Source organism: Sciurus vulgaris (genome assembly GCF_902686455.1).
Source record: "Sciurus vulgaris genome assembly, chromosome: 12".
NCBI classification, from domain to species: Eukaryota; Metazoa; Chordata; class Mammalia; order Rodentia; family Sciuridae; genus Sciurus; species Sciurus vulgaris.
Window position 1 is genome coordinate 60,453,990 of NC_136473.1, and position 248,177 is coordinate 60,702,166.

The 248,177-nt window shown below is 38.6% G+C and overlaps 3 protein-coding genes, 2 long non-coding RNA genes and 1 pseudogene across 10 annotated transcripts; 2 read left to right on the top strand and 4 right to left on the bottom strand.

The window, feature by feature from the left end:
* Nucleotides 1-14,543: 14,543 nt before the first annotated feature.
* On the bottom strand, nt 14,544-162,597 carry LOC306641571 (uncharacterized protein). The gene is made up of 2 exons (XM_079106728.1): nt 161,961-162,597; nt 14,544-16,572 (listed from the first exon to the last, which is right to left on the bottom strand). Exons 1-2 carry the CDS (start codon nt 162,356-162,358, stop codon nt 16,503-16,505), a joined length of 468 nt encoding a protein of 155 aa, XP_078962854.1. The 5' UTR covers nt 162,359-162,597; the 3' UTR covers nt 14,544-16,502.
* On the bottom strand, nt 24,603-150,580 carry LOC306641574. Of its 2 annotated transcripts, XR_013758197.1 has the most exons (4): nt 146,732-150,580; nt 146,549-146,698; nt 123,850-123,949; nt 24,603-27,820 (listed from the first exon to the last, which is right to left on the bottom strand). It is a non-coding gene; the product is annotated as an uncharacterized lncRNA (long non-coding RNA). The 2 variants fall into 2 exon arrangements; XR_013758198.1 differs by lacking the exons at nt 24,603-27,820; nt 123,850-123,949 and having other exon boundaries at nt 141,387-146,698.
* On the bottom strand, nt 115,381-116,398 carry LOC306642085 (tRNA (cytidine(32)/guanosine(34)-2'-O)-methyltransferase-like; annotated as a pseudogene). The gene has a single exon. The product of its transcript is annotated as a tRNA (cytidine(32)/guanosine(34)-2'-O)-methyltransferase-like (transcript).
* Nucleotides 132,446-159,129, top strand: LOC306641573. Its single transcript, XR_013758196.1, has 4 exons — nt 132,446-134,489; nt 141,404-146,524; nt 147,822-147,949; nt 152,699-159,129. It is a non-coding gene; the product is annotated as an uncharacterized lncRNA (long non-coding RNA).
* Nucleotides 162,558-207,934, top strand: WDR26 (WD repeat domain 26). 3 transcript variants are annotated; one of them, XM_079106684.1, is made up of 14 exons: nt 162,558-163,467; nt 165,369-165,468; nt 165,579-165,683; nt 171,435-171,571; nt 175,420-175,517; nt 176,786-176,942; nt 182,883-183,021; nt 188,674-188,814; nt 192,216-192,335; nt 195,165-195,310; nt 195,610-195,688; nt 195,953-196,082; nt 199,852-200,037; nt 203,428-206,328. In XM_079106684.1, exons 1-14 carry the CDS (start codon nt 163,043-163,045, stop codon nt 203,451-203,453), a joined length of 1,989 nt encoding a protein of 662 aa, XP_078962810.1. In that variant the 5' UTR covers nt 162,558-163,042; the 3' UTR covers nt 203,454-206,328. The 3 variants fall into 3 exon arrangements, with proteins under 3 accessions (XP_078962810.1, XP_078962811.1, XP_078962809.1); XM_079106685.1 differs by lacking the exon at nt 203,428-206,328 and adding an exon at nt 206,804-207,934 and having other exon boundaries at nt 162,894-163,467; nt 165,579-165,635; XM_079106683.1 differs by having other exon boundaries at nt 162,894-163,467; nt 165,579-165,635.
* Nucleotides 207,935-217,629: 9,695 nt separating this feature from the next.
* Nucleotides 217,630-232,772, bottom strand: CNIH4 (cornichon family member 4). 2 transcript variants are annotated; one of them, XM_079106723.1, is made up of 6 exons: nt 232,611-232,772; nt 227,007-227,075; nt 224,358-224,389; nt 222,758-222,870; nt 221,695-221,835; nt 217,630-217,824 (listed from the first exon to the last, which is right to left on the bottom strand). In XM_079106723.1, the coding sequence occupies exons 2-6, from the start codon at nt 227,026-227,028 to the stop codon at nt 217,797-217,799; spliced, it is 336 nt and encodes a 111-aa protein (XP_078962849.1). In that variant the 5' UTR covers nt 227,029-227,075; nt 232,611-232,772; the 3' UTR covers nt 217,630-217,796. The 2 variants fall into 2 exon arrangements, with proteins under 2 accessions (XP_078962849.1, XP_078962848.1); XM_079106722.1 differs by lacking the exon at nt 224,358-224,389.
* Between the last annotated feature and the right edge of the window lie 15,405 nt (nt 232,773-248,177).

A 248,177-nucleotide genomic window follows, 5' to 3' on the forward strand; every position in this document is an offset into this window, starting at 1 on the left:
ACCACTGGACCACATCCCCAGCCCTATTTTGTATTTTATTTAGAAACAGGGTCTCACTGAGTTGCTTAGTGCCTTGATTTTGCTGAGGCTGGCTTTGAACTTGGGATCCTCCTGCCTCAGCCTCCAGAGCTGCTGGGATTATAGGTGCCACCATGCTGGGCTATAATTCAAGTAATTTGAGCTGGTCTTTTGTTCTGATGGTTTTGTATGTCTATCACTTATTTTTTTTTTCCATTTCTTGTTTTGGGGATAGGGTCTTGTGATGTTGCCCAGGCTTGCCTTGAATTTGCAATCCTCCTGCCTGAGCCTCCCGAATAGCTGGATTACAGGCACATGCCTCTGCACCTAGCTTTCTTCCTTAGTTTTTATACATAGGTTAGTTTTTGTTTTCTGCTTTTTTTTAACCTATGTATAGTTAACACCTCAGTTTATTCAAAGTGAAGGCTGGGGCTGGGGTTGTGGCTCAGTGGCAGAGTGCTCACCTAGAATGTGTGAGGCATTGAGTTCAATCCTCAGCACCACATAAAAATAAATAAATAAAATAAAAATATTGTGTCCGTCTACAACTAAAAACAAAAAAAAATTTAAGAGTAAGGAAGAAATTTATAATTTAAAAAAAAGAAGGCCAATAAAGTGTTCCCATACAATGAAAAACTTAGTTCATCATGAAGTTTCTTTCAGTGTTATCCCATTTCTGTCTTTCCCTTATACTCCTGTCCCTGCCCTAACCCCAACCCCAAGTATCTCTGGGAAATGGTCAGTGCATGAAGAGGAATGGGTTTGAATTTTTGCGAAGCTTAGTTATGCCGACTGTGAGCTTCCTCCTGGCCCATCACTAACTCATTCTGCCCATAAGAATATCTAACCAGACATTTCCTTTAATACAGAATTTGAGTATCTCCTAAGCTGGACATTTTCTCCATAATTGAACTGGAGTTTTTCTGTGTCCATGGGGTATTGTCAATTCATCCCTTGCCTCCTAGCTAAATCTTACAGAATGCCAGAAAGCTTCCCCAGCTCTAGTTGAACTCCAGCTCGCTGAGTTCTCCACCCTGGCCATCCCCAGGACCCCCAACCCACGTTCAAACATCCCCTTGAATGCCAACCAGAAAATGACTCTGCCCAGGCTGAGCCATGTGCCCTAAGACTCTTTGTTTTCCTCTCGGGTGGGTTTGGATGTTTGGATTCCCAAGGATTGGGGTTTTTAAAAGTGACTTTATTTATAAAAATTTAAAAGACATAGAACACTCATCTATTATCTGATTCAACAGTGGTTAGCATTTTGCCATACATGCTTCCTGGTTGCCCTGAAATTGTATTTTACAGCTGGTTTGTTCAAACTAAGATCTAAAGATTTTTGCTCCTCACTCCTCATGCTCCTGGACACTTTAACCCTTTTCTTGTATGTAATTTATTCATCAATAACTATTTAAAAAGTTGTGTGCCTGCCATTGCCAGCTCCATGTGGAGCACAGTGACTTTATTCATTGGTAGCCAATGTCTGTTGCCCTCTGTGCCCTCATATGTGCAAGTTGGCTCTGGTTGGCTTCGGACAGTGTTTCCTTGTTTGATACACATTCACGTGTGAAGCTATGAATTGCAAATTTATGTGTGTTGTACAAATCGCCTCTTTATTTTCTTTAAAATAATTTAAATCTAACTTTGAGTCACATTCTGACTTGACTGGTAAGGAACTCAGTATCCACCTTCACAGGGGCTCCCCACAAGATTGCAAAGCTGCTGGGGGGCTTACAGAGCACCAATGCACAGGGCAGCTCCTGCCGTTGTTCATGGGTTCACACTGGATCCTGCTAAGACATCCTGCTAAATGGGTCCTTGGTCCTTTCACCTCTGGTCCTCACTCTAATAGCTGGAGAGCCTGGGAGTCCCAGTGCCTGGCTCCAGCCTCCTGCACATCCATACTTCTGAGGTCTTGCCTCTTCCACAAATTGCTGGCATTCAGTAATGTATGGGTCCCTTCTTCTCCAGGACCTCAACTTCGGCTTCTTTCTAGCCTGCAAGAAATTGCTTCCTGCTTCCCTCTGGCTGTTGGCAAAAGCATTCTCTCTTCTCTCCTATCCCTCCCCCTCAGGGACATCTCCCAGGATCTCTTCTAGAAGGTAAATCTTTCCCCAAACCAGAAAGAATCTTTGTCTTCAAAGATCTTTTACTTTTTACCTTTTATAATTTTCCAGCCAATATTCATTAGTATAACTGCAGTGGTTCTTATAATGTCAAAAGATTTCTGGGGCTGGGGTTGTGGCTCAGTGATAGAGCGCTTGCCTGGCATGTGTGAGGCACCTGGTTCGATTCTCAGCACTACATATAAATAAATAAATTAAATAAAGGTCCACCAACAACTAAAAATAAAAATTAAAAATAAAAGGAAACTGTTACTTTAAAAAAAAAGATTTCTGTTCTGATAGTAAAGAGTAGAATGGCTATAGCAGTAGGCAGTAAATTAAATCCTAAATTAAACTCATTCATTCGTGTTAATCATCATAGGATGCCACAAAGACCATTGATAAATGGACCTCCTGTATGTTTATTTATCACACGGCACTCCATACTGTGTGTATCACACTTTTGTCACTATACTGAATTCACATGATTGCCACTGATTCTACATAGTTGTTACTTTAGTTGTATTGTCTATACCTTGTAATTCTTATATAAATTTTAAATGTAGTGTTTCAATATTCACAAACTTAGAAAACTCATCAATAAAACATTAAAAACAAACTCAGAATAAAGAGACAACCAATAGTGGATACATTTATTAATATTCCATTAAATATCATACACCTCAAGTATTTGGGTCTGCAGAGATCAAGCAGTGATATTAATAATAAACTGCAGCATAGAGCATCTTCCAGTAACTGGAGCACCTTTCACACTACAAGAAATTTACAAAATAACACCATACTTTTCATTTCTTCAACACAAAATAATTTTACTATTGTAACAAAAACATGTCACCAGTGCTACTGATACAAATATTGGAGGCAAATGGTACTCAGAGTTCATCATTAAAAGACTTCACAGGAGATCAGAATATGTCACCCCAAAATGTGAAGAATTTTTGAGCTGAAGGCAATTAAGAGCCAGATATAGGAAAGCTCTGTTACGGTTTAGATATTAGGTGTCCCCCAAAATCTCATGTATGAGACAATGCAAGAATGCTCAGAAGTAATATGATTAGCTTATAAGGGCTATAATCTATTCAGTGGATTGACCCACTAGTGTGGATTAATTGGATGGCAACCATAGGCAGGTAGGGTGTGGCTGAAGCAGGTCACTGGGGGCATGCCTTTGGGGGTTATATTTTGTCCCTGGTGAGCACAGCTTCCTCTCTGCTTCCTGGATGTCATATCTTGGACTGCCTTCCTCTGCCATGCCCTTTGGCCATGAGGTTCTGCCTCCCCTCAGGTCCAGAGCAATGGAGTTAGCTGACCATGAACTGAACCTCTGAAACCATGAGCCAAAATAAACTTTTCCTCCTCTAAGATTCTTTGTCAGGTATTTTGGTCACAGTGATGCAAAGCTGATTAAAACAATCAGGACACAGATTTATAAAGACAAAAAGTATCCTATCTCCCCTTCCACAGGTGATGACTTTGGACCCTATAGGCTTATAGATGGTACCAGAGGTATCAACTTGAAAAAGCTTTATTAACCAGCCTTTATCTGCCATTATTTGCCATCCTCCAAGGTGCCACACCTAGAGACTCAAAGTACTTTTCCCTTTTTTACCATTTTCCTAAAAATTAACTGTTCTTTATGGAAGATTATAATATATATACATTTATAAATATATATGCTAAAATTCAAGGCCACCTACTTGAGAACTACTCATTGTCTGAGTGACTTTCATGTATATATGAAATACACAAGTTAACAAAATTATGTTTTCCTCTTGTAAATCTCTTTTATTATAGGGATCCCTCCAACTGAAAACTTGAGGTTTGAAGTAAAAAAATATTCTTCCCCTACAATTTACATATTCATCAGAATGGCAATCACATTCTGTCAAAGATCATGGCTCAATTTTTAAAATTATAATTATCCATCAAAAGATTGACAAAAGTAATCAAAAGACTTGTTTTATACAATAATGCATTAGAGAGAACAAAATCTAGATTTGTTTTTAACAAAACAATTAAAAATATCAAGAAAAAATCCTTACAAATGCTAAAACTATCCAGTGCTTAAATATAGTCAAGCATTTTCAAACATGAAATATTCAATAGCCATTAAAAATAATTGTGTCTATATGAGCATACACTGTGTTCCAAATTTATGATTCTACTTGTTGGAAAACATATTTTCTGGAATGAGAAAGCAACTTATTTGACAAGTTATAAATCAAGACAGTAAAATATTCATCTTTTATAAAACTGTTTCATATAAAGGCATTTTAATAATTTATTTTAAATGAGAAATTTAAGTTTTTTGAATATTGCGGTGTTAGAAGGAATAACATCTGAAATAATATACTAGACTTTATTGTGAATATTTGAGAAAAAAATAGCATCAGTGAGGAGTATTTTCATGGAAACCTTTGGTTCAGACTGTGCTAGTGTCTGTACACTAGAGAGAATGTCTGTCATTTCAGCCAAAATTCTGGAAACACTGAATATTTTTAATTTGTCACTAAGTTACTGTATTTAACTACCCCTAGATGATGTAATGAAGAATGTTAATCCAATAAGTCGCTTTGTTTTTTTCCTCTATAGGTTTTATATTTACTATTGTACTAGTTCTCGGGCTGCCATAACAAAATGTCATAAATGGGATGACTTAAGCAACAGAAATTTATCTTCTTATGGGTCTGGAGGCTTCAAGTCCAATATCAAGGAAATGGACAATTTTGCTTGTGATAAATTCCTTCCTTCTGGCACGTAGACAACTACCTTCCCCCTATCTTCATGTGACCTTCTTTGCACCTGTAGAGAGAAAAAGAGACCTCTGGTGTCTTTTCCTCTTCTTATATAGTCACAGTCCTATCAGACTGACTCCACCCTTAGGATCCCTCTAAACCTCTATTACATCATTTGCCCTTTCTCCAAATACAGTCACATTGGGGTTAGGTATCTAACATGTGGATGGGAGGGGCACACAATTCAGTCCACAAAAACTATCATAGGTGAAATAAACAGAATTAAATAGTATCTCAATCTAGGAATTGAAATTAAAAATTGGAAGAATATTTGAACACCAATGGACAACCCATAATGCTTTAATGCAAAGAGAATTTAAAATTTTTATATTCACTTTAACATAACTTATAAAATGGGAGTAAACATTTAGAAAATGAAAAAAGAATTTGGAGAATTAACCTTAATAAAGGTGAATCAACAAAAAAGAAAAATTAACCTTCATAAAGATTAATTAATATAAATTAATAAAGGTACCAGTCACCTTTTTGTCACTATAACATAATACCTGAGATAATCAGTTTATAAGGATGGAAGATCTATTTTGGCTCACAGTTTAGGCTTAGTTCCATGATCACTTGACCCTACTGCTTTGGGCCTGTAGCATCACAGCACATATGGTAGGAGCATGCCTAGGAGGCAATGGCAGTTAGAAAGCAAAGAGAGAGACAAGAAGGGACCAACATTCCAACATCCCCTTCCAGAATTCACAATCCCAATGGCTTACTTCCACTGGGCTCTACCTCCTAAAGGTTCCACCATCTCCCAGTGGCTGGTAACCAAGCCAGCCTTTTGACACATGGACTTTTATACATGGGAATTTGGGGGAAATTCAAGATCCAAATTATACAAGTGGTATCTAAACTATCTATGACTTTACAAGAAGTTTGTCTGTTGAACCAATAATTTAATTCAATAAAATGAATAAGTATATAAGTATAAATAAAAGGAAGTATAGAGGTAAAGTAATATAATCTACTTGAAACAAGACAAATTATAAATTCTAAGAAAGTTATTAGAATAGCTAATAAGTCATATAAATTATTCAATTATGATCAAATAAATGTATATAAATATATAATAAATATAATAATTTAAATGATAAATTATTAAATGGCCTAAAAATACATAAAAAGCATAATGTATTAATAAGTTGTTCCTATTTATTAAATGCTTCAGCTGTGACATAAGCTCTTTACAAATCTCCATGGATTTATTAAATATTATGTTCCAGTCCCCAACTGTCCCAGTCATACCTCCAAAGTGCCATACATGTGAAGCAGGCCACATTGGCCCTGCTGGTAGGGCAGAGGCAAGTGCTCAGCTGATCCCAGTTCAGAGCTCAGAATCACTACCAAATAAAGGATGGCTATTGTTTTAAGCAACCAAGCTTGGGGCCTGTTTGTTATGCAGCAATAGATAACTATAAGAGTTCTTTAATCACAAAGTGATTTTTTATTTGTTACCTGCTGTGTTGGCTTTTTGTCACTGTGACAAATACCTGTTAAAAACAACTTAAAGGAGGAAAGATTTATTTTGGCTCATGGTTTCAGAGGTTTCAGTCCATAGACAGCTGGCTCCATTGCTTAGGTGAGGCAGAACATTATGGCAGAAGGGCATGGCCAGGGAAAACTGATCACCTCATGGCTGCTGGGAAGTAGAAGAAGAGAGAGAGGAAGTGGACAAGGACAGGATATAGTCCCCAAGAGCAACCCCTCCACTAACGTACTACCTCCAACCATGCTCCACCTGCATAGTTTCCATCACCTCCCAGAAATCCATTCAGCTATTAATGGATTAATCCACTGATGAAGTCAGTACCTTCAGGATCCAATCACTTCCCAAAGACCCATCTCTGAACACTGCTGTTGTGGGGACAATGCCTTCTACACATGAACCTTTGGGCGACCCTTCATATTTAAACCGTAATACCTGTGTTGTCTTATAGTTTTATTTTCTATATATTTTGATGTTTTAACATCTTAAAACCTTTCTGGCTAGGGAGAGACTGCCCTTCCTGGCACTAGCCAATCTTAAAGATAGTAAAGGGTAGCCCACAGCACACCTTTGATATACAGACATCAGAGCACAGCCACCTCTTCTCTTTGGCCTGTAGACCCTTGAGGCAAATCCTACCTTCCAGTCATCACATAGCCAGGTACCAGGCAACTAGAGACCACCCTGTAGCCAAAGCCCACAGTTATTTTTTAAGTTAGCCAACTCTAAACTCTTCACATTGCCCTGCCTTGCCTTTCCCATGGGAGCCCCTATAAAGGCCCAGACTCCCCCTCTCTCCTGCCTCTTCTGCCTCCCAACCTACACTGGTACTTGCCCATGTGGCCCTGCACACTATGCCTCCTGTTCCTAGCACCTGTGAGTATAATAAACTTTGTTTTCCCAAGCCTCTGCTGTGTGGTTGCTCCTGACTATCACATTAAAAAACCACAACAGTTCCCACTGTGGACAGAACTCATGGCTTCTGGGAATGAGGCAGACTCTCTTTGGCTTGGGTAAGATGTGCCTCCAGATCCTGTACCTCCACTTGCTCACATCCCACACCTTCCTGAGCCTCTTCACATAGCAGGGGTACCAAGGCTCTGGAGACAAGGTCAGGAGGCTGTGTCCAGGACACCTGGGCAGGCCTGGACTTGAGGGGTCACTTGTCCTTGTGCTTCAAAGTGCTTATTTACCACCCTGCTTAGTTTTATTGTGCTAAACTATACAAAATAAATTCTACCATTACAACCATTTTAAGAGTTCCATTTGTAATTAGTAGTAAAGTGCTTGTCTAGCATGTGTGAGGCCCTGGGTTTGATCCACAGCATCACATAAAAATAAATAAGTAAAATAAAGGTATAAAGAAATATAATAAAATTATTAATTTTAAAAAAAAGGAGTTCCGTTTGGTGGCATCAAGTACTTTCACATAGTTGTGCCACCATCACCACCAACCATCTCCAGAACTCATCTGGTAAAGCTGAAACTGTACCAGTAAGAACTCCTTGCTGTAGTTTACATCTGGAGTGTCCTCCAAGGCCCATTTGTTAAAGACCTGGTCACTACTGGGAGTCTTGGGACATTTAGGAGTGGTGCCTACTAGGAAGAAGTTAGGTCACTGGGGGTGTGTCCTTGAAGGAGATACTAGGAACCTGGTCCCTTCTCTCTCTCTCTCTCTCTCTCTCTCTCTCTCTCTCTCTCTCTCTCTCTCTCTCTCTCTCTCTGCTCCCTGGCTGCCATGAAGGTGAACAGCTTTGCTCCCCAACACTCCACACCAGCTTGGTCACTGCAGACAGGACACTGCAAATGAAGAAGCCATGTTTTTGCCAAAGAGGTGATGGAATGAGGTGGGATGGAGAGCGCCTTTAACCTGATGATTTCAGAGCATCCTCACGTCCAGGGAGGTGGAGGAATGGGATGCAGCTTCGGGTTTGCTTTCCCCACTCTTCCATGTGTCATCTTCCCTACACACTGCCTTCCAGCGGAAATCAAGTGATGTTTCTATTACTAGCACCACTAAATAGGCACTGTAAACAGATCACAAACAACGAGTCTTTGTTACAAACACCCTATTTAGTTTGGGGCCCTGGATCCTCCCACACCTGGAGATGGATCATCTGTTTTAACAGTACTGCTTAAGAGGCAGCTGTCCTGTCAGGGGGAATTGGCTTAGAAATGGCACAGCTTGAGTGGGAGGGGCTTAATGGTGCATGCTGGAGATGTGGAAGCCCACATCCTCCCAACTTCACGTCTAACACTGACTTCAGTATGTCCTGAGAGTTCCTTCTCCTCTCACTGAATTATGTTCTTTGTCTCCCACTCCTCTGAGCTCTCCCAGAATCTCAGCTTTTAAAAGGTCTGAGACACTTAAATATTCTATTGTCTCCTTTCACGTAAAAGATGCCTGAAACTGTTGTAAAGATCACAGTGAGCACATATAGGCACACACAAACTCACACACGTACAAGGAATGAAAGAAGCTTTCACAGTGGGACAAAACAAGTCCTGGAAGTCTCATCTGAATGAGCACGGGATGTCACCATGACCCTAACAGCTAATGACAGTTTATATGCCTATGTGTTCCATGAAAGTAGTTTATAAATAGTAGCTATTAATAATCAATGTGAATTGCTTCCTGGGTGCCAGATCCTTTGCAAACCCTTGCTGTACACCATCTCCTTAATTCTCACATTCTACAATGTGGGTATTATCATTTCCATTTTACCAGTGAGGAAACTGAGACTCAGAGAAGGAGGTACTTGCCACAACAACATGCAGTAAAAACCAAGGTTGGCTGGGATTCATGATCATATCCATGTGTCTATAGCTGGAGGCGTCTCCTTATGAGTTGGAGGCCTAGGGATGCTGGCTTTCTGGAAAGTGATAGAAGGAACCTGGTAGCTTAAGCCTCTAAGAATAAAAATGGGCTTTTATAGTACAATTTCTAAGATCTATAAAACCAGAAATTCTCTAGTTGGGACCTCTGTGTCTTGGTGTGCAGCGCAGGAGTAGCAAAAGATAGCTGAGAGAATGACCCCAAGCACATGTCAGAGATATCTCAGGCTGCCCCTGCCATCACAGATCCACAGTGCTGAGTCTTAAGGGCAGGAAGACTTCAAGACGGAGTGCCTCCGGAGCCCACAGGAACTCAGGCCTGTACCACCTGGAGTGTCAGCAGCCTGCATTCTAGTGCAGCACCCTTCAGCCACCCCAGCCACTTTTCAAGCAAGGCCAGGTGCTACTCCAGTTAACACTGGAGGACACAAATCATAAACCTTAGAGTCATGCATGTGGCACTAGTTATGCAAGCACAGAATTTATGAGCTGTGGAGGAATGGTTACCTTCACTTAGTTTCCAAAAGATGTATTAGACAGTCTGAAGCTCAGGCAGAAACCTAAAGCAGGTGTGGAGCCAGGACAGAGAGTCCTCACAAGGGCAATGCCTAGTGGAGCCATGGGAATTGAGTCACCCCCAATGCCTAGAACTGCAGAGCTACCAGCCTGGGAGAGTTGCAAACGTGACACTCCAACGCTGCTGAGAGCTGAGTCCAGCAAAGCTATGGGAAATTATGCATCTGGAAGGCAGGACATGGAGTCAAAGAAGAATATTCTCAAGACTTGGACTTTAGAATTGATTATCCTATTGGGTTTTGAACTTGTGTGGAGCCTGTAACTCCTTTCTGCTTTCCTTTTATTCCCTTTAAGAATGAAAACGTCTATCTTATGCCTGTTCCACCACTGTATTTTGGAAGCAGATAACTTGTCTGGAAATTTGCCTCAGAAATAAAATTTAAAAATTTGCCTCAGAATGAACTGTACCTTAAGTTTCATTCACATGATGTTTCAATGATACTTTGAACTTTCCATTTAAGGGTTGATGCTGGAATGAATAAGACTTCCAGGAACCATTAGGGTGAAATTAATGTATTTTAAATGAGGGAAGAACAAGACCCAAGGGCAGAATGCTTTGATTTGAATGTGTCCCTCAAAAAAAGCATGTTGGAAACTTAATCTCTAATGCAAGAGTGATGATACAGCAAGAAGGACCTCCCCAGATGCTATAACAGGGACTCAGAGAAGCTTGTTTGCTAAAATCCTGACTCTACTTAGGCCTTCGAGCCCAGTGGGTAACTAAAAGCAGGATAAAGTTTGGCATTTCTTTTCATTTTGTATCTATCACCTTTATTATCTTAAACTCTATGATTTAATCAGCATGTTAACCCTTTAAGAAGTATTCATCTAAAAACTGGTGATACAAGGTTTATTAGACACAAATTTACCTAACTTGACTCATTCTCCTTCAAAACTAAGGCCAGATTTGCAGGGAAATTTGCAGCATCCTGTTTCAGTTGTCCTGCACATTCCAGGAACTGCCTTCCTGTTATGATTTAAATATTAGATGTCCCTCAGAAGCTCATCTGTGAGACAATGCAAGAACATTCAGAGGTGGAATGATTGGGTTAGGAGAGCCTTAACTTCATCAGTGTGTTAATCCCCTGATAGGTATTAACTGGATGGTAAGGCAGGCAGGATATGGCTGGAGGAGGTGGGTTACTGGAAGACATGCCTTTGGAGTATATATTTTGTCCTGGTGAGTGCAGCTTTCTCTGTTTCCTGGTGGTCATGTTCTGAGCTGCTTTCCTCTTCCACACCCTTCTGCCATGATGTTCTGCTTCATCCTGGTCCCAGAGCAATGAGTTGGCCATCTGTGGACTGAGACCTCTGAAATCATGAACACCAAAAGAAACTTTTCCTACTCTACATTGTTTTTGTCTTTTTGGTCACAGCAGCAAAAAAGCTGACTAAAACAAGGTCATACTGTACAATTTGAACTTTAATTATTTGTTTGTTTAGTCACAAACTTCAATTTGTAACCACTGTATGCCAAGTACCGCACTGACATTTAGAAGTAAGTATTCTGCGTAAGTGGTGATTCTCAAACCTCTAAGCAAAACAGTAAGGCCCCACTGGCAAACTACTTGGGAGGAACTAGAAAGAGCCCCCAATCCTCACCTCTACCCCCACCACTTCTAGCCCACTTCTCCCTTCTCAATCTCTTCTCCAGCTTGAGGTAAGTGACAGAGAGACTCAAAGAGCACTGAAAGGGCCAAGAGTCTTTTCCTTGGGACTAGGCAGCTGTTATGTGTGTGTGGAGGTTAGAAATCTTTTCACCTTGCCAAAACTTGACTGTGGGGCAGAAATACCACTTTAAGCCACAAAGCAGCCATCAGAAATAAAAGTGTTCAAATGTTGGCAAACGGTTTGTGCAAACAGCACCCCTGATCAAACCCCCCAGGAGTCACTTGGAAAGAGGCTGCAGCCTGCAGTTCACCCAAAACAAATCAGTTTTGCCTGTGCATAAAAAGGCATGTGACCTTCATTTAACCCCAGATATTCCATGTCACCTGAGGAGATGAAACCATTATCTGATTCAGAACATAGACTTATAATCAAAATGACAATGCCAATTTCTATAACATGCTATAACTTCGAAGTGCTTCCACATTCATGGGATCAGACATGGACAGAAAGTGAATTTGGAGATGTTGTGAATTTAATGATATTTTGTGGCAGGGCCTGAGCTTCTGCCCCTGAGAATTACTCAGCTGCATTAATATCCTGGCAGAGGTGAGGCAAAAGCATATCCAAACTTAGGAAATTGGCTGTTGTGTTTGGGGTTTTCTTAACAACCATAATTGTGCTCACTTGGCCACTTTCCTCCCCAGAGCTCAGGCTCTTTAATCACTTCTCACAAGGATCTGGGAAGTTGATAGATATTATGGTCCTCAGTAAAATGGCTCCAAAGAAGAAGAAATGGGTCAGAGATCAGTCAGTGGCTTGGCCCAAGGCTTAATGCTAAATCACTTTCGGAACAGGAAATCATCTTCAGAGAACAGGAATTTTGAGAGCCAGCCTCTACCCCAAAGGTAGGTTCCAAAGCCTGGCAGGTTGACCACCAAAAATCCAAAGTCTTTTTTTTAACTCCTAGAATCGGCACCATCAAGTCAGAGAGAAGAAATAAGTAAGTGTTGCCTAGTGCTTCCAGCAAATGAAAAAAGTACAAAAATCTAGCTAATTACTCAGGACATGTTGGCAGACACCTCTGCTTGTCAAATTCCTGGTTGTCTGAACAGTAATTTACATCTGAATTAATTTACACTGTGTGAGTTTTAAATACTTTTTTTTTTTTAAATAGCAGTAAAGATCCTAGCAGGAACTATGCTCTTTCTGAAAACTTCCTCTCCTTCACTCCTCATTTATTCACAGACATAGAAGACTCTGACGCAGGGCCATGACTCTTGTGTTTGGAAAGATTCTAACTGGGAATTCTCACCCAGAGTCATTTATGGCCATTACCTTACTCCAGGCTGCCTAACCCTAAGCCTGTTCCCCAGACCTCACATTCCTGCAGGGCATGTGTCTGAGGCAAAAGACCCTACGACAATCCAGACTCTATAAAACTTCAAAAAAATAACTTGAGGAAGAATAAAAGGAAATAGTATTTATACATTTTAAATTTTTCATTCATTCAACAAATATTCAATGACACTTTATCCTACCTGTCAGAATAGCCCCATTAGGTCTTAGGGACATAGATATCTAAAGATGTGTCCAAAAGTGCATGATGTCATCTCCACTCACAGGGAGCCAGCAGCAGCAGCAGTTCAGGGAAAGAAACATGAGGGGAAACATAACATAATATAGTAAATATTAAGGAGTGGGGTGGGATTGGAGTTGAATATATATATATATATATATATATACTACAATTTAAATAGGCAAAACTATAACTGTTTTCTATATCTTTTCTCATCTTGCACTCAATTCCAAGTGGTAACACACACACACACACACACACACACACACACACACACACACAGCACAAATCTTAAATTTTTCAGTAAAAGATAACTCAAGCTTTTCTAAATTAGAACCGTTTATTTTAGGTAAATAGTCACTCATTCTCCAGGTTCACATTTCTCATTAGGTCTGCTTCCTCTTCCCAAAGGAGCTCTGACCACACACCTGCTTCCTCCCCAGATGGTGCCTGGGTACAGGGGGACCTTCCTATCCTGATGGCATCAAGCATGAACTCTGTGCTCCACACACTGTCCCCTGGCCACAAGTGAGGTATTTCTGGTCTCATCTGGAGACTGATGTCCTGTCACTGGGTCTGCTGATGTGTGCCTGCTCCAACTTGGTGTCTGGAACACTGGTTTGGCCCCTAGGGTTGAAGCCCTGGATCCCTGGCCCTCCTTGGTATCCTCTCTTATCGGGGTCAGCTGCTCCTTCAGCATATCTGCATTCCCATTCAGGCCATATAAATTCCAATTCCTATTGGTAGCACAAGGACATGGACCACCAGAATCATGGCCCAGCATGGCCACCTGCTCCCACATTGCTTCCATTTTCTAGGTCTGCTGGACAAAGTACCACATACCAGCAGGCCTCAGATGACATTTATTCTCTCATAGTTTTGGAGACTAGAAGTCTTAAAATTTCCAGGGAGGCCCCTTCCTGGCCTCTTCCAATTTCTAGCAGCTCTGGTATTCCTCCACTCAGGGAAGCATCGATCCAATTCTGCCTCCATCTATGCATGGCCTTCTTTCCTGTGTCATTCTCTCCTCTTCCTATGGGGACACTAGTCATTGGATTTAAGGCCCACCCCCAAATACAGGATGATTTCATCTCAAGATCGTTAATAATTACGGTACCTATTTCTAAATAAGGTTACATTCTGAGGTTCCAGGTAAAAACAAATTTGGGGAAGGGGTCTGTTTAACCCACTGCACACACCATTGCTGTCACAACAGTCATACCAAATCTTCTCTAAGAGGCTCACAGACTCCAGGAGAAGCAGAGAACTTACCTAAACCCTCCAGAGACCCAGGCCATCTGGATGCTACTGGATCCTCGGCAGGGGTTCAGATTCCACCAGGAGAACCAGATCACACCCATGAAAAACTTCCCTATCTGCTCCATTTCTTCCCCAGAACTTGGGGAGGGTGGCTTTGCTTTTTCCTAAATCATGTCCTGAGTTCTCACTACACTCAGAATAAACATTCTATAATCTGCAAAGGCCCAGCTTGGCTCTTGTTATTTAAGAGTTGAGTCTCTTGATAACCCTTTTCTCTTTCAACAGTCTGCTTTCAAGACTAATGCCTGGTTATGGATTTTTAAATATTAATCTAATTTGAAGTTTAAAAGTAAACCATGATTCCTCTGTCCTAGGTCATCCCTACCATCCCTGGAGCCACTGATTCATGTTATTTGCCACTACAGGCCAACCAGGAACTTGGGACTTTCAAGAATGAAAGAACAGTGTTGTGGTTTAACATTACCAGTATACCGCTGGCACATCAGCTGTGAGTTCTACGGAAGCATGTATGTGGTCCCCAGAGGGGGCTGGGTCCTGTCTGGCACCATGCCTGGCATGGGGTAGATGTTCCTTATATACTGTGTTGAATGACTGGGGATATCTGGAAGGCTTCATGCTTGAGATCTTGAAAAATAAGTGTGTAGGATTTTGATCAAGCGAAGTAGCCAGGAAAGGCTATAAGAAAAAGGCAAAAGCTAATAAGAAAAGCACAAAAGAGATTGGTATCTCAGAACTTGTAAGTCCTGCATGACTGGGATAGTGGGAGATGACACTGGAAAGGTAAGCTGAGGCAATCACTGATGGGCTTGGGTGACATGCTGCAGAGGCGGGTTTTCAATAGGAAGTGGAGAGAGGTCATACAGGCCAGAAATAGAATGTGCTTTAAGAGTCATTCATATGAATTCACGTCTTATTAATCTCTAACACAGGGGAAACCAGCATGCCTGGAGGGGTTCTTTCCTGTCCTTTGGAGGCTGATGTCAGCAGATGGAGCTGTATCATTCCCATTCCTAAATATGCCCCTTTGGTCCTATCCTCCTGGACTTCAAGCTTGGCCAACCCACTGTGGCATTTCTGAGATTCCCATGTTTTTACTTATACTAAGCCTTGGGAAAATGCCACGCAGGCAACTAGGGCACAAACTAGGAATATTCCAAAGAAACAAACTATTTCAACAAACAAGAAATGCTTCATTTTTTTTTTCAAAATGGTTATAGCAAATCAAAATGCTGAATCATGGGGCCAAAAAAAATACACCAAATGACAAATACATTTGTTCATCAAATTCAAGTTTGCCATCCTGATAACTGCAAATGTGAATATTTTTGCCAGTCTTTGTTCCATGACAAAAAGAATCATCTTCCCAAAAAGGAAGGGTTTACATCAGCACTTTTTTCTCTGCCTTTTAATGAAACATTGTCTACTCCAGTAAAAAGGATTTGTGATGGAACCAGTTTTTCTTCCTAGTCCCCCAAAGACTTAAATCCACTTTTTCAAAATCAAGAAGTACCTTTCTATCTTAAACATTGTCAGGCATAATATTATCTCTGAGTCTCCCATTATTTACAGAGGTTCAAAGACGAATTAGACCTGCATTGTTTATGGGTACTATGTACCTCTATGCCATAAAAACTTGGGGATTTTTTTTCTAATGTCTTTGCTGTATATATGATAGCTTTCTTTCAAAGGGGAGAACTGAACAAAAATGAAACTGGAAAATTATAATGGAATAGCTTTTATGATATTACTAACTGATAATATCTGAAATAACAATATATGAAAATATCCTTTTTAAAAAATATCTACAGAGTTCTCAAAGAACTATGTAGTCAGTGGAATTATTTCCTGGAAAAGTGTTGTAAGTGAGGCTGATGCAATTGTGAGTAAGTTGAGGAATCCAGCAAGTATGGTCTGAAATCATGAGAAATTTCCAACAATGAATGGGACAGTTGATAACTGAAGCTCACCCACTGATTCTGGTATGCAATTCAGATTTTATCCCTCCTTCTCCCACAAATCAGTCAAAATGTTTCACTCTCTGGTTGACATTTCCACCCTTGAGCTGGGACTCATGCCATCCCCTCAACTCATATCCCCACAAAAGCACACATCCATCAATTGCTCCTAGCACACGCTCCCAATCTTTTGAGACTCACATCAAGTCCTGCCTCCAAAAAAGCCTTCTCTAGTCACTCTTGATTCATTGGTACACTGCCAATGATCTCTCCATACTCTGAGTTCTTACCGTACTTTGTGTCCCTGGGAAAAGTAAGGAAATAAAATGAAGGGCCAGTGGAGGGATCAAGAAACCCAGACTCAAGTGACCCAGAGCAATTTCTTTAAAGTGGAATGCTTTAAAAACACATGTGAGTTTTCAATTCTCCTTAATCTATTTATGGAAACCACCAATGGCCCAGGTACTCCAGCAATACATCAGCTAGAGTCACATGGCTAAGTAACACAGAGAGAACTCAATAAAGATACCTCAAATAACAACTAAAAATGAGTAAAGTCAAATTCTTCTCCCACTATTGTTAAGAAACATTTAGGTGTATAGGGCCTCTAACCCTCTAAGCTTGTAGATCTGGCCATCTCAATGAGATTCAGTCTCCTTAGAAGGCATTTGGAACACCTTTTGATTCCTGAACCTGTCATTTGGAGTCCCCTATCCTGACCTCAACAGATTTCTCAAAATTCTTCTTCCAAACACATATTCCCACTCTCCAAGAGGAATTCAAGTGAATAAAGTTTCTTCCATCTCATTATATACATCCATAAGAAGAAAATTCTGTGGTGATTCAAACAGGTGAGCTGTGTTCAAGATTCATCATTATTTTAGATTAAAAATTAGTTGGGCCAGGTGCCATGCTGCACGCCTGTAATTCCAGTGACTTAGGAAGCTAAGGCAGGAGGATCACAAGTTCAAGACCAGCCTCAGCAACTCAGTGAGACCCTGTCTCTAAATAAAATATAAAAAAGGGCTGGGAATGTGGCTTAGTGGTTAAGCACTCCTGGGTTCAATTCCCAGTATGCCCCACCACCAAAAAATAGGTTGCTACATCATGGAGGAATACATACATTTTCTGTTCTTTTCTACCTTTGCATAATCTACTTGTCTCAGACAAACCCTATGAAAGAAAAAGGCAGTCACATCTGTCTCTTACAATAATAAGAAAGTGTTTGCCTCTAAAACTTTGCTAACACATTAACACACTTTAAGGTCTGGCCACATATGGCTAGCAGTAAAAGGAAATAAATAAACCCAGGAACAGCTGAAGGAAGCATAAAGAGAAGAAAAAGGATGTCTCAAGCCCTCAGCATATCAAAGCCAAACAGCTGAATTGTGTGTTAACTTTGTGAATGAAAAAGCAAGGATTGTTGGAAGGAACACCACCTTTCCCAGGCCCAGAGTCCCTCTGCCCAATTTATTTCATCATTACCCATTCCTATACGGCACATGCCCACCTGTCTTCTATGTGGAAAATGTTGCGACCTCACAGGCTCAGTCTGATTTCAGAGGTGTGAAAAGGCATCCCCGACATGCACCTCTAGGGTGCCGAGTCCTCCTCATCCCACTGTAATGAGGGATTGTAATGTGTAAGATTGACACGAACAATCTGTCTCTCAAACTCTAAGCTTATTATGAGTGACTTAAATGTCACCCCTGAAGATCCTTAACAAAGCAGATGAGCTAAAAATGTCCTTAACAAATCATCTTCCTAGAAAAGAAAAATGATGCCTGTCACCTTTAAAAAGCCAACCAGTCAATAACAAATAATGGGCAAGAAAGAATAACAATTCTTTTTTTCCCACACGACACAAACTATATGAAGTGGCACAGTTTTCAAAAGAGGAATGCAATTTACTTTAGTACAGTTTACTTTTCGTAAAGGAAGTTCATAAGGAGGTAACCAAATGCATGGGGCTTTTCACATTAGGAGCAATCGGTAATTTGTTATGCATTATTTGCACCAGTTAAGATACACAGTTCATTAACTAGCATATAGTAGAGACCTGTGGAAGTGGGGCAGAAAAGTAAAGGGTCTTGAAAAGAAGGATGGAAGGGCACAGAGCTGCAGTAATGATTCCTGATCCTTTCCCTACAATGATGTCTTTTTTAATAAACTTTAGGGTTATGGTTAATGATGGCAGGTTAAAGACATCAGCCTCAGTTATCTTGGTGAACTCCACAAAAAGCATAAAGAGAACAAAGAGACTAGGACAAAGACAAAAGCAACCATGGTAACAGAAACTGGAAAGCAGGTGGATAAGCAGATGAACAATTGACTTTTAAACCCTAAGAGAGAAAAGTCCCAGGGCTGGAGGTGTGGCTCAGTGGTAGAGTGCTTGCCTAAAATGTATGAGGTCCTAGGTTCAATCCCCAGCTCTGAAGAGGAAAAGAAAGAAAAATCCCAAACCAGCTAGAGGTACCTTTGGGAGTGGGTGAATGTGGAGTGACATAAAGGCTGTTTAAGATGAAGTTAGCCTTTTATCTGACCAAAAGTAGGGATGGTGTATTGAATTTGTGATTTTGAGAACTTCCCTACCTCCTCTGCCACCCCTCCAGACATTTTCCCTCTAGACAGGACACTGGAGGCACCTTCCCTGTAGAATCTTGTCCCAATAAAAAAAAAAAAAATGACCTAAAGATACTTATGTCAAAAGAAATAGTCCAGCCGGACCACTCAGTGAAGCTCACATGTGACAGGCCTCACCCAGCAAGTACATAGTTTCCATTGACTTTGAGTCTATGTATATTTGTGACTTCCACTCACAAATATACACAAAGGGCCTAGGATGGGGTATTTGAGGAAGACTTCCAAGATGAAAGAGAAGACAAAACAAAACCTATGATCTTAGAAATTAAAATTTTGATGATAAAATTGAACTCCCAAGGGTAAGAAGTTAATGTTGAAGAAATCTCTCAGAAATAGAGCCAAAGACAAAAAGACAGAAAACTGGAGAAAGAAAAAAGATATGAAAACAAAAACAGGACCCTTCAGGAAGTCAAATATCCGAACAAAAGGATTTTCAATAAAATGTTGTTCTCCACTCACTATATGGAAAAGAAACCAACTTAGAACTCATTGAGATTGCAGAGGGTGGAAGACAAGAATTTCCAGATTGAAAGGGCCTCTGAGATCCCAGGACGACAGATGAAAAGAGGAATATGTACTGAGAAATTTTATACCACTGGGAATAAGAGGAAATTCTATAAGCTTTCAGAAAGAATGAAAAGAGAGGAACAGAGTTTCAACAAAAAGCATAAAGAATCAGAAAAATATTGGATTTCTCAATAGTAACAGTGGAAATGATGCAGGTAAAACATTTTACAATCCAAACTTTATACAGTCAAATTATGATTTAGTGTGTGGGTAGAATAAAGACATTTTTAGGACATGTAAGAACTCAAAACACTTCCCGTGCAAACCTTCTCAGGAAGATAAGATATTAGAGGATGTGCCCCATCAAAGGGAGAGAATCAACAAAGAAGAAGACACTGGATCCAGGAAATAGATAATCAAACCTAAAAGAGAGGCACAGAGAATTTCTGGGATCATAGTGAAGGAAGCCCTTAGGATGGTTGCTATAGTTTGGATATGGAATATTCCCCAAAGGTCCAAAGTTAAAGGTTTGGTCCCCGGGGAGGCACTATTGGGAGGTGGTGGAATTTTTAAGAACTGAAATCACAGAAGACACAGAGACAAACCCACATAAATATAGCTATCTGATATTACACAAAGGTCCCAAAAACATATGTTTGAAAAAAGACAGCATTTTTAACAAATGGTGCTGGGAAAACTGGAAATCCATATGTAGAAGAATGAAATTTAGCCCCTATCTTTCACCCTGTACAAAAGTCAACTCAAAGTGGATCAAAGACCTAGGAATTAGACTAGAAACCCTGAAACTGCTATAAGAAAATGTAGGCCCAACACTCCAATATGTCAGAAGAGGAACCAACTTCTTAACAAGACTCCTAAAGTGCAAGAAATAAAATTAAAAATCAATAAATGGATGGCATCAAATTAAAATGCTTCTGCACAACATAGGAAATAAGAGCATGAAGACAGAGCCAACAGAATAGAAGAAAATCTTTGCTACTTGCTCCTCACATAGGGCGTTAACATCCAGAATATACAAAGAACTCAAAAAACTTCACACTAAAAAAACAAATAACCCAATCAATAAGTGGGCAAAATAACTAAATAGACACTTCTCAAAAAAAGAAATATAAATGGTCAACAAACATATGAAAAGAATGTTCAACATCTCTAGCAATTAGGGGAATGCAAATTAAAACTACATCTCACTTGAGTAAGAATGGCAATTATCAAGAATATAAATGACAATAAATGTTGGTGAGGATGTGGGGAAAAGTACACTCACACACTGCCGGTGTGACTGCAAATTAGTGCAACCCCTCTGGAAGGTAGTATGGATTCCTCAAAAAACTAAGAATGGAGCCACCATATGACCCAACTATTCCATTCCTCAGTATATATTCAAAAGGTTTAAAATCAGCATACTATGGTGATGCAACCACATCGATGTTTATAGCAGCACAATTCACAATAGCTAAGCAATGGAACCAACCTAGGGGCCCTTCAACAGATGAGTAGATAAAGAAAATGTGGTATATATACATAATGGAGTATTAGCCATAAAGAAGAATGACTTTATGGCATTTGCTGGTAAATGGATGGAACAGGAGACTATCATGCCAAGTGAAATAAACCAGTCCCCAAAAGTCAAAGTTCAGATTTTTTTTTCTGATATTGGAAGCTAATCCAAAACGAGGGGGAAAAAAAAAAAAAAAAAAAAAAAAAAAAAAAAAAAAGAGAGAGAAAGTGAGAGGAAAAAGTGGGGAAGAGGGAATTTCATCAAAATAGAGGAAAGATCAGTAGAGTAGACAAAAGGATTAAGAATGAAGGAACAGGAAAAGGGAAGAACAGTAGAATGAATCTGACTGAACTTTCATATGTACATGCATGGGTGTGGCACAGTGGATCCCAAAATCAGGTGTATCCACAGGACACTATTAAAAATAAAAGTAAACTGTAAATGGATGAAGGGAGATTTGTGAAATGGAGGGAGGGGAGGGGGGTACTGAGTACTGAATTAGAGTGGGCTGGGTTCCATGCTTTTGTGATTATGTCAGAGTATATCCTGGTATTGTATCATAAAAGAAAAAAAAAAAAAAAAGAAGTGAGGTCTAGTGTGAGGTCTTCAGGTCACTGCAGGGGTCAGTGGGACCCTAGCCCCTTTCTCTCCCTCTCTTTTTCACATCCCAGTCATGGGGTGAGCAGTTCTGCTCCACCATGTACTCCCACCAGACCAGAGGCACAAAGGCAATGGGTCTACTTAGCCAAGGCTTGGAATCTCCAAACCTCTGAGTCAAATCAGTCTTTTTATAAGTTGATTGTATCCAGTATTGGTTACAATAATGGAAAGGTGACTAAACACAATGAATGGCATATAATCATCCCAGCATGAAGCAGGTCATAAGATGCTGGAATCATCAAGATAATAAAATTGATAGAAATACTCTAAGCATTTAGGTACTATGCAGATTTATACACTGGAAATAGATTGGGGGAATGAATTAAAAGTTAAAAAAAAATAAACAACCAAATAAAAAAGGTAAATATTAACTTCAGGAAAAAAAATCAAAAAGTTTTACAGGAAAGAAAAAATAATCATAGTATACTACATGGTTCAGTTGTGAATAGCATTGTTTAAGTCATAAGAATACAAAAAAAAACTGTATATTGATCTAATCAAGTATTAAGGGTAATATATAAAGAAAATTAAATTCCTCTCTTTCTTAGTGAAAAGTAAGCAGATTATTTCTAACACCAAAACATCAAGAAACATAAGCATGCTGTTTAGAGACATGGAGGCAACTAGCAAAGGATTATAAGTATTTACTTGTAAAGGGCAGGAAATGTGGAGAAGATGGGAGTGGAAGGAAGATTCCTATCAAGATTTTCATTCTTACTATTTGGCTCCTTAAACTATGTGCATGTTTAACTTTGTTTTTACAAAACTATTTTTAAGTAAAATATAATTATGAATACCTCCCTGTGTACTGACTGAGAATTTGATAAAAGCTTTTATCAATAATACATTTTAAAATACATTTGAACTCCATTAATAAGAGTGGAATGTACATACCCTGGAAAAACAGACACATCATGTAAGCACAAAACGTGTAATGGATTCATTCACAGATGTTGTTCAGTACATATTTAAATTTGCTCACCCTAGCTGGGTGCAGTGACGCACACTGTAATCCCAGCAGCTCAGGAGGCTGAGGCAGGAGGATGGAGAGTTCAAAGCCAGCCTCAGCAAAAGAGAGGTGCTAAGCAACTCAGTGAGACCCTGTCTCCAAATAAAATACAAAAAAAGGACTGGGTATGTGGCTCAGTGGTCAAGTGCCCCTGAGTTCAATCTCCAGTACTCCCCCCCCACCAAAATTTGCTTACCCCCCATGCTTTAGTATTTAAAATTTAGCCTCCCTAAACCTTAGTTTCCCATATTTGGTGTCAAGAGTAGACATGGTTGTTCATTTGCTCTTTGGGTTCCATAAGATCCATCTTTTTAATAAAGTCCCTTTTATATGTGCTGGACTGACTATGTGTCTAACATACCCTGCAGAAAACAGTGAAGGAAGGTACACTACACTGAAGTTGCACAGTTGCACAATCTGTAAATCACAGACAAGATCTGAAACTAGTCCAAAGGACATTCCATTTTGCTACAAACTTACAGATCCTCAGAATTTTGCCTCAGCAACTCTTTAAACTCTTTAAATAACTTATTAAAATAGCTCTGTCTTTAGGAATGCCTTGTCTCATCAACTATAAGTTACTATTACTTTGACAGTGAAGCTACTTAATAGATTTAAATTTGCAAAGCCAGTAGATGAAATGTTACTTTTTATCTAGTGACTAGAAGAAGCAGTTCCTTTGGTTATGGCCACAGAGTCCTATCAAGCTTGTTTTTCCCATCCATGAATACCCAGAGAGACTAGCACATGGTCTTAGTATACATGCTTTTCATGTATAATTCATAAACAAAAATACTATTAAAATATACCAAAATAAATGAAACAAACATATACTTCTCAAAATAAATACAAGAAGTCAATAATTATTTGAAAATTTTTTCATTGTATTTAGCAATTAGGAAATGCAAATTAAAACTACTGAGATTTCATCTCACACCAGTCAGAATGGCAGTCAACAAGAATAAAACACTAATAAATGATGGAGAGGACATGGGGGGAATGGATCACTTTTAGACTCTTGGTGGGGTTGTAAATTAGTACAACCACTATGGAAATATGTATTGAGATTCTTCAAAACACTAGGAATGGAACCATCATTTGACCTAGTTTTACCATTCCTCAGTATTTATCCCAAAGAATTGAAGTTATCATACCATAGCAATATATATTCATGTTTATAGGAGCCCAATTGAAATAGCCACATAATGGAATCAGTCTATCAATGGATGAATGGATTAATAAAATGTGATATATAGATAGATAGATAGATAGATAGATAGATACACACACACACACACACACACACAAAATGGAGTTTTAGTAAGCCAAAAAGAAGAATGAATTTATGTGATTTGCAGGAAAATGGATGGAACTTGAGAGCATTATTGTTATGGTTTAGATGTAAGATGACCCCAAAAGTTCATATGTGAGACAATTCAGGAACATTCCAAGGTGAAATAATTAGAAGAGTTGTAACCTAATCAGGTGTGTTAATCCATTTGATGGATTAATAATTTCAATGGATTAGTGGGTTGTAACTGTGAGCAGGTAGGGAAGTGGCTGGAAGAAGTGGCTCCTTGCACTCAAACTCTCTGTGCTTCCTGGTTGTCATGAACTGAGCACCTTCCTTCCGCCAGGCCCTTCCATCATGATATTCTGCCTCACCTCAGACCCAGAGCTATGGAGTTGTTCAATCACAGACCGAACCTCTGAAACTGTGAGGCAAGATAAACTTTTTCAAAGTTGTTCTGACTGTTAGGTCTTGTGGTCACAGGTACAAAAAGGTAGCACAATTATGTTAAGTGAAATAAGCCAAACTCAGAAAGTCAAGGGTCATATGTTTTCTCTCACATGTGGAAGCTAGAGAGAAAATGAAAAAGAAAGGGGTAAAGGATATCCCATGAAAATCAAAGGGAGACCAGTGGAGTAGAGGAAAGGGACCAGAGGGAGGGAGGCAGGGAGAGAAAGAGGAAATATTAAGGAATAATACTGCATGTATGAATATATGACAAATAATTCCACTATTATGAATAACTATGATGGGTCAATATGAAATAATAGAAAAATGAACATTGTTGAATGAATCAGAAGCACCAGCAAAAGCTATTATTGTATACATGTATATGTGCTTGCAGGGAGGAAAAAAGTTCCAACTATTCCTGACTTTCCACAATATGCTAGCAAAATAGCTTTCTTTAGTTTCTAGGGGTTTGTGTCTATAATATTTGCAACTTTCTAAACTCTTTGAATAAAGAAAAACAATGTGGAATAAAGTCCCTCCAAAACAAGTAACTTCTGCCTGTGAGTAGGAAGGAACACATATAAGAATGGTCATTTAAGTTCTATCTGTAATTGTTTTTAAAAATGGAAGCAAAAGAATGTCCATCCATATCAGAATGAATAAGTAAATACACTGCAGTATATTCACACAATGTAGTGCCATATGATAATGAAAATGATGCACAATAGGGTGGATGAATTTCAAGTTCAAATATATGAGTGAAAAATGCAAGAAATTTCACTCAAATATTTGAGTAAAAGTTGCAGAAAACTCACACAGTATGATTTCAATTGTATACAGTCCAAAGTCATGCAAAACTAAGCAATTTATTGTTTTTAGACTATAGAAAAGAGTGAAAAGGTACTTCAGAAAGGAATTGAAGAATAAATGCAAAATTTAGGAGAAGGGCTATATCTGAGAAGGGAAGGGAAAGGACTCCAGAAAGACACAAGGGACCCAAAGATGATGCTAAATGCAGGTGCTCCCTCCATCAGAATTCTTCACACATTACATATATTTTATGAATATTCTTTATGAATATCTAATCAAAACAATTAAATGAGACAATGCCTAAGTAAAACACTCAGCTTGGTGGCTGGCATATATTAGGTGCCTATTCTTCTCATTTTTGCTCCACTATAAATATTTTAAAACAAATTTAAACAAAAGTAAATAGTGGTTATCTTGCAACTCCAACAATAGCTGACAGGTTGAAGAATGCCACAGGATTGAATTCCAAGTCTGAAGTCAAGAACTTCCAAGGCCCCTCTGCTCCCTGTTCCCAAACTTACAACACCCCATCAAGGTCATTTATACCAATTCAGCTAACAATAGACATCTGGAGGTGTTTTGTTCTTTCCTCCACCTTGATTTCTACCTCTAGGTTCTCTTTTTGAATAGAAAATAATGCTTTGGTGAAAACCATGAGAGAAGCCAAAGTCCTGTCCTGGAAGAAATAAAAATTGAGGAACAATGGGGACCTGAAAAGTAGCATACTCAGTCCAATTTTGTCCTGCATCACTACAGAAAAGGAGTAAAGATAATGATTCGCTCAACTCCTGCTTTTGGAGTACAATGCAGTCCTAATATCATAAAGCCCTAAATTAGTTTTAAAACATGTTATGCAAGAGACCCCAAACCAAGGAGAGCTGCAGGCAATGTTGACATTTTAGTAATAGAGGCTCTGACATTGGTCTTTTCTCTACAGTTTTGCCTTTTCTCTCTCCATAACCACGAAGCATCTTGGAAAACAAACAGACAAACAAAATATACAGGTTTTATTATTTCATCCAAACACATTTCAAAGAAGTGGCATTAAGACAATTGAATTTTTAAGTTAATTAAAATAAGGGGAAGGAAAAAAAAAGAAAAAAACAAGAAAGCCAGGCAAAGACAGTTTTTGCTGGTGTTCATAAGTTAGTGACAAGGGAGAAAAGAAAAGGAAAATGAGCTCACCCAACCTTTTCGGTGTGGGGGAAGCCAAATGATAAGTAAGAGGGTCCACTCATTGCTCAATCATTAAGTGTCTACTGTGTGCCAGGCTCTGTGCTAGGAAAAATAAACATAGTCCCTGTCTTGTGAAGAATACTGCTTAGCAGGGAAAAGCAAGAAGCAAACTGGTGCTACCTGGTGTGAGGAGGAAGCAGGGGTTGCCATGGGAGCACACAACCCCAGGAGACATCTAGCCCCAAACTCTAAAGAGGGGTAAGAGTTAGCCTGATTCTGCCCGCTGAGAGACGGGTATATAGAGTAAGGGCAGAAAGCCCCAATCTAGAGAATGGCAGATTTGGAGGTTCATTTAACAGGAAGATAACTCAATCAGAAGATCTGGGACAAAGAATGTAAGAAGGGAGGTCGGTGCCAGGCTCATGTGCTCCATGATTTATGTCCCACAGAAAAAATCTGGAAAATGCACAGCCTTCTACCTTCAGAGACCAACTCAGGATTCATCCACCCCATCTGTATTTCCCATAGTGCTTTGCACTCTTGCATAAATCTCTCAGCTGCAGATATCACAAGGGATGGAAGGTCTGGTTACGACAGGACAGAGATTCAAGGTACACACACACAATAAAAACAGAAAACACAACATCAAGATTTTTGCAAGAAAAAAAATCTATCAGAGAGCGACATGCCCACACACTCACATCTACAAACTCCTACAAACTCCTCCATTACTTTAAGAGGGGATACAAGCATTGCAAAATCTATTTTGGGAAACAGTGACCCGCTTTATTGCCTGTTATTGAGAAAAGCTTTGATGAAGTGAGTCAGCTGGGCTTTTAGGTTTCCATATCTGCTCACACAGAGCATAAAGGTCGTTTGTAATATGAGACTGACTAGGACTAAGAGAGGTAGCCAATGTCTGCCCCCTACTTATTTAGCCCTGCAATATCCCACCTTCTGATGGCAGCTCTCTGGCCCTTCAAGCCAGAATCTGTCAGGAGCCAACTGAGCTATATCTGTCCAGGTACGTTATACATTTGTTTCAACCATAATTATTCCTTCTTGCAGACAGAACTAGTCTGCATTTTGCAAAGCAGGGCAATCCCACCCAGGCTCATGGACCAGGCGGCTGGCAGAGTGCAGTGAGGTAGTTCTACCATCTGGTAATTAGAAAAAAAACCCTGAGGCTCATACATACACCCCTCAGCTCTTAAGCTCCAGACCTCACCAAAGTAAACCAAGTAGTTACACCTCCATCTAATGCTGTTCAGCCCCTCTACTCACATGAATTCATTTTATGATTTCTCATCCTCTTCAAATTAGCCCTTGATATTCATTTTGGCCTGATCTCACCAGGATAAAAATGCTGGGTTGTCAGAGGGAGGGATTGAGAGTTGGAAGCAAAAAAAATCCATAGTGTGATTTGTCTTGAAGTTTCCACAAGCCCTGGTGTTGGCCTTAACTGCTTCTGTCCAGAGGCAGCAGTGCTAGAAATAATAATAGATTAATAATGATAATAATAATAATAATGTCATGGTTAAAGCTAAATCATTCTCTATTTTTGTCATCTTAAAAAAAAAAAGATATCGCTGCATTTTGGATCTTGAATGTGCCCCCAAAGACCCGTGTGTTAAAGACTTTGTCCCCATTTTGGTGCTATTTGAAGGTGAAGGAACCTGTAAGAAATGGGGTCTAATCTCACATCTATAAGAATGGCCATCATCTAGAATATAAACAATAATAAATGCTGGAGAGGACGTGGTGAAAAAGGAACACTTTTATATACTGTTGATGGGACTGTAAATTAATACAATCACTATGGAAATCTGTATGAAGGTTCCTCAAAAGACCAGCAATAGAACCACCACATGATCCAGCTATTCCATTCCTCAGTAATTATCCTAAAGAATTAAAATCATCATACTACAGCTATACATGTATACCCATGTTCACAGCAGCACAATTCACAATAACCAAACCATAGAATCAGTCTTACTGTCCATCAATGAATGAATGGATAAAGAAAATGTGATACACACACACACACACACACACACACACACACACACAATGGAGTTTTATTCAGCCATAAAAAATAATTTAGTCATTTGTGGGAAAATAGATGAAACTAGAGACCATTATGTTAAGTGAAATAAGCCAAAGTCAGAGGGTAAAGGGTCATATTTTTCTCTCATATGTGGAAGCTAGAAAAAAAAAAAAAGGAAAAGAAAGGTGGGAGGGATCTCATGAAAATAAAAGAGAGATCAGTAGAGCAGAAAAAAGGGACCAACAGGGAGAGGGGAGGGGAGGGAAAGGGGAAATACTGAGGAATGATACTGAGCAAATTATATTGCTATATTGTGTGCATGTACAAATAATGTAACCACAAATCCCACATTATGTACAACCAAAATGCACCAACAAAAAAAAGGCGGAGGTTAAAAAAAAAGTAGCAGGTCCTTAAGGGAAGTTTCAGGTCACTGGGGGCATGCCCTCAAGGGGGACTGTGGGACTCTGGTCTTTTCCTCTTCTTCTTTTGTATCCTAGTCATGAAATAAACAGCTTTAATCTACCTTGTATTCTCCAGCATGATGTGCTGCCTCACCACAGGCTGAAAAGCAAAGGGACCAACCAGCCATCAACTGAAACCGCCAAAACTGGGAACCAAAATAAACCTTTCTTCTGTATAAGTTGATTAATTCAGGTAATTGCTACAGTAATGGAAAGCTGAGTAATACAGATGTGTTCTAAACTGATAGTGATTGTTTCTCCTATCACTATGTGCCAATAATGCCTAGCACATAGCAGGCATTTTGGAAATGTTTACTGATGTTAGAGGATGAAAAACTGGCACAAGTGCCTGCTTGTTTAGAAAAGGAAGTTCCAAGAAATCAAAGACCTAGAGGCACAGGCCTGGACTATCCAGCATAGGGCACATTTCAATGTATAACTGCTCAAGGGAGCCCATTCTGCTAAATCAAATATAAGCGTGACTTGTATATGGGCCCTTTTAATGCAGGGTCATACCCCTCTCTTGAATCTCATCTGGTAATCCCCTGTTAGAAAAACATATTCACCCTGTAGATTTTGTTGAATATTTTGTCCTCTCTGTGGGAAGACATTTGGAGATGCCACTCAGCAACAGACACTTGAGGGACCAGATGGCTGGTAAAACAGAAGGCTATTCTCAACCCAGGGCCAAAAGGAAAGCTGGAAGGCAGAGCCCAAATTTAGTTTGAAACCTGGTGCCCAACAGTGTAAAATTAGAAACTCCTTTGAACCATCTGGATCTTTTAAATAAATACCTGTCTGTCTAATCCTAGAAATGGAAAGACCCTGACTTTTCCTCAGATACAACATCTGGCCCATCCTAGCAGCCATAGGAGAAGCTTAATACAGCTAGCTAATCAAAACTATGTTAATGGCTGTCATTCTAAGGATTCTAAAGTTCTTTGGAATCTTTCTGATTCTGACACTTCTTTCACTCTTTTCTTCCCTCCACCAAATTCCTTTTTCCTTACCCTGAATGAATCTTGAGTATACACATGCATACATGAACATGTTCACACACATGCATGCACACACACTGTACCCCTATCTAAAATTTTTCAGTGTATTACCATCCTTCCACCAACCCATCCATAATGTTCTTTCCTCCTCTATACCTCTCCACTTTCTATCATTTCTCCCTCCCCTTTTCTGACAGTGATATAATTTTCTGTGACCCCAAAAATATCAAAACTTCACTCTGCATGAAGTTACCACTTCTAAGTATTATGAAACACAGTGTCCCCAGCCAAATCAGTGTACATTTCAGACCTTCCTCACCCAAATCCCCTTTTCCAACAGGGCAAACATGGCCTTCAAATCTCTCCCACCACACACAGTTTACTATATGCTGACCCTACTTTGACCTTTTACCTTGACTGGAGATGACATAACCTAACCAACCTAACCAATTTCTTCAACCAAATCTTCATCTCTTGGAAAGAGAAGTAAAAAGAGAAGCTGGAGTGGGAGGGTTGGCAGTAAATACTCCAGGAAAGGACAAGCCAGTAAAACCTCCCTTAATTTGTCCCTTTGCTCCCCCATTCGAAAGGCCTACAAAAAAGTAATACACTCAGTAAACTGTTAAAGTTCAACACAAATGTAACCTAACATTGTTATTTTGCATAAAAAAACCTTAATATCATAGAACTAATGTCATCAAATGAGCTCCTCCTCTGTGATAAGTTGATTGTGTCCACTCTTGGAGTCATATTCTACTCCACACTCCCCTTGTCTTCCATGTTTCAGGTACAAGTTTCCACTCACTCTTCTTTCAGAAAGACCTTCAATCATTCTCTTTACCTATTCTCTTTTAGCCCAGCTTTCTGTCACTCTAACACTGAGGCATAACTTTTCTCTTATTCTAGGAACTGCCCCTATTCTATATCCGTGTGGATCCTCCAAGAAGCAGACACCAGAATGGGATTAGAAATACAAGATACTCCTTGGGACAGATTCCCAGGAAGAATGGAGAACAAGGGATGGAGGGAGAGAAGGAAAGAGGGAGGGGAGGAGAGAGAGAGAGAGAGAGAGAATATGAATGAATGAATGAATAGGCAAGGAGAGCCCTCATATTACACCTGAGTGACACTTGTGACAGAAAAAAAGATAGAAAGAGCCTCAGACCACACTGCAGTTCTAGTACAGTAGTGGACTGGTGGGCGGATCCAAGCCTAAGTTCCCCATTAGAGGAGCCCCACATCCAACAGAAATGGTGCTCTGTGTTCAGACAGGGACAGCCTGGGGCAAGCATGGCTTCAGCATAGAGTAATGGGGGAAAGACTGTTCTCAACAAAGGTACAGGGACAATAGATATATAAGCGGAAAAAAACTGCAACTGACTCCCTCCCACACCAGTCCTCCAAATAAGTTTCAGATAGGTTGGAAATCTAAATATGGAGACAAAAATTATAAAGCTTTTAGAAAATAATATAGGAGAATTCATGGCTGAGAAAGGAAATGTGAAAACCATAAAGTTAGGGGTAAGTTGGAATACATTAAAATGTAGAAGTTTCATTTATCAAAATTAAGAACTTCTGTTTTGATAAGCAGAAGAGAGTGAAAAGACAAACAAGAATGGGAGAATGCAGGGCTGAGGCAGAGCTCAGTGGCAGAGTGCTTGCCTTGCATGTGTGAGGCACTGGGTTTGAGCCTCAGCACCACATAAAAATAAATAAATAAAATAAAGGCATGCTGTCCGTCTACAACTTCAAAAAAATTATTTTAGAAAGAATGGGGAATGTAGTTTTAATACATGTAACTAAGAGAAGGCTCATAATGAACTTGTATAAATATTACTAAAAGGTAATTAAAAACAAAACAACAAGGGCTGGAGGTGTAGTTCAGCGGTAGAGCACTTACTTAGCATGCACCAGGCTCTGGGTTTGATCCAAGCACCACCAAAAGGAAGAAACAGGAAAAATAAAAAAAAATAAAAAAAAAAAAAAAACAGAGTACCCAGTATAACAAAAAGATATTTGGACAGGTTTTTCACAAAAGAAAATATCCAAAGGGCCAATAAACATGAATGGGTTTAATAAGTGTTGACTATCATCAATGGTGAAGGAGATACAAATTAAAGTCACAATTAAATATCACTATACTATCAACTGCATGGTTAAATTTTTTTAAAACTGTTAACAAAATTCTAGAGAGAATATGAAGCAGCAGAAGTTCATAAGAGTGACTGAAGAGAGTGCAAAATGGTTCAATCATTTTGGAAAACCGAATATCAACTATTAAGCTGTATTTTGCTTACCCTGTGACCCAGAAGTTCCAGTAGGTGTGGAAGTACCTAGAATTGATATTGCATAACATAAATGTGCCTATGAAAATACATGCACGTGAATTCTACACCAGCATGAGTCATCATTATTAGCATGAGGCAAGTATCCACCAAGCGTAAAATCGACAAATAATTGTGGTATGTTCATCCTGTGACATAACATAGTGATAATGAATGCACCAAAGGCACACCCAACAATATGGATCAATTTCACAAATTTCTGAGTGACGCATATTCTAAAATTATCCAGAGTTCAAAGACAAGGGAATAAAATGCATACTTAAGTGGTAAGACTATTGAAAAATGCAAGGACATGAAGACATAATAGCAATAAGAGTCACAGCAGTGGTTACCTTTAGGGGAAGAATAAGGGCACAACTGGGAAGGGGTGCCCAGGAGCTTCTGTGGGATACTGGTAAGAGTCTGGTTTTGACTTGAGTATCTGTTTTGTAATAATTTGAAAAAGTTAACTAATAGATTTTATGCACTTTTCTTAATTGTGTTATTTTTGCAACTGTTTTTAAAGAAGAGTTTCTTCAGAAAAGAGAGAGAGTCCTGCACAGTGTCATGCACCTGTAGTCCCAGCCTTTAGGACACTGAGGCAGGAGGGTCACTTGAGTTCAGAAGTTCTAGGACAACCTGAGAAACATAATGAGACATAATTCTTTTTTTTCCTCAAAAAAAATAAAAATTAAAAAGAATGGAAAGGGAAATGAGGAACAATATAGATAGACCCAGCTCCCACTCATAAGAACTTAAATATTCCAATACAGAATATGTGAAAACTGTAGCTAAATAGAGGGAATAAAAGATTAATCACAAATAAATTTATTAAGGTATTTTCACTTTTTTAACAAAAGAAGTAGGCAACAGAAGGTACTGTTAATAGAAACAGCCTTTGACGCAAAACTGTCTGCCTAGAACCCCATTTGAACAGAGAGTTGAGATGACTCTGCCTCACTCCTACCAGGTAAGGGCTTCCCCCTTCTCGCCTCTTCACCTGGTTTGCGGTTAGAATTGCAAAGAAAGACAACACCATGACTCATAATGGCAAAAGATGATTGATGGCTAATTTTACCAAGGTACTTTAGGTGCCACCTTGCAAAAGGTGCTTTCAGTACTCTGATAATTAATGGGTGTGCTGGCAGGCACTTTCTCATTCAAAGACATTTATTTCTTAATTAAAATGACATGCAAATGTTAACATTTATTAATTATCTTCCTAGTTCACAGCAATATAATTAACTGACTTCTAACAGCTGAAAATGATATTGCCATCTTTTACAAGTTGCAGCATTGGGTCTAAATGAAAACGTGAAGTTGGAAAAGTTGTTCTCATTTCACAGTCTCTCCCCACATCTCACCTCAGTGATTGCTTACAAAGTGGTTATAATAATTCTTCCCATCCCTGTACACATGCCCCTTTGCAATGTGACTTTGTTGCCATTCCCATCAAGAGAAGGGCATCTTTACCAGCCAGGGCCTTACTAAGGAGGAAGAGTAGTAGGAGCAGTTTGCTCCCATGGGGAGGAATATTTTATCACATGGCTTAGCATTTGCCAGCACCCAATGATAATAAAATATGAACAACTTTTAGTTAGTTTCATTATTGACTTTCAATTCTCTACAGAAAGAAATCTAGGAGCTGCACCCCTTCCACCTCATCTACCCCTCACTATGCTACTTCTTCTCTATTCCTTGATCTTAATGGGCCTGTGACTTGCTTTGACCACTAGAATGTGGCAAAAAATGACACTTAGGGACTTCCAAGCCTAGACCTCAAGAGATTTGCAGATCTTGCTCTATCTTTCTTGGAACTTGAGACCACCATGTTGAGAACCTCAGTCTGGCCTCCCTGGAGATTAGACATATCAAAGTGCATTCCTGGGTGGTTTTGATTTGCATTTCTCTAATTACTAGAGATGTTGAACACTTTTTCATATACTTGTTGATTGCCTGTATATCTTCTTCTGTGAAGTGCCTGCCCAGTTCCTTAGCCCATTTATTGATTGAGTTACTTGTAATTTTGGTGTAAAGTTTAAGTTCTTTATAAATTTTGGAGATTAGTGCTCTATCTGAAGTGCGTGTGGAAAAGATTTTCTCCCACTCTGTAGGCTCTCTTTTCACATTATTGATTGTTTCCTTTGCTGAGAAAAAGCTTTTTAGTTTGAATTCATCCCATTTATTGATTCTTGCTTTCATTTCTCACACCCTGGGAGTCTTGTTAAGGAAGTCTGGTCCTAAGCCAACATGATGAAAACTTGGGTCTACTTTTTCTTCTATTTGGTTCAGGGTCTCTGGTCTAATTCCTAGTCCTTGATCCATTTTGAGTTGAGTTTTGTGCAGGGTGAGAGATAGGGCTTTAATTTCATTTTACTGCATATGGATTTCCAGTTTTCCCAGCACCATTTGTTGAATAGTTCATCTTTTCTCCATTGTATGTTTTTGGCTCCTTTGTCTAGTATGAGGTAACTGTATGTGGGTTTGTCTCTTGTCTTCTATCCTGTACCATTGGTCTACCTGTCTATTTTTGTGCCAATACCATATTGTTTTTGTTTCTCTGGCTCTGTAGTATAGTTTAAGGTCTGGTATTGTGATACCTCCTCTATCACTCTTCCTGCTCAGGATTGTTTTGGCTATTCTGGGCCTCTTATTCTTCCAGATGAATTTCATGAATGCTTTCTTTATTTCTATCAGTAATGTCATTTGGGCTTTTAATTGGAATTGTGCTCTAATTAGAATGGCCATTATCAAGAATACAAGTAACAACAGGTGTTGGTATGCATGTGGGGGAAAAGGCACACTCATACATTTCTGGTGGAGTTACAAATTGGTGCAGCCACTCTGGAAAGCAGTATGGAGATTCCTCAGAAAACTTGGAATGGAACCCACCTTTTGACCCAGTTATCCCACTCCTCGGCCTATACCCAAAGGACTTAAAATCAGCATACTACAGTAACGCAGCCACATCAATGTTTATAGCAATTCAATTCACAATAGTTAGATTGTGGAACCAACTGAAATACCCTTCGATAGATGAATGGATAAAGAAACTGTGGTATATATACATAATGGGATATTATTCAGCCATAAAGAAGAATAAAATTATGGCATTTGCAGGTAAATGGATGGAGTTGGAGAATATCATGCTAAGTGAAATAAGCCAATCCCAAAAAACCAAAAGCAGAATGTTTTCTTTGATAAATGGATGATGATACATAACAGGGATGGGGGTGCAGGGGGTAAGAAGAATGGAGGAACTTTGGAATGTGTAGAGCAAAATGGGGGGTCAGGGTGGGGGAAGGAAAGACAGTGGAATGAGACAAACGTCATTACCTTATGTACCTGTATGATTACATGAAAGATGTGAATCTACATTGTGTACAATCATAGAATTGAAAAGTTGTATCCCATTGTATACAATGAATCAAAATGCAGTCTATAAAAATAAATAAAAATTTTAAAGTGCATTCTACTATCATATATAACTAAAACAAATTTAAAAATTTGTTTAAAAAGAGACAGAAAATATGGAGAAAGAGGTCCAGCTGATAGCCACTGCCCACTATCAGAACATGTAAATGGGGCCATTTTATATCACCAACCCCGTGCTGACTACTAGATGACTAAAGCCACATGAGCCACTCCAGGTGAGATCAGCAGAACTGTCAATCTGAACCCAGCCCAATGATTGTGGATCCACAAGTTTGCAAGCAGTTCAAATGGGTTGTTTGAAGTCACTACATTGGGTTCTCATCCTAGTTCTGCCTCTTAGCAATGAAACCATAAAGTTACTTGACTCTTCTACATCTTTTTCCTTATCTGTAAAATGGAGATAACAGTACCTTCTATAGATGACCATGGCAAGACAGAGGCACTAAGAAGGGAAAGGTACAAACACCAGGATGAGTTTGAACACACCCTGCTGGAGGAATCCCTGAGGCAGGGATTAAGAACTGGTTGATGACTCTTGGACCCCTTGATCCCACATCAAGGGAGTAAAGGGAAAGACAATTTTGTAAGGAAGTTTTCCTTGGGGAAAGAAAACTACTGTGCACCTCCTTCCAGGAGAGGAGGGTACTATCTCTTCACATATGTTTAGAGGCAGAGTCTTCACTGAGGTGTATTAATTCAGCTTGAACTCACTACAGACATCTTGAGTCATAACTGCCATGATCACTCCCGAGTATTCTGATCAGGTTTGCCTGCATAGTTTCCTAGCACACTCTAAAGAGACAAAACCACACTATAAAGTGACATATGGAGGTTTATAACTGGACCCTGAGCACCAGGATTGTGCTTAACACTTTTTGATATTAGGTTGAGATAAACCAGGTATATTCTGGCTTGGATAAAGTCACTTTTGTCCTGACTGCTTCATAAGCCCCCTTCTTTCTGACACAAATTATAGGAATTCATTTGGCTTTGCTGCTGCCCAGGCCCACAGTTCTGTCAGTAAGTTCCCAGTAAACTGCTCGCTGTGCAATCCTAGATCTGTCTACCTCCCTATTTGGTCTCACAGAAACTTGGGGTAAGTTCTCATACATTGGGACCAGGTTGTTCCAGAACACAAAACTACTAAAGGAGCCGGAGATGTTCTCCTTGTCCTTCCTGTACACCTTAGAACTGTACCTTAGAATGTAAAACAGTGGAATGAAGGGCTGTATCAAGGACATAATGTCTCTCCCCTCTGAAAGCAGCAGAAAGGATTCAAGTATCTATGAGAGGGACAGGGTCTACTGTTTTGGAGCCATTTTAACCTCTGTCCAGGAAGATCACCTGGAAGGTGAGGAGACCTGCCTGGTGAGCAGCTATGTGGAAGGTGCAGGAGCAGCTGGAGGTCTAGAGAGCAATTCCACATCCAGGAAGCTGGTGCCTAATGAGTCCAACAAAGGCATTTGCGAAGATTCACAAGAAACAAATCAGGTTTAAATAGGTACCAGTTCTAGAAAGCACAAAGCCAGCCTTTTCTGAATAGTACCTATGAACTAGGCACTATAATTATCATTCGACAAACTAGAAATGGACGCATGGAGAGTGATTTCCCCAAGGTCATACAGAAGTGCCAGAGCTGGGATGAGAACTTTAGGATGTCTGATTACAAAAGCAGAATCATAACCACTGTGCTACTCCAGATGACCTGGTAGAATGTGTGGCAAAGCAGACAGGCACCAGCACAAAGCCAAGAACAGAGCCAAGTGATACAAAGAGATAGAAAAACCAAGCCATAGGCATGGCAGACCCTCCATTATCCCAGGAACAAAACTGATGCCCCATGTAGGCAATGGACTGAAACAACCGAATGAGGGAGCACTTAGAGATAAAATCAATGTATCACATACCGTGTCAGCTACAATGTATGCTGATGCCTCCTTGTTGGCCAACCCCCAATAAAACATCATGGTATCCACTGGGTAAAGCAGTCTGGGACAGGAGGAGCCTTACAACCATCTGCCTATGGGGAAGTCAGTGTTCTGCCTACCTAGGGCAGCTGTAGGGAACATCAGCTATGGGATATGGCAGGAAGTCCTATAGTCACAGTACTAGGCCTATGAGTCATTCAAGGGGAAGGGGAAGGTTTGAGACTGAGAAAAAGGAAAGTATTGACTCAAAAATATGAAAAGAACAATGCAAATTCATTTTTAATAAATGTTTAATTGATTAATTAATCTACAAAAGTAACATGTCAACCTCGTTCGTTAAAATAATATTCATAAAAATTTCATTACATTTGAAAAAAATCTATTTGTTAGACATTTCTTTCTTCACATGAATTCCAGGTATGAATAAGAAATCAAAGGAAACTGTGAATTAAGTTATTCATAGCCAGATCACTTCAGGGGCTGTGTGTGTGTGTGTGTGTGTGTGTGTGTGTGTGTGTGTGTGTGTGTTTTGCTGGGGATGGAACCCAGGGCCTCACTCATGCTAGGCAAGTTCTCTACAAACTACATCCTCAGTCTGTCAAATTATTTTTAAAAAGTCTTCCAAAATATATACAGCAAAAAAGTTACATTGAATATAGTATTTTACCTTTTAAAATGATGCAGGGTGAGGGCCCCAAAACAAAAAATTCCTATGATCCTTTAATATCCTATTAACAGGTCAATATCATCCTGAACAAGCAAAGAAGGGCCATTAATACCATCAATGAATCCAAGTTCATCCCAGAAGGCATCAAATGTTATTGTTCTTCACTAAATCTTAATTGCATAGAGAGGCAACATTTTTGTGACTCTAAGCAGAAGATTTGGAATCACTGTCCCATTCCCCACTTAACTGTGTCCTGAGGCAAGAGGTTCAACCTTTCTATGCCTCATTTACTTCATCTGTAAAATAAGAAGACTAACAAAGCCCATGTACAATGGTTGGGAGAATTAAGTGAACTAATACAAGGAAAGCATTTATAACTCTGCATGCCTCATAGTGAGTACTGGAGAAATGGTAGTTGTTCACAGAAGCGTGAATCCACCAAGGGAACTCCAATCCGCAGCCTTACTTTTCAATCATTATTACATATTTCCAAGGTGAATATGTGCAAAGGCAGAGATGCTTTTTCAACCAGATCTGACCTGCTCAAGGTCAGGGCAAGTCTGTCAGACAAAGACCAGTGGCGTTCAAGGTCAGGGGCTAGAGAGTTGTTAATCAGAGAGCTAGAAATACAGGGCACAAGCATTACTTTGAGAACGGAATTCTTTATTTGTGTGGGTTCTAAAATAGCTTTCTAACACCCTCATGGTGGATTTATTGATGCCTATGGAGATAAAAGGAGAATTTTTACAGAGCTACATGTTTAATCCTCAACAACTGAGTAGCTGATCTGTAGCAAATGGATGCTTCCTACAGATGTGTGAAGTATTTTAATACAAATTCAGTGTTTTATAGACCCATAGAGGATCAAGATAACTCTTTATAAACATCCATTTGACTGGAGTAGATATGGAAAAAGAGAAAAGAAGGGACAGAGGGAGGGAAGGAAGGGACGGAGGGAGGGAGGGAGGGAGACAGGGAGGGAGGGAGGGAAGGAAGGAGGGAAGGAGGAAGGAGGGAAGGAAGGAAGGAGGGAGGGAAGGAAGGAAGGAAGGAAGGAAGGAAGGAAGGAAGGAAGGAAGGAAGGAAGGAAGGAAGGAAGGAAGGAAGGAAGGCTAGAACCAAAGAATTTGTAATATCAACTTACACCCCACCCTACTTTTGTACATGTTACATGTATAAATGCACAGAAGAAAAGACTGAAAGCGTGCACATTGATTTGCAGTTCTTCCCCGACAAGGATGCAGATTTTCCCCGAGGGCATTTTGACTGGAGAAAAATAGAAGGCAAAGGGTACTAGTGGCCAGAAGAGTTGCCCACGATCTAAAGGGAAAAAAAACTGGGTGAATCAGCTAGTTCCTCAAACTTCAAGTTAAACTCATAGTATGGCCACATCCCACTGAAGGTCTCCCAAACAGATTGGGCTGTGAGAGACAGCAGCAAGGAATTCTTGGCAGGGAAGAAAAAAACCAATCTGCATCTTACAAGCTAAGTAGCATCACCAGGCAAAGAAGTCAGGAGACAAGCCAACTGGCTGGAGTCCCACTCGGCCAGAAGGGCCAAATAGGCTCATGAGAATTCCCTTAAAGAGAGCACATTTCACATTTCTCTCCAACTGAGTATCTAAGATACTAAGATTATCATGGTAGTCTGTACTCAAGCTATACATGCCCTACACTCCAGATGTGTAATATTTGCAGGCAGGAGCAAGCCTCAGCATCCCTGTCATCCAGGATGAGGAGCAGGGTAGGAATGCACAGCAGGTGCACCTAATCCAGCCTGTAGTCAGGAGGTGTCAAGAAGTAACCACTCCTCAGCAGATCCTTTAAAGTTGGAGAGGGTTGAACAATGGAAAGGGCTGAGCTGATGTGGACGAGTTGGGATAAATGTCCATATACCCAAGAACCCCACTGCCAACAGTCTGGAGGCAAGACCTCACAGATGGCTGGTTAGACTCCACTCTTTTTGCCATCCATAACATTAGGCATTATCCCACTACTCTTTTTTTTCAATTTATCTTTATTGTAAACAAATGGGATACATGTTGTTTCTCTGTCTGTACATGGAATAAAGGCATACCATTTGTGTAATCATACATTTACATAGGGTAGTGTTGTTTGATTCATTCTGTTATTTTTCCCTCCCCACCACCCGCATCCCACTACTCTTTAACAGCAGAATTGTTTGAGTTTCATCAGCACACATGTAGGGCTGTGGGCAGAAAAAGATTAGTTCCTAATTAATCCCTGTTACTCTACCAGTGAACTATATCTGATACTTCAGGGTAGTGTTGTCAAGGAGGCTTCATTCAGCTTTGGAAATAACCAAGTAACAATGCTCAGATATGCTCTGAGCAGTCTGTCATACTTAATGCACTCATGAAACTCATAATTTGTATGCTGTGTTTATTGATATGTATTTTTCTTCTTTAATATCCCCCCTTCCTTCACACTTATTCCCCTGTGCTGTGGCTTCAATCCTTGTAATACCGAATGGATACAAATATATTTTCAAATCCCCAGCTTTTCCTATTGGTGCCTTATAGTTGTACACATTCTTAGTTTGTTGTTACATAATTGTACATACACACAGTATAACAATATAATTCGACCAATATCACTCCCCAGCACATCCCTCTCCCTTCCTACCTCCCACCCATTAGTCCCTTTCCTCTACTGATCTCCCTTTGATTTTTAGGAGATTCACCCCCACCTTTTTTTTTCCTTTTTCCTCTCTAGTCACCACATATGAGAGAAAACATACAACCCTGAACCTTCTGAATTTGATTTATTTTGCTTAACAAGATGGTCTCTAGTTTCATCCATTTTCTTGCAGATGTCATAATTTCATTTCTCTTTATGACTCAGTAAAACTCCATTGTGTATATGTACCATATTTTCTTTATTCATTCATCTATTGATGGATACCTAGGCTGATTCCATAATTTGGCTATTGTGAATTGTGCTGCTATAAACATGGGTATGCATCTATCACTTTAGTAAGATGACTTTAATTCTTCAGCATAAACACCAAGAAATGGCTGTGTCATAAGGTGTTCCCATGCCTGGTCTTTTGAGGCAACTCCAAAGTGATTTGGAACCTTCAAATTGATTTGGACCTCCAAACTTATAGTGGTTATAACTCATTTACAGTTCCATCAACAGTGTGAAATGTTCTTTTTTCTCCATATCTTCTCCAGCATTTACTATTAATTGTATTTTTGATGACTAACATTCTGACTGCTGTGAGATGAAATCTCAGTGTAGTTGTGATTGGCATTTCCCTAATTGCTAATGATGTTCAACATTTTTTCATGTATTTGTTGGCTATTTATAATTCTTCTTTTAAGATAGGTCTATTTAGTTCTTTGCCCATTTATTAATTGGGTAATTTTATTTTTGGTGTAAAACCTTTATGAACTCTTTATATATTCTAGATAATAATCCTTTGTCAGAAGAGTAGTTAACAAAGACTTTCTCCCATTCTGTGGATTATCTCTTTACATTTCTAATTGTTTCCTTTGCTGTGAAAAAAAATATTTAGTTTGATGCTGTCCCATTTATTAACTCTTGGCATTACTAAATCCCCCTCTTTCTTAGAACAAGCAGGACATGAGTTTAGGAACAGGGATTTTTTTTTTTTTTTTTTTTTTTTTGTATTGGGGATTGAATCCAGGGGCACTACTTTACCTCCAAGCTACATCTCAGTTCTTTCTATTTTTTTTTACTTTGAGACAGTGTCTTGCTAAGTTGTGAAACTGGTTCCTTCTTGGAATCCTCCTGCCTCAGTCTTCTGATTTGCTGGGATTATAGGTGGGCACTACCATGCCTGGCTAGAACCCAACTCTTTTTGGAGGAAGGAGGGGGTTAGTGGGGACTGAGCCCAGAGGTGCTTTACTATTGATCTATATCCCCAGTCCATTTTGAGACAAGTCTCACTAAGTTGCTGAGGGTCTCACTGGTCTTGAACTTGTGATCCTCCTGCCTCAGTCTCCCAAATCATTGAGATTACAGGCATGCACCACCATACTCAGCCAGACTAGAATTCAACTCTTGATGGATTAGATTTGATTTGACATGTATAAAAAATATCTTAGAGGCCAGGTGTGGTGCCACACACCTATAATCTCAACTACTCACCAGACTGAGACAGAAGGATTCCAAGTTCAAGTTCAGCCTGGGCAACTTAGCAAGACACTGTCTCTAAATAAAAAATAAAGGATGGAGATGTAGCAAAGTACCTGCCTAGCATGTATGAGACCCTGGATTCAATTCCCAGGACTAGAAAAAAACATCCTCAAGACAAAACATTTCTAGGACCAAGCAGTGTATAAACAAGCAAATTCTGGCTATAACTGTTACATTTCCAAACTGAAGGAAAAAAATGTAAGGACCCAGTTAATAACAATGAAACAAGCCCCTCCGGTGGGAAGCGCCTCTCTAGGCTAGCTTCTCGGGGCAGACCGCCCAGTGAGAGCCTTTCGACGCAGAGCCAGCCACAAGTCCCCAAACCAGCGGAGACCTCTGACCCGCAAGCAGCTTCTGGGACCAGGGCTGGGCAGCCAGAGACCTCTCCAGGCAGCCTTGCCCCCCTCCAGCTGCAGGCTTTTTCCATGGGGCAATCCAAGGTGGCGGACTAGAGGGTGAATGCATCTCCAGTCGCTCCAGAACCCAGGATTCAAAAAGGGGAGGCATTGAGAGACTCAGACTAAAATAGAACCACGGGGTGAGTCTCCCCCACCCAGTGAAGCTCAGCTGGACAGCAGGCCCGGATTCGAGCAGCTTATTAGAGTAGGACAGGGCAGATAGAGTCTCCCCCAGGCAGCTCTGAGCACTCTGGTGGTGGGCTCCTCCCACAGGGCCAGATTATCCAGCCTCGCGGAGCAGGCCCCCCAGTGAGAGACTTTCTGCACAAAAGCAGCGCTGCCAGCTCCGGCCCACCCCACTGCCAGCTCTGGCCCACCCGCAGGTTGCTTCAGAGACCAGCACAGGGCGCCAGGGACTTCCCCAAGCAGCCCAGCCCCCTCTGGCTGGAAGCACCACTCCAGGCTAGCTTCTCGGGGCAGACCACTGGGTGACAGCCTGTCCACACAGAGCCAGTTACAAGTCCCCAAGCCTCTGGGACCAGGGCTGGGCAGCAAGAGACCTCTCCAGGTCTCTCTCCCTGGAACCAGTAGCGGGCTAGGGGCAGCGTTCTTCAGAAGCACTACAATATCAAGTTAATCCGAGACTTCAGGCTACTGAAGGCTGGTAGGTGATACACTGGAAATCTACAGGGACACTATAACCCAATAGAGGAAATCTACAATATCACAGAGTCCCACTGACATGCGACCAATATGAGAAAACAAGGGAAGAAAATGTCCGAAACAAACCTAGATACTATATCAATAAAACCCAATGGCAGCACAGCAGAAGAAATGTCACAAAGGGAGTTCAGAATGTACATAATTAAAACAATCAGGGAAGCAAACGAGGAGATGAAAGAACAAATGCAGGCATTAAATGAACGCACCAATCAACAGTTAAAAGAGCAAATACGGGAAGCAAAAGAGCATTTCAATAAAGAGTTAGAGATATTGAAAAAAAAACAAACAGAAATCCTTGAAATGAAGGAAACAATAAACCAAGTTAAAAATTCCATAGAAAGCATAACCAATAGGATAGAACACCTGGAAGACAGAACCTCAGATATTGAAGACAAAATATTTAATCTTGAAAACAAGGTTGACCAAACAGAAAAGATGGTAAAAAATCATGAAAAGAATCTACAAGAATTATGGGATATCATGAAAAGGCCAAATTTAAGAATTATTGGGATTGAGGAAGGCTTAGAGAAACAAACCAAAGGAATGAACAATCTATTCAATGAAATAATATCAGAAAATTTCCCAAATCTGAAGAATGAAATGGAAATCCAAGTACAAGAGGCTTATAGGACTCCAAATATACAAAATTACAACAGACCTACACCAAGGCACATTATTATGAAAATACTTAACATACAAAACAAAGACAGAATTTTAAAGGCCACGAGAGAAAAGAATCAGATTACATTGAGGGGGAAACCAATAAGAATATCAGCAGAGACAACTGGGAGCATCGTAAAGGAGGCCGCTCGGCACAGCGCTGGGACTCGGAGCAACCTCTAGGGCTCCGGTGGCTGCCCAGGGGAAGAGTGGAGAGGAGAGCTGTGTGGACTCAGGACACCGGGGCCTGCCCTGAGGAGGAGGAGGAGGAGCGTGGCCACTTGGATTTGGAGTGACTGCACCAGAGCTACAGGCGGTTGCCAGAGGAGAAGCTGCACGGCGAGCTGTTTGGACTCAGAACGACGCTTCTGAACACCGGGGCCTGCCCTGAGGATGAGGAGGAGGAAGAGGAGCGCGGCCGCTTGGATTCGGGGTGACTACACCAGAGCTACAGGTGGTTGCCAGAGAAGGGGCTGCGTGGCGAGCTGTTTGGACTCAGACCACTTCTGAACCCCGGGGCATGCCCGGAGGAGTAGGAGGAAGAGGAGGAGGAGCGCGGCGGGTCGTTTGGACTCGCAGTGACTGCATTAGTGCTCCAGGCGGCTGCTCAGAGGAGAAGGCGAGTGGTGAGTTGTTTGGACTTAAAGTGACAGCTCCTGAACACAGGGAGGCTGCCTGGAGGAGAAGCGTGGTGGGACGCTTGGTCTTGAGTGCCGCACCAGAGCTCCGGGCGGTTGCCCAGAGACCCGTGCTGCGGGTCACGTGGACTCAGAGCCACTCAGAGCGACCGCTCCTGAACACTTGGGGGGTTATCTGGAGAAGGAGGAGGAACGGGGAGGGTCACTTGGACTCGGAGTGATTGATTGCCCAGGGCTACGGGTGGTTGGTGGAGGTGGAGGCACGCAGTGAGTTTCTTGGACTCCTAGTGACCGCACCGGAATACTGGGCGGCTGTCTGGAGGAAGAGGCGTGTGGCGGGTCTCTGGGAATCAGAGCGATTGTACAGGGCCCCAGGTGGCTGCTCAGAGGAGGGGCCGCATAGCCAGGCAATTAGGTGCAGAGCAGGGTCCCAGGATCTAGGAGGCTTCTGGGTGGAAGAGCCGCACAGAGACAGGCTTAGGGCGGAGTGAAGGTTCCAGGCCTGCGGGCAAATTCTCTGAGGAAGGGCAGCCTAAGGAGAGTCATCTGCAAAGGGTGAGGCTCCCAGGCCCAGGAGGTAGGGCCGGGCCCCTGGGAACTTTGCAGAGGAAGGCAGCCCAGCCCAGGCGGTAGCTGTAAATTGAGGGGAACCTCTAGGAGGGAACTGACCAGCGAGACCTCCCCACCGGGTGAGTCTTCCCTGCTGGGTGAGGTTTCCCCACAAGGACGGTAAAACCAGAGACTCAGGCCCAAACAGGCCTTGCCTCAGCCCACAGCCTAGGTCCCCTTTGGATGACCATTGGTCAACAAGTGGAGGCACCTCTGCCCACTAGCAGGGATTATACCCCACCTGAAGGCCACCACTCCTAGAGAGGGAGCTTCCTTGTGGAGCACCGCATTATCAACTTCCTCCAAGACTTCAGCCTACTGAAGGCTAAGGGGGGATATATATAGAAATCTTCAGGGACATTGTAAGTCAATAGAGGAAATCTGCAATATCTCAGCGGTCCTCTGATACCTGAACAATATGAGAAAACAAGGAAAGAAAATGCTGCAAACAAATCTAGATGTTACATCAATAAAACCCAGTGACAGCATGGTAGAAGAAATGACAGAAAAGGAGTTCAGAATGTACATAATTAAAGTGATCAGAGAAGCAAACGATGAGATGAAAGAGCAAATGCACGCACTGAATGATGAGATGAAAGAGCAAATGCAAGCATTGATTGATCGCACCAATCGACAGTTAAAAGAGCAAATACAGGAAGCAAAAGATCATTTCAATAAAGAGTTAGAGATATTGAAAAAAAATCAAACAGAAATCCTTGACATGAAGGAAGCAATAAACCAAATTAAGAACTCCATAGAAAGCATATCCAATAGGATAGAACACCTGGAAGACAGAACCTCAGACATTGAAGACAAAATATTTAACCTTGAAAACAAAGTTGAACAAACAGAGAAGATGGTAAGAAATCATGCACAGAATCTACAAGAACTATGGGATATCATGAAAAGGCCAAATTTAAGAATTATTGGGATTGAGGAAGGCCTAGAGAAACAAGCCAAAGGAATGAACAATTTATTCAATGAAATAATATCAGAAAATTTCCCAAATCTGAAGAATGAAATGGAAAATCAAGTTCAAGAGGCTTATAGGACTCCAAATACACAAAATTACAACAGACCCACACCAAGGCACATTATAATGAAAATACCGAACATACAAAATAAAGACAGAATTTTAAAGGCTGTGAGAGAAAAGAACCAAATTACATTCAGGGGGAAACCAATACGCATATCAGCAGATTTTTCAATCCAGACCCTAAAAGCTAGAAGGGCCTGGAACAACATTTTTCAAGCCCTGAAAGAAAATGGATGCCAACCAAGAATCTTATACCCAGCAAAACTTACCTTCAAATTTGACGATGAAATAAAATCCTTCCATGATAAACAAAAGCTAAAAGAATTTACAAAAAGAAAGCCAGCATTACAGAACATTCTCAGCAAAATATTCCATGAGGAAGAGATGAAAAACAAAGAAGCAAATCAGCAAAGGGAGGAATTATCCTAAAGGAATTGTCAAATAAAGGAGGAAACAAGTTGTGTCAAACAAATAAATAAATAAAATTGAAAAAATGAACCAAATGACCGGGAAACCAAATCATATCTCTATAATAACCCTGAATGTTAATGGCCTGAATTCATCAATCAAAAGACATAGACTGGCAGACTGGATTAAAAAGAAAGATCCAACAATATGTTGCCTGCAAGAGACTCACCTCATAGAAAAAGATACCCATAGACTAAAGGTGAAAGGATGGGGAAAAACACACCATGCACATGGACTCAGCAAAAAAGCTGGAGTATCCATTCTCATTTCAGATAATGTGGACTTCAAGCCAAAGTTAGTCAGAAGGGATAAAGAAGGTCATTTCATACTGCTTAAGGGAAGCATAAATCAGCAAGATATAACAATCATAAACATCTATGCCCCAAACAGTGGCTCATCCATGTATATCAAACAAATCCTTCTCAATTTCAGAAACCAAATAGACCATAACACAATAATACTAGGTGATTTTAACACGCCTCTCTCACCACTGGACAGATCTTCCAGACAAAAATTGAACAAAGAAACCATAGATCTCAATAACACAATCAATAATTTAGACTTAATGGACATTTATAGAATATACCATCCAACCAAGAGCGAATACACTTTCTTCTCAGCAGCACATGGATCCTTCTCTAAAACAGACCATATATTATGCCACAAAGCTAATGTTAGCAAATACAAGAAGATAGAGACACTAGCATGTATTCTATCAGATCATAATGGATTGAAGTTAGAAATAAATGAAAGAGTAAAACACAGAAACTATTCCAACATCTGGAGATTAAACAATATGCTATTATATGATGAATGGATAACAGAAGATATTAGGAAAGAAAATAAAAAATTCTTAGAGGTAAATGAGAACAAAGAAACATCATATCAAAATCTCTGGGACACTGTGAAAGCAGTACTTAGAGGGAAATTTATTTCATGGAGCGCATTTAATAAAAGAAGTAAAACTCAACAAATAAACGACCTAACACTACAGCTCAAAGCCCTAGAAAAAGAAGAACAGAACAGCACCAAAAGTAGTAGAAGACAGGAAATAGTTAAACTCAGAGCTGAAATCAAGAAATTGAAACAAAAGAAACAATACAAAAAATTGACTAAATAGTTGGTTCTTCGAAAAAATAAACAAAATTGATAAACCTTTAGCCACACTAACAAAGAGAAGACGAGAGAAAACCCAAATCACTAAAATTCGGAATGAACAAGGAAATATCACAACAGACAGGATTGAAATACAAAACATAATTAGAAGCTATTTTGAAAATCTATACTCCAACAAAATAGAAAATTTTGAAGGCATCAACAGGTTTCTAGAGACATATGAATTGCCTAAACTGAACGAGGAGGACATACACAATTTAAATAGACTAATTTCAAGTACTGAAATAGAAGAAGCCATCAAAAGCCTACCAACAAAGAAAAGTCCGGGACCACATGGGTTCTCAGCCGAGTTCTACAAAACCTTTAAAGAAGAGCTCATTCCAATACTTCTCAAAGTATTCCATAAAATAGAAGAGGAGGGAACCCTCCCAAACTCATTCTATGAAGCCAATATCACCCTGATACCTAAACCAGACAGAGACTCATCAAGGAAAGAAAATTTCAGACCAATATCCTTAATGAACAATGAATTTTGTTGAGAATGAAAAAATTCTCAACAAAATTTTAGCAAATCACATACAAAAACATATTAAAAAGATAGTGCACCATGATCAAGTTGGTTTCATCCCAGGGATGCAAGGTTGGTTCAACATCAGGAAATCAATAAACGTAATTCACATTAATAGACATAAAGTCAAGAATCACATGATTATTTCAATAGATGCAGAAAAAGCATTTGATAAAATACAGCACCCCTTCAAGCTCAAAACACTAGAAAAAATAGGGATAGTGGGAACATTCCTTAACATTGTAAAGGCCATTTATGCTAAGCCCATGGCTAATATCATTCTAAATGGTGAAAAACTGAAAGCATTCCCCCTAAAAACTGGAACAAGGCAGGGATGCCCTCTTTCACCACTTCCATTCAACATCATTCTTGAGACTCTGGCCAGAGCAATTAGACAAACCAAAGAAATTAAAGGGATACAAATTGGGAAAGAAGAACTCAAACTATCCCTGTTCGCTGATGACATGATTATATATTTAGAGGAACCTGGAAATTCCACCAGAAAACTCTTAGAACTCATAAGTGAATTCAGTAAATTAGCAGGTTACAAGATCAATGCCCATAAATCCAACGCATTTTTATACATAAGTGATGAATCTTCAGAAAGAGAAATTAGGAAAACTACCCCATTCACAATAGCCTCGAAAAAAATAAAATACTTGGGAATCAATCTCACAAAAGAGGTGAAAGACCTCTACAATGAGAACTATACAACACTAAAGAAAGAAATTAAAGAACACCTTAGAAGATGGAAAGATCTTCCATGTTCTTGGATAGGAAGAATTAATATTGTCAAAATGGCCATACTACCTAAAGTGCTATACAAATTCAATGCAATTCCAATTAAAATCCCAATGACGTACCTTACAGAAATAGAGCAAGCAATTATGAAATTCATCTGGAAGAATAAGAAACCCAGAATAGCTAAAGTAATCCTTAGCAGGAAGAGTGAAACAGGGGGTATTGCAATACCAGATCTTCAACTCTACTACAAAGCAATAGTAACAAAAACGGCATGGTATTGGTACCAAAATAGAAAGGTAGATCAATGGTACAGAATAGAGGACACGGACACAAACCCAAATAAATACAATTTTCTCATACTAGACAAAGGGGCCAAAAATATGCAATGGAGAAAAGATAGCCTCTTCAACAAATGGTGCTGGGAGAATTGGAAATCTATATGCAACAGAATGAAACTAAACCCATATCTCTCACCATGCACGAAACTAAATTCAAAATGGATTAAGGACCTCGGAATCAGACCAGAGACCCTGCAGATTATAGAAGAAAAAGTAGGTCCAAATCTTCACCTTGTTGGTCTAGGATCAGACTTCCTTAACAGGACTCGCATAGCACAAGAACTAAAGCAAGAATCAACCACTGGGATAGATTCAAACTAAAAAGCTTTCTCTCAGCAAAGGAAACTATCAGCAATGCGAAGAAAGAGCCTACAGAGTGGGAGAATATCTTTGCCAATCATACTTCAGATAGAGCACTAATCTCCAGAATCTATAAAGAACTCAAAAAACTCTACTCCAAGAATTCAAATAGTCCAGTCAACAAATGGGCTAAGGAAATGAATAGACACTTCCCAGAAGAAGATCTACAAGCAATCAACAAACATATGGAAAAATGTTCAACATCTCTAGTAATAAGAGAAATGCAAATCAAAACCACCCTAAGATTCCATCTCACCCCAATTAGAATGGCGATTATCAAGAATACGAGCAACAACAGGTGTTGGCGAGGATGTGGGGAGAAAGGTACACTCATACATTGCTGGATGGGGCTGCAAATTAGTGCAGCCACTCTGGAAAGCAGTGTGGAGATTCCTTAGAAAACTTGGAATGGACCCGCCATTTGACCCAGCTATCCCACTCCTTGGCCTATACCCAAAGGACTTAAAATCAGCATACTACAGAGACACAGCCACATCAATGTTCATAGCTGCTCAATTCACAATAGCCAGACTGTGGAACCAACCTAGATGCCCTTCAATTGATGAGTGGATAAAGAAACTGTGGTATATATATACAATGGAATATTACTCAGCCATAAAGAATGATAAAATTATGGCATTTGCAGGCAAATGGATGAAATTGGAGAATATCATGCTAAGTGAGATAAGCCAATCTCAAAAAGCCAAAGGACGAATGATATCGCTAATAAGTGGAGGATGACACATAATGGGGGGGAGGGAAGGGTTAGTGTTAGGGTTAGAGTTAGGGTTAGGGAGGGGGGCAAGTATGGAGGAAGGAAGTACTGTATAGAGGGTAAAGAGGGGTGGGAGGGGTGGGGGGAAGGGAAAAAATAACAGAATGAATCAAACAACATTACTCTATGTAAATTTATGATTACACAAATGGTATGCCTTTACGCCATGTACAAACAGAGAAACAACATGTATCCCATTTGTTTACAATAAAAAAAAAAAAGAATATCAGCAGATTTTTCAATCCAGACCCTAAAAGCTAGAAGGGCCTGGAACAACAATTTTCAAGCCCTGAAAGAAAATGGATGCCAACCAAGAATTTTATACTCAGCAAAACTTACTTTCAGATTTGATGATGAGATAAGATCCTTCCATGATAAACAAAAGCTAAAGGAATTTACAAAAAGAAAGCCAGCATTACAGAACATTCTCAGCAAAATATTCCATGAGGAAGAGATGAAAAACAACGATGTAAATGAGCAATGGGAGGAACTAGCCTAAAGGAATAGCAAAATAAAGGAGAAACCAAATCATGTCAAAAAACAAAAATGAGTCAAATGACTAGGAATACAAATCATATCACAATAATAACCGTGAAAGTTAATGGCCTGAACTCATCAATCAAAAGACATAGACTGGCAGATTGGATTAAAAAGAAAAATCCAACAATATGCTGCCTACAAGAGACTCATCTCATAGAGATACCCATAGACTAAAAGTGAAAGGATGGGAAAAAACATACCATGCACACGGACACAGCAAAAAAGCTGGAGTATCCATCCTCATTTCAGATAATGTGGACTTCAAGCCAAAACTAGTCAGAAGGGATAAAGAAGGACATTACATACTGCTTAAGGGAAGCATAAATCAGCAAGACATAACAATCATAAATATCTATGCCCCGAACATTGGCTCATCCATGTACATCAAACAAATCCTTCTCAATTCCAGAAATCAAATAGACCACAACACAATAATACTAGGTGATTTTAACACACCACTCTCACCGCTGGATAGATCGTCTAAACAAAAATTGAATAAAGAAACCATAGATCTCAATAACACAATCAACAATTTAGACTTAACCGACTTATATAGAATATACCATCCAACAAAGAATGAATACACTTTCTTCTCAGCAGCACATGGATCCTTCTCTAAAATAGACCATGTTTTATGCCACAAAGCTACTATTAGCAAATACAAGAAGATAGAGATACTACCTTGTACTCTATCAGATCATAATGGACTGAAATTAGAAACAAATGACAGAATAAAAAACAGAAACTTCTCCAATACTTGGAGATTAAATAATACACTATTATGCAATGAATGGATAACAGAAGACATCAGGAGGGAAATTAAAAAATTCTTAGAAGTAAGTGAGAACAAAGACACATCATAGCAAAATCTCTGGGACACTATGAAAGCAGTACTTAGAGGAAGATTTATTTCATGGGGTGCATTCAACAAAAGAAGTAGAAATCAACAAATAAATGACTTAACATTACAGTTCAAAGCCCTAGAAAAAGAAGAGCAGACCAACACCAAAAGTAGTAGAAGACAGGAAATAGTAAAATCAGAGCCAAAATCAACGAAATTGAAACAAAAGAAACAATCGGAAAAATTAACAAAATAAATAGTTGGTTCTTTGAAAAAATAAACATAATTGATAAACCCTTAGCCACACTAACAAAGAGAGGGAGAAAACTCAAATTACTAAAATTCGGAATGAACAAGGAAATATCACAACAGACATGAGTGAAATACAAAACATAATTAGAAGCTATTTTGAAAATCTATACTCCAACAAAACAGAAAACCTTGAAGACATCAACAAGTTTCTAGAGACATATGAATTACCTAAACTGAACGAGGAGGACATATACAACTTAAATAAATCAATTTCAAGCAATGAAATAGAAGAGGTCATCAAAAGCCTACCAACAAAGAAAAGTCCGGGACCAGATGGGTTCTCAGCCGAGTTCTACAAAACCTTTAAAGAAGAGCTCATTCCAATACTTCTCAAAGAATTCCATAAAATAGAAGAGGAGGGAACCCTCCCAAACTCATTCTATGAAGCCAATATCACCCTGATACCTAAACCAGACAGAGACACATCGAGGAAAGAAAATTTCAGACCAATATCCTTAATGAACATCGACACGAAAATTCTCAACAACATTTTAGCAAATCGCATACAAAAATATATTAAAAAGATAGTGCACCACGATCAAGTGGGTTTTATCCCAGGGATGCAAGGTTGGTTCAACATCCAGAAATCAATAAATGTCATTCACCATATCAACAGACTAAAAGTTAAGAATCACATGATTATTTCAATAGATGCAGAAAAAGCATTTGATAAAATACAGCATCCCTTCATGCTCAAAACACTAGAAAAAATTGGGGTAGTGGGATCATTCCTTAACATTGTGAAGGCATCTACACTAAGCCATGGCCAATATCATTCTAAATGGTGAAAAACTGAAAGCATTCCCCCTAAAAACTGGAACAAAGCAGGGATGCCCTCTTTCACCACTTCTATTCAACATTGTTCTTGAGACTCTGGCCAGAGCAATTAGACAAACCAAAGAAATTAAAGGGATACGAATTGGAAAAGAGGAACTCAAACTATCCCTGTTCGCTGATGACATGATTATATATTTAGAGGAACCTGGAAATTCCACCAGAAAACTTTTAGAACTCATAAGTGAATTCAGTAAAGCAGCAGGTTACAAGATCAATGCTCATAAATCCAATGCATTTTTATACATGTGATGAATCTTCAGAAAGAGAAGTTAGGAAAACTACCCCATTCACAATGGCATCAAAAAAAATAAAATACTTGGTAATCAGTCTCACAAAAGAGGTGAAAGACCTCTACAATGAGAACTACAGAACACTAAAGAAAGAAATTAAAGAAAACCTTAGAAGATGGAAAGATCTCCCATGTTCATGGATAGGAAGAATTAATATTGTCAAAATGGCCATACTACCAAAAGTGCTATACAGATTCAATGCAATTCCAAGTAAAATCCCAATGATGTACCTTACAATAATAGAGCAAGCAATTATGAAATTCATCTGGAAGAATACGAAACCCAGAATAGCTAAAACAATCCTCAGGAGAAAGAGCGAAGCAGGGGGTATCGCAATACCAGATCTTCAACTCTATTACAAAGCAATAGTAACAAAAACGGCACGGTATTGGTACCAAAATAGACAGGTAGATCAATGGTACAGAATAGAGGACACGGACACAAACCCAAATAAATACAATTTTCTCATACTAGACAAAGGGGCCAGAAATATGCAATGGAGAAAAGATAGCCTCTTCAACAAATGGTGCTGGCAAAACTGGAAAACCATATGCAACAGAATGAAATTAAACCCCTATCTCTCACCCTGCACAAAACTCAACTCAAAATGGATCAAGGACCTCGGAATCAGACCTACTCTGCAAATTTCCCTTTGGGAACACAATGCAAAAACTAGAGAATGTAAATATTTTTGTCTTGAAAAAAAGATAAAGTTTTCATAAATGTACAAAATTGCAAACAGATTGCTTATAAATCTCTTGTAAAGTCGGGCAGCATGTATCAACCCTGGAGAAACTGATCCACTCTGGGTGGGCTGAGTCTAGAAAGGAATATACAGCAATGAAATTTAACCAAAGAGGCAGAAGCACTCCACCTTCAATAATGGACTTTGCAATAAAAACAGTTCATAAATGCAAAGATGAAAAAGCCAAGGCATATTTTTTAAAAAGGTAGTAATAATCTAAATTCAGTTAAACATAGAAATACATCTTAATAATTAGTAACTTCAGCTATAAAACATGATGAAGTCATTACAAATCTTACTATTTTAAAATAATAATGATTTGATGAAAACATACTAAGACAGAATTTCTAGAGTGTGCCAAAAAACAGAAGACAAAAAGAGTAGGTTGCAGAAAAGCACAATTTTTCACATTTCCTAGGAAGAGTTAAGACATTTCATTTGTGAAGTTGATAGATTAGAAAATATAAATTTAAATGTATAATTTAAGATACATGTACATTGTTTCAAGTCAGGAGAGCCTGAGTATAGATTAGCTGAGCCCTCTGCTTATTTTGTTATCAGACTGAAATCAAGTTTGCAGGCTGTTGGCTGGGACCACTCTCAGCCCCTAAAGACTGTTGTTGGGTCCTTACCACACGGCCCCTCCATAGGTAGTATTCAACATGGTCATTTGCTTTTCTGAGGTCAGCAGGAGAATTCTCTCTCAATTTCTATCTCTGATCTTTAGACCATCTTTTGTTTGTTTTTTGTTTGTTTGTTTGTTTGTTTGTTTTGAGATGGGTCTCACTGTGTAGTCCAGGCTGGTCTCAAACTCCTGGGGCTCAAGCAATCCTCCTGCCTCAGCGTCCTGAGTAACTGGGATTACAGGTGCACACCACCACAGACCATCCTTTAAAGGGCTTGCCTGATTAGGTCAGGCCTATCCAAGATAATCTCCCTTTAGATTACTCAAGGCCAATTGATTAGTAGCTCAACCACAGAGTGAAATCCTATCATATTCACAAGTCTCACATACCCTCAAGGGGAGCAGATTATTATAAGGCTAGTAAACTCCAGAGGGCAGAACTCCTGGGGACTATCAGTGAATTCTCCCTACTAAAATAAATATAAAATGTTATATTCTTTATAAAATATCCTTATAACTATTGAAAGCAAAAATAACAGCAGTGTATTGTGTTCATAACTTATACACAAATAAAATGTATGACAACAAGATCAGCAAGGAATGGAAGAGAACAAGTAGTATACTGTTGAAAGTTTATACTAAGTGGTATATCATTTTAAAATAATATGTGACAAGTTAGAGTTGAATACTATAAATCCCAAAGCAAACACTAAAAATAAAAGAATGAAGAGATATAGCTAATAAGTCAACAAAGGAAACAGAACTGAATCTTTAAAATACTCAGTTGACCTAAAAGAAGGAAGAAAAAGAGGAAAAGCTAAGGAGCAGGGAATAGATGTGTCTTCCAATAGAAAACACTTAACAAGAGGGTAGATTTAAACCCAACTGTATGAATAGCCATATTAACTGCAATGGTTTCTAAAAGTAAACCTGAAAAGTGATGATAAATGGAGCCCTTCCTGCTTCAACCGATGGTTTCTAGGACCACATAGTCTACCAGTGGAGGGAGAGTGCTATATAATGCTTACTCATTTAGGGTGTATTTTATGAGAGAGCACCCCATCCTCACCCCTGGGCTAGGATACATTTATGGCCTGGCCTCATTTGCTTCTTAATCTTCAATTTTTAAAATAATTTATTTAATTTGATTCATTGTAAACAAATGGGGTAAAACTTATTTCTCTGGTTGTACATGAAGAAGAGGCATACCATTTGTGTAATCATACATGTACATAGGGTAATGATGTTTGTCTCAATCTGTTATTTTTCCTTTCCCCCACCTCTCCTACCCCTCTTTCCTCTATACAATCCATCCTTCCTCCTTTCTTGCCTCCCTCCCACCCCCCATTATGTATCATCATCCGATTATCAGAGAGATCATTCGGCCTTTGGTTTTTTGGGATTGGCTTATCTCATGTAGCATGATATTCTCCAACTTCATCCATTTGCCTGCAAATGCCATAATTTTATTCTTCTTTATGCTGAGTAATATTCCATTGTGTGTGTGTGTGTGTGTGTGTGTGTGTGTGTGTGTGTGTGTATATATATATCACAGCTTCTTTATCCATTCATCAACTGAAGGGCATCCAAATTGGTTCCATAATCTAGCTATTGTGAATTGAGCATCTATGAACATTGATGTGGCTGCATCACTGTAACATGCTAATTTTGTCCTTTGGGTATAGGTCAAGGAGTGGGATAACTTGGTCAAAAGGTGGTTCCATTCCAAGTTTTCTAAGGAATCTCCACACTGCTTTCCAGAGTGGCTGCACTAATTTGCAACCCCACCAGCAACATATGAGTGTACCTTTTTCCCCACATCCTCGCCAACACCTATTGTTGCTTGTATTCTTGATAATAGTCATTCTAATTGGGATGAGATGAAATCTTAGGGTAGTTTTGATTTGCATTTCTCTTATTACTAGAGATATTGAACATTTTTTCATATATCTGTTGATTGCTTATAGATCTTCTTCTGTGAAGTGTCTGCTTATTTTCTTAGCCCATTTGTGGATTGGGTTATTTGTATTCTTGGTGTAAAGTTTTTTGAGTTCTTTATAGAATCTGGAGTTAATCTTCAATTTTTATTTGCCCTGACAGTACTTTGGGTTCCTAAGAACCAAGTTTCTATACTGAACATTCTGTGAAAATGTCAAAATATTTCCTTTCTTCAAGAAACAGTTACCCAAGTACATGACAATAGGTTCCTTTGGGGAAGGCGTGGGAGCATTATTACAAACTATGCTTGCCATGATGTTGCAGGGTATTTCCATGGCAGAGACCATAGGGAGCTGGTCTCTCCTTCAATTGCTTTTAAGTCTGAAAACTTACTCAGGTCTGAAAATTGGGCAAAAGATTATGACTTTTTACAATGGGACAGCTGCCTTCAGCTTCCTCATCATTCATCCTTGATTTGTTTTGATTGTATACACTGAGCAATACCTTTGACAGCCAAGAGGTCCCTAGAGATACTATGTTCCTTTGATCATCTCCATAGCCACCTAAGGGCCAGGCGTTCAAGGCCCCCAAGCTGTCTCTCATTGCAATAGTAACTATGCTCCCCCTCATGTCTGACAAACAAGTGCCACCACCTGGCCTCTATTATTTTCAGATCCTGTCAGCTCCATTGCTGTAAGAGAACAAGGTTCTGTAACCACACCTAATATTAGCCCCAGTATACAGAGGAAAATCACCACAAGTCTCTCAGTGATTCTGGTGTTCCTCTTTTCAGCATGATCCTATTACTTTTGTAAACAGAGTGTACTCCAGACCTGCCCACCAGACATAGTCACTGAGCTTTCCAGTATTAGGCAATATTTTCACTCTAGCATTTCTACATCTCTGAGTCTTTTAATCCCTTCTTTCTCTGTCTGCCACAATATTTCTGACACTTCTACCTCACTTAAAATGAACCATTGTGGGGGCTGGGGAATAGCACAGTTGGTAGAGTGCTTTCTTTGCATGCACAAGGCCCTGAGTTCAATTCCTGGTACCACCAAAAAAAAAAAAAAAAAAAAAAAAAGAAAAAGAAAATGAGCCATTGCTTTTTCCAAGTTTCCAAGAACTGGCCTAGCAGCATATTAGAACCATTTCCCAGAATTTGCTAAATTTGGAAGTCCTATATTATGGGAGAGTAATCCATATTAATAAACTTCCATTGTCCAAATTCACATTCTCAGACACTAAGAACACTTCCCCATGTATACTCTCCCAGCTCTTGTCAATATATGCTATTGAGGTCTTATTGTTGTTCCTTTTCTCCCTTAGCAGACTCAATACTTCTCTAGCCAGGTTATATTATGGTTCAATCCTTTTATTGGTCTAGTGGAGCTGTCTTGTAGTAAGAGGAGATCTAACCTTTAACAGGGAAAAATGGGCCACTTCTACAGGTCAGCGGGTTCAGAAGGATCTAGAAATTTAAGATTTTATGTTCCCATCTGCAGATGTCCCCATTGAATGCCTTAAGATTCCTACTCAAGACCAGAACTTAGAAGAGCAAACTTGCCAAAATTGAGGATTCAACCTCCTCTGGGACACAGCTGCTCTTAAGAGTTATGTTCTGAGTCTGATCCTCAGATTTTTTTTTGCCATCTGGCGGCAGCTTTAGTTTTTAATTGGTAAGTAATCACCTCTAACCTTCATTGACTTCCCCCCTCTACAGATATCCAATTGTCTTCCTTTTTAAAAATTACTTCCGCTAAATTGGCATTATATCTACAATATAGATTTAGTGAATGGATGAATCATGAAATATTTGTCTGTTTGGATGCATGGATAGAGAGCCAGATGATGGGAGTTCTGCTGAACCCTACTAGGAAAGTCTCAGAAATAGCTGAACTAATTCTGAAAATCCATGACATGTACTATCCAAGGGTTTTCCTTTAATAAGAGCACTAGCAATCAATGCAGACAGAAAGAGCAATTCTTTCGAGCCTCTGAATTGTCAGTAATTAATAATAAATCAGTAAAATCGAAGTTGAACTGGGCAATCATTACCCAAACAGAATAGGACCATGAAAAACTAATACAAATTCTAATAAACTTCAGTCAGAATTAATATTTAGTCAGAGGAGCCAGTAGAGACCCTCCTGTTCATAGCTGAAGTCTCCCACTAGATTATAGGGATCTATTCACTCTAAGCACCACTTCTTTTAGTTTATGGCACAATTATCAGGTAAATTATCAGGTAAAGCCCAGCAAGAGAATTCTTTCTGTTAACATCAGAAACCTCGGCATTGTTTCCAGATAGTTTCAGGGTTACAGGGTCCTATTTTCCCCAGCTATTAATCAAATTGCCAGGGAAGTTGGAATATACATCTCCAGTTGTCAGGAAATCTTGCAACTCTGGGGATCAATATCCTTTTGTTCATTCAGAGTTCAGCATGGAGAGAATCTGGTAGGTCTGAATGCAGGTGGGCCCATTAGGTACTCACCCATCTTACCACTATCAATTACTACTTCAAAAATCCTAATTCAGTGTTTGTCTTATTTCTGGTTTATGGTTATCACAGGCTTTGTTACTAAAACATATGTGCTCCTTCCAGAGTCCTGCTGTATCCCACATCAAATTTGCCCCATCAAAATCTCTTCAGAAAAGGTGTTCCAAGAGGACCATGAGAGGACAATAGTTGTTACAGACTCAAATACCTTTATTTGTATTTGCTGACCTTAGGGTTTCATGGAAGCTGGAAGATATATTTTACCTCTCCAGAGGTTGGAAATCAGGTCAGGCAGACCCAGTCCTCCAAATCACATGGCTGGTCTTTCAGGATTCACATCTCGAATCATCTCATTAGCATGAGCTGTCTATAGGCCTACCAGGAGTCACCTCATTAGCATAAACTATCAGGACCCACCATGAACTTAGAAAGTTCCAAAATAAAGAACAGACAAGAGGGGTTTCAAGATGGCGGCCTAGAGGGTGGCTGCATTTCATCTTGCTCCAGGACTCAGGATTCAAAAGAGGAGATATTGAGACGCTTGGGACCAACTCAAAGCAGCCGGGTGACTCTCACCCCCTGGGGAGGCATCCCGGATGGGACGGGGGTCCCGGAACGCAGGAAACTTTGTGAAGTAGAACTGCCGGAGAGACGCCCCTCCCCCCGCTGGAGCAGTGAACTCGGAGAGCTGGGAGCGCCGAAAAGGAGGCCGCGCGGCACAGCGCTGGGACTCAGAGCAACCACTGGGGCTCCGGCGGCTGCCCAGGGGAGGAGTGGCGAGGAGAGCTGTGTGGACTCAGGACACCGGGGCCTGCCCTGAGGAGGAGGAGGAGGAGCGTGGCCACTTGGATTCGAAGTGACTGCGCCAGAGCTGCAGGCGGTTGCCAGAGGAGAGGCTGCGCGGCGAGCTGTTTGGACTCAGAACGACGCTTCTGAACCCCGGGGCCTGCCCTGAGGATGAGGAGGAGGAAGAGGAGCGTGGCCGCTTGGATTCGGGTGACTACACCAGAGCTACAGGCGGTTGCCAGAGAAGGGGCTGCGTGGCGAGCTGTTTGGACTCTGACGACTTCTGAACCCCGGGGCCTGCCCGGAGGAGTGGGAGGAGGAGGAGGAGGAGCGCGGCGGGTCCTTTGGACTCGCAGTGACTGCATTAGCGCTCCAGGCGGCTGCTCAGAGGAGAAGGCGAGTGGTGAGTTGTTTGGTCTTAAAGTGACAGCTCCTGAACACAGGGGGGCTGCCTGGAGGAGAAGCGTGGTGGGACGCTTGGTCTTGAGTGGCCGCACCAGAGCTCCGGGCGGTGCCCAGAGGACCCGTGCAGCGGGTCACGTGGATTCAGAGCCACTCAGAGGGACTGCTCCTGAACACCCGGGGGGTTATCTGGAGAAGGAGGAGGAACGGGGAGGGTCACTTGGACTCGGAGTGATTGATTGCCCAGGTGGTTGGTGGGAGGAGGAGGCACGAAGTGAGTTTCTTGGACTCCTAGTGACTGCACCGGAATACTGGGCGGCTGTCTGGAGGAAGAGGCCTGTGGCGGGTCTCTGGGACTCAGAGCAATTGTTCAGGGCCACAGGTGGCTGCTCAGAGGAGGGGCCACACAGCCAGGCGATTAGGTGCAGAGCAGGGTCCCAGGATCTAGGAGGCTTCTGGGTGGTAGAGCCGCACAGAGACAGGCTTAGGGCGGAGCGAAGGTTCCAGGCCTGTGGGCAAATTCTCTGAGGAGGGGCAGCCTAAGGAGATTCATCTGCAAAGGGTGAGGCTCCCAGGCCCAGGAGGTAGGGCCGGGCCCCTGGGAACTTTGCAGAGGAAGACAGCCCAGCCCAGGCGGTAGCTGTAAATTGAGGGGAACCTCTAGGAGGGAACTGACCAGCGAGACTTCCCCACCGGGTGAGTCTTCCCTGCTGGGTGAGGTTTCCCCACAAGGACGGTAAAACCAGAGACTCAGGCCCAAACAGGCCTTGCCTCAGCCCGCAGCCTAGGTCCCCTTTGGATGACCATTGGTCAACAAGTGGAGGCACCTCTGCCCACTAGCAGGGATTATACCCCACCTGAAGGCCACCACTCCTAGAGAGGCAGCTTCCTTGTGGAGCACCGCATTATCAACTTCCTCCATGACTTCAGCCTACTGAAGGCTAAGGGGGGATATATATAGAAATCTTCAGGGACATTGTAAGTCAATAGAGGAAATCTGCAATATCTCAGCGGTCCACTGATACCTGAACAATATGAGAAAACAAGGAAAGAAAATGCTGCAAACAAATCTAGATGTTACATCAATAAAACCCAATGACAGCATGGCAGAAGAAATGACAGAAAAGGAGTTCAGAATGTACATAATTAAAATGATCAGAGAAGCAAACGATGAGATGAAAGAGCAAATGCAAGCATTGAATGATTGCACCAATCGACAGTTAAAAGAGCAAATACAGGAAGCAAAAGATCATTTCAATAAAGAGTTAGAGATATTGAAAAAAAACCAAACAGAAATCCTTGACATGAAGGAAACAATAAACCAAATTAAGAACTCCATAGAAAGCATATCCAATAGGATAGAACACCTGGAAGACAGAACCTCAGACATTGAAGACAAAATATTTAACCTTGAAAACAAAGTTGAACAAACAGAGAAGATGGTAAGAAATCATGCACAGAATCTACTAGAACTATGGGATATCATGAAAAGGCCAAATTTAAGAATTATTGGGATTGAGGAAGGCCTAGAGAAACAAGCCAAAGGAATGAACAATTTATTCAATGAAATAATATCAGAAAATTTCCCAAATCTGAAGAATGAAATGGAAAATCAAGTTCAAGAGGCTTATAGGACTCCAAATACACAAAATTACAACAGACCCACACCAAGGCACATTATAATGAAAATACCGAACATACAAAATAAAGACAGAATTTTAAAGGCTGTGAGAGAAAAGAACCAAATTACATTCAGGGGGAAACCAATACGCATATCAGCAGATTTTTCAATCCAGACCCTAAAAGCTAGAAGGGCCTGGAACAACATTTTTCAAGCCCTGAAAGAAAATGGATGCCAACCAAGAATCTTATACCCAGCAAAACTTACCTTCAAATTTGACGATGAAATAAAATCCTTCCATGATAAACAAAAGCTAAAAGAATTTACAAAAAGAAAGCCAGCATTACAGAACATTCTCAACAAAATATTCCATGAGGAAGAGATGAAAAACAAAGAAGCAAATCAGCAAAGGGAGGAATTATCCTAAAGGAATTGTCAAATAAAGGAGGAAACAAGTTGTGTCAAACAAATAAATAAACAAAATTTTAAAAATGAATCAAATGACCAGGAAACCAAATCATTTCTCTATAATAACCCTGAATGTTAATGGCCTGAATTCATCAATCAAAAGACATAGACTGGCAGACTGGATTAAAAAGAAAGATCCAACAATATGTTGCCTGCAAGAGACTCACCTCATAGAAAAAGATACCCATAGACTAAAGGTGAAAGGATGGGGAAAAACATACCATGCACATGGACTCAGCAAAAAAGCTGGAGTATCCATCCTCATTTCCGATAATGTGGACTTCAAGCCAAAGTTCAGTCAGAAGGGATAAAGAAGGTCATTTCATACTGCTTAAGGGAAGCATAAATCAGCAAGATATAACAATCATAAACATCTATGCCCCAAACAGTGGCTCATCTATGTATGTCAAACAAATCCTTCTCAATTTCAGAAACCAAATAGACCACAACACAATAATACTAGGTGATTTTAACACGCCTCTCTCACCACTGGACAGATCTTCCAGACAAAAATTGAACAAAGAAACCATAGATCTCAATAACACAATCAATAATTTAGACGTAACAGACATTTATAGAATATACCATCCAACCAAGAGTGAATACACTTTCTTCTCAGCAGCACATGGATCCTTCTCTAAAATAGACCATATATTATGCCACAAAGCTAATGTTAGCAAATACAAGAAGATAGAGACACTAGCATGTATTCTATCAGATCATAATGGATTGAAGTTAGAAATAAATGAAAGAGTAAAACACAGAAACTATTCCAACATCTGGAGATTAAACAATATGCTATTATATGATGAATGGATAACAGAAGATATTAGGAAAGAAAATAAAAAATTCTTAGAGGTAAATGAGAACAAAGAAACATCATATCAAAATCTCTGGGACACTATGAAAGCAGTACTTAGAGGGAAATTTATTTCATGGAGCGCATTTAATAAAAGAAGTAAAACTCAACAAATAAACGACCTAACACTACAGCTCAAAGCCCTAGAAAAAGAAGAACAGAACAGCACCAAAAGTAGTAGAAGACAGGAAATAGTTAAACTCAGAGCTGAAATCAATGAAATTGAAACAAAAGAAACAATACAAAAAATTGACAAAATAAATAGTTGGTTCTTTGAAAAAATAAACAAAATTCATAAACCTTTAGCCACACTACAAAGAGAAGACGAGAGAAAACCCAAATCACTAAAATTCGGAATGAACAAGGAAATATCACAACAGACAGGATTGAAATACAAAACATAATTAGAAGTTATTTTGAAAATCTATACTCCAACAAAATAGAAAATTTCGAAGACATCAACAGGTTTCTAGAGACATATGAATTGCCTAAACTGAACGAGGAGGACATAAACAATTTAAATAGACCAATTTCAAGTACTGAAATAGAAGAAGTCATCAAAAGCCTACCAACAAAGAAAAGTCCGGGACCAGATGGGTTCTCAGCCGAGTTCTACAAAACCTTTAAAGAAGAGCTCATTCCAATACTTCTCAAAGTATTCCATAAAATAGAAGAGGAGGGAACCCTCCCAAACTCATTCTATGAAGCCAGTATCACACTGATACCTAAACCAGACAGAGACTTATCAAGGAAAGAAAATTTCAGACCAATATTCTTAATGAACATCGACGCAAAAATTCTCAACAAAATTTTAGCAAATCGCATACAAAAACATATTAAAAAGATAGTGCACCATGATCAAGTGGGTTTCATCCCAGGGATGCAAGGTTGGTTCAACATCAGGAAATCAATAAACGTAATTCACCATATTAATAGACTTAAAGTCAAGAATCACATGATTATTTCAATAGATGCAGAAAAAGCATTTGATAAAATACAGCACCCCTTCATGCTCAAAACACTAGAAAAAATAGGGATAGTGGGAACATTCCTTAATATTGTAAAGGCCATTTATGCTAAGCCCATGGCTAATATCATTCTAAATGGTGAAAAACTGAAAGCATTCCCCCTAAAAACTGGAACAAGGCACGGATGCCCTCTTTCACCACTTCTATTCAACATTGTTCTTGAGACTCTGGCCAGAGCAATTAGACAAACCAAAGAAATTAAAGGGATACGAATTGGAAAAGAAGAACTCAAACTATCCCTGTTCGCTGATGACATGATTATATATTTAGAGGAACCTGGAAATTCCACCAGAAAACTCTTAGAACTCATAAGTGATTTCAGTAAAGTAGCAGGTTACAAGATCAATGCCCATAAATCCAACGCATTTTTATACATAAGTGATGAATCTTCAGAAAGTGAAATTAGGAAAACTACCCCATTCACAATAGCCTCGAAAAAAATAAAATACTTGGGAATCAATCTCACAAAAGAGGTGAAAGACCTCTACAATGAGAACTATACAACACTAAAGAAAGAAATTAAAGAACACCTTAGAAGATGGAAAGATCTTCCATGTTCTTGGATAGGAAGAATTAATATTGTCAAAATGGCCATACTACCTAAAGTGCTATACAAATTCAATGCAATTCCAATTAAAATCCCAATGACGTACCTTACAGAAATAGAGCAGGCAATTATGAAATTCATCTGGAAGAATAAGAAACCCAGAATAGCTAAAGCAATCCTTAGCAGGAAGAGTGAAACAGGGGGTATTGCAATACCAGATCTTCAACTCTACTACAAAGCAATAGTAACAAAAACGGCATGGTATTGGTACCAAAATAGAAAGGTAGATCAATGGTACAGAATAGAGGACACGGACACAAACCCAAATAAATACAATTTTCTCATACTAGACAAAGGGGCCAAAAATATGCAATGGAGAAAAGATAGCCTCTTCAACAAATGGTGCTGGGAGAATTGGAAATCCATATGCAACAGAATGAAACTAAACCCATATCTCTCACCATGCACGAAACTAAACTCAAAATGGATTAAGGACCTCGGAATCAGACCAGAGACCCTGCAGATTATAGAAGAAAAAGTAGGTCCAAATCTTCATCTTGTTGGTCTAGGACCAGACTTCCTTAACAGGACTCCCATAGCACAAGAAATAAAAGCTAGAATCAACCACTGGGATAGATTCAAACTAAAAAGCTTTCTCTCAGCAAAGGAAACTATCAGCAATGCGAAGAAAGAGCCTACAGAGTGGGAGAATATCTTTGCCAATCATACTTCAGATAGAGCACTAATCTCCAGAATCTAAAAAGAACTCAAAAAACTCTACTCCAAGAATTCAAACAGTCCAGTCAACAAATGGGCTAAGGAAATGAATAGACACTTCACAGAAGAAGATCTACAAGCAATCAACAAACATATGGAAAAATGTTCAACATCTCTAGTAATAAGAGAAATGCAAATCAAAACCACCCTAAGGTTCCATCTCACCCCAATTAGAATGGCGATTATCAAGAATACGAGCAACAACAGGTGTTGGCGAGGATGTGGGGAGAAAGGTACACTCATACACTGCTGGTGGGGCTGCAAATTAGTGCAGCCGCTATGGAAAGCAGTGTGGAGATTCCTTAGAAAACTTGGAATGGAACCACCATTTGACCCAGCTATTCCACTCCTTGGCCTATACCCAAAGGACTTAAAATCTGCATACTACAGAAATACAGCCACATCAATGTTCATAGCTGCTCAATTCACAATAGCCAGACTGTGGAACCAACCTAGATGCCCTTCAATTGATGAGTGGATAAAGAAACTGTGGTATATATATACTATGGAATATTACTCAGCCATAAAGAATGATAAAATTATGACATTTGCAGGCAAATGGATGAAATTGGAGAATATCATGCTAAGTGAGATAAGCCAATCTCAAAAAGCCAAAGGACGAATGATATCGCTAATAAGTGGAGGTTGACACATAATGGGGGGGAGGGAAGGGTTAGAGTTAGGGTTAGGGAGGGGGGCAAGTATGGAGGAAGGAACTACTGTATAGAGGGTAAAGAGGGGTGGGAGGGGTGGGGGGAAGGGAAAAAAATAACAGAATGAATCAAACAACATTGCTCTATGTAAATTTATGATTACACAAATGGTATGCCTTTACGCCATGTACAAACAGAGAAACAACATGTATCCCATTTGTTTAAAAAAAAAAAAAAAAAAAGAAAAAAAAAAAAAACATATTAAAAAGATAGTGCACCATGATCAAGTGGGTTTCATCCCAGGGATGCAAGGTTGGTTCAACATCAGGAAATCAATAAACGTAATTCACCATATTAATAGACTTAAAGTCAAGAATCACATGATTATTTCAATAGATGCAGAGAAAGCATTTGATAAAATACAGCACCCCTTCATGCTCAAAACACTAGAAAAAATAGGGATAGTGGGAACATTCCTTAACATTGTAAAGGCCATTTATGCTAAGCCCATGGCTAATATCATTCTAAATGGTGAAAAACTGAAAGCATTCCCCCTAAAAACTGGAACAAGGCAGGGATGCCCTCTTTCACCACTTCTATTCAACATCATCCTTGAGACTCTGGCCAGAGCAATTAGACAAACCAAAGAAATTAAAGGGATACGAATTGGAAAAGAGGAACTCAAACTATCCCTGTTCGCTGATGACATGATTATATATTTAGAGGAACCTGGAAATTCCACCAGAAAACTCTTAGAACTCATAAGTGATTTCAGTAAAGTAGCAGGTTACAAGATCAATGCTCATAAATCCAACGCATTTTTATACATAAGTGATGAATCTTCAGAAAGAGAAATTAGGAAAACTACCCCATTCACAATAGCCTCGAAAAAAATAAAATACTTGGGAATCAATCTCACAAAAGAGGTGAAAGACCTCTACAATGAGAACTATACAACACTAAAGAAAGAAATTAAAGAACACCTTAGAAGATGGAAAGATCTTCCATGTTCTTGGATAGGAAGAATTAATATTGTCAAAATGGCCATACTACCTAAAGTGCTATACAAATTCAATGCAATTCCAATTAAAATCCCAATGACGTACCTTACAGAAATAGAGCAGGCAATTATGAAATTCATCTGGAAGAATAAGAGACCCAGAATAGCTAAAGCAATCCTTAGCAGGAAGAGTGAAACAGGGGGTATTGCAATACCAGATCTTCAACTCTTCTACAAAGCAATAGTAACAAAAACGGCATGGTATTGGTACCAAAATAGAAAGGTAGATCAATGGTACAGAATAGAGGACACGGACACAAACCCAAATAAATACAATTTTCTCATACTAGACAAAGGGGCCAAAAATATGTAATGGAGAAAAGATAACCTCTTCAACAAATGGTGCTGGGAGAATTGGAAATCCATATGCAACAGAATGAAACTAAACCCATATCTCTCACCATGCACGAAACTAAACTCAAAATGGATTAAGGACCTCAGAATCAGACCAGAGACCCTGCAGATTATAGAAGAAAAAGTAGGTCCAAATCTTCACCTTGTTGGTCTAGGACCAGACTTCCTTAACAGGACTCCCATAGCACAAGAAATAAAAGCTAGAATCAACCACTGGGATAGATTCAAACTAAAAAGCTTTCTCTCAGCAAAGGAAACTATCAGCAATGCGAAGAAAGAGCCTACAGAGTGGGAGAATATCTTTGCCAATCATACTTCAGATAGAGCACTAATCTCCAGAATCTATAAAGAACTCAAAAAACTCTACTCCAAGAATTCAAACAGTCCAGTCAACAAATGGGCTAAGGAAATGAATAGACACTTCACAGAAGAAGATCTACAAGCAATCAACAAACATATGGAAAAATGTTCAACATCTCTAGTAATAAGAGAAATGCAAATCAAAACCACCCTAAGATTCCATCTCACCCCAATTAGAATGGCGATTATCAAGAATACGAGCAACAACAGGTGTTGGCGAGGATGTGGGGAGAAAGGTACACTCATACACTGCTGGTGGGGCTGCAAATTAGTGCAGCCACTCTGGAAAGCAGTGTGGAGATTCCTTAGAAAACTTGGAATGGACCCTCCATTTGACCCAGCTATCCCACTCCTTGGCCTATACCCAAAGGACTTAAAATCTGCATACTGCAGAGATACAGCCACATCAATGTTCATAGCTGCTCAATTCACAATAGCCAGACTGTGGAACCAACCTAGATGCCCTTCAATTGATGAGTGGATAAAGAAACTGTGGTATATATATACAATGGAATATTACTCAGCCATAAAGAATGATAAAATTATGGCATTTGCAGGCAAATGGATGAAATTGGAGAATATCATGCTAAGTGAGATAAGCCAATCTCAAAAAGCCAAAGGACGAATGATATCGCTAATAAGTGTAGGATGACACATAATGGGGGGGGGACGGGTTAGTGTTAGGGTTAGAGTTAGGGTTAGGGAGGGGGGCAAGTATGGAGGAAGGAAGTACTGTATAGAGGGTAAAGAGGGGTGGGAGGGGTGGGGGGAAGGGAAAAAATAACAGAATGAATCAAACAACATTACTCTATGTAAATTTATGATTACACAAATGGTATGCCTTTACGCCATGTACAAACAGAGAAACAACATGTATCCCATTTGTTTACAATAAAAAAAATTAAAAAAAATAAAAAAAAAAGAACAGACAAATTCTTCATTACATGACAGCAGGAAAATATCACAATCTGAGTTAAATTTTAGAAAGATTACTGCAGCTGCTATATGGAAGGCTGGACTATTAAGAGGGAGGAAGGATGGAGCCCGAGATGACATTCTATCTAAACTGTTCCTAGGGAGACACTTTAGCTGTATTCTGGTTGCTCATTCTCCTTTGGTTCATTTCCCAAATCTAGTCCTCTAGCTTTCCCATCAATTCCTTGAGCTATGTAACATCCCTGTGATAAATATTTTCTGCTTAAATTACCTAGAATTGGTTTCTCTTATTTTCTACCAAGAACATTAACTTACCTACTTTCTCTTTCCCTTTCTACCATTCAACTTCCATGATTTCTTTCTACAAAATCGACTCACAGTTTCTGTTACATGTTCGAATTCCAGATGCACACTGGTTTTCTGTTTCATTTCCAAATTCCTAAGGAAGACAATTTGATCTTTCCATTGAGGGGTCCTATGCCTTCTCGTAGTCCATTCAAATGTGGCTAGGAAGACAGCATCATGTAGGAAACATGGTTGCTAGGGCCTCATGTGCCTGAAATTATTATATGTGGAAGAACACCCCAAACATTCTTTCCTCCAAATTTAGAATTCAGATAGCCAGGAAAGAAAAAGTATGATTTTCAAGGAAAAAAATATGAGCTAATGGTGCATGGAGCCTGGAATGGTTGTGGTACTTTCAAACAACGGAAAAAATCTGTCCAAATCAGAGCAGTGGCACCTAATAGGAAGTGAAGGCTATATGGCTTTAGCTGGGAAGAATGAGGATATTCTATGGTGGTCCTGAACACCTGGCAGAAAAGTTTCAACTTGTGAAGAAAATCAGAAACCACTGAACTTTGCTTGACTGGAGAAAGGTCTGATAAAGTATTCTCTAAACAGTGTGAGCAATTTTAAATGGAGTGGCTGCAGGTTTTATAGTGCATTGGATGAGATTGGTGATGAAGAGTGAGAGACAGATGCAAATTTTTTTTCTTTTTCAGATGCAAATTTTTTAAGGATAGAATACAGTATTTTACTCTGCATGGAAAATGGAAGAAAAATAAGTCATAATTACACTCACAAAACTCAAAAGTTGTTAATGACAGAATGTAGTGAGTCAGAAAGTTCCAGACACCCAATTGTGAGTCTTCTATAAAAAAGGATAGCCAATTGCATATTGTACTCTTTCTGTGCTTGTTCCTCTGATGGCCCTGCCCTTGCACTGGGGCAACAGCATGGCCTGTTGCTGCAGGGACCTCTCAAATCTAATAAAGAGCTCTTTCTACTTTAAAGGGTTCATGTTTTTTTTCTAAGTCAGTTCAGGTTAAACAATATGGGAAATCCATTTTCATATGCCATACATCCCCTTTAAGCTAACTTTTGCTCAATTATCTCAGGAAAATAATCTTCCTTTCTCTGTCCCTTTTCTTCCATTTATAAGCCAAAGAAAAATTACGCTAATCATGAATGATAAGTGTAAAACAGTGCCAGTAATATATCCATGAGAGAAATGAAGGCCATATATTTGAAAGTAAGATTTAATGTAGTTTTTAAAAAAAGGAACATCAAATTAGCAAGCCTTGGAAAGGGCCCAAATTTCCCTTAGAATCTCCACCACAGTACTCATGTATATTTTCATCTTTAATTTACTTTTCCACAGGCACCATTATTTGGTAAAAATGAAAACCTTTCTTAATAAATTTCAGAGATGGGAGATTAAATTACTTACATAAATGTTAATATTATGATGGAAATATTATTTTACTCTATTTTCTAGCAAATACACAATATGGCATCAATATAATGAGTTTAAATGGTTTTAGTGGGCTAGCCCCAGTACCTGGCTATCTTTGTAATTTTTTTTTTTTTTTTTTTTTTTTTTTTTTTTTTTTTTTGCGGTGCTGGAGACTTGAACCCAGGGCCTTGTGCTTGCAAGGCAAGCACTCTACCAACTGAGCTATATCCCTAACCCCTATAATGGTATTTTTATGAGAAAATGCCTATCTTCAAACAAACAGACTTTCAAGTTGATTTCTGGAAATCTAGTTTTTGAAAGTTGAGGACTGCTTAACTCAATAAAAAGATCCCAATGAGAAATGTGAATTATTTAATTATTTTAAGTATAGTAATGGAGAATTCCAACATGCAAGTTTAATGTATATGACTTCTTTTCTCACCATTTAATTGGTTTTTGGTAAATAGCCAGTTCTTTATTTGTGTTTCATAAGCTGTCATTATGAATCCTGATAGCTCACAGAGTGAAAAAAGATGAGCTGGAGGTATGGGTTTTGCTGCATGTTTTTTCTAAACATATTTATTAATGCTCTTAAATTATCCTCAAAGCTGGGAGTTTCTGTCCATTTAAAGCATCTTCTCACTTGGTTTAACACCACAATCTCACTTTTATTGTCCATAAAGCCAGATGCAGCTGCATTTATTTACATTTTTTAAATGAATGAAACTCTTAACTTGTTGACATATTGGAGAGTCTAAAAATGTCTCATTTAAACTCATCCTCACAACTACATCCGCATGGGTGGCAGTTGAATTAGCCCCACTTTGTAGCAGAGCTGATTTTCAAGAGAAATGTTTGAGTGAAAATGAAGGGTTTAGAAAGCCTTATTATCGGGTGACACAGAAAAAACTATTTTGGTTGCATTTCAAGTTTCCAACCGAAATTTCAAGTCAAGACCATGAGACAAAACCATGGGAGCAAGTGGAATGAGAGAGCAGCTGCATTTCCCTTCAGACTTCCCATAACTTCTTTCCCATAACTAGATTATCTTCTTTTGAACTTTTGGCTGTGATGAAGAAAGATCAAAAATTCAGAAGCTTTGATACCAGCTTCAAGGCTAGCCTTCCAATTACCCACATTGTAAAATGCAAATAGTCTCCACTTATTTGCTAACATTTATCAAGAACCTACTGTATGTAAAGCCTTGTGTGATGGAGGCTGCAGGAATACAGGAGGGAATAAAATTCAGTGGCTGCCCTCAAGGAGCTAATGCTTTGAAAGGAAGGCAAATAGCAATAATATAAAGCAGAATGAAAAGTTCTATAGTAGAGGAATGAGCAGAGCAAAGCATAAAGGGAAAAGTAGGGAATGGTTAATCCCAAGTGGCTCAGGAAAAGCTATGTGGATTTGAATGGAAATGAAAGAGAGTCCACAGATAGTATAAGTGAAAACATGGAAGTATAAATGGCATGTCAGGGAAGCCACGTAGTGCAGTGTGCCAAGTGTGGGCACAGAGACAGGCACGGTGCATGAGAAAGGCATTGGAGGGTCTCAAAGTTACCATCAGGGATTGAACCAGATGACTTGGGCAACAGGGGGCCATGGAAGGTTTTAAAAGGGTAAAAAACTACTTGACTTGAATCATATAGGAAGATAATTCCTGTACCAATAAAGGAAATATGGTAGAAATGTGACATCAACAAACTATTGAAATAATCCAGAAGAGACTTAATAAGTATTTGAATTATAGGAGAATCAAAGTATATCTCAGGAAGGAAGAGAGGGAAGAACTTAGGAGCTGATTATCTGGATGTCAAGAGATGCTGGAGTCTACAGAGAATGAAGAACTAACGATGGAAGATGGCTGAGGTTTCATGTGGCAACAAGGGTATGGATCTCGATAGCCATGGTTAAGTAAATATGGCAAGAAGAGCAGTGAGGGGAAGCGCAAGATGCTCAATTAATTAGATGTGGTAAGTTTTTGCTCTGGATAAGATGTGCCTATGAGATATCCAGCAGTCTGTGGTAGCCCCAAGAAATGTGGAAATATAGATGAGATCCCCTCAGAAAGACAACCTGAACAAGAAAAGATGGGAAAATAAAACTGAGGAAAGCAACATTTACATATGTAATGAAGTAGAAAAGGCATTATCCAAGAGGTAGTAAAGAACTAGATTTGTTCTTCCTGGGAGCTAAAGAAAGGAGAAGGGCAAGGGCCAGGATTTGAAAAGTTCCTTGAGATTGCTGCCTGGCATTCTATGGCCACACCAGTGTCTCTTTTGAGGAGTAGAATTCTGGCCCCTAGCTCTCCTCCATATAACTGCTCCTAGGAGACTTGGAAGTCAGTCGGTAATTAAGCAGAAAACTCACATGATCCAGAGATAACTATGGGACAGATTAGGCAAAGAACAAATTCAGAAGGTTGGCAAAGCTTAAGTTGTAAACTGATATGTCTGATTTCCATTCTGCCCTACTTTTTACCCCAGGTACTCGACCTTTAATTGAGAAAATAAAGTCTCTTTTATTTATTTTGGGTGATACTCACAATGAGCAGTCATACACAATCCAAGAGGTTAGTTAAAATTGTCTAGGCATCTCTGGGTGCCCCAAACTAGGTGACTGCTATTATTATTATTATGGCTATAGTAGTTGTGCACTGTATATGTATATAGTGCTTTAGATCTATAGGTCACCCCCCAAAAAATCCCCACTTTCTTCTGTTCTTCCTGTGTCCTGTTTCAAAATCAGACTGCATTGGCCTCTCTGTGGGAACCAGTCAGCAGAAGATTTTTTTCCAGGTTTGAACCCAGGCCAGCCTTTAAACATTACCAGGTACCAATAAAGGTGCTTTAAGTTCTTACCCAAAACACCATTGTGGCCCTGAGTTACAATTCCCAAAACCCTCGTAAAAGCTTTGTACCCCGACCCCTCACTCTGACACACCTAGATAGAACACCACTTTCTCTCACTGCGCACCCTAAGGACAAACTGCTATGGACTGGTTACCCTGGCATTTAGTGCTTCCTTCTTTGGAATCCCAATGGACCTCACCTCGGGCATTTGGAGGGCAACTCCAGGTGCAGAATCAGTAGGACTCAACAATATCTGAAGAGCACTTTCCCATGCTTTGGCTCATGTTCTCACCAGCATCCTGAGAAATCCCTTGCACTCAACTCCCTCCCTCAGGACTGAGTTCAGGTCTTTGACCCCGCTAATTGGAATCTACTCGCGTTTTTTCCTTTAAAACATGATTGTTTCTTTCTAACCCTATACCTGGCCAATATCTTACTCTAACAATACTTACTTCAAAGCTAACAAGACCACCATATGTGTCCCATTTTTGTTGTTTCTCCGCCCCATCACCCTTAAGCATTAAAAGAATCTGTTAGGACTTAGAATTCAGAGATAGCTATAATCCACAATAATTAAAAAAAAAAATGGGTTCTACCAAAATGCAAAGCAGCTTGGAAAGGGGAACTTTCTAGAGAATCAAATCAAAGCTGCTGACAACTGGTTTCTGCCCTATCTGGTACCATCAGTGCACATTCCCCATCCTTATCCCCTGCCTGGGGACCACATTCTTCTCCATCCTTCTTTGTACCCCAGTGAGATCGACCTTTGCAGACTACATCCTCAGCTTCCTTCACCCTCCAGCTTCTGGCTGGATGAGTTAACAGAAATCAGAGGGTGAAGGAAAAACAAGATCAGGTATTCAGTCCTGTGGTTCCCCCTATCTTGCTGCAGATGACCCTGGGCACTTGTCCCCACTTATGGCCAGAAATCTATTAATCAGCCAACCCATACAATCATAACTATAACTTTTCCAGTTCTGGGAACCGCTCCTCCCTGCCTCCTTCAGGCCTAGAGGTGGTTATGGCACCCATGTTATTAGCCCACTTGGTAGTAGCCACCCCTCAACATCCCACTTGGTTCCTTTACCCCTGTCTGCAATGATGTGGTGCCCCTTCAATTACTACATTTGAGAGTGGCCTGCCAGACTAGATCCCTTTATGGAACATGCAATGCCCAGAAGCTCCATATATCACACCCCATTATGCCATCAACAGCTATAAAAACAGCTTGGTAATATTCAGTTTGCTAAGTTAACTCATCACAGTGATATGAGAAAATGAAATTTTAAGACAAGTAAACTTTAATAAAAGGAACAATGTATTAGTTTCCCTAAGACTGTGGTAACAAAGTACCACATCTTAGGTAGCTTAAAAAAATAAAAATGTATTCTCTCACAGTTTTGGTGGCTAGAAGTCTGAAATCAAGTTGAGGGCAGGTCATGCTTCCTCTAAAATCCATAGGGGAGGATGCTTTCTTGCATTTTCCAACTTCTGGTGGATTGCAGGAATCCTGAGCACTCCTTGGCATGTGGCTGCACCACTCCAGTGTCACCTCTGCCATCACATGGTGTTCTCCTGTGTGTTCCCATCTTTACCTGGCATGCTTATCTCTGTGCCTGTGACCAAATTTCCCTCTTATAAGGACATCAGTCATATTGGGTTAACACCCACCCTAACTGATGTATCTTCAAAGACCTTATTTCCATATAAGGTCTTATTCTGAGGTCCTGGATGTTATGTGTACAATCTATCATTTTTGGAGGGGGGCACAATTTAGCCCATAACAGACAGGTTCAGAAGGTAGGAGGCTAGGTATCTATGTGTGCCTGGTCAATCTACAAGGCATGCTGTCTATAGTTGACTGGCATGCAAGGCACCAACACACATACCTACCACTGGGGGAGTGGCATGGGTACTTGAAGAAGAAACTGTCCTCTGCCAGGCATGGTGGTGCATGCCTGTAATCCCAGCAATTTAGGAGACTGAAGCAGGAGGATCACAAGTTCAAAGTCAGCTTCAGCAATGTAGCAAGACCCTAAGCAACTTAGCAAGACTCTGTCTCAAAATAAAAAAATAAATTAAAAGTGGAGAGCTGGGGATGTGGCCTAGTGGTGACAACCCCTGGGTTCAATTCCTAGTACCAAAAAAAAAAAAAAAAAAAAAAAAAAAAAAAAAAGGGAGAAGAAGGAGGAGGAGGAGGAGAAGAGGAGGAGGAGGAGGAGGAAGAAACTGGCCTCTAAGGCTGGATCATTGCAGACTTCAGAGCCAAAATACCAGTCACTCTAATGATGTAATGAAAAGGTAGGAAATAGAATAGGTCAAGCTTGTGAAAAACTTGAAGAAGCTCAGATAGAAGATGCTGTTCATGGTGACATGCAATCATGGAGGCTATATATAGGTTTTCTGTTATGGAAAATGATACCACATTCATGCTGCTCTTGCCATTGGCTTTTTCCAAGTATACTTTCCTAAGTCCATTACTGCTACTTCCAGAGACTTTAACACAAGAAAAATAATCTCTGTTCTGAGACCACAGACTTGCTGCTTGGGTGTATCAAGCTGGCAACTGGTATTTTTAACAGTCATCTTTTATAGAATCAAGGGACAAAAATCTGGAGACATCTATAGACAGATTGAAGATCTAAAATTTTTAAATCTCAAACTATATAACTCTCCACAGCCTCACCCTATGAAATCAACTCATCATTTCAATTAACAACGTTTAACACCCTGGGTAAAGCACTATCCAAACTTCTCCACCCAACATCTAAGAGCCTCACTGATCCCACTTAACCACGTACACATTTACAGCCAACCACATGTCATTTGCTTCATTTATTCATTCAACAAATTGTAATGAATTACATAACATTTGCCTAGTAAGTGTGACAGGTTGAACTGTGTCCCTCATAAAGATAAGTTGAAGTTTTAACCTTGGTACTTGTTAAACATGACTTTATTTGAAACAAGGAACTTGCAGACTTACATATGTAATCAAGTTAAGAGGATGTCCTATTGAATTAGTATGATCCCTAATCCAAAGAAGAGAAGAGACACAGAGACAAACAGACATGAGTCCACCATGTGATGACAAGCCAGAGACTAAAAGATGCACCAACAAGGTAAGGAAGGTCAAAAAAGGCTGGCAACATCAGAAGCTAAGAGGCAGTCATGGAACACATTCTCCCCTAGAGCCTTCAGAGGGAGCACAGCCCTGTTGACACCTATACATTTCACTTGCAGCCCCCAGAACTATGAAGAACGCCTTTCTGTTGCTTTAAGTCACCCAATTTGGGGTATTTGTTACAGCAGTCCTGGAAAACTAATACCCGGTAAACCCCCAAGTTTAGCCAGACTAGTGCCCCATTCTCTCATACTTCAATCTCTATCCCAACTCTGTGACATAGCCAGAGAATTCCTTTCTATTTGGAATGTGCTCCTTTCCCCTCCACTGCTGCAAATCAATAACATCTAGCCTTTTTTTACAACCTAACTCAAGTTTGTTCCTTCAAGCTCCCTAAATGATTCCAGCCCACATAAATGTCTCCTGAATCAACTAGTATAATATTTAATAGTAATATTTATTATGTATAAGATAAAATTTACTTCTCTATTACACCTTTGTTATATAGTACTCACCATCACTTACTGTCTACTAAATCTTCCTGAGCCTCAACTTCCTTCTGTGTGCAATGGGGATAAAACTCAATTCACAAAGAGATGATTGAATCAGATGGTATTAGGTTGAACCATAAAAACCTGTAAAACAGTCATCTAACAGATATAAAGTCTTTAACAGAGCATTTGGGATATAGTGAGTACAATTTTGGTGATGATGTTTTTCCTACTCTTTTTTATTATTGGTTCGAATGTTTTCGTTTAATCTTCCAAATTAGACCATTTGAAGGGTCTTGAAAGCAAAAATTCTATTATTTGCCATTGTTAATACATTAAGTAGACTCTATTCCACTTAATTTAGCAAGCCATAACTCAATAAATACTTACTGATAGACCTATTGGTTCAAGGCCAGATCTCAAGCTCAAGAATCCAACCACTTCTCCCCACCCCCACGGCCACCACCCAAGTATGAGGCAATAGTGCCTCTTACCTGGATGGTTACAGTCACCTCTGCTGGTGTCTTTGCTTCTACCTTGCCCTGATGGTCTAATCCCATGGCAGCAACAACAGTGGTCCTTTTTACTTGTCACATTCTGTCAACCTTCCTCTTAAAATCTTCTATTGGTCTAGCTAAGCTAGGGAACCAACCTAAGTGCCCTTTAACAGATGAATAGATAAAGAAAATGTGGTACATATGCACAATGGAATATTACTCAGCCATGGAGAAGAATGATATTATGACATTCACTAGTAAAACGGATGGAACTGGAGGCTATTGTGCTAAGTGAAATGTCAATCCCAAAAAAACAAGGTTCAAATGTTTTCTCTGATATGCAGTTGTTGACTCACAATAGGTGGGGAGGTAGGGAGGAAGGTAGAGTAGAGGGTCACCATATTGGACAGGAGGAGTAGGGGGAAGGGAGGGGAGATGGGAATGAGAAAGACAGTAGAATGAATCAGACATACCTTTCCTATGTTCATATATGCATACATGACCAGCGTAACTCCACATGATGTACAACCACAAACATGGAAAGTTATACTTCATGTATGCATGATATGTCAAAACAATTCTGTCATATATAACTAAAAAGAACAAATAAAAAATTAACAAAAAAATTCTTCTATTGGTCCCCATCTCAGAGTAAACTCCAAAGCCCACAGACTGACTGTGCTCAGACCTCCTATGATTGTCTGGACTCATCTGGCTCTGAGTGTGAGTCTCTGTGCAGTCCCTCATGCTTCCCAGAGCCTTGGTCCAGGCCACTCCTTCTGCAGCAGAGACTGCTCTTCCTCAGATTCATTCCCTCACCCTCTCAAAGGAATCTACCCTGACGGACCTATTTAAAATTGTAATCCACCCCCTAAGTTCCCAATCCCCTTACCCTCCTCTACAGTGTCACAACATAATTCATAAGTACATATTGTGAGAAGTCTATTCCTTATTGTCTGACACCAATCCCCCCAAAAAACATATCCTTACTAGAATTAGAAGGTAGATCCCACAGAGCAGAAATCTTGGCTTTTTTATTCTTCAGCCTGACACCTAGAATATAGTTTGGCACATCATACTCAATTAACATTAATAGAATGAATGAATGCCTTCCATGCCCTCTATACCTTTTCCCCAAAAAAACTTTATCCGCCCTCTTGGTTTCACTTATGCCAAATCGTCTCCCATCCGCCTGCGTATCCAGACTTTTTCCTGAGTTCGTGCTGCCCACCTAGTCATTTGGATGTCTCACAGCCACCTCAAACTCACAGGTCCAAAACCTACACACATATTCCCCACAGTGCCAGTTAAAATAATACTTGGAAAATTCAAATCTGATCATGTCACACAGCTGCTAAAACTTTTCAGTTGCTTTTCCTTACTCTTAGGATAAAGACTGAAATTCTTAAATTCCCTGCAAAACCTGGTCCAAACCCACCTTCACGGGCCTACACTCCTTCCCTTACTCATTCCACTGGCTTTCTCTCAATTCTTCAGAAGTACCACATTCCACATGACTTAAAACTTTGCTTATTAGCTAATTTCACTCTCAGATTTAACATTACTGTCTCCAGGAAACCTTTCCAGATCCCTCTAGGTTGGTTCTTCTTGTTTTAGACACCCATCATGTCTCAACATGCACATTGCACCCATACATAACACCAGTAGAGTGAATAGTGACTCACTGAATATGTCTTCCCCAGGGAGTTCTAGACTTCTTTAATGCAGTGTACCACTGGACCCCAGTGACTGGCTGCATACTCAGCATACAGTAGGTATTTAGTAACTAACTATTACATTAATGAAAAAACTGATGTGCATACAACTGAGATACACTATGCTCTCATTCTCCACTGTCCCAATCCTGAATCTTTCTCCTTGAGGTCTTCAAATCAACATGACAGGAAGAAGGAAATGGAAGATGCAGAGATACCCTAAGCTCTGAGTCACCGATTCTATGCCTAGAAATTTTGCCCTGTCCAGCTCACCAGGGGAGACTTTATTTCTTCCCAAGGAGTAAAGGAGTAGAACAATGGAATGATGGAAAGAATGCTGGGTTTGCAATAAGAAATGAAGGGTTAAAATTCTGCATCTTAATAACTATGTGGTTTGGAATGTGACTAACCTTCATTCTCCTCTCTATTAAGAATGGATAATGAAGCCAGGCAAGGTGATGCAAACCTGTAATCCCAGCAGCTTGGGAGGCTGAGACAGGAGGATCCCAAGTTCAAAGCCAGCCTCAGTAATTCAGTGAAGCTCTAAGCAACTTAGCAAGACCCTGTTTCAAAATAAAACATAAAGAGAGCTGGGGATGTGGCTCAGTGGTTAAGTGTTGCTGTATTCAATCCCCAGTACAAAAAAAAAAAAAAAAAAAAAAAGAATGGATAATAGTCCCTATGTCACAGGTTTTCTGTATTAAATGTATTTGAAAATGTTTCATAAGCTCTAAAGCCTGTAACACACAAACATTAGTTAATATTGATTGAAAAAGTAACATAATAACATGTAAACAGCAAATGATATTTGGGACTTATTTTATGGAACTTAATTTACTCAAAACACAATAAATAATATAACAATCACTCCAGAACAAAGGCACATAGAACCTTCACAAACAAAATATACTATCACATAATTATATAAACAAGGTCTTACAGCATATTCTCCAGCCCCCTCTGTCCTTCCCCCCAAAAACAACCTTACTCTAGACCACAGGCTCTGAAGAACTGCAGGTGATGCACCTGGGAGAAGCTTTACCCAAGTCCAGACTTAACAAATTGCAACCCTCTGCTGCCCCAGAAAAGAGACAGCTTGATGTGATGCCAGCACAAGACACACTGAGCAATGCCAAGCTGGCTCCCCCTACAGAGTTCAGGTCCACTTTTTCTGAAATAGTCTTGGTTTCCACATCTTTATCAGCATGAAGGATTATACCTCTAACCTTGCATTATGCCCATCACACCTGGAAGGCCATGAAGGTAGAGCCCATTGTCAGAAATATCACTTTAATTTCAGCAAGTTAGGCCTGTTCTGTAGAGTTCAAAGGAGCAGGCAAACCATTTCTTCCTCTTCCTGTTGGAGTCCCCTGTAAGTCCCCACTGGGCATTGGAAAATAACCTCCCCACTCTGTCTCATAGTGCCTCATGCCCCATAGTGCCTTCTGTCCCATCCTAGCAACTGTCCCTCAGTTATATGAGTTTCACCTTGGAGGAATGGTGTATGTTGGCTGAGGTTTCATATGAATCTGGATTTGTGACCCACCTCCAAGACAATCCTTTCTTCTTGTTGATATTTCTCACTTGGCTCATACTCTCATCTCACAGCAAAATCCCTTATAAAAGTAGAATAGTAAAATCACCTACCATTCTGCTGCTTATAACTGAATGTTTCTTTTGTGACACTTTCTTTTGCATCTATCCTTTCCTGCAAATGTACTGATAAATAAATACACTAGCAGGCTGCACAGATTGATATATGGAAGTGCAAACACTCACTTTCTCTGTGCCAATGGATGATTGGATCCCAGTATAACACAAAGTAAGAACAAACCAGAACAGTTGTTTTGAACTAAAACAAACTGGCAACCAAGATCCAAGAGGCCATCTGACCAATGAGAATCACCCTGCCTCTCCATTTCATGTGCAAGAAGAAAGAGCTGAGCAATGTCTCCAGCTTTCCCCAGAAATTTCCATCTCTTCTCCTTCCAAATGGCACACAGACCATGAATGAAGTGACATCAGCAGTTAACCCACTTTAGACACAAGGGCAAGGGCTCTTGGGAAGACAGCATAGGATGGAAAATTCTTCAAGTTTAATTCTTAATTCCACCATGAGCTTTGTGGATAACCATGAACAAGCTGGATAATCTAAAATATGGGATTTTTGTGACATACATACCCCACAGGCAACATTATCAAATACATTATTACTATTTATAGGTTTCAGATCATTATTTTTAACAACCATTTATCTTTATATTTTGATCATAAAATATTATCTCATAGAAAAAGCTATCATTAGGGCTGGGGCTGGGGCTCAGTGGTAGAGCACTTGCCTAGCATGTGGGAGGCACTGAGTTCGATCCCCAGCACCACATAAAAATAAATAAATGAAATAAAAGACCATCCACACTACAACTAAAAAATATTTAAAAAAAAAAAAGAAAAGCTATCATTATAGAAAAATTCAATTTACAAAAGAAAAAATCTAAGTCATCTATAACTTGACGGCCTAAAGGTAATTGGTATTAACACTGGGCATCTTCCATTTAGGCATGTGTGTATACAAGTATGCAGATACAGGTATATGTACACATTATTGTGGTTTTTAAATAAACTATCATATCCTGTTTTTATTGCCTAATACCATATCAAGGTCAATTTTATACAACTTTAAGTCTTTTTAGAAACACCTTGCATGAAATTCTACCTAACACTCCATCATAGGTTTTTAGTAAAACAGTGTTGTGGTATAAACACAAAAAGGAGTTACTGGTAACAAAATATTCCTCAGAGCCTGACATCACACATGTTGCAGCCCATTTTGGGATTTGCTGCCTTTGTGACAACCATGAGACAAAGTTCACAATTTTATTCAAGCCATTTCACTGGTGCCTTTGTGAAATGAAGAAAGTCTTCTATAGTAAGAAACAGTCCTTCCTCTTTTTTGAAATTAAAAAATTAGTGGCTCACAAGATTCTTTGAACAGATGGGTGATAAATAAAATGCGTTGTTTTTAATGTCAGTCAGACACGGGATTGACAGTAGGCTAGAGGCCCCTATCATGCCTCCCCTAGGCAGCACAAACCCCCAGTGAGAAGATCTGTGCAGAATTCATCTTCGTGTCCACGCAGGCACCCATCCCACATGCACTGTGCACACATACATAGTGAGCACCCAAGCTCATCGAGTCTTTTTAGCTCTGCTGCTGTAACAAGATACTTTGGACAGGTATACTTTATAAAGAACAGACATTTATTGTTCATAGTTTGGGAGGCTGGGGAACCCAAGATCAAGGCCCCAGTAGATGTGGTACCTGGTGAGGACACCCTGCTTCAAATATGACACCTTGCTGCTGCCTCCTACATGGTGGGAAGTGGGAAGTGTGCTTCTTCCAATCTCTTATGAGGCTCTAATCCCATTCATGAGGGCCTTTTCCCCAAATGGGCTTTTTATTTGTACAATTTCAATTATGTCACTGTGTGACATAATGCAACAATACCTCACACTGTTAAAAATTCACTCATTCCCTTTCCAATCATAGATAACCCAGAGTTATACCATGTTTTGGCATTCACACAAATTCTTCTCAGTGAGGCCTGGCTATAGCACTTCATAGCTACCCTACAGACTAAATGATGAACATAAATGCCCCCAACACACCCAATACAGAAGAGGAAAAACAGAATAATACAATTGACTTTCCCATCTGGAAATCAGAAGAGGAAATAGTCCTTCACATACATCAGGTTCTGTTGACAAGAACAGCAAGGATACACATTCTTAGTAGTAAAATGAGATCTGTGGCCAGCCTATCTGACAATCCTGTCTCTTCTCTTAGAGGATCCCCCTTGCCTGTTGTCCTCCATTTCCACAGCTGAGGTGAGACCCTGGGAAGGGTCATTTAGTGACCCACTTCCACGTGGAGCAGGTTTGGGGATCGGGTGGGGCTTGCCTTAGTGCTGAGCAGCCAGCCATAGGCCCTTGTTAGCCATGCTGTGATTTCTCTGGCAAAGCAACTTCCTGAAAGCTTAGTACTTAGTATTCTTTCAGTTGATTTGCATCTGGTCATTTCATGGGATATTAACCAAAGCAAAAGATACTGTCCTTCATCTAGACTCTGGCCAGGGAGTTCTGTTTCTTAGTAGCAGCCTCAGGGCTCTACCCTCATTCTCAGCTTAATGGCCTCCCCTTGAAGCTTTGCATCAGTGAAATTCAAAACTGTAGCCGGGAATGGGAAGGCTGGGCTCAGTCTGTTTCTTGCCCTGAAGCCCAGGGATAATTATTATTTTAATAAGTCATGAATTTGTACACATAGCCATCTCTCTTTCTCCAAAGTCTATGATTAAAAGACTTTTTAAGACTTCTATTGACATATAACACACAGAGAGAAGTGCAGAAATCATACATCACAGCCAAAGAAATTCTTACAAGTAAGCATATCTGTGTAAACATTGCCAAGATTGAAAAAGAGAACAACACCAGGACCTCAGAAGCCCCTCTGGGTCCCCTCCCAGTCACCACCTTCCTCCCAAGGGTCTCCATTCTTCAACTGACTTCTGATACTATGTATTAGTTTTGTCTGATATTGAAGCTTACATAAATGGAACCCTACAGTCCATATTCTTTTATGTCAAGGTTTTTTCACTCAAAATTACATCTGTGGGACTTTTTGTTTGTTTGTTTGTTGCATGTAGTGTTAGTTTATTCTATTTGTGATATATAATGTTCACTGCAAAACTATACCACGGTACATTTACCCATCCTGCTATTGATGGATATTTAGTTTTTCCAATTTGGAACTATCACAAACAACACGGCAAAGAATATTTTTTGGAAGTGTTTTTGGCACAAACATGCACACATGTATCTAAAAGCGGATCTGCTTGGTAATAGGGTATGCACACTTTAATCACTAATGTCACACTGTTTTCCAAAATGTTTGTACCTATTTATACTCCCACCAACAGAGTATGAGATTTCCAACAGTCCCACAGTTTAACATGGAATGGTCAGTCTTTTTTTTTTAATTCTTCTGGAAGAATGTGTAGTAGGATCTTCTTGTTTTCATTACATTTCCCTGATGACAAATGAAGTTGAACATTACTGGCTGAATATTCTCTTTTGTGAAATGCCATTGAGCTCTTCTGCCTACTTTCTTTCAGACTGTCTTTTTCTTATTATTTATAGGAGCTCCTTCTATAGACCATATACAAGCCCTTTGTCAGGCGCATGCACTGCAGAAACTTCTCTCACCTATGGTTTGTGTTTTCGTTCTGCAATGATACCTTTCAATGCCCACAAGGATGCTTGCCACCTTCCGTCCTAGAGGAATGGGAATCAGGCTCTGAATTCTCTTTGGCTTTAGTCTTCTGCTTTTGTTTCTAGCCTCCCTGTCTTTGCTGGAAAGCACACCATCATCTGACAAAGAAAGAACCTTTTCCAGCCATACAAGAAACAGCGTTATCTGGCTCTCAGCCACTGAAGACAGAAAGGACTTCTTTCATCAAAGACATATCTTTCTTCTTTTCCTACTTTCACATGGACTGACTTTGACAGAAGCTTGTCCCTTTCTCATAAAAACTCACTGAGAACTTCAAGAAGTAACCTACATGCTTTCACAGTCTGAAAAGTTGTACCAAGTACTTTAATGATCCAGTCTCAAATGGCACAAGCTCTGACTCCCCAGAGAAGATGAGCAACAATTTAACTAGTTGCTTTATTAGAGCATAACAAAGACTGCCAACTTCTCAGCTGGGGATTGAAAGATCCTTGCCTTCTACCCTACCTTGAATCAGCCAATTCTACATTTTAGGGTCTATTACTTATAACAACCTACTGCTAGGTAGTGATTCCTAGCAGGAATCTTTCACAATTCAAACTAGCTTATGTAAAAAAGAGGGGCTGAAGGTGAGGGACAGGGAAGCCAATTTATTAGGTCAGGTAACTGAATCATCCAGGTAGAAATCTGTTGCAGCTGCACATAGGGGCCCAAGTGATTTTATTTGGACCCAAGTGTCTCATTATCCCTCAGTTTTACTTTCCTCTGTTAACTTTGTTTGTTCATTCATGTGCTCCTTCATTTATTCATTCAGGTAACAAGCAGAAAGGCAAACTAGCCCCCAAGATTTCCAGGCTAGCATGTTATCTTCTTAGATACTCCAGGGTAGGGAGAACTTGACTTTTTCAACAGTTCAAACAGAAGTCCTGAAATTGAGCATCACTGGTCTGGTTCAGATCATGTGCCCACTTCAGAACAATGGAGATGGGAGTCCCCTCCACACACAAAGGAAAACCAGAGTGCACTTCCACAATGGAGGTTGGGCAGGTTAAAATGAAAGGTGTTCTCAACAGTCATTAACTAACTGAAAGTATCTTAAAAACTTGTGTCAAACATTATCACTTGCTTATCTTTTTCTCCTACCCCTTCTCCCTGGCTAATGCAATCTCAATTTTTTTTACTTGGCAATATGCCCAGTTTCAGGGCATGAATCATAACTAGTCTAAACCAATCATAATAAACACATGCTCCTTTTCCTGATTATTTAATAGGTGGATTCATAACAAGCTCTAGACAATTAGATGGAGGAAAAATCTGCTGGGAAGGTGACTTTCCTCCCAGAAAAGAAGAGTTTATGCTGTCCTGGCCATTTCCAAGCCCATCCCAAATTCCTGCCTATGGACATAGCTGTATGAAGATGAGATACTTGGAGGTGCTGCAGCCATCTTATGAACAGTGAGGGAGAAGAGCAAGAGAATGGTATTGATGCCAACTCAGAGTCTTGACAACATGGAACTACTGATCAGCTCTAGAACTACCATCTCCAGGCAGCTTGTTCAGAAAACAGTATTAGAAAGCCACTGGTGTTCAGATTTTCTGTTTCTGATAGGTGTGTACACCCTCTTTCATAACTATAAACAGCCATGAGCTTCTCTTCACAAAGTAGTGGCAGGTAAGGAAAAGTCAATTGCCCTTCATTGAGGTAAAACCACCTGAATTATTGCCATTCCAAAGGATACAAATACAAGACCAAATAAGGACACAAGTTTTGGATGTTCTTCCTGACCCAGACTTTCTGTTCTTCTCCCTTCACCTTCTATTAGGTTGAACTTTGTGAAATTAATGGCATTCAATACTTTCTGACCTATAGAAAAAGCCATTCTATATGGTTCAACCTGCTATAATCTTTTAACCAGTAGGGATGCTCTTTTATGTCCTTTTAGAAAGGTTAACAAGTATAAAAGCAGAGAAATTATTTCCGTCATTTCCAAGCCATGGTGAATCCTTGAGCAACACAGGAAAAACTAATAACAGTAAGTAGTACTAAAGATGTGGCAAAAGTGCAGCTGTTGTTGAGTCACCCTGGGAAGAAAGCTTCCTGGTCATTAACTCATGCATATCCTTGGTCTCTGGATTACTCCAGACTGGCATCATTCAATAGAATGTGGTACAATGATTTAAACACTCTATTTTGTTATGTCCAACTTGGTAGTCACTAGCCACATGTGGCTAGTAAGCACTTGAAATATGCCCAGGGTGACTGCAAAAATTAATTTTGAATGTATTTAATTTAAATTTCCCTAGTATGGTTACTGTCAATAGTACTAGTTAGGGTTCTTCCAAGAAACAAAAGCAATAGGAGATAAATAGATAAGATATAGGTATAGATAGATGGATAGATATAAAATAATGTCTTGCTCTATTTTCAGTCACTATGAAAGAATACCTGAGATGGGTAATTTATCATAAAAGAGCTGTATTTCTGGAGGCCCAAGAGTATGGCACTAACATCAGCTCAGATTTTAGTGATGGGCTCATGGCCAAAAGTGAAGAAGAGGTCCCACAGCAAAACAAGAAACAAGAAAAAAGCCAAGAGAGGTCTGAGATGGAACTAAGAGAAAATCATATTCATCTACCCATCTATTAATCTAATATACTGTCTTCTATGGACCAAGTGCTGTTGTATGCCCTGAAAATAAAGAAATGAGGAAAACAATGTCCTTGGGTACATACAGTTTACTTCTGAGTGGCTCATTCTAAGAAGGCTCTTTGAAAATAATTCCTGGAATGAGCCTGCAAACTCAAAGTGGATTCTTGAACAAAGAATCTTGGTAACTTTCTATTAAAAACTAGGTTCCTTTGGAAGAGAGCTTGGTATTTTAGGTACTGTGGCCTCTACTTGTATGCAGTCCTTTCAACACCAGAATCAATCCTGGGCTATCAGACTAGGTTTCTAATCTAGGGTTTCAAAGAGATCATGAGAGGATTGTGCTGCATGGACATGTGTAGATCAAAATGTACCATTATGGTACAACCTGCCTTGCAAATTGACCACAGTGACTTTTTGGTCAGTTTGTGTAGTTGTACTTATTCACCTGTTCATGAACATTTACGTAAGTGCCCAGAAACACACTAAGTGCAGTAGGTACAATGACTTTTAAATACATGTTACTCAACCTGGAAAAGCTTTTGAAGATGACAGAATAATTATATGTTACAATATAAGGGGATAAGTACTAGGAATAAGAAACACAAAGATTAGATATGTCTGGAAGCATAAAGAAAAGGCCCAGAGTCAAACCCTGAAAGGGGATCAGATCAAAGAAGCTTCTCAGGAGAAATCCAAAGAACTGAGTCTTACAGGGTGGTCTGAAAATGGTGTTCTCAATGCCCACCCCAAATCAGAATCCCTTGGGAATTGTTCAAAGCCTGAGTGCATTCCAGGTCAATTCCCTCTGAAGGTGAGGTCCAGGTGTAAATGGTTTCTAAAAGCTCCCCAGTGAGGCTGGGGTTGTAGCTCAGTAGTACGGCACTCACCTAGCACATGTGAGGCACTGGGTTCAATCTTCAGCACCACATAAAAATAAATAAATAAAATAAAGGAATTGTGTCCATCTACAACGAAAAAGTAAATAAATAAAAAACAAGCTCCCCAAGGGATTTCTAATGTGCCAGGGCTGAGATCCACTGCTCTTCCAGCTGCAGTGGTAAGCAAGGGGTGCTTCCCTGATGACAGACTTTTTCAGGTTAGCACAGCACCAACATAGAATTAAAGTGAATCAAAGAAACTAGTTTAGATTCATCACAATGATCCAGCACAGCAGAAGAAAGTAACTGCTTTACATTTCCAAATAGGCACTTCCACTAGTAAGACCAAAACAAAACAATGAAGCAGTGATTTATGTGGCTGGGAGTGGTGGAGATGTGGCAGAAATTAAATGGTTCCAGGAAAACCTGACCCCCTTTGTTTGGAGGAAATGTATTGCACTTCAAACTTAATTCTGATCTATGCCTTAAATCAGGATAGTACATAACCAGGAAAAGAAATAGATGCCCTGAATTATCCAAACAACACCCCAGAGAGGACTCCAGCCAAATGAGAACATTTTACTTGCCCACCCATTCTCTACTCCAGTGAAAGAAATTTCACTTAACTGCAACAAACATCTAGCATTTGAAAGAAAAAGGTGAGGAAGAAATGAAGACAGGAGGAATAAATATATGAAGAAGTCAAAAAAGAAAGAATTTGCATGTAACCCAGCATATTCATCTTTCTATTTTATATCATGCACCTTTACAAAAATAGAATTTGCCAGCCAGGATTAGCCCTGTGGATTAGGTTGTTTGAAATCACTGTTTCCACGGCGAGGGCCCATAGCTAATGTGCCAAAAGAAGAGTGAGACTGTTACATTGGAGTGAACTGTGCAGAGCTGTGGGAGGAAGAGGCAGCCCCTGCCCTGACCAGCCTCCACAGTCAGGAGCTCTCTTTCCCAGGCAGGTCGTTAGTTACCCATGCGGCCAGTCCCTATTAAGATGCTAACATTTTTCACCCTCATCTTCTTCCCATACTTGCCTCAAAATGAGTATGTACATGTATCATGAAGGATACTTGTCCTTGAGGTTCTTATTTAGTAACTTAGGGAGAATTCTTAGTTATTAAGCACCTGTTTTCCCATTTTAAATCCCTAAGCCAGGTCTCCTCAACTTTTGGTATTATAGGTCTTACCTTCCTGGAGTTTGTGGTTTAACTTCACAGGGTTTTTTTTTTTTACAAGGTAGGGACCAAGAGAGGCTGTTATGGTTTGGAGAGAAAGTGTGCCCCAAAGACTCATGAGTTGAAGGTTTGGTCCATAAGGCAGAAATCTTCAGGGGCAGGGCTTTTGGAAAGTGCCTGGATCATGAGGGTTCTGACCTTATCCATGGATTAATCCACTGATAGCTGAATGGACTACTGGGACGTGGTAGAAACTGTACACAGGTGCAGCATGGTTGAAGGAAATAGATCTGGGCACATGCCCTTGGGGATTATATCTGTTTGTGGTCCATTCTCATATCTGTATGTATGTATGTGTCTCTCTCTCTCTCTCTCTCTCTCTCTCTCTCTCTCTCTCTCTCTCTCTCTCTCTCTCTCTCTCTCCTAGCTGCCATGAGCTGAGCAGCTTTCCTCTGCCACATCCTTCCACCATGATGTTCTGCCTTACCTGATGCCCAATGCAATGGAGCCAGCTGACCATAGAGTGAAAATCTGAAAATGTGAGCCAAAATAAATCTTTCTTCCTCTAAGTAGTTTTTGCCAGGCATTTTGATCACAGAAATGGAAAGTTAAGTAACATCATTCCCCACCAGAGAATAAAGATGCCCCATCTATGACATAAATCCGAAAGCATACACCCTGAATAAAAACATCACCTTAATCTCTCCTAGCCCTTATTGTTGGCAATAAATATATCAGCAGTATTCTCCCCCCCTTAGAGTAACAAGTAGGGATTTAAATAATAATAATTAGTAGTAGCCACAAAAAAGTAAGAAATAATAGTGCAGTAATAGCAGTAGTTGTCATCACAATTAATAATAATAATAATAATTTTTGCTTTCCTCACACAAACCACAGTCAGCAAAGTAATCAATTTCAGCAAATGGGTACATCCTACAAGTTTTGAAGGGTTTCACTGAAGTGGGTATTGGGCAGTGAAATGCCATTTAATGGGTAAATCACAGGCATTACAGATACAAAGTCTCCTGGGCTCAGTCAGCATCTCCAAGTCTAGAGTCAGGCAAGCTATTACAATAATCATCATTTTAATAACTGCTATTTATTTAGCACTTACTATATGCCAAATACTGTGTCCTAAATGGGTTATAAACTTCATCTCATTTAATCTTTAAAACATCCCAAAGGAGTAGGTATTATTATTGCCTCCTTTTATAGACCATGAAACCAAGGCTGAGAGGATAAAGTAACCTGCCAAGCCCACACATATCATTATTGATGGCACTGATTCAACCCATAGCATCAAACCTGGATCACAAGAGATCCATTCTTAACCATTATTCCTGTATATCAAGGAAAAGAGGACTGAATTTGGAATCCACAGGCTGGTTTCTTCCAATTGTCTTGTCTTTGATGTGCACAGTTCTTTCATATCTCTAAACCTCAATTTCTTCATGGTAAATGAAGCTAGTCCTCCTGCCCCACCTCCATCACGAAGCTGTGATACTGACTGACTGAGTAAGACTGGGTCTAAAGGCAAGAACAACATCTATCTTGCATCGCCAGCATTTTGCATTCAATAAATGTTTATTGAAGCAATAATGCACCCAAAAGTGCTTAGAAAGCTGGAGAGCATCATAAAACACAAATGTATGAGATTCATAAATTGCTAGTCTGCAGCCACCTTTGGTGAGGGCAACCTCTGCTGTGCCGCCTCCCCAGGATAGCTGGTGAATTCATTTCTCAAGCACATAAACCTCAGGCCTCCACACACTGCACATGAACACCCCCTCAGTTACCAAGTCTCTAAACTACAGGAGGGAACCATAATCATGCTGACTAGCCCTTCCCAAAGGATGGTTCCAGTTCATCATCAAAGTTTATGATGAAAGGGTCTATCCTACATTCCTTATCCTCTCTCAACCCATTGTCCCTAAGGCCTGGCATACAGTCTTAACATATTTACTGGGTTGTCCTTAATGACATCCCAGTGGTTCTCCTCAGCAAAGATTTGGTCAAATTTTTTAAAAATGTGTGTGTGTGAATTTCTCCTCAGAGAAAAATGCTCTGAAAAGTAAGGCACCAAAAAACCAATCCACAGGGTAAATAAGCCCAAGTGGAACTGAGATGAGCCCTGTTCCAATCCACAGAAATGCCTTGGGTAAGTCTTTGAATTTAAGCATCCTAGTTTATAAGGCAGTTCTGCTAATAGGTTCCCAGCCCCACATTTCCACATACACCAGGGCTAATGTCCTGAGAATGTGGCCCCTCTCTGAGATCTACTCAGCTCCACCCCCAACTCTCCACAGCAACTCAAGTCTGTGGGATTTATGGGAGCGCCCCACTAACAACAACCTACACCCATCAGGGGAGTGAAGGAATCAAGGGGAAACAAGTGATTGAGACATACAAAAAATAAACATATCCCACAGGCAGAACAGTCCTGCCTGGCCATCACAATATGCAGGATGTCCCCATCTCCTGGATCCAGGTGAAACCCCCAACTACCCGCACTCTGACAATAGCTCTTCACTTCCTGTCACTGAAACAGAAGCAGGCCTGGGAGAGTGGGTGGAGCCATCTGGCTTTATACCTATGACTCCTAAAAAAAATCCAAGAGGGGGCCCAGGGAGGGCTCACCTCGCACTGCCTAGAGACAGATTGTCTGGAGGGGATGATGTAATGATGGCAGAGGGTTGGGAAATGTACTGCAAAGTTTGCAATCTGCCCAATCTGTTATGCGCTGTTCTGTCTATGGCAGGCACTGAATGGCTCATCAGCTCTTGCCAAGCAGACTCATATGGGGGCCAGGCTATCTGGAGATGCCTGTAGAGATAAGGAGAGCCAAGTCCCACTGTCTGGGACCTTCAGAGTGTCTGCACAGGCCCATCCCAAAAGGCAGAACACCCATGAAGCCCATGGATATAGCCAAATGGTAGGGCTTGTAGTTAAACATAAAGTTAGAAAGGTAAATTGAGGCTAGACCATGAAGGGCTTTATGAACCAAGTCAAAATACCTGAAGTATATTTCTGCATTTGTGATCTCCACATTTGTGGGTGGCAAAACATGAGCCAGAGGTATAAGAAGAAAATGTTAAAATTTCTGTGTATTTATATGCAATTAAATACATGTTAAATTAAACTTCTTTAATATTCACTGTAAACAATGACTTTCAGACCTTCATTTGGTCCATTCATCAGCAATCACAAGCTATCAAGGATCTTGAGGGATCTTGGGGGATGAGTGGATATTTCACAATGTGGAGGGACTGATAGTGCCAACTTGGTTTCTTGGTTCTTTTTCAGCACAGTGTGACCTATTATAGATGAACCTGATTAAGTGGAACTATTAGTTAGGTTAGTTGGTTTCTTTTTGAATTAGAGCTTTATAGTTACACACAGTCATTGGGTTCATCCAGACAAACTCTCCCTTTGCCTCCCATCCTCCCTCCCCTCCCCCATATTCTTTCCTCTACCCAACTTCCTTTTGCTCATCTACTTATTTATATTTTATTGGGTCTTTTTACTTATACATAAAGTGAAGTTCCCTGTGGTATATTTTTATATGCACATAACATGATTTTTTTAAAGAATTCATTCCACATTGCCTCCCCTTTCCCATCCCTCCACTCTACCTCTTGATCTCCTTCTTCTACATGACTGATCTACACTTTAGATCTAGTTTTCAAGTAAACTAATCATCCCAAAAATGGGTAAGAGGTTTAAATTTCTTTTCTAAAAAGAAAATGGATTGAAGTAATAATGTAAGACAAAATGAATAAGGGCAGCACTGACAAGACACATTGTCAGTCATATTATAGGAGAAAACAATAATAATGTAATCAGATCTCACAAGCCAGTCAAAAAGTTTTTAAATTCCCAAGAAGACTCTGAAATATAGCTTTGCATATAATGTTGGTAATGAAAAATCTAATCCTAACTGTAAACTATGCTTGAGATGTTAGCTAATGACAGTAATGAAACCATTGCAATTAACAAGACATTTTAAAATACTGTTTACATTATCTTTACCATGTCTTTTTTGAGTTAATATTGAGGCATATTTTATAATAAGCAAAATATGTGGGTACTATAATGGATGTATAAAATTTAAATAAATGAGTATACATCTGCTATGAGTGCATATTCAACACTTTTCACTACTAACAATGGGAAAATTGCATGGAAGCCACTGTTCTAAATAATGTCACTTAGAAATAGATTCAATCTCCACCCAGAACCTCCCATTCCTCCCAAGGACTTCTTAGCCTTTTGCCCTCAGCAACAGGCAAAAACAAAAACAAAAAAACAGAGTTTTTGTCACCACTGTGACTAAAAGATCTGACCAGAACAATTTTAAAGGAGGAAAAGTTTATTTAATGGCTCATGATTTCAGAAGTCTTAGTCCATAGAGGACTAGCTCCATTCCGTGAGGTTCAAAGTGAGGCTAACCATCATGGCTGGAGAGTGTGGCAGAGGGAAGTAGCTCACATCATGATCAGGAAGCAGAGAGAGAGTCCACTTTCCAGATACAAAATATATACCCCACAGTCACGCCCCCTATGAACCACTTCCTCCATCCACATCCCACCTGCCTCAAATTACCACTCAGTTAACACATCATTCTTTAACTCACTGGTTAGGTTAAGGTTATAACCCAACCATTTCCCCTCCAAACCTTCTTGCATTGTCTCATTGAGCTTTTGGGGGACTCCTCACATCCAAACCAAAACAGTTAGGGAAGCTGGCAAAGCCATATTGAGCAAAAAGAACAAAGCTGGAAGTACCATACTACCTGACTTCAAAACATACTACAAAGTTATAGTAAAAAAAATTGCATGGAACTGGCACTAAAAAAGATACAAAGGCCAATGGAACATGACAGAGAAGCCAAAAATAAGCCCACACACTTCAGCCAAATGACTTTCAACAAAGGTGCCAAGAACACACATTTTGGAAGGACACTCTTATATAAACAGAACTGGAAAAACCAGATATTCACATGTAGAAAGATGAGACCAGATCCCTAATGCTCACCATGTACAAAATCAACTTAAAATGGATTAAAAGACTTAAATGTAAAATCCCAAATCTAAAACTACTAGGAGAAAACATAGGAGAAATGCTCCATGATATCAGTCTGTGCAAGGGTTTTTTGGAGAAGAACATAGAAATATAGGCAACAAAAGCAAAAAGAGACAAATGGAGCCAGGAATCATAGAACACACCTGTAATCCCAGCAACTCAGGAGGCTGAGATAGAAGGATGGCAAGTTCAAGGCCAGCCTCAGCAATTAATTTAGTAAGATCCCAAGCAACTTGGCAAGACCCTGTCTCAAAATAAAAATTTTAAATGAGTGAATCTTGGTGACAAAGCACCCCTGAGTTCAATTCCCAGAATCCATCCCTTCCTCTCAAAAAAGAGAGAAACAGTATTAAATCAAACTAAAAAGCTTCTGCACAGCAGAGGAAATAATCAACAGAGTGAAGAGGCAATGTGCAGAATGAGAGAATATTTTCAAACTATGCATCCAATAAGGGATTAATGTCAGAACATATAAAGAATTGAAAATTTTCAACAATAAAACAAAAATTCAATTAAAAAGTGGGCAAATTATCTGAATAAACATTTCTCCAAAGAAAACATGCAAATTTCCAATAAATATATGAAAAAAATGTTCAACATCACTAATCACTAGGAAAATGCAAATCAAATCCACAATGCAGTATCATTTCACCCCAATTAGAATGGTTATAATAAAACTGACAATCTGGGCATGGTAGTGCACACCTATAATCTCAGCAACTTGGGAGGCTGAGGCAGGACTTAAGGAGACACTCAGCAATTTAGCAGGATCCTGTCTCAGAAGAAAAAGAAAAAGAACTGGGAGTAGTTCAGTGGTAAAGTAACCCTAGGTTCAATCCCCAGTACCTACACCACCCCCCGAAAAAAAAGACAAATGCTGGTGAGGATGTAGAGATAGAGGAACACTTACACACAGTTGGCAAGGACGTAAATTATTATAACCACTATGAAAAACAGTATGAAGATCCTCAAAAAACTGAAAATAGAACCACCATATAATACAGCAATCCCACTACCAGACATAACCAAAGGAAATGGAATCAGGGTATCAAGGAGATGCCTGCACTCCCATGTTTATATTGGGACTATTCACAATAGCCATGATATGGAATCAACTGAGGTGAATGAATAAAGAAAAGTGGTATATACACACCACAATGGAATACTGTTCAGTCAATAAAAGGGTGAAATTCTGTCATTTGTGGCAACATGAATGGACCTGGAAATATAATGTTAAGTAAACTAAGCCAGGCACAGAAAAATAAATACTGCATGATTTCACTTACATGTGGAATCTAAAAAAGCTGAGCTCATAGAAGTAGAGAGCAAAAGTGATTACCAGAGCCTGGGGAGGAGAAGGACAGGGACAGGATGGTGGGGAAAGGTTGGTTAATGGGTACAAAGTTTCAGCGACATAGGAGGAATACTTTCTGGTATTCTATTATACAGAACAATATTTATAAAAATTTTAAAAATTGTATTGTTTAATTCAAAATAGCCAGAAGAGCTGGGGAGATAGCTCAGTTGGTAGAGTGCTTGCCTTGCAAGCACAAGGCCCTAGGTTCGATCCCCAGCACCGCAAAAAAAAAAAAAAAAAAAAATCTCAAAATAGCCAGAAGAGAGGATTTTGAGTGTTATCAAAAAGAAATAAGTATTTGAGATGATGGGTAAAGTAAATATCCCGAGTTGATCAATGTGCAAGGTATAAATGTACTGACACATCACAATGCACCCCATAAAGATGCACAATTCTTACCTGTCCAAAAATATTACACAAATGGTGTGGCTCTACTTCATGTACTACCAGAGAAATGAAAAGTTGTACCCCATATGTGTATAATAAATCAAAAAATAATAAAATAAAAAAATAAAAATTACTGCAAACACTGAAAAAAAGAAGAGAGAGAGGAAGCCTGGGTATTGCCCACTTCACAACTTTGTCAAAGACTATACCAAAAGCCTACTGGTTTAACCAAACTGTTTATCCCAGCTCAGGTCATGTGTCAAAGAACAGCACACACCCTGTTAAATCTCAGTTCTGCAACTCACCAGACTTGGAAGATCTGAACTCACATCAATTACCTATCATGGGTCCCATACGTGCAAAATAAAGGAATGATAAGAAGTAGTACTTAGGGGAGGGGGATTTTGATTTTAATCTAATTCTTTATCTTAATATGTATTCAAAAGTACTAATTTTCCATTTTGGTAGTGGTCTTTTTAAAATCAATTTATATAAGTTTTACAAGAGTGGATGTTAAAAAACTAAGCAAATATAGTCTAGCTGGAAAGTAGATTTATATGTTAATGCCCAGGTCTGAAACTCCATGGTTATTGTTCAGTCATGTACAAATAAACTAAAATATTATAAAGTCTTTATAGCAAATAATGAGACTTGGACAAACATGTTTTAGTTCAGTTTCGTTTTGCCTATCTTGGTCTCTGGGCCCTGGCTGAAGATAAACAAATGCACAAAGATGAATAAAATAACTCTTTATGAAGGTTTCTGCTGCTATTGCAGGCAAGGGTTGGGGACACGAGTGTGTGTTTGCTGCTTTAGTAGAGAATGCTCTCTGTTGTATCACTGTGGGGATTTAAAAGGACTATAAAAAGAAAAGTCCAAATGCCAGAAAATAGAGGTGGTGAGCAGACTAAGAGCAGGAGCCTCAGGTCCAGTGGTTCCCCCAGGCTCCTTCTCCTGGCAGAACCATGCATATTTGGTGCCCCCTGCTGTCCCTTCCCTGCCAGAGACGGACAACCCAACCCTGGAGGTCCAGGAAAGGCCACTGCAAAATGAGTTTTATAACAATTGGATGAGAACCCAATCTTGCAAAAACATAACTATAACTGAGAACCCAATCTTGCAAAAACATAACTATAACATCAATAGCATATAACCCATGATTATTAGGAAAGCAAATCTGATGGAAAACATGGCAGAACCTGGAGGGGAAACTCAAACTCATTGGTACTCTCCTTGGCTAGAACACCCCCAGTGTTCTCTGGGTTCACTGGGAACAGAATTAGCTCTTGCACCAGCCCCATGTGCCTCCAAACTGTGGCTAGGAAGTAGAATTGGATCATTTTAAGCACTCCTTTAAAAGTAAGCAATAAACCACTACACAGAACTAGGAGGCACTGTGAATACCTCAAAGGGATACAGGCTAGGGGCAGGATCCCTGCTCTTCAGGACTTTACATATAGTAAAAAAGAGATAAAATATAAATAGTCAATCATATCCATTACCCTTATTGAGCCCAGCCACATTACTATTATCTCCAAGGTAATCAACAATGCTATCAGATAAAAGTTGCTACCTTACAGATGGTGAGACAGAGGTTCAAAAAGGCCAGAAGACACAGGCCAAAAGTGGGAGAGGTAGGTCTCCCAAACTGGACAGCTGACATTGAACTCAATGCTGTGTCCACTCACACCATTCCATGGCTTGTTTCTATTATACACAGCAGGGATGGGGGGCAGAGGTATGGCGGGGAGGAGCAGACACACGCATGGAGGCACACAACAGGACAGAGGACATATACCTATGACAGTTGTCACCTCAGTTGACAGAGGAGGGTAAATGGGTCTGGAGGTTGCAGAGTAGGATGGAATGAGGGATATACAAATATTTTATTTCTTTTCTTTTAAAAACAAACAAGGTTTAAAAGTCTACATAAAACTTACATTGTTGGTATGTTGTAAGATAAAAATATTTTAAGGCTTAGGGGTGTAGCTCAGTGGTAGAGTGCTTGCCTAGCATGTACAAGACCCTGGGTTTGATACAAGCAAACACACACACACACACACACACACACACACACACACACACACACTAATGCTAATAAAAACCATTATTTGTGGAAAATGCAATATTTGTTCATTTAAGTTGATGGGTACATGAATCTTCATCATTTTGTTCTCTGAATTAGCTCCATATTTTTAATTTTTTTCCTAAATCATATTTTAAAGAAGGAAAGAAAATGAAAAGAAATGAGTACCTTCCAAGGATCCAATTATAAAATCATGAAAAACAGTCTACCCATTTGGTGATTACATAGGAATCTGACTCCAAACCTGCAGGTTCAAGCCATCAGAATATGCAGTTATTTACACCAGGGTTTTTATCTGAGGACTTCTGAGCACTTCAGGAGCACAAATTAATTGAATCTCCTGTCCCCTCCAAAAATATGGAAGAGTATTTTATAGATTAAGTAAAGTCTGGGGAAAGTGAAATGTATTGTGACACATCACACAAGTTTTAGACTGAATTAGGACTCGAGATTTAGAAACCTGATGCATAACCTAACCACACTGTGACAGACTGTGACACATCTCTGATACCGAGGAAACCTCCACCATGCCCAATTCATGTGTGTTTGCCTATGCCCTGCAATGTTCCAGGATTTTAAGAAGCTACCCTTACAGAGAGGCCAGCCTCCCTTTCCTCACACTGAACTTCATCTGAAAATATCCTTCCATACATAAATAGACATATTTTTCAGGGACAACCCAAACCACATCCTCTGGCTTTTCATTATACATATTCAACCAGGCTTTTTAAAATGCTGGGTCTCAGGTACAGTGAAACAGCTCTCCTTTCCTTTTCTTTCTTTCCCTTCTCTCAGCAGACAAGGCCAGGAAGGAATAGGGCACCCTGTGAGTATGAGGCCTCCACTTCAGGGGAGGCCAAGTCCACACAGACAGAGACCACTTGCTCCAGAATCTTCTTTGGAGTGTCAATAAACTCTGGTTATGAGATCCTGGAACCCAGTTCCTCTTATAATTCTCTTACTTGCCCACCTGATCCCCATGGCATCAAAATCAGGACCAGCCACAACACTAACAGGTTTTGGTTCTTGGCATCTCTCACCTCAATTCTTAGTCTTTAAATTAGCTTCCAAGGCTCCCAACTATTAGTTGTCATTCTAAAACACAGATCTGACCACTGTGCCCCCACTGAAACCCTGTGCCTTGCCACATGAAATCTGAAATTATGAAAATGAAATCTGAGCTCCTTTGCTTGTAGCATAAAGCAACTTGGCTCCCAGGGACCCCTCCAGCCTCTCTTCCCTCTCTCGGCCTTAGTTCATTTTCTGCTACTAATAATACACTAACATAGACTTGGTAAATTATAAAGAAAAGAGGTTTATTTTGGCACATGGTTCTAGTCCAAAGTAGAAGAGCTGCATCTGATGGCTTGCTGGCAGAGTCCAAAGGCAGCACAGGGCATCACATATGAAGTCACAAGGAACACTCGAGAGACCTAACAAAACTGGTTTTTATGGTAGACTCACTCTGGAGATAACCCATCAACTCATCAGTCTGCATGAGCAGTTCAATCCATTCATGAGGGCAGAGCTTCTCTGAAAGGTCCTGCCTGGTCCCATCGCTTAATATCTCACAAGGGAAATTAAATTTCAACTTGAGTTTCACAGGGAACAAACCGTACTGAAACCATGGCATGAGGCCAGTTCCTAACAGGGCATCAGGAATCAGTCAAGAGAGGTGTCTAGAGCTCTATTGTCAGGTTTAAACGCGGTAGGATGAGACACATGGGCAAGTAGCAATGCCAAGAGAGTTCCAAACCACAAAGAACTCATGCAAGTGAAGCTAGAAAAGTGAGGCCTGAAGCCCAGAAGTCAGCCGCAGAGTGGCTTCCTCTATAGTTCCTGTGGCAGACAGGAGAGCATTCAGGAGTAGATGCTGCCTCCTTCTCAGGTCCCTTTCCCAGGTGGGGTGGCCAGAGCTTCCCTGGACCTGCCATTGGAAGACCCCAACACAACTCATGGAAGCTGAGGATGGAACCATGTCTCAGGACTGCTGTTAGGACCATTTCCACCCCAGCAGACTGGGCTGAGGCCCTGCCATGCCTCAAGCACTCTGAGACTTCCAGGGGAGGGCAGCACAAGAAGGGCCAGAGCTTGAGTACAAGTCTCAATGTGACAGACCTGGCACTGCACACTCACTAGCCTGCATCCATCTTGTGACAAGAGGATCTGAGGATTCATCCATGGATCTCCCCTGGGGAGGATCTCAATCAGACACGGGGTTATAGAAAGATCATGCTGGCAGCTGTTTGGGGTCAAGATACTTGGGAGAGAAAAACAAGCATCATAGGGGAAAATGGCAAGAGCTTGAACTCAGAGGAGGGAAGGTTGAGTGGTACAGGGGCAATGTTGTATGGAGTTGAGTGCTCCCCGATGAAGACTGACCATATGTGAAGTGGAGGGAAACGTGGAGCTGAAACAGACAGAAGACTGAGAGAAATACAGCCAATAAATAGCCATTGGGGCTCTCATTTACCATGAGATTTGCCCAGGAGTAGGCAGTATGAACTATTATTCCTCTTTGAGTATCTAACACATCTTGCCTCCAACTTTTGCTCAAATGACAAATTCCATTACTAAACTGTACATTACTATACAATAAAAATCTTATTAATCTTACAACCCTCAGGGTCTAACACTGTACCTCACATATAACAGGTGTTAAATTAATAAATAAGGTCTCATTGGCTAGAATACAGGAATAAAAATACATATATGATTATGACTAAACATATATGATTAGTGGGATAATTTAAACCATATTTTGGAGGATGCTGGATAAAGGATATATTTGATATTATAAGTAATGGGGAGTCACCAAAGTTTTATAAGAAGGAGAATAATCTGATCAGAGGTATGCTTAGGAAAACTTAACTGGCCAAGATTAAAGATGGAGTGGATTAAAGCAGAGAAGAACTGGAAACAAGATCAGCAGAAAACAACAGTAGTATTTTATCACAAGAATTCCTGAACAGAGCACAACTAATGGTGGATGGCCCCATTCTACAGTCTATAAGCTAAGTCTCTGACCATTAAGCTAAAAATACATCTCAGGAGTTCCAATCCAGACAGATACAAATACAACATAAAAATCCAGCTGTGCTAGTTCACATGTTTCTGTCTTTGCTGGAAAAGCCCACTCTCACAAATGCCAAGAGCATTTGCAGTCCTCCCAAGACAGAGCCTCTGCCATGTTGTGAATTTGAAGAGGCCCACATGTGGCTTTAATGACTATTGTCCAGAAAGAAACATATCTGGAGAACTGGAGAGAAAGGAAGGTTTGTGTTTGAGGGGGAAAAGAAAAGGGATATGTTTGTCTCAAACCATCTAGCTTCTATTATATAAATTTCTCCATGGCCAAACACATTTCAGGCCTCATAGGCAGGCATCAAATGTGTTTATGGACCATAAACAGCATTCCTGAGCAGAGACCCGTCTTCTTCACCTTCAGATCATCACAGTGCAAGACATAGAGTAATTGCCTCTAAATGTGAACATATGTATGACCAGTTTAATGGGAAGCACAACTCTTGAGATATAAGTAGAAACTGGCTTCTCACAATGTAAGCCTAGAGCATTTCCATGGGAATTCAACCACGGGAGAAGACACCAGGTTCCCCTTTGCGGATACCTTACTAACACAGCAGGGATAGGATAGTTTTGGGAATTTAGACCATATTATACTCAAAAATCTTCTGGTTAAACCATGGGCCCTAGTTGAAAACTCAGGCTACAGTATATTTCAGAAAGTTATATATGTATTTGACAAACACTTAAATAGAACTTATTATGGTCTAGGCATTATTTTAGTCACCTTACAAATATTAACTCATTTAATGTAATGCTCATAACAAACCCCAAAGATAGGTACTAATATCATCCTCAATCACAAAGGAGAAGATTGAAGCACAAAGAGGATACTTGATCTGCCCAGGATCCAATTGCTATTAAGTGACAGAGTCAAGATTCAAACCTGATCTGTCTGGCTCCAAATTCTGCATCTTATCAGCAACACCTGGTTTCATACATACCTGTTTTCTGGGTTCTACAATTCTCTATTTGATTTGTTCTGTCTGAAAGGATATATGCTTGATATATTTCTAAGAACTGGTACTTCCCTTGTTTTATGAGTAAAAGTATTTCTCATCTCCCTAGCTCAATGCTGGGCATAGTCTGACTGCTTATTTTCTACAAAATTTCAGTCTAGAAAAGGATCTAATGTAAAAACAACCAATCTCACTTCCCAAGTGTAGCTGCTAGACACAGGCTTCCTTGCTTCCCTTCTGACCTCAGTTCCCCTAAAAGGGCGAATTCAGGTTTAACTAAGGACGATGCACTCTCCGTTCTCATTTGTCCTCCCCTCTTGTAAATGCTCCACAAAGTAAATCATGGACTGCACCCTGGTCCACTGAACAGTGCAGTGGACAGCTGTCAGCAGGTCCTCTGTTACTGGGGCCAGGAAGAGGGTATTACAGAGCAGAGCCCTGGTGCCTGGCAGAGTAGAGGCCAGGCCTTATGGGGGAAGGAGGGAAGACAGTAGAGACGGAATGTGCTAGCTTCATCACTTTGCCTGAAGTCTTTTACATTCCACTGTTCTTGGACAAAGAGGAGTGACTGGTGTGCAAGTGAGCACATAGCGTGAGATGAGTGGGAATGTGGTCCCTGTCTAGTGACTCACACCAACAGCACTTCACAGATAATTTTTTGGCTTCTCTTAACATCAGCTGCCTTTATTACAAAGAAATTTCATTTCTAAGAAATTCATTAGTCCCAAAAGATTCATTCCCAAAAGATCATTATAGTTCAAATTTCTTTAAATAGAGAATCCTTAAAATAAGGAAACTGTCTGTGGACCTTGGGCTCAAATCTTTCCAACTGGGGGAAAGGGAAGGAGTGTACTTTCAAAGTGACAAATGAGATTAAGCCTTTAAACCAATCCTTTCAAGAGAAATAACCAAACTTTGAGTGCAATAGATCACAGGGATCAAAGTACTACTTTGAGTTAAAGCTTTGGCCTGTTCAAAGTACTTTGCAGCTACAATTTTTTTTTAATCAATTGCCATTTACCAATTTTACTGAACACCAAGGATTCACATAGTATCAGTATAAATAGCAAATAAAATTAAAGTTTAGAATCTGTTCTTCAAAAACAGTGTGACTGAAAGGCACAAACAATATAAATAAAACAACAAAATCTTAGAGTCAAACCAAGATGAGTTAGACTTCCAACTCTGGCAGCTGGATAATCCTGGTTGGGTTTATTTCTTTAAGTCCTAGTTTTCTCATTGATAAAATGAGGATAATGATACCTGCCCCAGGGATTTGATTTTCTTGTGACTGTTAAAAGAGATAACACATAAATATCCAGCACCATGTTCCCTTCCCTGTGAACATAAAGGGAAGCAACATGCCATCGTTGTGAAGAAACATCCTGCAAATTTACAGACAACAAAAATGGACAGATGGGTGTACTCAAAGTATTTGTGAGTATTCAATACCTCCACACCACAATTCATAATGTGGTAAGAAAAGAGAAGACATAACCCACTTTTGTGCATGTGTGTGTGCTGAGGATTGAATTAAGGGATACTTCACTCCAGAGCTACATCCCTAGCCCTTTTATTTTTTATTTTGACATAGAGTCTCCCGAAGTTGCTCTTCTAGCCTTGAACCTGTGGTCCTCCTGCCTCAGGCTCTGAAGTTGCTGGGATTACAGGCAATTAGCTTCACAACCCACTTCTAAAGAGTTTACACTCAGGACAGAGACAAAACACTTGGTGGCAAAAAGACCATATTGAACCTTCACTGAGCACTTACAATGTGCTTAGCATCATATTGATCACTTCATAGTGCCTCACCAGATCCTCCTAGCAATCCAGAGAGGTAGTCACTGTTATTTCTCATTTTCCAGAAGAATAAACTGAGATCTAGCATGGTTAAGTTACTTACTCAATGTCACAGAGCCCATATATGAGCTCTGGACTCAAGTAGCCTGAATCTATTAACACTAGTATTTGAGGATTAGTTGCAACTGTCATAGGAAAACTCAAAGAAAGGTTAAGGTGGGGTTTGACTAGAGACACTGACTGGACTTCCTGGAGGAATTGAATTTTTTCTAAAGAAAAAAATGGAATTTAGACAGGCAAAGGGGAAAGAAGAGGAAACAGTGAGTAAATTACAAGAGCAGCCTCCTGCTGCAAGTTCCAAAGGACAGCAGAAGGAATGGGGCACTTTCTCAGTGAGGAGAGGAGACTGGAGGAGAAATCTTTCGCAAACTGTTGCTTGAAGCCCAGAATTTCAACTGGTCTGCATTCAAGTGACATTGTACATTTTTAAAGAAAACACAAACACCACAGTTTACAAAATGCTTGCACAAAATTGTCCTATTTGATGATGACGACAGGTAACATTTGTTGCACAATTTATAATAAAGGGGGCACTGCAAAGAGTTCACAGCAGCCTCAACAGGACCCAATGAGGAAGGTTCTATTACTGACCCACCCAGATGAGAAAACAGAGGCCAAGGTCAGCTAACATGTGGCAACAGTAGGATAAGAACCCAGAACTAAATTGGGAGGGCATCTTTCTTAACCATACACTCCTCAAAACAACCTATGTAAGCAACAGGGCAAGTATTATTCCATTTTACAGATGAAGAATGGAGTCTCAAAGAGAGCAAGGAACTTGATGTCCTCCACCCATGACAACCAGGTTTTGTGACACCTCATTTCCAATTTCACCCCACCCCTGGGTGTCTTCCCAGGCCTGAGGGGGTCTCGGGCTCAGTGCCTAATGGTTGCTGCACCGGAGCCTGCTGGGCGAGGCGTGTGGCTGCTCCGTGGCTGGCACGCCTGCGGCCGCCCTGCCAGCAAGCTGGGTCGGGCTTCCTGTCTATCTCCCTCGCTGCAGCTGTTTTTTCAATAGGGAGAGTCGCCTGCCCGCCTCTCCTGGGGGAGGACTGCACGCCAACTCCCTTTACTAAACACCAGGCTGCCCTGTGCGGTCGCCAGGGTTGTGTGAGGATAAGATTAGAGGGGACCCGCCCCTGCGCGGGGCTGTGCGCTGGACAACCTCCCGTGTGACGCGGGCTTCCCGAGGGCGTCACCTCAGCTCTGGGAGAGCCCCGGGCCGCCGGCAGCAGCAACAGCCTGCCCCTGCAGGCTGCGCCGGGCTGCCTCAGTGCGGGGACCTGAGACTCAGGCTGCAGAGTCCAGGCCACACTGGGGTTAAAGTAGAAGGGGGAAGGAAATGAAAGGGGGACGCTGACAAGACACAAAGGACAGGAAGAAAAACAGTAAGGGAAAGGCATAGGAATCGAAGGCCAAAAGACCAACTCAGAGGAAGAGGCTGAAGGTGCTGCAGGTCCTGGATTTCAAGCAAGTGTGAAACCCATGCCTCACAGTTTGCTTAACAAATATGGATTTTAATTACACAAAATTAGATGCACGTTTTAGTACATTGTGTTCTAAGTAGTGCATTGGATTTTAATACAAATGAAGGCCTCCTTTCCTATCCTCCTCCCACAAGGGTGGTGACTTCATCCTTGCAGTCTCCCAGGTTCCCTGCCCCCCTCTCTCCCTGGAAAAGCTGTTTGCCTTCCCCTGACTGCAAGGCTGGCACCCAGCTGTGTCTTCTCTCCTCCTCCCTCACCCCCCACAGACCCTACCCCATCACCTGAGCCTGTTCCACCCCCTGTCGAACCATACATTTTCATCATACATCTTACCCTTCCCTCCACCTTTTATGTCTCCCTGGCTCTATTCCTTGACATTCGTATGGTTTTTAAATGCACCACTTCCTTTCAGTGGTTAGAGAAGGGATAAAAAGCTTTCCTTTATGTTTGCCAGTGTTTCAATTGCTTCTGAAAACACCCAGTGGTAAAGACTATGAAAAGGGGACAGTCTTTTCCAAGGAATTGTTTATGTAGAACTTAGCAGGGAAAGTAAGCAGGGGTGGCTCAGTAATTTATGGGTTCTATGCACCTGCCTCACTCCAGCCCAGCCCTGCCACTAATTCTTCCCAGTGGAATGTCAACCCATTTCCCTCAGGTTGGGCAAGTTAAGCCAGAGAAAGCTTTTCCTTCTGCTCCCCTAAGCCAGGTGAGGCTTTTGGGAACAGCCAAAGTGACGTTCAGCTATAAAGAAATGGTCCAGCCTCCATATTAGAGGCTTTCAAAAAAAAAAAAAAAAAAAAAAAAAAAGGCTTTCAATCCCCTGCCTCACAGCTGTGCCTCTCAGGAGACCCCTGCTTCCTGATCTGCAAGCTGCCCTCTCCTCTTTCCTCCATGTGGTCCACCTGCAGATTCTACAAGGACACCCTCCACTGACTAGCTGTCTTACACCACTCACTTTATCCTAGCATTTTCTGAGGACCCCAAGAAACCAAAGGGATTGATTGGTGCCTCAATCCCTGGGCACCATTCTCCATAGCTCTCCAGGATTCTGCAATTGATATCCTAAGTGAAGCCTTTTACTAGCAAACCGTCCTGAACAAGGAAGGCCCGGAATCCCCCTGCTCACTTGCCCTCCCCCATATCCTTCCACAGTATCCCTCCAGTTTCTCACAAAGCCTCAAGTTGTTCTACCCTTTCCCCTACCTGCCTCCAGTCTTCTGTGTAGAGCATCACCTCAAAAAGGGACTCATTTCCCAAGAAAGTATCTAATCACAGAAAATTTTCTGGATAAAACTTTATAATGTTTAAGAATATGAACTTTGGATATAAAAAAAAAATCTAGGTTCAAGCCTCCATGATATATCTGCTAACTGTGTGTCTTTGGGCAAGTCACTTACATCACCCTGAACTCCAGGTTCCCTCATCTGTAAATTGGATGTAATGATAATATCTACCTCATAAGTGCTCTTGCCAAGATTAAAAGAGATGAAATAAAATTATGTAAGAACCAGTGTTCTGGGTTTTTTGTTTGTTTGTTTTGTTTTTTCAGTGCTGGGGATGGAACTCAAGGTATCACATGCTAGGCAAGTACTCTACCACTGAACCACATTCCCAGCCCTTGAGAGAAGTTTTTTAACAAAGTGCCTTTCACACAATAAGCTCTCAATAATGATTAGCCATGACCATTATGCAATACTCTTGAACCTCTACAATAAACAAAGTATGAATCCCCCCCACCTCAAGAGTCTTTCTGTTCAAAGGAGGAGTTGAACATATAAACAACAGGGTGTAAAGCGAAGCAGAATTAATGAATGTTGCTGCACAGGAGAAAAAATCCTGGTGTCCTTTAGGGAGTAGAAAGATGGAAGGATGATTAATCCTACCAGAAGAACAGAAGAGGCACAGCAGTAAAAGTGGCCCATGAGCAAAGCTTTGAAGCCTGTATAGGACTGTGATCAGCGGAAGTAGGCAGTACATCCCAGAAAGAAAGAGGAGAAAATGTGAAGTTGAAGAACATGGAGTGAACAAATACTAGATGCTTCCTCAGGTCCCAGCCCTCCTTCCTCCTTCCCATCAACCCCTATATCCCTTTGGGTGTCTGTTCAGTTCTGGTGAAACCTGAGGTAAAGAGAAAGCTTGCAGCAGGCCACCAGTCAGCATGTCCTATCCCACTGGCCATGGGGATTGTTCCTGCAGTGGTAGACACATGACATACATTTAACCAAACTGAAGATCAGTGAGGAATGCTAGGGCAAAGTCATTCTTTCTTTAGGAGCATGAACAAAGTAGTGCAAAGCCCAAGAGCTGCGTCGCACCCATTTTGGGACTATGTGAATTATAAAAGAATTGGGTCCTTGGGGAAATTGTTCAGCTGCAAGATTAAGCTTTGCCTAAAGCCCACGTGACACTGGACTTTATTTTACCCAGAAATGAACAAATTCCTGAATTATATAAGCCAGTTTGAGCTACACTTTCTAATTCCTTCATGTTTATAAAATGACCCAAAATCAGCAGCAGTTGTGGGAACATGGAGAGATGTAAAAGATGTTGAAAGTGGAAAGGGATTTGAGGGTTAAATCCTGAAAGGCTATTTTGCCCCATGCTAAGCACTGGATTTTATATAGACAGTGGGAAGTTCCACTGAAAACTGTTGAGGAGGGGAGATAGCATGATTGAATCTGTTTTAGGACATTAACTCTGAAAGCAAAATGAATGATAGTCTGGAGAAGAGAGGAATTAAAGGCATTTTTTTAAGTGGTATATCTGGAGAAAGGTTATTTTATCAAGTAACCCCAGATGTCAACATGGCCTGGAGTAAGCAGGCAGAGCTACTCCTTTGGCAACCACTTATCAGTACCAAGGCTTTCCCTTTGCCCTCAAGAGCTTACAGTACACAGCAGAGTCCAAATCCTAATACTGAAGTACCTCAAAAGGCTACCAATTGTCTTAGACATTTCAAAGAACAGAAAATTTTAATTTTTTTTTTTTTTTTTGCCATATCAGAGATTGAACCCAGGGCTATCCCAACCCTGAGCTACATCCCCAGCCCTTTTTATTTTTTATTTTGAGACAGGATCTCACTAAGTTGACCTCAAACTTATTATTTTCCTGCCTCAGCTTCCTGAATAGCTGGAATTACAGGTGTATACCATTGCACCTGGCTCATTTTAAATATTAGGACAAAGCCAATTTTGATGTAAGTTATTTTAACTAACAACACTTCTAAAGGGTGGGAGAATACACTACAAAATGACAAACCAAAACAAAGTGCCTCCACTTCTAAAAGTTGCTGACTCTCTGGTTAAATCATGGTGTCCCAGTACTCTTTCCTGGTGGGGTGCCAGTCATCACATGTGCTCCCAGCCCCTCAGCAGCTGCCAGTGGCAGTAGCCTTTTAAAGCCTGTGGACAGTCAGAGACCTCCAGAGCTCACACATTCTATCCCTTAGATCTGCCAGAAGATGTAAATCCCCCCGGAGCAGCGTAAGCATCTTGTTTTCTCTCACCGTCTGCCTTCCTGCTGCCCTTGCTGCACACTGTTCCAGAATTCCCTTGGGTTAATAATGCCAGGGCAGCAAAGATTTCACACCCCCCACATCTTCTCTGTGCTGAGCAGTACAAGATAACCTAGCTGTTCCCATTCTGACTCATTCCCTAGTCTTTCCCACAGGCGGACTCCCACCTGCATTCCAAATCGCCTGTTTCATTTACATAATTCCAATGGCTTTCCTTGCCAGGTTCCTGTTTTTGTAAACTCCTGTACAGTCTTTTAGTTTCATAAGAAACAAGAGTCCCACCTCACAATCACCCTCTACCAACCTACTATCTCTGCATCAAAAATGACAGGGAAGTGTCTGTCCAATGGTTCCCCTTCTTGTTTTAGAAATAGTAGCTTTAGACACACCCAGTGGGTTCCAATCCCAGGAGTTTCATATGTGCTTTTGACTTCACTGGTTATTGGCTTCCTGTTAACTGAAAGAAGTTTCGAGCTGAGTCAGAGAAGAGTACCAGGCCCAGCCGTGATTCATTAGAGTTGCTAATGACACCCTGCCACTGCCACTGCCATCACCGCTTCTTCTGCTGGGGTTGCCCTGACCTCCAAGACAGCCTAAGCCTGGAAGCCTGGGAGAGCAAGGATGCCACTGTCCTTGTTTTCTCATAGGGAAACAGCACCAGTGGTGAGCACTGGTCAAGCTAGGGAGGCCTTGAATCTGGGTGACCTTGGGGATGCCAGGCAAGTGCACTACTGCAGGGTAACTTCCTCTCTCCCCACCCTGCTTTCCATAGGGCCTGAAGATTCCTCCCTCTAAGTTTTTTCTGGTCTTCCTGTAAGATACAAATATAGTTTAAAAGGGCCACTCACATCCTATTATGACTAACGAGAGCTCACTTGGGAAAATACTAATCACTTGAGAGAAGCAGAAGGAAGACATGCTAAAACAATAGCTCAAAAGACTACCAGACCAGAAAAAAGAGGTATGAAAGATAAACAAATGTTCCCACAACATCTCGGTTTTGCCCAGGACCAGGCATGACGGCAGAATTGGTCTTGGGAAAATCCTTCACCTTTTTGCCAATTCTAGTTAAGGATTTCTCCCAATTCCAAGAACTTCTTGGTGGGCTCTGACAAAAACAACATACATAAGAGCTACTTTATGAATGCATCAATAATTACAAAAGAGTTCTAAACCATGACATAACTTTTACAAGAAAGATCATTCCAATGTCTTTTTACAGCTAAGTCTTATGCATTATCTCATTTAACCTTCACACCAACCTAGAAAATACAGCTTCTCCTGATTCTGTAGGTGGAGGGTGAAGATGACCCCCAATAAATTTGACCCAGTTTTTCTAACTTAAAATATCATATTACCTCTCAGCATAATTGATTAATTCTGAGGCCTTGTAAAAATTGAGATAATTCACATAACATAAAATTCACCATTTTAAAGTGGTTTTTAGTATATTTGCTATACTGTACAACCATCACCACTACTTCCAGAATATTTCCATTACCCCAGAGAGAAACCCTATACCTATAGCAGTACCTATGGATCTTGGATTGCTTCCACCTTTTGACTTTGTGAATCCTCTTATGAACATTCATGTACATATTTTTGTGTGGATGTTTGTTTTCAATTCCCTTAGAAATTACTAGAGTTTTTGTGCATTTGAGATACAGCTAAGTCTAAAATAAATGCGTGTCAGTTATAGTACTATGTTCATTACAATATATTTATAATATGCCTGCTTTCAATAAGGATTCATGGTAGTTCCTCCACCACTATTTGTTTTGTTTGTTTTGTTTTGTTTTGTTTGGGGGGGGGGGGAACACCAGGGTTTGAACTCAGGGAAACTCAACCACTGAGCCACATCCCCAGCCCTATTTTGTATTTTATTTACAGACAGGGTCTCACTGAGTTGTTTAGTGCCTTGCCCTTGCTGAGGCTGGCTTTGAACTCACAATCCTCCTGCCTCAGCCTCCCAGACCATGCCACCACTATATCTTGTAACTACAACTACATCTGTACAACATCTATCATACTATTTCCACAAATGCACTAGGCATTCTTTGAAGGAGGGGACTTCCATGGTTTAGATATGGTTTTCTCCCAAAGGTTCATGTGCTGGAAGTTTGGTTCCTACTATGGAGGTAGTGGAAGGTGACCGAACCTTTAAGAGTTAGGACTTAATGGCACTCAGAAAGGATTAATGTAGTACTTGCAAGATCTCCCCCTAAGTTCCCATGAGAGTGAGCTGTTGTAAAAATAAAAATTAAAATTAAAAAAAGCCTGATTCCTGAATTCCTCTTGCTGCCTGTATCACCATGAGACTACTCTCTCCCTCCCTCCCTCTTGCATGCACCCTCACCATGATGCAGTCCACCACGTTATGACACAGCCAGAAGGCCCTCACCAGAGGCCAAAGAGATGTACAAAACTCAACTCAAAATGGATCAAGGATCTAGGAATTAGACCTGAGACCCTTCACCAAATAGAAGAAAAAGGAGGCCCGAATCTCCATCACGTTGGCTTAGGACCAGACTTCCTTAACAAGACACACACAGCACAAGAAATGAAAGCAAGAATCAATAAATGGGATAGATTCAAACTAAAAAGTTTTTTCTCAGCAAAAGAATCAATAATGTGAAAAGAGAGCCTACAGAGTGGGAGAAAATCTTTTCCACACACACTTCAGACAGAGCACTAATCTCCAAAGTTTATAAAGAACTTAAAAAACTTTATACCAAAAATACAAAGAATGCAATAAAAAATGGGCTAAGGAACTGGGCAGACACTTCATAGAAGAAGATATGCAGGTGATCAACAACTATATGAAAAAGTGCTCATCATTTCTAGTAATTAGAGAAATGCAAATCAAAATCACCCTAAGATTTCATCTAACTCCAATTAGAATGGCTATTACTAAGAACACAAGCAATAATAAGTGTTGGAGTGGTTGGGGGGGAAAAGGTACACTCATGCATTACTGGTGGAGTTGCAAATTGGTACAGTCACTCTGGAAAGCAGTATGGAGATTCCTCAGAAAACTTGGAATGGATCCACCATTTGACCCAGCTATGCCACTCCTTGGTTTATACCCAAAGGACTTAAAATCAGCATACTACAGTAATGCAGCCACATCAGTGTTCATAGCTGCTCAATTCACAATAGCTAGATTGTGGAACCAGCTGAGATGTCCTTCAAAAGATGAATGGAAAAATGAACTGTGGTATATGTACACAATGGAATATTGCTCAGTCATAAAGAATAAAATTATGGCATTTGCTGGTAAATGGAAGAAGTTGGAAAATATCATGCTAAGTGAAATAGGCCAAGCCCAAAAAACCAAAGGCCAAATGTTTTCTCTGATAAGTGGATGACGATACATAACAAGAGGGGGTGGTGAGGGGCAGGAGAGAAGAATGAAGGAACTTTGGATGGTGTAGAGGAAAATGGGGCAGGAGTGGATGGGGAAAGGAAAGATAGTAGAATAAAATAGTATTACCCTATGTATATGTATGATTACATGAATGGTGTGAATCTACATTATGTACAACCATAGAAATGAAAAGTTGTACCCCACTTGTGTATAATGAATCAAAATGCAGTCTGTAAAAATTTTTAAAAATTAAAAAAATAAAAAATAAATAAAAATTTTAAAAAACAAGCCTGATTCCTGAATTCCTCTTGCTCCCTATCTCACCATGAGACTACTCTCTCCCTCTTGCATGCACCCACCCTCACTATGATGCTGCCCACCATGTTATGACACAGCCAGAAGGCCCTCAACAGAGGACAAACAGATGGAGTCACTGATCTTGGACTTTCTGCCTTCAAAACATGAGCTAATTGAACCTCTTTTCTTTATAAATTACCCAGCTTCAAGTGTTCTGTTGTAGTAACACATAATGGGTTAAGACTACCCTGATCGCTCTGAATAGTCTAACAGGCAAGTCATCACAGGTTTATGTGTGCCCTATGAGAGCTGAATGGCCTGTGGCTGAACATGTGACCCCAAAGCATCCAGCAGTACATGAAGGGCTCAGACATGAAAGTTCTCCCCAGAGGCTCAAGAGGCCTGAAAGGATTTAATCAGACCCTCCCTCAGGTATATGGTAATTGATAGAAACCAAAAGACACATGAGAAGAGGAATAGTCAGTAGTCCTGAGGAAGCAGAATTTCTGAAGTACCAAGAAAGATAGGTAGTTGTTTGGTAGACACTGTGTTGGCCAGAAAGATCAGAAATAAATTCCTGCAGCTGGGAGGACAAGGGGCTGAATCTTTGGAATTATGTGAGATCTCAAATAATTTTCCATTTCCCATATTATGTTCTCCATTCTTCTCAGGGTCTGCTCCCTTCTCCCTGTACCTCTCATTCTGTCAAATTCATCAACCTTTCATCCTTTTGCTTCCTTTAACTCTCTCTGCTCCTCTTTCCCAGAGAAAGTGCACATGGAATGCTGTCACTGCCCACTTCTCCCACCTCCAAACCCAGTTCTAATTGCTTCTTCACCTGGCTAATGCCCCACTGCTCCTGGGACCTCAGCACTGTATCACTCCCCTGGGAAGCAGAATACCCGTTGGAGTAGTATACGCCTCTTCTGTGCTCTCACAGCTGCATCACACAGCTTTTTGGAAGATCACTGCTGTACTTTTGCATATATAGAGTGATCATTAACGTCTACACCCAACTAGACTAAAACTCCATCAGGGTAGAGATCCTATCTATTTTTGCTCACCTTTGTATCCCCAACACCTAGCTTGACATCTAGCAGGGCAATAAATATTTGATGAGCAAATGAATTCAGATTTTTTTTTCAGAAAGGAAATAAGTCAGGTTTTAATAAGAGAGAGGCCCCTCACATTGATCTTGTAGTAAAAAAATCAGAGTGGACACAAGGCACAAGGTACATCCACAGCACACTATGCTAGCACTGTTGGGAAGTAGTGGAACCTTTAGGAGGCAGGGCCTAGAGGCAGGAAGGCAGGTCACTGAGGGGTGTCCCCTTAAAGGGGACTGTGGGACTCCAGCCCCTTCTCTCTCTTTTGCTTCCCAACTTTCAGAGGTGAGCAACTTTGATCCACCACATGTTCCCTGTCATTATGTGTTTCATCACAGGCCCAAAATCAATGGAATCAGCTGACCATGGACTGAAACCTCTGAAACCACAAGCCAAAATATATCTTTCCTCCTTTTCAGTTGTTTATCACAGATATTTTGTCATAGTTATGGAAAGATGACTAACACAATAACACAAAAAACTCTGAAAGGGGTTAGCATGACAATCTGACTTTGCGTGATAAAGATCCAGAGGATGTTAGCATGATCCAGTTCAGAACCAATATAGTGGGTACCTGAGGACTCAGAAACACTCTCCACACAGGGCCCCAGCCTGGGCCATCTGTTATTGCAATCAGTAGAAGATGGCATTCAATTTTGAGTAGAACAGAATCCCTAAGGGCTCTCTAGCATAAAGTAGCTGAAAACAAAAACAAAAAGCCCAAAATCCAAGCACTGTGGCACATGCCTGCAGTTATCAGGTGGGCTAAGGCAGGAAGATCACTTGAGCCCAGGTGTTTGAGGTCCGCCTGGGCAACATAGTAAGACCTTGTGTCTTATAAAACAATAAATAAACAAACAAAACAAAACAAAGACCTAAAAGAACCACAGGAGTAAAACTGTAGAAACCAGTATTTCTTTTTTTTTTTTTTTTTTTTTTTGGTAAAATCATTTTATTTGTTTTACTTGGGTAGACCCATTATTTTTTTTTCTTTTGGTTCTGGGGGCTTCAAACTCAGGGATACTTTACCACTGAGTTACATTCCTGGTCTTTTTTTTTTTTTTTTTTTTTTTTTTTTTTTTTTGAGATAGGCCTTGAAACTATGATCCTTCTGCCTTGGCCTTTCAAGTAGCTGGGACTACAGGTTGCACCACCATGCCTGGATCAACCCATTATTTTTACAGCTATTGGAAGGCAAGAAAGTAGAAGCATGTGACTCAGGGCAGAAAGAGGTACATTGGGAAGGGGTCTATGGGGGCTCAGAGCCATGTTTCCAGACCTCAGGGCCCAGCATGGTGTGGCACTGAGGTGTGGCCAGGGGCTGGGGTAATGTGTCTACTCTGCTGATGGGGTGGTCCTGGGGACACGTCTCCTTGGCCAGCCGCCCCTTCTTCGTCAATGTGCAGGCCTCCTTGGTATGGGGGTGAAATGGGAGGCTGTGTGGGTGGAGTATACTTGTACTCAGAGCCATCTTCCAGATCCAATGGGTAACTGCGATCCGAATCATAGGCACTCAGGTCCCCACAGGTCACGAAAGGCACAATGATGCGGGTGGGACCATCCAATTGGTTGAAATCTGAGTCCTACGAATGGTCCAGCAGGGGTTTGGTCAGGTCTGACACAAAGCCCTCAGGAGGGTCATAACCCTGACAGACATCAAAGGCCTCAATGCTGGAGTTGCGGCTGCTCCTGGGTTTGGCGCAGAGCACACTGGAGAAGAAGACCCGCAGCTGGCTATAAAGCAGCGTCACATCCCGACCTCGGAATATCTTGGCCACAAAGCAGCCCCCTGGCTTCAAGACATGTGTGGCAATGTTCAGAGCGGCTAGGAGGAGCTGGGCCTGCATGTACTCATCCACATCATGAAGGCCAGTAACGTCAGGAGCACCATCGCACACCACTAGGTCCGCAGGGCAGCCCTCAAAGTGCTGGATGATCTCCTTGGCAGTGGAAAGCAGTTAGGGACCTTGGAAGAGCTGAAATTCTTCATCGAGTTGTAGCAGCTTGAAGGCACTGCGAGCCCGCCAGCCATTCTCCTTGGCCAAACGGTAGTAGACATCCCGCTTGTCCTTTGAAGTTCGTCCCATTTCACACTGCCCAAGGACCTGTCAGCAGTCAGCTGATGCCACGGAGTATTTGTAACCAAGTGAGTGGGCCACCACCTACCTTAGCTCTCGGTGCCGGTAGGAACAGGAGGATAGAGGGTGGTGCGCCAGCAGTCAGAGCCACAAAAAGACTGTAAACTGGTGAAAAATGGTAGGGCTTTAGTTTGTTTTCGTAGTTGAACTGAATGTCTGTCACGCATGCCTAAGCGGTATGGCAGCGGAACAAACTTGACATCCTGGAACGCCAAGTCCAGATCCGATCTGAACGCACAACGTGTGTCCCATCGCCTTGTGTCGACATCCGGGTCACGAGAACTCCGTTCCCGGCATGCAATGGGTACGATCAGAACGGCTGAACTCGCGCACTCGTGTTCAAAACATCGCGATGCAGAACTGATCCTTTGTTCTTTTGTTCCAACACCAAGCTCGGATTCCTCCTCCGCTCCTCCCAATTTGAATCTGGGTGTCATTGACCCTATGGACTACATTTCCCAAAATGCCGAAACCAGTATTTCAAACCATTAAGCTAGCCACCACATTGCTTCCTCCACAGCAAAGATCTAGCAGGAACATGGATTCAAGAGTAGGGATTGCCAGGTAGTGAATGAGCTTGATAAACCATTCCTCCCTTTGGTATACTCTATTATTCTCCCTCCTTGCTTTCAAGACATAGACTAAAGGAGAATCCAAGTACATAACTTTGGATTACGTCAGTCCTGCATTAGAAGGACACAGGAATAAATTGGGAGAACTTGGCATGCTAAGGAAGATGTGAACAGAATCAGTTAATTCTAACCACACTAGATAATACTTTGAGGGTCTTAGTGATTTTTGAAATTCTGAAGAAAAATGATATAAGACCTAAATTTCAAGGTCCTTGGGTCAATTTTGTCAATAAGGGATGTGAAACAACAACATGGTCAATAAAATATTCAGAAATTATATTACCACAGCCTTTTACCTGGCACTTGTGATAAGATATTTAAAAACTGACCCTGGTGGCTTTTATGATGAAAAGACTGAAAGACATAATTACTGATTTTGCAGTTAAAGAACCACATCTGTTCTTGCATTGTCCTTTCTCAACAGATCAATATGTTCAAGTTTGTCTGTTAAAAGGCCGCAGTGATGTAAGAAACTTGCATACCCTATTGGTTCTGTGGCAGTGAGAAGCACAAAGTAGTGTTGTTGAGAGGACCCCAGCCTGACCTCTGCAGTTAGAAAGGAAATCCTGGAATTCCCTCTCAGCATAGGAAAGGAGGAAAGGACTGTATTCTCTCCTCCATGGTCTCTTCACCTTGAACCTACACACCCAGCCTACAAACCCAACCTTTGTTACTGAGTTACTGAAGGCATACAGAAATACCTGTGAATGTGAGTGACTTGAATTATCTCCAGTTTGCAATTAAAGTTATTCCCAAATTCCAATATTTTTACTATAACTGAAACAAATCACCTGTGATATTCCTTGCAACTTGACTGCTTTCCTGTTTTCTAGCCCAGGTTTACACCTTATCACTCCCTAACAAAGGGATAATCTGGCTTCCTTTCAACATCTTTGTGGCTCTTTATCACTTAATACAATAGATGTGTTCCTGAAAACCGTGTGTGCATTTTGGTTTTCCTCAACAGTACCATATTTGAAAGTCACTTAGAAAGCTTTAAAGGAATTCTGCATTAAGCAAATATTTAAAAGAATGGCTACAAAGATACTGTGGCAACATGAAAAATGCTTATGACTTAGTATGAAGAGGAAAAATTCATAATCAAAATTGCACATACATTGTGATTAAAATTTTTAAATAAAATAGGAGTGCATATGATAAAATATCATATTTTATTAAAAATGACAAAAGTTAACCTAGAGTAATGGAATATGAGTCATTTATTTCTCATACTACTTCCCAAACTTTATAGAATGATGTTATAGTCTATAAGGTAATCTTTAAAACTAAAAAAAAAAAAAAAAAGTAAATTAAAAGAATTCTCTGATAAATTCTTATTTTAGAAATCAGACAATTATTAAGATATGCTCTCAGTCTGAGTCTTTGTACACTGAACTTCACTTAAGATGGTGCAAAACTGTATTTCAAAGAATTTAAAGCCTTTACTATTTCCCATTTAAATAAATTTTAAATACTAACAATTAGAACAACCCCAAAATTAAAATGTAAAGAAGAAAAGCCCTGGTAAACTAGAAAAGTACTCCTCTTTGGGTACAAATCCTAAAATCATTTTTGTGCACAGATGATTTGTTGCACAAGCTAAAACAGAAATCTCTCACCATAGTGCTTTGTTCTGCACTGAAACCATCCGCTCCCCTCTCCACCACTCCACTGTTTACTCTCCATTATTTTTGCTAACAGCAGTCACATCTCTTTCCTTGAGTCCTTCAAGTACTGACAGTACATGTAAAGAAGCACCCCAATTATCCCTATCCCACCTCCAAATATGCCCGCGTGAGCATACACACACACACACACACACACACAAATACACATTCAATCTACATAGCCCAGGTTTCCTTGAAATTTTGGTTTCCTAAGGACAACTTTAAAAGTTAAAAAATGGCTTACAACCCTCCTTTATATTCTGTAAATAAAATGTTTCTGCATGTCTATTACATAAATCAGTCACCTACCCAACAACCTCTTTATTATCCACCATGTCAAATTTATGCACCAAAACCAACCAAATAACATTCAAAAAACTGATTCCTTTAAAAAAAAAAAAAAAAAAAAAAGGAAACAAAGAAGGAAAACTGTTTTTAGGCTTAAAATATCCTTGTCAACTGGTGACAAATAAAACAAGATTTTAAGGTATGATTAAAGAGCCTGGGGTCAACACCTTCACTCTCCAGGGAAATCACTGAGGAAACACTTACACACTGATTAGATGGCTCACTTTCCTCTTTTCCCATATTGTTTGTTGTTATAACAAAGTAGCCAAAACCATTTAGTTTTACCTTCAACAGATGGGGTCTGCTTTTCCTTATGCTTGACTAAAGGCCTCTGCTATAAACTCAGAAAATAAATAGAAACTTTTTAAAAGAAACCTCAAAAAGAGATGTAATAAATCCTGCAGCAGGTGAACAGACTCAGTGCAGGTTTGCCAGAAGGGGCTGCTGCCACTACCACAGACACCTGCCAGTCTATATGAGGGACTTAAGACCCCAGGTCTCCTAGCATAGAAACATGATTTCGTGAAAGCAGACTCCTTACCCAAGAACAGCAAAATAAAAATTAATTTCCTGGGATAAATGAACTAATTTAATTATGGTTAATGTTCTCTGTTCAGTAGGTAGATGAGGGGGAAAAAAACCTTTTACTTTCTTCTTTATCTCTAACCATCAATTTAACAGGACTTGCTTGTACAAATGGGAATGAAATGCTCTTTAAGAGGTATATTATTCCAACATTCTTCCTCAGAATTACCGATCAGGGGAACGTCTCATGAAAATTATTGGTATATATTTTAAACTACAAAAACTTTAAAATTTTTTCTGTAGAATGAAGCAGCTATAAACTACCCCAAACAATGATCAAATATTATTCAAAGAGTTTTTACACAATTGCCTTACTTTTCATGATCAGATAGATATTTAGTTAGGCTCAATAAAAATCCACCCTCCTCACAATAAGTTAGAACTGGATAAATAAATTTGCAACAATAACCAAGACACAAGCCTCATTTAATTGGATATGACCACTATGAGGGAACAAGAACAATGCTTTACAGGTGGGGGGTGCCTACAAACAGTGATGAGTTAGCAAGTGTTTAATTGGCTCTGTGAAGAAAACAAAAGCATTGCTTTGTACCATTTGCCAATTTCTATGGTGTAAGTGCTCCTATCATGGCCAGTTTCAACGTGAGTTGACTCTAATAGGGTTGGGAAAAGATGTACAATTGTACACCATTATGAAGTTTTCATACCATAAAAATACAGTAGATATAAATGACCTCAAGAGAATAGTAAAAATAAAATGTTGTATAATATTTGGTAAGGGATGGGTTTTGAGTATTTATTGTCCATTGTTTAAAATACAATTTATTTAATTGTAAGTTATAAAGTTTAATTTCTAATAATGACCATGTTTAACAAGCAGCTTACAAAATTCCTGCAAATTTAACAATCGTGGCTTGCAAACCATCATGAACCAGTTCCAGCAAGCCACTCCCAGAAAACTGTCCTGGGACCTGTCCTGTGGCTTACAAAGAATATCAGCTTTATGAGTGGTAAAGAATTTCCCAGCAAGTATGGAAATTGACAAAGTTGGGGGTCTCCAACAAATAGAATACTCTTACAATAGTAGATAATGCAGACAAAACTTCATAGAAACAAATTCGATGTTTCTTGTTCTTTAGCTCAAAAGATAAGCTAATAAAGTTCATAAAACAATTCTGATACATAAAAGTATATTATAACTGTAGAGGATTTATAAGTCAAGTCACCAACCAAAGGGCTCTCGTTTTATTAATCTCTAACAAAGATGTTTTTGTGTATTGACATGTCTTATACAATGTGTAAATAAAACCAATTAAATAAAATTTCAAGCAAGTTCTATTAAGTCAGAAAAATCTCAAAATTTATGAAGTCAAATCTGCATGTTAGAGGGGGATTGACCATAAAGAGAAACTGAAAACATAACTAATAATCTGCTGAACTTCATTCAGCCCTCAGTGGAGCACAGGGGTACCACTTTACACCCAGAGACAAAACACACACATACACACACACACACACACACACACACACACAAACCAGGATTACACCTGTGTGGTGGCTCACACCTACAATCCCAGCAGCTGGGGAGGCTGAGGCAGGTGAATCAAAGCCAGCCACAGCAACGTATCAAGGCTCTAAGCAACTCAGTGAGACCCTGTTTCTAAATAAAATACAAAAAAGGGCTGGGGATGTGGCTCACTGGCTAAGTGCCCCTGGGTTCAATTCCCAGTACAAAAAAAAAAAAAACCAAAAAACAAAAAAACAGGACTACTTTGTGTAATTCTAGTCCCCAGAATATGAAATTTTGGTTCCTGTAAGATAATGACCCTAACAAACTCCAACCTCTCAACCTTTGTAAATATTAAATCATGCAAGAGAGGCTGGGGTTGTGGCTCAGTGACAGAGCACTTACCTAGCACATGTGAAGGGTTTGATCCCCAGTACCACATTAAAAAAATAAATAAATAAGTAAGTAAAAGTATCGTGTCCATCTACAACTAAAAATTTTTTTAAAAAAATCATGCAAGAAAATTTCTGGTTTTCTACCATAAACAGACTGACAGTAAACCACTTATTTAGTAATTTTTTTCCTTTATATAACTGCTGCATTTTTCATTAGATGAATCTGTCTTTCTCAAGCACAGAACACCTTGGCAAACCTCTCTGCAAATAAAGTTTTTTTTCTTTTCCAAATGTTCTTGTCTCTGAGTCTTCCTCTGAGAGCAACTTATTTTCCCCAGTTTTTTTTTTTTTTTTAATCCTACATACTTATGGTTATGGTCTGAATGTCGATAGCCCTCTAAAATACATGGGTTGTAAACCTAGTGCCCAGTGTGATGATATTAAGAAATGGGGCTTTGGGAAGGTGGTTAGGTCATGAGAGTAGAGTCCTTATAAATGGAATTAGTACCTTTGTGAAAGAGTTCCCAGAAAACTGCCTTGCCCCTTCTACCATATGAGAACACAGCAAGAAGACACTATATATGAGGAAGCAAGCCATCGCCAAGCATCAAATCTGCTGGCACCTTGGCCTTGGCCTTTCCAATCTCCAGGACTGTGAGAAACAGATGTTGGCTGTTTATAAACTACATAGTCTCCAGCAGCACAAATGGATTAACACATATCTAGATTCTGTTTTGAGTCATGGCCATGTAGTTCCTATCAGACCAAGCCTCTCACAAATAACAACTACAAACCCTGGAAGAAACAAAAAAAAAAAAAAAAAAAATATCTGAAGATGCAGGAGAGGCAACCAGAAGCATGCAGATACTGGAAGTGGTATTTGGAAGAAGAGAAAGACCCTGAGGGAGTTTCATACTTTTTATAGCTTTTATCCTAGGAATGGCCCTAAATTATACTATGCAGGACAGTTTGAAGTCAGAAAGAAAACCCAAAGTCTTACTGCCTGAATAACCAGAGGACAGAGTTTGAGGGAAATGCAGCTGCCGAAAAGTCAAGGGAAAGTCCCAAGAAAACTGAAGAGGAAAAGCACAAACCATGTGTAAAATTCTAACCAAATGTCTGGCTGAAGTCAAAACCACACATATGTGAGGCAAACTTCAAGCAACCAAGTTAAGACTAAAAGAACTGAACAGAAATATAAGCTACAATTCACAGCAAGGAAGACAAAATTATCATTTAAATTCAGCCAAGTTAACCTCCTACTATTAAAAAAAAAGAAAGACTCTTCAGGGAAACATAGAAGAATTCAGAATCTCAATAACATATCATTCATAATGCCCAAGATACAATTCAAAATTATTCAACATTCAAAGAAACAGTAAGATATACCCACATTGAGAAAAAATAAAACCAATGAAGATCACATGATTCATATACTAGAATGTGCAGATAAGGGTTATAAATGATTCATATACTGGAATTTGCAGACAAGGGTTATAAAACTTTTTTTTATAATTAAGATCAATGAAATTCAAGGAAAAAAAACCTGTAATGAATGAAAAAAAGTGTCAGTAGGTAAGTAGAAACTATAAAAAAGAACTAAGAAGAAATTCTAAAACTGAAGCTGGGCAGTGGCATACACCTTACTCCAGAGGCTGAAGCAGGAGGCCCACAAAGTCAGCCTGGGCAACTTAGCAAGACCCTGTCTCAGACCAAAAAATAAGAGAGCTGGAGATAAGCTCAGTGGCAGAGTGCTTGCCTAGCACATACAAAGCCCTGGATTCAATCCCCAGGACAGAGGGAGGAAGCAAGGAAGGAAGGAATTCTAAAACTGAAAAGAACACATTACTAGATGCTCCTAATAGCAGGAAAAAAAGGCAGCAAAAGCAAAAGTCAATAAATTGAAAACAGATTAATCAATTATCCTATCTGAAGCGCAGAGAGAAAAAAAATCAACAGTGATTTAGGGATTAAGACTTGATAAAAAAAATTTAACATAAGTACAATTGGAATCCCCATATTTTGGGGAAATAATGGACAAATATTTCTGAAAATTACTCTGTCCCCATGTACGCTGTAAACTCAAGGAAGACCAGTAATCCTGACTTATACCTCATACCTCTTTAGGAGCCCACACACCACCTAACAAAGTTAGGCCATATAGTAGACTCTCAACTAATACCTATTCACACATTCAAAATAATTATTTATTGAGTACCTAATAAGTTAAAGCACTAACTTATAATGGAAGAGACACAAAGAAGCTTTAGATACACTTAACAAAGGAATAGGGGTTTGAAAAAAAAATAAAGAAGACTTACTGGTTTTTGTTTAAGAAGAAAAGTATTTCCAATAGCCTCTATTTTTCACTCTTTCCCAGGAAATTCATCATTATTTGGTTTAAATTGCTTATGGAGATCCCTGATAAAAGAAGAATATGAACAGAATCCGGAGTAAGAAGGGATCTGCTATGAGGAGGCCATGGTTACAGGCATATCCTCCTACAGCCCCCTTCAAGTAGAACTTTTCTCAGCTGTGTTCAGGACAGAAGGGGAAACTGTTCTATACAACTGTCACTACTTTTGCTTGAAGTGACCTTTGCATTTTAGGTAGAACTTGTGTCCTCCAGACATCTACAGATCACAAACAATGGCATATTTTTATGTCCATAAAGTATGAGGAAAAAGCAAAGAAAGACCATTCGTCCAATTTGGGAAGAATACATAGAGATGTGAAAACTTCCTCAGAACCCAAAGAGTGTAGGATCAAAAGAACTCTGTGTCTGAGAGAGGGGGGCAGAGAGAGAGAGAGAGAGAGAGTGAGAAAGAGAGAGAGAATTCCTTGTGTGTGGACTCTTGAAGTATGCCCTCAGTCTGTCTTTGTGAACTATCTACTAACAGTCTTTGATTCTGAAAACCAGTCTGTCTACAAATAAACCCAACACAACACCCAACAGAGGTGTGCTGGTCTGACTTGAGAACTGCATTCATTGCAGGTATTACTGTAGGTATGAGGACATGTTTTCAGATACAAAGCCTGAAACTAGATGCCCAGAACCATAAATTTAGTAAATCCTCTTGAAATGAGATAATGGGAATGTCTTGTTTCTGTAGTAAGATAAATTCACTTATAAAGATAAAAGCAGAAATTAGATTTTGGTATGTTTATAGGAGCCTCAGAGTCCAGGAAGTGGCATTGGAGAATTTGGTTCTGAATCTGTCACTGGCTCTTTAAGTGACTTCAGTCAGTACAGGAGTCTCTCTGGTGCCTGTTTGTCAGCCAAACTGGGGATAAAACTCTTTTTTTTCCATTCCACAGCAGGGTTGCATCTGTCATGATCATAATAGCTATCATTTATTGAGTTACTACTGTGCATAAGGCTCTGGGATAAGCACTTCACTTGCATTATTTCTAATCCTAACAATCATCCTGAAGGTGGGTGTTATTCAATTTACAGATGATGAGACTGAATCTCAGGGAGTTTTAGCAACCTTTAAAAGCCAAACCAACTAGTAAGTAGTAATACCATGATTCTATCAGTTGCCTCTCACTATATTATCCTAGTTTGCTTTTAAGTATAGTTGATATAGAGAGCACTCTAGGTCAGTATAGTTGATATAGAGAGCACTCTAGGTCAGTATATATATTCATATGTGTATATATGTATATATATTATATACATAATATATATTTTATGTATAATACACAGAGAAAACTTAGGAACTGCATTCAAGGAATATAAACCCAGAGGAATGATGAGATATGGCCCAAATCAAACAGGGACTATTAACAAAGTACAGAGTGAAAACTGGCTCTACAGAGTGAACTTAAGGACTACACATAAAACATAAACTGACAGAGTATTTTAGATGCTTGTGGAAACCCCTGAAATCCACTGGAGAATATTTTTTGCATTGCATGGATTCTAACCTAGACAATAAACTACCCACAAGCCAAACAGGATTGTGCATTTCCTACAGCATGATTCTTGATGTAGCCTGAAAACAAGTTTCTAACATTTGCAAAACAGAACCATAATAAAAATGCAGCATCACAAGTTGATGATTGTTGACAAGTACGTGGGAGTTCATTTTACCAGTCTATTTTTTGCACACTTAAAATTTTCCATAATAGCTGGGCATGGTGGCACACCTATAATCAGCAACTTGGGAGGCTGAAGCAGGAAGATTGGAAGTTCAAGGCTATCCTGAGCAAAACCCTGCCTAGAAATAAGAAATAAAAAGAGCTGGGGGTGTGACTCAGTCAGAAAGTGCCCCTGGGTTCAGTCCCTACTCAGGAAAGAAAGAGAAAGACCCTCCTGTTACCTAAGTGGTCTTCCCAAACTGAGGGGTTCTGAATGATAAAGAAAAGCCACTGTCTTAAAGATGCACTAGACTGGCCCAATGTGGAGAAGCTGAGAGTGGCTACATACAGAGCTTATGAACCAAGGTTGGATATATGACAAAAGACTGAACTTCATGCCTAAACAAATCTCAAAAGCATTAGTAGGAATATAAAAATATCTTACACTCAATATGGTGAAATTAGCAATGTATGGCATCCAATCAAAGATTACCAGGCATACAAAGAAATAGGAGAACCTGACCCTTTATGAGAATGATCAATCAAGAAAACCTGTCCCAAAACTGACCCAGACATTAGAATTAATAGCCAAAGACATAAAAATAGTTACTATAACTTTGTTATATATGTTCAAGAAGTTAACACATGAAATGTATTTTTTTAAAGATTCTTATCAAGATGGACACAATGGTACACACCTGTAATCCCAGGCTCAGGAGGCTGAGGCAGGACAACTGCAAGTTCAAAGTCAGCCTCAGCAACTTAGCAAGGTCCAAAGCAACTAAGTCAGATGCTGCCTCAAAATAAAATAGAAAAAAGGCTGGAATGTGGCTCAGTGGTTAAGCACCCCTGGGTTCAATCCCCAGGACACCCCCCCAACAAAAAGATCCTTATCAAACCAGGCATGGTGGTACACAGTTTTGGTCCCAGTTGCTCAGAAGGCTGAGGCAGAAGACCATTCAAGCCTGAGAGTTTGAGACCAGCCTGGGTAACTTAGAACTTATCTTTAAAAAAAAAAAAAAAAAAATCTCAGGGTAAAAACTGCAAAATCTGGAATGAAAAATACATGGCTAGAATTAAGCGCAAAGTAGATATTGCAGGAAAAAAATTAGTAAACTTGAGGACATATCAATAGAAGCTATCCAAGATGAGATACAGAGGATAAAAGACGTTAAAGAAATGAAAAGAGCATCAGTGAGTTAGCTATGAGACAACTTCAACCAGCCAATGTACATGTAACTTATGGTAAGAGAGATGGGAACATAAAAAAAATCTAAAGAAATAATGACTGAGCTAGGCATGTTGGCAGGTGCCTACAATCCCAGAAATTCAGGAGGCCAAAGCAAGAGGATCACAAATTCAAGGCTAGCATAGAAAACTTTCTTTGCAAGACCCTGTCTCAAAACTTAAAAAATTTTTTTCTTTAAATGGGAATGTAGATCAGCGGTAGAATACCCTGGTTTCAATCCCCAGAACAGAAAAAAATGGTTGAAATTTTCCAATTTTGACAAAAACTATAAGGTCACAAATAGAAGGTCCACAAATCCCAACACCTGAAACATGAAGAAAATTATACCATGGTACATCATAGTCATAGGGCTCAAGACTAGTGATAAAGATAAAAATCTTAAAAGTACTTAGAGGGGGGGGGGGGGGGAAAGACCTGTTACATACAGAGCAACAGCAAATTTCTCATCAGAAACAACACAAGCAAAAAGGCAGTGAAGCAACACCTTTAACGTATTAAGAGAAAAACCTGCCAAGCCAAAATTATACACCCAAGCAAAAAGACATGTTTCAAAAATAAGGATGTTTTCAGATATCTACTAAAATCTAGACAGGTAATCCTACACAGGTAAATATAATTTTAAATGTTCTATTATGTAAGTCTCTTGAGGAGATAATGGAAACCTCAACAATATATTAATTTAAATCAAATATGGCAGTAGATACAAAGAATTATACACCATGACCAAGTGGGATTTATTAAATGTAGGCAAGATTTGTTCAATATTTGAAAATCAACAAGCTAAAGAAGAATTTCATATGATTATATTAATAGATACAGAAAAGACACTTTATGAAATCCAGTCCCCATTCATGGAAAAATAGGTCTCAAAAATTAGGAACAGAGAGAAACTGACCCAAATTGATAAAGTTTTTACCAAAAAACTAGAGTTAACATTACACTTAATAGTGAAAGAGTGAATGCTTTTCTGCAAATATCAGAAACATGGCAAGAATACCTACTTCACCATTCTTTCACAATTCAATATTGAAAGTTCTAGTTTATGTAATAAGGCAAGAAAAAATAAATGCAAACAGAATGGAAAGGAAGAAATAAAACTGTCCCTATTTGCAGATAATTGTCTCCACAGAAAATCCCAATAAATATATTTCTAAACTACTATTTTAAATTTTAAATATTAAAACAAATGGTCACAGGACACTATACCAACATAAAAAAGTCCACAAACATAGAAATCAAAGTTTAAAACACACTATCATTTACAATTGCTATAAAGGAAATTAAATAATTAGGTCTAAAACCAGCAAAACATATACAAGATCTACATGCTGAAAATTACAAATGCTGATGAAAGAAATCACAGAAGACCTAAATGACTGGAGAGAGATGTTGTGCTTATGGATTAGTATACTCACCTTATTAAATATGCCAATTCTCCCCAAACTGCTTTACCCAAGTCCTATTAAGTTCCCAAAAAAGTTTTTTGTAGACACAGACAACCTTTTTGTAAAATTTATATACAAAACTTAAACCTACAGGAGCTAAAACAACTTTGAGAAAGAATAATATAATAGAAAGAATCCCTCTACCCAATGTTAAGCTTCTTAAATAGCATCAATAACAATTTTTTAAAAGTATGGTACTGGTAGAGAAATATATAGATAGATCAATTGAACAGAATAGACAAACCAGAATAGACCCACATAAATATGCCCAACTGAATTTTAATAAATGATACAACAGAAATGTAATGGATGAAGGATAGCTTTGTCAACAAATGGTAATAGAAAAATTGGATATCCATAGGTCAAAAGGGAAAAAAATGAACTTCAACCTAAGCCTCACACATTTTACAAAATTTAACTGAAAATGGATCATCAAAAGTATAATCCGTGGGCTAGAGTTGTGGCTCAGTGGTAGAGCGCTTGTCTGGCATGCATGAGGCACTGAGTTCCATCCTCAGTACCACAAAAAAATAAATTTTATAAAAGGTATTGTGTCCATCTACAACATAAATAAATAAATAAATAAATAAATAGACTGATCCATAAAAGGAAAACTTCATATACTGGACCTTTTAAAATTAAAAACATTTGCTCTGTTAAAGACTGTTAAAATGAAAAGAAAAATTACAGGCAAATAAAATATTTGTAAGGCATGTATACAATAAAGGACACAACCATACACACATAAACCCTAGTACGTGTATAACTGGAAAAATCTCAATAAATCTTGTATTATACCAATGCCAATTTCCTGGTTTTGATATGGTATGTATAGTTATGCAAGATGTCAACATGGGACCTCCCTATACCTTTTTTTATAACTTCCTGTAAATCTATAATTTTTCAAAATATTTTTTAAGGAGAAAATAGTTGCTTATGCAAAAATTACCCCATATATAGAGTGGGGTTTATAACAAAAGTATAAGTAAAATATATGATAATAACTGCATAAAAACCAAAAAGAAAGAAATGAAGGCATGCTCTTGCAATATAATATACATGAAGTAGTATAGTAGAACTTGAAAGCAGACTGTAATGAGGTAAACATGATACTATTAATCCTAAATTAACTACTAATATAATAAAACAGTTACAGCCAACAATCCAATAAATGACATAAAATGGAAACACAAAAAAAAAATCCCAAAATAGGCTGAAAAATAAGAAAAAAGAGAGCTGCTATACTCTGGACCTTGAATGTCCCCTAAAGGCCCATGTGTTGCAAATCTGGTTCCCATACAGGCACTATTAGAAGGTGCTATAGCTGTAAAGAGGTGGGGCCAGGCCTTTAAGTCTTTGGAAGAGTGCCTTTAAAGAGGATTATGGGACTCTGGACCCTTCCTTCTTCTTCCTTTTTACTTGCTAGCCATGAAGTGAGTAGTTTTGCTCTACCATACTCCTGTCATTATATGCTGCTTCACCCTAAGCAATGGAGCCAACCAATCATGAACTGGAGCCTTTAAAACTATAAGCCAAAATAAACCTTTTCCCTGTATAAGTTAATTATCTCAGGTATTTTGTTATAGTGATGGAAAGTAGACCAACACAGGAACAAACAACAGATGAGACAAAATATAAGTAACAAATTAAAATCTATCTCAATAATCACTATATACAAAAAAAAAAAAAGGAAAAATAAATATACCTTATAAGTGCACAAGTAACATTTACCCAGATAAACCACATTCTGGGCCATAAAACAAACCTCAACAAGTTCATTTTTGTGGTAGTAAGGATAGAATCCAAGAGCACTCTACCATTGAGCTACATGCCCAGCCATCTCCCACCCCCAGTTCATGGGCACTTAACCACTATGCCACATCCCTGAATCCCCAACCCTTCTTTTGACACAGAGTCTCACTAAGTTGCTTAGAACCTCACTAAGTTGCTGAGACTGACTTTGAACTTGTCATCCTCCTGCCTCCGCTTTCTGAGATGCTGGGATTACAGGCATGTGCCACCATGCCCAGCATACCTCAACAAGTTTAAAAGGATTTAAGTCATGTAGAATTTGTTCTATGACCTAAACAAAATGAAATGAAATGATTTTGGGAAATCCCCAAATATGTGAAAATTAAACAATATATTTCTAAATAATCTACAGGTTAAGGGGAAAAAAAAAAACAAAGGGAAATTATAAAATAGTTTTAACTTATTGAAAAGAAAATACAACATATCATACTTTGTGGAATTCTGCTGAAGTAGCACTACAGGAGGGATTTATGGCATTAACTGCCTATATTAGAATAAAAGAATGATCTTGAGTAAGCAACCTCATCTTCTACCTTTAAAAAGTGGAAAAAGAAGAGAAAATGAAAGCAAAGTAAGCAAAACATAAGGAATAATAAACATGAAAGAAGAAATCCATGACATTAAAAAAAAGAAAATATAGAAAATCAATGAAATCAAAAGATGGTTCTTAAGAATTTTAAATGAAAGTAATAAATCTCTAACCCCAGTATTCAGGAAAAAGAGAGAAAAGAAACAAATTACCAGTGTCAGGAATGAAAGAGGTGACATCACTACAGATACTATAGATATTACCAGGATAATTAGAGTGTTATCAATAACTTTGTGCCTGTAAACTTGACAACTCAGATAAAATGAACAGTTCTTTGGAAAACAAAACTACCAAAGTTCACTCAAAAAGAAATAAATAACCTGAATATACTATATCTATTAAAAACATCAAATCTGGGCTGGTGATACGGCTCAGTTGTAAAACTCTTGCCCTGGATTTACTCTCCAGTACTGCACGCACACGCACACACACATACCCCAGAAAAAAACAATTTGTGGCTTAAAACCTCCCACAAAATAAACCACCACCCCAGATGGCTTTACTGGTGAGCTTTACCAAACCATTCAGGAAAAAGAGTACCAACTGTATACAAAGTCTTCCAGAAAACTAAAAGAGAATGAATATTTCCCAAGTTCATTCTATGAGCCAGCACCGATCTGATACCCAAACCCAAAATATTACAAGAAAGGAAACTACAGATCAGCATCCATCATGAACACAGATACAAAATTCTAAACAAATTTTTAGCAAATTAAATCTAATAATTATTAAAAGTCTAACACATTTTGACCAAGTACAATTTATCTCAGGTATATGCAATTTTAATTTAATATTAAAAAATCAATCGATGTTCCAGGCATGGTGGCACTCACCTGTAATCTTAGCAATTTAGTAGGCTGAGGCGGGAGGGTCACAAGTTCACAGGCTGGGAAATTTAGCAAGGCCCCAATTCAAAATAAAAAATAAAAAGGATTAGCGGGAGGCTGGGATTGTAGTTCAGAGGCAGAACGCTTGCCTTGCATGTGTGAGGCACTGGGTTCGATCCTCAGCACCACATAAATAAATAAAATAAAGGTATTGTGTCCATCTACAACTAAAATTTTAAAAAACAAAAAGGATTAGGGATGGCATGCCACCAGCTTCAATCTCCAATACCACAATTTATTTTTTATGTAAGTTATCATGTTAACAGACTAAAAAGAAAATCTATGTGATCATCGCAGTAAATACAGAAAAAAAATATTCTTTACAAAATTCAGTACCTATTCATAATTAAAAAAAAAAAATCAGATGAGGAACATAATGAAACTTTCTCAACCTGATCAGGTCATCTATTAAAAACTTAAAGCTAACATCATACTTATTGGTGAAAGACTGAAGCCTTTCTCCCATGATCAAAACTGAGACAAGAACAGCTCCTCTCATTATTTCATATACATATATATACACATATATATATATACACACACACATATATATGCACATATATAAAAATATATTTTTATATTTTATATATATTATATATATATATACTTAGTTGTAGATGACACAATACCTTTATTTTATTTATTTTTATGTGGTACTAAGGATCGAATGCAGTGCTTCACATATGCTAGATAAGTGATCTACCCCCCTGAGCTACAACCCCAGTCCCTCTCATTACTTCTGTAAACACTGTACTAGAGATTCTGACCAGTGTAATCAGGCAAGAAAAAGCCATAAAAAGCATTCATGCTAGGAAGGAAAATGTAAAAGTGTCTTTTTCACAGACAAATCTACAAAAGAACTAATATATGAGGATAGCAAATTTGCAGAATATAAGATCAGAATATCAACTTAATTGTATTTTTATATATTAGAAACAAAAATTTAGAAATTAAGAAAAATTTTAAAACAATATGATTTTAATAGCAACAAGAAATATGAAACACTAGGAATATTTGATAAAATATATGAAAAACATATATACCACCAAACGTTACTGAAAGAAAATTTTTTCCTTGCAGTACAGGGAATTGAACCAGGGCCTTATGCATACTAGTAAGTACTGTACCACTGAGCTACATCTCCAGTCCTTTTTCTAATTTTTTTTTTTTTTAAGACAGAATCTTGCTAAATTTCCCATGTTGGCCTCAAACTTAGGCTCCTTCTGATAGTCTCTTGAATAGCTGGAATTATTGACATGCACCACCACATCCAGCTTGCGAAGAAATTTAGGAAGACCTAAATACAGGAAGAAATATATACTATTTGGGGATCAAAACCCCAATATTGCTAAGATATCAATTCTCTTCAAGTTGTTCTATAGAGTCAACATATTCCCATTGAACGTCCCAGCAAGATTTTCCACAGGAATTGACAAACTTGTTTTAAAATTTATACGAGTTATTCTAAGTTCAAAAAACTTAGAATAGACGAAACAACTTTGAAGTTCAAAGCTAGAAGATTCATACTGCCCAACTTCAAGATCTATTTAGCAGCTACGGGAATCAAAACAGTATGTTTTGAGATAAATAAACCAAGTAGATAAATGGAAGATAATAGAGAAATAGGGCTGTAAATAACAAGCACAAGGCCCTGTGTTCAACCCCTAACACCACTGAGAGAGAAAGGATAGCTCTTTCAACAAGCAGAGCTAGAACCATGGGATATCCATATGCAAAACAATGAACTTTGATCCATATCTTGTTATTAAAAAATGCTCAAGATGGGGATAGTGGTACATACCTGAAATCCCAGCTTGGAAGGCTGAGGCAGGAGGATTGTAAGTTCAAAGCCAGCCTCAGCAATTTAGCAAGTCCTAAGCAACTTAGCAAGACCTTATCTCAAAATAAAAAACAAAAAGGGCTAGGAATGTAACTCAGTGGTAAAGCATCCCTGGGTTTGATCCCTAGTACCAAATAAATAAATAAATATTGCTCAAAATGAAACATAGGCCTAAATGTACAACCTAAAACTATAAAACTTCTAGAGGAGAATACTGGAGAAAAATTTTGTGACCTTGGGGCAGACAAAGATTACTTAGACACGACATCAAAACATGACTCATTTTGAAAATTATAAACTTCATCAATATATCAAAATATACTACTAAGTGAATGAAGGCAACCTATAAGATGGAAGAAAATCATTGTTAAATATATACCTAATGAAGGACTTGTATTCATACTATATAAACAACTCAAAAACTACCAAAAAGAAAGAAATCCAATTGTAAAAATAGGCAAAGGATTTTAACAAAATTCTTTTCACCATACAGTTTAGATACTTTACTGAAGATATTTATATGGCAAATAAGCACAAGATGCATTAGGAAAATTCAAATTAAAGGCTCAATGAAATCTTACTACATACCTGTTAGAGTGATTAAAATTAAAAAGACTGACCATCCTAAGCATTGACAAGGATGTGGAGGAACTGGAACCCTCATAAACAGTTGATAGGGATTTAAAATGGTATGACCACTTTGCCCAAACAATTTAAGAAGCTTCTTAAAAATTTAAGCATGACACTGAGAATTTTGGAGGCAGTAAAACTATTCAGTATAATACTTTAATGGATATATGTCATGCATTTGTCAAAACCCATAGAACATACAGTGCCATAAATAAACCCTAATGTAGCCCTAAGCTATGGGCTCTGATGTGTCAATATAGATTCATCAAGGATAACAAAGGTACCACTCCAGTACAGGATGTTGATAATGCGGTACATATGGTAAGGTCTAAATGGAAACACCGTGCTGATCCCTCACTTTTACTATGGATCTAACACTGCTGTAAAATATAAAGGTAGTTTTTCTTTTAAAAAATGGTGACAGAGGTTTTCAAGATGGCGGCCTAGAGGGTGGCTGCATTTCGTGTTGCTCCAGGACTCAGGATTCAAGAGAGGAGATATTGGGACGCTTGGGACCAACTCAAAGTAGCCGGGTGACTCTCACCCCCTGGGGGGGCATCCCGGATGGGACGGGGGTCCCGGAACGCAGGAAACTTTGTGAAGTAGAACTGCCGGCGAGACGCCCCTCCCCCCGCTGGAGCGCCATAGAGGAGGCCGCTCGGCACAGCGCTGGGACTCGGAGCAGCCACTGGGGCTCCGGCGGCTGCCCGGGGGAGGAGTGGCGGGGAGAACTGTGTGGACTCAGGACACCGGGGCCTGCCCTGAGGAGGAGGAGAGGAGCGTGGCCACTTGGATTCGGAGAGACTGCACCAGAGCTGCAGGCGGTTGCCAGAGGAGAAGCTGCGCGGCGAGCTGTTTGGAATCAGAACGACGCTTCTGAACACCGGGGCCTGCCCTGAGGACGAGGAGGAAGAGGAGCGGCCGCTTGGATTCGGGTGACCACACGGGAGCTACAGGCGGTTGCCAGAGAAGGGGCTGCGTGGCGAGCTGTTTGGACTCTGACCACTTCTGAACCCCGGGGCCTGCCCGGAGGAGTAGGAGAAGGAGGAGAAGGAGCGCGGCGGGTCCTTTGGACTCGCAGTGACTGCATTAGCGCTCCAGGCGGCTGCTCAGAGGAGAAGGCGAGTGGTGAGTTGTTTGGTCTTAAAGTGACAGCTCCTGAACACAGGGGGGCTGCCTGGAGGAGAAGCGTGGTGGGACGCTTGGTCTTGAGTGGCCGCACCAGAGCTCCGGGCGGTTGCCCAGAGGACCCGTGCAGCGGGTCACGTGGATTCAGAGCCACTCAGAGGGACTGCTCCTGAACACCCGGGGGGTTATCTGGAGAAGGAGGAGGAACGGGGAGGGTCACTTCGACTCGGAGTGATTGATTGCCCCGGGCTACGGGTGGTTGGTGGGAGGAGGAGGCACGAAGTGAGTTTCTTGGACTCCTAGTGACCGCACCGGCATACTGGGCGGCTGTCTGGAGGAAGAGGCCTGTGGCGGGTCTCTGGGACTCAGAGCGATTGTTCAGGGCCACAGGTGGCTGCTCAGAGGAGGGGCCACGCAGCCAGGCGATTAGGTGCAGAACAGGGTCCCAGGATCTAGGAGGCTTCTGGGTGGAAGAGCCGCACAGAGACAGGCTTAGGGCGGAGCGAAGGTTCCAGGCCTATGGGCAAATTCTCTGAGGAGGGGCAGCCTAAGGAGATTCATCTGCGAAGGGTGAGGCTCCCAGGCCCAGGAGGTAGGGCCGGGCCCCTGGAAACTTTGCAGAGGAAGGCAGCCCAGCCCAGGCAGTAGCTGTAAATTGAGGGGAACCTCTAGGAGGAAACTGACCAGCGAGACCTCCCCACTGGGTGAGTCTTCCCTGCCTGGTGAGGTTTCCCCACAAGGACGGTAAAACCAGAGACACAGGCCCAAACAGGCCTTGCCTCAGCCCGCAGCCTAGGTCCCCTTTGGATGACCATTGGTCAACAAGTGGAGGCACCTCTGCCCACTAGCAGGGAATATACCCCACCTGAAGGCCACCACTCCTAGAGAGGCAGCTTCCTTGTGGAGCACCGCATTATCAACTTCCTCCATGACTTCAGCCTACTGAAGGCTAAGAGGGGATATATATAGAAATCTTCAGGGACACTGTAAATCAACAGAGGAAATCTGCAATATCTCAGCGGTCCACTGATATCTGAACAATATGAGAAAACAAGGAAAGAAAATGCTGCAAACAAATCTAGATGTTACATCAATAAAACCCAATGACAGCATGGCAGAAGAAATGACAGAAAAGGAGTTCAGAATGTACATAATTAAAATGATCAGAGAAGCAAACGATGAGATGAAAGAGCAAATGCAAGCATTGAATGATCGCACCAATCGACAGTTAAAAGAGCAAATACAGGAAGCAAAAGATCATTTCAATAAAGAGTTAGAGATATTGAAAAAAAACCAAACAGAAATCCTTGACATGAAGGAAACAATAAACCAAATTAAGAACTCCATAGAAAGCATATCCAATAGGATAGAACACCTGGAAGACAGAACCTCAGACATTGAAGACAAAATATTTAACCTTGAAAACAAAGTTGAACAAACAGAGAAGATGGTAAGAAATCATGCACAGAATCTACAAGAACTATGGGATATCATGAAAAGGCCAAATTTAAGAATTATTGGGATTGAGGAAGGCCTAGAGAAACAAGCCAAAGGAATGAACAACCTATTCAATGAAATAATATCAGAAAATTTCCCAAATCTGAAGAATGAAATGGAAAATCAAGTTCAAGAGGCTTATAGGACTCCAAATACACAAAATTACAACAGACCCACACCAAGGCACATTATAATGAAAATACCTAACATACAAAATAAAGACAGAATTTTAAAGGCTGTGAGAGAAAAGAACCAAATTACATTCAGGGGGAAACCAATACGCATATCAGCAGATTTTTCAATCCAGACCCTAAAAGCTAGAAGGTCCTGGAACAACATTTTTCAAGCCCTGAAAGAAAATGGATGCCAACCAAGAATCTTATACCCAGCAAAACTTACCTTCAAATTTGACGATGAAATAAAATCCTTCCATGATAAACAAAAGCTAAAAGAATTTACAAAAAGAAAGCCAGCATTACAGAACATTCTCAACAAAATATTCCATGAGGAAGAGATGAAAAACAAAGAAGCAAATCAGCAAAGGGAGGAATTATCCTAAAGGAATTGTCAAATAAAGGAGGAAACAAGTTGTGTCAAACAAATAAATAAACAAAATTTTAAAAATGAACCAAATGACCGGGAAACCAAATCATTTCTCTATAATAACCCTGAATGTTAATGGCCTGAATTCATCAATCAAAAGACATAGACTGGCAGACTGGATTAAAAAGAAAGATCCAACAATATGTTGCCTGCAAGAGACTCACCTCATAGAAAAAGATACCCATAGATTAAAGGTGAAAGGATGGGGAAAAACATACCATGCACATGGACTCAGCAAAAAAGCTGGAGTATCCATCCTCATTTCCGATAATGTAGACTTCAAGCCAAAGTTAGTCAGAAGGGATAAAGAAGGTCATTTCATACTGCTTAAGGGAAGCATAAATCAGCAAGATATAACAATCATAAACATCTATGCCCCAAACAGTGGCTCATCTATGTATGTCAAACAAATCCTTCTCAATTTCAGAAACCAAATAGACCACAACACAATAATACTAGGTGATTTTAACACGCCGCTCTCACCACTGGACAGATCTTCCAGACAAAAATTGAACAAAGAAACCATAGATCTCAATAACACAATCAATAATTTAGACTTAACGGACATTTATAGAATATTCCATCCAACCAAGAGTGAATACACTTTCTTCTCAGCAGCACATGGATCCTTCTCTAAAATAGACCATATATTATGCCACAAAGCTAATGTTAGCAAATACAAGAAGATAGAGACACTAGCATGTATTCTATCAGATCATAATGGATTGAAGTTAGAAATAAATGAAAGAGTAAAACACAGAAACTATTCCAACATCTGGAGATTAAACAATATGCTATTATATGATGAATGGATAACAGAAGATATTAGGAAGGAAATTAAAAAATTCTTAGAGGTAAATGAGAACAAAGAAACATCATATCAAAATCTCTGGGACACTATGAAAGCAGTACTTAGAGGGAAATTTATTTCATGGAGCGCATTTAATAAAAGAAGTAAAACTCAACAAATAAACAACCTAACACTACAGCTCAAAGCCTTAGAAAAAGAACAGAACAGCACCAAAAGTAGTAGAAGACAGGAAATAGTTAAACTCAGAGCTGAAATCAATGAAATTGAAACAAAAGAAACAATACAAAAAATTGACAAAATAAATAGTTGGTTCTTCGAAAAAATAAACAAAATTGATAAACCTTTAGCCACACTAACAAAGAGAAGACGAGAGAAAACCCAAATCACTAAAATTCGGAATGAACAAGGAAATATCACAACAGACAGGATGGAAATACAAAACATAATTAGAAGCTATTTTGAAAATCTATACTCCAACAAAATAGAAAATTTGGAAGACATCAACAGGTTTCTAGAGACATATGAATTTCCTAAACTGAATGAGGAGGACATAAACAATTTAAATAGACCAATTTCAAGTACTGAAATAGAAGAAGTCATCAAAAGCCTACCAACAAAGAAAAGTCCGGGACCAGATGGGTTCTCAGCCGAGTTCTACAAAACCTTTAAGGAAGAGCTCATTCCAATACTTCTCAAAGTATTCCATAAAATAGAAGAGGAGGGAACCCTCCCAAACTCATTCTATGAAGCCAATATCACACTGATACCTAAACCAGACAGAGACTCATCAAGGAAAGAAAATTTCAGACCAATATCCTTAATGAACATCGACGCAAAAATTCTCAACAAAATTTTAGCAAATCGCATACAAAAACATATTAAAAAGATAGTGCACCATGATCAAGTGGGTTTCATCCCAGGGATGCAAGGTTGGTTCAACATCAGGAAATCAATAAACGTAATTCACCATATTAATAGACTTAAAGTCAAGAATCACATGATTATTTCAATAGATGCAGAAAAAGCATTTGATAAAATACAGCACCCCTTCATGCTCAAAACACTAGAAAAAATAGGGATAGTGGAAACATTCCTTAACATTGTAAAGGCCATTTATGCTAAGCCCATGGCTAATATCATTCTAAATGGTGAAAAACTGAAAGCATTCCCCCTAAAAACTGGAACAAGGCAGGGATGCCCTCTTTCACCACTTCTATTCAACATCATCCTTGAGACTCTGGCCAGAGCAATTAGACAAACCAAAGAAATTAAAGGGATACGAACTGGAAAAGAAGAACTCAAACTATCCCTGTTCGCTGATGACATGATTATATATTTAGAGGAACCTGGAAATTCCACCAGAAAACTCTTAGAACTCATAAGTGATTTCAGTAAAGTAGCAGGTTACAAGATCAATGCCCATAAATCCAACGCATTTTTATACATAAGTGATGAATCTTCAGAAAGTGAAATTAGGAAAACTACCCCATTCACAATAGCCTCGAAAAAAATAAAATACTTGGGAATCAATCTCACAAAAGAGGTGAAAGACCTCTACAATGAGAACTATACAACACTAAAGAAAGAAATTAAAGAACACCTTAGAAGATGGAAAGATCTTCCATGTTCTTGGATAGGAAGAATTAATATTGTCAAAATGGCCATACTACCTAAAGTGCTATACAAATTCAATGCAATTCCAATTAAAATCCCAATTGTGTACCTTACAGAAATAGAGCAAGCAATTATGAAATTCATCTGGAAGAATAAGAAACCCAGAATAGCTAAAGCAATACTTAGCAGGAAGAGTGAAACAGGGGGTATTGCAATACCAGATCTTCAACTCTACTACAAAGCAATAGTAACAAAAACGGCATGGTATTGGTACCAAAATAGAAAGGTAGATCAATGGTACAGAATAGAGGACACGGACACAAACCCAAATAAATACAATTTTCTCATACTAGACAAAGGGGCCAAAAATATGCAATGGAGAAAAGATAGCCTCTTCAACAAATGGTGCTGGGAGAATTGGAAATCCATATGCAACAGAATGAAACTAAACCCATATCTCTCACCATGCACGAAACTAAACTCAAAATGGATTAAGGACCTCAGAATCAGACCAGAGACCCTGCAGATTATAGAAGAAAAAGTAGGTCCAAATCTTCACCTTGTTGGTCTAGGACCAGACTTCCTTAACAGGACTCCCATAGCACAAGAAATAAAAGCTAGAATCAACCACTGGGATAGATTCAAACTAAAAAGCTTTCTCTCAGCAAAGGAAACTATCAGCAATGCGAAGAAAGAGCCTACAGAGTGGGAGAATATCTTTGCCAATCATACTTCAGATAGAGCACTAATCTCCAGAATCTATAAAGAACTCAAAAAACTCTACTCCAAGAATTCAAACAGTCCAGTCAACAAATGGGCTAAGGAAATGAATAGACACTTCACAGAAGAAGATCTACAAGCAATCAACAAACATATGGAAAAATGTTCAACATCTCTAGTAATAAGAGAAATGCAAATCAAAACCACCCTAAGATTCCATCTCACCCCAATTAGAATGGCGATTATCAAGAATACGAGCAACAACAGGTGTTGGCGAGGATGTGGGGAGAAAGGTACACTCATACACTGCTGGTGGGGCTGCAAATTAGTGCAGCCACTATGGAAAGCAGTGTGGAGATTCCTTAGAAAACTTGGAATGGAACCACCATTTGACCCAGCTATCCCACTCCTTGGCCTATACCCAAAGGACTTAAAATCTGCATACTACAGAAATACAGCCACATCAATGTTCATAGCTGCTCAATTCACAATAGCCAGACTGTGGAACCAACCTAGATGCCCTTCAATTGATGAGTGGATAAAGAAACTGTGGTATATATATACTATGGAATATTACTCAGCCATAAAGAATGATAAAATTATGACATTTGCAGGCAAATGGATGAAATTGGAGAATATCATGCTAAGTGAGATAAGCCAATCTCAAAAAGCCAAAGGACGAATGATATCGCTAATAAGTGGAGGATGACACATAATGGGGGGGAGGGAAGGGTTAGAGTTAGGGTTAGGGAGGGGGGCAAGTATGGAGAAAGGAACTACTGTATAGAGGGTAAAGAGGGGTGGGAGGGGTGGGTGGAAGGGAAAAAATAACAGAATGAATCAAACAACATTGCTCTATGTAAATTTATGATTACACAAATGGTATGCCTTTACGCCATGTACAAACAGAGAAACAACATGTATCCCATTTGTTTACAATAAAAAAAAAAAAAAAATGGTGACATAGCTGGGCACAGTGGTGCATGCCTGTAATTCCAGCAACTTGGGAGGAGGCTAAGACAGGAGGATTGCAAGTTCAAGGCCAGCCTCAGCAATTTAGCAAGGTGCTATGCAACTTATTGAGACTCAATCTCAAAATAAAAAAAAATCATAAAGGGGTGAGGCATAGCTCAGTGATTAAGCACCCCTGGGTTCAATCCCCGTGCGAAGAAAAAAAAAAATGTAGAAGAAAGGTATTGATATATGCTACAACATGAATAAACAATTAAAACATCATGCTAACTTAACCAATCACAAGGAACTGTCTGTGTGACTCCATTTATATTCTATGCCCAGAACAGGCAAATATATAGAAATAGAGATTATATTATTAATGGCCAAGAGTTGGGGGACTGGGAGGAGGGAATGGGGAGTAACTGATAAAGATAAGCGGTTTCTTTTGAGTGAACTGTTCTAAACTTAGATTGTGTGCTGCTTGCACAACTCTGTAATAATGTAATAACCATTGGATTGTGTACACTTTAAATGGACAAACTTTATGGTGTGTTGATTAAAATCTTGAGATGTTTTAAAAATTTAAAAATCACTACAAGAGCTGAGAGAGAAAGAATCAGTTATGCCTGATACATGTATGTGAGAAAGAGGATATATTTAGAAACAAACACATATGTCCATAGATTCGTTGAATTCCTTTTAGTTATGATCTCAAATTGGAGGTAGGGAAAGCAAGTGTACTCCAGTATAGGTACTTTTCTATATAATACTGGTGTGATTATCTGTCCTTATAAAAAGGGGAATCAAGTCATATTGGCTAAGAATTCATTTTCAACTTAAAATATATAATGAATCACAGTTAAGTCTGTATTAAACATCTTTTGTTTGAAATACACAATGAATCAAGTGTGAAATAAAAATATCTGATTAGAATAGAAAATGTTAAGCATACACCTGCCCTATAATCCAGTCACTCCACTCCTAGCTATATACTCAAGAAGGAGTAATACAAAGTCCTGTATACAAATGTTCATAGCAGCTTTATTTTAATAGCTAGAAAACGAGTGATACATAAACAAATTATACAGATAACATACATCCAAATAATGTAACGCTATTCAACAATAAAAAGAACTGATACATGTTCAATACATCTTGTTAATGGATAAATAAAAAGCGTTATGCTAGGAAAAAGAAGACATGGCAGGGTATGAAAGATGGTGAAATCAGACATCATTCCCCTATGTACATGTATGATTACACAAATAGTGTGAATCTACATCATGTACAACCATAAAAATGAAAAGTTGTACCCCATTTGTGTACAATGAATCAAAACAGTCTGTAAAAATAAAGAGATAATAAAAAGAGAATGATTCCAATCTGTGTGTGTGTGTGTGTGTGTGTGTGTGTGTGTGTGTGTACGTGCACACATGCGCATGCACCCACTGGCGGGCAACCCAGAGCCACATGCATGCTAAGCACATCCTCTACCACTGAGCTATACCCTCAGGCCTATGATTCCATTTATGTAAAACTTCAGCAAAAGCAAACTAATCCACAGAGTGGTTGTCAGAGGAAGAATGACAGATTACAAAGGGGCCTAAGTGAACTTTTGGGGGTAAATGAATATGATCACTCCATTGATTGTGGTAATACTTTCCCCAATGTAAATACAAGACAAAACTCAAACTCATCAAATAATCTATTCTGAATACATATAATTTATTGTATGTCAATGATATCCCAATAAAACTTCTTTAAAAAGATGACTCCAAGCAAGGTGTGGTGGTGCAGGCCTATAACCCAAATTACTCAGGAGATTGAGAAAGGAGGATCACAAGTTTAAGGCCAGTTTGGGCAATTTAGTGAGACTGTCTCAAAGTTAAAAAAGGCTGGGGTTGTAGATCAGTGGTAAAGGGCCTCTGGGTTCAATACCACTAAAAAAAAAAAAAAAAAAAAAAAAAAAAAAAAAAAAAGACTGTTAAAAATGTAGGTCGCATGACTCTAACACTCCACACATCCCCCACCTTGTTATTCAGGATGCTCAGGGGAACTGAACCAAGAGTCTCCCCCACACCAACTACTTTTTCTGAACTCAGGACCAGTGCTCTGCATAAGCTCCAAATACACATTTTACAAAAGGAATCAGAGGAGCTGTCTCTCCCCTCTGAGTCCCTATTGCCTCTTATACTATCTTCATAAATAAAAGTTATGAGACACTATATGCTTATGAAAATCCAGCTTCTGGCTGGGACGGTAGCTCAGTGGTAGAGCGATTGCTTTGCACATGCAAGGCACTGGGTTCGGTCCTCAGCACCACATAAAAATAAAGATGTTGTGTCGATATACAATGAAAAAAAAAATTTAAAAAAAAAATCCAGCTTCGTCCTACTCCTATCCTGGAAAAGATTTCAAATTCGAGAATTCTAAGAAAGATAGCACAAACAGATCTATTTTATACTGTGTAGAGTTCTATCAGAAGGAATGGTCCACCAGAGATTCAAATCATGTTATTTCTGTTCTTTATTAAGAGATATTTGCCCCTTTTTTCATAGAATTAATGAGAACAGAAAAACACTTGGATGCCACTGAGGGTCACATTATCTGTTATAATCAAATTCAGCTGCATGGAATAGAAAACCCAGTTGTTTACATGTAAGGACTCATTCTCTTCACTGTATAAAGGCCAGGAGTGAACAGTCGGAACTGTTTTAGCAGGTCTATGAAGTCATCAGGGTCTCAGCCTTCTTGTCTCCTCTAGCATGTGACTTCCATCCTCAAGGTCACAAGATATCTGCTAAAGCTCTTTGATCTAAGCAGTAGGAGGAAGCAAGGGGGAGGGCAAGGGAGCTGCCCTGATCATTCTGGAAGATAAAAGGCAGGCTGAGAGGGGGACGTAGGTCACCTGTCCAACAGGAGGTCTGGTGCATGACTGCTTGGAGTCAGAGATGAGGGACACTGGAACCCTTTCCCACAACATGAAGAGAGTTGATCCCTGCAGCTGAAACATGGTCTCATGTATGAAGACCTCCATTATTGAGCCTGGTACTATGATTTTCCTTTCCCTGAAAAGCTGCTACAAAACAGCACTGAAAGAGCACCCCTCCTAGGTTCCTGTCCCAGACTTCAGGGTCTGCATTACAAGCACAGGCAGGGCCTCTCCTTACTGTGGCCCCAGAAAAGCCCTGGGGAGACCTGCTAATGCTCTGCCCCAGAATACCTTCATCTTCCTCTGAGCACTCAGTCCCTCATGCCTAGTGAGCAGGGGATGAGCAGGGGAATGAGTGGGCATACGGCAGGAAGAAGGCATGCTGTCCCTAAGCACACACTTACAAAGCGGTAATGTCTCAGGGACAGGGGTGTAGCCCAGAGGTTGAGCTCTCTTGGGTTCAATCCCCAGTACTGGGGGGCGGGGAAAAAGTGGTGATTCTTCAACAAAATAAAAGTGTTATTATTGGGGAGGGAATGGGAATGGTACTAGGGAAGTTTGTTCAATACTGTTGGAATCAAACAGAGAGTAGGATGGTTGCCTTCATCAGACATGGCTTTCCTGCCAGCCAATCACAAGCCACATCTGCCTGTAGCCCTGTTTTCTGGTGTCAGGTGCTAGAAGCATCTGCCTTGCCAGGCCTGGTGAGACTGGTTCCTGATGGTCTCACACCTGGGAGACATCAGGGACTCGGAGGGATGGAAATCCTTTGCAGAGCATAACTTCAGGAAGCAGACAGCCCACCTAAGGAGTCAATACAGAGAAGAGCACTGCTGCCTTTGCTACTGACCACCCAAGGAACAAGGAACTTGTCTGGACTTTGGCACTCTGGCCACACTACTCCCCAAAGATCATTCCAGCTCAGCTCTGGGTCCCCTCTGCCACCATCAGTGAATGAACAGAGGGACTCCAGTCACATTCCACTCCTTCGAAACACCCAAGTGCACTAGAGGCCCTTGGATACAAAGGAAGGAGAGTCTAGGAGCTTGGAGGGGAATATGCTAGACTTCTAAGCCTCCTGCCCAAGTCCAGTACTTAACCATAATTATTAGAGAAATATATTATTTTTGCTTAAAACATATTTCAAAGAGAACTACAAGGTATAAAGTAAAATAAGTTTTCCTTGCCTCCACACCTAGCTGCACTTTCCAGGGACCACCATATATAGCTTCTAATATATCTAAAATTTTCTATCCACGGGCTAGGGTTGTAGCTCAATGGTGGAGCCCTTGCCTTGCACATAAGGCACTGGGTTCAATACTCAGCACCACATAAAAATAAATACATAAAATAAACGTATTGTGTCCCTCTACAACTAAAACTATTTTTAAAATGTTTTCCTATCCAAATGTATACTATTGAATGTATTTGCAAGAATTTTACAATAAACAACTCAATTAATAATAATAATCTCTAATTTATAAAATGTGTCTTACACTGAAAACTAAAAAACTAAAAAACAATAAAAGTGAACATTCAGCTCTTCCAGAGAGCAGTTTTTAAGATGACCACCAGGTGTCAGAATTACCAACAGTATTCCCCAAATGACGACTGGAAAGTTACAAGAAGGGAAAAGTGCGTGGCTGGAAAAGAGGGTAAGATTCCTCCCTAAACAGGATTCTTTGGCTCTTTGGCCCAATATTTCACCTACTTGGGATTGTGGGGAGGGAGTAAAAGGAGCCACAGGAAAAAAATATTAAATTCTCTGACCATGCATGGATTCCTATTCAGTTGGGTACCCTTTGATCTTCGGAAAAGCTCTGTTTAAACGCTGTTAAATTTTACATAGGAAATATAAAAATGACTATGCAGGGTTGGTCCTCCTACAGCTAGCTTCAAGGCAACTTTTGGAAGCCAAAGCCATTTCTCCTCTCCAAAGCTAGGAGATCAGTTGAGGGGGACACACACAGTGGAGGGTTCAGCAACAGCCATCCTTGTTTTAAAAATCCAATTCTGTATGTAGAAGGTCTTCCTATTTAACCTGAAACACCAAGCTTCTTGCTCACTTCCTATTGACTCCTCACATACTTTCTTTACCAGGCCTGACGAGCACCAGGCCTGACAAGCTGCTGACCTAAAAGCATCTGATCTCCACACTAGAGCACAGGGAAGGGGCGTCCCCTTCACAGGCTATCACCTAGGGTGAGTTATTCCCTTGTTGCTCACCCTGGCTGGCACCCGGCACCCAACTCCTGTGCAGTCAACACACTGTGGAGGATGCCAGGCGACTTCTGGGGCAAGCCTCATCCTGTATCTTCTTGGATCACCAACATCCATCCCAAGAGAGAGGGGGATGGGAAGTAGTTACAACATGGCCTTGTGCAAGGAGGTGTTCAAGAATGAGCAAACCTCTTCCTTGGGATGGCACAACGGAAGAATGTCAAAAAGAAAAGAGAATCCTTGCACTATGCCACAGCTGGCACTTATCTAGGCTATTTCCAGGACCACATTCCTTTTCTGGGGCTAGGGAAAGGTTTAGAAGGGATTCAGACCCACTACATGCTGGGACTTTTCATGGATGAGACTTTACTGTGTAGAAATACCACCCTCGTAGAAGGGAGCAGGATGTGGTGTGAGGAGACAGGAGGAGATAAGAAAAGAGTACAACACTTCATGGACAATGTTAAGGATATTTTAATTCTACTTGAGACTTGTGATCTCCTTGGTTTCTGACAGGCAAATTAAGGTGACTTTTTATGTGTGCTAAATGACCACATCTGCTAAACTGGTACATCCTATATAGGCCACATAAAGCAACAGTAATTATTTTAGTCACTACATGCTTTAAATTCTGTACACGTAATTTAAAATGATACACCTGTGGTGCCATACACATATTAAAAATGCCAATTATTATTAAAACATAAGTGGTATTCATATTCAAATGACAGCACATTTGATGTTTCAAACATAATGTACAAGCCAAATGCCTCATATAAAAATAAAAAGGAAGTAAAACAATGTTTATATTGGGATTTACATTAATTTACCATGACTGGAATAATAACTGTTGCTTCGATGTGACCAATTCAGGTATGGCAACTGAGATTTTTCCCATTATCCTATTATTTATGATACACAAAAATAAATGACAAAAAAAAAACCTCTCATAATGCTGTCCATATTCTATTCCTGACCACTTCCTTGGGCACGCATGCTGTCCTTGATGAGGGTCACACTAGCCCAATAGCACCCTAATCCACTCTGAGTTTCTCAAGGAGGCCAAGTTAATAATGATGGGCCTCTCCTCTGAGCACTGAAGTCATTGTTTAATCACTGTTTTACCAGGTACCCACAAGGTTCCTGGGTTCCTGGTAAGTCAAAGAGCATCCAGACCCCTTTCTCTCAATCACAAGTTCTACTCTATTGGGCCAAATGACAAGGGTTTCACAAGGCCAAGACAGACTTCGCAGGTCAATGTGTGTCTTGAGTTTTCCAGGTCACCAGATCCTCTGGAAAGGAAGTAATCAATGGAGTCTGGTAGTGGGAAAGGCAGGAATTCTGGTACCCACTCCACTGAATCAAACATATGCCTGCCCCTCCCCCTCGAGGTTAATCATGCTTCAGGTGAGTCAGTGATGTGAGCAATCATGTTTGGTTTTGCCATGTGTATGGTATCCTAATGACAATGACTACTCCCTCAACTTAGTCCTTCTTCCACAAGAGACTCCACCTCCCAACCCTGTGTTCAGTCAGGCCAAAGGCCTGCTTCAGAATCTCCAGTCCCTTCACCAGGACCAGAGGCGGTGTCCCATCTAGAGGGTGAGGAAATCATGAATATGAATTTAAAGAAAGAGAAGACTTCCTGCATCAGATATCAGTCTGGGCACAGAGCAAAGCCAGCTGAAAGTTCAGACAGGTCCCTGACCATAATTATCCCTCCCTTATGGGCAGCCTTCCTCACCTGCAGCCAAGCAGCTTCTGAGGCAGTGACAAATAGCTGTGCCTGTCGAAACGCCAGAGGAAACATTCCTCACCAGGTTTCTCAGCTCAAGCTTCAGTGAGGGCCCAGAAAAGCAAACAGACTGCACCAATGGCAACAAGAGAGAACTGGTTCTTCTGCTCTCTAGATGGCTCATGACATTTCAATTATGTTCAACACAATATAGCCGAATTATTTTTAACCTTACAGAGTCTCCTGGCTTTGAAACAGAAGTATTAGTTGGTGGGGGTGAAGGACAGGCAGAATTAGAGACAAAAAAAACCCTTATGAAAAGAAATGGGCCTATAAATGGTATTATCCACAGTAGTAGGGTGGGGAAAGAATGGCACCTTTTATTCAAGGAATCATGTTTGTGGGACATTTGGGTTGTTGTTATTTGTACCTTATTTCTAGAGTAATATGGTGCAAGCAATTTCAAGCAATTTCACTGATACTTCAACAAATGGCACGCAGCCCTCAGTTCTGACTTCGCCAGTGGCTGTGCTGCCATGATTATCAGAACAGTTCAAGATAATCCTATTGAAAGTAGTCAACATAAAAAGATTCTTACTACAGAACCTTTTGGACGACTTGATTCAGTGTCTGAACAAACTGATCACATACCTTGATAGCTCTAGGATCAGGAGGAAAACAGAGAAGAGTACCATTCCTTCTGTTTATTCCACTTTTCCTCCCCATGCCATGAAAAATCTCTTTTCAAAACTTCTCAAAGGTGTACCACAACCTTACAGTAAAAAGATGTACCCAAATTTCTTCTCATTACGGTGTTAGGAGTTTAACAAAAGCTGCAACTTTTAATGCCTTCAGGTGCTAAATAGATTTGTTTCATAATATTATCGAGCTGTATCCTTTTGACCCTGAAACACTTTATTTTTTTTAAATGTTCATTTCTTCTTAAAATATAGCCCACATGGGTATGTGTTTCTTAATTCTGTCAGAAACACAACAGTGCGCATTTGACCATAAATGGTAACTGGCAGTCAACCTCCATATCTAGGAGGCAATAGGGAGTAGTGGAGACTGATAAACTGAAGAGTGCACATTCTGCATAAAAGCAGAAGCTACTGTTAATATCAACAGTCTGTCCTGCAGAAATGTGGACCCAAATCTTTGAAAAGAAAAAACTAGAAATCCAGATTCTTATGTGTAATCTCTCAAGTTTTAAACATGGACTATGAGCTTTAAATATTTTTTTGGGCTCGGATATAGCTCAGTTGGTAGAGTGCTTGCATCATAAGCACAAGACCCTGGGTTCAATTCCCAACACCACACACAAAAAAATTCATATGGTCTACTTTGCTACCTCCTTATATTGACTAGCAGCAACATGACTAGGGATAGACAAACCATCCTGGAAGTCAGGAACCCAAGACTAGTAGAGCCAGCTGTGACACCAACCCACTCTTTTCTCTTGAGAAAGATAACCATTATGGGCCTCAGTTACCATGTATGAAAAGTTTAGAGGTCCAAAATTCCTTTTTTTTTTTTTTTTTTTAAGGTTGGCCACTTCTTTTGTTTGTTTGTTTTTAAATATTTTTAGTTGTGGATAGACCTTTATTTTATTTATTTATTTATTTATATGTGGTGCTTAGGATCAAATTCAGGGCATTACACACCAGGCAAGTGCTCTACCACTGAGCCACAATCCCAGTCCCCCTCCTCTGATCCTAAATTACTGTAACATATGACTGAATAACTTTTCTAAATGGTTGATTCCCACAAAAATAACCAGGAATATAAAAGAAGTGAAAACAAAAAAACCAGGTCATTGTGCCATGGTGGGTTCTATTAGGTTGCCCAGACATGAGGCCTTGGTGTGGCCAAGACTACCTCTCCTGTATGACACCCACCTATCCACTGGGGGAAATAAAAAGTGTATATCTTCCATACATCAGCTAGGTAGCAAGGAGCACCCCTCTATGAAATAGAACTCTCTTGGGTCTTCTGAACCCAATTCCAGGATTTCAAGGGAACATTATGGTCAGAACAAAGTTGATCAACAGGCCGTCACAAGGCACAACTCCTGCTTGGCAAGTTTAATGTTCAGCCTACCTGTGATGAGCTTTGTAGTTGCCACACGGTGGCCTACCACTTGAGCCAAATGTACTAGGAATAACTCTTGTGATATAATGCCCTGCCATGGCCGTGTGTACATGAGTACATGGCTTGCCCTGTACCAGAGTACACAGGATTTCAGACTGGCACCATGTGCTTCAGGAAGCAAAGGAAGGAAACAAAAATATTAGAAAGGCAAATAATGAGGCTGGGGAGATAGCTCAGTCGGTAGAGTGCTTGCCTTGCAAGCACAAGGCCCTGGGTTCAATCCCCAGTACAGCTAAAAAAAAAAAAAAAAAAAAAGGATGGGTAAATTAAAGGATTTTCCCACTTTAAAGGTTAAAATGAGCATATTTCAGAACAAATAAAAGGAGTTCACATTCTTGTGTCTTTATAAACCCTATGGCAAAGTGAAGGCCCAAAGAACAATGGAATCCCAAGTGAATTATAAGCAGGTGGTTTCTTCACAAAGGCCACCTTGACACAGAGAGCTTGGCTCCAAATGACATTGAGAAAGGTATTTGGCATTTACATCCTAAGTGTTTTTGTGTATCAGTCATGAACCGCAGGACCTTTTTATTTTGGTTCTGATAGCTGCCAATAAATATCTAGTATGTTTTAAACAGTGAATTACCTTTGGTCCCCAAACCAGCTACTCTGTCAGTCCCAGCTCCCTTACTGGTATTTTCTTCACTGTGCTCTGTTCCTGTCCTAGCTTTAATTAACTTGAGTGCTTACTCCAAAAGTCGGCTTATTTTTATCGTAAGGTCTTTGCATTATGTGTTCTTTCTGCCTGGAATGTTTTTTACCCTGATCTTCATAAGAGCAATTCATTCAGATCTCAGTCTCAAAGATGCTGCTCAGAGAGGTTCTCCCTGACTTTTGAAATAAAGTGCCTATCCACACACTATGTCCTATGACCCTACCTTAATCCTCTGCCCATCACCCCACACCACCTGAAATAGTCCCTGTTTCTTTCTTCATTGCCTGTGTTCCCTAGAAGACAAAATATAAGATTAGAATATAAACTTGGATGAATTTCTAAGAATATAAGCTGCATGGAAATAAGGATATTTTCAGCACCTACTAGAACAGTGCCTTGAATACAGGAAGTGCTCAAAAAACATTAGTCGAAATATTGGATGGAGGGTTTGATGGATGGAGAAACCATTGAGTAAGTATCCACAAAGTGCCCACAGCAAACTGAGAATATGATGAGGAGTAAGATATTCCTCAAGGGCCCTACAGTCTACCAGGGAAGCCAGACCTTCGCAGTGTACAAAGGGTGAGAAAAATGCTTATGGAAGTGTATCGAGCCTTCTCCCCAAGATGAGTGTGAGGACAATCTCCATGGAAGGGCAGAGCTGGCCAAAAGGATAAGAGTGAGGCAGGGATGGCAGACAAGGCATTGGAGGAAAATCGAAACAAAAACACCAAGTCAAAAGTGGTCCCTAGGTTCCCAGAGCCCCCAGGAGGTCTGGTGTGACTGGTTAGAGGAAGTGGGAGAGATGGGGCTATGAAAGTGAGGCATGGACATTAGATTTTATCCTCTCAGCAATGAAAACCATCAAAACAGTTTTAAGTAGGGAAGTGACATAATGGCTTTACGCCTTATAAAGATAATCTTGGTGGCAGTGAAGGTAATTAATGAGAGAAAAGAACAAAGAATTTAGGAGATTGTTGTTTACTGCAGGTGAAAAAAATGTAAAGGATACAAACTATTCATAGCAACAGAGGTGGAAAAGAGAAGCCAGATTTGAAAGCTATTTAAAGGGTAGAATCAATAGAGCTTGGTGACACATGAGATGTGGGAGTGAAAGAAAAGATGGGGTTAAAGAAAACCCAACTTTCTGGTTCATGTCAGTGGGAAAAATTTTGATGTTCTTCATCAAAATGAATGGCTCTGGTGCATCAGGCCTCCAGAGCCCTAGATTCATACTGTCTGTGTTATAGCTGAGTCTGAGCCTGTTTGCTTGTGTAAGCTCATGGACACTGGCCTAAGTGGTCATCTATGTTCCTAGCACAAATGCTAGCTTATCTGCTTAATAAGTAAATTTGTGTAGAAGTCTCTCTGCTGTGTGTACATCAAATCTACAATGTTGATAATTTCTCTGTCCATGAAGATACACATTGTTTCAATGCACAGCCATTTTTGGAGGCACACACTGGTCCATCGCCACAGAAGCATGACTATCAGTCTAAATATAGATGTGCCCGTTGCCTCAGAGAAAGAACAGACAAGAAGTCATGACTCCACTTACTCTAAGGAAATTTTAAGGTGATAAAATTGAAAAATCAATGGATGTTATATTTCTTAGGTCTGTAAATCTGCACTGAAGATCAAGTTATGATTATCTCACCTACGTTTCGCTTCTCTGGATCTGAACTGCTAATGTGGTCCCCAGCCCCTTCTAAAGGAGCCCCATCCTCATCTCAAGATATTTCTGTCCTCAAGAGATATCTCAAAGATGCTGAAGAGCAAGTACAATTGGCTACCTGGCAAGGTATTCTGCAAGAATCCCCCACTTTATCCCTTTCTTCCTCCTGTGGCCCTCACTTGCTGTGATCACCTGAAAGGCTATATAATGTGAAAAGCACAGACTCTGTAACCAGTTAGGTTTGAATCCCAGCTTTGTCACATATGAGCTGTGTGAACAAGCTATTTAGCCTTTCTGTGCCCCAGTTTCTGCTCTTATTTTTTTAAATAGTATTATCTAACCTATATCATGGGGGTAGTTATGATGATTAAATGAGTTAATATTTATAAAACAGAATAGTGCCTGGTACCTAGCAAGCACTAGAAATAAATAAATAAATAAATAAATAGAAACTATTATTCCCACAACCACTATTGCTGCTGGCCCTGGGGATGCCTCTGGTAGGTCCTGCTATGAGGTGTCAAAACCATAGGAGTTCTGTACAAAGTAAGGGACAATGTCCTCCCTCCTTTTGTGATATATCAAAGGAGTAACAAAGCAATACAGCTTATATCCAATGTTTTCTGAAATGACTGTGTAAGCAGTTCTTTACATTTGCACTCAGAGCCCTCCCTTCTTATAAGATCAGCCTCCAAAGGACTGCAATAAGACATAGTCCACAGACACCCAAGCTGGAAGACAAATGAGTGACAGACACCACACGGTCTCTGGAGCTCCCTCCCTTGGGGCTTTGTTACAAGGTCAAGTGGGTCCAGCTTGGCTCCAGCTCCCAAAGGATGAGCTCTGCCCAGAAGACTCCTCCTTTCCTTCTAAACAGACTCCTGGAGGTCCCTCTTCCCAATTCTGACAAAGAGAGAGTATAAGTCTAATACAAAGAATGAGACATCAGCTGTATTGTTATTTGAAGGTGGAAAGTAAATATAAATTGTCAAAACATACTAAATTCAAGACTAAAGAATAGTACTGCTAGGAGCTTTCAGTTTGCCTTTGATGATGAAGTCACTTGTCAATAGTCTTAGCATTAGAATAGGGAGAGGAAAATAAAATTTCAAACATGATATCATTTACATTAGTATCAAAAACCACCTGATACCTAGGAATAAATCTAGTAAATTATGTGAGATTTTCTACACAGAAAACCATGAAACATCGCTGAGAAAAATTAAATATGACATTAAAGGAGACCAATCAAAGTAGAGAAATATACTATTTTCCCAGATACAAAAATTTCTAGATACAAAACATAAAGATATCTGTTCTTCCCAAATTGAACTACAGATTTATTGCAATTCCAATCAAAATGGCAGCAATTTTTTTGTGGAAATCAACAAGATGATTCTATATTTTAAACACAAAGAAAGGACCAAGACAAACTTTAAGAAAAAGTTGAAAGACACTACCAGATGGTAAAAGTTACAAAATTATAGCAATGAGGTCAGTATGGCATTAGCACAAATTTTTGCTTAATTATGCATACAGATTCTTGAATAGACCCATGGAATAAAGCAGACAGGTTATAAACAGAAGCATACCTGTACAGTCCTTTAATGACCTCACTGTAGAACAGAGACAGGATGCGTTTTGTTTTGTTTTGTTTTGTCATTTTGTTACTGTAGTGTCAACTCGATATCCACATGGATAAACAATGCAGCATGACCCCTACCTTACATAGGTCACAAAACTCAGGACTGTAGACATAAAGTGAAAGGCAAAATACTGAAACTTTTAGAGGATAACATAGAATATCTCCACACCCTTGAGGACAGGGAATGACTTCTAAAGTAGGACACAAAAAGCACAAACCATAAAGGGAACAATTGATGAATTGTATTTCATTAGAGAACTTCTGCTCATCAAGATTCCATTAAGAATGAAAGCAAACCACACAGTGGGAAAAGAAATTTGCAATATACACATCCAATCAAGGCCTCATATTCCCCTTGAATTCCACAAATCAATGAAAAGTCAACACAATCTTAAAAAGTGGATGAGTGGCAAAAGACTTGAAAAGGCACTTCATAAAAGACAGCATGCAAATGGAAAAAAAATAAATATATGTGTGTCTATAGCCACACATGCCTAACATCATTAGACATCAGATAAATGCAAATAAAAAACTACAATAAGATGCCACTGGGTCCTGGTAACATTCTATTTCATGACCTGAGTGGTGCTTTCACAGGAAACTGAGTTGTATACTTACAAATTTATATACTCCTCTCTATGTATGTTACTTTAAAAAAAGAAAGAGAGAGACAGCACTTCAACTAAATGCAATGTGTGGGCCTTCTTTGGATCCTACTTCATACAAGCCAACTGTTAAAAAAAAATTGTGAGATGGGGAAATTTGAGCACTAACTGCATATTTGATGATAATTAAGGGATTATTAATTTTTTTAAGGTGTCACAAGGGTATTGCAACAATGTTTTCAAAGAGTTGTTATCTTTTAGAGCTACATACTGCAATAGAAGTATGTTATAATTAAAATAATACCTTGCAGCCTAATTGTCTCCCCCCAAAACAGTAGATGCCTGCAGCCTCCCTGAGCTGACCTTTCCTGTCATGCCCTAGACATCAGGCTTATACTATCTAGCCTCATCTCAGTTAGGTATTGGTGGCTTCCCTTGCCAGTGGACCTGGCTAAAACTGCTAACAGAGTAAAATAACAGAGTAAAATAACCAAGTATGAAATCCCTGAATAAATCAAGTCTGGCTCTTTCTTATTCCCAGATCCTACACTATTATAGTTTAGAAACCCTCATTAGATAGATGAAAGTGGTTGCAAAAATAAACCTGGCTAGGGCCTCGGGATGTAATGTGTCTCTCAAGAACTCCAGTTTTGGGAGCTTTCCTAATTCACAAGGAAAGAAAATTCACTCATTCCTTCTTACTTTCATTTGCCATGTCAAGATGTAGTGTCCTAAATTAACAAATCTCCAGTTTATACCTAGCTTGCTCTATTACCCCTACTAGGCAGAATGTCCACATTTCAACAAGAACTTCTTGGAGAAATAAACTGTATCTTCAATAAGGCATCCCCCTATAATAGCTTCTAGAGGAAGGAAAATCTTTTAATATCCCTTAGGGGTTCACTTATCTACTAATTAGGCTGATGAAATGATGCAGCCTTCAACGGTGAGGGAACAAGGCTTCTTGCACACAAAAAGGGGAAAGTTCAAAAATTAATTTATAGAATTTGTTTCATTTCTTCTTTTAACACCTGCAGAACTAAACAAGGGCTTTCATCCAAAGTCTACCACAAGCTATCTCTGAAAAGTAATGTTTTGAAAGGGTTGAGCACCAGCTTTGAAGTCTGTGTACCCAGCTCTGCGGCACACCAGTTACATAACCTCAAATTTTCTGTGCTTCAATTTATCATCTGTAAAATGGGGTTAAAATAATACATAACCCATAGATAGAGAAAAATTAAAATAGTACAATAAATATAAAACACCTAGAATAGTGTCTGCTCCATAGTGTTAGCTCTTAGTATTATTTTATGATCATGGAAGCTCCACTGTGGACATCTGTCATCACAGGAAAGGATAAGAATGGAACAAGTAGCTACTACAAAACAAAATGACTTGAACAGTGTAGAAATTCTGGCTAAACCTTATGAACACACCTGCTTCTATGTCATAGCATTTGTTGATAAGTTGGGGATACAAGAAAAAGACATTCTGAGATAAGGGGTCAAAGGTGTAACAGAAAAGCAGGCATCCTCAGAAATGTAAGGAGAAAACTAGCTGTTATGTGTGAAGAAGCAAACTCCTTTAGTGTTAAAAGTTGCTAAAATTCCACCAGTCTGATTTAGCCAAGCACTGTTCTACCAGCCTCAAGAAACACAGTACTGTTTTACTCCTTTGTTGTTAATACTGGCATTCATGGCCTTTCATTCAACAATTTTTTAAAATTTAGGCTATTATAGATCACACTTGCCTATTCATCTAATATTACTTACTAAACACAATTTGAATTGATTAATTTATTTAGGTGCTGGGGATTGAACTCAGGATTTCTTGAATACTATGATTGCACTCTACCACTGAGTTACACCCCCAACCATTTTACAATGAAAATACTGAACTAAAGAAATCAGGTATCATTTCAATAATTTTTTATATATAACTACCTACTATAGTTTTTAAAACTTTTTAGTTTTAAGTATTTAATCATTGATCTGTTGCCTCTATATGGCCTGTGTATACATGTTTTTCCCATAATTATTAGAATTTAATAGTCATAATGTATTTTACCATTATCATTTCTGATTATCATAATTCCAGAGGGATAAACAGTACATTTGAAACTGAGAATGAGGATGACTGCCCAAAGGGCCTGTTGTCTAGAGTCTATGCAGGGACTCCCAGGGCTATTAATTATTTACCTACTTTTCAACGTTAATAAATAGGAATGTCTTTTTGCCCTTTATTCCCCAGATGAATTTAACCAAATGAGAGATGGGTTATATATGTATAGAGACAGCAGTCTGAGAATACAGGAGGTACAGGTGATGAAAAGGAGATTTTTTTAAAAAACACAATGTCAATAAAATGTGCACAACATTGCTTTATCTGACATGTTTTTATTATGACTAAGTTTTCATGAATATTTTGATGGTTTTTGAGTGTTATTTTTTAAAGGCGGATGCTTTAAAAGCATAACATTAATACAAAAAAAGAAAGCAAAATTATCTATAATCTTCATAACCCAAGTAAACCCTGTTGACAATTTTTAAAGATACACTTATATAGTGGAAAATACACTGAGGAAAAGTATAAAATGAAAAAATAAGAACTATACTATCCCAATCCTTCCACCCAGAGATACACTTTTCTATCCTACCAGAAAAAATACAGGCATACATATTCATTCATTCACCAAAATGAATCATATTATATGCAATGTTTTATAACATGCATTTTTCACTTAATAACATATCTTGCCACTATGTACTTATCAGCACATGGTGATTACCATTTTCTTTTTACTCTTACAAACAATGCTTCAGTGAATATCTTTGTACCCAAATGTTACATGTGTTTTTTTTTTAATGTGATCCTACCACAAAGTCAGTCCAGTAATTACAAACTACTCCAAACAGTCTATTCCAACAGTATGGTGGGGGAAAAATAATCTTATTTCTATGGTCCATTTTGGTTCCTTCAGAAAATTTCCCAAGATACTGTTATTTAAACCACATGGGTCTCAGGAACAGCTTGAGAAGGCTATTGAGAAAAGGACCATTTTCAGCTGAGAGGTAGGTGCATACCTATTTACTTCTGACTGTAAAGCAGAAAGTAGTCCTCAGTTTGCACTAAGATATACCTGGTGTGCTACCTCAACTACTGCTTACAGGAGTACACTAAATGCTCACAGAATGAATGGAATGTGTTTTGGTTTTGGTTTCTTTTTTTTTTTTGAGGTGGGGCAGGGTAAGAAAGAGCTAGAGATATATGCATGGAACAGTGGGTAAAACTGCCAGGTTACTGTGCCCTTTACCTCCTTGTAGAAGACCAATATGAAGCATGACATTCAGAGTTGTCTGCCTAAAGCTACAAAGGAACACAGCCGAGTGGCAGAGTTGGGGTAGGAAAATGACTAGAGTACACTAGAGTACAGCTTAGAAATACTGATAATATTAAAACCATCTTATACATTTGCACTTAGTTGCCTCAAATCATCTATTGATTGACTGACTGGTTGACTGCAGAGTTGGGACTGAACCCAGGGCCTTAAGCAAGCAGGCAAGCACTCTACCACTGAGTTACATCCTCTGCCCTCAAATCCTTTCTAAATGATGAAGGTATTAAATTTATCTTCAAACATTTCAACATAGTACTTTTCCAAATATTTGTTCTATTTGTGATCTCATTTGACCCACACATCAACTCTATCAGACAGGTTGGCCAGTGTCGTTGTCCCTACGTAAAAGATGATGTGTCTGAGGACCAACAAAGTTAAATGACTTGCCCAAGGCCAATCAGCTGGCTAAGTATTCTGACTCTTAAGAACACTCTCAAATCCTCTTCCTAATTCTTCCAAACCCACCAAGTCCAACAAGTCTAGCTTGCCAATTTTACCTTAAAGAAAAGCTAGAAATGAAACTATATGTAAATATATCCCTTCTCAGGATACCTGGGTTTCTTAAAAATACCTCTTCTTAACAAATTAAATAAACTGAATATTGGTGTTAAATACTAGGCTGAGGTACAAACTTAAATATTTTACATATAATTATATTTATTTTTAAATTTATTTATTTTGCAGTGCTGGGGATTGAACCCAGGGACTCCCACATGCTAGGCATGTGCTCCACCACTGAGTTATATAACCCCAGGCCTTAAACTTAAATCTTAACAAAAATAAGTCTCTACAAGTTTACAAAGGCTTGTGAAAATATGGCTTCATGTTTTATTATAAACACCCACACTATCTTAACTTTTTAAAAGTCTAATAGCTTTTAATTTTTACAATGACAGTACCAGTGAAGTGTCATTTGTATATCACACCTATTTCTTGAGCTGCCTTCAAGTCACATAGGACTGACTACAGATGAGTGTTTTTCGAACTTTTTTGAGAATGGACTACAGAAGAAATATAGTTTACCTTTAAAGCACAGACATATATATGTCATTGAAACAAAAGTTTCACAAAATAATAACCATATTTCCTATGGGTGATTTTTAAAAAATATTTTCTATGCTTTTGTACTTTTCCACTTCACTTCTTAAAATACAAGTTGATTTCATGACTCACAAATGGGTCATGGCCCACAGTCCAAAAAACCCTGGCTTGAATGAGTACAATGGATCCTGCACTCATGGAATTTACACACTACTTGGGAATCTCACATAGTTCACAGCTTAGAGGTGGAAAGGCAACACAGGTCAGTTGGATACAGCATCCCTGGAGGAGGGTGAGACACCTGAAAGTCTTTCCCTAAATATTTTAGGACATTTAAGTTCTTATTTGGAACCTAGCATAGGGTTGGTCAAATAAAGTCCTGTTAAAATAGTATAGAAATAAATTTAATCAAATATCTAAATATATCTTCAATTTTCCTACAAAACAACTTTACCTGTATTCCTAAACCCAACTTAATCTTTTCCAGAAGAAGAATGGAAAGGGGAAAGCAAGTAAGGGGAACAAAGGTCTCCAAAGGCTCTGCTAATGGCTTGGAGAAGAGGTTTTATCAAGTTACATTACAAGCAGCCTTCATGATTGAGGGACCTAATAAATGATACTCACAATGATGGGTGGAGGCTGGAAGTCAGGAAAGTCTCCCCTGAAGAGGTCAGAAATGAGCTGAGTTTTGAAAGATTAACTGGTATCAAACAGTGTAGAAAAGATGGGAAAGTGTAGAAAAAGATTCAGAAGAATAAGCCCAGTGCATTTGGGGTAGTAAAGGGTTCATAAAGAGGATCAATAAGAGATAAAACTTCTCCATAAATATGTACCAATATTATGTGTTAATTAAAAAGAAAAATAATAAAGACTTTAAAAAGTGAGAGAGAAAGACAAAAAGACTAAGGTTCAGATCAATCTGTGGAAAGCAAGACAGATTTTGACTTTATCTTGGAGGTAATACAGTATTACTAAAGGTTTCTGAGTGTGCAGAATGGTATTTCAAAATTATCCATCTGCAAGTGGACCTGAAACCTGGCTCTAAAAAGACTGAGAGTTCAGACAAAAGGTTCCCAGTTTGTGTTTTAGTACAGAGAAAAATGTATGCACACATGGAATTCAGAAATTCAGAATTCTAATAAAAGCAGTCTTGGTTACCTAAAAGGTAGAAAAACAGGGATAAACATATTAAGACAGCAATAGAATTCAGTTTCTTTTTTCTTCCATCCTTCTTCTTTCGCTAAAGAAGCGTTAGACTGGTCTGTAGCTAAGTGATTATTTCCTGTATAAGAAAGCAATAGACTATTCAGAATAAATTGACATACTATTTATTCTCAATGTTGCTAGGGGCCTAATAAGTTACTATAAACCATTCTGCAAAAAATAAGTTTTGCGTAAACAATAACAACCCTTTTAATAATGAGGTCTCTGCAGTTAATATACAGAGATCTCTGAAGGTGTTAACTGTCTAGTAATTCTGGCTTTGCTGGATACAGTGACAGTGCCCTATGAACCTTGACTAGAACTCAGGTCTGTCTCAGGTGAATATAAATATTGCATGTGAGTCACCTTGCAATTATAGCTGCCACCTGGAAGCATACTTAAGCGATGAGAACTACAAAGCTAAATCTCTGTAAGATCCTGCCTTGGTCTTCCCCTCCCTTCTTTCAATCTAAAAGTCGGTAGAGCTCAGGATTCTTTACTAATTTCTCATCAGCAACATTTGAATTACACTTCTAATTTTAAAAAGAACTACTTCCAAAGACCTCAAAAGCAAAGTTATTGATATTGTAAATTTTGGAATATAAGATGTATTACTTCACTCTGTCTTTTCCACTGGGAAACTACTTTAAAGATTTTTTGAACTTCCAAGAGATTTTATACAATGTATAAATATGTTATCAACGACATACATGTAATTGGGGGTCATAGACACCATTCATTGACCAATGATTAAGACTCAACCCTTTGTCGCTGCATTTCTACATTCCATGTTAGTAACTCACAGGGACAGAGAAGCCTCACGGGTCACTTGAAAATTTCAAGCTTGGATCTAAACGCATATTTTGGAGGCAACTGCTTGGTCTGAGATACTGTTCCCTGAACTGGGCAGTGACTCAATGAGAGGTAGCTGAAAGAGAGAAGGAGGTGCTTGGGCAAATGCTAAAAAAGAGTGGAGTGCCAAAGAAAAGTCCCTCCCCTACTCCATACACCTTAAGCCTTTCTGTGACTTTTTTTCCAATCAATTATGCTCCTAAAGATTTCATCTTCCCACGGTGGGGCGGAGTCTAATTTGCTCAACATCTCAAACCTCCTGAGATGGCCCCGGGTACAGCAACTGTGTGTAGTAGCACTTGCCTGTGTAAATTCAAGTTTTTCCATCCTCAAATGAGGAGGTGGTTAATCCTGGTTTCAGTCCTGGTTACAATGCGATAAGCCAGTAGGCAGGGGCCTACCACAACCCCGCGCCTGGAAGTTGTTGCTACCAAACCTGGTCACCTGCTAGACCCGCACCTTCGGCTCGTGACAGTGAAACTGCAGTCCCACCGCACATCTTGCATTTCTAGGTCACACTGGTGTACACAAGCACGCACGCACACGAACTCTTGCCATCCTGTGCACGCCCGGCCTCGGAGGGCGGCCACGAACTTACTGCTCGCCGAGCCGGCCCCGCTAGGGCGCCGGAGGAGAGGCCCGAGCGGGGCCGGGACCGGAGCCAGCAACGGGCTGGGGCAGGGGGTCGGGGTCGGGTCGGACCCCGGCGGCCCGGGGGCCTCCCTCCCCTCACCCCGGGGCCTGCCCCCGGCACACGTGCCGGGTGACAGGCCCCCTATAGGTTCCATACCTGCCACCGGAAGTGAGTGAGGAGGGCAGTATAGGCATTTCCTGTGACGCGAGCGCCTGGACTCCATTAGGCAGCAGCTGGGGGAAGAATCAACACACCAGGGAGCAGAGCGGAGCGGACCCGAGGACAGAGGCGGCAGCTGCCTCCGCTGCCGCCCGCCGCCGCCGCCGCCACCGCCGGGGCTCAGCCCAGCGGCGGGCCCCGCGCCCCCGCAGCTGCCCCGCGGCGCCCCCCGGCGCGACCCCCGGGCCGCGCACCCTGAGCTGCCTCGGGGGGGGGGGGGGGAAAGGGCCCGGATCCTCCTTCTCCCCCTCCTCCTCCCCTCCGCTCACCCCCACCCTCTTGCCCTGACCCCCTCCCCGCCTTCCCGGCCCCCCCTCACCCCGACCCTCGCCCCGGCCCCCGCCTCCCCTCCCCCGCCTCGCCCCACCGGCTTCCCACCACGGCCTCTCTCGGCGAGGAAACTCTGGCCTCCGCTTCCTCCTCCTCCGACTCGGACACCGGCGGAGCCTCCCCGCCCCCGCGGAAGAAACCCCGAGCCTCGGCGGCGGAGGGAGCAGGAGAGCCCGGGGCTTCGGCAGGCAGAGCAGGCCTCTCCCCTCCGTCCTCGTCGTCCTCGTCCTCGTCGTCGTCGTCCTCCTCCTCCTCCTCCTCCGTGGTGGTAGTGGTGGGACTCCCCCCGGCTGCTGCCCCTTCCGCCGCCGCCGTCCCCCACCGAAGTAGCGGCCACAGCCTGGTCAGCGGCAGCATCATGCAGGCCAACGGGGCAGGAGGAGGAGGAGGAGGTGGTGGCAGCGGCGGTGGAGGAGGAGGGGGCGGCGGGGGCCAGGGACAGACCCAGGAACTCGCCTGCTTGTCGGCCCAGAACGGAGAGTCGTCCCCCTCGTCGTCGTCGTCCGCGGGGGACCTGGCCCACGCCAATGGGCTCCTGCCTTCCGCCCCCTCCGCCGCCAGCAACAATAGCAACAGCCTGAATGTCAATAACGGGGTTCCCGGCGGGGCGGCCGCCGCAGCCTCCGCCACCGTCGCAGCTGCCTCCGCCACCACCACCGCCGCCTCCTCTTCCCTGGCCACCCCAGAACTGGGCAGCAGCCTCAAGAAGAAGAAGCGGCTCTCCCAGTCAGATGAGGATGTCATTAGGCTAATAGGACAGCACTTGAATGGCTTAGGGCTCAAGTAAGTATCCCTTGCCGGCAGCTGGTGATGGGCAGACCGAGGAACCGAGGCCACGGGGGAGGGGGGAATGGGAGAGGGAGGCTGGAAAGAGCTCGCTCAAAGAGAATGCCGCTGGACACGCAGCGCCCAGTACAGAGGAGGACGCGGCCCAGACAGGCCCACCGGGGAGGAGAAGCAGAACTGAAGGGACATCGGGGATTATTAGTCAGTCTGACAAATTGTGAGACTAGCCAGCCAGTTGAGGGGTTGGGGAGGGGTAGTGCCAACCAAATAATGATCCCTCCCCACGCACCTTCAGAGCTTAATTGTCTGTCAATAAAGACAGATGCGGGAGTGTGTCTCTGTATGTGTTGGGGGAGGGGTGGATTAGAGCTGGTGGAAATAATGAACCTTGGAGGATTTGTTTTTCAAGTATATCTCAGAGGCATCTTTGTGGGACACCTCCCCACCCCCAACCAAGACAGACAACAGCCCAGGCAAACTACCAATCAGGAAAGACAATCACCTACAAGTGTTTATGGGAACTGAGGGGCTGGAATAATTTGGAAAAAGGTTGGATAAATCTGATGGGAATAATGAAGTAAGATATGATGTTGATGTCATTTAAAGGCCCATATGTGTGTGTACAAAAAGCCTAGCGCTAGTTTGAAATCCCAGTGTAAAAACCAAATGATTGTTTCTGAAAAGGGGACATCTGATCTGGTGAATCATTTGTTTCCAAATACAGTTGAAGGGGTCTTGTGTAACTAACAGGATGAAGGTAGATATGGGATTTGGCCAAAACCCACCGTTTTGTATACACACAAAGGAAAATTAAGAAAGAGGGTAGAAGGTAGGATTGGTGGGAGTGCCCTAAAGCCTAATGGAGGAGCCAGAACAGAATGATATGAAGGGGAGAACATGCAACAGTTTCCTAGCTTCAAAGCATAGATGAAAATAAACTCTCAGGTTAGCCAATATGTAGTTTTGTACCTACAGATTTGTTGGGGAGTTGGGAGAATGGCAGCACTTTCTGAAAGTGATATAAGTATTTTGATCTCTGGCAGATCATTGCACTATTGGGTTGAAAAATAAGTAGAACTGAAGAAAGCATTGCATTGAAATAAACAAAATATATAAGACCAGTAAATGGAGATTCTTAGATTTCAAAGTATGTGGTAGGAGAAATTACATTTGATGAATCTTTTAAGCTCTCAAAAAGAAATATATTGTAGGACATTACTCTTTATTCCCCAAGGAAAAGGATTAATATGAAAACAGATTTTGTAAATGCTAACAGAACATATTACTGAGACAAGAAGCAAGCTGACAGCAGCAGGAGGAAATAACTCGTGACTCTTTGGAACCTACACCATAGTAAATTTGCTATTTTTAGTATAGAGAGAAAGGAAATGTTTTTAAAGACTGGATTTATTTTAATTTTAGAGATTGACCTAGTAGAATTTCTGTGTGAACATAATGTCTGGGTGGAAGGCTTTGCCTAACATAGGTCATCTGTTACCTGTATGGCACTAAAGATTTTTATCTTTCAAAATGTAGAGCCATGCACAGTATCTTAACTCCTAGAGTTTTGTTGGTGTGTTTTTCTTCATTTATTTAACCAGTTGGTTAGAATACATTTTAGAAAGTTTATATACTTCATTAAACTTCTAATATATTAAATAACAAAAGTAGGAAGAATTTGATTCTGGTTTCAAGATTTTTAACTTGATTAGGAATAAATGTAGGTTGCAGTTTTAAAATCAAGTTTGTTTAACCTAGCACATCAAACCTTCCCCCCCCTCCTTTATGGTGAGGTTAGCTTAAAAACTTTGCAACTGTTTTCCTAGACATTAGCTTATTTGGAAGAGTAAAAACCCTGAAGTTGGCCAGGTCTTTTTTACACTGTATCTCTCCTGCAGCCAGACTGTTGATCTCCTCATGCAAGAGTCAGGATGTCGTTTAGAACATCCTTCTGCTACCAAATTCCGAAATCATGTCATGGAAGGAGACTGGGATAAGGTAAAGTAGGGCATATAGAGCTGTGTGACTGCTGCTAAAATTATATATTTGATGTGCATTTTATGACATTTCTGTTTTTTTTTTTTTTTTTTTTATACCAATTTTTGCAGGCAGAAAATGACCTGAATGAACTAAAGCCTTTAGTGCATTCTCCTCATGCTATTGTGGTAAGAGGCGCACTTGAAATCTCTCAAACGTTGTTGGGAATAATTGTGGTAAATACACTTTTGTTCTTAGTTTCACATTTATGCTTATATTAGTAGGTTATTGATAACTCTAGGCATCTGCCTCTTATAAAAGATAAGACTTGAAAGTAACTAAATTTCATATAATTAAATTTATAAATAGGATGAGTTGACTATGATGTTTTAAAGTCTTGAGTAAATGTCATTTGAACCTAGTTTATTAATTAATCTTTACAAAAATATTGAAAGCTCTTCATGCTGTTGATGCTATTAATAGGAGTTTTACATTTATAGAGTTAAGGATAAATTATACTTTTATAATTACTCAAAATGTTGAATGTGCTGGTTAAAGAGAAAAGGTGTTTGGGTATATATAGTCATCGGCCTTAAAAAGTTGGTACTTTTTTTTTTTTAATCTTTGGGATTTATAGTTAATTTAAATCAACATCATTGGTGTATTCACCATTTTCTGTCCTTGCATTCCAAGTGATGTGAATTGACAGTGTCAAAGTTTGTATATTATGTATCACTTTGGAAGAGGGTTTGTATGCAGACTGACCACTGGGCCTTGCTTACTGGCCTCATTTCCCTGACAAGATCAATTTAGTAGTTTAACTGTTTACCTCTTTCATAAATCTTAATGACTCTTTTATACTTATGGGCTTTATTTCTTCAGTAGATGTTGGTGAGAGAGAGGAGGGGAAAAGTTTTTTCAAAGTATTGGTGATTGGAAACCCTGAAGAATCAGCTGCTTGCTAGCTGGTGGCTGCTGGCTTTTTAACTTCTAGCTGATTCATTTGTTGTCAGAAGCAGTTTCCTGTCTGGTGGGGGAGGGAAATAAGGCAAATAGGAAGTGAAGTAGGGAAACCAGCTGTTTGTTAAATATTAGTAAATGACTGTTAACATTTGGATTTGTTTTTTTTTTTTTTTTTTTTTAATTGTGTCAAACATTAATCTTTTCTACCTTTTTCTATAAACTTAATACAGCCTGATGGGTTTTTTTTTTTTAATTACAAAAGAGTTTTCAAATTCTTAATATCATTCTTTACAATAATATGATCCTAGAAAATAGGCTTCAAGTGAATTAAAGATGCAAACACGTATGAACAAACATGGATTCATTTAAATTCATGAACAAGTACATTCTATCCTTTCAATAATACTCAAAATATTAAAAAATTCAAAGCACCTATCAAGTCAGATGATGGATAGCTTAGGGAATAATCAATTCTGCAGTAATATTTTAAAATAAAAACAAAAGTTTCTATATTCAAAGGGATTACAAATTTTTTAATAACAAAGTAGTTTTCCTAGTGTGTTTGTGATTTAAAACTTAATGATATTGTAATTGAGCAGTCTTTCACACATTTTTGGCTCTGACTGGATAAGCTAAAATAATAAAAGGGCCAAAATAAGAATTGGGGTTCCCTTCCCATTGGGCAAGTTAGCACTATTTACTTAATGACCATAAAGAACTTGCCTATGGACTGTTTCAAAATAAGTATATGTGATTTCTTAGAGTTTGTTTTCCTTACCCAAATTATATTTGTAATTTAGTAGTAAAATATTTAATGGACTCACTTCCTGGTTTTTTTTAATTTGTTTATAGTAATTTGAGACTTCTGTATTGGATTTAGATTATGACTCTCATTAGAAACCTTCATTAGAAGCAACATGTAAACTGAGGAAAGATAGTTGTAGATAATAAGGAGAAATCCTTTCTTTTTACAGCCTGTTCAGTCTATAGAACATTCTAGGATCTAATAAAAGATGAAGATTAAATCTCTGGCTGAGCCTCACACCATCAAACTGTTTAGGTATTTATTACAAAGAAAGGGGTTCCAACTTTTATCTCACTTTTGGCTGATGAATCAATTGCTTTTAAAAATTCAATTCAGCATTTTTTGAAGTTGCTCCTCACCTTTCTAATTGTATTCACATTTACTCCTCTCCCCCACCTCATCTCCAGAAGATAATCTAATGTAAGCTTAAATTTGTAATACCTTAGGTGATAACTATTTGGATTTTGTAACTTAATTATTTTAATTGTATGCTTAGACACATTTGATGACTTAGTCTAGACTAAGCTTGTACTTTATTTTTTGAAATCTGAACGTTTTTATTGACCCCAAATAGTCACCTTATCCCCACTTTTAAATGGTTTCCAGTCAAGTGATACTAGTAATAACAGAAGTTGCTCTTAATTTTCTGGAAGCTGACTTTATGAATCAAGTTTTTAGTTTGAATTCAAATATGCTTAGCCATGTCTGAGGAATTTGGATGGATATCTGAGACCAATAACAGAAAATTTCTGTATATTTAAAAAGGTTGATTCTTTATATTTTTTAATATAACGGTATATGTCTAACAAATGTTCAAATGTTGACATACAAAATTTAATATATTTTAAAGTCAAATAAGGAGGAGTTTTAAGAGCCATGACTTAAATATAATTCATTTCCCCATACCTCTGAGTCATGATTTAATTGATAAAACTTTGTTACAACTTTTATTACAATATTAGGACCACTATAGAGTTAGTTAGGAAGCTACCCTCAATAACTTGACTTTTTGTACAATTCTGAGCTTTTCTTCCTCATTCTAATTCATTCTGATAGTAGGAGAGAAAAGAATGAAGCAGTCCAAATATGGGGTATGAAGGGCAACAGCAGAGTTTGCAATATGAAACTGTCAGTCTATATCCTAGTCATTTATGAATTTGTGGTTTATATTAGAAAGAAATAGTACCAGGCCCAAAGGTGTTGAAATCATTTAAGAACAGAAATAATCTCTTAGAGAACTAATTGGAAGTTGGAAAAGATATAAAAAAGAGTTTTATTTACTTATCCTTTTTTTCTTTTTTGTTTTTATTCTTCAAGAAACTCGTAATCTTTAATAATAAAAAAGTTTATAATATAGTTAGTAGAGCCCTTCTCCATCTCAACAAGCTTTCATTTTGCCCCATTTTAAATAATTATTTGTAAATTAAAAGATCTTTATTGGTTTGAGGTTGTAGTTCAGTGATAGAGCGCTTGCCTCACATATATGAGAAATTGGGTTCAATCCTCAGCACCACATAAAAAAATTAAAAGTATTATATTCATCTACAACTAAAAAATACTTTTTTAAAAAGATTTTCTTGAATATGTTTTCATGCTTTAAGTTTGGGGAGATAAGTTTTGCTCCCCATTCTTATGTATCAATACTTGAGTTGAACTGATTTTTAGGAGAAAAGTCATTTTCTCTTCTATCAAATCTCTAGCTGTGTTTAGCTAGCAACATGTTAGTTGCACAGTACCAAAATCTGATGTCTGTTTGAGGGTATTCTTTATCTAATCTGGATAAAATGACTCATAGAGAAATGCTTTTGTGCTGTTTTTATAGCATTCCCTCTACATACAGAAATAAGTGTTCATTGGCATCTGTCAAAGTGTTAGTCTGCCTTTTTCTTCTCTTCTGGCCCTTAGAATGGAAGTACCATGTTCAGTCAAGATCTTGGTGGGAAAATAAGAGGGAAAAGAGCATTTGTAGTACTATCCCTACACACATTGGAATGGGGGAGGAAGTGGGCATAGGCCCTCATGATTGATAAGTAAATAAAAGACATGTCCTAAATGAAAAGAAAGAAAAATTTTCTCTCAAATTCCCAGTTGCTAAGAAAATTTGTGAAGAAATTCAGTCACGTGCTGGCCAGTTCCATGTGGCATTTGAATGAAAAAATTCTGCAGTTAGATATGATTCTCATGTTTGAATCAGAAATACACTAAATTAAACTTTTGACATTGTATTGATATTTGGAAATATATGAACTCGTCATTTATAAAACATTGAATTTTTTCTAGATGATAAAATGGTGAGAATATCCAGAATAACTTCAAATCTTTTTTTTTTTTTTTTTTTTTGGTTTTTGGTACCTGATGAACTTCAAAGTATTTTTTATTAAACGTAAAGGTTAACTTCAGAGTACATGTACAGCATCATACTTTTCAAGGCACCTTGGTATTTAGTCAGATTCATTAATCTTTATGTGTAAAATTTAATAAATGTAATTTACCTGGGGCTATACAAGCTTGTCTCAGTTTGGAAATTTTTCTGTATTTTAGCTATAGATGTAAGGTTAGATCATTATCAAACATAAGCAATTTGTCTTATGAAGAATGTATTTAAATGTTTACCTAACATACATAAACGGGTTTATTTTTGTTTGCGTTCTCTAGAAACAATTTTTATAAGCTTATAGTTTATGCCTTTAAATACTCTTAATAGAAAATCTTAAACCAATTTATTATACTCTAAATATGTGGTAATTTCTCTATTTTGTGACTGCATTTTTTTTTAATGATTTTGAAGTAAACATTTTAAGAAAAAAAGCTGTAATTTAGGTTTTTATTTTAAGTGTTCTTATGACCTTTACAACTATATCCTTTGGTGTCTCTAAATGATGATCATTTTCTGCCTACTTTGATTGACTTGCTCAAGTACCACAAATAACAAATTTGATGAAAGGGTCCCTTCTAGCAATAGTCCTTAATTATAAAGTTTAAAAGAAATTCCACATCGGAATTCATAGGTAGGATATTCATATATCTCTCCTCTCTAGTTAAAAGCTGCTAAAATTGTGATGATGATCACTTCAAGTTAAACATTAAATGATAAGATAACATTAAAAAGAATTAAAACAAAAAAATAGTTGCGCATGATGGTACATGCCTATAATCTCAGTGACTCAGGAGGCTGAGGCAGGAATGCAAGACCAACCTCAGCAACTTAGTGAGGCCCTAAGCAACTTAGTGAGACCCTGCCTCAAAATAAAAAATGAAGAGTGTTGGAGATGTAACTCAGTGGTAAAGTGCCTCACAGTAAGCTGAAAGTGGTTTATCCTTTTGGGAGAAAAGAGCTGTTAATAATTGTCTGTGCTTCAATCAGTGATCAGATTGTTACAAATACACAAATACAAATATTGCATATTTTTAAATCCAGCCTTCTAAGGTAGGCATCCCTTTATAGCTGCCTAGCAGAGAGTGAGCTTGTGTACTTATCCACTTTAGTCATAGGAAGCTCAGTATTTTGTATACCAACCTCTAGTTCATTTGTTAGACACTGTTTCTTACTTTTGATAAGCTCAAATATGACACTTTTCTACTTCTAAACAGAAGCTCTAGACCTGTTTTCTGGACTGCTTAGTCCCTGTTTTACATTGTTTTGGTATTTTTTGTTGTTGATAATTTTTTGTTTTTGTGGTATGAGGGATCAAACTGAGGGCCTCAGTCATGCTAGGCAAGTGCTCTACACTAAGCTATACCTTTAGCTTATATGTCATGGCTTTTAAATCGTTCTTCTATTAATTGGTTTCTTTCCAGTGTTTTCCAAACCTGTTTCATAAAACCGTTCAGTACCTTATTATAAAAAGTCAGACATTTTTAAAAAGCAAATTTGGAATTCTTGGCATAGTTACAAATTTTCACAATGCAAGAAATAAAATTCTAGGAGAACACATAAGCAGAATTCATTTTTTTCCCTATGTTGATGAAGCCTTGGTCACTAATGGTTTTGTCTGTTTTGAGAGTCAAGGCAGTTTTCTTAAGATGTAGATTTGAGCAAAGTTAGATTTAATCGACTTATGACTCTATTAAGCCACAATATTTTGAGTCATCTTGAAGCTTTATAAAAATACTTTCAAAGGGCATAGTAGAATGGTTTCTACTGTTCTGTTTAGGCACAAACATTTTCTGAAACTTCCATCAACTTTTTTCCCCTGACTGCTGCTTTCTGTCATGTCAGAGGATGAAGTTTTTGCTGCTGCAGCAGAAGTACCTGGAATACCTGGAGGATGGCAAGGTCCTGGAGGCACTTCAAGTTCTACGCTGTGAATTGACGCCACTGAAATACAATACAGAACGCATTCATGTTCTTAGTGGGTAAGGAAGCTGAGTTCTTAGACACCAGGTTGATGAAGAGGCTATTATTTTTACCAAATTTACTATTGGCCAAACTAGTAATATTTTTTCATGTGAACACCTGAAAATTCAGTGGATAAATTCATTGATGTGTATACAACCTATTTTTGTCATCCTAGGAAGGAAGATATGTAAGTGGGTGAAAGGATAAAGAAATAAGTATTGCCTGTGAAATGCTATTTCAAAACTTTTACCAACCCTGTGGCTTGGATCACAGTAAGCAATGAAGTGCATACAACTTTTTTGGCAACTTTTTTGTTATTAAACCCAGGCTTATTCTACCTCTGAGCTATATCCCTAGCCTCTTGCTTTTTATTTTGAGACAGGGTCTTGCTAAGTTTCTGAGGCTGACTTTGAACTTGGATTCCTCCAACCTCAGCCTCCTGAGCCTCCAAGATTACAGATGTACACCACCGTGCCCAGCTAATCTTTTAAATGTTAGAGTACCCAAAGGTTTGGTTCTGGGCCCCTCTTCTCTTCTCAGTCTTTATATTCTTTCTGGACTATCCTTTCATGTACTATCTATATGCTAATGGCTCTTAAACATACCCTCTCATCTGAACTACTTGACGAATAGCCTACTTGACAATCTCTACTTGGATTTTAATATGTCTCAAAATTTTATATTCAAAACAAAATTCTTGATTGAAATTTTATTTTCCACCCATGCCCCTACAAATCTGGTTTTACCTAGTTGCTCAAACAAAAAACTTCAGCCTTACCCTTGCTTTTTCTTTGTCTTTTAACTTTGACACATATATCCTAACTCCAAAAACATTCCAAATATGTCCATTTCTCTCCAGCTCCACATTTTCTATCCTGGTTAATCCTTAAGAATTGATTCTTCTAGAATATTGTAGTAACTTCCTACCTTATTTACATTCCATTCACCCTTATTCCCTGAACCATGCATGTCTCACAAAGCAGCCAAAAAAAAATACATAATAATACATAAGTTAAGCCATTTCACTCTTTTGCATAAAACATTCCACTAGCTTTCTGGCACACTTAAAATAAAACTCTGAATCTTTACTTAAGCATACAGAATTCCACGCCCCCATCCTTTCTTGCTTTTTCTTTATTTTTTACTGCCTAGTGATATTAATTATTTTCCTTAACTTCCAAGCCTTCAGGCATTTGCACAGCTTGTCCGCTCTGTCTTAAATGTGTTTCCCCTAATCTTTGGTTACTAGTTCCTCAGGTCCCAGCCCAAATGTCCTCTCTTGAGGCTATCCACTATTTGTTTGTTATTGTTGTTTTGTAACTCAGGGCATTCTGTCACTGAGTTGTACCTCCAGCCCTTTTTATTTTTTAAGACAGAGTCTTGCTGAGTTGCTGAGGCTGCTCTCCAACTTGTGATCTCCCTGCCTCCATCTCCCAAGTAGCTGGAATTATAGGCATGTGCCACACTGTGCCTTGTTTGAAATATTTTTCTTTATAGTACATTTCACTATACAATATGGCCCCAGCATCTAGAAAATATCTAATATATAATGAGTTCTTAGATACAAAATGATAGACAAAAAAAATGGGCCAAGGAAATAAATCCTTAATTTGCAAATAAGGAAGCCAAGTCTCAAAGAAATATCAGCCCAAAATAAAGCTAATAAATCAAAGAGCCAAGTCTCGAAACCTGGTTTTGAGGGCTGGGATTGTGGCTCAGTGGTGGAGCACTTGCCTAGCTTGTGTGAGGCACAGGGTTCAATTCTCAGCATGGCATATAAATAAATAAATAAAGTCTGTGGACAACTAGAAATAATATTTTTTTAAAAACACCTAGTTTCGGGACTGGGGAGATAGCTCAGTCGGTAGAGTGCTTGCCTTGTAAGCACAGGCCCTCCCTGGGTTCAATCCCCAGCACCCAAAAAAAAAAAAAAAACACCTAGTTTCATTTATTCCAAAGTCATGGGTCTTGAAATAGTAAAATTCTGCTTGCTATTTTGGTACTGTGGTCGACAGATTATTTTGTTCTGATTACCTTTTTCAAAAGATATATCTTTCTCACTAAATATTCACATGATAGATGTATTTTATTTGCTCTGATAACAGAATATATAATTTATTAGCTTTTATTCTAAAGTGAACTTCAGCATCAAGTTTATTCCCTGAATTTTTGACCATAGGATGACAAGATGTGGAACTGGAATCAGAATTCATGATTTTTTTTTGTCAGTGCAGTGTCGTTTCAATTATGCCATATGACTTTCAATAAACAGACATTCATTTAAAACCTCAGGTTTAATGTGTGTTTTCCAAAGGGCACAGAAGCAACCATAGGTCACTTTGGCAAAGTTTAGTAATTTTCCCATACAATAATCATGAATTATCCCATTAAGTTATTTTAGAAACAATTTTCACTTATTCAGCTTCTGGTTGGGCTTTTTTTTTTTTTTTTTTGTACAATTATTTGCACCTTTTTTTTAAGTAAAATCTTTTCATCACCTGAATCACTATTTATATATTCTGTAGCAAAAAAAAAAACAAATCGTTCTATTGGATAAGAAGCCATTAAATAAATAAATTTAAAAAGCCATTAAATCATTTGAACTCTTAAGTGAAATATGGTTTTTTGCAGTTAAGAAAAGGAGGGGGCAAGCCTGGCATGTTGACTCACACTTGTAACCCCAGTTACTCAAGAGACTGAGGAATGAAGATCACAAATTCTAGACTATCCTCAGCAACTCAGGAAGATCCTGTCTCAAAATAAGAAAAATTAAAAAGGCTGGGGATGTAGCTCAATGGTAGACCATCCCTGGGTTCAATTCCCATTACCAGGGTGGGTGAAGGATACAGAAAGTAAAGGAGGTGACAGTGCTCATGTTAACTGAGAGCTTTCTGATACTTACCATTTATTGAGCTTTGCCCATGTAGCAAGGTAGCAGAGCAAGTCTACTTCATTTGTTTAATCCTTACGGTCCTGTTGAATAACCTTTTTACAAGTCAGATTTGTTTGGCAGAATACCAGACAAAACAGCAAGAGAGTTAGTTGCCAGGTCTAATCTCCATGTTTGAATCAAGTGCCTTCACTGCTTTTACTCTTAAATCCCATTCTTAGAAGAGCCAGCCCCAGCACAGCAGGGGACCATTATGTATTCTCCAGAATCTATGAACTTTAGTGCTTATGTCACCTTTTGTACATACAGTAAATAATAAACATTTCCAGATTTTGTGCTCTGGGATTTCAGTGCCTTTCACAGAATGACAAGGATGTTATCTATTTATACCCTTTCTTAAGTGATATTTGTTATAGACCCTTAAGGTATGTTGTTTTTTTGGTTAAATAACCTAGTATAAATATCATTTAAGGGTTTTTTCTTGTTTTGTTTTTGTTTTGATTCACTGCCACAAAGTAGGCAGTGGTTAAATGGCCTAGATTCCTACATTACTATTTTGCCTCTTTACCCAACGCCTCCCCCCAGGCTAGTTTTGTACTTAGATTTCCTCATTTATAGAAGTAGAGTAATACTAACAGTGCTTATTTCATATAGGATTATTTTGAACATTAAGTGAAGTAATGCATATTGAGGGTTCAGAACAGAGCCTGGCATACAATAAAAGCTACATATATATAATGTATAGAAATATAATAGGTGACAACAATAGTATTGTATAGTTAGCTGTAATTATTATATTACATTTTAGTAATTATATGTAGATACCACGTTATATGAATGAGTTGAGTCCACTGTAGAAATTCTTTCTTGATATGTATTAGTAAGAACTGGATAGCCAAAATATAGTCAATATTTTTCAATTATATTCCAGAGAAAAAGGTTTGATGTTTGTTTCTTTCTCTTTTGGATTTTTAGGTATCTGATGTGTAGCCACGCAGAAGACCTACGTGCAAAAGCAGAATGGGAAGGCAAAGGGACAGCTTCCCGATCCAAACTATTGGACAAACTTCAGAGTAAGAATCTTAATATTTGCTCTTTCTTTCTTTTTTTCTGAAATTACAAATAGATATTATGGATCAATTAGAAAGACTTGTGTCTAGACATAATTTATACATGGGGATCCTTTAAAGAAGTTCTTTAAACCAAATATTTTCAAATTGCCCTATCTAACCTCAGGAGTCACTGAGAGGGTGCTTGTCTCAGTACAATTTTACTTTTATTTGTATTATGCAGTGATGTTTCTTAAGTTTTCTTAGGAGGAAAGGTATTGTGATTAGAGAAAAGTATGTAAACCACAGCCTTAAGCCACGAGGATTTTCAAATTTTGTTTCAATAGTTAGGTCCAGATTTCTTTAGGTAAATTGTTTTACTCTCACACCACTGTGTTACATAACTTACAAATTGTAGTAGGCACTTCATTTTTGCTATATCTTTGTGTAAAAGACCTTCTCTTTGCTTAAATCATATTATATAGTTTTTATGTTGAAGTAGGGGTAAAAATCCTGAGATTCAGAAAACCATGATATTGGAAAGGAATAAGGTGTTGAAGGAATAGGTTGTTGTTAATATCAGAACACCTCAGCTAGGCATGGTGGTGAACACCTGTAATCCCAACTACTCAGGCGGCTGAGATAGGACTGTGAGTTTGAAGTCCGTGGGGCAATCTGGGAAACTGTCTCAAAATAAAAAGGGCTAAGGATGTAAAGCACCACCAGTTTTCAATTCCTAGTACCAGAAAGGAAGGGGGGAAAAAAAAGCACCACCATTTATTCTCTCAATTTCTACAAAGAATTAGGAGCTATATGATGGGAACTCGAACTTAATCTAGCAGTCTAGCAGTTAGACTTACTCGAACTTAGTCTAGCAGTTTGACTTGCTTTTTGCTAATTGGAGGGTTTTCATGTATCTGGCCTCCCACTGAATGCACAATCACATTAGATTTTCTTTTCATCATCATCTACTTTTCTTCTTGTTTTTATTTTTGTTGGGGTTTTCAAAAAATTCACCTACACAATAAAGCCCTCCTACACAAGTATATCCCTATCTAGTGGCATCATCACTGTAATTTTTGACAAATATTCTTAGAATTCATGTTATATCACACCCTTTAGAACTTTAGAACTTACCTGTTTAAGGAACACAGTATTTTGAGATAGGGACAAGTACAGCAGATGATGTACAGCAGTATGATGAGATAGGGACAAGTACAGCAAATGTCTAAAATAAAAGTTTATGGTTTATTATTTTTATTTCTCTTTTTTTAAAATATCTTTTATTAAAGCCTATTTACCACCATCAGTGATGCTTCCCCCACGGCGTTTACAGACTCTCCTGCGGCAGGCGGTGGAACTACAAAGGGATCGGTGCCTATATCACAATACCAAACTTGATAATAATCTAGATTCTGTGTCTCTACTTATAGATCATGTTTGTAGTAGGTAAGAGAAAAACTTTTTATATTCTGAAAAATGCTAACATTTTTACAGAAAGTTTTGAACTTTTTAATCGAATGTATTCTTTTTTAGAATTTTACTCTGTAGCTATATAACAGTTTGTCTGATTTAGTATTTATTCATAAGTAAAGCTAAAACTACTACTACAATTGAAAATTAAGAAAAAAATGTACATGTTTATATAGTAAACTTTATTCAGGATCTGAAACTGGAAAACCAATTTTTATCTATGGGTTTGATTAGTCATTTTCTGTGTCTAATAATTTATGGCCGATTATTTTCTGCCTACTACGATTGTGGAAATACTTTTTCTTTAATGAAAGTTCTGTTTAGAGAAGAGATATTTTCAAAGTGGTTAGAATAATGGGAATTAATTTTCTGGTATGCATTTTAGTATTATATTTACCTTTGTATATAACCAAACTTTTAAGAATTCAGGCTTATCTTCCAACATTAGAAGTATTTTGATAAAAGTCTCCCTTCTATTTTAATAATGATCTCCAAAATTAAAGCTAAAAAACAAATTGTGAAATCTTTCAAACTCTAGAAAGGAAATGATTTTGAGGGCTGGGGAGATAGCTCAGCTGGTAGAGTGCTTGCCTTGCAAGCGCTAAGGCCCTGAGTTTGATCCCTAGTACCACAAAAAAAAAAAGGAAATGATTTTGATTCTGATGAACCAGACAGGGGAACAGCTGCAGTGCATATGCTACATTGCTTTTGGTAAAGCTCCCTCAAAGAACTAATGAAAGTAACATGACAAAGGAGGACAAAGGTGTACTGATGCCACATGAGGTAGTGCATACGTGTAATTCTAAATACTCCAGAGGCTAAGGCAGGAGGATGGCAAGTTTGAGGCCAGCCTAGACAATTTAGACCCAATCTCAAATATTTTAAGTGAAAAGACTTGGAGATGTAGCTCAGTGATAGAGTAACCCCTAGCTTCAGTCCTCTAAACCAATTTAAAAAAAATAAAAATAAAAAGGCATGTTTGACAGCTTTGGATAAATGAAGGACTTCTGAATAATCATAAAATTATGTATATACACACATCCATACTTTTATATAAAACAATATTTTAGGTCTGCATAAACCACTATTTTTTGGAGGGTGATTACTACTAGAGGTGAAACCCAAGGCCTCATGAATGTTAGGTAAGGACTCTCCCCATTGAGCTATATAACTCTAGCTCCATAACCCAGTTTGGGTATGTCATTTTGACCTCACTCTCCCCACTTAATTAAAAAAATAAGCTGTTGGTCTTAGATTACTTAGAAGTATTAGTCATCTTAAAGTGTTATTACGTGGTACATCTCAAGTATTCTGACAAAGTGACTATATACAGATCCTTTTCACTCTTTAATATTCTTTGACTTGAGAATTTTTAAAATTAAAAATTTTAAATTGAAAAATAAGAGGAGATAATAGATTAAAAGGCTATTTAGTTTCATGTTTCACAGCTCCTTTAAGGGATTTGAGAATAACATAAAGCATTTGTGAGCTCAAATCTTTTTCTTGGTTCATAAGTTTATTACTGTTGGAACATACTGAGAGGTAATGACTAGACTTCATGGTTAAAGAGGTATCAGAAGGTTAAAAGCTCATCTTCCTATTTGGAGACTGAAATCTATGGGAATATGGTGTGCATTTTTCCAAAGCTCTTTAATTTATCTGTCAGTACCTGTGAAACTAAATTATGGTGAATATTTAGTATAATTTAATATAATTTTTTTCCATCTTCCAAATTGGGTCAGTTTCTCATAAACCAATGTAGAAAGCATTTTGAGATTTTACGTGGAGCTGAAAGAGTTCTTCAGAAATTACCATTGGTTTGGACAGTCTTTTTTGTGATCTTAAAACAAAAAACCTTTCTGCTCCTCCTAGTTACCACCACCATACCCACTTCAGAGCTAAATTCTTGAAATCAATGCCCACTATGCATTTAGAGTCCATGTCTTTACTTTCCTTCACTCTTCAGATTTCTGTAAGTGCAGCTAATATAACATCAGAACAGATGTTGATGTTGGTGCAGAACAACCTCTTAATCAAATTCATTGGGTACTTCCCAAGTGTATCTAGAACTTTCTATGTAGCATTTAATCATTTTCCTTTGAACCCTTTCCTTCAACTAACATTCCAGACTCTCCGTTGTACTCCTTGCTCCTCCTCAATTTCCTTCTCTTTACCTCTCCCTTCATTCAGTGTATTCCAGAATTGTTTCTTTTCTCATCTTTCTCTCCTGCTTAGCTTATACTTGTGTGGATCTAGTAACTCATATGAGTAGAGCTACAGAATCCTCCTAAGCCTTAGGTCTAATAGAATTATTTGAATGCTGCTCAAGTATTTTAAGCACAGCATTTTCTTTTTTTTCTTTTTGGTGGTGGTGCTGGGGATTGAACCCAGGGCCTTGTGCATGCTAGGCAAACACTCTACCACCTGAGCTATATCCCCAGCTAAGTACAGCATTTTCAAAATCGAATTTCCCTTCTTGAATTGTCTGTGAGGATCTACCCTATTTTCTCATGCCCAAAAACCAGGAGTCAGCCTTAACTATTCATTCAAGTTTGATTTTTAAAGATGCTGAGTGGGTAACCTCAGGCATTAAGTCATTATCCACAGTCTTGAGAATGAGTTATACTCTTCATTGCTGAACTGGGAAAATAAAGAACCTGAATTTGATTTCATTCCTAGTATTTTCAACTAGAGAACTTCAAAGGAAAAACTGATAATAATTACCTGTTTTACTCTCTTCTAGGAAGAGATTTTAGCATTGAAATTAGAAAACTATTTTCTGAAGTTAAATCTTAGTATTGGAACTTAACCACTAACTTTTGTCTCTTCTCTCTGATGTGTAAAGAATTGATTATGAATAACCAAATTAGGACTTTTTTAAAAATCCCCATCAACACTGAAAAGTTTTCATTAGATATTGCGTATAATTTCTGCTTTTCACAATTAGTATACACATACTTGAGCCTTAATTTGATCAGTAAACAGTGATTTCCTTAAAAAAATAATTCTGTGGGTGTTTCACCAACCAGTGGAAGGATGTATCTATAGGTAGTTTTTATAAGTATTGATTTTTTTTTTTAGTAAGGGGGATTATTATAAAATATTTGTAGGTACAGAGTGAAGATGCAGTTTGGCTAAACACTACATTTTAATCAGTTTTATGAGAAGGTACTGCTTTTTAACATCATAAGTGTATTTAAAAGCAAAGGAATATTAACTATCACTTGTATATGCCTAAAAATAGGCTTGTAGTAAATGGAGCTGTTATATTAGTCTTTTTAAAAAATTATTTAAATAATGATGATTTAAATACCACTTTAGTGATATTCATATATAACTGTCAGACTAGATGATTTGTGTCTACAATTTTGATTATGAATCAGTCCTTCCTTAAAGATACTTTGATACCCTAATTTAGATACTTTAGCCATTTGAATTACTTGATTGGAATTTTATCCAGTCTGAAAAATATTATTTAAAGTAACATATACAGAGGAAACTGGGCTTGGAGTCAGCCATAGGTTCGAACCCTATTTCAAGTCAGGCATGGTGGTGCACACCTGTAATCCCAGCAATTCAGGAGGCTGAGGCAGGAGGATCACAAGTTTGAGACCTCAGCAACTTGGTGAGACCATCCCAAAATAATAAAAAAGAACTGGGTATATAGCTCAGTGGTAAAGCATCCCTGGATTCAATCCCCAGTCACATCTCCCCACCCCACCCCACCGCCCCAAAAAAAAAAAAATTTCTTTCACTTCCTTATCTATTTTATGGTATCTGATGAACTATCTGCTTCTTTGAGCCTCATGAAAACAGGGATGATAGAATTCCTCTTACAAGGTAGTTTTGAGAACTAGAAATATTATATGTAGAGCATCATACACAGAGCTTGGCACCTATGCTAATAATGCCAGCTTGATTGCTTATGATTCAGGTTAGAGTAGAATAATATTTCATTTAATATTGAAGCAATTTGTAGTTAATATGAAAGTTTAAAGCAACTTCCTAATAGCCAACTATTCAGGCAGATTGCCATTACCATATGTGCCAGGTAAAGAACAGTAATAGATTTTTAATATATTATTACCTATCAGGCTGGTGAATTGACCATATCAATAAATAAATATATATTTTTAAATATGTTTAAATATGTGTGTGTGTTGTGGGAGTTTGTTTGTTTGTTTGTTTTGAGATATGATCTTGCTATGTTGCCAAGGCTCAAACTTGTGGGTTCAAGCAATCCTCCCACCTCAGTCTCCTAAATTCTGGGACTATACCTCTATATCATTATGCAAGACTTCTAAATGATTGAGTATTTAGGGAAAAGTAGGGAAGAATAGTTTTCAAGATAAACTTAAAATTGTAGACATTAACACTTGAGTAATTTTTTAATAGAGAATTTATAAGACAGGTTGAATATCCCTATCCGAAATACTTGAGACCCAAAAGTGTTTTGGATTTGAATTGTTCAGATTTGGGGATATTTACATATATATAATGAGTCATCTTGGGGATGAGACCCAATATTAAACATGAATTCATGTATGTTTCATATACACCATATACATCTATCCTGAAGGTAATTTTGTACAATATTGAGGTCAGGGATGAAATTTTCCACTTGTGTTGTCATGTCAGTGCTCAAAAAGTTTCAGATTTTGGAGCATTTCAGGTTTACGGATTAGGGATGCTTAGCCTATATAGAATGTCACGCTGTCCAAACAGTAGCCACTAATTGTATCTAAATACAAATGTGTAAAATAATTCAAATTAAGTCCTTCAGGGTTACTACTCATATTTCAATTTGTTCAATACCTACATATAGCTATACTGGGAAGCACAAGTATATAGCGTTTTTGCTGTTACAGAAAGTTCTATTGGACAGTGCTAATGGGCAGATTGAAAAAGGATGAAATGATTTTTTAAACTAAGTACTTAATGGGAGTAGTCATTCTTATGGTAAAACTTTTCCTCTTTAACTTGTTAGACTTAATCATAAACCAGAGAATTCTTTGCTTTTACCATATAATAATAGCTGACATTTATGAAGTACCAGCTAAGTATCATACTCAATCTACATGTTTTATATTCATCATCTCATCCTTTTATATCATATTTATATGAGGCATTCTGTAAGGCAGGTACCATTCTTTATTTTATTGGAAAATCGGGTTGAGAGATTAAATAAAAATCACAGAATCATAGCTAGTAGTAAGTGGCTGAGGTAGTTTTGAGCATATATCTGTCAGACTCTCCTTCCCCCATTCTTAAGGTTTTAAACTATAGCAACCCCTGCATATATTGTCCTTCTATGCCCCTCCAAAAATAATACAGTAATCTCATTTGAGTATCCAATGTATTCCAGGAATTTTAGGTGTTTTTTTCTAATCCTTACAAGAATCCTAAGAACCTTGTCAGATGAATATTAATCTCCTTTTACAAATGAGGGAACTGAGGCTCAGAGGAAGGAGTTACATGACTTGCTAAAGACATTAAAGCTGTGACTGAGAAGCGGGGACCCAAAATCTTTGTAATGCCTGTACTCTTTTCATGATACCAAGTTGCTTTTCTAATTAAGTAACTGGATTTTATATAGTTGAAGATGTTATGTTATTTCTTATTCTTTCTGGAACACCAGCTAATGCCATTCAAGTTATGTACAGAGATAAACATGATCCCTTATTATTGCTTTTATGAACTGACTTAATCAGACCAAATAATTATCAGAAGAGGGGAAAAGAACTAAATTTTAAGTTGAAGTAGATTTAGATTACTGACTCCAACTAAGGTTTCCTTGCCAATGTAAACTTGATTCTTAAGATATACAAATGCATTCGTATTTTATTTTTGAAGTTTATGATGTGATCTCCAAAAATGTTTTGAAATAATAATTATGTGTGGACTTCTTTGTTTTAGGAGGCAGTTCCCCTGTTATACTCAGCAGATACTTACAGAGCATTGTAATGAAGTGTGGTTCTGTAAATTCTCTAATGATGGCACTAAACTAGCAACAGGATCAAAAGATACAACAGTTATCATATGGCAAGTTGATCCGGTATGTATTCCAATATGAATGGTTAGATTACAAAAGGAGGTAATTTTGAATCTTAACTCCTTATTTTATTTTAAAGTATACAGGTATAGATAATATTCTTTTCCAAGTACATTTTTATCATATTTATTATTTCTTACCTCTTCCTGTGTTGTTTAGATAATGTGTAAATTAATAGTCTTTAAATTATTAAGCATTGCTTACTAGTGATAGGCTAAGTCTGTGTATGCATTATTTAATTTAATTCCCTGAATAACTCTGTGAGGTGCCAATATCTCCTGTTTTCAGATGAGGAAACTGAGAAGAATATCTCTGCTAATTTGTGTTTAGTAGTACTTTTTATACATTGATACAGTGTCCATTCTGTCATAAGTTAGAAAACACTTAAGTACTACTGCTTTGCCTTTTAAAACCCTTCATTATCTTGCAGAATTCATAGATTTTTTTTTTTTAGCATATATTTTTTTATACCTTTATTTTATTTTTATGTGGTGCTGAGGATGAACCCAGTGCCTCACCTGTGCTTGGCAACACTCTAACACTGAGCCACAGCCCCACCCCCAAATTAATGAATCTTCTTGTGTAAACCTTTAACCCCTTTTCCCAGTGGTATATATGAAAATATTGCATACTAAATTTAAAATTCTGAATTCTAAGATTACATCTGTAACCAAGCCAAGTTGTGCACACCTGTACTCCCAGCAAATGGAGAGACTGAAGTAAAAGGATCAGAGGTTCAAGGCCAGCCTTGGTAACTTAGCCAGGTCTCAAAATAAAAAGGGCTGGGGGATAAACTCTGTGGTAAAGCACCATCAGATTCAAACCCCAGTACTGCAAAAATAAATAAATATCAGATTTATCTTTGTTTATAACAAGGTGACATACAGATTTGTACAAATATATTTTAATTTTTTTAAGATGTTGACAGACCGTTATTTTATTCATTAATTTATATGTGGTGCTGAGAATTGAACCCAGTGCCTCACACATGCTAGGCAAGCACTCTACCACTGAGCCACAACCCCAATGCAAGTATTTTCATTTCTTTCATTCAGCCGAACATTTATCAGAGAAATACATGACTCCAAATAGGTTGAAGAGCTATACTTGATTTAGGAATCATTCATCTAAAATCGTGAAGCAAATAAAGTTTAGAATTAAAATATGATATCAGCCCAGGATTAGGTTTTGGGCTTACTACCATGTTGAAAAACTAGATAACAGAATCCATAAAGTAAATAATTTTAAAAAGAATCAAATTTGAGAGCATATGGCAATTCTTATACCTACAGTATGCAATGAATAATGAGAGGTAAGGTGCATTCTTTGTTGTGAAGCAGGAGTTTTTGGGGGTGTTTTGTTGTTGTTACCGTATACCCCTTTGGCAGTTCAGGAAGCATGTGGATCCTCATTTCGTAGGAAACCCAATTATTCTGAAAGATAATTATCAACATAGTACAGAAAGAAGCAATATATGTTAGTGCTTTACTAACATATTAAATAGTAAATTCTAGCAGCCGATCTGATAGCTACCAGAATATTTAATTAGCAATGGGCATAAATAATATTGTAAATTATCTGTAACTTCATTATATGAAAGTATTTGAGTTTTGTAATAGTAAGAATCACATATATAACCTGATTTACTATATTACCTAATACTACCTCTGCTACCTAATATAGTATATTAATATACTAACACTGTTTTGTTAATTGCCTGCATTAAGATTGAAGAAAGGGCTAGGGATATAGCTCAGTTGGTAGAGTGCTTGCCTTGCAAGCACAATGCTCTGGGTTCAATCCCCGGCACCAAAAAGAAAAAAAAAATTGAAGAAAATGGTGAATTTCAGGGTGTTAAATGAAAATAAAGATGTGTCTTTTTCCCAGTTAAGTGTTTAAAAATGAGAGTCTATCCCTAGACCTCCTCATAGATCCCAGCGTAAGAACCCCACTAAAAGGGATATGCCCTTTAGAAAGGGAAATAAAATGCTGTGAAGTAAATAAGCATCATGCTACATACATATGAAGTATTATGAAAGACAAAAGGAGCTTCATAGGTGGGAGTACCTCATTACGGCTTTACTGTGTATCACAAAGGTAGAGAAAGGAAGAAAGCATTCTAGGCAGAGGGAACATATCTTATTCTCTACCCTTCCAAAAAATAAGGGAATAGAATTAGTAATGTCAAAAAGTAGGAAATAAGACTGAAAAGTAGGATCAAATCATGACCTTTGAATTCTGTTCTAAGGGATTCTGTTTTCATTTAGTTGTTTACAAGGTATCTGAAAAGGAAGGCAACAATATCAAAAGTGTACTTTTTAAAGTTTTTTTTCCTAGTGGCTTTATATGAAAGTCCCCCTTCATTTAGCATCATTAAGTAAGTGCCTGCTGTACTTCTGCTGTAGACAGACAGAACATATAATAAACCATAATTGTTTAATAGTAGGTGCTCATTGAAGAAATTTTATTGGAACTGGACAGCTGAGGGATATAAGAAAACTAAATCTTAATTTAGTGCACGGGTAAGGAACTATTTAAGCAAAACTATTTAGGAGTGACCCTTGGGTGAAAGAAAATATGGCTTACCATTTGGACAGCTTGGGCAAAGAGTTTTGGTTAGACCAAGATTAATGAAGCAAGTAGCAGCAGCCAGATCACAAAGATTTTTTTTTTTCATTTTCTGAGAAGTTTAGATTGTTGTTGTTTTTGCTTTTTTGTGTTACTAAGGATTGAACCCAGAGACACTCTAGTACATCCCCAATCCTTTTTGTTTTCTTTTTGAGATAGAATCTCACTAAGTTGCTGAGGATCTCACTCAGTTGCCCAAGCTGTCCTTAAACTTGTAATACTCCTGCCTTAGTCTGCTGAATAGCTGGGGTTACAGCTATGGGCCACCATGCCTGGCTGGGGTTTGATTTTTTTAATGGATAGGAAAAAAAGAAAGAACCTTAGGATTTAATCTGATATTATTCCAGTGCCTAGTTTTCTTTAACAGTTTTTCTTATCCTTGTTCAAAAAATGAATTTTTCCCATTCCCCATAAAATTCAAGCAAAGTCGTGTGACCTCCGTGTGACTAAGTTAGTATAAAGATACTATACTTGTGAAGATATATTCTTGTTTTCAGCTTCATCTTTTATAGAATTTTTTTTCCTTAAGGTGTATGAAAAACATAATTTTGTTAAATATTTCTAAAGAAGTTAGTTTTAGGAACTAATTTTTATATTGATCTAAACCACTACTGTGACTCCCAAAGTTTGTTCCTGTTTAGCTAGTCAAAAATAGTAAATGATGCATACCACTTTGACCTATTATTGTTCATCTAGTAGAAATACCTCATGCTCATTGCCTCCTTCCCTAAGAATCAGAAGTGGTTGCATTAACTATTTAATTCTGTCAAAATAATGGATATTTGGACTAGACAATTACGTAAATGATAAGCTTAGGGCCCACTTCTCACAACCCACTTCTCAGTGACAATGAAGCAGGAGGACCACCTAATTTTATCAGACTGTTCCAGACCCACTTCTAACCGCTTATATTGGAATACCACTACCACGACCACACATTCTGTCTGCCAGGCTCAAAAATAAGCTTAATAAGTCTTTACCCTGAAGTCTAAAACTTAACTCATTATTTCTTCCCACTTCTAGCCAAATTCTTTCTTTCTTGACAACATTCATTCACATCCCCTAAACTAGACATCCGGAGGTTGTCATTGAACTTTCTTATTACATTCTGTCATGCCATTTTATCTCCAAAGTATCTTTTCATCTGACTTCTTGGAGTCCTGATCATCTTAGTTGAAAGCCTCATTATGGAGGAACTGTTACTATTGTGTTCACTCTTTACAGGTTTCTTTATCCTGTCTCTTCATTCCATATTGTAGTCCCAGTCCTTTCTTAAAACCTAATATCTTATTATGTATTCTCTAACTTGACCTTTTTGTTTTGTTTGGTTTTGAGTACAGGGGCACTCAACCACTAAGCCACAGTCCTCAGCCCTATTTTGTATTTTATTTAGAGACAGTGTCTCATTGAGTTTCTTAGCACCTCACTTTTGCTGAGGCTGGCTTTGAACTCAAAATCCTCCTGCCTCAGCCTCCTGAGCTACTGGGATTACAGGCATGTGCCCCCACGCCCAGTTCTAACTTACATTTTTAAGAGACTCTTCACCCACTGGATAAGATTAACCCTTTATGACGATACATAACAAGGGGGTATGGCAGAGCAGGGAGAGAAGATTGAGGGAACTTTGGATGGTATAGAGGAAAATGGGGCGGGAGTGGGTAGGGGAAGGAAAGATAGTAGAATGAAACAGTATTACTCTATATATATGTATGATTACATGACTGGTGTGAATCTACATTGTATACAACCATAGAAATGAAAAATTGTACCCCATTTGTGTACAATGAATCAAAATGCAGTTTGTAAATTTTTTTTTTAAATTAAAAAAAAAATTGAACCCCTTTTCCTTAAATAAATATAACAACTCTTCCAGCCTTATGATTTGTCACTTTCACATTTGTACTTTACCATTTAGTCTACAGAGCTTTAGAGTATGGGCCTTAAAAGTTGAACAGCCCAGATTCAAATTCTTATTGTACTCTGTAAACCGGCAAGTTTCCTACCTTTCTAAAGCTTCATTTCCTTTGCTCTGTTATGAGGGAAGGGCAAGACTCATCTCCTAGACTGGTGAGGATTAGAAGAAATATTGTTTTGGGGTGGTTGTTAATATTGATTAGCACTAAATAAATGGTAGCTTACTGATGGGAATGAAATATGGTATAGTCACTTGGAAAATTGTTAGCAGTTCCTCAAAACGTTAAGCATAGAGTTATCATATAACCCAGGAATTTCACTGCTCTTTATATAACCAGATGAAAGAAAAACATATCCACACAAAAACTGCATACATCTTCTTAGCCACATTTTTCTTAGTAGTCAAAAAGTAGAAACAATATTCATCAACTGTTGAATGATTAAACAAAATAAGTATATCTGTAAAATGGAATGTTATTCAGCAATAAAAATGATAGTACATTCTACAGCATGAATAAACCCTGAAAATGAAATAAGCCAATTACAAGACACTGGATTACGTATAATTTTATTTATATGAAATGTCTAGAATAAACAAATATGTAGAAATAGGATATAATGGTTTCCAGAAATCTGTAGGAAAGGAAATGAGTGACTGCTAATGATTACGGGACTTCTTTTGGGGATGATAGATGTATTGTAAAATTGGTAATGATAATTGTGCAACTCCTTGAATATATTAAGGCCAGTAAGTTGTACACATTTTAAAGATTAATTTGTGCTTAATTATATCTCAGTGAAGCTGTTAAAAAAAGTAAAGCATTAGCCCTTGTTCTACCTGTTTGTTTTCAGTTCCGTTGGGCAAATTCTCTGTCATCTTTATATTTCCATCTAGCACACAGTGTCTTCTATACAGTGGATAGTTAATAGATGTGGAAATGTGAACAAATCTTTAGGAAGCAAGCTATTTGATGGGGGAGGTATTGATATGAAAAGTTCCTCAAATTAAATAATAATATCAAGGCACATCTTTATAGCTATTTAAGTTCTTACACTAGAAAGCAATGACTTTTAGGGGTGGGAGTTAACTGAGTTGTTTATCTTTCATTCTAGGATACTCACCTGCTAAAACTGCTTAAAACATTAGAAGGACATGCTTATGGTGTTTCTTATATCGCTTGGAGTCCAGATGACAACTATCTTGTTGCCTGTGGCCCAGATGACTGCTCCGAGCTTTGGCTTTGGAATGTACAAGTGAGCGAGCTCCATCCTTTATTTATTTAAGTACAGCATACTCCTCATAAACATATTCTTTAAAACTATTCTTGATTTATAGAACAGAGCCACTCAACCGAAATTACTATAATGTATCTCTTAACAAAGGATAGTTTCAAGTGAAACTCAGGTGTCTGATTTATAAATTTAAATATTATGCCAAATAGTAGTGTTTTTGGAAGAGTAAATCAGTAAGCATTTTCAGAACATTTTCCTTTTTGTCCTGTGGAACATTACTTACTGTGGTGCCTCAGAAAAGATTTTATAGTTGTTTCATATTTTCACAGTTGTACATAAAACTTAACTTTCAAATGTAAAATAGCAGCATTAAATAAAATTTTTCATTTTAATGACAGTAAACCTTATCTCCTTACCTACATTTAATATTCTGAGTGTCTTAGCAAAACTGAATGATATTCTCAGTATTTTTTTTTAATATTTTTAGTTGTAGATAGAAACAATACCTTTATTTTTATTTATTTGTTTTTATGTGGTGCTCAGGATTGAATCCAGTGCCTCACACGTGCCAGGCAAGTGCTGTACCACTGAGCTACAATACCAGCCCAATACTTATTTTTATTAAGGGCTTTATTATTGTTTCTAAATGATAATCTTGAATTTTATCAAGGATCCCATTTTAGAAAAACTCAACATTAGATTTGCTCCATTACTTAGGTGTTTTAGAATACCCACAATAACGGTTTTAAATTTTTTTTAAACTTTTTTATATAAGCTGACTGGTGAGGTGATTTTTTTTGTTTGTTTTACACCTCAGGAAAGGAATGGTCCAAAATATGGTTTGAGCATAAAAGTATGACCTGGCTGGGCCTGGTGGCACTTTCCTGTAATCCCAGCAACTCAGGAGGCTGAGGCAGGAAGATCCCAAGTTCCAGCCCAACTTCAGCAGCTTAGGCTCTAAGTAACTTAGCAAAATTCTGTCAAATAAAAAACAAAATGTAAGGAGGTGTAACTCTGTGGTAAAACATCCATGGTTTCAATCCCCAGTACCAGAAAAAAAGAATAACTTGGTGGGACAGGATTTTGAATCCAGGAAATTTTAATAAGGAGTGTGAAGATAAAACCACACAGATAAATAACAAAGATGGTATAAAGAAGAGAATGAATCCTAAGGTGCATCTGCAGATGAAATGACATAATTCTAATTCTGTTGTTCTAATAGTAAGATTTCTTTATGCTCGGTCATTTCCTTGTTTGAACCCCAGCTTTTCTTTTTTTTTTTTTTTTTACAGTGCTGGGGATTGAACAGGTCAATCTGAGCTATATCCCCAGCCCCCCAACTTTTTTATTAAGAGAATTCTCAAATGTTAAAAGTTGAAAAACTAATACAATGATGACCCCTATGCCCTCCATCATAGATTTGATAGTTGTAACATTTTTCTTTTACATGTACATGTATGCATAAATACATTCAAGTATGTCCATATACAAAACATTTGGAAATACAGACTTATTTTACCCCTAAATATTGTTGTGAAGTATGTAGCTCCTAAAAAATAACATTATCCTCCATAACTAAACACTATCATATCTAACATTATATAATTCTCTAATATTCATTTTATAATCAAAATCTCCAGTTATTCCCCTAAATGTCTATCATATTTTTAGCAAGCTAGCAATTAATCAGTGATCTGTGATTGGGTTTGGGGAATTTGGCAAAGCATGGAATAAAATGGATGGTTTTCTCAGTAAAACAGCTATAATTAACTCTGATCTAACAAAAATTCTTTTCCCATTAAAGTTTATTTTTTTTCCTCTTCAAAGGGAGGAAGTATGTAGCTTTTTTTTTTCCTTCTTCTTTTTTTCTTTTTTTGGTACCAGGGATTGAACACTGAGCCACATCCCCAGCCCTTTTTGTATTTTATTTAGAGACAGGGTCTCACTAAGTTGCTTAGGGTCTCGCCAAGTTACTGAGGCTGGCTGTGAACTCCTGATCTTCCTGCCTCAGTCTCTGGGACTACAGGCATGTACTACCACACACAGTACAGTATGTAACTTTAATTCTATAATAGGGGTATCATTTATAGCAACTATATAATCTTCCTTTGAGTCAGTTTTGAATTCTGGACAAGCCATGTTCTAGCATAATTGTTTTACTGTGTACTACTTTTTACTTTTGTTCTAAAAGGAGGTGGTCTTTTAATCTGTTTCCAGATTATTCTTTTATGTTTTTAGGTAGATTTCTAATAATCTGATAACCTTATAATACTTAACTGTTTTGAACTTAATTGAATAAAAAACCATTTCTGCCCTCAGAACTTGGTGTGTTAAAGTATTTATGAATAGAAAATGCCAGGGATTTATCTGTTGCATGCATATTTGTGTTTCTAAACTTTTAACTGTTTATATCAATTAACCGAAAAAGTTAAATAAGTGAGAACAGCTGAACAGTTGGGGGAAAGGATTTAAGATTGCTGAACTTTTTTTTTCCCGCTTAGTGTAAGGAAGACATCTGGTTTTCTGTTTTGTGCCCTCTGCCTTTATTAGCTGGCCACAGTGCCTAATCTTACCCTTTGTTTTCACTCTTTTATTTTTACTTTTGATTGCCCATTTCTCACAGGAAATTTATGCCCATGTACTTTTATTATACCAAGGGCAGCTATTATCTCTCAGATCCTGTTTCTAATCCCTGAACAAAATGGAACCAAGACTAGATTAAATGGTATGTGAATACCTTCTAAGTTGAATAATTTAGAAAATGTAACAGGAGAATATCTGAGAATTATAACCACTAAATATGCTTGCTTAGTTTGAAACAAATGTAGTGTGGCTATCCTTAAAAGTATAGAGATTCCTCTTTATTTCTGCCACTTTCATTGGAATAAGGTTACATTATCAGAAAAATAATTTTAATTTCTTCCTGTTTCCTTACTATATTGTAAGCATTTGATGCTGATATATAGCATAATTTAGACTACCCTTGGCCTAGATTAAGGGCATAGTTTTACTACCCACTAATCATGTTCCTAAGGAATTGCTAATTGCATTAACTACAGTTTGAGAATAAAATTTATAAAGAATTTTGAATGGAGAAGAATGGAAGCTCAGAAGGATTAGATATGTAGCTTTGGGCTTTTCATTATTTCAGTTGGGAAGAAAAATACACGTTTTAGCTTATATATGAATGTAATTGATTTAAGTTGAGAAATTAATTTATCTCATCATATCTACTCAAGTCCTTGATTGGTCTTCTGAGCGCTATGGTCTTTTGTGGTAAGGCCAGTTAATTCATTTCTCTGATTAGGAATTCTTCCTTTTTTTTTTTTTTTTTTTTTTTTAAACATTATTTCTCTTTTCTTTACATATTCTGTTTAGAGAGATATTTTGAAGGTCTTATCCATAGTTTTATTTCCTTGTAGACGGGAGAACTAAGGACAAAAATGAGCCAGTCTCATGAAGATAGTTTAACAAGTGTGGCTTGGAATCCAGATGGAAAACGCTTTGTGACTGGAGGTCAGCGTGGGCAGTTCTATCAGTGTGTGAGTATTCAGTGCCCCCTTCCCAGTGTCTGCTTATTTAAAAGCAAATTTAGGTTTCTTTAAATAAATACTTGACTAATTTTCTTTTATAAAATATACTATATGAAGACCTACTTTGCCATCCTCCTAAATAAGCACTGTCCAATAGAATTTACTGTTATTCGGGTCAGGGTTGTGGCTCAGTGGTAGAGTGCTTGCCTAGAACTTGTGAGGCACTGGGTTCAATCCTCAGCACTACAAAAATAAAAGAAGGGTATTGTGTCCACCTACAACTAAAAAATATGTATTTAAAAAAATAATTTACTGTTATTGTTCTTCCATTCTTTTTTGTTGTTGAGTTTTGTTTATTCAGGACTGGGGAATGAACCCAGGGGTGCTTTACCACTGAGCTACATTCCCAGCCCTTTTCATTTTTCATTTTGAGACAGAGTCTCACTAAGTTGCTGAGAGTGACCTCAATCTTGCAATCCTCCTGCTTCAACTTCCTCAGTATTTGGGATTTCAGGCATGCGTTACCATGCCAACTTTATACAAAGTGTAGACCTTAATTTTTAAGACCAAAATTTTTAAAAAGTTTTGCTAAACATTTTTGTTCTTATAGCAAGTTTCTAATTTTTAGGAATAAAAGATGTAGGATTTAATTTCTTTTGAGCTTTTCAGCCCTTTGATATTTTGTAACAAAAATTTGCTGAATTTTGTGAGGAGACTACTATGTTAGTCAGTTTTCCATTGCTGGGACAAAATACCTGAAAAGAAAAACCTTAGAGGAGGAAAGAATTACTTGGCTCTTGGTTTCAGAGGTTTTATTCTATAATAGGCTGGCTCTGTGCTTTGGGGCTAAAGCAAGGCAGAACATTATGGTGGAGAAGTGCTTGGCAGAGGAAAGCTTCTCATTTCTTGGCAGTCAGGAAGCAGAGAGAGATGGAGTAACAGGAGCCAGGGACATGATGTCTCCTTGGGCATGCCTCTAAGACCCCTCTTCCTTCAACTAGGTTCCACCCACTACAGTTTCCACCATCTCCTGGTAAACTAGCTATGAATTCCTATAAATTGGATTAATTCATTGAAAAGTCATAGCCCTCATGATCCAATCACTTCCAAAATCCCTACCTCTAAATACTGTTGCTTTTAGGTTCAAGCCTTCAGCACATAAGCCTTTTAACATTACAAATCCAAACCATAACAATCTTAAACATTTGAAGAGTAAAAACGGTGATAAGTACCAGATAAGAGTAGAAGTGGTGATAGGTACCAGAGAACTTGTATTTGAGGTATCTTCTGATGAATAGCCGCCCTGTTTATCTTGAATTATTGTAATGATGAAAATAAGTAACACATTAAAAGTTCTGTGACACAGTAGACTGTGATAGAATTGCAGTGCTTTTACTGTTTTGTATAAATTGTTTCATATCATTGCCTTTCATGATTCCAATAGGTATTTCAGATTTATTTTTAAGACTCAAACAAGATAATAAATCACATAATGTACCTAAAGATCTATTATTATAGATATTTTTTATGTAGCCATGACAAGTTATTAAGGTGGCTTGATAGCTCAGTGGTAGAACACTTGCCATGTGTGTGGGAGGCCCTGGGTTCAATCCCCAGCAACACACACACACACACACAAATGGCTTGAAACTAATAGGATTTAGTATTATTTTACCTACATATGGCTGTAAGTCATTAGTTCTTAGTTCTCTAGGCACAAGATAACCATGTAAGCTTCTGCTGACTTTGCTACCCCATATAGTGTTGAAATCTTCAGGATGTAGGACTTCATAGTTCTCTAATCTGAAAAATGGGAATGATAATTCTTAGAGCTTTGACTAGTCAGTGAGATAATGTCTATAAGAGCTTTGACCTATAAAACTCATTATAAATTGGTAAAGTTTTGGAAAATGTCATGAAAACAGGGAAGTGAAAGTGCCAAATTATATTGTTACATCATGTGCTTGTACAGATATGTAACAACAAATTCCATGAGTATATGCAACTATAATGCACCAATTTAAATAAGTGGGGAAATGTCATAAAAGATTCCTTAGTTCTGTATAAAGCTATAAAATGTTTTAGTAATCTTTTTCCTTATTGCATCTTCTGGATATTATAAAACAAATCTCAATATAGTCATCACTCCGTATCTTGTAGGGAGCTGGTTCACGGAACCCCTACAGATACTAAACTCATTGGTTGCTCAGGCCCCTTATATAAAATGACCTGATATTTGCATTATAACCTACACAGGACTCCCATATACTTGAAGTCTTCTTTAGATTACTTGTAATACCTAATGCAACATAAATACTACCTAAATACTTGTACTATATTGTTTAGGACTAATGATAAGGAAAAAAGTCTGTACATCTTTAGTACAGGCACAGTCTAGGGTTTGTTGGATTGGTTGTTTTCTTCAAATATTTTTAAAACTTGGGGTATAGAACCCATGGATAAGGAGGGCTCTGACCATAAAGTGAGTTTTAAAGGAATGTTTGAATTGTTTTCTAATAAAAGTAAGATTTTTTTTTCCTAAGATTTTTACATGGGACTTAGAGATTGTTACTTCACTTATTTTAATTGTATTTATTTATGCATGGCAGGTAATTGAAGGGAAGATAGGTTTTCCATTCTCTTTTAGATATTACTATGTTGAAATTTGACTTATATTCCAATTCTCATGGTTGAAACACAGAACAATTAGATTGAAGTCAACCTCTGGGGGGAAAAATCAAACCTATTTCAAAGAGATACTGTCAAGAGATTCTTTCGGTTCTTTGCTTTCTGAGTGCTGTTCAGTCGTGGAATTAATAATGGTTTTCTTTTGCCCAGGATTTAGATGGTAATCTCCTTGACTCTTGGGAAGGGGTGCGAGTGCAATGCCTTTGGTGCTTGAGTGACGGGAAGACTGTTCTGGCATCAGATACACACCAGCGAATTCGGGGTTATAACTTTGAGGACCTTACAGATAGGAACATGTAACTATTTTTTTTTTCTATTAAGCAACAATTATCTGATATATTAAAATGTGTATGTGGTAGGGCCTTCTCAAAAGAACAATTTTTTTATTTGTTTCTTTGTTTGGATTTTCCTTTCATTGATAATTTGGATTGATGGTCTGGTGGTACTTAATCATTAACTCAAATTCTTAATTGAAGTATAGTATATAAGAGTGGTTGCAGATAAAATTATCATATTTAGGCTAGAACATTTTATATTCTGATAATCCGAATGTCTTATCTTAATTTGTTGCTTCCAATTTATTTTCTGATTACAGAGTACAAGAAGATCATCCTATTATGTCTTTTACTATTTCAAAAAATGGCCGATTAGCTTTGTTAAATGTAGCAACTCAGGTATGTTTATTAAAACTTTCAGGAAAAAATTTAGCTCAGTACAAATTTTAATTGATTTTTTTATGTGAATGTTAACATATTTTACGTATGCTTAAATTTGAGTACATGTGTTTGATCCTTAAATGAGTAAAATCAACCATAAACTTACCAGAATGCTGGCATTCTGCATAAATAGAAAATGAAAACGTTCCTCATGCAAAGTTCATTTTAAAAATTCCTTGTAATTGAGATAGAATAAATACCTGTATTCTCTTCTACCTGCAGGGAGTTCATTTATGGGACTTGCAAGACAGAGTTTTAGTAAGAAAGTATCAAGGTGTTACACAAGGGTTTTATACAATTCATTCATGTTTTGGAGGCCATAATGAAGACTTCATCGCTAGTGGCAGTGAAGGTAAATTGTTTGTGTCACTGTCAGTTTGCATATATTGATGACTTTGAAGTTCTGTTAATTCTTTCTGAATTTATGAAGGTAGTCCTATCTCCCAAGCAAATTTAAGATATTAAATTAAAAATTTTATGAACTATTTATTTAATACACTATTAATTTTCTTCCCTCCCTCCACCCCCATTCTGGGCATCAAACAGCTCTTCCACATGGTAGGCAAGTGTTCTGCCACTACATCCCCAGCCCTTTTTTTTTTTTTTTTTTTTTTGAGACAGGTTCTCACTAAGTTGCTGAGGCTGGCCTTGAACTTGTTATCCTCCTGCCTCAGCCTCCCAAGTCACTGGGATTACAGGCATGCGCCACTGCACCTGGCCCCAGCCCTTTTTATTTTTTTTTATTTTGAGATAACAGTCCCACTAAGTTGCCACGATGGACCTTGAACTTGTGATTCTCCTGCCTCCCGAGTTGCTGGGTTTACAGGTGTGCATCTGGCTCCAAGCCTTCGTTATTGTCACAAATTAGTAGTACCTATTCTGGCCATGAAGAAATTTTGGTGCATACATGAATCAAATCAAGATCTAGTTAAATCATTATATTTTCAAATGTTGGCTTGTTTTCATGAGACTGATAGTTTTCAAAGATTGATAATATCTAAAAAGTCAAGGTTACTTATGATGTCTTACCTATTAGGTGGGTAGAATTAATTGTCATTAGATCTTCTGTATATCTTACGTGGCTATAGAGAATAATTTATAATTCTTGTGATTTCCAAAAGGCTGAAATTAACAGAATTGTCCTTACTATTCTTTGAATGAACTTGTTCTCCCTTGTAAGTGTCTGTATTCTAGGCAAACTTGTGCCTAAATTCAATCTAATTTAAAATAGAATTATTTAAAATACGTAACCACAATTAAAATTGAATGTACTTTTAAAGTTGATACCATTATAACTAGTGGCAAATTATTGCAAATTTTCATTTAACATGTTTTTCTTTAGTACCCACCATAATATTCTAGGTAGTATAGCAGCAGTTTATTTAAATCACTTTTTAAAATACTCATTCAAGTTTTATGAGATAGACCAGTGAACTAGATGATGTTGCAAAACACTTGGTTTTCATTTATTGTTTAAGATGTTTGTTATCTTTTTTTTTTTTTTGGCGATGCTAGGGATCGAACCCAGGCCTTAGTGCGTGCAAGGCAAGCACTCTACCGACTGAGCTATCTCCCCAACCCTGTTCTCTATTTTGACAACATAAAAACCTGATCTCAGTAGATGAAAGACACATGACTCATGGGTCTTTTTCTTTAATAATACATTCTTTCTTATCTCTTTAATTATGTTATGGTCTTCTAGATTCTTTGTTGGTTTCAATTGACTTTTTCTATGGTCTTAATACATTAAGTCTTACATTTTAATTCCTCCTTTTTTAAGATCTTTTCCCCCCATGCTCCATTCAGTCCTGTTTATGATGGTTTTTGTGTTTGGGATTTTTGTTTTGTTTTTGCCCTAATAATTATGCCTCAGAATACTCCATGCCTCTCCTGAAAACATGTAACCTAGGGGTGCTTAAAGATAAAATGCCTACTCCTCCCCCAACCCCCGCCGGTAGTACAGATTGAACCCAGAGAAGATGCTTTACCACTGAACATACATCCCCAGTCTTTTTTATTTTTATTTTGAGAAATTTTATTTATGAAGGAAAAGCTAAAAGGTACTAATTTGCACCACCATGCCTGGAAAAAAAAATTTTTTTTCTTGTCTGAAAGGAAATTAGGGAAAAGGGTGGGGGGGAGAGATTAGCTGTGTTCCTCCTGAAATTAAAAAGCTCACAAAATAGAATGAAAATAGGCTTGAAAAGTATTAATTCATCTGAAATATTCCTATATTTGGAAGAAAATCTTTTTGTGAACATATTTGCAAGAAAAATATTTGTTGGAGACAGGAAAAATAGGATTTCAAGTGGTTAAGGTCAGAATGACAGGCTTTTTGATTAAGTTCTGCTTACTCTATTAGTCTTAGAAATCCACTTCTTATGCAAAGATTAAAAAAAAAAAAAAAGGTGTAGTTTTTCTATAAATTGCCAGTACAGTGAAAAAGCTTGAGTATTGATGCAACTTTTGGGGGAAAGGTTTTACTCGTCACTCTGTTTTTACTGACTTATATATTTGGAGATTTGGTAGGTCTTTAAAATATATTCCTGGTAAATAAATGACTAATGGATTACTGTGGTCATCTTGGGAGATATAATATATTCACTATTTCCAATTGGTGTTCAAAGCATTTTTAGAATCTTTTGAATCACTCGAGTAATGAGAAAGAAAACCAGTTTCTTTACTTCAAAGTTCTCATTTTTAGTCCTAACCAGAACGTAATGATATTATTCTTCTTAAGGTTTAGGTTTTAGTTGTCCTTTAAAATGCTTGATATCACTAGGGATATCATTCATTTGTGCTTGGTGTGGTGTCACACACCTGTAATGCCAGCAACTTGAAAGGCTGAGGCAGGAGAATCACAGTTTAAGGCCAGCCTGAGTAACTTAGAGAAAAAAAGGTCAAATACCATGCTGACTTTTTGTCTTATGTCTAAAGTTTAATACCAGTACACATTCTCTATAAAGTTTTCTCTGTTCTCAGCACATTGAGAGTTTCCACATTGACCACATATTTGACCAATAGATTGTCTGATTAAAACACCTTTCTCTTTTACCTTGGAATTCTGTTTCTATTTAGAACCATCACCTAAAACTTAGTTAATCTCTTCACAGTAATATAAGGTGTTCATTCTGTTCAGAAAATTTTTTCATATACAAATTATTCAATCCTCATAACAACAAGAGGAGGTAAGTATCCTCATTTACAGATGAAGAGTTGCAAAGAGTGAGTAACTTGCCCAGAGTTACATAGCTAGTCATTGATGGAGGAAGGATCTGAAAGTCTTGGATAGTCTTGATTCCAGAGCCCTGTCACTCTATACAGTTGGGTTGTTTTTGTGTGTGTTTCAAGAATAAGTTATCACAGAGAAACAAAGCTTTGTTTATGGTCACTTCGTGAGATTATAGTTTTCCACATAGCCGTACATATGGTACAGATAGGAGATATTGTCTGAACTTGTTAATAAGCTTTTGAGCAGGGCTGCCTGGATTTGAATCTAAACTTCACCGTTTACTAGCTGTTAACCATGATCAGGTCACTTAACCTCTCAGTGAGTGCTTTGATCATTATCCATAAAAGCATAGGGGATAAGCATAGTACCCATGTCATGGTATAATAATGAACATTAAATATTTTATTTTTATGTGCATATATATATATATATATATGTATGTTTTTGGTCCCTAGGTATTTTGTAAGCACTAAGGAATAGCTGTAATATTATATTCTATTGTTGCTATTTTTGTATCTGGATACATTGTTTTTTGTTTTTTGTTTTTTTTTGTCATCTCACATTTCCATAGAATTTGTAATCTCTCTCCAGGACTTATGTTCAAAGACCTTGATTGTAATTATTCTTTAATCATATATTCACAGAATATTGCAGATAGTTTCATTTTTGTAGCTTAATGGGAACCAGTCACTTTTAATAGGGAAAAATGTGTATTTTTATTAACATGGCTTTTCATATAATTTGTTAAACTATTCATGTTTTATTTTTTCTCCCTTTTAAATTTTAGCAATGAAGAGTCATGTTTTATGTGTAGTGAATTAATAAATTTAACAGTGATGTTAATGTTAAGCAACTCCCTAACTTTTCCTCTGAATTACTGTACATTCAGATCACAAGGTTTACATCTGGCACAAACGTAGTGAACTGCCAATTGCGGAGCTGACAGGGCACACGCGTACAGTAAACTGTGTGAGCTGGAACCCACAGATTCCATCCATGATGGCCAGCGCCTCAGATGATGGCACTGTTAGAATATGGGGACCGGCACCTTTTATAGACCACCAGAATATTGAAGGTAATAATTGTGCAGTATTCCTGTGTTTTCTCCAAATGAAACATTTTCCTGCTTACTCTGAAGATGCAGCACTTTGAGAGGCTGGGGAGATAGCTCAGTTGGTAGAGTGCTTGCCTTGTAAGCACAAGGCCCTGGGTTCGATCCCCAGCACCCAAAAAAAAAAGATACAGCACTTTGAAGCAGTATTTAAAGTGTGGACTGTGTTTTAATTTCTCTCTCCATGCACAAGACCCCAGGTTTATTTCCCAGTACTTCAAAAAAGAAAAATGAAAAGGGAAAAAAAACAACTTTTTCTCTTTTATTGTACCCTATCTCACTCAGTAGAAGTCGTTTAAGAAGTCTTAAGATTCAGTGGTGTCTGTTGTCTTAGTGGGGACACTGGGAAGAGAATAAAGTGGATTATGCAGCCTCATATTCAGTTATCTAATCAGTATTGTCACTGTAAAAATCTTATTGAAAATCTGGCTTTATTATGATGCCTAAATATAATATTAAGGAAGCATTTTATACACTTGAGAACTAGCCAGTATACAAAACTTGAAAAACTTCACATGGTTTAAATGATCTTTTTTTAAAATATATTTTTAGTTATAGATGGACACAATACCTTTATTTTACTTATTTATTTTTATGTGGCACTGAGGATAGAACCCAGTGCCTCACACGTGCTAGGGAAGCACTCTACCACTGAGCCACAACCCCAGCCCTGGTTTAAATGATCTTGATTATGGATTTTATTAGTAAAAATAAATGTAGGTTAACACCACATAGCATAGGAAAAGAGAAAGGAACTAAAATTCAGCAGGCATCTATGTACCAAATGGCATGCTAAATTCTTTATTATATACACTATCTTCAAAAAAATCTTCATAGCCATAATGGAGAATTTTATCCTCCTTTTTATAAGTAAGGAAACTGAAGCATAACAGGCTAATTTACTTACTGAGTGCTTCCAGGTCTTCAGATTTAAGTCTGAAAAAGTTTTTACTCACCACTTGGAGATACTTGGAGATGAAAGCTCACAGTATAAAGCAAACAGTTAAGAACAAAAGCTTAGTTGAAAATAATACTAGTACTAGAGAAAAGAGGTAATGAGAAACTTTATGTAAATGACATTTTTTTTTTCCAAATGTAACAAGTAAAATGTTTAATTTACTTGGATGTAATTTACCTAAAAACAGATGAATAGGACTTTGGGGGTCAATATGTCCAAATGTTATATAAGAAAGATGATTGGCTACTCTCAATGAAGTGATTCCTAGTAGAGGAGGATTATCAAGGTAGTTCTTATGGTTTGAAAAGTATATTCTTTTCTTTTGGTCTTGTGGTACAAACTGCAGAAGACTTGGCCACATTTACAGGCAGATGATGGTATGAAGATGTGCAGTCAGATGAGAGTAAAAAAGCATAAAGAGTGCAGATCATAAAATTTAAGAGGTGGATACAGTGGCATACACCTGAAATCTTGGTGACTCAGGAAGTGAGTCAGGAAGATCACACGTTCAAGGCCAGCCTGGACGCTTAGTGAGACCTGTCTTAAAATAAAAAGAACAGGGTTGGGAATGTAGCACTGGATTCAATTTCCAGTACCATCAAAAGGGGAGAAAAAAGATGGAGAACTGCTGTTGAGTTGCTCAGAACCTTGAAGGGCCTTTTTTTATTTGTAGGTCACTGTGTAACAGAATAACAGTCCTCTGGAAAATCAACCAAGATCAGAAGTCCTTACCTTCTTTTGTTGTCCTATTTAAAGATTTCAAGGCCTGCTTTCTAAGATACAGTCTTTATAGATTTTTATCTGTGATTATCTGGCTTTTCTAGTTTTATTAGTCATTCAGAAGCTATTTCTTCAAGTAAGCAGATTTTGATTTGAAGAAGTAGAAAAATATTTAACTGTGTAGTAGTAGCAGATTTACCCCATATAAGGATGTTTATGCCTTCACTCCAGTAGAATAAGAATTGTATTTCTGTTTGGTAAATCTGATTAATTTGAATACTCACTCTGGTGGGTGAGCCAAATTTTGGCTTAGTTGAAATATCTGGGCCCAATTCAGCACTTTCTAGCATGGCTCTAAAAAAGATGTTTGTTGTCATCTGAAGTGAAAAAACTTCTCTTTAATCAGGTATTTGGGGATTTGTTTTGTTATGTTTTGTTTTGTTTTTGTGCTGCTGGGGATTAAACCCAGGGCACTGTGCATGCAAGGCATGCTCTCTTCCAACTGAGCTACATCTCCAGCCCTTGTTTTGCTTTTTAATTGTGCTGGGGATTGAACGTGGGGCTTTGAGTGTGCTAAGCAAAAAATGGGCTACCACTGAGCTACTCCCCCAGCTCTAACCAGATATTTGGTTACATGCCTTTTTTGCTGGTGTCCTGCAGTCTTTTCCTCCCACCTTGAAAACATTTTTTACTTATTAAAGTAATACCTGTTTGAAATAGAAATTTTGAAAAATACAGATGGGGCTAAAGAAAATGATATTCAGAAACGAGGGTAAGATATAAGTACTATGTCACTTGACAACTCTATTCCAAAAGATAATTTCTTGATCTTTTATAACAGTTACAAAACTTTGGTTTGTTTTATTTTGGTTTTGTTCTGTGTTTTGAGGAATGTTTAAATAAAATAGGATATAAAGTACTCATACATGCTGTCCAACATGAACAAACCTTGAAAACAATAAAGTGAAAGATGCCAGACACAAAAGACCACATACCATGATTCTGTTATATGAAATGGTCTAAAATAGGCATATCCATACACAAAAAGATTTGTTTCTTAGGGATGAAACTGGAGATATGTCTGTGGCTGCTGATGGTTGATAAAAATGTTCTAAAATTGTCGATGGTTACACGATCCTGTGAATATGCTAAAAACCATTTAATTGTATACTTTAAATGGGTGCATTGTACAGTATGTGAATTAAATCTGAATAAAGCTAGTGTACACACACAACCCAAAAAATGGATTAGAGTGATGACTGTAAAACTTTCAAAATTAACAACCAAAAGGAGAATTAAGTACATTGTCATAATGCACATTCCTGCCTTGGGCCACTAGATTTTAGTTTTCTATTATAAACTGTCATAAAGATTTTCTTATTTTAAATAACTACTTCAAGGTAAATTTTTTAAAGTGTGAAATTCCAACAGAATTCACTTGACTTTCTCCAGTATTCAAAATAATTATTAGTTTACACTGTAAATGTATAACCTAAGAAATGACTTAGACATGTTGTTTTAATGATCATGATAATTAAAGTATCAGGAATTTTATATTGTTACTATATTATGTACTGTCATTATGCTGATTTTGAAACTTTTCTAACCAGTAATTTTTTTCTCTCCCTCCCTTCTTCCTCTTTCCCCCTTGTACATTTCATCTTCTCTTCATTCAGAGGAATGCAGTAGCATGGATAGTTGATGGCGAATTTGGAGCAGACGACTTCTGTTTAACTTAAAATTAGTCGTATTTTAATGGCTTGGGATTTGGTGCAAACAAACATGATTGATAGCTGGACAGACATGCTCGTCATGAAAAAAAGAACCATTTCTGAAGCCCGATTGGGGCCAAACATTTACACCTTGCTTCATAGTAACCAGTTGAGATGAAGCACGTCGTTAGAACGTTGTTGGACACCATGTTGAATTATCCCCCCATCGGTTGTGAAGAACTGTGCTACATTCAGGCTTACCCATTGAACTCAGTATATATATTTTTTTCCCTCCTGCCTTTTGTTTGGCAGGATACCATTCTTGTTGCTCTTCTGTGTAATGAAGTTTAAATGCTTGTTTGGAAAACTTTATTTAACAGTTTAGAAGGCTTGATAGAAAGAGTGCATTAGTCTGAAGAGTATACATTGGATAGGAAAGAATTTCCTTCTTTTGTTTCTCCAAATCTTTCCGCCTTATTTAGCTTGAGATCTTTGCAGCTTGGTTCATGGATTCTAGCCTTGCCCGTTGCGCAGTATATACTGATCCAGATGATAAACCAGTGAACTATGTCAAAAGCACTCTCAATATTACATTTGACAAAAAGTTTTGTACTTTTCACATAGCTTGTTGCCCCGTAAAAGGGTTAACAGCACAATTTTTTAAAAATAAATTAAGAAGTATTTATAGGATTAAAGTGACTTCATTTGTATACATTTGGAATCTAAACCAGCTTAAAAAACAGTTTCCTCTATGACTTAGATACACAGTATAACTGATGCTCTTCTGGAATTACCACATGAGACATTGTCAGAAACAGTGCTTGGAAGGACATTACACAGGAAATTCAGAGTAATACTTTGAAGTCCCCCACCCCATGCACACTTTTGCTTTTATTCCTGAAGGAACATCAGTACCTGACATTGAAGAAATTCAAGATTCAAAAAGAACTTTAAATATACCAACATGAGAGATCAGTAGTCAGTCTAGGTTTTCAACAAAACTATTCCAAGTTGTTTTCAACTTTGGAAGATACTTTGATGTGATCTAGCACGAGGGTAAAAATCAGTAGATGTAAACCACTTTGGAAGTTTATAGTATAATTGAGACCATTAGGAGAATTCAGCAAGTTACAAACATAAACTGGGATTAAAACCTCATAGTCATTTCTCTTAATTGCCCTTGATATTTTGACATATAGGGAGACATAAATTTAAAAGAATATTCCTTCAGTTTTTCAGATATTGCCATACTGAACCTCATTCTAAACTGGTGCTGTGGATAGTCTTTCCCTCTTCCCTCCCCTTTTAGTTTAAGGAAAGGTTTCCTTCATGGAAAAGGACTTTTAATTTTTTGAGACTTTCACATTTAAAATAAGCCAAAAGCCTGATGTTCACATTGTGTTTTACACCTCATAACAGCTGAATACAACAAGGTTAGTCTCCCTTCAAACCTCCCTGTTTTCCATTAGAGGATAAATAGGGTGACCACAGCTGTTATGTTGGGAAGAGGAGTGGGGATAGCCCCAAAGTAAGATTCTGGTGACGAAAAAAATCTCACACTAAGTTCCCCTTTAGGCCTAGCCAAGTCTATAATATATTATGACCATGACTATATTCCTTCAGGACCCACAAAGAAGAGAAAGGCTTGGATTCAAGAATTCTTTCATTGTGGGGTGGCAGGGAGGGGATGACAGCAGGGAGAAAGGGGAAAGTCAGGGAAGGGGAGAAGAAAGAAACACATTTGGCCTTAAAAATAGCATGCATTCTCCCAAAAGTCCATAGTAAGAGAAAATGACAGATCGTGGTCAGCAGATTATTTTATCAAATTGGTATGTAAAAGATTTCTTTAAACTCCATTTTGCAGAGACCACCACTTAGGAAAAAGAATCCCTGTTTTGATACTTCTAAGTTAAAAAACTATATGCTACAGTTTATCTGGTACTTCATTTTTCTTGACTAAAATTAATTTTTACTTTAAGCTTGAATAAAACTCTTCATTGGTAACTGTATATAATTAAGTGGCAACTTCTCTTTACCTCAGTACAGTTAAAATCATATTTTAAGTGATTCATGTATACCCTGAAGCCGTTAATACACCCCAGTCTCTACAGTAACATTACTAACAAAATGTGGGCATAGAAACTCCACAGCTGTTTACAAATTTGGTTACAGTGTGCTGTGGTACATCTGTAACATTTGCTGAGATTTGTCCCCATTCAGGGGCAATTTAGCACTCAGATTCTATCTACTGCACCCAGCCACCCCAGATCTGAGTTTTCAGAGTGCTTCTGAAGTGCAGTTCAAAACACTTTAAAAAAGTGGAGTGAAGTGAGGCACATTTCACAAGAACATAACTCCTATTAAAACGGAGTAAAAACTATGCAAAGGTTTCTATAGCAGCTAGGTGAGTTCGTTTTCCAGGTCTGTCATAACTGGCAGCTTCCTATACATACTGGTACTTTGCTGTGCCAATTTGCTGTAAACGTCTGTTTCATACATTTGCCATGCAGTGACTGCTTAAAAAGGTGATAAAAATGGTGAAGAAACCTAGAATTTTATGGTTTTAGAACCTGATGGCAGGATTTTCTAATCTATAGCTTAGCTATTAGCTGAAAACTTCTGATAATACTATAGACACTATAGTAGGCTTAAGAATGAGAATACTGTCAAGCCAGCCACAAGATAAAAACAAATTGAAAAGTACCAATACTTTTTGCACGTAGATCAAAATAGAGTGGAGAATTTTATTTTAACTCCTAAAACCAGGTTAGTAGGCTCATTTCCATGTGCTTAAAAATGTTTTTGTTGTTATACATTGATTAAGGGCTAGAGCAAGAATGAAATTAAATGTCTTTTTCCTCCAAATTAGTGGTTATTAATGGTAAAATGTTGGGTTTGGGAGTTACTGAGATTGGTGTGGGTGGTGATAAGGAATTAGAGTGGGAGTTAGTTGGGAGGGATGACAGCTTCAGTTTGAGTTTATGTATTAGTATTCATGCCAACTACATTTCTGTTGCTCTTATTGGCCAGATAAATGTGTTATATTACTCCAGGTAAGTAGTTGAAGCAGAGGAAATTTTATTTGCAAATGTTCCCACAAATTGGCCCATTTTATTGGGTGGGAGAACAAAAAGGGATCCCCTAACTTTAAGTAAAATAACCTGCTAGTTGAGAGGGAAAAAGAAACCAATTTTGTCAATATTTTCTTAATCTGAAAAAACACAAGTAGTAATATGGTATTTTATTATTAGGAGTGTTCTGCCTCTAGAGTGGCATTCCATGACATTAATAGAAAATCCTTCTTTCCCACCCCTCCCCATCTTGAAATTTTCTTTTTTAGGATGTTGGTTCCTGCAAACAAGAACTGACCCTATCACCTCTGCCTCACAGTGGGTAACTATATCATACATCTCTTGAAAGGGAAAATATCCATGTCAGTTTCTTTCACAGCAGAAGAATGGCTGCTTTTGAATGGGGAGGAAAGAAGACATTTTTCTTAATATCCTTTTTGTCCCATCTCTAAAATGTATAAGTATTTTGATTTAGTTTTAATTTTTCATTTAGACTTCAGCAACTCTCCTTTTGAATTGCTGCCCGAAACCTTACTTTGATTTCAGAAACCATATCTAATTTAATATAAACTGCTAACTTTAAAAGAAGAGGTAAATTTGCATTTACACTTAGACACTTTCTAAAAACAGGGTGAACTTAATTGAAAATTTTCAGTGTTGTTAAGCTATTGTTATAGTAGCTGCCCTATAGTTGCAAAAGCAAAAACTATAAAAACCCATCCCCCTAGCTACTTTATCCAGATAACCTGGATTTAATAAAGCTAATAGTATAAAAAATGTGTGTGTATGTGTGTGTGGTATGTATGTGTGGGGGAGAGAGTACTTAATTCATAAAAAGTTCTGGAAACGGCCGTTCTAGGTTCTTGTCGATTTTACTAAAGTCTCGTGCACATGTGAAGTGCCCTCTCTGAGTTTAAGGTTTGGTTAATACTGGTATATTTTTATAAGATTGAAATTGTGTCCCCATCTTTAACTTAAACATTTTCATTATCAGGGTCAATGTGCTAGAACTGAATCATAACATTTTTAGGCACAGATGGAAAGAAATGTTTTTGGCTCCTTGAAAATGTGTGTGTGTGGTGAGGGGAATAGATCCACAAAAGCATGTATGTACTTACAAACCAAGCTGTAGAGATCAAGAGAAGAACTTAAGTGTTGATCTCAAGATTTCTAAATTGTCAAGATTTACATGGCATTGTGGTGGAACTAGTTAACACTTAGAGCTTTTGGTATGTAATAACTATTTGCTATGGACTGATAAAATGTTTCAGAGGATTGTGTTCTTAAATTTTGGGGTTTTTTTTGTTTTTGTTTTTTTAACTGCCTCTCAGATTATATTTAGTAGTTTCAATTTCTTCGCTTTATTATTTCATTAAAGTATAAAAACTTCAGGTCTCTGATATTTATTTTCACTTGTTCTACTAATTATTTACAGAACACCCTTTTGTTGACTTTTATTTTATAAATGTGTGGTATATTAAATGTCTTTAAATTTTTTGTTCCATTGAAACTACATTAACTTTGATTTGCCTTACTGGGATTTTTTTTTTTTTTTTAAATACACTTTTTTTCATGTCGGTGCACAGCACTTAACCAGTCATTTGTATTCCTTTCTTTCAACCTAATAAACAGAATGAGTAACTAATTATTGGTGTATTACCTCTCCTAATATCCATTAATCTGAGTGTTCAAATAGTTATTATGTTTACCTAAAATAACTGATTTGCTGAACTTCACTTCCATGTATTTACCTAGGGTTTGTGAATGAATTCCAAGAAGCAATGCTCAGCCTGATGGGGTGTTTTTGCTTTTGGAACTGGGGATTGAACCCAGGGGCAATTTACCACTGAATCACATACATACCCAGCCCTTTTTATTTTTTGAGACAAGGTCTTCCCAAGTTGCTGAGGCAGGCCTCAAACTTTCCTTCAACTTCCTAAGTCACTGGGATTATAGTTGTCCACCACCACATGTACAGCTGTGCTGGGATATCTTTTTAAGGGTCATTGTGCAATAATGGATAAACATAGAAGAATTTTAGAAGCATTGCATCTTAAAGTAATTATATGCCTTATTTTGTAAAAAAAAAATAAAAAATTACATCTGAACTTACGTATTTAAGCATTGAATATGTTGATTAGTTCCTGTTTGAAATGAGAACCCATTTCATAATTAATAGAATTATATAGCTTTCTGAAGATTTCCTTGGAAGTGTTCTCCTAAAAACTTTCTTGGAGAAAGCATTCAATGTGTACAGACATATGGTAGATTTGTGTTTTTGAAAAAAAAAAAAAATCCCCCATCAGGGCAAATTATTACAGAAGAAAGATTTCAGATTTTTATAGCTAAGGGTAGACAGCTGTATAATAAAAGGAGGTTCAAATGTAAAAGTTATTACTTGGCAGTCAAGTAATGGCGAGTCTGCTAAGGATAACAGATCCACTGATGGAACAGTGAGTAGCAGTGCCTCCGTAGTCCTGCTCAATGCTGGGAAAGTCATGGTTTGCAGCTTCCTCTGCACAGGCAAGAGAAGGGAGTTTTTCTGCTTGTTTTCTTTAAGTATATCTACTTTGATGACAGAATTAGCTAGTTTAGTCAGATCCCAGCACCAGGTACAGAAATTGTCCCAGCCTTAACAAACCTGAGTAGACTCATACTAAAAACAACCTAGCCGGAAGCAGTGACACACTGCAGGAGGACCACAATTTCAAAGCCAGCCTCAGCAGTTTAGCAAGACCCTGAGCAACTTGGTGAGACCGTCGCAGAAATAAAGGGCTGGGGATGTGCCTCAGTGATTAAGCACCCCTGGGTTCAATCCCAGGTACCAAAAAATAATTCCCTTCTAAGTACATAAATAAAAGAAAAATCTATAGTCACATCATGTAATGATTTCTACAGAATTTTTTTCACCAGAAAATACTGAGGAAGATTCAGTGAAAACAAATAATTCCATCATCTTATTACTACTTCCATTGGTCTTGTCTGTTGGTTTTGTGGCAGTGAGCTCTTTTCCCTCAAACTCAAATTAATCTAACGTGAACTTGTAACATATGAAACAGTATTGTAATCCTATAGTTTAAATTATTAAACTGTAAGTATGTAATTAGAGCTTAATGTGGGAAACACAAAAGGACAAGTTTTAATTTTTCTTCCTATTTGTGGCTGCTTTCGTCACTCTATTACAAGTTGATTCAACTCTGTACATGAGTTCCTCACATACAACGTAAGTCTTTTTAAATTCTGCAGCCTCAGAAAAAATCTTTAAGACAGTTTGCTGTGGTATATGGTGATAGACCATATTTAGGATTCAAATTAACAAATATGCAAAATGTTCCTCATTTAAGTCCTTTCCTACCTGTTTTGAGTATAGTTAAATGAATTGGACTGGGTATGTGACTCGGTGGTAGAACACTTGCCTAGTATGTGCACAAAGGCCTTGGGTTTGATCCCCAGCACCATGGGAGTTAAAAAATAAAAAAGGAACTATACATTGAATTGGAAGTTGTATTTTACCCTATTTCCAAATATTGAATAATTTCCCCTTGTAGCTGAAAAACACCAATGATCCTTGATTTTATTATCAAAAACTTTTAAAACTCTGAAAGCCCTTTTACAAGGACAGAACAGATACACTTTTAATGGAAAACAAAATACATTGGTTCTTAATGCTATAGCTTGAAAAGGGGTTGAGGGGAGCTTTAACATGCCTGAAACTTTCCCTGGAAAGTACGTTTAATTGGACCCTTGCCCCAGTATTGGGTTTACATAAAAAGACCTTTTCAGTGTCTATTGTCTACAAAGAAGACAGCAACTAATTTGGTTTTAATTTGTTTTATAGATTTAGTAAGTTTTCAGGTAAGGGACTTATTAGTGCCAGGCACAATGCTAGGCATTTTATATACAGTATTTAATGTAAACTGCTACCTTAGGCCAGGCACTGTGTTACACACCTGTAATCCCAGCTCCTTGTGAGGCTGAGGCATGAGGTTCCCAGCCTGGGCAACTTTGCCAGACCCTAACTCAAAATAAAGAGTTGGAGATGTAGGTGAGTGGTAGGGTGCCTCTGTAAGCTTAAAAGTTGCTCACTTTTTTTTTAGGAGATGAATTCAAGATTAAAGAAATAACCCTTGTTTGATGCCAAAACCTTTTAACCCCTAAATCCAAGTATATCTGACTCAACTGGGGGCTTTTTTAAATTTTAGATTTCTAAGCCACATTGCAGATTTGGGCAGGGGCAGGGGTTGCCAAGAAATGAACTCCAGGGCACTTAACCACTGAACCACATTCCTAGCCCTTCTTTAAAATTTTGAGACAGGGTCTTGCTAAGGTCCTGAGGCTGGCCTTCAACATGCAATCCTCCTGCCTCAGCTTCCCAAGTCACTGGGATTATAAACATGTGTCACCTTTCAGATTTTGAGTCAAAGGAGAGATAAGGAATTGTTTTAACATCCCAGGTAATTTTATGGTGTCAGCCTGGTACCAGTCCACTTATTATTGTTTGAACACCATAACCCTATGCTATATTACTTCAGTGATGAGGTAAAAAATTAATAGCAGTAGCAAATGAGGTAGTTTCAATACCCACATTAATTTCACACATACACATATTGTACAATTTAAGTGACAGGTATTCATTTGAGCTATTATGCTGGGTATTGAACTATAGTCACTATGAATAAGCCACTTTATATGTGTAGTCATATGAATATCAGGGAAGCTTTGGGGGCAAATACGCTAATTCCCATTTTAACAATGAGGGAAATTGGATTTTTAAAAAGCTGGTATGAAGCTGAGATTCAAAATGAAGTTCCTCTGAACTCATGTTGTTACTACCACACCATACATTGTTCCCTTGGTCTAGGGAACTGGAAATAGCCACTCGGAAATTTTTTTTTTGGTTTTTTTTGTTTTGTTTTGTTTTTTTGCGGTGCTGGGGATTGAACCCAGCCAGGGCCTTGTGCTTGCAAGGCAAGCACTCTACCAACTGAGCTATCTCCCCGGCCCTCTTTTTTTTTTTTTTTTTTTTTTATAATAAAAAAAATTTACTTAGAAGCATTCAGAATGTCACCAAAACAGCTGCAATTTTTTTTTGCAATTACATAGTGATATTCAGTTAACAGAACAACAGTTATTTTGTATGAGCTGCATCAGAAGCAACTGAAGATGAAAAACTAGTGTCCCCATACATAACTAATTTGTGCTGTGCACCAACAAGAATGTGCTTTAAATTTTCATGCCAATTCACAACCCCCATACTGTAACAGGCAAGGTATTAAAAATACCACCAGGAGAGGGCTATCTAAAGACACATTCCATAGTGTGTTAACTATACAAAAAAGACTACAGTTTAAAAACAAAGCTTACACAGCCTTACGTTTCAGTTTTCCTCTTTAAAAGGAGTGAGTGGGTGTACAGGGGATTAAATGCTTTATAGACGAGAAAAACTGAGCTAGAACTAACGTATTCATCATCATCCTTGTCTTCCTCTTTTTTCAGCCTTGACAACTGCCTTTTTTACCACATCAGGTTTTCCTTTAGCTTGGTAGACAGCAATATCCTTTTCACATTTTTTCCTTCAGCTTCGCAGCTTTCTTTTCATAAGGCTTCTTGTCACCTGCTGCAGTGTTATTCCACATCTCTCCCAATTTGTAACATCACCAATGGTTAGGCCAGATGTTCTTTGATTTTGGGGGCAATACACAGAAAAGGCGGCCAATGGTCACCTCTTGGCTACATTGGGATCCTTGAACAACTTTTTTGTTTCCCCTTTAGGAGGGATATGGGTTTTCATTCCTCTCTTGTAACAGGCCTTGTCCACCTTTGTCATGTCTTCAAATTTTCCTTTTTCTTTAACAGACATGGTTTTCCACCTCTCTGAGCACTTCTTAGAAAACTCTGACTGAAGCATCTGGGTGCTGCTTCTTGTGCTCCTCCTGGCAAGTTTGCACAAAGAATGCGTATGATGACCTTTTGCCTCTTGGCTTCTTAGGCTCTCCTTTGCCCACGGTGTTTTTCCTCAGCGAAGCAGAGTCGCCCAGCATCCATCTGGCTCTCACCCTGACACTGTCTGTGGAGCTCAATGTACCACAATAGCTGTGAGAGTAAGAACCAGACACCTGGAAATTTTGACTTAAAACTTGTCAAAGATACTTGAAAAAATTAAGGCCCCACTTTCCTGATTCTGGTTAACTGTTCTTTTCATAGAAAATGACACTTGAAATTCAAGGGACTTTTCTCCACATAATTAAAGCAATCAAATTTTTATAGAGGGGGCTGGGGAGATAGCTCAGTCGGTAGAGTGCTTGCCTTGCAAGCACAAGGCCCTGGGTTTGATCCCCAGCACCGCAAAAAGAAAAAAAAAAAAAAAAAGTATAGAGGAAAAGCTCCAAAAGAAACTTGAATGTCTTGACATTGTCTAGTAAATTCATAGAATACTAATTGAAATAATAGGTTTTGTAGTCATCAGACCTGAATATAAATCCTGTCACTTAATGTATGTCTTTAGAGAAGTTAACATGTCAAAAGTTAGTTTCCTCATCTATTAAAAAAAAAAGTGTCTACCAAACAGCATTGTATTGTGTGAGAATGCACCTAGTAAAACTACATTTTTTTTTTTTAAAGAATGGCTTTAAATCACCAGAGGGGATGCAGTTAGCAAAATCTGGAATGTTATAGATTCTACGCAATAAATGTGATTACTTAATGTTGGGTAACCCAGTTCTTAAATCACAAGGAAAAAGGAGAAGGCATCTAAAAAGATTGAGACTTCAAGCATTAACTAAATGAACAGACTTTGTTGGGATCTAAGTGTGAACAACAGTAAAATTTTTGAGCCACTGGAGAACCTGAGTACTGATTGGGTATTTGATACTAAGAAATTGATTGTGTATGACATTGGTACTATGATTGTTTTTTGTTGTTGTTCTTTTTAGTTATACATGATAGTAGAATGTATTTTGACATACACATGTGGAGTATAGCCCCATTTTATGGTTGTATATGTAGAGTTATACTAGTTGTGTATTCATATATGAACATAGGAGAGCTATGTCCATTTTTTTCTACTGTCTTGGTTATGTGTGTTTTAAGAACATGTATCTTACAGATACATACCAAAAGATTACAGGTGTAATGTCTGGAATTTGCTTCAAAGCAAGATGGGGCAGGGAACGCACTATATTATGAATAAAATGTGTTGATTAACCAAGTTCCTGTTTTGGTGCCAGCCTCTTGTCCCAAGAGTACATGGTTCTTAAAATAATGGATGTTAGATGAGATTGAATCCACTGAGTCAGCAACAAAGGGCATTCTGATCAAGCACAGGGCCCTGAAACATAAACCTGGAATAAGAGATAGCTGGAGAGTGATGGTTTACTAGTGTGTAACTCAGAATCTTACTATGCCAGTGTTGGGGGATGTAGCTCAGTGGTGAAGCACATTTTACTATGTACTTTCTGTATCTGACATACACAGTGCTCCATTAGACAACAGGAATGCAACATTTTGACTAGATTCTAATGTTTAATAGGAACTGATATATGAAACCAAGATTTCTCCACAGCAGACATAACAAAGCAAATACATGCAGAGGAAGCCAGTCAAACTTACATCTCAGCTAGCTGATTCTAACTCCCCACCTACAGACTTCCCCACCCATCCTCAAAAGGAAAGCAATTAAAAGTAAAAGCAGCCTTTACGAAAGAACTTTATCTAAAGAGCAACTTGAGTGCAGTACCAAGTTAGCTCTATGATTATTACTGTGATAGTTGCAGTTCAGAATGACAACCCTAAGGCTTTGAATGACCCTCAGTCATTAGCTAAAAGTTGGTTTCTGCCTTTCAAAATATTCATTAAAAGTGTGGCTTAAATCCAAGACTTCACAGACAGACCCTTAGCAAACCTGAATAGACATTCTTTGAATAGTCTTGTTAACTGAAGCTTCATTATACCAAAAATACTTCAATCTTTTACACTGCATAGCAAAACAGTATATTTGGTTTAAAGTACAAACACTCAGGTGGCAGAGATCTAGGTGATAGGTATAGAATTTAAAATTAACTTCCTCTATCTTACTATCTATTTCTATATACTTGAACAAGTTAGTCTAGATTCTGGGGGACAACAAATTGCATCGAGTGCATGTACTTTTCACAACCCCTCTGACAAAGTATTACTTGGGAGCAAAGCTGATTTCAACAGTTGAAGTGGACCAAATAGAGCAGTTTTCTTTCCTAACCTAGCAGGTATTAGAACTTTCTATTTTGCAAATAACTGCCTTGAAAACAAAGATGGCGATGGGCTTTGATTATGTTGCTCCATTGCTTAAAGGACATTAGTTAAAGTTCTTGCTGGAAGAGCAAGAGAACAACACAATCAGTTACTTGTTACTCAATAACCATTTATTGTTTCTGTGTTCAAGGCACTGTATTAGGTGCCAAAGGAGAAAGGATGAAAATACAAATATGAATAAGAATGGACTCTGCCCTCCAGGAGCGTACAATCTAGTAGGAGAGATTAATTGCGTATGATAAGTATCACAGGACATAAAGTACTGCAGGAAGCTTTCTTAGCTCTCAACCTCAAAGTTAGACCAGGCCAGAGAAAGCTGATTTGAACTCATTCCATTGTCATCTGTGTGGCAGGCATGAAAAGGCAGCTGAAAGGACCTGCTAGGCTCTGATGAACTGAGCTTCATCTTGGATCTTGGTTTCCCAATTCTCTCCACTGAGGTTCCAGTGATTAGCAACAGTGCGTGCTATCACTGAAAGAATGGAAGGAAAACAGCAAGGGACAATGACAACAGGAGCTCCCCATGGCAGTCTGTACTGGCTGGGCCCTCAGTACTGCGTTTATAGAGGGACGGTAGAGGGGTAAGGGAGAGCACTGGACTAAACATCAGGATTTTCAGATGCTTATACTTAATGAAATCCTGGGCAATCTCTAGGTCTCAAGTTTTAAGATGAAATTAAATGATTTCCAAGTTTCTCTGCAACTCTCAAAAAAAAATATATAAAATTAACCTTTAGCATCTTAACCACAGCTATGTATTAAAGTCAGGGCTTTTGTCCCTTTCTTTTCATCTTTTGTAGAGGAGCCCTGAAAAAAATAAAAACTAGAGTGATTCCCCTAAACCCCTTTCCTGATTTTGTTACAGACAAGCAATACAAAAAAAAGGAAGGATTTTTATATTTTTAACTAGTTAGTGCTTCAGAAGTAAAGCACTCAGGCTAGGATTGTAGCTCAGTGGTAGAGCGCTTGCCTCGCATGTGTGAGGCACAGGGTTCGATCCTCAGCACCACATAAATAAAATAAAGGTATCATGTCCATCTACAACTAAAATAAAAAATAAAAAAAAAAAAGTAAAGCACTCCTGGTTCTTTGCTATGAACAGGCACATGTTTGCTCAGCCCCAGCACCTTGTGCCTCATGTAGAATTGCAGCCCAAAAGTTCTCAACTATTTGGGTTTCAGTTTGGGTTATTAAGAATACTTGAGGGCTGGGGATATAGCTCAGTTGGTAGAGTGCCTGCCTCGCAAGCACAAGGCCCTGGGTTCAATCCCCAGCACCAAAAAAAAAAAAAATACTTGAATGAAAAGATGAAAGATTTTGATCAAAAGTTCTCCACTCCTTTGAGCTACTTTAAGTATACCATTTGTCTCAGTTTTCAGGATTTAAATTTCTGCAACAGCTTCATTGCTTTAAAAAGCTTGAGCAAAAACATTGAGAGGCACTGACAGGGAGAGGGATTGTGTTTTAAACAGGTGCCTCCAAGGGAAAAAGGTAAGAAAGAGATGCAAGCAAAGTAACTTCTGTTACAGCTTCTTGGCCCTTTGCCTGGCAGAAATACAAGATTACCACAAGGAGAATTTGTCACCCTTTAGAGGCCAGCAGGACCAAGTTTACTTTGCCTCCATTTCCCTATTCCTTTCATGTGTTGCCAAAGCACCACTTCTATCCCTGAAACATGGTCTGTTTGCACAGGGAATTTAGCTTAGTGGCTCCCTTGCTTCTACCAAAGCTACGGCCGAAAAGTCCACACATTAAATCTTTTGGGGACCACACACCTTGTTCAGCTACCCAATTATCTCATGTCAGAATAAGTAATCCCTTTGGACTCTGCCATAGAACAGTCATGTTTTGCCTAAATGCCAATGCTTAAGGTAGCAACATTAAAGCATAAACTAGGCCTGAATGAACCACCAGGCTCATTTGACACCATGAGAGCTGAGAGACAGCTTGGGGGTGACTGCTCTCAAAGTGACAGGGTTTACAAACAGTGCCAAGAAACTGAGTTCTGTTAGATATTGCTATGAGCACAAAATGGCTTGTATTGGTTCTCAGTTCACAAAGTGGTCAGTGCATTAGAACAGAAGAAATGCAGTTAATCCTGGCACCAAGCAGAGCATTAGGAGGCTCGATTTCACTGACAAAGAACAATTCTTCCTGCTTATAATCTGATGAGTATCTTCTCACCTCTCCAAACCCATTAAATCAAAAGAGATCAAAAACAGTTGAATCAATTGCAATACAAAAATAAGACCCTGCAAGCACCAGGGGGATTGGATAAGTTTGAGGGTGATTATGGAGGCAGTAGCTTTTAAATGAAAGCTCCTGATAAAATCTTGTTTTTTTATTTATTTTCCCATTCTATAAGCAGGAATTACATTGTACCTGGGCAAATGGCTTATAAGGTTTCACAAATTCTGCAAAGAAATAAAAAATTTTTGAAATGCCATTTTCTATTAATATTCTTGTAGAAAGACTTTTTAGCTGACAATCCCATAAATCTTTAAGACTACTATTATGAAGTTGCCACAATATAGGCAAAAAAGGGTATGTAACTTTTTTTTCTTTTGTTCAGATTAACAGTGTTGTTTTATCCTCTGACTTTTCAGTAGACTTGAAGACAGTCTGGCTCATCTATTAATATTCCCTTTAAGGTGTGTCCTTTATTTCTTTGGCATGCAAGGCTGATAGGGCAGTCCTACTTCTACATACAAATAATCTTCTTCAACACTCAGATGATAAAAAACACCTTCGTGTGTTGGGGTTCAGGCTAATGTTGAGAACCAGAAATCTACAAAAACTCAATTCATGTTTTTTAAATATTTTATATGGTAAAAATACAGCAAAAATAGTATCTTGTTCAAAGACGAAAATATATACTGCTATGGTCACGGTTCTAAGGATGATGTAAGTAGTCTCTGGCTCCTCAACTGTGCACTGTACTGTAGGTTAACTCCAACCACAGCTTCTCCGGCTTCAGTCATTTATCAAAGCTAAAATCATACTGTGGAAAGAAGAAATTAATGTTACTAATGTTTCCTTAGGAATGTTCTTCCTACAATCTGGTCTATCCAGATTTACATCCCTGAGGTTCATCAGGGAACATTCATCTAGTAGAAGACAATCATGTTTTACCCAAAGGGAAGAATATTCATAGTAGGGACTCTTGGTGTCCTAATTTTTCACTAAATAGTAGCTAACTGGGAATGAAGGTGGGGTACAACCTAAAAACAATATGGGAGTATATGTTTAAAAAAAAAAAAAAAGAGAGAGCGCCTATGTGCAGGGTGGTGAATGACCTTTAATTATCTCACCAGATCTTTGCACAAGCTATCGCTATGCCTCGAATCCCTCTGCCCTGCCTGCCCCTCCCCGCTACAAACATACATACTTGGACTTCATGACTGGGCTCTGGAGCACCTCCTGTGGAGGCCAGCCTCAGCCCAGAGCAGTTGCTTGGCTTCTTCCACAGCTCATCATCTTGCATGCTTTGATCTATAAGCTCCTCCAAAATGAGAGCAAGATCCTAGCACCTGCACTTTCCTGTCCTGTATGACACCCTAGGACTGCAATTGTGAAGCCCAGAGTTCTCACTGCAGGGATTCTGCACTGCTCCTTTGTGTCACTCAGTGCTTTACAGTGTGTGACACATAGCAATCACCCAATAAATAATCTTATAAAATCACCTCAGTTGAACAATGATAAAAAACAATCCTTCCCTTTTATCTATCAGGGATCAGCCTAGCTCTGCTGAGATTAAATGACTTAACATTCACAAAAATACCCTTATGTTACTAATGATATAAATGGTTAGTTCTCTAAATTTAACCCTATTAAGTATACACAATGCACAGCACAGATTAATAGTAGTCGCTGGTATTTCTGAAAGATTTTTGAGTATTTACTATACATCAATATAAATCTAAGGGCTCTACATGTACCATCTCATTTAGTCAACACTACAATTCAATGAGGTAGGTATTAGATCCCATTTTCCAATGAGAAACTGCACAGAGAAGTGAAAAATCTTGCCCCAAGTCACACAGGAAGTGGTAAAGCCCAGCACCTAACCAAATTCCAAATGCATTGATTCCACCGTTCTCTAAGAAAGCTGAACTTTTTTTTTCCAAAACTCTAATTCTATTTAACAAGCCCTGAATGTCTTCTATGTGCAAGGTATCATGCCAAGTATGGCAGGCAACAGATACAGAAGAGAAGCATTAGAAAATCCTTGTAGTAAAAGCTGTTAATTTGATAATAAGATCACTTAATAAATAGCAACCAAAAGCAAAAGAAAAAGTGCTATAAGGTCATATTCTAAAACAATTATCTTTCATCTTCATCCTGTAATTATGAATGACATTAAAGATGGGATAATAGCAATGTAACTGAAAATGACAAGCTGAGAGGGAAAAAGAAAGGAAGAAAAGAGAGACAAAGAAAGGATGCAGCTGCCCAGGCAAACCAGTTATACAGGTTGCTTCTCTTTCATTCAGTTGTAAAGAACCATATCTTAAAATTACTACTACTATTTTGGTGCTGGGGATTAAACCTAGGACCTTTCACAGGCTACCACTCTACAACTGAGCTACAGTCCCTTTAATGGCTTCCCGAATCCTCTAACCTATTTCCCATTGCTTTAAATTCAATAACCAAGACAAAGAAACTCTTGCACATTTTTAAATCCTAAGGCTTCAGGTCTTAGGGATTGCTCCCCAATCCTATGTTTATTTCCAAAAGCCTATCTATAACATGGTCCCAAGAAAGCTCATACTACCAATATGCAGGGAATGTCTGCTCAAGTTTACTCTCCAACAGTGTGAAACCTTCAGGGGTAGGGAGAATGAAAAAAGGATAACCTTAGCTACACCAATTCCAGCTTGGTTTTTTGCTTCTGTTACTTCAGAAACAAATATAAGGAAACAAACATAAATGATGGTAAAGATACCTTCCCGTAGTTTGACCCAAAAAAGTAATAAAAAGGAAAATAGATGCATCATTGTATTCTTCATGTTTGTTTTCTTTTTTGAGATGAGGTCTCACTGTGTTGCCCAGGTTGGCCTCAAACTCCTGCCTTTGCCTCTGGAGTAGCTTGAACTACACGGCACACACTACTAACAGTTTGTTTTCTTAATATTAAAATTCTTTGACCTTTAATTTCATCTTTAATACCTAGATTAAAAATTAAGGGACTGGAGAGAGAGCTCAGCTGGTAGAGTGCTTGCCTCGTAAGCCCAAGGCCCTAGGTTCAATCCCCAGCACCTCAATAAAAAAAATTAGCATATTAGCACTAAGGTAGGGCACAAGAACCAGAAACTGATAGCAGTGCACTTCTTTTGCCCTAGTTTTTAAAATAAAAAACAAAAAAGTAAATAAGATGAATGGTAGAAAGGAAACCATCTGAACTTATTTTTCTTTTTCCTTTTTTTTTGTTTTTCAGTACTGAGGATCAAATCCAGGCTTCATGCATGCTAGGCAAACACTTTGATACTGAGCTACATCCCAGTCCTAAACGTTTTTTGGACTAGGGGTCGAACTTCTGAGCTACACAGACCCCAGTCCTTTTTATTTTATATATTGAGACAGGGTCTTATTAAGTTGCTGAGGCTGGCCTCAAACTGTCAATCCTCCTGTCTCAACCTCCCAAGTCATTGGGATTACAGGCATGTACTACCACACCCAGCCCTGAACTCTAATTTTAATCTATTATTTGCTATTGGGTAGATTCAACACATTAAAGGATGTCCATAAGGCAGCCTTGTCAGGCAGAGGCCAAGATGGCTATGACTTTAAACTATTTCAGATAAAACAGCATTATCTCCATATAATTTCTAATTATCAGGAATCTTGCAAGTGGTAGCTTAGTTCAGTACAAATTTTTCCTAAATAGTACTTATGCTTATGAAAAAATTAAAATTTATCAAGGGCTAGGGGGTGCATCTCAGTGGTAGAACACTTACTTAGCATGTATGAGACCATGCATTCAAGGCCCAGCACCACAAAAAAATAAAAATTTTTTAAAAAGGAGAAAAAGTAGGAATTATCTAAAGACTCAATACAAAAGTTAAGGCCGATTTCTAGTTTCCTACAAGTTTAATCAAATCATACAGGGGCATTTTTTCTCCCTCCCCTTTACTCTGTTCTATGAGTCTATGATAGATAAAGGAAAATGTAGTATGTTCATCTCTAAAACATAAGGGAATAAATTTAAGTTTTAAACAGGACTACAGGGCTGGGGTTGTGGCTCAGTGATAAGAGTGTTTGCATAGCATGTGTGAGGCACTAGGTTCAATCCCCAGTACCACATGAAACTAAATAAACCAAATAAAGGTATTGTGTCTATCTACAACTAAAAATATTTTTAGAAAGCAAAACAACAAAACAGGACTGAATAAGGCTTCCAGTACGTGAGTCAATTCTTCATATTAATTCTTACTTCCTTATAACTAGAAAACATACAATTTTATCAGAACAAACCATTTAGAATAAAAGAAAATCAGCATCATACCTAAATTCCTTACTGCCAAGAAAGATCAGCCCAATTTGTATAAGTTGTTGAGAGCTGCTGCCAATAGTATAACTCCCCAGAGACCCATAAGTGGGATGGTCTTTGGGGGTACATATATTAATGCTTGTAATAGGTGAAACCTACTACAAGTAAAACCTCACAGCTGAACAACAGGGCAGAACAGCCAAGAGAGTTTTAAGCATGTTGATAGACTAAGGAATAACTACAGTATCACAGAGTAACTCTACTCCAGACAAGATAAAATGCCAATTCCATAATACACATAAAAGAATCTACACAGCCATAACTCATCCATCAAAAGCAGACATGGCATTGAAAAAGATGCCAAGAGAACTTTAAACTCACCTATAAAGATACATAAAGAAACAGAGCAAGTGGAAACCAAGCTTGATCATGGCTTCTTTCATGTGTGACTTCAGTTGCCCTCGATTATGTATTTCTGTTGGGTCAAACACTCCCATGTTGCCACTTGGCACCATAATGAACCTGATAAATTAAAGGACATACACATTAGAAGGAAAATCAATTGTTAGCACAAATATTGAAAAAAAGTAACCAATAATAACTTTTAAATGTGAACCAATCATTGCAGCTTTTAATTCAAATCAAATATAACCAGAAATGCTGTCATGGGCTTCCACTTAGTTTTCCTTTAGAAATTATAATACTGTTAATTTTTGGTGTAATTTTTTATCCTCTGAAACAAATACAGTAACATTCTAAAGCGGAAACGTTTTATGCACTGAGACCCTTTTATCCATCTCCTGCAGAAGATTACTAAACCATCCATGACTACCAGTCATCCCTATAGATCTTTTCCAGTAGACACAGATTAATGTAGGCTCTAAAACCAAACCAATTTTATCAAGTTCTCAGAAACTTCTTTATAGGAATTTGGGAATTAACAAAACTGGATTACTTTGAAAGTGTCTGGGTTTCAACATCCAGATTATGCCATCTGTGTAACATACATGTTCTAAACCAGTGTTGTTTATGATCTTCTGGCTCTCATGTCTAAGCCTCGAGGACAATCTTGGTTTTCTCATTCTTGTCATTCTTTGGAGTATTCCAAGTACAGTACACTCTAATAAAAAACTGTAACTACAAACAAAGAGGGCTTATATTTTCAGACTTTTGATCATTCTTAAAGGAAAATTACACTCAAAGCAATGAAAAAACATTTCACAAGCCTTTAGACATTACAAGTAAACATCACATGAAAATTTGTGCTTTGACCACAAAACTGAGACATGTAATTGGCATTTGCCCAATAATCCAAAGTGAAATTCCAAAACTCTAAAATTTATACTGATTTAATAAAGCATTTTCATGGAGAAAGAAGGCTGTTTACTTTTTTTGAAAAAATTTTTAACTGCCATGACACAAACACTAAAGAAACTGTACTTACCGATATATATTCCATGTAGCAACAGGTAAGTTGAGAAGGAATATGAACCAGTGCAATGAAACAAGCATTAAAACGGTGACAATGGTATGGCCAATCAATTCTGGAATCACCCACTGCAAGGGAAGAACATATTATGTCATGCCCGCTGCTATGTCTTTCCTAACTATACATGTTATTTGAAACTAAATCAATGAATGTACAAAAGAGAGTTTACAAGCTAATATTTCAAGATTATTTTTAGACTCAGATGTCCCAGATTTGCATAGTGTTGACCTCATGCAAATGCATCAGGGAGCAGCTTAAAAATAAAGCATTTAAATTTCAATTGTGTTTTATCCTAAGCAAAGGCTTAAAGTCAATCATTAAGCAGATTTAAATGCTAACTAGAGAAAAAATAAGAGCATTATTTATTTTCTATTCCAATATCTATGCTAAAGCCTCTTACTCTAATTTGGGATGGTTAATATGCATATTCATGTTACCTTCTAAATCAGAAAATCAATCTTGAAACATTTTCCTATCTCCAGAATCCTTTAAAAATTACAATATCAGACCCTTACAGCAGTAGCTTTTAAACTCTGGATTCTTTTTTCTTGTCTTTTCCTCCTTCCTTCCTTTCACTCATTCATTCGTGTGGCACTGGGGATTCAAACCAGGGCACTTTACCACTGAGCCACATCCCTATTCCTTTTTAATTTTTATTTTAAAACAGGGTCTTGCTGAATTGCCCAGACTGGACTCACACTTGCAATCTACCTGCCTCAGCCTCCCACATCACTGGGATTATAAGTATGTGCCCCTGCATCAAGCTTAAACTCTGGATTTCTTATGGTGGGCTATACCCATCTTTGTTTTACACACAAACACTTACCTGAAACAAGACTTAGGCTGTAAGATTTAATCTTATTATGTTTGGTTTAATGACTTTTAACCAAGTCCTCTGTTCTGTCACTTCCCTCAAGAATATGCCTTATACCTAACTTGTTCTAAGAATAAGAAAAGACCAGGCTTCTATCCCCCAGGAGCTTGGAAGATTCTTCTCTGGAGTAATTTAATAACTCAAGAAAAAAACACCTTACAGCAGTGGTGCATGCCTCTAATCCCAGTGACTCAGGAAGAGAAGGCAGGAGGATCAAAAGCTCGAAGTCAGTCTCAGCAACTTAGTGAGACCTTGCCTCATATAAAAATAAAAAGGGCTGGGGATATAGCTCAGTGGTAGAGCACCCCTGGATTCAATCCCCAATACAAAAAAAAAAAAAAAGAGGGGATGATAACATCAAAGAAAGAATACTAGAGAGGCTGGGAATATAACTCAGTAGTAGAATACATGCTCAGCATGCACAAAGTCCTGTGTTCAATACCCAGCACCAAAGGAAAAAGAAGACTACAAAAAAAATGTCCCAGTTGAAAGAGTCTATCACATGTCCAAAACTATGAAAAAGGACTAAACAAAGATACCCAAAGGCATACCACTATAAACTTTGAAAACACTAAGGATATTCTAGAACTTCCATGGAGAGGACAGGGGGTAAACAAGAGATCACATAAAAAGAATAAAGGGGCTGAGGATGTATTTCAGTGGTAGAACGCGCTTGCCTACCATGCATGAGGCCCTGAGTTCAGTCCACAGCACTGCAAAAAGAAAACAGTAAGATATCAAATTGTGTGAGCTGGGGTTGTGGCTCAGTGGTAGAGCGCTTGCCTCGTACATGCAAGGCCCTGGGTTCAATTCTCGTCACCACATAAAAATAAATAAATAAATAAAATAAAGATATTGTGTCCATCTACAACTAAAAAATATTTTTAAAAAAGAAGAAGAAATCAAATGATGTAATCCCAAAGGCTCAGAAGGTTAAGGCAGGAAGATTGCAAGTTCAAAGTCAGCCTCAGCAATTTAGCAAGGCCCTAAGCAACTTAGCGAGCCATTGTCTCAAAATAAAACATAAAAAGGGCTGGGGTGTGGCTCCATGGTTAAGAGCCCCTGGGTTCCCAGATATCAGACAAAAAAAAAAAGAAACCAAGTGACTTCAGACTTCCCAACTTGGACAACACCAGAAGACCACTAGCAATGTCTTTAAAATTATGAAATTAAAATCTTTTCAACCTAGAACCCTATACTTAATAAATTATCAATTATTATAAATTGTAAGACATTTTCAAATGTGGACATTTCAAAAATTTCCCATGTATTATATGTCAAGAAGTTATTCTAGCAAAATGTAGTAGTAAGCCAAGAAAAAGGAATGCACAATATATAAGAATCAGGGAATCCAGAACGGGAAAAAAATTAACTGACAGGTTATTTTAATATATTTTACCATGTAGAAAATAGTACTAAAAAGCTTTGCAGATGTATCTGAAGACTTAGTAACAGGTAAATAGAAAACTAAAGAAATAAAGTTATGTGTAATTATTAACATTGAAAAAGATACCCAGAAAAAAACAAAAGAAGTATTATCACTATCAACTGAGGTTTAGGAATAAAGAATATCTATATTTTTATAATATAATAGTACATTATGATGTAAACACTGAATATCAATTTAACCCAAAAAGGAAAATGGAGTAATAGGAAAGTAGATGTTTAAGTAAAGGAATGCATAACTAAATCTTTTCTACTATACTGAGAAGTCAATACTTAAAATCGACAAATCCAGAAAGAATAGAGCAAACAAATGAAAGAGAAATAGAGATATAAATGCCAGAAAAAAATAAACTGTCCAAATGTTAAAATCAGTTGCCCCTAAAAAGCAAGACCAGGAAGAGACCACTATTTTTCACTATAAACTTTGCAATACCACTGACTTTAGTTGTGTACACATATAACTTTCATAAAAATGAAAATTAATATTAAAAAACTAATTAAACTTCAAACTCTCTCAGTAGGAGGAACTTTCTCAGTAGAAGAATATGGGTAATATTGAAAGTAGAAGAGGAACCATAAGAAAGAGGGCTGGGAAAAAGGTTGGAGGAAGTGGAGGGCATGAGAAGGTAGACAGGAAGGTAGATATGATCAATACACAACACATGCATGTTTAGAAATGTCACAGTGAAACCCATTAACTTGTAAAATTAATACATGTTAATTTAAAAAACAATACGGGTAACCTTTTCTTTGAATATAGATCTAATTTTTACAAAAGAAAATTCACAAAGTACCAAAAATATTGAGTAAACAAAAATATTGAATAATCCATCTGATAAAAAATATTTTAAAAAGGAGGCGGAATATAGTGTACTAGAAATTTTAACTTTCCATAGTTACACTTTTACAAAAAAATATATAACTTTATTTTCCTCATGGGGGTCAGAGAAACTAAAGTATATGAAAATGAAGACACAAGGAAATTGTTTTTAGGTCAAGCCAAAAGCACCTCTCAAGTATCACATTTGTATCTAAACTTTCATACAGAAAGTTTTTGTCTGCTCATTTTGCAAAATGAATCAGGGACAACTGGTTTCCCTATATAGACAAGTTCTACAGTTCAGAGTATTAGTGCCAGTATAAAGTTCTGACAATACTAAAAGTAAAATGGCCTTAAAACAATCTGGGCTGAGGATGTGGCTCAGTGGTAGAACACTTGCCTTGTACATGTGAGGCACTGGGTTTAATTCTCAGCACCGCATAAAAATACATACCTAAAATAAAGGTATTGGGCTGGGGATATAGCTCAGTTGGTAGGGTACTTGCCTCATAAGCACGAGGCCCTGGGTTCAAATCCCCAGCACCACAAAAAAATAAATAAATAAATAAAAATAAAAATAAAATAAAATAAAGGTATTGTGTCCATCGACAACTAAAAATATATTTTTTAAAAATCTACTAATCTATTCATTTCTGTGCAAGCTACACAAGGAAGGTCTTCTTTCATTCAAAAAAAAAAAAGACAGACGAGTATTTTATCCATTAAGTGGGAAGAAGAGGTTAGGACACAGAAAACAAAAAAATTACTCTCATAATGAACCTTTGCCTAGTTTGAATAATCAGATTGCCTACTACAGACAGAGAGACAAGGAATATGCAGAGTAAAGAAATGAGATTTCAAGTCAAATTTACTAGCATAATTTCATGATCTAAAATATTGCAAAACAGCAATTCTACCAACAGTCTAATGAATACGCACCCTAAAATGAACTCTAAAACCAATATGCATTCTTAAATAAAAGTGCATTTTAATTATAATAATTTTTAATATGGAAAATGAAGAACTGATTTTGATGACAGAAAATGAGCAAAGAAATGTCTTACCTTGTTCAATTTTGAGCAACATGATCTAGCATTAATGTAATCACATTCTAAATCAGACAATGTAATTATCTGATGATCAAGATAAGGAATTATACTTTTTTATAAGAACTAAGAATTTAGGTTTCAGAAAGCAATCCCAGTTGCAAGGCAGAATTCAATATGACTTCAAAAAAATGTATTTTCTTAAAGTTTCTTCATTAGACAAATCAATTTTCTCATTTATGTCCATTTAACAAATTATTTTCACAAATATTCCTTTTTTATGCTCAAATCTAATCTGACCCATGCAAGAACATTTTAGCCTTAATTCCCCAACTGAGAAACAATGGCTATAAGAAATGGAAAATAATAACTATAAAATATTTGAAAGTTAAAAATCTGAGGGCTGAGGATGTAATTCAGTGGTACAGCTGCACAAGGCCCCAAGTTTGAGTCTAAGCTTAAAAAAAAAAATATTAAAGATATTAATTCCCACTGGGAAAAAAGTACTGTTATTTATGATATATCAAGAAAATGTCTTTGAAGACTTAAAATATAAATAAAGAAAACAAGATACAAAACTATGAACACCCCATGGTCACATGTTGGCAATGATTATGTATCAAAACTTAGATTACAGGGCTGGGGTTGCTCAGAAGCAGAGCACTTGCCTAACACATGTGAGGCACTGGGTTCCATCCACAAAAAAATAAATAAATAAAATAAAGATATTGTGTCTGTTATGGTTTGGATGTGCGAAGCTCACTGTGTGAGACAATGCAAGAGGGTTCAGAGAATAATGATTGGGTTGTGAAAGCCTTAACCCAATCAGGGAATTAATCACCAGTGGAACTGAGTGGTAACTGAAGGCAGGTAAGGAGTGGCTGGAGGAGTTGGGGCGTGGCTTTGGGGTATATATTGGTATCTGATAAGTGGAGTCTCTGTCTGCGGCCTGATCACTATGTGAGGTTTCCTTCCACCATATTCTTCTGTCATGAAGTCCGGCTTCACCTTGAGCCCCATGGAATGGAAGCTGCAGTCTATGGACTGAGACCTCTGAAACTGTGAGTCAGATAAATTCTTCCTCCTCTATAGTTGTGTTGGTCAGGTCATGTATTCACAGCAGCAAAAAAGCTGACTAAAACAGTGTCCATCTACAATTGAAAATGTTTTTAAAAAAGTATTAAAAACAAGGGGCTGGAGTTGTGGCTCAGTGGTAGAGCACTTACCTAGCATGTGTGAGGCACTGGGTTTGATCTAAGACCACATAAAAATAAATAAATAAAACAAAGGTATAAAAAAAAAAAAAAAAAAAAAAAAAACTCAGATTACAGCCAGGAGTGGTGACCCACATTTATAATCTGTTACTCAAGAGGTTAAAGCAGGAAGATCGCAAATTCAAAATTAACCCCTGACAATATAGCAAGACCCTGTCTCAAAAAATAAAAAGGATTGGGGATGTAGCTCAGTAGTTGAACACCCCTAGGTTCAATCCCCAGTTATGAGTATGAGTATGGCGGGGGACAGGATTGTGGACAAGGCATGAGGCAAGGTAGATTACATGTTTTTTTCCTTAATGCTTTTCTCTATTTTCCAAACTCTCTATAATAAACATATCTTATATTAGAATTTAGCAAACAAACAAAATTTATAAGTGTTTAGTACAGCTAGGTACAGTGGCACATACCTGCAATCCCAGTGTCTTGGGAGGCTAAACCATGAGGACTGAAAGTTCAAAGCCAGCCTCAGCAATTTAGCGAGGCCCTAACCAACTCAGTGAGATACTCTTTCTAAATAAAATATAAAGAAGGACTGGGGAGTGGCTGTAGCTCAGTGGCAGAGTGCTTGCCTAGCTGTGAGGCACTGGGTTTCATCTTCAGCACCACATAAAAATAAACAAAGGCATTCTGTCCATCTACAACAACTACAAAAAATGTATATATAAATTTTAAAGGCAGGGCTAGGAATGTGGCTCAGTGGGTAAGTGCCCCTGGAATCATTCCCGGGTACCAAAAAAAAAGTTTTTAGTACATATTTACAAATAAAATTTGAGGGACAGATGGACATAAAAGGAAACATCTTCAATTGAATGATATGACATCTGGGATTTACTTGAAAATGTTCCACAAATGTTCCACACTGCTGAACATGGGGGCACATGCCTATAATCCCTGCTACTTGGGAGGCTCAGGCAGGAGGATCACAAGTTCAAAGCCAGCCTCAGCAATTTAGTAAGGGCCTAAACAACTTAGCAAGACCCTATCTCAAAATAAAAAACAAAAAGGGCTGGGGATGTGGTTCAATGGTTAAGCACACGGGTTCAATCTCCAGTACCAAAAATAAAATAAAATGTTCCACACTTTCCTCTACTCAATAGTTAGGAGAAATGAAAAAGAATGGCAAACACTGAATATATTACACTGAAGGTACATGATAGGACCATGGGATTTATTATATTACTGTCTACTTTTGTTTATGTTTGAAAATGTCCACTAAAACAAATCATAAAAAAAGTTTTCAACAAAATAGTAAACATCTCCACAACCCAACACTTTACCCACAAATTGTTCCTCCTCCAATGCTTTTCTGGAGTGACAAAAGCATCATCTTCCCAAGCTCTAAATGTAGAAAGCTATCTCTGATTTCTGTTTCATCTCATAAGCAGTCACTGCTGAATTCAAAGGTAACTTCTTCTTAATACCACTCACATAATTCCCTCCTTTCACCTGCCCACAAGAAGCATCACATTCAGATAAACCTATCCCCCATTGGTTTATCTTCTAATCTTTCCTGCTTCTAATCCGTTTTGCAGATTTGTCTTCCTAATAAAGCACTTTATTTGGAGTTTCCTGAATTGATTCATTACAATGACAAAATTGATATTTTGAAAAATATATACACTGTGGAATAACTAAATGCATTACCTCCTGTACTTATCATTTTTGTAGTAAGAACACTTTATATTCATTCTATTAGCATTCTTCATGAATACAATATGTTAACTATATTCTTAAATATAGTCACTATGTTGAACAATACCACTCTTAAACCTAATACTCCTATCTGAAATTTTGTATCCTTGACCACAAACCAACTATGTCAAAAATTTTTAGTGGTTCCTTATTGCCTGCAGAATAAAAGTAAAAGTCCTCCCCTGAAGTTTCAAGCCCTTCAAAACCTGATCAAATCCTGTATTTCCAACCTGACCTTCCAGTATAGTCAATATCAATCATGTGTTCCAGATAGTCTGTTTATTAATCATCACCAAGAAATGCCATGAAAATACCTGTCTCTGCAGTTTTGCTCTTTTCAGTGTGATTCTGAATATCCATCCTTTCCTTCTGTAGGTTTTGTTCACCATTTAAACCCCAAGATGTTCCTATACTCTACATGAAGTGTACTCTGACATTTTTCCACTTCCTATCTCTAATATTTAGCAATTATCCTAAAATGCAGTAACATGCTGAATTTCATCAAAACATACCTTAAAAGTAGTACCTTCATGTCTAGCAACATCAAACATTCCACCTAACATTTTCTCATGCAATTGGTGTAAACCAAGGTTATTTTAAATGATCGAATTTAGTTTTCCAAACTGAAAAGAAAAAATTCAGTTTAATTTCTCAAGTGAAATACAGTTCCAGTTCCTTATAATATTACAAGAATATAGGTCATCAAAACTGCAAGTTTTGGAGTGATGACACATAATTCAGGCAAATGATGCTGCCCTTTCAAGTCAGCTCCCCAAACCTAGCAAAACTAAGGGCTCCCCTTATTAGAAACCATCAAAATAAAAACTGCTGCTCAATTGGAAAAAGTGGAAGTAGAAAGGCAGAGCAATATTTATTGCACATTTGCTGTGGGGCAGGCACTGATCTAGGTGCTTAACACACCTTCTCATTGGATATATCCACAAAAAAATTCCCATTATAAAGATAAGAAAACTGAGGCTTAGATGAAGTAATGTGCATAATAAACAACTAGCTGAGCGGAGTTCCTGATTCCTAATTCTGTTCGTTCCCATTAAAATAGACTGCCTGTCCACAGTAAAGTATGAAATCACACTAAAGACATACTCTGTATGGCTATCCTAAGTTAGCATGTTCCACCAAACAAAAAGATGAATTTGATCAGAAACGGGTACATGTGATTTCCAAGAAAAAAAGATAAAATGCAGAGTTCCTCTTCATTTTTTCTACATTTAATTACTTAAAACTATATTGTAGTGAGATAAGTCAATCTCAAAAAACCAAAGGACGAATGATATCACTAGTAAGTGGATGATGACACAATGGGGGGAGGGAGGGGTCAGTGTTAGGGTTAGGGTTAGGGTTAGGGAGGGGAGCAAAAATGGAGGAAGGAAGGACTGTATAGAGGGAAAAGAGGGGTGGGGGGAAGGGAAAAAATAACAATGAATCAAACATTACCCTATGTAAATTTATGATTACATAAATGGTATGCCTTTATGCCATGTACAAAGAAACAACATGTATCCCATTTGTTTACAATAAAAAAAAGAAAAAAAACTATATTGTGCTTTACAACACTGAGCAACAACTAAGCCAAGATGTTCCCTTAAGAATGCCAGCGTTTCTCTGGCACGGTGGTGCACACCTGTAATCCCAGACTGGGGCAAAAGAATCAAAATTCATTCTCAGCAACTTCGAGCCCCTTTCTCAAAATAAAAAATAAAAAGGACTAGGGATGTAGCTCCGTGGTAAAGCACCCGTGGATTCAATCAGCAGAATAATAATAATAAATTGTCTTCTATACAGTACAGTGCTAGGCTGCTGAACAACCATTTTCTGGTTGGAGTGCACAGTTTAAATAGTGTAACGAACGTAATGGAGTTTAACATGGGCTGACAGAAAAATGCAAAGTTGAGAAACGACTGGGAACCATTTCACGTGTAGTTACTGAATTTACAACCTTCAACTGTCAGGGTCAACCAAAATACTCTGCAGATGGTTTTTTAAATAACTCCTTCCCAACACTCAATACAAAACGGCATCGTGAAGGAGGCACGTCACTCGTTTTGGAATGAGTAACTCCTGGAAGTACAAGGTCCCCACAAGCACCCACGCCTACGAGAACAAAGGGGCGGGCGACCGGGTGTTGCGGTGGAGAATGACAAGAGGCGGCAAATCGCCGCGGATCCTCCCAGCGCCAGACTGTCCGCGAGCGTCCGCCCCTGGGGCCTCCGACATACTAAAAGGGCACGGCGCGGGGGCTCTCCAAGAAAGTAGGCAACCTTTCTCTCCCGAGGGCCAAAAGAGAGGCCAAGAGCCAGCCGCCGCTCAGGGCAGGGCTGGTCCGGGCGTCGCCGGTATTGCGGTGGACGGGCGCGACTACCAGGCTGAGGTGAGCCCAGGAGCAAGGCCCGCTCGGACCCCTGGGGAGGGCAGGCGGTGGGGTCTGGGCACCGTACGGCAGCGGAGTTATCCTCCGGGTCCTGGGGACACGCGACTCCGCCCGATCAGGCCAGCGACCCGGGAACCCGAGCCCGCCGCCGGGCGCGCCTCTCGTTCCCACACACCTGCCCTGGTGCCCACCAGGCCCACCCTCAGCCCAGTCCATCGGGCGGCGGGCCCCAGGTTCCCCTCCGCCCGCCTCAGGCAAGGATACGAAGTACACTGAGAGGAAGATGAGGGCGCAACAATCGAGGAGAGAGAAGACGAATACTACCGCCTCCATCCTCCTACTCCTCCTCCTCCTCCTCTTCCTCGGTCGCCGCCGCTCCTTCCGTCAAACCGGCTCCCGAGCCCCTCCCGCCCCTGATAGGCCCTTGTCGTGGCCTACTGGGACATGTAGTCCTCACCGTCCCGGCACAGCATGCCGGGAGTTGTAGTCCACTTTTCAAAAACTACCGCGGTGGTGTTGATGCATGCTGGGAAATGTAGTCCGTGGGTTCAATACAACGGGAAGAGGTGGGCGGAACCTCTAGAGTCAATCTGATTATTTCCAGAAATGGGGCCAAGCAATTAGTCGTTGAGTATTTACCGAACGCTTGTAAACTGCTGGATACTCAGTATAAGTTATTTGCCATGAGGGAAATGTTTACTCTCTACCCACTTGCATGCCTCAAAGCACAGTTCCAACCTTAACATGCCTGGCTTAGTAATCGAGACCAGTCCATCAGTTCCTCATCTCAATTTATCCGGAACTTTCACAGTGCTTGCTTATCCTCTTTATAGTAGTGAAGATCTTTAAAAACCGAATTCATTCTTATCGTTTCACTTATTTAACGAATAGTTCCTGACACCCTAACTGTAGGCAAGAACAGATACAGGTTCCAGAGATATAAAAATTAAAAGGGCAACAAGATGCTTCCCTAGTAAAATGAGTGGGAAATAAAGTAGCAATAAATGGGAGTGGGGGCTGTCGGAGGGGAGAAAAAGTCAAAGGGTGATCAACTCCATGAGCTAATTATGGAAAAGTCAGTCATCCATGACAGAGGAATGGTGCTAGCCTATCCTGTAATCCTAGCTACTGGGGAGGTGGAGGCAAGAGGATCACAAGGTTTTTGTTGTTGTTGTTTTGGGGTTTTTTGTTGTTGTTGTTGTTGTTATTTTATTGGTACTGGAGATTGAACCCAAAGGCTCTTTACGACAGAGTTTCATTTCCAGTCCTTTTTAATTTTATTTATTTATTATTTTGAGACAGGGTCATCTTAAATTTCTTAGGGCCTTTCTAATTTCCAGAGGTTAGCCTTGAATTTGCGATGCTCCTGACTCTATCTCCGGAGTCGCTGGGATTGCTGGTATGCGCCACCGTCCCGGTCGGGATCACAAGTTTGAGACCAGCCTGGGCAACTTAGTGAGACCCTGTCTCAAAATAAAATTTTAAAAAGGGATCTGGCTGGGCACGGTGATGCACACCTGTAATCCCAGCTGCTCGGGAGGATGAGGCAAGGAGGATGGAAAGTTCAAAGCAAGCTTCAGCAATTTAGCAAGACCCTAGGCAAATTAGCGAGACCGTCTGAAAATAAAAAATCTAAAGGACTGGGGATGTATCTCAGTTGTTGAGTATCTCTATGTTTAATCCCCAGGTACAAAAAAAGAGAGAGAGGGAGAGATAGGGGTGTAACTCAGTGGTAAAGTATCCCTGGGTTCAATCCCAGGTACCAAAAAAATAAAAATAAAGTCACTTGTCCACCTGTTCATTCAATCAATCTTTTCTTTTCTTTTCTTTTCTTTTCTTTTCTTTTCCTTTCTTTTCCCCTTTTGTTACCAGGAATTGAAGCCAGGGGCCCTTTACCACTGAGGCACATCCAAAGCCATTTTTACTTTTTATTTTGAGACAGGGTCTCCCTAAATTGCTGAGGCTGGCTTTGAACTTGTGATCCTCCTACCTTAGCCTCCTGAGCCTCAACCAATATTTTCTGAACAGCTGGTATATGTTCTATTCCTTAGGAATACAAATGAACAACAGAAGAAAAATCTCTACAAGTCTGTATATTGAATTACAGTGGGGCAGACAGAAGAGAAAACAAATCTATTAGTTATTAATCAATTGTAAGACCAGCCACAGTGGTGCAGCCTGTAATCTCAGCACTACAGGGACTGAAGCAGGGGATTGCAAGTTTGGGACCAGTGTCAGCAATTTAGCAAAACCCTAACCAATTTAGGGAGACCCTGTCTCAAAATAAAAAGGATGAGGGATATGACTCAATGGTTAAGTGCCTCTGGTTTCAAACCCCAGTTCCCCCCGACCCCCTCCAGACAAAGGCAGTTATAATTACCCTGAAGGGGATTGAAGGAAATAGGGAAACACTTAGGAACTGGGTGACTGGGGAAGGCCAAGCTAAGAAACGTACATTTACATAGAAATCCGCATAATAGCAATTTGAAGATTTGCATTCAGTGTTTCAGACAGTGACTGCAAAGACCGAATTACAGTAGAAGCTTGATAACTTTAAGAAACAGTTTAAAAAAAAAAAGTCATTGTGGCTGAAGCATAGTGAATAGTGTTAAAAGAATTTTGAGAAGTTAGCAGTAAATAGGGCAAGGTCACATGGCAGGGTTGGGGGGCTTGTAGACCCTTAGCAGAGAGTTTTTTATTCTAATGTGATGAGAAACCACTGAAGAATTTTAAGAAAGGACCTTGGTCTGATTTACTCTCTAAAGTAGTTTGCTGAGGCTAATTTGCTGAGGCTGCCCTAGAACTTGCAATCTTCCTGCCTCAGCCTCTAGGGTCACGTGGATTACAGACATGGGCCACCATATGTAACTAATTTACATTTTCAAAATATCACTCTGATGGTTTGGTGCATTAAATCAGGAAAAAATTGGTCAGCAAGGATATCACTTAAGAGAAAAACCAATGGCGGGGGGATAAGTATAAGCAAAACCAACTGGATTTGCCTGACACTGCATTGGTTCGTGGATTTATTAAGGGTTCATAGGTTAAAGCTGAAGTACAATTAACAGATTTATACACCAGTTATCACTACACTCCCCTTGTACTTTGTACATACTGTCTTCCTAACGCTTGGCCAGTTACACTTTAGATTATGATAAAAGAAACAGATTTCATTGGTTCTTGTATCTCTATTACTTTCTATTCTGTAAATAGCTGATGCTTAATAAATGACCAAGCAAATGACCATATTAACACAACAAATTTTTTCCATATATTTACTTTTTATTGAATTTGTTAATGTTACAGAGTTCTTGCACTGCCAAATGATGCCTGAGAATCCAAAGAAGGAAATGGTATAATGGATAGCCTCATCCAACCATCATACAGTATATTAAAACTTGATTCATATGAATTTTGAGAATTTCATAATCTTTTATAAAATTTTAACAAGAGTTGGAACTTAAATCTGCTGCAGTTCTTCAAAATTTCCAGTACAGTATGCCATTAAATAAAACCTCCTCATACTCATCTCAGTTCATTCCTCAACAACGTAACGCAACAGAAGTTTGTGGGGAAAATGTATATGTGGCTCAAGGTCCAAGAGATTACTTATTAAGGTTTTTGGCTCCCAAATAATGTCCTATTTGCTGATGACATGATTCTATATTTAGAGGATCCAAATAACTCCACCAGAAAACTTCTAGACCTAATAAATGAATTCAGCAAAATAGCAGGATATAAAATCAACACACATAAATCTAAAACATTTTTATTCATAAGCTAGGAAACATTTGAAAGAGAAGTGAGGAAAACAACTCCATTCACAATAACCTCAAAAAAAATAAAAATAAAATGCTTGGGAATCAATCTAACCAAAGAGGTGAAAGCTCTCCACAATGAAAACTACAGAACTTTAAAGAAAGAAATTGAAGAAGACCATAGAAGATTGAAAGATCTCCCGTGTTCTTGGATAGGCAGAATTAATATTATCGAAATGGCCATACTTCCAAAGGCACTATATAGATTTAATGCAATTCCAATTAAAATCCCAATGGCATTTCTCATAGAAATAGAGAAAGCAATCATGAAACTCATCTGGAAGAACAAAAGACCCAGAATAGCCAAAGCAATCCTGGGCAGGAAGAGTGAAGCAGGAGGTATCGCAATACCAGAGCTTAAACTCTACTATAGAGCAATAGTAACAAAAACAGCATGGCATTGGCACCAAAACAGATAGACCAATGGTACAGGGTGAAGACACAGAGACAAACCCACATAAGTACAGTTATCTCATACTACACAAAGGTGACAAACACTTACAATGGAGAAAAGATAGCCTCTTCAACAAATGGTGCTGGCAAAACTGGAAATTCATATGCAGTAAAATGAAATTAAACCCCTATCTCTCACCCTGTATAAAACTCAACTCAAAATGGATCAAGGATCTAGGAATTAGACCTGAAACCCTTTACCAAATAGAAGAAAAAGGAGGCCCGAATTTTGTTGATTTAGGACCAGACTTCCTAAACAAGACTCCCATGGCACAAGAAATAAAAGCAAGAATCAAAAAATGGGATAGATTCAAACTAAAAAGCTTTTTCTCAGCACAGGAAACAATCAATAATGTGAAAAGAGAGCCTACAGAGTGGGAGAAAATCTTTTCCACACACACTTCAGACAGAGCACTCATCTCCAAAGTTTATAAAAAACTTAAAAAAACTTTACACCAAAAATACAAAGAATGCAATAAAAAATGAGCTAAGGAACTGGGCAGACACTTCACAGAAGAAGATATATAGGTGATTAACAAATATATGAAACAGTGCTCATCATCCTTAGTAATTAGAGAAATGCAAATTAAAACCACCCTAAGATTTCATCTAACTCCAATTAGAATAGCTATTATCAAGAATACAAGCAATAATAAGTGTTGGCATGGATGTGGGGAAAAAGGCACACTCGGTACATTGCTGGTGGAGTTGCAAATTGGTGCAGCCACTCTGGAAAGCAGTATGGAGATTCTTCAGAACACTTGGAATGGACCCACCATTTGACCCAGCTATCTCACTCCTCGGTTTATACAAAGGACTTAAAATCAGCATACTATAGTGATGCAGTCACACCAATGTTCATAGCAGCCCAATTCACAATAGCTAGATTGTGGAACCAACCGAGATGCCCTTCAATAGATGAATGGATAAAGAAACTGTGGTATATATACACAATGGAATATTACTCAGCCATAAAGAAGAATAAAATTATGGCATTTGCTGGTAAATGAATGAAGCTGGAAAATATCATGCTAAGTGAAATAGGCCAAGTCCAAAAAAACAAAAGACCAAATGTTTTCTCTGATAAGTGGATGAAGATACATAATGAGGCAATGTGTCAGGAGTTGGGGGGAAGAGAAGAATGAAGGAACTTTGGATGTTGTAGAGGAAAGTGGGGTGGGTGTGGGAAGGAAAGATAGTAGAATGAAACAGACAGTATTACCCTATGTATATGTGAATCTACATTGTGTACAGTCATAGAAATGAAAAGTTGTGCCCCATTTGTGTACAATGAATCAAAATGCAGTCTGTAAAACAAATTTTTAGGGGCTGGGGAGATAGCTCAGTTGGTAGAGTGCTTGCCTCACAAGCACAAGGCCCTGGGTTCAATCCCCAGCACCGCAAAAAAAAAAAAAAAAAAAAAAAAAATCAGTAAAAAAAAAAAAAAAAAAAAAAAAACCCAAAAAATGAACTTGTTGGACAAAAAAACCTAAATCAATTATTTTCAATATGCTCAAAGATCTAAAGAAGACCATAAGAATAATGTTCCACCATACAAATTAGTGAAGAGAAAGAAATTATAAAAAGGAACCCAATAGAAATGCAGGCTCTAAAAAGCACAACTAAGATGAAAAATTCACTAGAGGATTTTAACAGTAGATTAGATCTGGCAAAAGAATCTGCAAACCTGACAACAGATCAATTACCTGTCTAATAAGCAGAAAGAAAGAAAAGGAATAAAAATGACAAGAGTCAGGTCCAGTGGTACAAGCCTGCAATTCCAGTGAGACAGGAGAATTGCAAGTTCAAAGTCAGCCTCAACAATTTGGTAATGCCCTAAAGAATTTAGCAAAATTCTGTCTCAAAATAAAAAAAATAAAAAGTCCTGGGATGTAGTTTAGTGGTAGTGTCTGGTCAATCTCCATTACGGAAAAACAAAAGAAAACAAAACAAAGGATCAGAGTAGTTCCTGGGACACTAAGAAGAGTAAGTACCAACATGACTATAATTGGAGTCTAAGAAGAAAGGAGGAGAAAGAAAGGTTTAGAAAGGCCAGATGTGGTGGCACATGCCTGTAATCCCAGCATTCAGAAGGGAGATTGAGGCAGTGGCCAAACAAGACAAAAACTATAGACTTTTAGAAAAATTAGAGGATCTCATGTTTGAGGCCAGCCTCAGCAATTTAAGGAGACATTTAGCAAGGCCCTGTCTCAAAATTAAAAAAAAAAAAAAGTGGCATATAGCTCAGTGGTAAAGCACCCCTGAGCTCAATCTCCAGTACCAAAAAGTAAACAAACAAAAAGAGAAATACATGCTACATCCTGGATAAACCTTGGAAATATGTTATGTGAAAAACCAAGACACAAAAGGTCACATATTTTAAATTCTATTTATATAAAATGCCCAATATAGGCAACTTCATAGAAACAAAAAAAGTTGAATAGTGACCTGCAAGGACTGGGAAGAAGGAGGATTTTTGACTGCTTTATAAGTACGGGTTCCTCTTTGAGCTACTGGAAATGTCCTGCAGCCATATAGTGGTAATGACTATCCAAAACTGTCAGTGTACCAAAAGTCACTGAACTTAATACTTTAAAATAAATTGGTGAATTTAAAAAAATTTTTTTTCTTAGATGTTGATAGACATTTTATTCATTTATTTATATGCATATAAATATATGCAGTGCTGAGAATCGAACCCAGTGCTTCACGCATGCTAGGCAAGCGCTCTACCCCTGAGCTACAACCCTAGTCCTAAAATGGTGAATTTTATATGTAAACATCTCATCAATTTAAACTAATAATTGCCAGGCATGGTGGTGCATGCCTGTAATCCCAGAGGCTAGGGAGGCTGTGGCAAGAGGATTACCAGTTCAAAGCCAGCCTCAGGAATTTAGCAAGGCCTAAGCAATTTAGTGAAACCCTGTCTCAAAATTTAAAAAAGTAAATAAAAAGCACTGGGGATGTGGCTCAGAGATTAAGCATCCCTGAGTTCAATCCCTGGAAATAAAAATGAATGAACGAATGAATGAATAAATAAATAAGTAATTAAATAAATTTAGTTAAAGACCAATTTAATTATGCTCTTAAAATGGATGCCTTTTAATACAGATAAATTATACCTCGTTAGTTTAAAAAATAGTAAAAACATTAGATTCTTAGGAATACTTAGGAATGGCTCTTCTTGGCCATTTGCTCTCTCACATCTAGCTCAGGCTCATATTTTTAAATTCTTCCAAATAACCTAAATTTGTTCAAATTAATATTGGTTTTGTTGTGCCAAGTGGCTCGAGACCCCACAAAGACCACCAGAGACCACGATCAATGCAAGCAACAAAGAGTCATTTATTAGCAAGCTCAAGCCTGGTCCTCTGCGCACTTGGTAACCGGTGACGCTAAGAGGCCCCAAGCCCATGTTTAGCAGGGTTTTTATAATGAAAGGCAAGCAGTTTTACAGTGCTCTTTTTGATTGGCTAACATATAAAATTGTATACAAAGCATGTTATTTTAAGTTCTGGGTCACCCTGACCTCCGAGAGGAGGGTTATCATTATCTTTAAGTTTGCTTTTGTGCCAGCAAGGTTTGCTTTTGAGTCAGTCACCTGGTCTTTACAGATAAGAAACAAAAATTCTTTGCAGCTTTTATGAGGGGTTGAGGGCAGTTTGGAAAGAGCCTCATATTTGTATTTACACAGGTGTGGGCTCTTTCTATCTTTACAGTTTCAGTGACAGAGACCTCAAATAATGTTTTCAACAACAAAGAAGCTGACATTGTGGCTCATGTCTGTAAGCCCAGTTACTCAGAAGGCGAAGGCAGGAGGATGCAAGTTCAAGGAAGCCTGCGCAACTTGGTGAAATCAAGTCTCAAAGTAAAATAAAAAGGTCTGGGATACAACTCATGATAGAGTGCTTGCCAAGCATGTGTGAAACCCTGGGTTTAATCCCTAGCACAGCAAAAACAAAAACAAAGAAATTCTTTTTTATCTTTTTCTGTTCCTAAAACAGGTCGATTTTTTTTTTTTTTTTTCCTGCGTTGCGGCCTTTGCTCATGTGATTCTCTCTGAACCTGAAACCCTCTTCCTTTCTCTCTTATGCCTGGCTTCTGCTGTCCTGAAGGTCCTTACCATCACATTCTCAGACAGACCTCTCCTGTCTAAAGGACTGGACTGAAGTAGGATCCCTTTGTTATTTTCAACCAGAGTCCTCTGATAATTCACTTCACAATTTTTACTCACTTTCTTAATAATTATCTGCTGAAAACCTTCTATGTGAAAGATTTTATGGACAATGAAATTTTCATTCCTTCTTTTCTGGTTGTTGTTATGTGGTGCTGGGGGTCTACCACTGGGCTAAACCCCCAGCCCATTTCTTCTCATAATTATAATTAAATGTTTATTGCCTCAGCAGTCCTATTCCTCTCGTTAGAATATAAATTCCAAGACCATATGTTTTGATCACTACTGTATCATGACTGTAGTATAGTTACTGGTACATAACAAACAATACATATTTGCAGAATGAATGTGTAACATGTTAAGCTAGAAATATAATTTTCATTCCATTCAGGAAAGGGACATGAATAAGGCAACCTGATTAGAAAAAGGAGTTGTTGCCCTTTAACAAGTAAAATAAATCGAAGGTTCTTTTTTAACATTGGAAAACTCATATCTCAAGCTGGGTGTGGTGGTGCATGCCTGTAATCAGAGGAGGCTGAAACAGAAGGATCGCCTGGGCAATTTAGCAAGCTCCTATCTCAAATAAAAAAATTGAAAGGATTGGGAATAAACTTAAGTGGGAATATACCTGTACAGTATCAACAGAAAGAAGAAGAAGGAGAAGATGACAACTCTGTTTCTACCTTTCAGCAAGTTGACAACCTTGCTTTTGAACTTCAATAAGGAACCTCTAGCATGCACACTCTCCTCATTTTATCTCAGATTCCTATTATACATAGGGTGGCCATATAATTTATTTGCCCAAACTGGAAACTTTGAGAAAGGCAAGATACTGAACATATAAATGAATAACAGTCCTACCATATGTAAAAACAGAACTCAGACTCACAATCTGCCGCAGCCATCCCAGCAAACCCACCTGTTATTTATAGTAACCAGCCTACAAAGCCAAACAATTATCTGTAAGTCAGACATGTAGGAAGTCAGACCACTATCGCTGGCAACAGTCCAAGAGGCCAAACAGTATAACCTTTATATCCATTGGTCCGAAAGAACTAAGACTCCATTAATAATGGAGAGTTTCCCTAATTTTGGTCCCTGCTCCAAACACAGGAGCAAATATTCATCCTTCACGAAAATCCTAGGATGCCCTGCTTCTGGTTAATCCACCTATAGCCAATAGTCTTCAACAACAGACACCCGAAAATTTTCTTTACAGCATTCCCATTTCTCTGCTTGCTTTTGAATCTCTGCCCAAATCCAAGTGATGACAACTGACTTTATTTTTATAGTAAATAGTCTTGTGGGGGAAAGCAAAATAAATATAATTGCACCTTTTCTATCTTTGCTTGTTCCCATCAGGTTGTTTTTCATTTATTTCCACAAAAAGAGTATTACTAATAATTATGCTAGGCAAAAATCAGGACTGTCCTGACCAAATTGGGACATAGATCACCCTAATTATAAAATACAACTAGACAAAAGGCTGTTTGCTAGTAATTTTTAAAAAGATTACAAGTATGAATAGCAGGTTGGATGTGCCACTACCACTAGATGGGGTTGCACTATTAAAGAACCAACACCATTTCAATGACTATAGTAAGTGCTTGAGTGTATTGTTTGTAATTCAGTAGCCTTTTGGGTTTAGATGTATGGTACTGTAAATCTGAACATTGGAAATAATGTGAAATTGTCCTCAGGGCAATAATTGCTGGACATAATTCCAATGTTAAATGTTAACTGCATATTATTAAATGCAATGTTAAAGCATATTATTGTTAGTATCTATTATTATTATTATTATTTATTAGTACCAGGGATTGAACCTAAGGATGCTTAACTATGGAGCCACATCCCCAGTCTTTTTCATTTTTTTATTTTGAGATAAAGTCTTGCTAAGTTGCTGAGGCTGGCTTTGAACTTGTGATCCTCCTGCTTCAGCCTGTGTTGGGGCAAGTCCCAAATGATTCCCTTGCCAAGATTATGTTATGTTTTTAGCGTGTGACCAAGACCATAAATTGGCTATGTTATGGTGAGTGTGTAGTCAAGGTCATGAATACCCTGATTTAGCATATGTACTCAAGGTCATAAACATCTGTTGGCAATGTACCTTCTTTGTTTGGCCTGCATATAAAAATGACCAATGGAAATGACTGGGGGCTGGTTAGGGGTTATTGTTGCCTCTGAATAAAGGATGACCAATATTCCTATCCGTGCCTCACATCTTCTTTCAACTTCTGGATCCCTGAACCTTGCTTCCAGGCCTAAGCCTTGCCCTCAGTCTAACAGCCTCCCATGTCACTGGGATGAACAGGCATGATGCACCACTGTGCCCAGCTTCTTGGTATCTATTATTAAATCACTCTCAATTATTGCCTATTGCTCTTAATGCAGTTGCAAGATAAACAACACTCTTCCTGTCCTTGAGAGGCCGCTACTCCAGAGAAATTCAAGTCCATGTGGGAAGAGGTCATTACAAAATTTGCAAAGCAGAGTGATAAATAAAAATAAGAGGTCTCATATTTAAAAAGTAAGTATTTTAAGATGGTGACAGCATTAAACCAAGTGTAGGACCCTTCTGAGCATGGAACCCAGTGTGAATGCATAGGTCGCATATCTATGAAGTCAACCCTAAGTGTAGGATAGTAGCCAATGACAAATTATGTAAACTATTGCTTGGCATATGCTGTGACACTATCAGCCCCTTATCTGTGTTTTTATTCTATGTGGTACTTTGGAATGCACAAAATTAAATTACATTAAAAATTACTAGGCATTGATTATATTTGTGCTTTATGCTGAAGGGAATCTTTTCTAATGCATAATATAGTTAAGCACACAAATCTCTAATCTAGTAAAAAATAAAGATGTTTTATAAAGTTACAATTAGAGGGGCTAGAAATCTATCTCAGTGGTACAGCATTTGCCCAGCATGTGCAATGACTTGGGATCAAACTCCAGTACCATTTGCACACACACAAAAGGTACAATTACAATTATTCTGAATTATTCTGTTTTTCTCCACAAGAATAAATGGCAAGGCAGGGGCTGAAATTGGTAAGTACTCAATAGATACTCTTTGAATGAGTATGAGGAGTCTTGAATAGATGGAGATTTTATCAAAGGAAAAACATCAGAAAAGGTGGAAGGCATATGGTTAGCTAGGATTCTGCCATAGGCTGATTAGGAAGAGCACTATAGTCAAAAAGAAATATCAGTAAATCAAAGTGCTGTGTATTTTTTAAAAATTTATTTACTATTATTTACTTTACAATAAAACTATAAGCCCAATGAGAACAGGAGTCTTTTCTCTTTCTTCATAGCTGTCCCTAGTGCCTGTGACACAATAGGCCTTTAATAAATACCTATTGACTAAATGCAGGTAATGTACTTAGCTAAAAGCAGAGTACATATGGAGGTGGATTCAGGGAAGATGACAGAGTAGGAAGTACAGGACTCTTGTTTCCCCACCTAGACCACACTCACACTAGCAAGGGCTTATAATATTGCTGAGGCTGGCCTCAAACTTGCAATACTCCTGCCTCAGCATCCAGAGTTGCTGCAATTACATACATGCACCACTGTGCCGTGCCTGACTATGCATGATATGATCTTATATGATCTAAAAAGTCCATAACAAACATTAAACCTAATAAATAAATTCAGCAAAATTGTAGGATTTAAAGCCAACCCATGAAAATCAATTGCATTTCCATGCACCAACAATGAAGAATCTGAAAAAGAAATTAAGAAAATAATTCTATTTAGAATAGCATAAAAATACTCATGAATGAGCCAAGGAGGCAAAACTCTATACAATGAAAACTACAAAACATTGTTGAAAGATATAACTAAATGGAAACAAATCCCATGCTCTTGGACTGGAAGACTCTACGTTGTTAAGATGTCAGTATTACCTAAAGTGCTCTATAGATTCCATGCACTTCTTATCAAAATCTGAAAGATTTCTTTTTGCAGAAATAGAAAATGCCATCTTCAAATTCAAATATAGAATCTCAAGGGACCTTGAATAGCCAAACCAATCTTGAAACAGAAAAAAAGTTGACATTCAGTTGTTGATTTCCAAACTTACTACAAGTTATGATAATTAAACAGTGTGGTACTATAATAAAGAAAGATATATAGACCAATGGTAAAAAAATAGAGCCTAGAAAATTTCCCTTTTGTCAAATGATTATTTTTGTGATAATGGGGATTGAGGTTCTACTGAACTCTATCACTGAGCTATACTCCCAGTCTATTTTATTTTTTTGAGACAGGGTTGAAACAGGAATGTGAGAATAAACGGAAAGATACTAAGTCTCAAAGAAAGGGCCCCCAAGTCATTAACATACAGAAAGCACTGGACCAGTTCCCTTGAGGGCAATGTGCAAGTACAAGGAAACTGGTAGGAAATTGTGTAGCTTCACCCTGCCTCCACCTCTAGCCCAGCTCCTAGCACTGGCCTTCTATAAATATTAACAGCCCACACCAGAGAGGATGCTGTATCTTCCTCTGGAGATACCCACATTTTTCCTTTAACCCTAAAGGTATTTCTCTTGAGATTGTCCCCTTTCTTCTTCTTCTTTTTTTTTTGGGGGGGGGGGGAGGGTGCTGGGGATTGAACCTAGTGTGTTGTGCATACTAGGCAAGAAATCTACCAACTGAGCTATATCCCGAGACTTCCCTTTCTTCTTTAAACATATATCTACTTCCAAAATAAACCTCTTTTTGTCTTTGACTGACTTGTGGAAGTTCTTTCAGTCACATAAGTTGGATCTGAGTCAAGTTACCACTTCTCTCTGGAAACTCCTCTTTGGAGACATACTCCGATGACAAGTCCTCACTAAGTTGCTGAGGCTGTCCTTCAACAATCTCCTGAGTAGCTGGGATTACAGGTGTGTATCACCATGTCCAGTTAGTCAAATGATTTTGACAAGTGTGCCAAGACCATTCAATGGGGGTAGGAATACAGTCCTTTCAACAAACGGTGCCAAGAACACTGGATATCCAAATGCAAAAGAAAGAAGATGGGCCTTTACCTAACAACTTATACAAAAACTAACTCAAAATGGATCAAAGGTCTAAATGTAAGATCGATATCAACTATAAAATTCTTAGAAGAAAATATAGGCAAAAATTTCACAACAGTGGATCTTGCAATGATATCTTGGAAATGCCATCAAAAAAAAAAAAAAAAAAACCAGACAAATCAGTCTTCATGAAAAATTTAAAAATTTATTTGTACAACTAAAGACTACCAAAGGAGTAAAAAGGCATCCCTAGGAGTGAGAAAGAAAAATATTTTCAATTCCCATATCTGACAAGAGAATAAGATCCATAAGGTACACAGAACCCCTAAAACTCAACAACACAAAACAACTCATTCACGCATGGACAAAAGACTTGAACAGACTTTCCAAAGATATACAAGTGGCCCATAAGCACATGAAAAGTTGTTCAATATCGATAATCACTAGGAAAATGAAAATCAAATCTACCAGATAACATTTTACATCCATCAGGCTGACCAGTATAAAAACACAGAAAACAACAAGTGTTGGCAAAGATATGGAGTAACTAATTCAGCATCCCTGTTCCTGAGTATATATGCAAAAGAACTGAAACCTGAATCTCAAAGAAGTATTTGTACACTCATATTTATAGCAGAATTCTTCACAACTGCTAAAACTGGGAAGCAACCCAAATGTCCATGGATGGATGAATGGATAAGCAACATGTAGCATACACATACAATGGAGTAGCATGCAGTCTTAAAAAGGAAGGAAATTCTCATATGTGCTACATGGCTGAACCTCAAGTACATTAAGTGAAATAGGCCTGCAAAAATTCATACTACATGATTCCATTTATGTGACATACTCAGAGTAGTCAAAATCATAGAGATACAAAGTAGAATGGTGTTTGCCAGGGGTTGGGGGTAAGGAAGGAATGAGGAGTTTAAACCACAATTAAGACACAGGACAGATAGTGAAGAAGTGGGAAATGAAGCTGGAGTCAAGTGGACCAATACTAAAAATCAGAGTGGAAAATCTACACTTAATTCAGCCTTCAGCTTAGAACCACTGAAATGAGTAGGGATATGATCTGAGCTCTTTCTGAGGGATAAGTCATGAGTGACTTGGAAGAGAAGATAAAATTATGTTAACATGTTCTCTCATCCCCTGTGTTCTTCAAAATGTCAGGTGGTAGCTATCAATGAGCAGTGAAATGCGTGGTAAGGTCACAAAGTACTCTTTAAATTAGGGTCCTTCTTTAAACTCTCTTAAGGGTGGACAAGAAATCAAATGGTGGCAGTTTATCTGTAGAAAATAAAAGCAAGGGAGCTAGCTGGAAATCATATCAGGAGAAAAGGATTAATGGAACTAACTCTTGACAGGGTCCACTGAGGTTGATGTGAATTTAGGAATTATAGCTGTAAGTGTCTCCATCTATCTGGGAAGGAAGATCCTTTAGTAGCAGCAGGCACACTAATGTCTGACCAGCTATTGACCCCAGGACTCACATTAACATGGGATTGACTTGTAGATGGAGACCCCCCTAAATAGGATGGCCACCATGACAGTTCCCTAGAGGACCAACTAAAGTCAAAAACTGTACTGTTCCCCAAGAGAAGGAGGAGTTGAACACCTGATTGGCTGAGATACCCACTCTCTCTCTCTCTCTCTCTCTCTCTATTGCTCTCTGCTTAAGCCTCCTCACTTCGCTTTTACTTTACTTTCACTTCAACTTCTCTTTTAATAAAGTTCTTCCATGGCTCTTGGTGTATGACTTAAAACTTTCTTTCAGTCAGAACATAACAATCGAGGCTTGCAGTTTCAGCTCCCTGCTTCCCTGTGACAAATAAAATAGGCTGCACTTAATATTGTCGTAAATCAAATAAGACCTAAAATAACATTGAAAACAATTAAAAAAAATAGAAACTAAAACCTACAACTTTTTTTTTCTTTTTCATAAATGATAACTGTCCCGTTATTTGTGTGTTTGTATAACCTCATAATAAACTATGATATGTACATTTAGGAAAATTCTGAGTCTTGTACTGGATGTGCTCAATAAACTACCTGTAGACAATAGCGTCACATCGAATGAGTCCTAAAAGTAAAAAACAAAACAAAAATACCCAAAAACAAATCCTTAGTTTTTATCTTGGTAAACTAGTCCTTTCCTTTTTTTTTTTTTTTTTTTTTTGGTAGTGACGATTGATCGCAGGGGGGAGCTTCACCAAAGGAGATACTTCCCCAGCTCTTTTTATTTTTTAAATTTTGAGACAGGGCGAAATTGCTGAGGCTAGTCTCCAACTTGCAGAGGCCCCCGCAAACTTGTGATCCTCCTGCAGTTGGGATTACAGGCGTGTCCCACCAC

What these genes read in the sequence shown, in the direction of transcription:
- LOC306641571 (XM_079106728.1), bottom strand. Translation starts at nt 162,358, where the DNA reads ATGGAGTCCAGGCGCTCGCGTCACAGGAAATGCCTATACTGCCCTCCT. An exon ending in TTCACTGTCACGAGCCGAAG is followed by an intron (nt 16,573 to 161,960) that starts GTGCGGGTCTAG and finishes TACTTTTCCCAG; the next exon opens with GGACACAAAGTACGGTAAGA.
- WDR26 (XM_079106685.1), top strand. Translation starts at nt 163,043, where the DNA reads ATGCAGGCCAACGGGGCAGGAGGAGGAGGAGGAGGTGGTGGCAGCGGC. An exon ending in ATTCTCCTCATGCTATTGTG is followed by an intron (nt 165,636 to 171,434) that starts GTAAGAGGCGCA and finishes CTGTCATGTCAG; the next exon opens with AGGATGAAGTTTTTGCTGCT. An exon ending in CATCGCTAGTGGCAGTGAAG is followed by an intron (nt 196,083 to 199,851) that starts GTAAATTGTTTG and finishes CTGTACATTCAG; the next exon opens with ATCACAAGGTTTACATCTGG.
- CNIH4 (XM_079106722.1), bottom strand. Translation starts at nt 232,679, where the DNA reads ATGGAGGCGGTAGTATTCGTCTTCTCTCTCCTCGATTGTTGCGCCCTC. An exon ending in TCTTCCTCTCAGTGTACTTC is followed by an intron (nt 227,076 to 232,610) that starts GTATCCTTGCCT and finishes CTTGATCATCAG; the next exon opens with ATAATTACATTGTCTGATTT. An exon ending in TTCTTTATGTATCTTTATAG is followed by an intron (nt 217,825 to 221,694) that starts GTGAGTTTAAAG and finishes TTCTTTCCACAG; the next exon opens with TATGATTTTAGCTTTGATAA.